This window comes from Pseudonaja textilis, chromosome 5 (genome assembly GCF_049901715.1).
Source record: "Pseudonaja textilis isolate UNSWEBS1 chromosome 5, rPseTex1.2, whole genome shotgun sequence".
NCBI lineage: Eukaryota > Metazoa > Chordata > Lepidosauria > Squamata > Elapidae > Pseudonaja > Pseudonaja textilis.
This window is the reverse complement of record NC_141994.1, coordinates 44712721-45001078: the sequence shown is the minus strand read 5'-3', so window position 1 is coordinate 45001078 and position 288358 is coordinate 44712721. Positions and strand designations below refer to the sequence as shown.

Genomic DNA, 288358 nt, shown 5'->3' with positions numbered 1-288358 from the left:
CCGGCAGTGGATGGACTGATGCACACAAGAGATCACAGCATCGGAGCCCTTCCCAAGTATTCCCTGGCCTGCAAGGTGGTGGGGGGAAAGGAACCTCTGAACTGGTGTTGTGCCCTGCCTTCGCACATTGAGGAGGCCAAGCGGCTGCCAGCGATTCCCTTGGGTGAAGATGTTGCAAGGGGGAGGCTCAACCCCTCCCCTCAGGAGCTGCAAAGCACTCACCACCCCTCTGGCAGCCGCCAAGCCTCCTCCTTCCTGCTGGGAGTATGAGCACTGCTGGCGAGGAGGAAGAAAAGCACGGTGGGAAGAGGCTTGATGGCTGCCAGAAGGGTGGCGAGCATTTTGCAGGTCCTGAGGGGAGGGGTTGAGCCTCCCTCTCTCAACATCTTAACCTGAGGGCATCGCTGGCAGCCGCTCAGCTTCCTCAATGTGCAGAGGCAGGACGCAACACCAGTTCAGGGGTTTCTTTCCCCCCACCCCCTCACAGGTCAGGAAACACCCAGGAAGGGCTCCAATGCTGTGATCTCCTGCATGATCAGTCCATCCGTTGCCAGTATCACCCCTGTTGCAGACACGGGTGCGCTGTGGACCACCAAAATTTTCTCACGGACTACCAGTTGTCCGCAGACCATCAGTTGGAGACCTTTGATCAGGCATAGCTGTCCCCAACCTTTCAGGCTCTATGGACTGGCAACAGTGGCTGTGGGGATGGTTTTGTCTATGTGTCCGCTACTTGTGCAAATGGAGCTTAGCATGCTCACACACTCACACACTACTTAACATGGCCTGGTTTTCAATAGCCATGGACCAGTACCAATCCATGGACTGGGGGATGGGGACCCCTGATCTAGCACAACACTGTCCACACTTACAAAAATCTTCTCACACAATCAATTCCTCTATTCAAGGTAAGTCCACTCCAGTTTATGATAATGAAAATTCAATTGTCTAGCATGCAATTATATAATGGAGACATGCATAATTTCCTGGCCTTTTGGATTCTAGTATTAGAAGCTAATGATATAGCACAGAGAAACCATTTTTCTTGGGACATACTAGATGTTAAATGCATCTTCAGAAAGACTATCAAAATTGGGAGATGGAATGAAGAGAGGGCTTAACCTATTTCTCTTAATTTGTAATTACAAAATAAACCACACAGCAATCCTTAAAAAAACAAGCTTTCATTAGCATGACCAAAGGCTTAAATCTCTTCATATATGCAGTGTTATCTTAACAAATCAAGTTTCATCACCATTATATTTTTAATTGGCATACTTTCAAATAGTGACTTCAGGATTATATCGAGTTAAAATATTTTAAAAATATATTTTCAGTTATGTCACTATATAGTAAGGAAGGACTTCCACTAAAACTATAAACACTTGAAAGAAACTGCACAAATTTTGTTTGGTAAAATTTGATGGAGAAAATGCCAACCAATGTACTATGCCTTATCCATAATGCAGAAATAGATGATAGAGTAGCTCATGTCCTAGTTATAGTTATAACTTTGTCCTAGTTATAACTTTGATAACTTTGCAACAGAAATGTAATTGAGGATAACAAGCAGCATTTAAAAAAAATAATTAGGTCACAAGGTAGAAAAAAAACCTTCAAAAATGCTTTCTGGTCTATTTATATAATCTCAGAAATGTGAGATAGTTACTTGAAAACTACATAAAGTATACATACTTTCTTTTTATTTTTTTAATAATGGTAAGTTATAGAAAAAAGGTATTGAATTTTTTTTTGCAAGACTTACTTTCTTTTCAGAACAGTATATGGTTTCTGCACAGTCCTTCCCCTTTTGTTATCTGTGGCAGAGTCATTAAATGAGTCATCACTTAAATATGTACTGAGGAGAAAGGGAAGCAATATAGTACCTACAGAGTATTTTCACATTTTAGAACAACCCTATTTGAATATTATTGTTTGTCCAAGTAATACTTTTATATGTAGATTTAAAATGATTTGTGGCAGTTTGTTTGTACAAACTGAAATGAGCAATTTCTCTTTCTAAATAAGTGCATTCCTCTGTACTACCTATGATTCCTATTCTATCCTCAACGTATACCTTAGAAATCATAAACTTTGCAAACTTAGCAAACATTTATTGTTTTTAATTCTTGGAATCATGGTTTTGAATCCATATAACTAGATTCTTTTCCTTTAATGTATAATATATATACACACATACGTGTAACATTGCAAAAATATAAAGTAGGGTTGTCACTAGAAGTATGGTTTTCATTTTTTTTTCTACTGTATGTAATTTCCACACTGCTTTGGTGAAAAATCGGAACTTCGCAAAATAACCCCCACCCCCCACCCCCACCCTGGGACTTTTTTTGTTTTAATTATTTACTCAAAGTTAGAGTATATAATTTTGGAAAAAAGTTAATTGTGAAAAATAATAAAAACTGATCAGAATGCCAAATAAGATACTTTAATCAAATACAGATATTTCAGCCCTAGTTCATTTTTAATATTCATCTAGTTGAATGTTCTGAAAGAACAAAACTCAACGAGGAGAGCATTATATGAAGCCAATCCCTCAGCTTTTCCTTTTGGAGAAAGTTAACAGCCACCCCTCTCCTAGAAGAATGAAATATTCTAGGAAATATTAAAAAGGCAGAACATTATATTTCCCTGGATGAGAAAAGGAGGAACCCTTTTTTAAAGACAAAGCAGCTCCCTGTGCCACCTCGCTTAAGCTACAGGATGATGGGTTTAAGACATGGCCCTCAGGATATGATAGGATTAGCCCTCTACTCATCTAACAGCAGAGCTCACTACATTGTGAAATCACCTGGGGACATTACATCACCCAGCAAGATTCAACCAAGCCTGGGACTCAAAACAACCTACAAAGTTACCCCTGCATGGCCCCATGGGAGTCCGACAACCAATCAGAATACATTTCTTGCCATGGAATGGGAAGCAAGTTCAAAGCCCAACAGGGGGTATAAATCTCTCTCCCCCTCTCACCCATGTGCTCCATTTTGTCCAGGACTTCAAACCCCATGCGGTCCTGTCCACCATTAAACCATCCTTTCAAGCAGTCTCCATGTTTCCAGTGTCTTTCCACTTGAAACTGAACCCAGATGGACATTTCTTCCAACACTTTGAAGAACTTCTTGTTCTCCTTTTAATTTTCCTGCTGCCAGTGAATCAGAGTCCTATAGCAGGAGATGCAGAAGCAGTGGTAATATTCTTCCAGTTCAGCTCGGTTCACATGAACCAGTAGCAAAAAAATGTTACCATTTGGCTGAATCAGTAATAAAAAAAACAGCTACCAGTTTGGCCGAACCCATATTTCTTTTTTTTTCTTCCCGATGATCAGCTGTTCCAATGATCAGCTGTGCCGAGATCCCCCTCGCTATCTTACTGCTTCGCCAGGAGGCTTCCCTGAGGCCCAGGAGGCAAAAAAAAACAGAGCACGGGGGGGGGGGTTGCTGCAAAAAAAAGATAAAGAAGCCATGCCCACCCAGTCACAAGACCATGCCCACCTAGCCACGCCCACCTAGCCATACCCATAGAACCGGTAGTAAAAATATTTGCATCCCACCCATGCAGAAGATTGGTATACCTACTCTCTAGCAGCAGCTTAATTCCTTTTTTCCTCCTCTTAAGGTAACAGGAAGAAGCCTAGACGTCAGACTAAATTCTCCTGCCATGCCAGGTTTTTCTCCTCTAAAAATAGCTGTTGAAAAATAGAGGTCTGCAATGGAATCTGACGTGACAGCGATTGTGTTAGGCAAAGTAACATATACTAGTGATGAATGCATGGATTTTTAATCAAAGTTGCCATTTAATATACATTAGTGGTTCTTTAAAAATAATTCATTTCAATTATCCAGTTAGTTCAAGAACATCTTAAAAGAAGCAGTGGACTTTCAATCATCTCTTTGTTTCATCAGCCATAAATGTCTCCATGTTGCTAAAATGATTATGTGTCTCAAATTTTAAATGCTGCTGCATTTGGGAATTTTGCAGCCTAAGAACTAAAGATAATGCCCATAAAGAGAACTTAAAATTTAATAAATAACCAGGCTCAGCTTGCCTTGTAGGTCAAAGATTCATGAGGACAAAATTTCACAAGAATTTATTTAGCAAGAAGGCAACTGAGCTGCTATGACTTGAAGTCTGCTTTGTTCATCTTTCTTCCACTATTTTAAAACATCAAGTATCCTACAATGGCTTCACTGCAGGTCTGAAGGGAACTGAAGTTTTGATAAACTGAAAATCTGTACTAGTGTCTCAATATTGGTCTTAACTGATAACATTCAATGTGGATTTTAAATTTTAAACTTTTATTTAGTCCAAATACCTTAAATAATTATTCAGCTCCTATTTCATAATGTTCCAGGTAAGGAAAGAAGAGATCTATCTAAGATTGATTAAAGTGAAGATCTGGATTGGCTTCTTGGTAGAAATAGAAACAGATTTCTTCAAACTTCCATCTTTATACAATTAATTTACTTTGCAGTAGGCCAGCCACCACCACATGGAGTAAAGACAGGGAAGGGTCTGCAACTGAGATATCTAAAGGCTTGTTATTGCCCCAATGGAAACCCTTGTTGTTGCCCATAATGGGAGTAAGATTCACATATAGATTCATTTTCAATTTTAATTATTTATTATTTATTTATTAAAATTATAGCATATAAACATATCTAAAACAATAAAAAGATGTTCCAATCCTGATAAAATTATAATTAAAAGATGAGGAGGAGGATGTGGCGCAGGCCGTCGCCTTGCCTCCCTGTCCACAGATTATCCACTTATTTTGTGAGAAACACGGCACTATTGGTAGAAAATAAACAGACAAAAGAACTTCAGAAATTAGAGAAACAGAACTCATAGAAAAGGAAGCAGGACGTTCTTAAATTTCACATACTAACTATGGGTAAATAAATAGAGTGCAGATACCTAGTAGATATTATTTGAAAATAATTTATTAAACATATATATCATGCAACTCCCAGTGATTCTTTCTTATTCTTTAAAAAACAACATAATTGTTCTTAAACTTTGGTAGGATTTGGATCTGAAATAAAAACAAAGCATTTGAGGCAAATTGCCTGCCAATATATATATAGAGAGAAAGCAGGGGTGTCAAACTCAAGGCTTGGGATGGATCCGACCCATGGGATGCTTAGATCCGGCCCACAGGCCTGCCCTGGAAACTGCGAAGGACGAGCCTGCAGTGCCTCTGCCAGTGAAAATGGAGCCTGGGGCCACCCACACCTGGCCTTCAGCTCCATTTTCGCTGGCAGAGGGCTGTAGGAGATTGTTCTGGCTGAAAATGAAGTCTCAATGAGTGATGTTGAACTAGCCATGCCCCCTGGCCATGTCCCCCAGCCCCCAAGGTCAAACACAACTGTGATGTGACCCTCAATGAAATCAAGTTTGACACCCTTGTTATAGAATATACATACAGTATATATAACACACAAACACACACACATACACATCCTGTTAATTTAATTTTTATACATTAATTATTACATTCTTACAAATGCAATAGATGTAATAAATATATATGACTATTTTAAGCAACTTAAAGTTATACATAATAATCATGAATCCTTGATTTCTCTCAGTGTTTGGTTGTTTGCTTGCAGACATTTCATTACTTGTCTAGGTTACATCATCAGTACTAGTGAATGTAGAGTTTGTTCCCTGTTCTTGACTTATAACAGTTCATTTAGTGACTGCTGCTAAGTGAATTTTGAGACAGTTGTTAAGTGAATTTTGTGTACTATCTGTATAGCATTCCCATTAAGGAAGTTTTCTAATTAAAAAAGTTAAATGAGAGAGCCAACATTTATTTATATCAAGACAAGTCCAGGGGTGGGATTCTATCGGTTCTGTCCACTTCTGTAGAACTGGTTGCTATGAAAAGCAGCAAACAGAGAGCATACATAGAACTGGTTCTATGTCTGCTGTTGTTTTGGCCCACCTGCCTGCCCGGGCTCTTACCTGACCTTACCAACGCAGTGCGGTTAAAAAAAGCAGGAAAAAGTGGTTTTTCAACCGCTGCGCACTTGCACGCAGCGCTGCTCAGCTGTCTAGGCAGCTCAGCAGTTCGTAAGTTGCACTCGCACGGCACGTGACGCAAAGCAACAGAACCGGTAGTTTACCAATCAGATCCCATCCCTGGACAAGTCCATTTTTCCACACTTGATTTGTTTCCCATACTCAGAGCATTTGTGTTTAGAAAATAAAAGTAATTTTCTGTCTCTGTAAAGGTACATAAGATTGTATTGTTATATTAGTAATAGAAATAACTTTAGAAAATTGGAAACTATGATTAAAATGAGGGATAAAATAGTTAGTGTAATTTAGTGAAATGTTTGTTAATAAAATAAGTGAAATAAAATAAATGAGAAAATTGAATTAGGAAGGAACGGGAACATTTTAATTAGTTAATGTTTTATAAAATATAAGTGAAGAGGGGGGAATTAATTATGGAAAGCTTATAATTGTTTCCATAGAAATATGATATTTAATTGAAAAGTAATGTTAAAGAAGTTAAGACTTTAATGAATATTAATATTAATGATAGAATTGAATTGGAATGGAATGTGTTGTTTAAATTACATACATTTATATTTTTTTCTTTTTTTTAAGAATATACTGTGTATTTTAAGAATGTACCAAGCAGAATCTGAATGGAAGTTATGTATTATATTAAATGTTATAATTTTAGGGTATATATTGAAGCTAAATAAGAGTTAAATGGATAAACTTAAAAGATATAAAGGCGTCATACTCCAATCAGTAACTACAGGAGAAATTTTGTTTAATGAGAAAAGATAATAGATAATTGAAACAGGACAGACAAAAAATATAAATACAATGATTTGAATTGAGATGAGATAATTAAAATAAAATTGAGAAAATTAAAAGAGGGGAGAAGCTACGCAGAAAATGTAAAATAGTAATAAGATATGGAATAGAATATAAAAATGAGCATGAACCTGAATTTGTGTCTGTACGAAGAAATGTAATCCGGGATTACGCTACTTTCAAAAAGGACGTTTTATTTGTATTTTTTTCTCTTTGTGAAAACTCAAATAAAATTTACAAAAAAAAAAGAAAAGAAAACAAAGGTAATTTTCCTTCCCTCACACTTATATCCAAGAAAGTCAAGACATGGCAGTTTCTTTCTTAGTTTTTGCAGGCTAAGTTTATGTTTGACTAACAATTGCCCCAAACCTTCTTCAGGGCCATCATTACACACTTCTATAGCTAATGCTATTCCTTATTTTGTGTTGTTGATTAGTTTAGTAGGCCCAATTAATTGATTCTCACTTACTTCTTTTAGGTACGACAAGGGATAATTGTCAGTGGGCTTGATAGTTTTGAAAGCTGCCACATCCCGAATCAATACTTTTGTCTAATAGAATATATCACAAGCTTATGAGATCACTTGGTGCAAGTTTCTTCCTTGGAATATTAATTAATAGTGTTAATTGTCAGTGTTTATTATATTTTATATCTTCTTATTTTAGGCTCTCAGGTTAGTCAAGTATTTATTATTTCATAGAGGGAATATGTGTTAGACTGCGGAAATTACAGTTGTCTCACTATTGTCTATTGCAGGCAAAATTTGTGCCTGCACTTTCTTGAACAAACTTACCATTGTCTTGGAAAGGAATCTGCCAGAGACACAGTGTGGCTTTCAGCCAGAACAGAGTACATGTAGTCCTACATATACAATCGATCACTCAATGACCTTTCAAAGTTATCACAAACCCCTCAAAAGTTACTTACAATCTGTTTTTGAAGTTATGGTGGTCACATGATTGCATTTTGGGTACTTGGCAACTGGCTGATTTTTATGTTTTTTTGCAGCATTCCATAATCACACAAACACAATTTGCAACATTTTTTGCCTGTTTCTGCTGCTTAATTCTAGTTCCCAGCAAGGAACACCTATTGGGGGAAACTGATTTGCTTAATGGCTGCAGTGTTCATTTAATGATTGGTAGTCCTTAACTCATAAGTCAAGGACTATTAATACAGCAGCTATTGTATTTATCGTGAGGTAAATCCAGGAGAAGTAAATTGAGCAGAACAAGCCTGTTTACTCTGTTTTTATTGACATAGCTAAGGCATTTGACAATGTAAAGAGGGAGGCTCTCTGGATGATTCTGACTCATTATGGGTGCTTGAAGAAATTCATGAAGTTGATTCAGCTACTTTACCATGGAATGACAGACAGTTCTTTACAATGATGACCATGGTCCAGATCTGATATTGTAATCAATACATAGCACTGGACTTTGTGAATAGTGCATCAAGTAGTTACAAATCTGTATAACTGAAAATTGTTTCTTAACAATTTATGGCAATCCACAAGAAAACCTTAATAAAATGAAGATATATTATCTACAGCATTCCTCTAACCTAAAAGGCTAAAAGCCTGTTTTAAAAATTAGATAATTTTAATTTGGGATGTTATATAAACATTTGTACCATTTTTATATTTTCAAACAAAAATATAAATGAGGATGGATAATTTGAGTAACCGTCTCTTCCCAATCACATCGCCCTGTCCCATCTAGTCTGGCAGGAAGGATATGTGGTTCCCATCCATGAAAGAATGCATCTGACCGGATGGAGGTAAAGTCTTTTCTTCCATGATACCCACCTTTGGGAACATCATACTCCCTGAGATCAGATTGGCAATTTTGCTAACCTTCTGAAAAGGTGGGAAAACATGAATTCGGCATCTAGCCTGGGGATCTAGTTGTGGTGGTATAGAGTTCATTAAATGTCTGTTTTATTGATTGTGCTCTCCCAAGATTACTTTTCTATTTCTTATAAATTTTTAAAAATTGTTTTAATGTTTTTAAATTATTCTTATGGTTATTTTTTATTATTTTGTTGTACTATGTTTTTAACTTTGTATGCCATTCAGAGAAACATATCTGAGATGGGAACTATATAAATTTACCAAATAAAAAGCTGACAGACTGACTGCTTAATTGCATGTTCTAGAACCTGTAAATTATCAAATTCAAGTTGACAACCTAATTATTAGATGCCTTCATTTTATTTTGCTCCTTTAGTTTCCATTCATCATAGTTCTCTATGCAACTTTCTTCAAGGAACTCTGGCTCTGTACACACTTTCCAATGAATAGTACAAACGGAACCAAATTTTACAAGACAATTATAAAAAAAAAGGTTTATACTTTCATAACATTGTACAAAACAGTGAATATCATACTAGAAAGCATAGAATAACAGAGTTGGAATGGATCTTGGAGGTCATCTAGTAGTCCAACCCCTGCTCGAGAAGGAGAATCTATTCCAAACATTAGCCTCTTCCTAGGATCAAATGAGGGGTAGCATTTAATCTCCTGAATTTATCCTTCAAACTGTTTGATTTTTTAAATCTTTTTCGGGGATAAAACAGTGACATTCCATTAAAGCAAGTAAACAGTAATTGGAACTTTCTCAGAGAGCGCTAGGCAGAACGGAAGAGATCACAGAGAAAGAAATATGAGGAGAGAGAGCACAAAGTAAAGGGGGAAGGGAGGAAAATGAATCCATCAAAGTTTATTAAAAGAAAGTAACTTGGATAGCATAGTAAACTATATTTCTGTAAATGAGGACAAATTACTATTGATGTTTTCTGAGCAGAGACAACTTACAATAATTTTTCATCCAATATTATTGGTAAATAAACTTTTTAGTCTTTTTAATCAATTGGCTCTCTGAGCAAATGAGAAAGAGAATATAGTAATCCAATCCCACACAAGATACTATACTATCAGAATAAGAGAGAAGATAACCTCATATATGAACTTGTAAAGGTTTTCATTTTCTGGTGATACTAACAAGATTTTAATCATATTTATTGCAAAAAAAACTTAAAATAAATTATTTCATTTCTGATCATATAATCCAATTGTCCCATTCTCTCCAGCAGGGTTTCTTAGGCATAAAGACATTTCCCCTTTGTGCCTAACAATACAGGAACCACTTTGGAACACTTTCGCTTAAAAAGGAAACTGTGCCCTGGAGCATACATGGAGGAACATATACCACCTGGAATTGCTCTTCAAGTCAAATTTATCTTTCCCTGGGATTGTTTTGCAATTGCAGAGAGCAGGAAATGAAGCAATTGTTTGAAAAAGTACTAGGTAAGTATCTTTGCATACTCCAAACACCTCTTCCTTTGAATCCAAAACATGCAGCCTGCTCACAGTAGTGCAAATTTGCCCTTGCAGGGTCTTTATTTCATCTTTTCCCTAGTCCATAAGTGAGACAGATTTTTACAGTAAGCTAACTTCCAGGATAAAATCGTTTGTTTATGCATGTATATATGCATGTATATATTTATATCCCACCTTTATTATTTTTTTTACAAATAATTCAAGGCAGTGGACATTTCTACTCATTTTCATTTTCCTATTTTCCTCACAACAACAATCCTGTAAGGTGAGTTGAGTTGAAAGAGTGATTAGTCCAAGGTCACCCAACTGGTTTCATGGCTAAGGCAGAATTAGAACTCATTGTCTCCGACTTTATAGCCTGGTGCCTTAACCACTAGATCAAACAGGCTTTCAAAAGATGTATATATCAGATGTATATATCAGTTTGTAATAACTCTCTCAGTTACTACATACCAGTAGTAGCAATTGTGAGAAGAATCTAGGTGTCTTAATGGACCACTACTTAAGTATGAGCCAGCAATGTGCTGCAGCTGCCAAAAAACGTCAGTGACGTCCTAGATTGCATCGACAGAAGGCTAGCATCAAAACCACAAATTATACTGCTGTTTTATACTGCGGTAGTGAGGCCACACTTGGAATACTGTGTCTAATTCTGGTCACTGCGATACAAAGATCCCGTGACCCTAGAAAGAGTGTCAAGAAAAGCAACAAAGATAGTAAGAGTTCTGAAGGCTAAACCGATTCTCACCTAGTCGGGCATTCATCTTACCATCAAACATGAAACAGGAACAAATGTTTATTGAATTACGGTAATATGTTCAAATCAGTATTTGAAATAGTTCTAGAAATTATATGATAATACTGTATTCCTTTGTAATGTGAATTTAATATGGAAATATTAGTTTTTAACAGGTCAAGCCTAAAGGTTATACACAGAAGTCCAAATTGTGTTGGCTGCAAATTGGCAAGGGAGCACAAAGTCAGAGACATTTATTTTTCTTTTCACTTCCTGGTTATTAATTTCCTTTATGATGTAATTATGTCGACCTGATCTCCATGAAACCAGTTCCCTAGACCAAGATCAAGGAAATGGATGGTGAAACTTTTACATATGGAGCCCCCCCACCATTTCTTTTGTGAAGAAAAGTACCAAGACCTCAAAATGCCACACTGGATACTGGCAAAGAAGTAAAACTCAATGTCATATTTATTTCTCTGAAATTGGACTTTGTCTCCCATCTCAGTATGGTACCTCACCTTATGCTGGATAAGTATGTGAACCTATCACTTGTGAATAAACAAACTAGTTTTCATGATATAATTACCTTAGCACTATATATTATGCAATTTACTGTATTTTCAAACAGAATTATGTGCCAGTACCCAAGTCCAACTATTGCTTTTATATTGACAGTAATGTGGCCTTTTATATCCAACGTTCATTTCTTGTTTTGTACACACATTTCTGATGCCTACTGTAATTAAACCTTTGGTTTGCACATGGGCATTCTGATTTTCTGAATACTGGAAAATCTCACCTAGCTAAGATTAATCTCATTTCTAAGTTATGGGAGGAGTTGTGCAGTCAGTGTGCTGTTCACACATGTTTACAGCAGATTACATTTTACAACTGTGATTTTTTTTCTGCTGTACGTTTTTTTGATTTTCCTGTTAGCATAGCACGTTTCTATTGTGAATACGTTTGAGACAAAAGAAGGCTGTTCCCCTGCCCCCCTAGCTGTTTCACACTGAATCTGCATTTGCAGAAGAGCTGGCACCCCTCCCCCACACTCTGGTTCTACAGCAGCTGCTCTCACTGAAAACCAATATCTGAGAGGCCCCTTTTCTCCCTAAACCAGTTCTAGCAGGAAAGCTGGTGAGAAGAAAAACTCAGACTGGATTTCAAGTTGGAGCCCTTGCAGCTTCTTTTACTGAAGGCAAGATCTCCAGTTCATGTAACAAAGTAGTCCACATCTTCCGTTTAGCTCTGCTGCTAGTGGCATTTACTCTGGGCTCCTGCCGCATATTTTAACAAGGGGACTGTAGCTCTTGGTGTTCTGTGAGCAATCCAGTCCAGAGATTCCAGTCAGCCCTGGTGCGGCAGATCCTCAGCCTAAACAACAGTTGATGTCTCATTCCAGCTCAGAAACCAGTCTCAGCCGGCTTAAACCGGCTTTGGCTGGATGGATTGGCAAACGTGTCTGAGCTCTCTTTTTTTTTTTTCCTTCCATGAATTTCGATTGCCCCACCCATACAGAAGCAGCACAGAGAAAAAGCTTATTTCTATTTTTATGTTGGGATTCAGTGCTGGCCTTGAATTATTTCTACTACACCCTATAGTAGGAGGGGATGCCAAATCCTTCTCAGTTCCCCAACCCCAATTATATTTTTGTGACACAGAAAAATTGCCTATTTTTTCCCTCCAAAATCTATACAAAAGAAAGGTATGGGTATGCTTCCTTTTCACAGTGCCCAACCATTTTGGGAGTGTCTTCTATTGATGAAAAGAGACGGACCTTTTCTTAAATACAAGCAGTGCTGTTGTGCCAGGACCACCTTAGTTGTCTTACAGGAAAAAAAAATGAAAATATCCCATACATTACGCATACCCTCGTTGTGGACAATAATACTGCATTGTGTTGCCATTTCTCAGCTTCCACTTCAGCTTGGTAATGAAGAGATTTACTAAAGGTTTTGGAAAGTTTTCCCTATATACTGTGGTGACCATGTTGCCCAGAAAAAGCAAATATTGCCTGTCTTCCCTGTAAACAACCCCCAGTAGAAAGGATACAGTGCTCTCTCTTCACCGAAGAGGAAAAATTGGTGTTCATAGCAAAATACCCTAATAAGGCGGACTACAGCATCTGCTTTTCTCCCTGATGACAGCAAACACAAGTCTATCCAAGGACACCTCATTTTTATTCAGTAAGATAAAACATCTCGCTATAGCTGTAAGTAAAATGAATGTTAAATTCTGACCTTGCTTCAAGGTACTATAGAGTTGGGTACATTAGATACACTATTTATTATTATTGAGATAACAATCTCGGTTTCATTGAAATGTAGATTTCTTTTATAATAAAGGTCATAGCTGAGGCTGAAGAAAGCTAAAAATAACAGCCACGGGAGATTTCCTCTATTTGATGCCCATAGGAGCAGGCATACTCAGTATTAATCTGTCAAAGGAATAGAAGAAAGGTGTTCAGATTAGCCACCCCAGAACTGTTTTAACACTTTACTCCCATCTGATGGCCACCCAGAGTTTTGCTGGTAGCTGTAAATGAGGATAGGGGAAAATAGGCCTTCTAACCACGAGTTATTCAACAGTTTTGACAATAATTCTGAAATATTGAGATGGAAAAAACAAATTCAAATTAGCAACATTTGTTGTTACTGTTACTACCCAAGGTACAACTGACATGCCCTCTCAAGCTAAAAGGTAGGACAAGAGATTTATTTCTGTATAAATTTATCTGCTTCACCACTCTTTCAAACAATTTATGCTTGCAGCACCCCTCTGAGGTAGGAATAGGATATTACATGATAGTATTTAAGGAATACTTTATGAGATTGTACTGAAAGGGGAATGCTAATAAAATACAGTGCTGAGATACAATATACACAATATAATTTGCATCATACATTAATTGCATCAGGTAATTAGTTTAAATTTAAATCCTCTTCCTCCTAAAGAGAAAATGGGCAAAATATAGAAGCATTTTAGTGTGAATGAAGTCTATGATAAATCTATAATGGAGTTCAAGTTACTTGGATATGCTCAGAATTATAGGCGCAAATATGATAGTTTTTCCATTTGACAGTATGAAGAAACAACATTAAGCATGTAATTTACCTACATGAAATGAATATCAGAAGTCTGGAGATAAAAAAAAACACTATTGGATGTTGTAGTATCTGGAAAGAATAGAAAATTGGCATTGTTAGGAATTTTTTAAAAATAGAAAATTAATTTTTCATAGTAGGGGTGAGGGAAGAGAAATACAAATCTAGGAAACCCAAACAATTGTTTATAATTAGTTTTGAAAAAGCTTTTTTCTGTCTTGTTCCTAGTTTTAATTCTTAATTTATATGCCAGTTTTTAGCAAATGTATAGATTTCATCAAACAAAAATAACATTTCTGTGTTTTAATTAAATTGTAGATGGTATATGTAGATGTTGCACATTGATTATTTTTATGGCCTCAGGAAACTTTTTTACAGATATAAATACAGATATAAAATTTACCTGGCTATCACGTGATAGACTTTTAAACAAGAAAAAGTCTGGCAAATCCTTAGAAAATTAGAAGCTTAACCTAATTCCAAAACAGTGCTTGGTTTAGTGCAAAAGGAAATTATATCTCTTTGTAACTTGAAACTGTGATGCATGGATGGCTTCATTTAAGAGAATAGTTTTCTAAAACAAAATAACTTCTCTTTCTTGTTTCTGATTAATGTTATTTAAAAAAAAATCCCTTTGTAGAATGTGGCTTTCTTAATCTTGGGTTCTGTACAAATGGCCCGGGAAGCTTGATGGTTCTGCACAGTATCTTAGCTATTCATGTACAGTACTTGATTGAGCCATCCTACTCGTCCAAGCAGATTACGCATGCTGTAGGTCCTGTCAGCCCAATTATTCCGGCTGGTGGGGTCCAGGAGGAGAGCCTTCTCTGCTTTGTTCTTTTCCTTTGGAATATTTTACGGTCCAATGTGAGATTGCCCCCAACCTTCCTATTCTTTCATAGGTAAAAGACCTGGCTCTGCCAGTTGGCCTGGGCTGGGCCCCAATGGTGGAACAGCATAGTGCAAGTTGTTGATGAGTAACAATAAATCCCACCTCCCCCATTCCACCTCCACCCTCCCTGCTTGTCCTTAGATTTTAATCTTTGGTTTTTAATTTATTTATGTTTTAATGTAGATATATTTTACGACTATAACCTGCCCAGAGTTTCCTTTGGTAATATGGGCAGCTAATACATTTTATAAATAAATAAAATATATTAACCCTTTATGCAAATAATTTGTTTTCTCATTTTTATTATTCTCCCATTTTATTTATTTTTTGTATGTTTTTATTATATTTTATGTGGCTTATATTTTAAGGTTTGTAATTTAGTACTTTCTGTCCATGTATTATGCATCCTCCTCTCTCAGCTCCTTTACTGCAGGATAAGTAAGTCTAATACAGTGATGGCTAACCTTTCCATCCTCATTTGCCAAAGTGCACGTGCTCACATGCATGCACACACACATGTGCCAGCACCCATAAGGCAATGCACGCAGGGCCTCTCATGCCCCCTGCATATGCATTCCTGATGCCCACATGTGCCACATGTTTCTGTGCATGCGCATGCCCCACCCCCCTGCACATGTACGGCAGCTACCCAACAATCAGCTGGTAGGAAGGCGACGTATGGGCCTGCACAGTGGACCTGCTCTGGGGCGATGGCTTGCATGGTGGTGGAGATGACTCTGTGTGCCACTTCTGGCACATGTGCAATAGATTCGGCATCATGGGTCTAATACATCTACCAGATACTGATTGTGCCTTTTGCTCAAAATATGTATCTTTTCGTTTGACTAATCCCCTCTGTTATGCCCTATGTAGGGGGAGAATACTTCTTAAGCAGCAGCAGTTACAATTCCTATCTGACAAGAATCACATAGCCAATTTTAATGCTCTGTGTCAGAGCCAGGCAGTTCTTGTCACCTTGTTCCAGTGCCTGTATGTCTGCGTAGGAGGTATATATATTGTTGCTAAAACTCAGGTGGCCAATACTGAAAGCATTTATTTTAGTAGTAAAAAGAAACAAGAAATTCAGCAATTACAGAAAGTTAACATTTATGTATCATGTTTGGTCCTCAAAACAATTCACATATAATTTCAGCAATCTTTCAATTGTTTAACGTAGATTAATAGAATTATTTCTGTACTGAAAGGGGGGAGTGAGATCTGAGTTTGTGTTAATTTGAACTATAGAACCAAGAGCTCCTAATTTAGCTGTTTTGTGATGCCAAGGCCTTCTCTATTTTTCTTTGTCAAATTCAGTATTTTATATATCAATTTGATAATTGATTCTTTGTATTTGCAGTTTCTACCTAAGTTTTCTGAAAAATGACAATTTGCACTTATCACATCTTTTGGCAATCAAATTGACATATTCTTGAAAATGTTCATGTGTCTTCCTTGATTGGATTAAGCTGTTATTTGTTTTTATATACATTTTAGGGGTTTTCTATAAGTAATAAATGAATATTCTTGGAAATGTATGGACTTTTGCCCATTTAAATGTATTTGAGTTTGCTATTTGTGAATTGTATCAATTGTATTCCTAAAACGAGATATGTAAAATACTTTAAAATAGATGCAAATATTACTTCCAGATTATTTTAATGGAAAAATAAGTCAAAATTAAGTCAGGATGAAACTATTATCATGTGTTAATTTCAACTATGAGACATGGGAAGGATGCCGAAAATAGTGAGATGAACAGATCTACTGCTTTTTAGAGAAAGAAAAGATTTATAGATAAAACAGGAGGAAAACTGACTAGGATTTGGGATCATCCAATTCAGGAAAATTCTGATTTCAGGAATAATAGTGTACATATTGTTATTAAATAATTCCCATTTATCAAACTGTTTCATTCCTGATGCAGAATAGAGAAGGGATCACTTGGTGTCCTACTTTCCATCTCTACTCTTGATGTTATGTCCACAAAAGGTCAGAGTTGGAATAACCAAAGACTCCCATTCTGTTTGGGCTGAGCATTTTATTTAGCTGCAGTATTATTTTTATTGGCTCTAGAAAGTTTTACAATTTGTGGACTTTGATATAGAAAATGGAAATTTTTGCTGAATGTTCATGCCTCTATTTCTCTGCTTTTGGTGGCCTTTTGTCCCATTTTGTCAGTTAACTATTTTGATGTTTGCTGATCAAGCTACCATACATTTTTCCTCAAAGAAAATTTGATTATTTCTATGGAGAAGCACAAACACAGCTACTTATTTTAAAAACCTGTATCACAAAATGTGCAGATAAACTGATATGAATTATGGATTAATATGTCATAATTGTATGCAAAGCTTGTGGATACATGAAGAAAAAAGAATTATATTAAATTTAAAAACCCAGTTAGGAATAAAGCTAAGCCATCAGGTAAGAACAAAAGGCTGCACAGGTTTTTTACTTAAAAATAAACACATGCAGGGCTGCTCACTTGAATAAACTATAACCCTAGATGAGTTGCAATATTTACATACTTGTACCAATCAGCTTTGTTGCCACTTGCACCTGGATCTACTTCGGAAGATCACAAAAGGAAACAGCAAAGAATAATAACAATGAAAGTCATGTATTATAAAGAGCTGGAAGAAGAATTGTTAAAATGAGTGAAAAAAAACAACAAATGAAATTTATAGAGGCAGTACAACAAATATGGGAAGAAACATATATCACTTTAATACACTGCTCAAAAAAATAAAGGGAACACTTAAACAACACAATATAACTCCAAGTCAATCACATTACTGTGAAATCAAACTGTCCACTTAGGTAGCAACACTAATTGACAATCAATTTCACATGCTATTGTGCAAATGGAATAGACAACAGGTGGAAAGCATAGGCAATTAGCAAGACATCCCCAATAAAGGAGTGGTTCTGCAGGTGGTGACCACAGATCACTTCTCAGTTCCTATGCTTTCTGGCTGATGGTTTGGTCACTTTTGAATGCTGGTGGTGTTTTCACTCTAGTGGTAGCATGAGACGGAGTCTACAACCCACAGAAGTGGCTCAGGTAGTGCAGCTCATCCAGGATGGCACTTCAATGCGAGCGGTGGCAAGAAGGTTTACTGTGTCTGTCAGCGTAGTGTCCAGAGCATGGAGGTGCTACCAAGAGACAGGCCAGTATATCAGGAGACGTGGAGAAGGCCGTAGGAGGGCAACAACCCAGCATCAGGACCTCTACCTCCACCTTTGTGCAAGGAGGGACAGGAGGAGCACCGCCAGAGCCCTGCAAAATGACCTCCAGCAGGCCACAAATGTGCATACGGCTGCTCAAACGGTCAGAAACAGATTCCATGAGGGTGGTTGAGGGCCCGACATCCAAAGGTGGGGGTTGTGCTTTCAGCCCAACACCATGCAGGACGTTTGGCATTTTCCAGAGAACACCAAGATTGGCAAATTCACCACTGGCGCCCTGTGCTCTTCACAGATGAAAGCAGGTTCACACTGAGCACATGAGACAGACGTGACAAGGTCTGGAGATGCCGTGGAGAATGTTCTGCTGCCTGCAACATCCTCCAGCATGACTGGTTTGGCAGTGGGTCAGTAATGGTGTGGGGTGGCATTTCTTTAGGGAACTGCACAGCCCTCCATGTGCTCACCAGAGGTAGCCTGATTGCCATTAGGTACTGAGATAAGATCCTCTGACCCCTTGTGAGACCATATGCTGGTGCGGTTGGCCCTGGGTTTCTCCTAATGCACGACAATGCTAGACCTCATGTGGCTGGAGTGTGTCAGCAGTTCCTGCAAGACAAAGGCATTGATGCTATGGATTAGCCCGCCCGTTCCTCAGACCTGAATCCAATTGAGCACATCTGGGACATCATATCTTGTTCCATCCACCAACACCATGTTGCACCACAGACTGTCCAGGAGATGGGGGATGCTTTAGTCCAGATGTGGGAGGAGATCCCTCAGGAGACCATCCGCCACCTCATCAAGAGCATGCCCAGGCATTGTAGGGAGGTCATACAGACACGTGGAGGCCACAGACATTACTGAGCCTCATTTTGACTTGTTTTAAGGACATTACATCAAAGTTGGATCAGCCTATAGTGTTTTTTTCCACTTTAATTTTGAGTGTAACTCCAAATCCAGGCCTCCATGGGTTGCTAAATTTGATTTCCATTGATAATTTTTGTGTGATTTTGTTGTCAGCACATTCCACTATGTAATGAACAAAGTATTTAATAAGAATATTTCATTCATTCAGATCTAGGATGTCTTATTTTTGTGTTCCCTTTATTTTTTTTGAGCAGTGTACATACAGAAGGAAATGATGCAGAAAAGAAAACCATAGTAATACCCTTTCCTTTATTGAAAATTTTTATATTACAATGCTAGTTAAACATTTAAAGAAATGTGTACCCAAATATAATGCATATAGATTAAACAGGTTACATTCCTAAGAGGAGTATAAACAATAGCACAATTATAATAAATACAAAACAGACTATATTACTGTAATAACAAGGAATTTATGTTTTCGATAAATAATTTATTTTTTAGATAAAAAGCCTTTGATAATTTGTAATGGCCATTTCTATTTGCACTATTGAATAAATAAATCCTGGTGAAGAATTCAAAAGCTTGGGTCAAAAGCATATATCAATGGCGTTATGGAAAATGGGATAATTTCTGAAAAGAGTTCAATAAAATTACCAGACAAAAATGTAATGCCTCATTACTATTTGTGATTGCTTTAGAAGCATAAGCTAATGTTTTGAAAAGAGAAATATCAGGCATCAAAATTCAAGCAGAGAAATATAAATAAAAAGGTATGTGGATATTGTAGCACTGTTATACAACCACAAAGTGCAGTAGGACAGCTGATAAAAACAATTATAGCTTGAATTTTTAAGAGACAACATTAACATATAAAAACCAAATAATGAGATATTTATTTCAAAAAGAAGAAGACAGCTTTGAGTAAAAAGAATCAGGTTGCTAGACAACAAAAGAAATGTTTGGGACTGAACCTCACATTTCATAATTACATCAGTTTGTGGGGAGAAAAGTTTAAAAAGAGCTTGAAAGGTAGACAAATCCAAAACTGTTGAGGATTAATAGTGAACATTAAAATAAATATATTATCTGAAATTATTATTTACTTCAAATGGTACCAATTGCAATCCCAGAAAAATACCTTGCAAAATTGGCAAAGAAAAGTCAATATATTTATTTGGAATGAAAAAAAAACCTCATTGCTTTTCTGAATTTTAAATTATATTATGTTGCAAGTTATTTGTGGTAGAAAACAGAGTGAATAAAATCTGAATGGCAATAGCGATAATATTGGAAGGAGCTGGTCTTGTTAATGGATTTTAAAGAAGATTAAAATTTGAAATGAGATTAGAGATAAAGTTTAATAAAACATGGAATTCTATAAAAATAAGTCCAACAAACTTGTAGCTTCATTTTCAAATGTCTTTTATTTTAAAAAGCAATTATTGCAGCAAAAGTATAATTACATATGTGGATATCAGTGGTGGGATTCAAATAACCAGTTTGCTTAGGATCAAGTTGGCCATCGTGGGAGACGTGGCCCATCCCCATCCTCCATCTCTGCCACACATGCAGGACGAGCTTCCTGTGACGACCAACCTGACCCTGAGTGAACTGGTTGTTAAATTCTCACCCCCCCCCATTGTCAAAGTGGATCAATTGTGTCCTTTTAACACAAAGGAAAGAGATACTAAGACAATGCACTACCATGTGAAGGAGGAATAAAAGGGGGGGGGGGGAACCAAAACTAAAATGGCAACCATGAGAGAGACTGAAACAGATAAGGAAGGCGCAGGTGAGAAAGGGAAGGTACTGACTGAAGAAAAAAAAAGTAATGTGCTTCATTGGGAGCGGCCTGATTATTGGAGTTTCTTTAAAAAGTGGGGAGGGAATCATCAGTTGGCATTGCAGCAGGACGGATATAGGATAGCGGAGCTCCGCGGAGCTCTGTGAAACACAGCCAATACCTGCTTGCCAGGAGACCCTACAGGTTCAAAGTCACCCTAGAGGGATGGTGAAGAAAAGAGGGACACTTTGTAGATCGCGAGGAAACAGCAATTTTCTCGCTTGATCCAAAGAAACCCTCCCGATCAGCAGCAGAGATGATGGCCATTTTGGCAAGGCCAAAGCTGTGACAACTGGGACAAGAAGATTATGAACTGGAGCGGTTTGAGGACAGAAGATTGGAACTAGGTGAGACAACTTTCAACTTCTATATTAGAGATTTAAACCCAAATAAAAGTTCTTAAAAAAAGACTCCAAAACACTAGGAAAGTGGCGATTTAACACATGGAGAAAGATTACAGATCCAAAAGTGAAACAAACTTAATGGAAAACTATGAAGCTTTAAAATATAGAAGACGCGGACTGGAAGTTCTAGTAGTTTGAAAACTGACTTAATTTGCAGATAACAATGTCTGATTACTGGAAGAAATTGTATAACCCTAGAAAAACCCCAGCAATTGATAATAAAAGATGAACGAAAAACTCAGAAAACACAGGAGAAATCAGAAGAAGCTGAGGAAAGAATAGAGGATATAAATTAAAAATACTAAGTAGATAAAAATATGGAAGAGATAGTAATAAATCTTAAAATGAAACAGATAGATTATTTGTTATTTAACAAGATACCTAAATTTCTGCGGAATATTTTTAAACAATTAAAATGAAAATGCTTATATAAAATGGATATTAGATTGAAGGAATGTACCATATATCCAGTAGGATAATTAATAATGTGCAGGTAATTAATGTGCAGACTAGAAAAAGGTATAAAAGGCAAACTATAAAGTTCTATAAAATATTTATTTAGAACAACAAAAGATGCTTAAACTTAAATTACTTAACAAAAATATTTATCCAAAGACCAGAAGCAGCAATCATTTTTATAACAAATACATGAATGTATTACTGAAGGATGATGATGAGATTGCAGAAAAGCTTTTTAAATTTCTTTCCTTAGTTTTTCAGTCAGAGTCTGAGGAACCAAAACAGTGATAATGAGGAGTGAACTGAGTCTGATTGATACATTAATAGTTTAAAAAGTCAGTTTAAATAGTACTGATTTCAGAAAACCCACACATGTTCACATGTGGATCTAATATTAATTTCATTACTTGATTAATAGTATATGAGCAATACATCACTAATTTTTAAATAGATGGAAACTGTACACCTAGTATACATACGATTTGATAAATTGGAAGTTTTGCAGTTAGGAATGTTAGATATATAAAACAAGAAAGGTTGTGGAAGAAGAAACTATTATTTCACTAACTTTTTGATATTATTCTACAATATTCAAAACTATCTTCATCTAATAAAGATTGACATGTTTGGGTTTCCTAGAAATTTTTGATAATTTTTAAATCATTTCCCACCTGTTATGCCAATAATCTTTGAATGCTCAGTTTATGTGGTACACCCAGAACAGTTGGAAATAGCATGGGGCAATTATCAGTTTATATCTTGTTGCTTTTAGCTAAAGAGGCTCTCCAAAGTTCATGATGCAAGGGCTCCTGGAGTAGGTATTTTTCATAGGGGAGTAAAAGTCACTATCATTGCCAATTCCATATAGCTGTTGCTTTTTTTTTTTCCAGATGAGAGCTTCACCATTGGCTTAGCAGGCTATTTTAGGTTAATGTATATATTCTTATACAGGTAGTCCTCAATTTACAACCACAATTGAGCCCAGAATTTATGTTGCTAAGTGAGAATTTTATTAAGTGAGTTTTGCCCCATTCTTCCTTATAAAGCAGTGACAAGTCAGGAGTGAGTGGGTTCTCTTGTCCTAGCTGCTTGGACTGTGGCTGTCTAAAAGGCTGATTAGCCTAGCTCCACCCAATCTGGGTGGCTTCTCCCACCTTTCGACTCAGTCCTCACCCTGGATGGACGCAATTCACTGCGCCTCCTGTCTTTAAATTCAAAAGGCAGCCTCTATTGTGAAATTTCCTTTAAACTCAAAAAATCAGGAAAAAAAACCTTGAACTTCAAAAAACGTGGCTCCGACTCTCAGCTGTTTATCGGAGCTGTGCAGCAGTGTGAAGCTGCGCAACAGCCTGAAGTGGCCATTTTGAAGAGGCTAGGCCTGCTCCTCCAGCACCTGGCCAGCACTAGGCCATCGGCCTATCGTCATTGCTGGGCCTGAAGACAATGAAGGGTAGGCGCTATTTATTTCATTCCGGCGGGAAACCTGTCTCTATCTCCGAAGTAGACCAGGGCCCCCAGGCTTCAGGCCAAGCCTGGTCTATATTGAATAGTCTTATTCGGTCCCAATGGATATGAGTCCCAGTAGGGTGTTAAAACTACCTATTGAAGTTACATAGGGCTGAAGAAGAGTGTTATTGGAGGTTGGGAATAGAAAGAGAAGATATCCCCTGGTTTTTATAACTGAAAAACCCTTCGTGTGTTCTTCTCCTTGCACGGGACTATTAGTCCAAAAGGCCTTCTGCAGTCAAGATGGCGGATGCCCCTAGAAGCAGCAGGGCCTCCAGAGCAGCAAGATCCCACAGGGCAGCTCCATCTGCTTCAAGTAGCAAACAGGGAAAGCAGCCAGCTAAGAAGACCTCTAGAGCGGAGGAGAAGGATGCTTCCAGGTTCCAGAAGGCCATAGAGAAGCATATTGCCAAGGTGCAAAAGGCCTCTAGGACAAGATCTCCAGAAAAAAAAAAAAACTTCTTCTGCTTCTCATCACAGCGAAATTGACATGCAGGATTAGGACCTTCCTCCAGAACCATAGCCTAAACTTGGTCACCTGATGCAGTTGGAAGTGAGACCTCTCCTCATCCGTTGGCTGAGGGAAGTCATTATGGTGATCCTCATGGGGGATTCAGAGCAATTCCTTGGCAAGAGCGAGAATGCAGTAGGCCTGGAGTGGAGGCCACTTTTATGCCCGCTGGTCTTAGACCTGCTGAGTCTCCTGAACCAGATGTCCTGGTTAATCCTGATTGATTAATCCTTCTGATTAATCCTTCTGATTGATAGGGCTATCAGGAAAGGTATCTCTGAAGGTATCCATAGGTTTGCCCGACATTCTTCAGTGACATCTGAGGCTTCGGTGAGACCTTCCTGGGATCAAGAGGCTCTACTGTCAGAAAGAAATGTGTGTCTCCTTCTGCATCAGCCTATGCTCCATCTGTGGCTGCTGTGCATTCCTTAATTGGCGAACCAGACAAGATAGAGTCTGATATGTCTGAGAATGAGGGCATTTTCCCTGAGATCCCAGTGTTCACAGGTTGTTTCAAGTATATATTATCCACCTCTTTGCTATTCAAAGCCAGGAACATGGCCAATATGAAGGATGTGGATGACAAGGAGGCTGTTGCTCAGCCTCCCAAGGAGTCAGATGTTCTCTTTGATGAACCTACAGTGAGGAAGGAGGTGGTCCCATCTCCTAGGCTTTTTCTGAAGGTTGTTCAGAAGCAGCTGGACTCTCCTGCTATAGGGCCCAATCCCTTGTCTTTGGACCACAGGTTTTTCAACGTTGGTCCAGAGCTCTCCCAAGATCCTTCAGGTGCCCATGGTGGATGCACCTGTTGCAGCTTTGGCATCCACCTCCTCAGCTCCTTCTGATCTGGAAGACGTCCTTAAGGCTGAGGAAAAGCGGATTGAACAGTCTCTCCAGAGATTGCACCAAGCAGCTGCCTGGGTGGTCAAGGCATCAGCAGCAGCCTTGTTCTTCACCAGAATGTCACTAAAATGGTTGAAGCAATTATGAAAAAGAATTCCTGCAGCAAACATCTGTACCCATCAGGATCTCAATAACATTGTAGCGGCAACTGAATTCACAACAGATGCCACTCTTCATGGGGCCAGGTTTGCCACCAAAGCTATCGCTTTTTCTGTGGCAACCAGACGCATGTGTTGGTTGCATAATTGGCAGACTGATGGAAGCGGAAGCTAGCATCGCCCCCTGTGCGATGAGACAAGCTTTTTTGGGAAGCTTTAGAACAGTTCCTGGTCGAAATCAAGGATAAAAAAGGTGCTTCCATTGCTGTACAAGAGGGCAGAGAATCGACCTGCCCCTTACTTCAAATCCTCATTTACCTGGAAAAATCCTCATTTACCTCATTTAATTATTACTCATTTACTGACATTTAATTATTACTCATTTATGGAAGGCTGAGTCAACCATGAGCTGGTGAAACAAGAACTGTCAAAATGCTGGCAGCCAGTGATCAGCAGAAGTAGCCTGCAGTACTGCATTCTAACCACTACGCCACAGTGGCTGTTGCATGTTATTCATGTAAACCAAGAGAAAAGTAGCCTCACTGGAGAGAGTCACTCCTTTTTCCCAGTCCAGGCATACCACAGTCTTTTGGATATGAAAGCTAAGTTTCATGTAGTCAGGTTTCTCATCATAGACTCCGTTTATCAGATGCTATAGGGCAGAGGCCCCCAAACTTTGCGGCTTGGTGGCCTGGCAGAAGGGGAGAGGGGAACTAGGCCAAAGGAGTGGCAAGCTGGCGTGCCTGAGCGGCCAGAGCTTAACTTGCATGAGCGGTGGGCCAGCGTGCATGCACATGCACACATAGCTTGACTTGTAAAAGTTGAGCTGCGCACGTGTGTGCACATGTATCACTATGCCACTTGCATAAATTGAGCTGTACAAGTGTGCGCACTTGCCTGCTACTCAAGGGGCCCAGTTCCCAATAGTCACAGCGTGGTAGTGGCCCATGGCCTGGGAGTTCGGGACATCTGCTATAGGGCACTCTGTGATGTCATATCAAAAATAGGAGCATGCTAATCTTTTTTCCCACATTTCCCATTTTGCCAGCAGTTAATTTCCTGTAGCTTATATAGTTTGTGCTGTTTACCAATGGAGCCTGATGGTCAGGGGTACATTTAAGGGCAGATTTGCAGCAATTTTTTATGTCTGTCAAACCTTATTAAGCCTTACTACCCCACTATCCCACAGACAACTTGGATAGAACAGTATTGGCCAATTTATAGCACTGTTATTTATAGCCCTGTTATAAGATAGATGAGAAGGGTACTGAATGCTCTAAAACAGTCTTCCCTAATGTGATCTGATACACCGAGATTTTCAATCCCAGAAATCAGCAGATTAGCCATGCAGGTGATAATGTCTTGTAAAATATTAACTATTTTAGCGAAGGAAAATGACATCTGTGAAGGGTGTTTGTGTGACAAAATGTGTTATGATATTAAAACACAATCTGCCATGTATGTATTGACATCTTATATCACAATAAACATATGGGTAGGTCTTGCATTATGATGTCACAATGCATACTCATCATTTTGGCATCATAGCTAGTAACAACTATTTAAGAGCCAGGTTCTATACTGCTGAAATGGGCACATTGTAATCCAATATATATGGAGCAAATCAAGTTGGGAAATACTGCTCTAATGTGTGAAATCCAAAAATGTTACTTTTAGCTTTAAAATACTGTGATGTTTGGATTGCTGAATAAGCCTATGAATTTCCAGCAGATAAGTACATTTTGAGCACACACAAAAAGCAAAATACGCTAAGTATTGTATAAATGCTGCACACTATAATGTTGCATACGTTTCTGTTAAAATATGCCATTATTTTCCAAATAAAGTAAACATGAGGGACAATTCATTATTTTTGATGAAGTGATAAATTGATAAATCAAATATAGAACCAAAATATGAAGCAATGATTACTGTAGCTGACTTTCTTGAACAACTTTATGCCAATGCTACCACCTGCTGGACAGTTGTTAGTACTAACATTTTACAAATGTTTCTTCTATACAAAGAAAGATTTTAAATTTTTAGAGAATAAGAACTTTTCCATTTGCCATCTCCCAACGTTCTAGAATCACCAGATCCCAGTGAGATGCCAAGTGCCTGTTAGCTAGCTCATTCATTTCTGGTTTGATTGGAGTGCATTAATGGAATACAAATGGAAAAGATTCTCCTTTTCAGATATTTTCCTATTAGTAAAAAAGTCTACCTGTTATCCTTGAGGGAGATGGGTGGTCTAAACCAGGGCTGTCAAACTCATGGCCCACCAGCTGGATGTGTCATCTGCTGGCCATGCCCATGTCCAGTTTAGTGAAGATGAAAAAAGTCTTGATATGTCATGTGATGCTGCCGTGACGATATGAATGTGATTATCCAGTAGTATCCCTAGCATAAAAGTACAGTTGCCTTAAACCAACATTTTATCTAATTGCTGAGTAAGAGAATAGTGAATTGCAATTTTTGATTTAGGTGGCATCAAAAGATTGCTTGCATCCAGCAGATGCATTTTTCTACATGTGTGTGGACAATTTATCAAGACAAGCAAAAAAGTACTCCATGAAAGTACCTGTTAAAATGTACGAGGCCTATAAAGCATACTTTGGCATGCCTGTTGGAGATCAAGATAATCTCTGGCACTTCATTTCACATGTGAACATTGCAAGAAAACTCTTGAAGGTAAGGTGAACAATTGTTGCTCGCTAGATGAAATTTCAGTGATTTATTACAGTTTAAAATAGCTGCAATTAAAATTTACACTATTTTCAAAATTCACGGAATATACAGACTACGCTATATATTGAAAACGTTGTCGTTATATCTTGCACAATATTAGGTAATGTATGAAATATCATTTTGAAATTTATATAATTCAAGCAACTGCTACTTCTGCATCTTGGACTCTTCCAAATGTCAAACTGGCAAGAGTGCGCCTCATGTATCCAGACATTCCTTCATCTATTGCCCTGGTACCACACTGCCCTAAGCTCCCTGTTCCATTCCTCTGGAAAGGGATCAGCCATCTTCAGGAGGGGGAAGCAAGTCAAACAGCAAAGAAGACATTGCAGATACAGATTACAATTTCATAGATGCGGAGGAGAGAAAACCATACTTCCCCAACCAGAAAGACTTCAATGTTCTGATCAGAGACCTTGGTCTTACCAAGTCTCTTGCTGAGCTTCTGACTTCTAGGCTCAAGGAGTGGGATTTGTTAGATGAAAGTGTGAAAGTTGTAGAAAAAGCATCACCAAAGTTTTTCCAACTTCTTCAGTCAGCAAGATGGGCTTCTGCAACAATGTGGCCTGTCTATTTGAAGCTCTAGGAATCACCTGTAGCCCCAAGTGAATAGCGCCTATTCATAGACAATTTATTCAGCAGCCTCAGAGTTGTGCTACTTCATAACGGGAACAAGTATTGTCTCTGCTTATGGCTCACTTTGTGCACCTCAAAGAGGACTACGCCAATGTCAAGATGTTGAATATGAGCGCCTTGAAGTATGATGACTATGACATTGGAGACTTCAAAATGGTGTCATTCCTGATGTGCCTCCAAGATGGTTTCATGAAGTTTCCTTGTTTTCTTTGTCTCTAGGACAGCGAGGACACTAAGTGTCAGTCCTGAAGCTGTTCTGGCTGTGGGTTTTTCTTCTTTCCTTTTCTGTAGTTTTCTAATAGGGGTTCTTCCACATGGCTTTGGGCTTGTCAAAGCTTGGAGCTTCGGGGGGGTTGTAACTAAAGCTAGTTCATTCCTTGGTCAAGTACATTCCAACTACTGGCTGGCTGGAGGTGGAGGAAGGAGTTGCCAGATAACCAGTCAGTGCCCGGATTGGACAATGTGATTTATTGTTTGGGAGAAAAGTGAAACTGTCGATTTTATTGAGGTGGAAAGCCTGGAAAAATTCAGAGTTGGCTTTCCACCAGTTAATGCCAAGATGATGTCTCATAATTAAAAACTGTTTTGAAAATCTGTCTTGTTCTCTTTTGAAATGGGGTCATTACTAGGAAAGCTGACGTTAAGTGTCACAGAAGGGACTGGCCATGATGGACAAATTCTCTCTAGAAAAGAATAACATAAAGTGGGACCTTTTGGAAGAAGCTGATGCCACCATTACACATCAAGTTAGGCCTCATCAAACAATTTGTCACAGCTCTAGACAAGGACTCGGCACCTAAGAGGTCTGTAGGGGTGTGTGCATACCGTCCCTGTCCTATTGTTTCTTTTATTTTTCTTATATGTATCCATGTATTCATAACTATGTTTTTACTTATACCTATTATCTTCTAAGCAATTGACAAACCAAATAAAAATATAAAAAAATAAATACTTCCAAGATCTCTTTCCACAGTTGTCAGAGGCAAAGTTTAAAGCTGATATCTTCATCAGAACACAAATAAAGATCATAAGAGTGTGACGAATTATCCAAGAAACTGAAGAGGATGGAGAAATTGGCTTGGAAAATTTTTGTTGCAGTGGTTCATAGTTTCTAGGCAATCAAAAGGCTGAAAACTATGAGCATCCGGTTCAGGCTCTCATAAAGAATCATGCCAAAATGGGATGCAGAATGTCCCTCAAAGTGCATATTCTTGATGGTCATCTTGACAAATTCAAGGAGAACATGGGTGCTTACTCAGAGGAGCAAGGTGAGCGTTTTCACCAGGATATACTATACTTTAATTGTCATTATCATGAACAGTATAACGAAATGGGGAAACTATGTTTGGGAGCTTCTTCAAGAAAGCAATTTGCAAGATAGCTGCAAATCTAGAAAATCTGATTTCTGAAACCTTTTGAGTGGGATTGACTGTCTTTGTGTATTTGCCATGAAGTATATTTTATTATTTCTCTTAACTGTTTAATTTTTTTTTAAATGCCTGTTTTGTCTCTGTAAATGTGAAACTTTTGTAGGTTGTGGGCACAAAAATCAAAGTTTGTGATAAATATAGCCGTTTTTTGCATAGGCTTTAGACATAAGCAGTTGAAATATAGCACTTAGAAGCCAGGAACAAAAATTATGTTATATAGTTGAAGCCCTGGAACCTATTCTAAAGCTTCAGCGTATACATTACTCCATCTCTTTGTTCCTTCTGCCTTTCTCTGTCTTCTGAAAGGCTTCTTGAGGCTATTGTCTTTCTATAAGCACTTCTTGACTCATTTAAAAAAATCTGTCATCTTCGTTGATAAGCTGATGGTAATGGTGTCCCTGTTCTCTGTCTTTTTTCCAGGAGATCAGTCATCTTCCAATTAAGTATGTCAAAGTTCTGACTGAAGAACCCAACTGAGCAAGCACAATTGAGACGGTCCAATCTTTCTAGGCAAAGCTTTATTGAGTCCATCATTTTTGCACAATTAAGGCAAATCCGGCTCTGACTATTTCCCTGCAATCCTGTATAATTAAAGTATAGAATTATCCTTCCTAGTCTTGATGTAAGTTACATTATCCAATTAAATACAATAGAATTGTTATGAGAAAATACTTCTGAGGATCTTCTCCATCTGCTGATGTGTCCTTGATTCCCATGCTTTGCTCTCCCCATGTCTGGACCTACATTTCATTTCCCTCTCCCCTCTACCTTACTTCATTGGCAAGTTGAGATATAATAGTTGCAACAGCATAAGTGTGCTTCGAAGCTTGACAAAGTCATGCATAGTTCTGCAGGATGAGCAACAATATGGAACAAGCCCTGTTGGCCATAAGAGCAATTCTGTCTCTTTTTTTGCTTGTCTCATAAATAACTAAAAAAGTACTTCCTCCTTGATTTCTGTGCCAAACTGCCTGCTAAACTGCTCTCCCTATTCACTTGCTCCATAATCAAATAGATTATTAGAAGACTAGAAGCAATGCTGAAAATCAGACAGTCTTGGCTACATCATATTTGAAGTTATTGAAAGTAGATCAGAAGTCATACGTATGGAAGTGTAATGACCTGTGGTGTGACACAAAAATAACAAAGTCACAAAAGTAGAATAAATTCCCTTGAATGCCTCCAACTTGGCCACAATGTACAATTATCCTCGGCTGGATAACAAACTCTTCAAAAAACAATCTACGAAGGGCAGAAATGCAGTCTGAACCCAAAGTAAAGATAATTAGAAATAAAAAAACAACACCACACTGAAGCAATTAACATGGCAGACCAGGATGATAAATTGCAGACTTTCAAAGGATAACGCAGCACCCACAGTTGCGAGGATGCCAAAACTCAGACAAGCCTCGACCAAGATAATGCACGCTTTGCTTCCAGCAAGGATCTGTGTGCAAATGCCCCACTTAACATCCTGTTCTCCCAGCTGCAACTAATGAAAGATATCAGGCCTTCTTGTAAGCCACATTGCTTCCTTCTCCATTCCTCCCTGCGTCCCCTAGGATGAAGAGGGGATGACCCTGGGTCTTCCTCTGAATGCCCAGCCAGACTGTGCCCTTCCCCCACTGGAGCCATACTCTCACTCCCTGTCAGCTGCTCAATCTCCCCTCAGAATCAGACTCCAACAAGGGCATGACAAGAAGTAACCAAGTGTGATTTCTCCCTCAATTGCTGGTTCAGACGAGCTATCCAAGAACTATGGGGAGCATCGGGAACATGAAAGGATCTGTGGCAGAGTCAAAACAAGAAAAATGGAGATGGGTGATTGTGGCGAAGCAGTCCCAGGAAAAATTGGTAGGATCTGAGAGAGAGAAGCTGGCTGAACAGCTGGCTGTGCATTTTGAAGAGGAGATGCAGCTACAGCTAGTCAGCACTGATGAGTTGCCAGTCCTGCCTGATCCAAGACACGAAGGGCCAGGTGAGAGAGGTGCAATGGAGATCAGTGAGGCTACCTGTAAGGAGACAGCCTTGCTCCTCCTAATGAGGTGCACTGGCACTACCTACGTAACTACTGTGTTTCTCAAAGCCGGGTTTTATTTGAGCCCCGAAAAAAATGGCTAGGATGTCCTTTTGGGGGTGACTTAATTTCCTTCCCCACGCGCACCCCCACCTAAAGTGCCCCATGTACACTCGCCTCTCCACGAGGCTGCCTCTGGAATTTCCCTGAAGGCAGAGTCACCAGTCGCTTCTTTCGGCCTGTAGAAGTGGCCTCTGGACGAGCACCCATGCGCACTCCCCTCGCCATGACCATTGGCCGGTAGGAGCATGACTCTGCCTTTGGGAGCTACCATCGGCTGATGGAAATGGCTTCGTGGCGAGGGGAATGTGCATGGGAGAGCAGCTACAAACTTTTCTTAGCAGAAGGGAAGCAAGCTGAGTCTCTCTCTCTCTCTCTCTCTCTCTCTCTCTCTCTCTCTCTCTCTCACACACACACACACACACACACACACACACACACACCACTCCTGCTAGCCCTTGTCCCTGCACTAGGTCAGCTAAGCCCTTCTGGCGAGGGAAGGTCTCAGTATCTGTGGGATTCCCACCGCCACCCTCCCTCCCCAGGCCAGACCTTTTCTGGGCACCCTGCCAAAGTCCCAGGGCAGCTGTCCTCCCTTCACCTGCTACCACTGCAGGTTTGGGAAGCGGAGGGGGGGCACCGGGGAGGGAAGAGAAGGCAGCAGACCTCGGCTAGCTTTGGAAGGGAGATCGGGCAGACTCCTGAAAGGAGATGCGGGAGCAGTCCTTGTGGGAATGCAGTGGGGAAGCGGGGTGAGTGTGAAAGGGTCGCCATGGCACAGGAGGGCAGGAGGGAACTGGATTGAAGAAGGGCTGGATTGAAGCTAAACATCCTCCTATCCTCCACTCCTTTCTATTGCTCTGGTGAGGGCTGAACATTTGCAGGGGCTGGTTGGAAAGGCCTAATTTTAGTATGAACCTTGAGTCGTGGGGATGAGTTGAATGGCGAAGGCACTCTGCACATGATCCAAGGCAATCCTGCCACAGCTCACGGGAGGCGCTGCTAACAGTTGGGGGGAGTCTGAGAACTTCAGTGATGCCTCCTCTCTCTCTCTCTCTCTCTCTCTCTCTCTCTCCCTCTCCCCCTCCCTCCCTCCCTCTCTTTCTCTGAGTGCCTGAAAGAGTGCCCGTCATTAACCAATTAATCAATGCCAACCTCAGAATCCCTTATTTCAGCATAATTCGGAATGAGAAAGGAGCTGTAAAACCAGGGACTTGACGACGTGATGCAGGTTCTTTTTTTTGATTGAGTCCAATCACGAGACATTTCTGGACTTCATCGGACGTCTGAGGTGTTCAGAAGAACTTTTGAAAAACTTGTGGGTGTAACTTTGAGAAGCAATAAGTTCAGTCCTCTCAAATGGCGGAGGTTAGGGACAGACTTTGGAGACCTCCCCTCACTTTCAGCTGAGGGAGACCTGGGCGATTTTCAGCCAAAAGCTGCCCCAGAGAAATTGATCAGAGAATGGGCAGAAAAGCAAAACAAGAACACATTTGGGTAAGGCCGTTTCTCCCATTCCCTCTGTCGCAGTCTCACAATTTTTATCCAGACACAGATACACATGTCCTTTCTCTCCTGCCCCGCTGGTAGATTCAAAGACAACTAACGCGCATGGAAGCCCTCCAAAGGCAGAGTCACCAGCCACTTCCATCGGCTGGTAGAAATGGCTTCGTGGTGAGGGGAGTGTGTGCGGGTGCTCGCCCCGAGGCCGCTTCTACTGGCCAATAGAAGCGGCTGCTGATTCTGCCTTCAAGGAGCTTCTATCGGCTGATGTTCTATCGGTAGTAGATCGGGGTATTCCAGCCTAGGCTACCTGCAGGGTGCTCCTAAAGGCAAGTTTTCTCCCCTCCGCCCTTCCCCCCCATAAATTAGCAGTAATTTATGCTGCTGATATGCATATTATTCCATAACTTAATATGAGAGACAGAATTAAATCTGAGAGCTTTAAGATCAATTATGGGCACATAGAAGGGGAGGTTACTTTGAGGTTAAGACATGGATCAATTGTAGAGTGACCTTCCCTGTAGAATAAACGCTATGCTGACATTGTTTTGTGCCAATTCCAGAATACATGGATAACCCTTCTGTGGGAAAATGCTATTAACTTACATTCTGTAAACTGACATCACAGAATTTCTATTTATGTTTATTTTCACTATTCTTTATGATCAGTGCAAAAAAGCCTTATTGCACTATCTTAGTAGCAATAACTATAATGTTGGAAATATATATTTGGTATCATGTAATGGCGAAAAATGCTACGCTCGAGTAGGGAGCTTTTTATTAGTAGGTGAAGAAGAGAGAAAGAAAAGCAGATTTTTTTTTTGCTTGATACTCCAGTCTCCTGACACACTGAGACAAAGCAGGCATTGATGACTTTGCTTCCTCTGTAATTTTAAGAACAACAGGGAGTTGGCGGTGGTGTTTCCCCTTTTGTATTCTTATAAAAGTGTTGTGTTTAAAATGTGGATTATCCTCCCACCAAGAGCTTATCCTTGCTTCAACTTCAAGATAGATAAAACCATGTTGTTGAATTGGGTATTTCTGTTACCTCAGTGCCAGGGAACATTGCTCCAAAAGGAATTGATGTGTAATACTATGATATGGTTGAGTAGGAAATACTTAGGAAAAAAGGAAGCTTGCTAAACTACTTTAACAGAGAAAAAAAATCAGTTTGTGTGTATGTTCGCTTTCTGCATAGCAATATTAGCTTTGAATAGTTGAGGAATCGATCTGTTGATCTGAGATATGCCACTTTACACCTGTTGAGGATTGAGCCTAGCATGCCCTTGTCAGTAGATAACATGCCGTGCCTTATATGATCGTGAAATTGCCTGCTGACTCAATTGTACTCCATTTATGATTGAGTAGAATTTATTTAGTGGGAAAACTCTACACAGAGCTTTTATCATGCAGGATTCAGATTGCAAAATGGACAGGAAAATACTGATTTAATCCATCACTATTACCTGTGAATTCACATGAAGTAACTCTAGGTTGCAGGGATGGAAGAACATGCATTGCAGTCTTTCATTAGTTATTATATACGTAAATTGTAATAGTCATATAGTATTACATTACACATTCTGCTAACATGGTGGCTCAGTGGTTAAGATGCTGAGCTTGTCAATCAGAAAGATTGGCAGTTCGGTGGTTTGAATCCGGAGCACTATGTAATGGAGTGAGCTCCCATTACTTGTCCTAGCTTCTGCCAACCTAGCAGTTCGAAAGTACGTAAAAATGTAAATAGAAAAATAGGAACTACTTTGGTGGGAAGGTAACAGAGTTCCGTGCGCCTTCGGTGTTTAGTCATGCCAGCCACATGATCATGGAGACATCTTTGGACCATTCTGGCTCTTTGACTTTGTAATGGAGATGAGCACCTCCCCCTAGAGCTGGAAACAAATAGCACATATATGCAAGGGGAACATTTACCTTATTATATTACACATTCTGCTAAGGCCATTATATATTTACATTTCTCTACTGAAGAGCTGATAATTATGAATTGGTAATTGGTGCTGTTAGATGGACAATCAAATATCCTACCAAAGCTGTTCTCAGTGACGGATAGAATTTGAAACTTAAATACACTTGAAATAGAACTTAATTAGCCAGACAAACCGAGTAATTCATTTTATCTAGCAATAGTCATTTATATAGAAAGTGTATTTGGCAAAAATTGATAATAAATTGCTAGTTAATGTTTGCTTTTTGTCTTAAAATGCAGCTTTCTACAGAGAACAGTTATCTTCTACCCATGCACAGAACGGTCACCATAGTAACCTGTTAGAATTTGTGGGTGTTTTGTGGCTGCTGCCTATAGAATTATCTCTCAAATGTTTATTTTTAAATTTTTTGACAGAAACCAAATAAAGGGCAGTGGGTTTATGTGTATATTTAAGTAGAAGTTCAAATACTAACTTTTCTTTTATTACAAGATAACTTTTGATCCATTGAACAGGCCTATAGGTTTTTTCTCAAAATTGAATAAAGTTGCAATTTTTTTTGAAATCTTTTGATAATATTTTTTTAAATATTTGAAATCTTTCACTTGTATCTGCTGAATATTGTAGAGATATGAAGAAGTACAACCTATACCACCAAAATAATAATAATTATGTTTTTGTTATAAAAAATGGCATAAATATGATGTTCTCTCTATATTACTGTATAGTTTGATTACTATCCTTAATGCTTAATGCTTGTTCTTTGTGCTAGATATAGTTTTCTATTTAGTTCTGGAAAAGTTAAATACATCAACTTGATGTTGCACCACTAGAACCAAGCATTCTAATAGGCTGGGTTTCCTTCCCTGTCACACCTCATATGGTGTTGTGTTTGTGGATGCTTGGTTGGGATCCTATTTTTTCAGGTAGGCTACTTCTCTCCAATATTCACTTGCTAATAACATGTTTTGGAGCATGTATAACATCTTTCTCACAGAGCAGTTTTTCCTTTTTGCTATATTATTCAATTCTGGGTCATACAGCATAATGGTCTGACTTCAGGTACTTTTCCAAACACCTGAAGTTTGTTCACTGAAGCCACATGTTCTTGAATTAATTTCTCTAGTACTTGACTCTCTTCTTTGAATGTGTAGGTGGGTGTACAGTAATTCTCAGCTGCACTTAACTAGATTAGGAGTCCTTTTACTAAACTAATTTGTGAACTGCATATGGATTTCTGTGTCCCATTTTTCTGTGCCAAAGATTTCAAATACTGAATTTTGAAGTAACAGATGGAATCTGGGTTATTGGCCGTGAATTTGATCCAGCTAATTGAGAGTCCAGTACACAAGAATGGCCATGCGCAGGATCTGGTTTTATGTTTGCAACATGATATGTTCCAGTCATTTCATTTTCTGATTGCCCTATGATACTCTCTGTCTCTGGACCTATTGATTAGTCCACCTCAGTGATTAATTACCCCACTGGTGGAGCTGACATTTGCAGCACAGTTCTTACCAAGAGTAGGTAGTAGCTCTTGTTCCAGGAAGGCTTTTGCACAAATTTATTTTGGGCACTGGTTGTATCATTGCCTAGACTGGGAGGTACTGCTCATGATCAACTCATATCTATTGATATCTCATATCTATATTTAGATATTACTGCAGTAGAAGTCTACATAGCACTCTTCCTGAAGACCATTTGGAAGCTTTTAATTGGTCCAGAATGCAACGGCACAGGCATTTATGGGCATGCTTCTGAATGTCCATGTTACACCTCAGCAGTGTTTGTTGTAAGTGTCTGTTTAAGTGGTTCTTTATTTCAAATTTATACAGCTCCCTATCTCCCCCAAGAGTGACTCTGGGTGGCACCCAATATCATTGCATATTTCACATCCTTTCTGTGTTATATAATTTGTTGAAAGAGATTTGGCTCTAAATATATATAAAGCATTTTCAAGTTAAATTGATTTCCTCTTCTTTACTGAGGACACAAGATAATTTCACTGATCCTCTACCTACTGAAGGTTTGTTTTTGACTGATAAATTAATTTCCAATTGCTGCCTAATTTGAGAAATCTTTCTCTTTGTTTAATAAAAATATTTGTAGCTTGAAATCTATACAAATGCCATCTTTCAATTGAGAAAATTAAGTTTGGAAATGTTTGTATTTAACTCTTTTGGCATTTTTTTTGCATTCTGTTTTCTGCCATTCTTTTGCTGTGCTGGGATGACGCCTATTGTTTTGGATGTAGGAGAGCTGCTTGTTTATTTGTTTATTTTGCCCTGGTCTTGCAAATGTCACAGACTATTACAACTAAGGCATCACCTCTCCCTATGCTGGGCTTTGTAAGCTAGGTACGGAGGAAGTTTGACTTTTCTCTCTCAGAATAATTCAAATCAAAGTCTTCTAGATGATTCATTATAGAGTTAAGATCTGTTCCATTTTTCCTTGTGTGTGAATAACAACAAAAATCACACATTTTTGGGAAGTAAATATAGGACCAGGGCAATATTTTCAGGTTTCATTCTCATGTTTTCCTCTTCAGCTTGCCTACCCATTTCACATATTTTATTCATATGCAAATTTCTCTTCACCTGATCATTGCACAGCCCTTAAAATGTACTTATGAAACTATTATTTTATCAGTGTTCTTAGTGAGATCCAACTCTTAACATATATAAGGATGGACGTGATCACACACTTATACCTGTTATCTTATAATTGCTTGACAAATAAATAAAAATAAATAAAATCATTTCTGCTGCTCTATTATTTGCAGTATCCCAGTCTTTTGAATCATGCCCTCCATCCATGAGTTCATTTGGGGACTTCAGAAGTATTTTCATTTTGAAAGACATGGGAAAAATGATGATCCTTCCAACTTTTCCACAAGGTGAAATTTTACTACTTTATTATCTCCATTTTGAAAAACAATGAGCTCTGTATTTCACAGAATTGTTCACATTGGTTTGGGCCCACAACCCTGCCAGAGGAAGCAATTTCAATATGTTCTAGGAAAATGGGAATTTAAACTGAATAAACTGACTAGTGAAGCAGTTCTTTGTAGATTTCTCACAGGAAATGAGTGATGGGAAGACACAGAATAGAAAAAAGTTACTTCCTAGCTGGCTATTTTCAAGCAGAAAGTCCAGATGCATGTGAATTGGAAGGAAAGAAGAAGCATAAGATCTAGCAATCTCAGAGAAAAAGAAGGAAGAAAGAGAAAAAACAAGATGGAATATAGAGGAAACCTCAGTTCTCTATACCTCATTGACCCTTCTGGACAGTAGATTTTCAGTTACTAAACAGTAAGTGGACTGATACAATATTTCCAGTGTTTGATATGGTCAAATATTACATACTCCAGGATGAAGTAGGCTGCCAAATAGTGTTCAAGTAATTTACAGGAGTTGAACTTTAGCTTTTTTACAGTTAATTTACTATTTGTTTGGTCACCTATTTATTTAATGTTTCTATATCATGTCTATAGTCATGAGAGTTTGCTGTGATTTATATTGAAATAATAATGAACAGATGAACAAAATAAAATAAAAATATATTATTCCCTCTTAAAAAATTTGAATCAAAAATACATTAGAAAGTAGCAGCATTTACAGGTATTCCTCATTCAGTGACTATTTGAAATTACAGCAGCCCTGAAAAATATGACTTACAACTTGTCCTCAAAGTTTTAATCAAAGTTTTAATCTTTGCAACTTCCCTGCAGTCATGTGATCATGAATTTGAATTTACAATAGTCCGTGTCTTTTGATTGCCATTTGTGACCTTCATAAATGGCTTATGACAAAGTCAGTGGGGAAACCGTCAGAAATTTGCAAGTTAGAGTCATGTGACACTGTGCTTCATGATTACAGTGATTTGCTTAACTGCAGCTACAACTGTCATTGTAGGTTAACATTCTCATGTAGCATCAGACTTAATGAAATTGTCACTTAGTAATGGAGTTGTCGGTCTCTATTGCCAGTAATAAGTAAGGACTACCTGTATTGATAAAATATTTGGCAAATTTTATTTTTATAACTTATTTTTCAGCTATCCAAAATGAGAAGATCATACACCTGCATAATAGTCATTTCATTCTCTCCTCACTCACTTTCTATCCTTCCCACAAACAGTTAAATCAATATGAAATGCCACATGAAAATACCAAATGCTTATTAACTTTTAATTTTTTTTAATGCTTAAATTTTTCTCTCTCTGCTCCCCTGAAAATTCTTTCTCCTTTTCTTTGTAAAATTTGGGGTTGCTGAAATTTTCTTTGTGTACTCAATGAAACAATTCTAGGGACATGGCTGAACAATATGATTGTATTTTTATGTTTTAGGTTGAGATCTTTCAGATATTTATGTTAGATATTTATGTTACCATTTCCAAATAGTGCTGTAAAAAACCTCAGAGATGAAAAACTCCCTAAAGGAAAGAGATCCGATTTTCAGGTATATGAAAAGTATTAAACAATTTCAAACAGCATTTTGTTGCCAAGGTGTGGGAAGCCATTTCATTTGCTACATTATTTTAAGTGTTTGATCATTCTCACATTTGTAATTTTTGATAATTTTTCTATCTTTAGACTGAGGGCATATCTGCATTGCCAGGTTATTGTAAGTATTGCCACAACCAATTTATGGATGAAAAGAATGGACAAGAATGGTCTTTTACTCCTCTCTAGCCCACTTAAATATGACTTCTAGTTGTGTATTTATCTTGTTTATTTATTTTTGCACCTGACTACAGACCAGGAGAAAAAGAAAGAAGAAAATCCAATACAATTTACAATTAAAAGAGATTACAAACATGTAATACAACATTTGGAGTACAACAAAAATCAACATAATGAGTACATCAAATTTGGTAAGAAATAAGTTGATATGGAAGATATTGAGGTTGAATACGTAAATTGGTGAGAGGAACTGGAACAAGGCCATTATGGAACAAGCCATTATGGAAAACAAAAATATGTCACTATCAGGGGTAGTATTCAGCAGGTTCTGACCAGTTCTGGAGAGCAGAAATTTTGAGTAGTTCAGAGAACCTGTAGCGGAATTTTTGAGTTGTTCAGAATACCAACTCTGACTGGCCACGCCCCCATCTATTCTCTGCCTCTCGAGTCCCAGCTGATCAGCTAGGAGAATGGAGCTGGAAAACAGGTTAGTGGGGTGGGGAGGGAATGGGGATTTTACAGTATCCTTCCCCTGGAATGGGCTGGGAATGGAGATGTTACAGTATCCTTTCCCTGCCACACCCACCAAGCTACACCATGCCCACCAAGCCATGCCCACAGAACCGTTAGTAAAAATTTTTTGAATCCCACCACTGGTTAATATTATCAAATCACTTAATGAAACAACTTTCTGGAGACTTTTTGAAACATCAAATCTTGTACTAGAGTATATTGCTTCATTGTTATTGTGTGCTATAATTCCCAGAATTTTTATGGAATGAACAACTTTAAGTAAACTTATTCTGAACATACTATCAAACTGTTGGGGTAAAGTCCATACATATTTTCATTATATTTAAGTCTGTCCTCCATCTCCTTTCTGCCGTAACATTGACTGTTTTCAGTAGATTGCATACTTCTATTTCTCCCCCAATCCCGCTGGCTCATTAGTGATATTTCTGGAGGTCTAGTTTCCACAGTAACAAGCAATTACCATTATTCCATAGACTGCCAAAGTTACCACAAGCAACACAGAGGGAGATGCATTACTTTTCTATATTGGGATAAAATGCTTGCACACTTCATGTAGTCAATGCGTGCCAGTTCTGACGCATATTCTTTGCTATTGGTACATAATTCTCCTTGTGCATCATAATATTAAGAGGAAGTTAATGCTCTCATTTTACAAGCCAGTTACAGCTGCAAAAGTCAATGCTCCAAATAAAATATATGAGAAATGTGGAAAATTCATTTGATGAGATCAGATTCTTCGATATTGTGTGATATTTATTATTTTCAGAGCATTTATCTGCATTTTAGATTAGATATACCTAGAAAGCTAGAAAATCCTTTCCATTTGCCCTGATATCTAATCTTGATTATTGCTGTTGGAAATCATACATAATCATCTGCAGAATACTGTGTAATCTTTGTTCAGTACTATTAAAACATCTAGCAAAATATCTCTAGCAGGCATGATTAAAACAAAAATCAAGGATCATTCTTTTATTACATTTTGACAAAGAAAAGACCATGTTGGGCCATTATATTCCACCAGAGGAAGAAGAGCAACAGGGAGCTTGCTCCCTTCCTGCCAAAAGGAACATTCAGATTTAATTGCCACAGGGCACTTTTGACTTCTTTTACTGGGCAGAAGCCACTGGCAATTTTTATATGTAATTGAGTGAAAAGGGAAATATAAATAATTAAGATATTTAAAAATATACATGGATGGTTTCTTTTCTTTAAAAATTCCTTTATTTACTTTTCATCAATAATACTGATTATTTCAGATTCCTATAATACTGTCACTTCTTGATTTTAATGGAAAAACACTAGAAATAAATTTATCCAATTCAGTCGTTTGAAAATGCTTGGTAATTGAACAAAGGAAGAATGCTAAGAAAACATGTATACCTTTTTTATAGTGTACAGTATGTATTTGGAATGTGCATTAAGTTCAGCTAATTGAGTTATACTAATTCAAAGCATATCTGATCCAGAGTTTGTATAGTTTTGTTAATGATTTGGAATTCAAAGTTTCCGGAAAATTTGTTTAATTTAAAAAAGATTGTACTGTATTTCATGTTAAGTATATTCTGGAATGAAGGAATATGAATACCGTTATTTTGTGGTTGATCGTTTCAGTTTTTAATCATAACTAATAGTTTCATCACAGCTCTCTAATCACAATGCCTTTGGGATTGAAATAGTACATTGCAGGAATATGTATGCACCCAGTACTTTTTGAGGACTGTAGTACATGAAAGCTTACGTAGTGATAAATTTATCAAATTGCCATAAGATTAAGATGACTGCTCTTCTAAAAAGTAGGGCTTTTTGTAGTTTCTGTCAGAAAAGGGAAAGGAAAAATTATTTTCATGGTATCTAAGAGATCTGGGGAGATGTTTTGGTTGAAAAAAAAAGGTTCTTTTTTGCTGGTAATATCTGCTCCTCATCTGATTCCAACTGAACAGAACGCAAAAATCCTAAACATATGTTTCATTGGCTATAACTGCAGCAAGTTCAATTGTCCTAAAAAAGGAAAGAAAAGGAAAATCCGAATTAGTTTGTAGGTTATTTAAGAAGAAGAAAGAAAGAGAAAGTGGGAAAAAACCTTCCAAGTAAAACCAGTCTTCCTGAAATTATATTTTCTTAGCTGTATTCTACCCCATTTTTCATAATAACCCTAAAAACAATCCTGAAAATGTCATCCCATTTTGCCACTTAGAACAAAGTTTTAGTTAAAAATCATAGACTAATACTTAAAAATAGGAGGATTCCTGAAATATAATCCTTAAGATTTTTCTAGTTCAGAAGTTCTATGGACACTTCAATATCTTCTAATCAATCAATCAGAACAGAGCTGGAAGGGACTTTGGAGGTCCTCTAGTCCAACCCCCTGCTCAAGCAGGAGACCCTATAGCAGGGGTTGCCAATCTTTTGGACCTCAGGGACCATAAACTCATAATTTTAAATCCTGGGGACCACTTATATGAATTTTGACTGAGGGTAGCTTGCTGACATTGGTGGGAGAGAGAGAGAGAGAAATCTGATCTAACCTCTCTCCCTCTCTCTCTCTTTCTCACACACACACACACAAACACACAGAGGCAGGGGTGGGATTCAAATTTCTTAACTGGTTCTTGGGTGTGGCCTAATTTGTGGGCGTGGCTTGGTCATGTGACTGGCTGGGCATGGCTTGTATGTAAATATTATGTTTATGTAAATATTGAATTTTTTTTTATAAAAAAGCAACTTTTACCCAAGCAAACAAAGCAGGCAGGTAGATTGAGTTGCTCACAGAATCACAGATTCAGAGATCTATCTTTCTGCCATTGGCTACCTGTGTCTGTCACATAAAATTTGCTTGCAAGCAAACTCACAAAATTAACTCCCAACACACCATGTATGTAAATATTGAATTTCTTATATAAAACAACTTTTACCCAAAATCAGGCAAAGCAGGCAGGCAGATTGAGTTGTTCACAGAATCACAGGTTCACTTAGAGATCTGTGTTTTTGCCCTTGGCTGTCTGAGTCTGCACTGTTTCAGTCCTAAGGGAGGTTCAGCTCTTTTTAAAAGCAGAGCTGAAGATCTAAAAATTAGCTAGAAAGCAAGAAATCCAACGATTTCCTGCTTTCTAGGTGATCTAAATCTCCTGACACAGCAGAACAGCTGATGGTTAAAAAAAAAAGGAAAAATAGCAACTTAGCAGCCAAGTTTGCCAGGTAAGGAGTGAGTGGGTGGGGAGGGCTCTTGTGGGCTATGTGGCTGGTGCAGCCTTGTGTTCCCACGCAGCCTGGATTAATTGCTTTTGGGGGTGCTCTGGGGGTGACATTTCTCCATGGGCCACCAAATTTTTTTTGCAGTCCACTGGTTGGTGACCACTGCCCTATACCATTTCAGATAAGTGGCTGTCCAGTCTCTTCTTAAAAACCTCCAATGATAAAGCACCCACACAACTTCGGATGGCATGCTTTTTCATTGGTACTCACTATTAGGAAGCTTCTCCTTAATTCCAGGCTGCTTCTCTCCTTGATTAGTTTCCATCCATTGTTTGTTTGTTTGTTTGTTTATTTGTCAATTGCTTACAAGATAATAGGTATAAGTAAAAACATAGTTATGAATACATGCATACATATAAGAAAAATAAAAAAATATAAAAGAAACACTATGACAGGGATGGTAGGCACGTTGGTGCGCGTATGCATGTCCCCACAGACCTCTTAGGAAAGGGGTGAGGTCAATAGTAGACAGTCTAAGGTTAAAGTTTTTGGGGTTTGGGGAAAAAAACCACAGTCAGGTAGAGTATTCCAGACATTGACCACTCTGTTGCTGAAGTCGTATTTCTTGCAATCATGTTTGGTGCAATTAACCTTGAGTTTGTCTCTATTGTTTGCTCTTGTGTTGTTATGGTTGAAGCTGAAGTATTCATTGACATGTAGGACATTGCAATGTATGATTTTATATACTGTACTTAGATCGGACCGAAGGCGGCGGCGTCCTAGGTTTTCTAGGTCTAGAATTTCAAGTCTGGTGGCATAAGGTATTCTGCAATGAGTAGAGGAGTGGAGAACTCTTCTTGTGAAATATTTCTGGACTTTCTCAATATCAGATATGTAATGTGGGTTGCAGACTGATGAGCTGTATTCGAGTATTGGTCTAGCAAATGTTTTGTATGCTCTAGTTCTTCCTTGCCCTCAGTGCTTTGGAAAATAAGTTGACCTCCCTCTTCATGGCAGCCTCTCAAATACTGGAATACTGCTATCAAGTCGTCTTCTAAAGAAAAAGACAAAGAGAAGCATTAAATTTATTTTAAAAAAATATTTCATGTTTTTAAATCACAAATTTCACAAGAAACACATAACATTTAAATCTTAAAATCTTATTAAACATTTGTACAGATAGACTTTCTTTTCTTGCCACAGTTGCTAAGTGAATCACTGCAATTGTTAAATTAGTAATACAACAAAGTGAATCTGGCTTCCCCATTGACTTCGCTTGTCAGAAGGTCACAAAAAGTGATTATATAACCAGGGCATTGCAGCCATCATAAATATGATGAGTCAATTGCCAAGAGTCTGAATTTTGATCAAATGACCATTGGGTACTGCAATGGTTGTAAGGGTGAAAAATGGCCATAAGTCACTTTATTGTCGTAATTCCGAATAAGTCACTAAATTAACTGTTTTAAGTTGAGGACTACCTTTATGTTCATTTAAAAAACAGGTGGGATCTTTCTTCTATCTTGCTATAAAGCATATAGAACACTGACCAGAGCTTTCTGTTTTAATCTATTATCTAGAGTAAGTTGCAAATTGCCTTTGAGTTTAGGAAATACATATCTTCTTCAAAGTTTATTACTTAGTCTAGGAATGCTGTTTGTGATGATATTCTGTGTTTCATGTTCCATAAAATCAATAAAAAATCCTTCAGAAACATCAAAGGAATTCAAACTGGCTTTTTTAGTCCTAGAATCAAATCTAGGACAGCTCTTGAAAGCTGAGTTAGATGTGATCTTTGCTTGTATTAATAAAATGAGTAGTTGGGGGTGGATGTGAACTGACAATTATGGCATATAAGAGGAAAACTTGAAGCTTCTGTCTCTTCAATCAAAACCAGATTTTTCTTTTGCCTACCTGCTGTTCACAGTGGTAGAAAATCTCAGATTTATTTTTCCCCACTACAAACCGAAGGAACACAGAGTGAAATTATTCCAATCAGAAATCCTATTCTTTCTTCATCCTGATATGGATGTAATTCTATTATCCCACAATATATCTCTGTTGTTATGCTCTTGGCCCTGAATCATTCTTATCTTGGAGATCCTCACTATCAAGCCATTTTGTCTTGATTCCAACAGTGGCACTGCTTAATAGAAATATAGCTTTGATTAAACTCAAGCATGTTTTTGAGTAACAATTTACTTAACATTCAGAAAATTTATATTCTTTTCCTCGCTCCTTGGGCTACTTTTACTTGTTATTCCTTTTAGACAGCTTCCTTTTTTATGATCTTTGATTGAATTGATCTTCAGGAACAATTTCCTTTTCCCCATCCTGGCTGTAGTTTTCTATTTCTCATGCTTCATCCCTCTGAGCCAGCCAGACCAAGTGCATCTTCCATCCTTTTCTTGTATTGAATACCAGAAGGCCCAATTGTCACCCTCTGGTTTCTCTGGTTTTAACAGAGAAACACAGCAAGCTCCTGCATTCTGACTTTTCTTGTTTTCCTCTAGACATTTTTCTTCACAATTGTGAATTCTTGATTATATCTACTTTTATTTTGTTTGAATTGTTGATTGGTTTGTGCTTCTTTATTATTATTGTAAGCCATTTAGAGAAGCAGTGCTTGAGTTCATTGGTCAGATAAATGTGTAAAATAAATATTACTCTATGCTGTATCTATCCATCCATCTATCCATCCAACCATCCATCTATCTATCAAAGTCATATTCCTCTACAATAAAAAACAGACCCTTAGTGACTCACAAAAAAGACAATAACATAATCATGAATAATAATAAAAAAATACTATGCAATATAAGGAAACGCCACAACAATACTGGTGTCTTTGGCCTCCACAATGTCCCCCAAATGGGGGCCAGCCAACTGATTTACTTGGCACAATGAGAGTGCTTGAGCAGATTCAAGAGGAGAGATTCTGTTGTGTAGGTAATACACCACCAAGCCATAAAGGTTAAAATCAGAACCTGCATTTAGATGCTAATAGTTAGCCCATAGATACTAATAGTTAGACCGTTTTTTTGTTAGGATTCTAAGAGTAGATTTAAATGAGTTTTGGAAAGATCTGGTACATAATCCCTGACCCCCCACCCCCAATCCCTGTGAAAGATTTACATTTAAAATAGGCATTCAATGATGCCTAAATGTCTGTATTGTCCCAGAGCTTCTGACTGAGTCAGAGCTGAAGAAGCTTCTTGGATGAGAAGTGAAACATCTTCGAAGAAAAATAAGAAAGCCCAGTTACCTCTTGGAAAAAAAAATACCTTTGGGACATGATGTCAAATACAGTACTTTTCATAAGCTGCCTTGGTACTACAGAGATTGGTGTTGTGAAAGCTAGCAATCACTAGATGGAGCAATTGGGCTGTAAGTTTGCATTCTATTGGGGGGTGGGATGTATTTTTTGATTGAAAAACAACATGTGCTTATTTTTAGTGTGTTTCTGTGAATTTTGTTGGACACCCACTACAATAGGAAAAAGATACATAAAAAGAAAATCTATACATATTTTTCATTCATGGCTAATATGTTTTCTTTGGCTTTACTATTGTTTAAATAAGTAGATTGATGAAGAGGAACAGCTTGGATTTCATTGGTTATCTGCTAAAACTCCATTTTAGAGGAGATAAATATGAAAATGCTAAGATTTAAGACTTAGGTATTTTAATATTTTTCTGTCAAAGAAATCTGGAAAGCTGAATAGAGAGTTTGTAAAAGATTTTTTTAAAGTTAAATGACTATGTAAAATAAAAATGTTTTTATGTGCTTAGGAAGTTTATGTTCAAAGCAAAGGTAGATTAGGTCTGAGATGGATAGTCAAATGGCTTTAATAAGACTGTGGTAAAATTCTACCCATCTGATTATTTTTAATGTAATTTGCCTCAAATGACCTGCTTCCACCTGCTTATTAATACAGATTGTAGCCCTAAATCAGCACTGTTCACAAGGAAGAATGAGTGAAGGAAAGAGAAAAGCAAATATCTTAGGACAAAGAGTCATGATTTGTGTGAATGAATCAATATGGGCAGTATGAAGTGATATAGCAGAGAGTCAAAACTTAAGGAAACCTTGTTTGCTGACAGTATTTAGAAATCCAATCCATGCCAAACAGACATATAACGTGAAATACTAAAATAATAAAACTCATAGAAAAAATTACCACAAATCAGATGATATGTCAAAACAAAATGTCTTATGTCCTAAAAGACTATAATGGCAATAATGATATTGAATTTAGTTGGTTGATAAAAGGAAAAATGAGAAGAAACAGCTAGCATTATAGTTATTTTTATTATAGGTACAGCATGGAAAGGTTCAAAGTTCCAGACAATGTAACTATACATACAGAAAACTATACAATGTAGTACAGAGAATGTTAATAAAAGAGCCAAGTTTTTAAGGCTTTTTGGACCATTAAAGAGCCAGGATTTCAAAGAAAACCTCATGATAGAGGCCTGGTACCACAATAGAGAATGCACTCCTTTGGGATTCCTGTAAATGGTGCTCCATAATTGAAGTAATATGGAACATGTCAATCATGTTGGATTGACCAGTCAATAGATACCGGAGGAGATAGTCCTTCAAAGCCAGACCTATGCCATGTAGGGCTTTATGCATCATAATAAGCTTTAGAATGGTATCCGCATGTAAACTGGCAGCCAGTGTAGGGATGTCACATCGCTAAGTGGAGTCATGCCCATCACTTTGGCACTTCTACATTTAACCCCATTTTAAAGTTATGGCCACTGCAGCATCCTCATGGTCATTTGCCTTTATGACTGACTGCAGGTGCTCCCCTTCTCCCCCATCCCACCCCATTGGGTCCCTGCAGGATTTGAACTTAATCCCCACCCACCTATCACCCACAGCACACTGTGGAATATCTCTGGACATCATACTTGAGAAGGAGGATAGCCCATTCATCCCTGGGCCATGCAGTTGCCTCCCATTTTAGTGTGTTCACAGTTCTTTGCAATTATGCTGAAATGGTGGCTGCTTCCAAAGGATGGACATTCCATTTTGCTTTCCTAATGTAGTCTGTGCGGCCCTGAGGAAACCTCTGGAGTCCCAGAGATCTTCAAAACTTAAGTCCATGATGGGTGATGGAGTATATGGAGGAGACCCAAACCCTGCTGGGATTGGTGGGAGGGGAAAGGCCTTGGGGAGGGAAAAAGCAGGCCCAAGGATTGTATGGATCCTGAGGGATGGGAAATAGAATAAGGGTGTCTCAGAGTGGGGGAGTCCTTAGGAGACCTGGGGGAGACAGCCTGTGCCTGCACTAGGCCTCCTAGGGATAATCTGAACATTTGTTTAATAACCGCATCAGGGAGAGAAAGGGTGTGTGTGTCATTAAGTGAGGATATCTTGTTTAATAGACATTACCATTTTTGACCATAATGGGCAAGGTCCATTATGGTTGTAGGTTGAGGATCACCAATAGACAAAGTTGGAAAGAGAACAAGATAATTTGGTTGTAGTGGGAGAACAAATGCTATACAAAGTATATAGAATAAATTCAAGGTTTGTTAGAACAGAAGTGACCCAAGGGATATTTTGATACAGTTTGCCAGGAAGAAAACAAGGGATCATGTTTGCATCAAGATTTTAATACAAGACTGAAAATTGATAATATAAATATAATTCTCCTTAAAGAAATTCCTTACAGAATTTTACGTAAGAAAAAAAAAGGGGGATTTTTTTTTTGGCAGAAAAGTTAAAACCAAAATCCTATGGCAAGAGGGCAAATTTGAATGTGTGATTTTTTTAATTTTAAGCAGCAGAAGTTTGGATTTCATCTGAAAGCGAAGGGCCTACACTCAACAGATGCACTGCACCCTAGGCCTGGATGTGTACAGGACTACCTGGGCATGTTATGTTGCACTTGCTCCATGGCTTTGCTGACGGAATGCATTCCTTGGCCAATGGGCCATTGGGACTCCATGCTTTGGCTCACCCCAGCCTTGAGAACTTCTAACTTGAGAAGATTCAAACCTCAAGACAAGGGCACTGCAATTCTCCTATGGCGAGTTGGTCACAGCAATTGTTCCATGGTGCGTTGGCTATGGCAATTTGGCCAGAGTGAGTTGTCCTAGACCCAAAGCTCTGTGTTGAAGTTGAGAGGAGAAAATGTAGCTAATTCTTTCATTTCCAGATGAAAGATTGCAATTTTCACAATGCTGGGAAGCCAGTCCCTTGCCTAAAGATTTAACACCTAGTCCAGCCCTTCAGCTGCCTGAAGGGCTAGTCCAGCTCTTCAGCTGCCTGAATTGTCTCCATTACCAGGTGAGCTTGTTTAAGTCAGGGAGATTTTACTCCCAGATCAACCTTCAACGGTTGCTGCTGTCAAAGCCATAATCTGTGGACAGATCCTGAGAGCCAAGATCGGTGTGCGGATGGTGAGTGATTGCTGGCGAGGAAGCCTTTCCCTTCCCACCCACCCCCCATCACGATTCTCTTTCCACATTTGCATCCCGAACGGCTCGCTATTCGGTCTCTTCGGCCTTTTCAAGCCCTGTCGGACTTCACTTCAGCAAAAGTGCAGCCGATCGGCCAGTGGTTCCAACCAGCACCACGCGTTGTAAAGCTCTTTGCACATTCGGGGCTTTGTTTGTATTATTCTTGGCGAGGCTGCGTCGCTATCGGTTGCTGTGCTTTTTTTTGTTTTATAAAAACAAAATAGAAATCCAATAAAACTGATCAGAAGAATAAAAATATTCAAGAAATATATTGTAGGTTTGAACAAATTCTGCAGGGAAAATATATTACTCTATTTCTGTCTCAAAGAACAAGTTTTATTCTATAATAATAGGAAATAGCCACTATGTTCTGGTTGGCTGGAATTCTTATATTTAATTTTATTCTGTTGGATCTTTTTCCTGGTTTTATTCATTTGTAGTTGCTAGATCATAATCTTAAGAGATTTTCAAGATTGGGGTAGGAAAAGTCAAGAAATAGGCACAGCGGGGATTTTAGGAATGCTCTTTGTTGTCGGATAGAATAACAGACTCTTAAAAGCTTGTTGAAAGTTCTCTCTGCCCCAGCGCATGCCAGCAAAATCAAAGCTGGGTTATTTTGAGTTTCTTTTTACTTTCTCAGGGCTGGCTAATCTTTTCAGAAATCCCCCCCCCCCCCCCAATGTTTGTTCATATCTTTCCCATTCCAAGACCACATTTCCATTCCTTCAGGCAGAAAGATAACACCCTGCATATGCATCTAATCATGAACTGCTTGACCAAGAATTGCTTGTGATGGGCTCTTTATATATCTAGGCTCCATAGTTTTCTGTAAAAATCTACACTTGTTTTTAAACATGTGTTTAGAAGAAAACATTAGTTCTGTTTTTTTAAGGTTTGATATTCCAGTTGATTTAAACTGGAAGGAGAACTAGATCCTGCAAGTGATTTGTTTTTGTTTCTTTCCCAGTTAAATGCATTTCAGATTTTATGCTACTTCTGCTTACTAGCAAGTTTTATACGGCTGTATTTTCTACTTAGGTTATTAATTGGGGAGGTATGCTATTTTGCATATCTTATGGCTAATTCTGAGTGCTATTGCTGGTGGCCATCTACAGCTAGCACATAACAGTTGGGACTGTTTCCCTTTTTGATTACTTATTTAATATATTGTTCCCCGGGTTGCTGAATTTTCAAAGAAGCTGTTAAGTAGCAGCTTATCTTTCTTTTTCATAATTCATCACAATGTTGCTGCTCACTAAGCAATGTTGGATAGTTGCTGCAGTCTTCTGGATCTTTGATAGGACAGTTGCCCATACAAATATTCTTTCTGCAGGTAGCCATTAACTTTACGTAATGTATTTAGCTGAGACATGTCTTTAACTCTGGTATATAGTGTTAGTAAGTGAGCTAGAAGGTCAGAGATCTCTTGTCTATATCTTGATAAAGATTCATGACTATGACTAAGTCATGGAGGTTAATACAGGAGGTAATGTGTGAATTGAAGAGGTCAGTTTGCTTAGTGTGTCAGTAAACCAGCAAAAATTGGTAGCAGTAGAAATAATTACATTCATTTAGAAAGAAATGTTTTTTTAAAAATACTATGTTTGACAGTTTGTTTTTAAAAAATGATATGAGTCACTTAAAGCACCCAGATATAATATATATACTTAAATGGCTGTCGTCAGCAATACTCACAACAACAATATAAATTACAACATCTCATGAACTCCAAATAACTTCTTACCCCTATGCCCAGGAACAGAACCAAGTTTTTAAGACTTTCAAGAAAACTGGTAAGGTTGGGGAAGTTGAACCTTAGGGAGCATAATATTCCAAAGTATTGGTGTTGCAATTGAGAATGTCTGTTTTCTGAGATCAGCTAGGTAGCAATCCTTGATTAATGAGATCCCTAGATTGGACTTCGTGAGATTGGTAGAAATGGGCAAAATCCGTGCTAAACATTTAGATCTCTAGCCCAATTTCATAACTTTTGTTACCTGTACAGTATTATGAAAGAAGCATGTTAACAATTACAATTTTCCTATCATTTTAAGATATTGCATCAATTAGGCTTGAGCAGGTTTGATTTAAGCCATTTTTCTCTGTTGAATTGGAAATATATTCTGATAGCTTAGGAACCAGTTAACCTTACTTCAGCATTAGTAGTTGAATATGTCTCATTGTCAGAAATCATTATGTAACTAAGTTTAGCAAATTATTTAGGGCTTTAGGGTAGCTTTTCATTATTTCCAACCTCCAGCACCTGTTGGCCTATGCTGGTTGTTCATGGCCTTGGGCATGAAAAATAAACAACTGGTAAGTACAGAAAGCTGTGGGTGTATTTATTTGTTCAATCAATCAACCAATCAATCAATCACACTTCTATGCTGCTCAATTTATTGACTGTGATGTGTTTTGTTTGATTTTGGCTCAATATCTTATGTGAACCAAGGCATTAGAGTTTGAAAATAGTGGCTTGTAGTTCAGCATGTGGATAAATCAGACAATTAGAGTTTATTCACAATTAATTAAACCATAATTTAACACAATGTGTGAATCTAACCATAATATAATTGCATTGATTCTGTTTTAGCTAACCTTGTAATTAGTAATTTTAAACTTATATATGATAATGTTTCTATCCTTTAAACTGCTTCATCATCCTGTTACTTTTTAAAATTTAGATATTCTGTTGGTTGCTATCAGATAGCTAACTATATATAGAGTTAGAGTTTGTATTAGACTTATTGTATAGGACAACTTATTAAGAGAGTTTGTGAAAACTGATCTGAATAAATTAGTAAATAACTGCAAATTTTGTTCTGAAAAAGCTTCTTGGATGAGAAGTGAAACGTCTTCAAGGAAAAACAAAGTCCAGCTGCCTTTTGAAAAAGCACCTTTGAGTTTCCCAGAACACAGTAACTATTTTCCTCATGACCCCGTTCTCAAGGCTGAAGCTAATTTCCTATATACAACGTGATTATTGACAACAGTTTTAAGAAGGTTGCTATAAAAACTTTTAAAACAAATTAGTTTAGAATAAAAAATATGAATTTTAGAATTCTCTTTCTAAAAAAGGAAACAGGTCTGGTTTAGAAACACACTTAGTAGAAGTCTCTTAAAATAAAATTTTTAATTTTATTTTAACAACATTATATAATATTACAGGTTTTACAACCAGCTATTGTCAAGATCTGTTGAACTGAAGGATTTATGCTCTCAGCTTGTTTGGGAGTGAAGTCATGACTAATGTGCCAGAATGATTAAATGGGAATTAAATGCTTCAGTTTGAATCCAAAATTAGGATTTACCATATCCCAGCTTTCTCAACATCTCCAAGAGATTATGAACCTTATTAGGCATCAGCCAAAGAGGATCAACTGACAGGCACTAGAAGACAGGCCTTTTCTGCTCTATCCCCTGCTTTGTGGAATATTCTCCACACTCCCAGCCCAGAGATCAGAATGCCCCCAATGTTGGCCTTTGGCAAAGCTCTAACAACATGATTATATACCTGGGCCTGGTGTTAAGGGTCCCATTTCTCACTATTAGTTGATTAACTTTCTTGGCTTCTGTATGTATTTATTTTCTGCATTTTTTTACTGTTTTATTGTTTTTAATTGTTTTAAATATTTTAGAGTTAGAACTGTAAGCTACCCAGAGCCACTTGGTCAAGGTCGGTGTTTATAGAAACTGAATAAATAAATAAATAAATATTCTCAGCACTTTTTGAGGGTACTTGCTTGGAGATGGCAAATATAAATTGTTCCCTTTTTAAAGTTAGAGTCTAATTTTTTATTTGCAGAATATCAACTTCAGAACAGGTAATCCTTAACTTATGACTACATTAAGCCCAAAATGTTTTTGCCCCATTTTATGACCTTTCTTGCCATAGCGGTTAAGTGAATCACTGCAGTTGATAAGTAAGTAACATGGTTGTTAAGTGAATCTGGATTCCGCATTGATTTTACTTGTCAAAAAGGTTGCAAAAGGTGACCACATGACCCTGGGACACTACAATGCTCATGATGTATGAACTAGTTGCCAAGCATTCATATGAGTATGGGGATGCTACAAAAGTTGCAAGTGTGAAAAATGCTCATCAGTGACTTTTTTCAGTGCTGTTATAACTTTGGTCACTAAATGAACTTATTGTAAGTCAAGGACTACCTGTATTCCCTGATGCTGTAGGGAATATGACATACAGTTGGAGGTAGACCAGAAATAACAAAGCTAAAGTCTCAGATAGAACTTTCATTGAGTTTTGATTTATTAGTTTATCAGAATATTAAAAAATAATATAAAAAAGAAACAATGGGAGATTTGGGGAGGAAAAGGGGAGAAAGAGAAAGTGTGCAGTAGACGGGGTAAAAGAAAAAAAAGGCATAGACAATGGCTTTTTTTTAGCAGAGTAGAAGATAATAACATATTGTGTGAAAGATGTTTCATTGAATTTCAAGAGAATTAGTGCAAGAAAAATGCAGCCCTGTTTTTATGAGTTTTTTTTTTTTACAAAATAGATTACCAAGTGACACTAAATCGTAACTTCTTTATGACAAAGCAAATTTTGTAGTCTTGGCTGACTTTGGCTAATGGAATGAGTGGATGACAAGGGGGAATGAGGAGAAGAGATGCTTAGAGGTCAGAGAAAGAAACTTAGGAAAGACCTGCCCTAATGGATCAAACAGTTTAATGTGGCAGTGCGAAGTTTGTAGTTTCAGACTTGCAAGATTCTGTTAATATATCCTACAATAAAGTAGAATTAGTTCATCTAGTCATGTTTCCTGTCTGGTTTACCTGGCTGTGAGACATTTTGCCTCTTTTCTGTCAAATCTTAAGGGAGAAAATTGTTTAATTTGAAGATATTTCTGGAACATGTTATACTACAAGTAGGACAAAAAATCAAGCATATAAAAATATATCACTAGAAGTTAAAAGAGTATTAAAACATTTCATTTGATTTGTTTTGCTGTCAGTGGAAATTTCCCTTTGGTATAATAATATGTTGGCATTGTAGATACGAACACAAATATTTGAGAATAAAATGTAAACTATCAATGTTCCTAGTATAAACTATAATATTGATCCTTGGTAATTGTTTGTGTAGTTTGTACTTGCTTTTGTAAAAAGTTGTCATCTCCTTCCATCCAAAGTAAACATCCTTATGCCAGACATGAGGAACTGTTTTTGTTTTACTTTGTTTTCATCTGTTAGCTTGAAAGGAGTTATTGATCGTCGTGACTGTTTAATAATTCAGGTTTCCCATTCTCAAACTGTGAGATCCTTTAGTTAAGTGTATCAGATAGTAGGTCAATTAAATGCATTCGTTATTGGCCATTCAGAAGACAACATTACTGGGTGAGAAAACTCCAGCATGAAATATATCTGCAGTTTCTGGAGCTATATCAGTACATCTGTATTTACTTATAAGAGCTAACTAGCCCTGATATTACACATTAAAACTAAAAAGAAAAGTTTTAACTTAAAACTACTTTGAAAAGATTAAACTTAGTTAAAAGGACACCTATATTTTATGGCTTGCTCAAATTAGAAATTTGTGCATAGTTTTTATTCATTTTGTTTATTGTATAGATTAGAATTTGCTATTGAGGAACTTTTTCTAAATTAAAATAGGAAATGTAATGCTCTCATATTTTATCAGTCTGATAAAAAAGCAAATCTTAGGTAGTTTAATACTGCTTCTAGTAGAGGTTTTCATACAGTCTGATATGATGCAGCCTTTTAGGTTGGTGGACTTTAGCTCCCATTTCCCTCCAGTTAATGTGAAAAGCACATTTATAGGAGTCATAATATGCTAGCATTTAGACAGCATTTGTTCTTGAAGTTTAAGTATACAAGTGTAAAAAAACAGCAAAGTTTCTTCAATTCTCCATATCATAGATTTTCCAAAAAATGTTTCTTTTTATAATTTGAAAGCTCAATTCAAAGTCCCTGGTCTTGCCACTTGGAGGACTAGTGATTCACTCATTCCACTTCACTTAAAGCATCCCTGGAAAAATTAGAGAACGTTTTTTGTTCTAGATCTGAAGCATCTCAGTAATGGCCCTAACATTGTCTTTTAAATTTGTAAGGTTGCTTGCATCTTTTAAAAAGTCCAATTCTTTCATTTCAAGCTAAAAATAGGGTGACAGAGGGACAGTGGGATAAGCAGTTGAAGTGGAGCGAGTTGGTTGTCATAGTAACTAGTGAGCCACTTAGCAATACTTGCTTTGGTTGTATAGTTGCTAAGATTCTTTTTTTTTCTGCCCCTCCATCTATGTGGGGAGATGAGAAAAGAAGAGGATGCAAAACATTATGCATATTGAGTTTCCCTTTTGAATTGCCAATAATTATCTCTCTTGATTGCATCAATGGTTTGGGAGCAAAGTAGAGTGTATATATGACTGTATAGGTATAGTCTTATACATGTACATTTCATATCTGTTATACAAAAAGTTTGCTGTTTATTCAGAGGAGAAACTAAAGTTCATTTATGAGACAATAAGGATAACTGTTTCTCTGAAAGATAAGTGTTACGTAGAGTTTCTTAGTTACTTGATTATTATTCAGTCTTCAATTTTATACTTCATCTCAGTTAATATCAGAGGTAACATCACTGGTCACTTGCCAAGGCCAAATCCCAACAATACTCATGCCAACTCCTGGAATAATTTAATCTGGCTATAGTTCTGTCACTGGAGGTTTCAAATTTTTCTGAGCAAAATCATAATGGTAGGAAGAACAAAATGGCAACTTTTGTTTGTCTTGCTCTTTTGTTCTTTACAGTATTTTGTACCAGAAAAAGATGCCCAGAAATACTGGCTCAGAAGGTGTACTAATTCAGTGATGGGATTTGCTAAGCATATCTTTTAAAGTCTACAGTTGGAACTGATATGAAGTTCAACCTTGATAATATAGGATAGACATTAAGCACCCTATAATGTACTTCCACCTCTGAAATAAGGTGTGTTGTATGCAATATAAAACATAGTATTTCATTTTTTCAAGATGCTGATGGATAAGATAATCATTAATGTGATTATAAGGATGAAAAATATTAGAGACATGAAACATGAAGATTTGGAAGAACACACTCTATGTAAGTCAAAATGTGTAATATTTTAGGACTTCCGGTTTGAGCTTCTTTGGCGACAGACCGAAGCCATGTCTCTGCGCGGTTTTGATCTGTGCTCGCTGCTGGAGTGCCCCGAGCTGGCTGGTTTTGGGGCTAAGCCATCCCGTAGAGGTGGTGAAGAAGGGGGAGACTGCCTGCAGGGTTGAGGAGAGCCACATCTCTTATCCCAGCTGGCCATTACTCCCTTTCCCGAAGGCGGTTGTAGCGGTGGTCAGAAATGGCCACTACAAAGAAGAACTCGACCGGAAAAGAATGCAGGAGGAAGATAAGAGAAAGTTTTGGTTGACCGGGTCAAACAACAAAAGCAACAAATAAGGTACCCTGGAATTGAAACTATTAAAAAAAACAATAACATTGTTCCCTAAGAAGATTTCTAAGCTGCGAAGGAGAGAGAAAAGGGAAAGGATTTGGTTTTTTTTCTCCTTTTCCTATACTGACAGCTAAGAGACTTAAGCAAGAAATTGGAAAAAAATCCACTTTGACATTAATAGGCATTTAATGCTGAAAATAAAAAGTCAAAGGGATAATAAAGATTTCTGGATAATTAAAAGCTTTTGAAAACAGGAAAGGGGAGGAAAAGGATAAAAGGGCAAGATCTGGAAGGAAGGAGACTGCCTGGAATTAAAAAGAACTTACAGCAAAATCTCAACAAGACTTCCCAAAGATACATTCTAACTGAAATATCGCAACAAAAACGCTGGGAAAAAGTCAAAAAAGAAATAAGAAGATATAACTTGGGACTATCTGGATTACTTGATGATTTCTAAAATCAATCGGGTGGTTGTTTAAAACTGTTGAAAATGGCTCCACTTTTAGAAGAACTGAAAATGGAACTTAAAAAGTACAAAGAAGATGGACAAGAAGGGAGAGGTTCTTTTTCCTTCATATTTCAGTTCTTAGAAGTGGTGATTTGGAACTATGAGAAACAAGAAATGCCTGCAGAACAAGAAGATTGCGACAAAGAAGAAGCCATCTTTAATGAACAAGTAATCTTAGGTGTGGGGTGGGGGAAGAAAGGGAGGAAAGAGAATGAAAAGTTTAAGATTGGGAAAAGCAACCCCAAAAAAGAATAGAGTGAAAAATAAGTATAAAATCAGAAAGCAACAGAAGAGGAAAATGCAGAAGAGAGAATTAGAAGTAGAGAGACAAGGGAGTAAAAAGGGGAGGGAGAAGAAGAGAGGGAAGAAAGAAAGGAAAAGAAGTTATTAAAGACAGAAACAAAATATAGAGAAACAGGGCCTATTTAGAGATAATGAGTGAAAATCTAATGGAAACGGATTCTGCAAAGGTACATAAGATAGTATTAAATAAATGTAACAAAATGAATATTTAATGATTTACAAAACATATGTGAAAAGAAATAAGGGAAAAATTAATTATGGAGATTATGTGTGTCTTTAAGGAAGTATGATATTTAATTGAAAAGAAATGTTAAAGATGTGAAGACTTTAATGATTATTAATGATAGAACTGAATTGGAATGGAGTGAGGGTTTATAATTACATATATTTATAATCCTTTTTAAAAAAAAGAATATAGTGTGTATTGTAAGAATGTACCAAGCAGAATTCGATTGGAAGTTATGTATTATGTATTATATTGAAGGTCATAACCTTAAGGTATATATTGAACTTTAAATAAGAGTTGAATGGATATAATTAAAAGATATAAAAGTGTCATACTCCAATTAGTAACTACGGGAGAAAATTTGTTTAACGAGAAAAGATAATACGAAATTGAAACAGAACAGACAAAAGTATAAATATAATGATTTGAATTGAGATGACACAATCAAAATAAAATTGAGAAAATTAAAAGAGGAAAAACTATATAGAAAATGTAGAATAGTATAAGATATGGAATAGAACACAAAAATGAGCATGAAATTGAATTTGTGTCCGTATAAAGAAGTTCAACCCGGGACCATGCTATTTTCAAAAAGATGTTTTACTTGTATTTTGTGTGTGTGAAAACCCAAATAAAACTTTATTTAAAAAAAATGTGTAAGAGTTTGTGAAAAAAAAACAGGGGCAAATAATATATATAATGTATGTGTAATAGGTGAGCATAGATAGGGCAAATAGTAGACAGACCTTGTACCACAGATTGTTCTTGATTGTTTTTACCTCGCTCTCCCATATGAAATTAAAGGGATTGAGGATAATAGGTTTGGGCAGATTTTCTTGAAGTGTGAACTTATGACCCCTGAAAGACCCTCTTGGGGATCCACATAATCAAAATTATTTGCCAGCCTACAATATATTGAAAAACAATACAACATTAAAATCCCATTAAACAATTGTGAGAAGCCGTAGCATCAGTTAATGCACCAATTTTAAATTTTAATATGGTAAATATCAATAAATATAACCCATGCAAATAAAAGCTTTTTTGGGGTCCTGCATATTTCTTAAAAGTGGGAAGGGGTCACGAAGGAAAAAAGTTTAACATAGGTCAGAGAATGTGAAGAAATGATGATGATGATGTCATGTGATTGTGAATGAATGAGAAACTGATGATTTGCCATATCATCTTTGACCATAAGTGTGTTTGTAAGGTGTGATTGTTCAGTGCGACTGAGCAATACTCATGTTGGGAGAGTCATTTAGCTATAGTATCCCAGTAATGGTGAATCATGGAAGATATAGTAGGGGGCACCTGGTAGGTTATTCCAGGAGAAGGGTGATCTGCAATTTAGTGGTGATTTCATCTTCTGATTTGGCAATCCCAACTTGAAGACTTAATGGCTGGATTGTTGGTGTACTAGCTATTAGGGTACTGCTGGTAAATGCCATATCCAGTATCAATAAGACCACATATGTTCATGGTTTTGTGGTGGATGAACAGGCAGCCTTAGTATTTATCTGAAATCTACCTGGCTAGGTTTTGGGTTCTTCATCAGCTTTGAGGCCAGTGCTGGGGAGGAGAGTGAATCTGATCTATCAGGACACTTATCTGTGGTTAGCATGCAATTTAGTGAGCTGTTTCAACAATGGGAGACTGAATGTGCTTATGTTGGGCCCTAGAGACAAGTAGGGATCCTCTTGGTGTCCTGGCTGCCTGCAGCCTGTTTAGGTCCCTCTTTGGACTATTGTTGGAATACCTTGCTTTTTAGTGTTGAGCTTTGGATACATATACATCTGCATCCCTCAGATTTAAGTCCCATTCTGCAATGTATGATTCCTCTGCAACAGATGCAAATAATCCAGAACAGTTCTTGCAATTGTACTTGAATACCTTCTTGTGTATCCCTATTGTTTTGGGGATGGATTGGCTTTAGACATATAATCCTGCTATTAACTGGGAAGAAGAGAAACTTTTTTTCCTCTCTGAAAAATGCCAGCAGCATCATATGCAGGCATTGCACTTCTTTCATTTCTGTACCACTGCTTGAACCTTCTTCCCTGCAAGTAAATTATAAAGAGCTGGATGATATTTTAGAGGAAGAAGAAGCAACTACCCTGTCTCCTAATTGGCCATGTGACTGTACCATAAATTTAACACATAGAGTTCAAATCCCAGATAAAAGGCTGTATGTTATGTTTACTCAAGAATTAGCAGCTTTCAAGAATTTGAATAAAGTATTAATTCATTCTTCTGTCTGCATCTTTAGTTTTTTTGTTTGAAAAACAAATATAATTCTTTCTTGAGTTCTCATCTATGGTTATGAACAGGCTTTAAAATTCTGTGTCTAGGAGGAGCCAATATTCTGATTGTAGAGTAGGAAATGTTTTCTGCAAATAGCGAGTTGACACTTGGTTGTTGAATACAATAAAAGTGTATATGTTGAAGGTAAATGGTTCACTGTTGAACAGGAGTAAGACAAGGAAATGTGATGATAATTTAATGAATTTAGGTATAAACATATTAAACTTTTTTGTGATGATGTTACCAATGTATTAGTTCATGTCTTATATGCACTGGGCAGACAGAAAATGAAATCACAGATTTCCTGGATAAACATTTAAATTGAACATCAGGGACAGAGAATTAATAGATACAGAACATTTCTGTTCCCAGCAACTTAAAACTAATAAGGATACCAGTGCATGCAAACTAGATGTTTGTGCAGGTAAGATTACCAACCTTGATGCCAACCAAAACCAAGCATTTAATAGTGAGTGCCATACCATATGCATTAATCAAACAGGTGGCAAGAAAGTAGGGGCAGGCAGGCACAACACAGGTTATGTAGATAGTAAACACAGTGTCAGACATAAAGATTTCAAGTGCCTATATACAAATGCACAAAGTCTGGGAAACACAGGGTGAACTCGAACTACGAATACATGAAGGTAAATATGATATAGTTGGAATAACAGAAACTTGGTGGGACGAAACCCATGACTGGAACATACTGGTAGAAGGATACAAACTATTCAAAAAAACAGACCCCATAAAAGAGGAGGTGGAGTTGCACTGTATGTAAAGGATCACTATATTGCTACAGAAATGCATGAAACCAAAGATGAAAACCTCCTAGAATGCATATGGGTCAATATAAAAGAAAAAAAGAATGCCATGGCCATAGCTGTATATTATAGGCCACCCAATCAAGCAGAAAAAATAGATGTCTTTTTTGCCAGCCAACTAACAAACACATGCAGGAAGCACAACAATAGTAATGGAAGACTTCAATTATTCTGATATCAATTGGAAAACTAATTCTGCATCAAGTGAGAAATCAAATAAGTTCCTAACCAACCTAGCTGACAACTTTGTTGTCCAAAAGGTAGAGGGTGAAACTAGAGGGACAGCCATACTGGACTTAATTTTTACAAACAGAGAAGAAGTGATAGAGGGAGTTGAAACTGCAGGAACCTTGGGTGAGAGTGACCATGTCATACTAGAATTCAACATAACACAAACACAAGCCACAAAACATAATGACACCAGAGTCTTGGATTTTAAAAGAGCTGATTTTAATAAACTCAGAAACAACTTGGGAAGATTCCATGGATGAAAATCCTAAAGGGGAAAACAAGTCAAGAAACCCTAAAAAGTATTATCATAGAAGACCAGAGCAGCACAATACCACTAAGAAAGAAAAACAAGAAATCCAAGAAGAAACCAGCATGGCTGCACAAAAATCTCTCTGGCAAATTGAAAGAAAAAAAGGACAAGTACAAAAAATGGAAAGAAGGACATTCAACTAAGGCAGAATATCAGCAGATAGCCAGAATCTGCAAAGACGAAGTCAGGATAGCAAAGGCTCAGAACGAACAAAGACTTGCAACAAAAGTCAAAGATAATAAAAAAATGTTTCTTCCAACATATAAATAACAAGAAAAAAATCAAGGAAACAGTCAGTCCACTAAAGACAGAAGATGGCAAGGAAGTAACAGGCAACAGAGAGAAAGCAGAACTGCTTAATTCATTCTTTGCATCCATCTTCACGCAAAAAGAAACTATAGCTCAACCCACCAAAAACATAACTGTAAAAGACAGACCAGAAATCAAAGTTAAAATAAGCAAAAAAAATAGTAAGAGAGCACACCTGTCTGATCTTGATGAAAACAAATCACCAGGGCCTGATGGATTACATCCCAGAGTTTTAAAGGAGCTGGCAGAGGTAATCTCAAACCACTGCACCATATCTTTCAAAAATCCTGGAGCACCGGGGAACTACTAGAGGACTGGAAAAAGAGCTGATGTGGTTCCTATCTTCAAAAAAGGAAAAAAAAAACAGACCCAGGAAACTATAGACCAATCAGCCTAACATCAATACCCGGGAAGATACTGGAAAAGATAATAAAAAAAACAGATCTGCCAACATCTAGAAACAAGTAAAGTAATAACTAGCAGTCAGCATGGGTTTGTTAAAAACAGATCATGCCAAACCAATCTTATTTCATTCTTCAACACAGTGACTAAATTAGTAGACCAGCAAAATACTGTGGACATAATATATTTAGATTTCAGTAAGCCATTTGACAAAGTAGACCATAAACTACTTCTTAGTAAGCTAGAAAAAGTGGAATAGATAGCACCACCACTGGACTTGCAACTGGCTGGCAAGCCGTACTCAACGAGTAGTCCTTAATGGGTCTAAGTCTACATGGAGGGAAGTAAGCAGTGGGATGCCACAAGGTTCCGTCTTAGGCCCAGAAATTTGCAGATGCTACTAAGCTGGCAAGAATAGCTAACACGCAAGAAGATAGGCTCAAGATCCAGAGGGATCTTGACAGACCTGTATCTAACAAAATGAAATTCAATGTAGAGAAAAGTAAAGTCCTACACTTAGGCAAGAAAAACCAAAAGTACACATATAGACTGGTTGAAACCAGGCTCAATAGCAGTGAGAAGGATCTTGGAGTCTTAATGTTCAACCAGCTAAATATGCCCCAGCAGTGTGCAGCAGCAGCCTAAAAAGTTAATGCAATCTTAACAGAGGGATACAATCAAGAAGTACTAATACTACTCTATAAAGCCTTAGTAAGACCACACCTAGAGTACTGCATCCAGTTTTGTTCACCACATTATAAAAAAGATTTTGAGCCTCTAGAAAAAGTACAGAGAAGAGCAACCAGGATGATTTGGGGACTGGAGGCTAAAACATACAACGAACGGGTGCAGGAACTGAGCTTGGCTGGTCTAGTAAAGAGAAGGACCAGGGGAGACACGATAGCGGTCTTCCAATATTTGAAGAGTTACCACAAGGAGGAAGGGGTCAAGCTATTTTCTAAAGCGCCGGTTGGCCAGACTAGGAATAATGGATGGAAACTGAACAAGGAGAGATTTAACCTGGAAATAAGGAGAAACTTTCTGACAGAACAATCAACAAATGGAACAGCTTGCCCTCAGAAGTTGTGGGAGCGCCATCACTTGAGACTTTCAAGAAGAGATTGGACTGCCATTTGTCAGAAACGGTGTAGTGTTTCCCGCTTGGGTGGGGGTTTGGCCTAGATGACCTACAAGGTCCCTTCCAACTCTGATTATCTGTTATCTGTTATATTTGTTAGTGACATTCCAAAGGATTTGTAGCATATGTTATATAAACTGTATGATGCAATGAGAAGTACTGAAAATTTGAAAAAAAAAATCAAAGATCATAATTGAGGAAATAATTGACAAGGAAAACAGAAGATTTATAATTATATATACATGGCACAAAATTAGAGGAAGTAATTACATTTGTGTATATTGGTGTAACATTTAGTGTAGATGGGAAAAATGGGTGGAATTTTTTAAAGAAATGCAGATGCTACTACAAAGGTAACAGGCAGTATGTAATGACATTGAAAGTCGAAAATAGCTGTGTTAAAATGCCAATTTTGTACAGAAGTATGGAAGAATTTCATACAAAGAAAATGAACATTCATTGAACATCATGAATTGTAGAACAAATACATGAACAAAATTTGAATGGGTTAAGAGATAGTCTAAGTTTTCAATGAAGTCAATGTGGAGGATAAATATAGCAAGGTGTGTGTGTGTTTCTGTGTGTGTATTTTTAAGTATAAAAAGTAAAAAAGAATGGAGGGATTAGGAATCATATGATTCATCATGCCTTCCTGCATGAGCTTGCCTCATGAGGGGAAACAAGTTTTAGGGTGGGAAAAATGAACCTGCATCACCAGATTGAAAGAGTTGCTGAACATACTGAATGTCAACAACAGATGGACGTTCTGTAATGAAGTTACATGAAAATTGAGGGCTTTTCTGCATAAACTAGGCATTCAACATGAAGGTTAGTGTTTTTACATTTCATCCCATTTCCACCAGCAGTTATGCTGTTTCAAGTTTTTTTGGATTTTTTGTTGTTGTTGCTCTCATAGAATTCTATATGTATGACACAATGATTTTGCTGTCAGTGTAGTATGGTAAAAAGTTGGCAGACTAGCAATAGCATTTATACTCACAGTGCTTTACAGTGGTCACTTAAGTAGTTTACAGAGTCAGCCTATGGCCCCCAACAAACTGGCTCCTCATTTTACTGACCTTGGAAGGATGGAAGGCTGAGTCAACCTTGAGCCAGTGAGGATCAAACTCCTGGCAGTGAGCTGAATTAGCCTGCAATACTGCATTCTAACCACTGTGCCACCATGGCTCCTCATCATGGCCTATTGTCATATTCTACTCTTTCATGATACTTATTGTCTGCATACAGTTGTCAAGAATAGTTGTTAAGTTTATCAAAAGAACAACCTTAAAAGATAAGTACTTCGGCAAGAAATTATGACTGCCTAATCAGTCACGTAAATCGCAAAGTGTAGAGTATTTCCTCTTCGTTCTGATATTATGACTCAGCAGATATTGTGATTACCTCTATTTTTGGCTGTTGCTGTGTGGTATATTTTTTATTGGTATTTCTTATTATTGATTTAAATAGTCCAGGTACTCTGAATATACTTCATCCTCCTCAATTTCTCATTCAATTCCTTTTTAATTAATTTCCTTTCTAATTTCTATCTTAAAAAATGACAAGTTGGCTGTTATTTACATACGTGCTGAAATTAATCAAAACCACATCTTACATTATGTAACAAATAACATAATCGTATTTGTACTTGCCTTCTGTTTGATAAGCAAGATTATTTATTTTTCAGAACTGAGTTTTATCTTTGTAATAATTTTATCAAACATATACACGATCATTGTGAGGTAGCTGGAATTACCCAGTTACTGTATTTTCGCCATTTGAAAATGATTTTAGGTATGAAGCAAAAATATATCGCTGTACTACATTATTTCCATATTAACTGCTTTTGTGATTTTAAGACTCTGGGCCACTTCTGAAATACCTTAATTTAATATAGATATTATCACCATTGTTATGCATATCTTACAGGTTCTTTTATCACATTTTTGATATATCTATATCTATATTGTGTTTCTTTTTAGTAATCCAGTTTTTAGTCCAGTTCTGCCCTTTTAATTTCAAAGCTTTTTATATGAACATAATCAAATCATATTCCTAAATCTGTTGTCCTTTTTCAGACACCTTTATTGTATATAATTTTCATTTAAACCTTTGTCTATAGATAACTACCATTTAATATTGTAGTCTGATGCCAACCTAAATATTTAAGCTTAACAGTTTGATTTTCATCAGTGGTGGGGTGCAACTGATTTAACAACTGGTTTGGTGAGCGTGCACTTTGCGTGTGTGCTTTGCATTCAAAAACCGCCCATTTTAAGCTTAACACCTTCTATGCTGCTGCGTAAAACAGCTGAGGTACGGTAATCTGCTGTGCCACACAAATCAGCTGAGCTTAAAAACGGGGAAATATAGGACAGGAAAGGGCAGGGGTGGGTGGGTGGGCGGGGCCAACTTCTCACTGGAACTACTGGTTCACTAGAACTGGTAGCAGCCAACCACTGATTTTCATGTATTTCAAGTGGTTTCAAATACTCAGTTTTTTGTACATTCCCTGACTATACAAATAATTCCCAGGATCTGGCAAATCTAAATCTTTCTTTGTGCTAATTTCAATAACTATACATTGAGATCCTGTACATGTACAAATTGCATTCTTGTTTTTTACCAATAAAATAATTCAACATTCTTCCCATATTAGATAGATTTCTCCCAAACTTCTGATTTCTTCTCATTCATCAACACTGGCTTTGAATTTTTGGCCCCTCAGGTTGTGGGGATATATTATCTTCGATACTGGATGGGCTTGTACTTCCTCAGAGAGTTTGTTTGCAATTTGGAGGTTCTCCTGGACTTTTGGTTGCTGCTTAATGAGCAACTGGCAGCTGTATCTAGGGTCTGGCCTTGGGAGCGACCCAGGAGCAACCCACCATGGTAGTCATGGCCCTATCCCAGATTATATCAGATCTGTTTAGGTACAGTAGTCACACACCAATATGATTTTCTTGTTAGAACAATGGCAATGGAGATTTAACATTATTCTCCCTGTCATGGCCAGATTGTGCCCTGGTATCCTTGAGATTCTCTTAATAACATTACCCTTCCACATGGAGGTTGGACCCATTCATGTGATCCACCCTAGTGACTGATGGTGTCAACTCAAAAAACATTTTGTATGTATGTTTTATAGTTGTCAACAGAAATAAGCGGGGGAGTTTCAAAGAGCAGGCAGCAGTGTGGAATCAAAAGTACATTCCATTCATATTTTCTTCAGGACTGATTAGATGACTAAAGCTTCTGCCTTTTAAAAATCTAATTTGACAGCATGATTGATGACTCTTGGCTATGGACATATTTCATTGGGGATACACGCAGAGGGGTGGGGGAGAAAAGCAGGATCAAGGGTGACAGTGAATTATGTGTCTCAGAGTTGACTACACCCAGGCTAATGCTAGAATGTCAACTTCTAATCCTTTTTAGTTTTGGGAGTGTGGCTCAAGGCTCATGATTTAATTGGAGTAACTGCTGGAATCCTGACAGATGGGCCCAAATGGGTTCCAGGGGGAACTGAGGGAAATCCCAGGGGTTTTGCTACACAACTGCTGAAGCCTTATAATGTCCTGGAATCAAAGGACAGCCAGAGCTGTGGACAAGATTGTGCCTATGTGACCTCTCTTGACCCATCACTCCTGACTTTCCCCATGATTCACAGAGGAGTTGCGGATTCTGAAAAGGGTGATGAGACACCTAGAGAGTCACTGGAGGAAAACTAAGGATGACTTCAATTGGATATGATTTAGAACTGCTATCAAGACCTACCCCAAGACAGTAAGAGTGACTAAAATGGCATTATTTCTCTGCCCTTATTGCACATGTAATGTGTCGTTCCACAGCCATGGGACAGGGAGCTCAGATTATCATCTTCATGCAAAGGAATTTGTTCAACTTGATGGACAAAATCACTTGGATTCATTCCCAAATGAAGCTAGGTGCAGTGCAGGTCCATTGGGATGCCTGGAGAAAGATCTTGCCCAGTTATTTGGGAACAGTTTGTTCCTGTTGGACAGGTCCTCAATGCTGTCAGTACGACCTCCTGAGAATTAGATCCTTGCCCCACCTTGTCCAGGATGGTGAATAGCAGGTGGGTTCAAGTGGTGATAAACACATCACTACAGGAGGGGATGATCCAGGAACTTTTTGAGGTGGTTCTGGTTTTTACTTTCCTTACAAAACCATTACTTGATCTCACTTAACAGGACAATTTTCATCCAGTTTCCTATCTTCCCTTGATAGGGAAGATATTAGAAAAGGTGGTTGCTTGGCAACTTCAGTGGGTCTTGGATGAAACAAATTATCTAGACCCCTTCCAGTCAGGTGTCGTGCCCAGTTAGGGGACAGAAACAGCATTGGTCGCAGTTGTTGGTGATCTCTGGTGACAGTGGGATAGAGGAAGTGCAACCATCCTTACTCTCCTTGATCTCTCAGCGGTCTTCAATATCATTAACCATAGTATCCTTTTGGACCGGCTGCAGGCTTTGGGCTGGATGATGCAGTCTTGTGCCAGTTTGACTCCTTTCTCCAAGGCTGCTTCCAATCAGTGGTAGTAGGGAATAAGAAGAGACCAGGACATTCTTTGTGGTGTGCCATAGGGCCTTGTATTCTCTCCACTACTTTTTAACATCTATATGGAGCCACTGGGTGAGATCATCCATCACCCTGGGTTGAAGTATTATCAGTATATTAATCATACTCAAGCTTATATCACCACTCCTGATGATCCAAGTGATGCTGTTGCTTTCCTCTCATGGTGCCTGGAGGCTGTGAGGGCCTGGCTGGGGAACAATAGGCTTTGGTTGAATCCTGGCAAGACTGAATGTCTTTGGGTACATGGAGCTTCAAAATCCAGGACTTTAACTACCTTAATTCTGGATGGGGTGACATTACCCCAGTCAGACCTAGTCCGCAACTTGGGGTTTCTCCTGAACTCGCAACTCCTGTTGAAAGAGCAGGTGGAAGTCATGTCTAGAATAGCCTTTGCATAACTTTTATGTGTCCACTTATGGCCTTTCCTGGATCGGGAGTACCTCTGCTCAGTCATTTGTATAAAAGCCCCCTAGCTATAGCTTCTCATCAAGCAACAAGCACAAGTCCAGGAGGACCCTCAAATTGCAAACAAACTCTCTGAGGATATTGGCAGTATGTAAAGAGCAGGAGATGGTGAGATAAACAAATGGCCCCTTCTAAGAGAAAGAATCTAAAGAGAGCTGAAACTCTGTAGGATTCAACCTTAATACAGAAGTACTTGGCTTTAACTGCACTCTTATAGGTGGTGAGTAAAGTGACCTTGAATATTTTGAACCCACCTGGAAGAAATCTTCTGAAATATTATAGCAGCATAGCTTGAGACTGTTATGTATGCTATGTGAATTCCTGATCCCCAGGCTGGACATGACAGTTGAAGGTGACTTCTCATTGGAATTTGGGCCTTTGTTCTTTGACTGCTTTTTGGAATTTTGCCTCTCAGACTGATTCTGATAGACTAAGCTCTTGCAACCAAAACAAAATGATGAAGACTAATTTATAGCTTTATGAGGGAATGAGTTTAAGTGGATATCCTGATTTATTACTGACCCATTTAGGAGTTAGGTTAAGTGGTGAAAAACATGAATTAAGTTTCAGGGCAGGAGTTTGTTTATTTTCTTTCAGTTTGTTCAGAATAATGACAATGGGATTTTATTCTCCAAGACTGGTGTGGCTGAAGGTAGTCTTCTTCTGAGAGAAACTCAGAAAAACTCCTTTGCCCTTTCCATTGTCATTTGAGTATGAAAATGCTTAGGGTTACCTGAAATATCCATTTGAGGAACTGCAGTAAAAATTGAATTGAATTGAATTCTTTAGTGTCATTGTATGTATATACACAGTATACATACAACAAAATTCACATAATTCACCCAGAGACCAGTCTCAACATGCACACACACGACAATCCTCAAACACCTCCCCACCCGCCAAAATTCCCCGCCTCCTAAAAACACACAAGCATCCACACAACAGACCAAGTAATACTGTCCAACAGCTCACTGATGATGGTCCTTAAGTTCATGGTTAAGTGCAGTTATAGCTCTGGGATAAAAACTATTCAGTAAATGTGTGGCCCGAGTTTTAATTGTTCTGTATCTTCTGCCAGAAGGCAACAGTTCATAAAGATTGTAAGCAGGATGGAAAGAGTCTCTGAGAATGTTGTCCAACTTCCTCAAACAGCGAGATGCAAAGATGTCATCCAGGGCTGGTAGCTGGAGCCCAATGATATTCTGGGCAGTTTTAATGATTCTCTGTAGAACTTTTTTGTCCACTACAGAGCTGCTCCCATAACATACAAGAATGCAGTATGTCAGGACACTCTCAATGGTGCTGCTGTAGTAGGACAGAAGTAGATACTGAGATAGATTTATCTTCCTGAGCATTCTCAGGAAATACAGCCCCTTCTGTCCTTTCTTTACAAACATGTTAGCATTCACAGTCCATGATAGGTCCTCTGAGATATAAGTGCCGAGATATAAATTTTAAACTACCAACCCTCTCCACATCCTCACTATTTATGTACAATGGTACAATGTACAATGGTACTCTTCCTCATGAAGTCAATTATAAGTTCTTTAGTTTTTTTAGTGTTAAGTGTAAGATTATTTTCTTTACACCACAGTGTCAGCCCCTGTACTTCCTTTCTATAAGCAGACTCATTGTTCTTATTAATGGGCCCCACCATTGTCATGTCATCTGCAAATTTAATAATTGCATTGGTATTATACAATAGGGTGTAGTCATGTGTGCACAAAGAATAAAGGAAGGGGCTTAACACACAACCATGGGGGGCTCCTGTGCAAAAATGGTGGTGGAATGGAAAAGTTAGAGAAGGGCCTATACATTGATGTAAAAAAATCAAATATAATAAAATGCTGTATGCTTAACTGTGCTACCAAATGTTAGGAAGCTGAAAATCTATGATGATTTCTCAAATATGACATATTTTCTACAGCTATACAAGTAGCCCTCAACTTACAACTAGTCATTTAATGACTGTTTGCTGTCACAGTGGTTTCAAAACATGTGCTTTACAGTCTGTCAAGCACTTCCAGCCATCGAAAAGTATTGTGCTGCCCCGCCAGTCACATGATTGCATTTTGGGTGATTGCTAATCTGTTTATAAGTGTCCTACAATTATTTCAATTTTCTCTGCCAGCTTCCCTGAAAGTCAACTGGGAAGTTGGCAGGGAAAGTTGCTAGTGGAGGTGTGATGACCCAGTGTGGGATACAAAACAAACACAGTCACAGAAAACAGGTGAAGCCCCTTTTATTCCTTCACTTTGCTTCCAAGCTTTGAATATCCTTGATGGAAGACAAAAAACTCCCATGCAAACAGTTACAAGAAGGAGGAAAAAAGCAACACAAACCAAGCAAGATAAGGGCTGGAGGACGTCCACAGATAACAGAACACACGCTGGGAAGGACGGCAAACTCCGAGAGGAACCATAAACTAGAGATATTTCCATGTTTTGTTTCCAGCGCTTGCCCGTATGCATGTTCATTCTCTTATTCAGTTGTCACAGCTGCAGCCCAGGAAGAGGATCAAGGCCCTCTCCTCCCGAGTAGACCACATCTCTCCCTTATCCTCTGCTCCCTGCATGCCCTAGGATGGAGAGGGGATGGGCCTGGGTCCTCCCATGACTGCTCATCCGGCCTCTGCCCTTCCCCAGCCTCCTTCACACTCTCCGGAGCCACACTTCCACTCCCTGTCAGCTGTTCCTCCTCTCCCTCAGAGTCAGTCTCCACCAGGGGCATGACAGGAGGATAACATTGGATTTGAAGCCTGTTTCTCCAGTGTGCTGAAGGAATTCCATGACTCATCCCATGTGCTGGAGGAATGGATCTTAAATCTGGCAAAATTCTAGCTAACATTCTGAGTTTCTTTGAATGGGGGCATTCGGTAGAGTTTTCTCGTCCCCTCTTGAAGACTCTGAAAGGTTCTTGAGGGGAGGGGGAAATGCTAGAATGTTCCTGTTTGCTAGTGTTTTCTTCTCCCCTAGGGAAGATTCAAAAATTTCTGGAGGAAGAAGAAAATGGTAGTGAACACCAATGTTCTGAAAGGCTCAGAATGCTGATATTTATGAGCATTTTTGCCAGATTTGAGGTCTGTTTCTCTAATGTGCCAAGAGATTCCTCCTCTATGGGAGAGGAGAAATCTGGCAAAAATGCTAGGAAACTTCAGTTGATTACAACTGTTTTCCCCAGTGGGGCAGGAAAGGGCTTGGGCCTCCCAGCTGTGCCTAAGCCTTCTCCCTGACACACTGTGCTTAGAAGGCAAAGCCCTCTTCCCAGTAGTCTGTTTAATGACCGCAACTGGGAGAGATGGGATTGTAGTCATTGATGGACGTGGTCACATGTCATCTCACTTTATGACCAATTCACTAAACAATCAAGATTCCAGGAGCATCTGTGGTCATAAATGGAGGACTATTTTACACGGTTCAATGACTGAAAACAGCGTGTATCATCATAAATTAAGTCATCATGTGTTAACCACAGACATGAAAGATTCAGAATAGCAGAAGTCCTCAAATTTTTCCCTACTTCATGGAAACGCCACTGTTATGAAGCACCTGTGAAACATTTCTCCTTGTGTATGTTTATTATGTACAATTGATGTTTTTCAACAAACTGTATGACTTCGTGATTCAAATACTGTCACCAGAGCAACTATTTTAACATACAAGAATTGTTGTGATTGGAACATTAACTGGTTAAAGACAATTTGCTTAAAATAAATCATTTCTGGACAGCAATTCAGCTGTCTGTTCTTGGGAAGCAAGTAATGCCTGTGACAAATTAACAATCTGTTCACGTTATCAGTATTTAGCATGAAGGTATTCATCTATTTCCTATTTGTTGTACATAATCTCTATCTTCAATAGAAGTCAATTTCTTTCCCTAGGATATCATATTTCCCCATGCACTAGGTATTCAGAATTATGCCCTTTGAAAATACTGGGAATTTTTTTCATTAAAAGTGTTGGTGAGTGAGTGTTGCAGGAATCGTTTGGCTATTGTGATTTCATTAATGCCACAATTTTAACAACTGACATGCTTTATTAATATAAATTTTAAGTAATTAATCATTTATGTTAATACCCTCTTTCTTAATATGTACATTCCAGTGATGTGTAAAAACAATATTAGAGAGTCAGTAAGTTCATAAAGTAGTAAAAATGTTCATGTAATCCTCAACTTACAACAATTCATTTAGTGATTATTTAAAATTACGGCACTGGAAATGTGACTTATGACCACACTTGCAACATTTGTGGCATCCGCATGCTCATGTGATCAAAATTCAGGTGTTTGGCAACTGACTCATAGTTATGACCATTATGTATCAAGGTCATGTGATCACCTTTTGCAATCTTTTGACAAGCAAAATCAATGGAGAAGCTAGATTCATTTAATGCGATATTACTAACTTAACAACTGTGGCAAGAAAGGTTGTAAAATGGGGCAAAACTCTTAACAAATCTCTCATTTAACAACATAAATTTTGGGCTCAATTTTGGTTGTAAGTTGAGGACTACCTGTAGTACTTTCTAAATCTAAAAAGTTCCTCTCTAGTTTTTGGGCTGTTAAAGAATGAGTGGGTAGGTGGGTGGGACAAGAGATACTTTCAGACTTGCAAGAGTTTGTTAATGTTACTTATAATAAAGTAAAATTAACTTATCTGGTTGTATTTTTTGTCTGGTCTATCTCACAAGGCTCACAAAGCTGATGGGGTTGAGTGGAACAATTGCTTCTATCATCTGGATTTGATGCTCCTGTTAATGCATCCCAAGGGACAAAATATGATCCAGGAAACAGAATTATAATCTCTTGAGATGTTTCATATCTTCATTGTAATATATAATTGTTGTGACTTGGAGGTCTGAGCCTGCCTTGTTAGAAAATACAGACTTAAGCAATGAGGAAGAGAGGGATTTGGCCTCGAGATTTGAGCCTCCTTTGCTGGAAGACACAGACTTGAGCCAGGAGGAAGAGGAGGATTTGGCTCTGAGGTTTGAGCCTGCTTTGCTGGAGGATTCAGAATCATCTTCCTCCCCAGGACCTTCCTCCCTGGTTGTGCCTCAGGTGTCGGCAGATAATCAGGAGAGCATAGCGGAGCCTCTGACTGAGGAATGTTGGTTTGATGCAAGGCAAAGACGTAGACATAGACGTGAAATGCAACGTAAAAGGAAATGTCAAATCAGGGACTGAAATGAGAGACTGACACGCCCCTCAGGAAATAAAAGGGGGCATGTTAGCTCTGAATCCTTGCTCGGGACAACTTGTTTATTTGGGATTGAAGCTTTGACAAATTCTCTGTGCGGAGTTTGCCTTTGATTTATGGTCTTGTCTTGTTATTGGATTTGGCAGGCAGCTTTTGGAAGACTGCCAAGGACTTCTCCAGCCAAAGGAATTTAACTGGTCCTGTCTGTTTATTTATATTCCTTTGGAAATTTGGACTCTCACCTTGTGGTCACAGGTGAGACAGAACATATAATATTTTCAATATTTTGGGATGGTCCAGGAGAAACCCAAAGTGAGAGTCAGGGAAGTTTCATAAGGTGAGATCAAGTATAACATTTAGTATCCTGGAAAAGTCTACTTAGCAGTGAACTCCTGCAAATAATCCAGAGTTGCAGAGAGAATACATGTGTGAGAAACAAGACAGAAGCTTTGGGGGAAAGGAAAAATAAACAATGATACAACAATATTTTATTTCCCTTTAGTAAAGGAAATCATATGCATTTTTTTTAAAGTTGTAGGAATGAACATTAGATTTGTTGTACTGCAGATTTCAAATGTTTAAGGAACCTACAAATAGACTAAATAAATTATCAGAGAAGTATTTCAAATCAAATTCAACCTTTTGAATTTGTAAATAAATCAGGGAAATGGCTAGCGAATACAGGGTAGTACTCAACATATGACCATTCAATTAGAAATTGTTTGAAATTATGATGGAACTAAAACTAGTGACTTATGACTGGTCCTTGCACTTGGGACCATCACAGTGACCCCAAGTTCATGTGACCATGATTTGGGCATTTGGCAACCAGCATGTATTTATAACAGTTGCTGCATCCTGTGGTTAAATGATTACCATTTGGGACCATCCCAGGTGGCTCCCAAGCAAAGTCAGCCCCTAGGTAAACCAGACCGGAAACATGACTATATGAATTAAAACTACTTCATTGTAAGACTACATTAACTGAATCTTGCAAGTCTGAAGATACAAACTTCCCACCATCACTTTTAAATATCAGATCAATTAGATTGGTTCCTTCCTAAGTTTTTTTCTCTAACTGTTAAGCAACTGTGAACTGTGTTGCTAGGTAGCATCGCTTTCCCTTGCCCTCCAAGGTCATCTGCACATTTCAATACATTGAGGGAAGCTGATTCGCTTAATGACTGCATGATTCACTTAATAACTGCTATAAAAAGGCTATTAAGTCAGGTGTTATCTGATGACTCAATGCTTAGCAACAGAAGTTCTGGTCCCAAGAAAAGAGATAAGAAAATTAAAACATCAAAAGAGAGATGATATTAATGGACAGTATGGATACACAAAAATGTTTCATGAGTATTATTCTAACTGATATAAAAGACAAGATATTTCTTTAGAAAAATAGATGAATATTAATAAAACTTATCAAAGCTTACAGAGAAACAAAAACAAGTTATAAATAAACCCATAAAATAAGGGAAGTTTTTGAAGCCATAAAAAAGATGAGGAAAAGTACCAAGACCAGATAGATTAGTGGCTTCCAATTACAAGTGCTTTGAGGATGAACATTTACATCCCCTGCAAAATACAATGAACTCTATGTTACAGGGACAAAATACCTTGGAGATTTGGAAAGAGGCTAATATAGTATTAGTATAAAGAGAGGCAAGATGTATTTCTAACAAGAAATTATAGACCAATATCATTATTGAATAATGATTATAAGTGTTCACAATTATTTTAACAGAAAGACTCAAAAAGGAGAAAAACACAAAAATAATGATAGAGAGGCATACATTGTCAAAAAGAATAAAAAAAGAACACAAAAAAGTGCTTTAACAAAAAAGTAAAAGAAATGTGACAAAGGCAAAAAATAATATGCTATAACTATTGTGTATTGCTCAGAATAACTTTCTTTTTTTTAAATAAAGTTTTATTTGGGTTTTCACATATACAAAATGCAAGTAAAACATCTTTTTTGAAAATAGCATGGTCCCGGGTTGAACTTCTTTATACAGACACAAAACTCAATTTCATGCTCCTTTTTGTATTCTATTCCATATCTTATACTATTCTACAGTTTCTATATAGTTTTTCCCCTCTTTTAATTTTCTCAATTTTATTGTGATTATCGCATCTCAATTCAAATCATTATAGTTATACTTTGGCCTGTTCTGTTTCAATTTCATATTATCTTTTCTCATTAAACAAATTTTCTCCTGTAGTTACTAATTAGAGAATGACACCTTTATATCTTTTAATTACATCCATTCAACTCTTATTTAAAGTTCAATATATACCTTAAGGTCACGACCTTCAATATAATACATAATAACTTCCAATCGAATTCTGCTGGTACATTCTTATAATACACCCTATATTCTTAAAAAAAAAGATTATAAATATATGTAATTATAAACCCTCATTCCATTCCAATTCAGTTCTATCATTAATAATCATTAAAATCTTAACACTCTTTTCAATTAAATATCATACTTCCTTAAAGACACATATAATCTCCATAATTAATTTTTCTCTTATTTCTCTTCACATATGTTTTGTAAGTCATTAAATATTCATTTTGTTACATTTATTTATTGACAAGCATTCCACTGAATTACGATAGCTAAAATTATTTCTGTTTCTAATATAACAATACTATCTTATGTACCTTTGCAGAATCCCCTTTTCCATTAAATTTTCACCCATTATGTCTCAATAGGTCCTGTTTCTCTATATTTTGTTTCTGTCCTTTATAACTTCTTTTCCTTTCTTTCTTCCCTCTCTTCTTTTCCCTCCCCTTTTTACCCCCTTGTCTCTCTACTTCTAATTCTCTCTTCTGCATTTCCCTCTTCTGTTGCTTTCTGATTTTATATTTATTTTTCACTCTATTTTTTTGGGGGGGGGAGTTATTTTTCCCAATCTTAAATTTTCCATTCTCTTTCCCCCCTTTCCTCCCCCCCCACCTAAGATTACTTGTTCATTAAAGATGGCTTCTTCTTTGTCGCATTCTTATTCTGCAGGCATTTCTTGTTGTTTCTCATAATTCCAAATCTCCATTTCTAAAAACTGAAATATGAAGCCAAAAGAACCTCTCCCTTCTTGTGCATCTTCTTTGAACTTTTTAAGTTCCATTTTCAGTTCTTCTAAAAGTGGAGCCATTTTCAACAGTTTTAAACAACCACCTGATTGATTTTAGTCATTCAAATACAATAACCAAAAATCCAGAAATCATCAAGTAATCCAAATAGTCCCAAATCATTTCTTTTTATTTCTTTTTCCACTTTCTCTTCCTGGGGTTTTGGTTGCGATATTTCAGTTAGAATGTATCTTTGGGAAGTCTTGTTGAGATTTTGCTGTAAGTTCTTTTTAATTCCAGGCAGTCTCCTCCCTTCCAGATCCTGCCCTTTTATTCTTTTTCTCTCCTTTCCTGTTTTCAAAAGCTTTTGATTATCCAGAAATCTTTATTATCCCTTTGACTTTTTATTTTCAGCATTAAATGCCTATTAAAGCCAAAGTGGATTTTTTTCCAATTTCTTGCTTAAGTCTCTAAGCTGTCAGTATAGGAAAAGGAGAAAAAAACCCAAATCCTTTCCCTCTTCTCTCTCCTTTGCAGCTTAAAAATCTTCTTAGGGAACAATGTTATTGGTTTTTTTAAAATAGTTTCAGTTCCAGGGTACCTTATTTGTTGCTTTTGCTGTTTGACCCGGTCAACCAAAACTTTCTCTTCTTATCTTCCTCCTACACATTCTTTTCCGGTCAAGTTCTTCTTTGGGGTGGCCATTTCTGACCACCGCTACAACCGCCTTTGGGAAAGGGAGTAATGGCCAGCTGGGGATGAGAGATGCGGCTCTCCTCAACCCTGCTGGCAGTCTCCCCCCTCTTCACCACCTCTACGGGGTTGGCTTAGCCCTGAAACCAGCTGGCTCGGGGCGCTCCAGCGGCCAGCACGGATCAAAGCCGCGCAGAAACAAGGTTTTGGTCTGTTGCTGAAGAAGCTCAAACCGGAAGTCCAGAATAACTTTCTGTGAGATAAGTAGCCATATAAATTCATTTATATTTTTATATATAAATATAAAATATACATTTTAATAAACTCATTATAACAAAAAGAGTTACAACTCTGAATATACTAATTTAATGTAACTATTATTCAAATGCATATACATTTCTAATACATTTTTATGGTTATCTTTTTTTTAACCTAATGTATTCTATATAAATGAGTCCTGTATTTCATTATACTTGTCTGTACTTAGGTCTATATCTTCAGGCAACCCACTCATAAATGGCAAATGCAATCAGATCTTCAATTCATTGAATAAATGGAGCCATAGATTTATTTTTTCAGTGCTGCAATCTATTAGCCATAGAAAGGACATAGAGAATTAATTTACAATGTTTGATAGTCAAACACCATATATAGATATACAGTTTAAAGAAATTATTATTCTCTGAAAATATTAGCTTTTGTTGAACAATTTTATTTATATAATCCACTACTTTCTCCCAAAACTTGGTTGGAATAGAACATTGCAAGAACATTCATGAAGATAGACAAATCAATGTGGATTTTGTCCAAAAGACATTTAAAAGACAATGTCAGATGTTAGACATCTAACATCTAGAATACTTGGAAAAGCATAACGAAAAACAATTTGTGTCTTTTTTTAGATGCAGAGAAAGCTATTGACAATTTAAATTGGCCTTTTAAAAAAAGTTTCAGAAGGTATGAATTTTGGACAGAATTGGGTAAAATAGGTAAAGTTGATTTATACCTCATAGAAAGCATAGATTATTGTTAATGGAGATTTAACAAATCCTTGTGAGATACAAAAAAGAACAAGACAAGACATTACCTTTTTTGTTTATTTTGGTTCTTGAAATTTGAATGGAGATATCAAGATGAGAAGATAATGGGCGCAAAAATTAAACAAGAAACTTACAATTTGGGAACTTTTGCAGCTTATTTGGTGCTGTTTTTGGAAAACCTTTTAAAGAGAATTGAATTATTAATGGGAGGACTAAAAGAATTTGGTACTCTATATTTGGTTTTAAGATTGATAAACAGGAAATAAAGTTGTCAACAAAAATATGAATATTCAGAATCAGCCATTATTCATTAACAAAACAAACTTCAAGATTGAGAAAAAGGTAAAATATTTGAATGTTACTTTGACAAATATGAATTGTATGTTATTTCAAAATAATTGTTTTAGGACATACAGTTAAAATGATATATTAAGATAAAAAAATAGAATTGTTACTGCTAGGGAGAATTGTGATTAAGTTGAATGTTTTGCCTAGAATGTTATTATACCTTTCATTTATACTTATAACTGCTGTGAAAGAAAATTGGAAGTCATTTCTCTATACTTCTTTTTTCTTTCTTTTTTCTGTACTTTTGGCTTTGTTCTTTTAATTTTTTCTTTCCTTTAGCTTAAATATTAGTTTCTGGTAGTTTTTATCTGTTTTGTTTAAAATTCTAATAGTTATTATAAAACCTCCCCCATAAAAATAGACTTTCAGCCAGGGGTAGGATTCTACCGGTTCTGACCGGTTCTATAGAATCCCAGTTTGGAGAACCGGTAGTTAGAAGAAATCTCCTTTTGTTTTTTTTCTACCCTTATTACATTCTTGGCAGTATGCCTAGACTTACTATCTCCGAAGGAGGTTTCTTTCCTTTCCTTGTACGTTCTTAAGGGTTGTTTTAAGCTTTTTACACTGCTGTTGGGAGGAAATACTCCCCTGGAAATATTTCCAGCTGGCATGAAATTGTCAGTACTTTTTAATGACAAGGAACCAAGATGAGTGACATTCAGCAAGGCTCCTTGGCTAGCTAGAAAGATTGACATTCAAACGTGAGTTTACATACCCTTCCTGAGTTTTAGTCTAAAACTGGTTTTTGGTGAAGTTTAATTCTATCCTTGGTGACGTTTAATCCTGTGTTTATTGATGGGATAATTTTCCATATTCAGCTTTGTTTGGAAGAAAAAAAGGTTAATCTCTATTCCTGAAAAGAAACAGTTGAGAAATCTGGCTAGTTCCTGTGTCTATTTGTTCTGGTTATTGGTTTAACAAGCAACAGCTACTGTTGTCATTTAATTATTTGTATTGTTTTGAATTTTTTCTTGCTTCATGGTTACTTTTTCTGTCTGGGAGGGGGACTTCTTTCACTGCTTTAGTGGTATCTGGCACTGTCCTTTTAGAGTGTACTTCCAAGAGGCAGGATGCAAGCTTGGCACTGGTTTTTTTACTGCCTTTGGGGGGATGTGACCTTTCCTTAAATCTGGATGATTTCCTTAGGATATCTTTTGAGGTGAGTGAGACCAGCTGGTATCTTTAAGTGGTGCAAATGGATTGCTTCTCCTGGGTGTGCTCTTTCTGGAGAGCCTAAATGACCTCTCTGCTAAAGGGTTTCACTTTATGAGCAAGAGTTGGCTGCTGATAGTTATCATTGCATTTTAACTATTTTAATTCCTCAAGGTGCTCTGGCACCCTGCCTGATTTGTAACTGTGGCTTGCAGGTATTTTTAATCTAATGATCGGTATTTAGGGCAGCTTTTTGTAAGCAAAAAAGCTTTTTGTATTTTTGTACAGATAATCCTTGACTTACAACAGTTCATTTAGTGACCATTCAAAGTTACAATGACACTGAAAAAAGTGACTTATGACCATTTTTCACACTAACGACCATTGCAGCATTGCCCACTGTCATGAGAGGCCACGCGAGAAGCACCCCTTGATGTGAGTGACGTTGAGTTGGCCACGCCCACCCAGTCACATGACCACCAAGCCACACCCACCAATTCAGCCACACCCACAGAACCAGTTGTTAAAAAATTTGAATCCCACCCCTGCTTTTAGCATATCCACATGTCCTGCCTAATGTAGGCTAGAAGGTATCTTGTAAAAAGTCTTAAAGTCAGATTTTCATAACAGCTTTTTTTTTGCCCCATGCCATAATTAACATTAAAGTTTTTCTATCATCTTCTGAGAAAAACTCTGCTATATGTGTGATATGTGCCCTTATAGTATCAACTGTAATGGTGATACCACAGAGCCTGGATTTGTCCAGTTTCTATTGGCTACTTTTTGGTGCTGTCAGTATGCTCCTTCTCCAGTCATTAGTAATTTCCTTCAGGGTGATCTTAGCTTGGGCAGCAGGAGTAATCCAATGCCAGAAATCTGCCCTTGTAATGCCTGACTGATACTTTGCAAAACACTAAATAGGCATTACATGGGTTCCTTTCATAGACTATATCGGTAAAAAAGTGCCCCATTTGAGAGGCGACTTGTGTGGCTGAGTGGTAATGACTGAAACAGGAGTCCATCTGCCACTGCCTTTATTTGGGCAGAGTGAGAGATGAGTGATTGTAGGAGAAGTGCCATGTTAGAGGTGACTGAGTGAAAATGTCAGAGTGAGAATGATAAAGATGTTAGACACAAATGAATGAGAGCAAGAGAGCACAAAAAGACATATGAGCGACAATGAGGGAGACTGATCAGCACACAATATAATGAAGACAGCAAGAGAATCCATGGCAGACAGATGAGAGATGAGTGAAAATAAGAGAATGCATACGAGAGATGAACTAGCGTTGTGGGACAGTGCAAGGCCACATGAGTGAATGAAACAGAGATGGATAAAAGAAAGTTAAGAAAAGATGAGTGAACAACAGATCATGATTATGAGGCAAACATGCCAGTGAGAGATAGCAAGCATGGGGAGCAGGGAAAGCAGCTGAATGACAGTGTGCAGGTGACAGGTGAGTGAGAAAGATAGACAAGACAGAGAAATAGCATAAAAGAATATGGGAGAGACAGACCAACTGCAGCACATCCTTCACATTGTAAGTGGGAGCTTTCCAGTAAAGAAGAGAAGCCACCCACCCCAAAGATCAGATTCTGATAGATGATTAAACACACAAGTCTAACCATCTGTCAAAACCTCCCTCCTCCTCCCCCAGCCCCAGCCCCAGCCCTGGTTATAAGTGATTGATGTTTGTTCTTCCTGCTGGGCAGGTAGGGATGGGAACCTTTGTGGGTGAAACTAACCACCAATCGTTGCTTCTTAATCTGGCCTACGTTAAATAGAGAACAAAGTAGTTACAGAAATAAAGGTAATTTATTCTGGAATGTGTTTATAAACTTGAAGAAAGCATAGTAAACTTATGGATATGCCTTAATCATGTCAGCCTAGGTCTAGTGGACTTAACAGCCATTAAGTTAGCCATGACTAGCTTAAGTTTAAACTGATGTTTAAGTATGTGATTTAATTCTGCATGACAACCTCTACATATCCAATTGAGTGTGATCTTCAGCAAGTGGCATTCAATTAAGCCAGAAAATTACAAACAAGCATGTTGTGAACATGAGACGAATGATTTTGCATGAGATTTAGCTCATACCAAATGGCATTACATTTTCAGCACATGCTTAGCCCACAGCTAGTACAAGCAGCATATTAAACTTGGTTGAAATTCAAGCTCAGCATATATTGTAGCTTTCACTGACAAATAAGCATTGGATTTGTGTATTATTTCTTATGGATTCAGCCTTCTTTAAAGTCCCTGTGAGACACAGAGCATAAGAAGCAGTCTTGATGAAGTACTATAGAACATAAGCCACATTCAGCAAGTGGGCAGGCAAAACTCTCAAATGCTACATCCTAGATTGCTTAATATTGAAGTAAAGAAAGTAATATGCATGTCACCTAAAAGGATGAGAGGAAGACAACATAATAAAATTACCATCTAAAATGAGATTGAACTTGAGGCTGAAGTGTGAAGGGATATTACCATTAAAACCAGAGCATGAATTGGAAAAATATCATCAGAACTTGAAATGGTAAGATTGTCTTGGTAATCAGTTTTATATTTCATCATATTTGTTCAAATCATAGTATTTAAGGCACAATTCCTTTTGTGCTTGATCTGATTTATGGTGAAATGGAAAATTTACTCTGTCTACAATTCACATTAAGTTTTTCTGTTTGTGGGGTTCCTAAGGTAATGGTATTCCTATTTTCCTCAAACAGTTTGATGCCAAAGATTCTCTTTTTCATTTACACCTGGTTCTTGTTCAAAGGCTGCATGATGAGTTTATCAGATGATTTTCTGTATTTATTTATTATTGGTTCATCAGGTATCTTCATGACTCACATTTGTGACGAAGTTCTTCTTTATGTCCAATCCTCTGCATATCTGATTTATAGGTAAAAGATGGTTATCTCTTAACCCATCTCGTAGCGATAGAAAGCAGCTGCCATGAGTTAGGGAATTCAGGCAAAAGTGAGGAAACTCCCCCAATCCATCAAGGGTCAAATTAGTGACCAATCGGGATTACAGATGTGGCCACGTGACATGAAACACATTTCCCAGGATACCTTTAACTACATTTACCATGATGCATTCCTTAAGGGGACAGCTCATAATTCCTAAGTAACTATCCAATTCCCATAGACTGGATGGGACATCACAGATGATGAATGTACATTTATTACTTATGTTCCATACAAAATGACTATAATTTCGCATTATTAAATACAATATTGCCATTCCATTTGAATTTGAAAAACATACTATTCTTGTGATAGCACAGATTATTCTTGTGTTATATTCTGCGTTAATTTATTTATTTTGAATTAATCCACATGGCAGGACTTCTCCCCAAGATGGCTATTGAATGGAAAAGTGGGTTTTTTCTCTCTCTTTTGTCGAGAATCTGCTGATTTTATTGCAAAAACTGATTCTCTGGCATTGCTGCTCCCTGGATTTGAATGGGAACACTTAGGAATGATCCAAGACAGCTTTTAGATGGCTATGGCCCCACCTAGGAAGGGGAGTCTTGAAGATTCCAGCTCCCTTTGGAAGTGGTAGGAAGTACTGGTCATCCATCTTCTTGGTAGTTCATATTCTCAAGCATGCTTGGGTTTTAACTTCACTTTTTGAATTTTCTGTTTTACTTTGCTTTTTATCTTGAAAAGTTGACAGTTGAATGCTGATTTATTTTAACCCTTTGCTGGACTCTAGCTGTTCTTTCTTTTTTCTATCTCTCTTTCTCTTTGATTTATGTTGTCTTGAATAATTTTAGCTTTCCTATAAGGAATTACAGTGTGGTTTTGAATAGTGAAAGTGCTTTTATTTGATTGACAATAATGGACTCTCACCACAGGATTTTTGCATTTTTTATTTTGCAAAATATTTGGAGTTCTATCTTTTTCTGCCTTCTGCACAGAGTTGGATTTGAAGTGTACAGATGCAGATAGATAACTCAACAAGACGTCCATAACAAATTACATTTATTGGTTCATCAGGTATCCTCATAACTCACGTTTGTGATGAAGTTCTTCTTTAATGACCAATCCTTTGTATATCTGCCTTGTAGCAAAAGATGGTTATCTCCTAACCCATCTCAAAGCTGCCACGAGTTAGAGAGTTCAGACAAAAAATAAGGAAAACTCCCCCAACCCATCAAGGGTCAAACTAGTGACCAATCAGGATTACAGATGTGGTTACGTGACATGGACTACATTTTCCAGGATACCTTTAACTAAATTTACCATGATGCATTCCCTTAAGGGGACAGCTCATAATTCCTAAGTAACTATCCAATTCCCATAGACTGTCTGGGATAGCACATATCTTTTTAATTCCTCTTTTAATCTTGGATCAAAACATCCAGAAAATACTTTCCCTATTTCTCTTTGCTTCAGCAAGCTTTGTTTCCTGGCTACAACAATGTATCAAATTACAGACAAGCAGAATGTCTGATATCTGGAAAAGGACCTTTTGGTAACATACAATTTGTAGTTGAAAGGTTGTTGTTTTTTAATTGATAAAATGATAATGGCTATGGAAAATATTCAGATGCATGTAGCTCTGGATTAGGTTCACAAAAGGAATGTGATTTGAAAGTTACAGACCTGTTGGACAAAGATGGATTATATAGATTTAGAACTAACTGAGCTGAGTGCATATGCCTCTCTGAAGTCCAAGCCCATACTCTTTTACAATGGTAGAAGCCTGATTGAATGGAGAAGTGTCAAACTGTTTTCCCTAGGAGAACTGGAGCAAATTGGGGAATGGATGTATCACATTTAATTGGAAACCACTTTCATCTCAACTTTGTTGGGAAGATAGACCAATTGTGGAGATTGAATTTATTATATTTAATTAGACAACAATTGATAAGTGATGGTATGAAGAAACAAATGTGAATCCACGTCAAATTACTCTTAACTCATGAGAACATTTGGGATAGATAAGATGCCATGGTAAATTTTCTATGAGTTGATAACAAGAACAGTTTGTTAACAGAGGGTTTGAAACTATAACCTTGTCTTTTTATATTATTGTTTTCCTGATAACTATTTTGTCATTAATATAATCAGGTCAATAATTTGCAAATAGATTTAGCAGGTTTTTAAAAAAATTGGGCCTGTTTTATAAGTGGAGAGAAACCACTATTATAATAATGTAGTAATCAATATTCAATTATGGAGGTTAATATGTGTAAATATGCTGGACTTTTTAATTTTATTTTTTAAATGCACTTTTTAAATGCCTTGTTTGCTTTGTAGTTTTTTTCTTTCTTTTTTTAATTTTTGGGGGGAGTTTTGTATTTTAACCTTTTTCAAATAAAATAAAAATAGTGATTAAAAAAAGAATTAATCCACATGAATATATCTAGCTTTACCTTGTGATTTTCAATTTTTGTAGCCTGGGCTCCATGTCAATTACTTTCTTCTATGTATGTAATTCATAAATATGTATGTGTCAATGTGTGTGCCATTTATGCATCATTTACTTTTTCTGAAGTTTTGCACAAATTTTTCTTATCATAAAAAGAATCATTTGCTTATTCTATGTAAAACTTTAGAGGATCCTCACCGTTAGGTTCAGCTGGTTCCAAGGATGGGTTTATCAAAAATAATATATCTTGGTGTAATTTATTTTTCTTAAGAGTGATTGCTTTCCATTTCTGTTAATCTTTTGTTCTTTTTGACTCATTGATTATTGGTGTTCTTCCTTGTTTGTTAAAATAGTAATGGGAGTTATTAGGCAGCAGGAGTCTACATTTTTCAGTAGAAGGATTTTGCATTTAGTGCACATCAACTTCATTAAGCAGAATTTTAAATAGGGAGTCCATGATGGGAGTTAAAATCATCTCCTTCAGGACTGCAAAAAGCTTTGCTTCTGGTTCCGATATACTGTAGATGACAGCAGAAAGCTTCAAAATGTAAATACAAAAGTCAATATAAGATGCTCTTGCCCTACTATACTTAACTTTGCTCCTTATCTGTAACTTTTCGCTCACTGGGATGGAACAGACATGACTGATACTCTCCTATGTTCTGAAAGTGTATTTAATACAGGGGATCAGGACTATCCTAGATCCTGGACCTGTGCCTGCTCTGAATATCCCAGTGATATTCAACAGTCATATTTCTCCATGAACATAGGCTAAAAAAGCTTATCCATTATGATTCTCTTGTAACTAAGCAACCTTAGCAACCTCTACAATATAAATTAATCTATATTTATATTATGGGGAAAATAAACTTGACAGCCACACATATCACTTGTTGAATACCTGACACTTGAGGTCCAAAGTGCTTTATAAAACTCAGTATGTGACAAGAACTATGTGGGAAGGGCAAATATCACCCCACTTACACTGCAAATGAGGGCACTGCTTTTTAATCAGAGGCTCCCCGGGTTTTAAGGGTTTTCCCCCACCTATTGCAAACGTTCTTTTTTAGTCTACATCTATCTACCTATAAAAATAAGCAAGAATTATATATTTTATCAGCTACCCAGTGAAAGCCGAGATACTTACATTGTATATTGCTTTAATAAATGCTTAAAAATAATTAGAGACATTGATGAAATGCATACACAATTCTGGTATTTGTTTCCTTGATCCCCACAGTTCGTCTAAACTTGAAAGCAATCTACCACTCCTATTTTTGCTTCTTTCTGTTCCCATACTCCTCCTCCTCCTCCTCCTCTTTTCCCTTTGCTTTTTTCCCCATCTTTCTTTTCTCAACCCACCACCTTTTGCCTTCTCTTCTGTTCCTCCTCCTATAACCAGCACATACAGAACCTGGCAGAATTGCAAAAAACGGATCATTCCAAATGGAACAGCTGGTGTGTCCTCTGAGTTGGGAGTGAATACAGGAGAACATGAAAAGCATTTATTAAAAATGAGGTGAAGACGGGGGTGGCAACAAATCAGAAGAGAAGCACAAGGATAGCATTTAGAGAAGTACAGGGAAACAAAAAAATTAAAAGAAAAGCAAGCTGCTGGCATCTAGTGCATATAGAAGCCTTTCTCTCCAAACCACGGGAGACCCAAATGCATTTTGTGGGGTAATGGGGCTCAAGGCAGAGCCTCAAATAGTGGATCTGTAGGGACAGAGTGGGCTGTGGAAGAGATAGCAGACATTACAGATGTAATATACTATGTTCCCTGTCTAATTCCAACCCCTATGTTCCATAGTAGCTTTGTTTTACAAATCATTTCCACACTGGGCAGTCCTGGCAGTCTACAAGTTAGAACCTTCCAATTCAGCCTTAAAAAATCTGCATGATGATCTATAATGCATATTAGCATGTTTGCTACTTATGTGTATGGGAAATATAATGACTTCATCATATGTCAACAGAAAATTAACAGCTCTCCTAATCTGGTACCCTCTAAATATATTCAGTCTACTGTTAGCAAACTTTGAAGTCAGCATAACCATCATTGGCTGGAAATTCTGAGAGGCATAGTTCTGATATATATGGTATAAAGAGCAGTAGGGTATATAAAATTTCCCACATTTTTCTATGGATCTCTTAACTTTGGGAACATATTTTGAAGGAGAGATTGGAGTCTGCAGAAGAAACAAGAAAAAAGAAATTTTGTTCTGCTTAAAGGTAAAAAGTTAAGGTGTAAATCCATTAAATCCATAGCATAGAATAAAATGTTTTAGTTAGCTTACATATTGAAAGTAGATCAGCATTAGTCAATTGCAGAATACCTTAAACTCCTATTCTTATAAGGAAACAGTTTTGCAGTCTGCTAAGAGACCTTAAATGGTCATGTTTATAGAAGTATAAATTAACTAAACACATTATATGTTTCTTTTATGAACCCAGCCCATGTAGTTTATGGTTTAAGGTATTCATAAAACCAGTATAATTGTGTAAATCATGATTCAATTAACCATGAGTTAACACAGGGCTGTCAAACTCATGTCGTCATGGCAGCGTTAGTGACTTTTCCCCCCTTTGCTAAATCGGGTGTGGGCATAGCTGGTGCATGTTGCATCTGGTCCATGGACCATGAGTTTGACAGCTCTGAGTTAACACATCATGTGAACAGAGATGTTCCTACTGAAATTCCATGCATATTTTATGGACATATGAAGTTGTCCATCTGTGCAGGAACTGGCCATAAGTACACCAGCCAAGTTATTGATCAAGTGGCACTGCAAGTCAGTGTTCAGTTTATTTCATAAATAACTACTTAGACCAAGTAGTAACAAATCTGAGAAGAAGTATTCTAAATCAGAGATTCCACTTTAATTAAATAAAAAATGAGGGTAAGAAGCTGGCAATAAACATTGGTTACCTTGCCCCAATTTGTGCTTAGTGCAAATAAATCTTCAGCCTATGTAATCTTACATAAATGGTGTGTGAGTTTAGTTTTCCCTTGCACCTCAAGATTCATTTAGGTGCAAACAAGAGGAAAATAATTTGTTTTAAAGGGACTAGACTTGCTATGGACTGGTTGGGAGGTGGAAGATTTTAGACTTCATTTCCTGCCAGCAGAAGACTCTGGATCCAAATTTGTCATGTGTGAAAGATCAGGTCCATACATGAAGGTTCAATTTAACTGATTTATTGCTAAAAGCCGATGCACAGGAAACTTCTCAACTAATGGTCACCACCTGGTTATAGTTAGAAAAGGGTAAACAGCAATCAGGGGAGGTTGCACTTTATCTCTGGCTATGTAACAATTCTAGTCTGATCCTTTTTACTCCTGTCCTTTGATCTGCCAGCCCTTTTCTGTAAAATTCTATAATCCATAATCCAGTCAAAAATATCACTAAGCTTCATGAGGAACTGCCATGAAATCACAGTGTTTTGAAATCCCCCTACCCCTCATGACCAGATAGTTAGTTTAAAGTGCACTCTTCTATCCTGTGAAATGGAAGAAAAGTTGCCGTGGTATCAAATTTGCCGCTCTGATAGCCAAACCCTATTTTGCTTCAATAACATTAGCAAGTGGTGCTCCCCTTAGTTTTAATGTGGGACAAATTAAGGAAAGCAATATGTGTGGGGCAAGTATAAGGCAGTGATTTGAATGATGAGTTTCCCAAAAACAAGATGAGTACACAAGGAATGCTTTGCACCTGTGACCTGTCAGTTGAACATGTTCATGCTTTGGTTAAGGAAAAAGCAAGGAAGACTCTTCTGTGAGTAACTAGAGCAGGGATGTCAGATTTGCATCGTCACGTGACATATTGGGACTTTCTCCCCCTTCACTAAACCGGGCATAGGCATTGCCACCGTGTGATACATCTGGCCGGCATTTAACTGATTTAAATCAGTTAAACCAGGATTTGACAGTTTCTTTTGAAGCAGGTTTATGCCATCAGATTTGATTAATGACTTCCTACCATTTCACCTGCAACCCCACATTAGTAGCTGTTTAACTGCTACCACAGTCAGTCTAGCATGAGACCCAATAGAAGAGGTATTTTGTGGGTTCCAAGAGTTGCATCTGGCAGGATCCAGGGGATGTGTCTTCTATGCTGTGGTACCTATTATGCGCAACATTATCCTGTTCCCAAGGCAAGATTAGTGCTTTCCCTCCCATCCTTCTGGAAATCCCTCAAAACCTGGCCATGTTAGCAGTGTGTGGAACTCAAGGGAATGGTAACCTGTTGAGGTGGCAGCAGGTGCAAGAAATCTGGAACCAGGATAGAGTTCAAAAGTACTATGTATTTATTTCATACTACCTATACACAGGAATCTGAACTACTTGTGGTCAAGGCAGTTTGGTGAGTCAATGGACTTCAAGAGGGGCTGGTCTCTTTTGGGGCCTAGAGATTCCCAAGCTGATGTGTTTGACTCCGCTCTTGGACTCAGTCGGGTCGTCTTCTACAAGTGGCCCCACTGCTCATAATAACTAATGCTCTTTCAAGTTACCCTTTAAAAATAATATCAATGTTTTAATGGCATTCAATTTTAATATTATTTTACAGTTTTATTGTATGTCACCCAGAGTCACATTCTATGAGGCGGATGTCCCTATAAATATGATTTATAGATAAATAAATAGTGATGAAGCAAAGTTTTGATCAGCTGAAAGTAGGGAGGAATTTTTCACATGCCTTCTTATAACTCTGATATAATTATTGCTTGTTGAATTCTTCTTAACATCTGAAGATTCTCCATCCATTGAGATAGCATCTGCGATATCACTTCAGAGAGCATATTGGGGACATCATCATCATCATTATTATTATCTATCTATCTATCTATCTATCTATCTATCTATCTATCTATCTATCTATCATCTATCTCGATAGATAGATATGGAGAATCAACTGGCAATCTATTGGGGAGCACATTTTGTGTCTTCTTCTTCTTCTTCTTTTTCTTCAGCGTTTGTCTCGCGCTCGGGCGAGGTCCGCTAATGTCCTTGAGTACTGCTTCCACACCTCTCTGTCTGCCACGCGTGTCGGGTCTGCCTTCGCGATCTCTAGATCGGCCTTGATCGTGTCCATCCAGCGTTGTTTAGGTCTACCACGCGGTCTCGCTCCTCCGACAGTCACCTTCATTACAGATTTGATGATGGATTCTTCCTTGGCGCGGCTCACGTGGCCGAACCATCGTAGCCGGGACTGCCTCATGACCGTGGGGATGGGCACGACGTTGAACCGTCTCCACGCACTTCTTCGTTCCTGACGCGATCGAGTAGGGTGAGGCCTACCGACCATCGGAGCATTCGCATCTCCATTATCTGGAGTCTGCTTTCGACTTCTTTGGTCGTCGGCCAGCACTCTGCGCCGTATATGGCCACGGGCGCACCACAGAGTTATAGATTTTCGCCTTCAGGCGCATCGGCATCTTCTTGTCACAGAGGACGCCCGTGACGGACTTCCATTTGCCCCACGCTGCATTGATCCTGGCTGCCACCTCAGTTTGTAGTAGGCCTTCTTCCCAAGAGTAGTTCCCAGGTACTTGAAGGTGGAGGCGCGCGGTAGCTCCTGCCCGTTCATGTGGATGGAGCCTGTCATTTCATTGTCAGTGGTCAGGTATTCGGACTTCTTTAGGTTCAGCCGGGCCCGAACTGCTCGAGGCGGTCGTGCCACTGTTGGACTCGGTGCTCGAGTTCAGCCTTGCACAGGTTGGCCAGGAACACATCATCGGCGTAGAGCAGCGTCCATGGGGCGGGCGTGTACAGGTCGTGTGTAATTGTGTCCATCACCAGAATGAACAGCAGTGGTGAGAGAGCAGAGCCCTGGTGTACGCCCGGTAATATTAAACTCCTCTGATATCCCAGCTGCCGCTTTTACACGGCTTTTGTGACATCTGTATAGGAGTTGGACCCATTGTACGAGCAGCTCAGGCACGCCGTGATCTCGCAGTGCGCATGCCAGATGAGATCGTGCGGGACTCGGTCGAAGGCCTTTTCCAAGTCTAGGAAGGCGGTGTGGAGCGGGATTTTCTTCTCTCTGTGAGCCTCCATCAGCATCCGCACACCGAAGATGGCGTCGGTGGTGCCGCAGTTCTTGATGAATCCAGCCTGGTTGACGCTGATGTCGACGATGTCCCGAATGCGCTTATCAAGGACGCGCGTTCAAAGATCTTCATAGTGTGTGACAGTAACCTGACCGGTCTGTAGTTGGAGCAGTCCGCTGGGCTGCCCTTTCCCTTCCAGATCGGAACAGTGGTGCTGCGGTACCAGTCGTGTGGCACTTTTCCCGTGGAGACGATGTTGTTGAACAGCTCGCACAGCCACAATGCCGAGCCCGGTAGTGCCTTTTTCCAGAAGTCGGCAGGGATGTCGTCTGGTCCTGTTGCCTTACCGTTTTTCATGGCCTTGATGGCGTCGGCGACCTCGCTGGCATAAATGCCTGAGACTGGGCCTTCAACTGGGTCACCTCGGGGGTTCGTGGGTGTGGGAACTCCTCGGTGGAGATCTTCTCAAGTATTGCCGCCACCTCTCCGCAGCGTCTCTGGGGTTGACGATCAAATTTCCCCTTTCGTCGTTGATCCCATGAAACTGGTCAATGTCCAGGGTCTTCCTGTGTCTGCTTTTGGCTAGGCGGTAGATCTCATTCTCGCCTTCTCGCGTGTTCAGCTTCTCGTAGATGTCATCGTAGTGGGAGCTTCTGGCTGTCGCTACTGCTTTCTTGGCTGCCTTTTTGGCCGTCTTGTATTCGCAGAGCTTCTGCTGGTCTTGTCCTGAAGAAAGGCCTTGTAGAGCCGTTTCTTCAGGTGTACGGCATCTTGTACTTCCGGTGTCCAGAGCCATGTGTCTCGCTTCGATGCGTCTCCGTCCTGGCTTGGTGCAACCAAGCTGTTGGCAGCCGGCAGTGTGAACAGTGCTCTTCAGCATGGACCACGCTTCCTGTGGCCCGTCGACCATCTGCAGGAACTGCTCCGGTTTGATGAGGGGTCCCGCCATCTTCTTCTGGTTCCACCACTTGATTCGTGGCTGGTCTGCATTCCTTTTGTCAATCCTGGTCTTGGGCTTGCTGATCCTGATCTTCGCCATCAGCGGCCTGTGCTGACTGCTCGATTCATGCACGGGTACACCTTGGCGTTGAGCATGTTTTTAGCGGCTCTTCGTCGTACGATGATGTAGTCGATCTGTGTGTGGTGGCTCCCGTTTCTGCTATGGTAGGTGAGGAGTTGAGATTCTCGCCTAATGAAGCAGGTATTCGTGATGGTCATATCATGGGAGTCGGCAAAGTCCAGGATCCTCTGGCCATTCTCATTCGTATCGCCTGTGCCGTGCCCACCGTGGCACTGGTGTCCGTTTTTGTCCCGCCCTACATGACCATTCAGGTCGCCCGAGATGATGATGTCATCTTCGTGTGGGATCTGCCTGAGTTGGATGTCGAGCAGTTCCCAGAAGGTATCCTTCTCCTCCTCGTGACATCCGGTCTGAGGGGCGTAGGCGGACAAGATGTGTAGGCGCTGCCTCTCGGTCGCCACGACGATTATCATCAGTCGCTCTGTGAGGCGCTTAACTTCTGCGACGGAACTTTGCCAGCTTGGACTGACAACCACAGCTACACCGCCGCGGTTTTCCTTACAGCTGGTGTATATGATCTTGTAGCCGTCTATAGTCGTAGCCTTGTTGCCCTTCCAGCGAGTTTCCTGGAGGCAGCAGATGTCCAGCTTCCTGTCCCGCATGGCCCTGACGATCTCGGTCGAGCGTCCAGTCAGCGAATCCACGTTCCAGGTGGCCACCTTGAGCGTCTGGCAGTCCTCTGTTCCCCGCTTGCGTTTTTTCACACGGATCGGGTAGTCTCTGTGCGCATCGGACCCGGACGCAGTCGCCATAGCTTTCTCACACGGTGCAGGTGCGCCGTGCTTTCCACGTGGACCATTTCGTTGATTTTTGGCGCAGGCCAATGGTCTCCTGCGCCCGTCGGTTCCCCCGAACGCGGTAGCATTGGACGTGTGTTTTGTAGTGGATGTTTCCACCATGTTGATGCGGCATTTGAGTACTCCAGCCGGCCTGTCGCGTGGGCCTGTCGTCGGAGGGTCTGCTCTCAGTTACGGTCAGCGTTTGACGGCTTCGCGCATCCAGGGGACACCACTTGGAGGTGGCAGACCGCTCGTCCCCTGGGGAGCACATTTTGTGTGTTCAGTGTAAATGATGAAAGAGAAGTTATGTCTGCTACTGTGTTTTCAAGTTATGAGTTTCTGGATGCCACAGTATGTCTTGAGATATTGGCAAATGTTATTTTATTTTCTTGGATTGCATTAGGATTGTTGTGATTTGGGGTAGCTATCCTTTTGTGCCACTTTTCCCTCTCATTAGGTTTTGCTTTTCTAACAAGGCATGTCTTGATATGTACTTTTCCATGGCCTGTTTTTGGAGTCTTGATCTATCAGATATGGTGTAGGGCAGGGGCTGGTGCTTGATAGGAATCAAGAACACAAATTGGGTATGATGGATGGATGGATGGAACCTGAAGGAAGTTTGCATGTTTTTATTGATATCTATGCTTGGGCTGCTGCTCCTTTGATTTTGTTTTCATCTCCCTTTTTCTTCCATGCTGTTTGCTGTCATATGCTCAATAAGGAAGGAGTCAGAGTTGTCATGAAAACTTGTAAATACTTTCCTGATGCAAGCACTCAAGGGATATTCAATATACCCTGTTTTCAGTGGGTGAAAATCCATTAATTGCACAATGGGGACTTTTAACTCACAGTGTAATTAATCACTGTAGTTGCAAGAAAGTTTATTGAATTAGTGACTGGTTGAATCAGGCATGTCCTGTGAACAGGGCAATTTCCAGTAACAGAAATATTAGATGTTTTGTTTTGAGCACAATTTATCTGAAGTTAAAATTGGCAAGAACTCACTCCATTTTACCAAAATGATTTATAATATTCATTTTTTCTTTATTATGTTGTTTCTTTTTAGTTTCATTATGTGATTTCATCAATCCACGGGTTTAGTCCAAAACTGCGTTGCTTAGCCTAATAGCTACAGTATAAAAAAAGTGAGAGAAAATGGAGACATACCGTTTAAATGTGATGACTGAGTAAAGTTTCATGCAATCATACTTTTAGATAAACTCCCTTTTTACGACTCTGTACTGCTAATCCTAGAGTTATGACAGTTCACTTAGCAACTGTTCAAAATTACAACATAACCCCCCCCCAAGCACTTATGACAGACCCAAAGTTACAAATATTGCAGCACCATGGCAATCATTCACCCTTATGAACACCCTTATGAGCAGAGGCACTGCAACATTTACCCTGCCTATTCCCCTCCCTCCCCTTCCATCTCCCCTGATCTCGCCTGATCTCGCACACTTTAGGTCTGTGTTCTCGGCGAACGCACTGAAGCCTGAAGCAACAAAGCAGGCAAAGAAACCAAAGTCTCACTAAATGTCTGTGGAGATTCTCGGTCATCCAGGTCTTGGGTATCCCAAAGCTGCTTTTTCAAGAGGCAACTGGATTTTCTGACATTTCATTTCTCATCCAAGAAACTTCTTCAACTCTTCTCCAGAGCTGAAGAAGCTTCTTGGATGACAAGAGAAATGTTTTCAAAGAAAAACCAGAAAATCCAGTTGCCTCTTGAAAAAGCACCTTTGGGACGAAGGCTTGCTAGATCTTTGCAAGGTAAGTGAGTCTCCACAAGCCCAGTGGAGACAAGATCTGCAGCAAAAGGCTTTGCAAATGGAGGGAAGACTTCGGTTCTTCAGGGCTTCCCTGTTTGCCATTACCTTGCTGAAGCCTGAAGGGGCAAGTGATTGCGTCCCTGTAGGCTCCAGTCTTCTTCGCAAAATGCCTTTGCCAGCAAGAACAGAGCCCAGGAGGAGCCCAGGAGGGGCTCTGTTCTTGCTGGCAAAGGCTTTTTGCAATGACAATCAAAGCCTAGAAGGACACAATCTCCCTTTAAGCTCTGATTGCCTTTGCAAAAAGACCTTTCCACCAAAAATGGAGCCGCTATTGTGTCCCTCCCTGGCTCCTTCATTGGCATGGCTCCATTTTTGGCTTTTTTGTAAAGATCATTGGAACCTAGAGGGAGATTGCATTTCTCTAGGCTCCGATCATCTTTGCAAAAAGCCCTTGCCGCTGAAAACAGAGAAGGGTCACCCAAATTGTGGTCAGAAGCATATATTACACTTGTGCCAAAGGAGGATGCCGACCCACAACAAATTAAGGACTATAGACCTATTTCCCTGCTAAATTCAGACTATAAAATCTTCACTTCAATAATGGCAGAAAGACTTAAAAGATATTTGAATAACTTTATTCATCCTGATCAAAATGTGTTTCTGCCAAAGAGACAAATTAAAGACAACGTGAGAATAATCCTGGACACTTTGGAATATTATGAGGCACATCCTGAAAAACAAATAGCTTTGATATTTGTAGATGCAGAGAAAGCATTTGATAATGTGAATTGGCGATTTATGTTATTACAGTTGGAGCAGATGGGCTTTGGTAAGAAATTTACTCAAGCCATAGAAGCTATATATCATAAACAAACAGCAAAGGTAATGATAAATGGGAAATTGACAGATTATATTGTTATAAAGAAAGGGACAAGACAAGGTTGCCCACTGTCACCTCTGTTGTTTGTGTTAACATTAGAAGTACTAAATAGAAATATCAGAGAAGAAAAAGAAATAAAGGGAATGAAAATTAAAAAGGAAGAATATAAATTGCAAGCATTTGCAGATGACCTGGTTTTTATCTTAGAGGATCCACTAGAAACAGCACTTAAGTTGATAGAAAAGATAGAGGAATATGGAAATGTATCAGGTTTGAAAATAAATAAAGATAAAATGAAGATTCTGACAAAGAATATGCTTGCAAAATGAAAGGAAGAATTGGCGGAAGTTTTGAAGATCCAGGTCACAAATAAGGTTAAGTATTTGGGAATACACTTGACAGCAAGAAGTGGTACACTTAAAGAGAACAATTATTATAAACTCAAACAGTAGATCGTAACAGATTTGGCAAAATGGGAAAATTTACAACTATTATTAATAGGGAGAATATCAACAATCACAATGAATATATTACCTAGAATTTTATACTTGTTCCAGACAATTCCAATTAGGTTAGGGAAAGATTATTTTGAAGATTTGAACAAAATAGTGTTGAAATATATTTGGCAGGTAAAGAAGGCAAGAATAAAATTAAAGCTATTGCAAAATGCTAGAATAAGAGGAGGATTTGGCCTGCCTAATTATCAGGCGACAACTTTGATGTGGGTCAAGGAACAGATAACACTAAGAAATACTAGATTATTGACACTAGAAGGACATGATTTGTTGTTGGGATGGCATGCCTTCTTATGGTACAAGGGGTCTAAAACACATGGGTATTTCAGAAGATATGAAAAACAAGATGCTTTGTTACTAAATTGGGAGAAGATTAAAAGGCAACATCATTTAAAAATTCCAGTCTGGCTATCAACTATTGAAGCTATATTCAATAGTTCAATATATTCAATATATTCAACTATATTACCCGGTAATATATAAAATGGAACAAACAGTTTGATGTGGGAAATATTGAATGAAAAGGGTGAACTTAAATCTATACAAAAACTAGAAGAACAAGATATAAGGATGAATTGGTTTTCATATGTGCAAATACATTCTAGATATGATAAAGATCTTAAAACAGAAGGTTTTTGTGATAAATTGGTACTGATGAAAAGGTGATTAAAAACTATATGGATACCTATTAGAGGTTAAGCTAAAAGAAGAACAAGTTAAAGAAACAATGGATATGGGATTGATTTAGAGAAATGGCAAAAATTGTGGTCTCAAAATTATAAAATGACAATGTCAACAGCATACAAAGAAAATTTGTATAACATGTTTTACAGGTGGCACTTACCCCCAACGAGAATAGCAAGAATGTTCAAGAATAAATTGGAAAAGTGTTGGAAATGTCATTAGATACTGGGTTCATACTACCATATGTGGTGGACATTTGTAGAGGCTAAAAGATACTGGACTAAAATCCACACATGGTTGGAAAAAATGATAAAAAAACATAGACTTTAAACCGGAGATATTTTTATTGGGTATTTTACTGGAAATATACAATAGAGAATTGAAATACTTGATTGTAAATGTATTAACACTGGCTAGAATTGTATTTGCTAAAAATTGGAAAAATGAGAAAATACCAATGCAGGAGGAAGTTATTAAGAAAATAATGGAATGTGCTAAAATGAGTAAATTGACATTTGAAATTAGAGAACAATAAGACAAACAATATTACAAGATATGGGATTTATTTTATCAATGGTTAGACAAAAAAATATGGAAATGAAATATTTTAGAGAATTTTACAATATAAGGATAATAGAATTATAGAGAATATAACATAAGGACTGGGAAAATGAGAAAAAATGAGAAGATGTATTATTATTATTGGATGGATTTATGATGATGTAATGAATGTTATAAATTAATTTAAAATGTTGAATATCTCACATAAAATGATGGAATAATAGTTATAGTCAATTAACGATGATAATAATATACATATATGTACTAGATAGATAATATGAGAATTTATACAAATTATAAGTGAGGACTATGGAGATGAAGCACAAAAGACTTGTAACCTACCAAAATACTGTATGTAACTGGAAGATGATTTTATGTTTTATGTTTTGTTTGTGTTGTTTGTTTAAAAAATAAAAATTTGAAAAAAAAAAGAGATGGGTCAAAAACAGAGATGCTGCTGCATCCTTTCTGGCCTCAGTTTTTGGTGTGGCTCCGCTTTTGGCTACAAGGTTTTTTTCCCCAAAGATGATTGGAGCCTAGAGTGACACAATCTCTCTCTAGGCTTTGACAAGCCTTTTTTCAAAGTGAAACCACAGCAGAGAGTCTGGAAACCGCAGTAGAGAGACCTTCAAAAGGTAAGTGGACCCAGTCGAGCAGGATTGTGGGTGGGGGAAGCATGAGATATCTCAGTGGATTGGGGAGGTCTTGGGTGGTGAGAAGCACTTGGCCCTTCATGCTCCTCTCCACCCTGAGATACCTTGTGCACTTAAAGACCCATACATTTGACTTCCAAAAGCATCGGCGAAGTCAGAAAGTTTTCACGTTCATTCATTGTGATCCGCTCCAACAAATCCAACAGCCTCCATTACATTCGTAACTCGAGAATTACCAATAATCCCTTAGTTCGGGGTAGAGTCAGGCTGACTAAATGGAGTTGAGCATTTACCAGCCAGATGCCCTTCTGACGCCACGCAGAGTTCGCAGCAGGTGAGTAAAGGCTGTGCAAGAGATAGGTATTTGGAGGGAGGAAAGGATGGATATTATGATTGATTTCATTATCAAACAGTTCTCATAGCTGTCCAACAACTTTCCAGGCATGGAACGCATATTAAAAAAAAATATATAGTTATCACCTGAAAAAAGAAAAATAGCATAGATCTGATTTGTTATAGAAGAATAGAAGAAAGAGAACTCATGTTTATTATGAGCTATACTGTAATAACCTATTTTATATCAGAACAGTATTTCTCAATGTTTGCAGCTTGAAGATGGATGGACCAACTCTTAGAATTCCCAGGCAGCTGAGAAATTTTAGGAGTTGAAATCTACACATATTCAGATTGCCAAGATTATAGTTAACTTTTTTGCCTTAAAAACCTGCAGAGACTTAGGTAGGTGATCAGGTCAAGGCATGCTACATTTATCCTTTATAGGAAATTTATGCACACCTTAATAATTAGTTATCACGTCCAGATGTACTGAAATCAGTGGCAATCTGCTGTGGATAGAAGACTTTTGCCTACATCTTCCTAGTTTTCTGAAGGATTGGAACCAATTTGTTTTAGCTTCCCCCTTCCCTGCTCATACATCTCATTCACTCTTACTCAACACAATAGAGATATGGTTCCATTGCTTCATGCAGTGCGTTCCATATCCTGATCTTTTCTTATAATTGAATACATTGGTCTGAGTTTTATTTATATAGGCAGTATCAATTGTGCTCCATTTTAGGTTTAGCTTTGGAAAAGAAATGTGTGGTTATCCTCCATTTCCTCTCTGAAAAGGGGAACTGATGTCATAGTGGTTAAGAACTTGGATCAAGACCAGAGCAAATCAGATTCAAGTCCACTCTCAACTGTGGAAATTCACTGGATGACACTGAGTCAGTCAGTTTTGCCTCAGTTCCACCTATCTCACAGGGTAGTTATGCAGAAAAATAAAGAGAGAACTCCATGTAAACTGTTGGAAATTCTGTAAGATTATACAATTAAAAAGTCATGAAAGGTTATTCATGATCTTTTGTTTTGTTTTAGGGGAGAAGTAATTTATGTTTACTTGGACAGCCATGAGCGATCATGCAATGATTTTATTTTAAAATTTGCCTTTTATTGAGCTATGAATATGTATTGGCTAGACTTAAGAAAAAGTCTGTAGTGGCCTCTGCCACTGTTCTGGAGAACCGGAATAGTGGACATTTTGAGTAGTTCGCAAATACTACCTCTGACCGGAGATTTTACAGTATCCTTCCTCTGCCAAGCCATGCCCACAGAACTGGAAGTAAAAATTTTTGAATCCCACTACTGGTTTGGAGGTTAAGGCTAGAAACTCGGAGATGGTGAGTTCTAGTCCCAACTTAGGTATGAAGCTGGCTAGGTGACCCAGTCACTGTCTCTCAGCCATAGAAAGGAAACAATGGCAACTACTTCTGAAATCTTGCCAAGAAAAGTACAGGCAATTGCCAAGAGTCTAAAACTGAAGGCTCATGTATATACACATACCGACATACACACACATATTCTGTATCATTTAAATTCCACCAATTTCCCTCACTGTTGTAGTACCATATGTTGATGTATGTTGTTTGATTATGTATACATGCAGGGAATGAGATGTATTCATTATGATTTGATCACTGAGTAGTAGTTGTGTGTGAATATATCCAGTGGTACCTCAGGGAAAGTGGGGGAAACTTTTCTATACCAAGATGACTTATATTGAAGCATGTGAGAGTGGAATGTTAAAGAAGAGTTTTTAAGATAAAGGTGTATTTGAACATATTCATAACACTAGCACATTTTAATAGGAAATAATTTGGCCATTTTTATTTGGCATAAGGATCCCTAAACTCAGAATGTTACCTTTTTCAAATATTTTCAGCTGGTTTAGGAAAAAAATGAAAAATTATTTCTCTGAAGAAGCAAAATTAGGATAGTTTTTGAAGGAAATATGCTAACAAAATGTGCCTTTCCTTTCCTTTTTGTTTCACAGAAAAAAAAAGTTAGGACAGCTGGCATTGCAGCTCTCTCTGCCACAAAATAAGGAAGCAAGAAAGGCTGTCAGTCACAGATGGCTTAATTAGTCCTCAGTGTAATTATACTTTTCCTTCAGAGAGATTCAAGTTTTCCTCTGGAAAGATCATTCCAAAGCTAATAATACACTAGGAGGAGGAGGAAGAGGAGGAGGACGAGGAGGAGGAAGGGAGTGAGATAAAGTAAAACCTAATGATTGCAACACTTAAATGTCAGTTTTGAAACAGATTATCCTAATGCATTGGTTTAAAAATCCATTTTGTCTGTAAAATCAAAAGTTGATGATTGAGAAGATGCTAGGTTTAAAAATAATATGAATTACAGCTGTTACCATTTATAATAATTGCTAGATTTTTATGGTATAAACAGATTACTATCATTCCCATTCCATACATAACTTTGCAGTGTACTTGTACTGTATGTTCTCGTGCTCTTGTCTGTCTTCAAGAGTTGAACTGATGCACAAGTTTGCTAGCTATGGATCCGAATGTGCAGTTAAACTGGTATTTAAAATGTGGAAATGTGCTTTGTGGAACTTGTGGGGTTCCCCCATTTGCATAAATTCGACTCCTACCTTCATGACTCCTGGCCTTAGCAGGTCTTTCAAGGCTCGTCCGTAGGAATTACAATATTTACTTAGTCTGCTAGATTTATACTATGTGATCATTTTCTATCTTAAATAAACACTTGTTCAAATAATTTTTAAATTTAATGTTTTGCATGGAATGACACTAAAACACCATTTTGTTTTATTTTGCTCCTAGGGTTTTTTCCATAATTTTTTATTAAAGATTTTAATTACAATAGTAAAATGAAATAAACTAAATTTAGAAAAAAAGGAATAGAAAGAATAAAAATTGCAAAAAGAAAAAGAAAGGAGAGCAACATAAGGACAAGAAACGAAATATGTAAAGAACTGACTTCTAATCTGTATAACAAGTAAAAACAAATTTAATTAGGTCGTATAAGATTACAAACAAATATGTATTTTACTAATAATACATATTTTTATGCAAATCAATCGTCAATTTGTCAGTCCTGACATTAGCAAAAATTCTGTAAAGAGTTACCAGAGCTTTAAAAAACATATTTTAACCTTGATCAAACAAACCAACTTTATATTATATCCTTTTACTTCTAACAATCTCAATCTTTGATTCATTCAGATGTTGTAGAATTTGATATATCTTTGGTTTTTCTTTTTCCCATAGCAAAGTCTTCTTCAAGGCTTTAGCAAACCTCTTTTTTAAACCCAGTAAAAAACCATTATCCAGATCATTCTTTTGTCTAATTTGTCTAATTTCTGAAATCACAAAGCCTCAAGGTTCTATTTTGACTTAATATAGACAAATATAGACAAAACAATTTGGTTCCCATGAGATGTCATTTATTTTAATTATTTCCAAAATCTTATAGTAAAAGTCTCAATGTTTCAAATCTGGGTGGACTCTTAATTCATATAAACTTTCTTAGATCAAAATCTTATTTTGCTTTTTGCCATTTAATTTCAATTCTTTCAACTATGGTTATTTTTTTTCCTTTTGTTCAAGAAGGAAAATAGACTCACCAGATAGCTTTTCAAACTTGCCATTCTGAAGATCTCAAATAACTTTAAATAATAAGTAAGCATGGTATGGTATGGTTCGGTGATTTACGAGGTTCGGTGATTTATGATGTGCTTCCCTGCACGCTGTGCACGCGAGCTTGTAAATCATCATCTGCACACTGCGTGCAGAGAAGCAGCCTTTGAAACAGCCCTCTTTTTCTGCTTTTTAAACTGCAGCTGTTGAAAAAGTTGAAAAAAATCAGGAAATAAAGGTCAGGTAAGAGCCCGGGTGGGCAAAAACATCAGCAGACATAGAACTGGTTCTATGTCTGCTGCTCTTCAGGGCTACTGGTTCTACAGCGGTGGACAGAACCGATAGAAACCCACCCCTGGGTATCCTCATGAAGAGCAACTGTCCAGAGCACAAGTAGGTGATCTCCCATTCTCTTTTTGTTTGGAGAGGTTTCAAAGAACTGGTCTATCTTCCCTGGTTCTTTGGTCTCTGCCATTGTCATCACTTTCCCCACAGAGACATGTATAATTTGCAATGCATCCTCTGGAAGTGTTTTTTATTCCTGGTTTTCAGTATTTTGATATTAGCTAAGGTTAACATTATAGATAGCTGCAATAGCACTTAGGCTTATTATCTTTACAGCACTCTCTGAGCTGTTTACAAATGTCAGCAAACTTCTCTCAACAATCTGGGTCCTCATTTTACTGACCATTGGAAGAATGGAAGACTCAGTCAACTTTGAGCTGGTCAGGATCAAACTCCTCGCTGTAGGTAGAGTTTGTCTGTAATCTAGGGTGTGTTAAATTTTTCAATTTCCAAAGTTGTAATATGCCTTAGGAATTACTTTAATATAATTTAGATGTGCTTGGTAAGTAACTAAATAAGTACCATAACTTTCTAATATTTTGTTTCACTCGTAATACTGCATTCTTACTACTGTGCCATCATGGCTATCTTATTATAGATAATCTCTATAATAAATTGCTTTAAAGGGATTAGAAAGTGGAAACAGTGATAGTATAGAATTATTTACTGGTGAAATCAGCAAATAAAGTTTGGATACAGATTTTAATTTTAGTTAATACATATGGAAATTGATTACTAAAAAAATAATTGTAAAAATTCAACACAGAATTTAATGGTAGGGATCTTGAGCCACTGCTGACATAACAGCATGGTTGCTGTTTTATTGCAATTGGATCTATATTATAATTACCACATTTCCCAAATTCCTCTCTCATCCTCTCTTCTCTTGATGTGTGCCATGTGTTACTGTGATTGACAATCCTATTCCACAATTATCATTTTTACCAATCCCCATTCTCACTCAGAATAACCCATTCATTTGATTAAAACTAGTATTTTATCAAACTGTCATTGGTATCACCTAGGAGAATAATATTTTCTTGGATCATGTGCATTTGGATTGTTACTACATTTCTCCCGAAATTCATCCTTCTTTATCATCATCCTTTACTGGAATGCAATGAATGACTGTCTTCAACCTATACATTCTTACTTTCATACACAATGATAACTATGTACATTATATCAATTCATACTTTCTGATATACATTTTAGTCTTTTCATTTGTAATTCCATACATATATTAATTACATTCTACAAGATCAGACCATTTTCATTCATATTTATTGCAACTTTCACTTTTCTCTTTGTTTCATGTGCACACAATATATTTATGATTCTTTCATTCATTTTATTTGTTAATTCAAACTCTTTCTTATTTGCACCTCTTACATTCCAACTCTCACTTTTCCATTTGCAGTGGTCTTCACCATATTGGCCATAAAAATGGATCTCAATTGCCACCTTGGCTTTGATCAATCACACCATTCACATAATGATTTTTGTAAGAGAAATGTAGATTACTGGTCTTAGATGACTCATGCTTCATATACTATCCCCAATTAATGATTTTTTGGGGGGATTTAGCACCTATCTTACTAGTATGCACAAAAGTCAAATTACCCCTACTTGAACTCACAATAATCTATGAAATTTAGGCGTTCTAATATAGAGGCCATCTTGCTAGACAACATACTCTTGCTTATATTTTACCAACTAGAATATCCATGCATGAAATGGGTACTGACGTGTGTAACATGCACATAGCAGAATCATATTCTCACAAAATTGAAAGAAAAATGAATATGCATGGACAGTGCTGATTATGAAATTGGAGACATGATATGGTAGTGTATTTAATTAATTCAAAATAAAAAGAATAAAAAGAATTAAGAGTATTCCATGCTAAAATAGAGAGTAAAATCTTGGAAAGCCACAAAAGAATATATGATCCTAAATTCATATTTGGTTTAACAGAAGGAAGGAGGAATAAAAGAGAGATTATTCAGAAAGCAAAACTAATGAAACTAAAATGACATATTATTTATTTGTCCTATGTGATAATTGGTGAATTTCAGCTTTGTGGATTGTTTTATTGAATTGTTTCCTAAGCAGTATTGACATAATGAAACATCTATTATTTTTTTGTTAAATGTTTTGCAGCCTAAACAATTGTAGCATAAGCTAGCAGTGTCTAATAACCAGTATAGGCTTACTGCAGTTATTAATTGGAGCATCAATTCATGCAGAATTTTTTTTCTCTTTCTTAAAAGAAAAGGAGGTCCCATTTCCCCTTCTTCCTTCTTTTATATTAGGTAGCTAAAATGTAAGCATTATATAGAAGTAAAAAGATTACAGGCTCATTCTTCCATAAAGGAATAGGGAAGGAAGGAAGCAAATTCAGTTTGCATTCCTGAAGAAACGTAGTAGAAGCAGTGTTTACTTAAGATATTTAATGGAAAATGGCATTACTTATAATTGATTCAAAGTTACTGAATTTAAAATAGCTTTTATCTTTATATATTACTGTTTTTCTAATAATTACTACAGTCTTATTCTTGTTTTTCTAATGATTACTCTGTGCTAAAATTCAAATACATATTAGAATTAACATGATAGCTATAGATGTTTCTATATATGTAGAGAAATAAATATTCACTAATTTTTCATTCATTCCTTTGAAGCTCCATCTGGAAATTTCCTTTCTCCATGTATCGAGGAAAAGCTGCTGAGGCTCTGAATAAACTTCTTTTATTGAATTCTAGTCATCCAGCTGTTAAGACAGGACTTTCCACCTATAGGAAACTCCTTTAAGGCTGATTAAGGAGGCTTCTGATTATAGCATTCTATTCAGAAAAAAAAAAACAGTTGCACTTTGTACAGTAACTAGAAATTACAATTCTTAAATTAGAATTTTAATCAAGTCTGAAATTCTCAACATGCCTATTTAGATACAAAGCTTGGTTTACAATCAAGATGTTCATGTGAAATATAAAAATATTCTAGTTAGGATTATTTAAATTGCAAGATACAGCTCCAAATAATTGAATTAGAATGATCCTGCAGGAAGTATGAGGTTGGATAATTATCTAATCAGTAATCAGCAGAATCAGTAATATATTTATTCTCCTAGCATTTGTATCCAACTACTACTCCCAGCCTTTGTTTCCCCATTGTCAATTTTTTTCTTTGATGATGTAAGTATTAGTTGCAGCTACAGAATATTATAGTGGCTATAATGCAGTAGTGTAGTCTAACTCACTGCTCATTCCAAGAATTCAATTCTGAACTGCTCAAGGTTGACTCATCCTTCCGAGGTCGGTAAAATGAGGACCCAGATTGTTGGGGCAATATGCTGACTCTGTAAACTGCTTAGAGAGGCTGTAAACCACCGTGAAGTGATCTATACAAGTCTAAGTGCCATTGCTATTATGGACATTCCCCTGGCAACAATGATGTCACTGGCCAATCTTTCAAGCAGTAGTGGGATACAAACATTTTTATTACCAGTTCTGTGGGTGTGGCATGGCTTGGTGGGCATAGCAGGGGAAGGATACTGTAAAATCTCCATTCCCTCCCCACTCCAGGGGGAAGGTTACTGCACAATCCCATTCCCCCTCCACCCCACGAACCTGCTTTCCAGCTCCATTCTCCTGTGTAGGGCAACCAAAGAAGACCAAGCCAATCAGCTGGGACGTGGGAGGCAGAGAATAGATGGGAGTGGGGCCAGTCAAAGATGGTATTTGCTGGTTCTCCTAACTACTCAAAATTTCTGCTATTGGTTCTCCAGAACTGGTCAGAATCTGCTGAATACCACCTCTGCTTTCAACCCAGAGTATGATGTAACCAATATTACTATTACTAAGATGCCCAGATTAACTTATAATAAATTACTTGGACTCGTCTTTTCCTTTTAATCTTTTCCTTTTATTTGGAGGAATTTTTAACTTGTTAAGATTCCTAAATACTTCCCTCTTGGCCCAAACATCTATTTTCTGATTTACTATTTACAAAATGTTTATGGTGTAGGTGTATGTACACTAATGAAAGTTTTCCAAATAGCAATAACTTGGATTTGTGTACATGCAATGATTTATTAGATTTCATTCCTATGAGAATTTTGTCATTGAAAGTCAAGCCATTGTGTGATTTGGTTTTGTCTCCATTATAGTCACTGTGCTCTCATAAATTGCTTGAAACAAAGGAAGTGAATGTAATAGCGGACTAAGCAAGATAAGGAACCATTTATTGTGATGTTATTTGCAAAGAATGGTTCTATTCCCTCCATTAAAAAAACCTAAGAAGAAAACATAACATTCCAAAACTTACAGTTATGGAATCTGTTGAATTGCTTTTTTCTTCCATGTATATTAGCCTTACTAGGTAGACCCAAATAGGAGATCAATTCTACAATTCAATAGGGAAGTTACATTCCAATAAGAAAGCAGAATATGAACAATGATTAGTCAGATGGTAAAAGTAGAGCTGAAAAATTAATTCTGGTGACATGTATGAAGCTGTTTAATAACCATGCCTAAATACAGACTGTGTTATTTGCATATTTGCAGAAGGAAATGGAATAAGAGTTCTCTCTTATTCTTGAGAACGAGAGAAAGTGGATGAATGGAAAAGTGTTGAGAAACATAGAGAAAGCAAAATATATAACAGATATAATTCAGTCTTGATAGTGACCATCCTTCTGGTTAAGCTGTATTAATTCCACAGAGTAGGATCATTAGAGCAGAACAAATAATATTTTGATTCTTCTTCCTAAGAGATGAAAGTAGTTCTTTTTTTGGAAAATGCAAAACATGTTACTGTTAATTGTCCTGCATTCTTCATCAGTTTCAGCCTGCAGCTCAAATTATATTTGTCATGCTGTTTGGCTCTTCATTTCTATGATGTAACTTCTAATGGATTTCAAAGTTCTGGAATGAGTGATAGATTCTGGCTTGGTATTTCCAGTTCTGTGTTTTTTTTCATTATCTTTTAGAAAGCAATCCATTCTCAGTACAGTGTGACCATCTTGCAAGAGGAGATGGAAAGCTATCTTTCTGGCTCCTTTAAAAGCAATGGAAATTCAGAAAGAAGTCTGTTTCCTGTGAGATAATTTTTTTAAAATTAAATGTGCAGGTGAAAGACAGGCAGACCTTAGACAATGAAGTCCTTTATTTAGTTCCATAGTAGATTCAGCTTAGGCAAAGCTACTGCTATGCCCGTCTTTTTACTTTTGCGATTTCAGACAAATTTTTCCAGAACAAAGATGGAACTATTTGTAAGGAAAATTGTTTACTTTTTCATACTAAAATGTAAAACAAATTTGGGAATTATAATCCTGAATAGGTTTAAATAATTATAATTGTGATTAGAGCCTCAGAGCAATATCTAAAAGACTTCACCAATATCTGGAAATATTGTATTTATCAAACTTGACAACCCTAATTTTACAGAACCCCCCCCCCCTTTTGAAGGGGCATGCATAAGCGCACCAATGTGCCTACCATCCCTGTCCTAATGTTCCTTTTTATTTGTATCCATTTCATGTATTCATAATCATGTTTACATTTATACATGTTATCTAATACATGCTTGACAAAATAAATAAAAATAAAATAAAATAAAAATACTTAATAATTCTTAGGTCATTGTTTAGGACTTGAATTATGAACTTTCCACCAGTCATAGTTTGTGAATCTAACTGTAGATTACCTACATATAATAATCAATGTAACAGTACTCTTCACACCCATAGATCCAGATCTAGCAAAAGAATCCATGGCAGCAGAACTGTACAATACACCCAACCTAGCCAAATTCACTAAGATCAAAATATCCAGAATCATAGATCTTATCAACCTCTCCCTAGCTGCTTTCTTTCAGTTTGAGGGACAAATATACCAACAAATCAGAGGAATATTCATGGGGATCACACTACACTTGGGACTCATAGAAGAGACTGTTTTGCAGCATCTAGAAACTACACCAATCCCATACATACAACCAAAGGTATGAATCTAGTATGTATACGATATTCTTGTCATAATTAAGCTACCAGAAACAGAGGTAGAAGATGAGCCAAAACTAATAAGGATACTGTTATTTCTCTGGAACTGGTTGGAGTTCCCAACCAGGTCCGCTGTTTAGGCGGGAGCATCAGCAACTCCCATTGGTTGGCTCCGTTTGACTGTCGGCTATAAAAGCCGGCTGTCGAGCAGAGCCAGCCGTTGTTGTTCTCTAGCAGTCTGCCCTGTTAGCTGGCAGACGCAACAACCCTTTATTCCCTTGAATAAAGTCTACACTTGTATGCTCTGGTCTTAGCCTCGTTTGTCCCTTCGCTCCACAACACTGGTGAGGATGGGATCACTACAGGCTAACCAGAAGCACCAAAGGCAAAAGAGCTGAAGCCACGGCATCTGGATCGTAGCTGCCTCGCTCACAGAGAGCTCGAGCTCAAACCGCTGCGTTTGGAGCTGAAAGTCACGGCGCTGACAGCCTCAGCCGCCCGCCGCAAAAGAGCGCGTAATTCAAACCGCTGCGTTCGGAGCTGAAAGTCACGGCGCTGACAGCCTCAGCCGCCCGCCGCAAAAGAGCGCGTAATTCAAACCGCTGCCATTTGAATTCAAATCACGCTAGTGAAGCACTGAGCTGAAGTCATTGAAGCTAGTTCGGCGCTGTTAGCCACCGCCGCCATTGCATTCGGAAGGCGCGAAATTTAAACTGCCTTCACGAGGTTGAAGCTCACAGAGTGAGTCTCGGGCGCTGCAGCCGCAGCTGCCAGCGCTCGAAACAGCGCAAATCCAAGGGCCATGACCACCCAGAGAGACAGCCTACTCTACTAAGAGGCTGAGGGTCCCAAAATGAATGCCAACCAGGCATTCCCACCATTCAAACCCAGTGAGGAAAAATGGGACTCCTACAAGAACCGCTTCAATCATTTCCTGGATGCCATTGGCCTGGCTGATGCTGCGGAACACAGGAAGAAGTCATACTTCCTAAGCTACTGTGGGGCTGAGGTTTTCGACACCACCACGGCACTCTTCGCACCACGTGAGATCAGAAATGTTCCGTGGAACGAAATACAGGAAACGCTCTCTAACCATTATTCCCCCAAACCTTCACAGATTGCAAGGCGTTTCGCATTCAGGATGAGGAAGCAAGCTGAGGGAGAACCCATCAACCAGTACATGGCAGCCCTGAGGACGGCCGCTCTTCAATGCGAGTTCAAGAACTACTTAGACGACATGCTTCTTGACCAACTCGTTTGCGGGGTAAGAGATCAGACACTCCAACGACGTCTGCTGGCCAGGAAAGATCTAAATCTTTCCCAAGCGGTGGAGGAAGCCCTAGCCGCTGAACTATCCGTCCAGTCAGCGGCCGAGATTCAAGGCACCGCACCAAAGCCAGGCATCTCCACCGTCCACTCAGAGGAGGTGATGAGCGAAGCTGACCCCTCTGAAATCACAGATGTCCATCACCTAAAGCAACTGAAACAACCACAGGTAGGAGCGAGACAGAGAAACAGCAGTGGCCCACAACAGATCCCTTTGTGCCTAACCTGCGGGGGTTCCCATTCCCGGGCATTTTGCAGATTTAGAAACGCCAGCTGCCTTAACTGCCACAAGAAAGGTCACCTTGCAAGAGTCTGCCAGGCAGCACGCGCTCCATCCCAGAAGTTTCCCTCATCTCCTAGCCTCCAAAGGCAAGTAGAAGACTGTTACACGTGTTACCACGCCAACCACACTTCCCAAACTCCTAATAAGATTAAACTCTCTCTCCCCTAGAAGGTAAACCTTGTACCATGGAGGTGGACACTGGTTCAGCGCTCTCAATCATCTCCTGGGAGACGCTGAAAAGGATTCAACCCAGACTGACCAGGAAGCAGCTACAAAAGTGCCACCTCACGCTGAGAGACTATCAAGGCAAGAACATCCCTGTCCTCAGGAAAGGCAAGTTCCTTGTTAAATTCCAAACCTTCAAAGGCCATTTGCCTTTAGTGGTGGTTAATGGTACCCTCCCTAGTCTTTTGGGGTTAGATTGGTTCCCCTCTCTTGGCCTTAATGCCACAGGGATTCATGCTGTCTCAACTTCTGATGTAGACACATTGTTCTCTGACTATTCCGATGTTTTCAGTAGCGAGCTGGGTTGCTACAATGGCACACCCATCTCTTTCTCTGTAGACCCCCAGGCAGTTCCCGTCCGCCTGAAATTCCGTAGAGTACCTTTCGCCATCCGCCCCAAATTGGATGCGGAACTAGACAAACTTCTCAAACAAGGGGTAATTGAACCCACAGATTTTGCCAAGTGGGAGACCCCCATAGTCACCCCACTTAAAAAGGACGGTAGTTTGAGAATTTGTGCTGACTACAAGACGACACTTAACCGCTATCTCCAGGTTAGCGCATACCCCGTTCCAGTCATCCAGCACCTTTTGCACACTTTCGAACCCGGCACCATTTTTGCCAAGCTAGACATGTCACAGGCTTATCAACAGTTCCCTGTTGACAGCCACACAGCAGACTTACAGACAATTGTAACACATAGAGGGGCATTCAGGTGTAAGCGCCTCCAATTTGGTGTTAGCGTGGCCCTGGGGATTTTTCAGTCACTAATGGAGAGAATTCTCCAAGGTCTTCCAGGGGTAGTCCCCTACTTTGACGATATTTTGGTCTCAGCTATGGACAGGCCCCAACTCCTCCAGAGGGTTAGAGCAGTATTGGAGAAGTTTAGACAGCATGGTCTCAAACTCAAACGGGAGAAGTGCACCATCGCCACTAGACAGGTGGACTTTTTAGGATATAGACTAGACGCCTCAGGCATCCACCCAGTGGAGTCAAAAGTAAAAGCCATCCACGAGGCACCCACACCTACCAATAAAACGGAACTACAAGCCTTCCTGGGTTTATTAAATTTCTACGCTTCATTCTTACCACACAAAGCTTCAGTCGCTGAACCTTTACACAGGTTATTAGATAAAGACACTCCGTGGCACTGGGGCCCCAAAGAATCCCATGCATTTAAAGCAATCAAATCTCTGCTCACCTCTGACACCGTTTTAATTCAGTTCAACCAACGCCTGCCCTTGGTTTTAGCCGCTGACGCATCCCCTTTCGGGATAGGAGCTGTCCTTAGTCACAGACTTCCCAATGGCACAGAGGCGCCAATTGCCTTTTTTCTCCAGGACTCTTTCCATGACTGAAAGAAACTACAGCCAGATTGATAAGGAGGCCCTGGCTGCAGTAGCGGCAGTCAAAAAATTTCACGAATTCCTTTTTGGCCACCATTTCGAACTCGTCACAGACCACAAGCCACTCTTGGGACTTTTAGCGGGGGACAGGCAAACCCCACAAGTTCTGTCCCCCAGGATGACCAGATGGACATTGTTTCTGGCGGCATATTCATTCAAGCTGGTCCATCGACCCGGTAAGACTTTAAGCCACGCAGATGCTCTCAGCCGCTGCCCTTTGCCGGCCCCAGTTGAAGACCCAGCTCCGGTGCACGCGATCTTCGAAGTCAACGAACTTAAACTACCTGTAACTGCTGATGACATCGCGGCACACTCCAAGAAAGATAAAATAATCGCCCAGGTTCTGGACTGGGTGGGAAGGGGGTGGCTGGAAACAAAGTGTTCAGTTGATTTTGTCCCATTTAAAACACGTCAACAGGAACTATCAAAACTCCAGGGATGCCTGCTGTGGGGTACCAGAGTCGTTATCCCATCCACTCTTCGCGTGCCCATATTGAAGGTACTGCACGAGGGCCATCCGGGTATCGTGCGAATGAAGGCGTTGGCTCGCAGTTACATATGGTGGCCCGGGATGGACGATCAGATCGCAGAGTGGGTAAGCTCCTGTAAACCCTGTCAGGAATCTAGAGCAGCTCCACCAGCAGCCTCACCCACAAAGTGGGAAAGTGCCAATGCCCCTTGGTCACGGTTACACATCGACCTGGCCGGACCGGTTCATGGCAAGACTTTCTTGGTGGTCGTGGATTCGTATTCTAAATGGATAGACATTGCCTTGCTCCCCACGACCACCACGCAGGCAGTTGTCAAAGCCCTGACCCGACTTTTCGTGACTCATGGGCTCCCGGACACGATAGTCTCCGACAACGGGCCGCAGTTCTCGTCCTGCGAATTTAGCAGGTATGTCACGAACCTAGGCATCAGACACGTCCTCACGGCCCCCTTTCACCCTGCTAGTAATGGGATGGCGGAGAGAGCCGTCAGGTCGGCTAAGGAGGCACTAGCCAGATTCGGTCAGGAAGACTGGCATTCCAAGTTATCACGTTTCCTCCTCAGCCAGCATACAACCCCATGCACTAGCACTAACAAATCCCCGGCTGAACTTTTAATGGGGAGGCGTTTAAGGACTACTCTTGACAGGCTGCATCTGCATTACTGCCCTGCTGCCCCTTTGGGTTCTGACAGCCAGGTGCGAGACTTTGCCTTGCAGGACCCCGTCTTTGCAAGGAACTATGCAGGGGACCCATTGTGGGTGCCAGGGCAGATCGTGGCTATCACCGGTCCAAGGTCCTATCGGATCCAATTAGAAGACGGTCGAGTATGGCGGAGACACCTGGACCAACTACGCAGGCGGCGGAGTGACCGGAACAGCGGTGAGCCGGATCCAGCAGCCAGCCCTCGAATCCTCGCCCAGGTTCCGGAAGGAAATTCCCTGAGGGACCCGACATTCCCTTTCGAACAAAGTGAGCCAAGAAGGGACCAGGACGGCCGGCCCGAATCTCCTGCACATCCACCCAGCAAGAACGCCGACCATCCAGGCCGAGACGTCCTACTGAGCCAACCCGAACGAGGGGAGACTTCTCGTTCCCCGGATCCAGTGCCAACCCCAGAGGACTCCATGACGGCCTCAGAGTCGCGCTCCTTGGACTCGATGCCAACCGACAGTTCCCCTGAGATACGACGTTCGGGTCACCAGCGAAGTCCTCCATCATACCTCAAAGACTATGCATGCGCCCAGCTAGGGGGGAGGGGTGTTATGTCTCTGGAACTGGTTGGAGTTCCCAACCAGGTTCGCTGTTTAGGCGGGAGCATCAGCAGCTCCCATTGGTTGGCTCCGTTTGACTGTCGGCTATAAAAGCCGGCTGTCGAGCAGAGCCAGCCGTTGTTGTTCTCTAGCAGTCTGCCCTGTTAGCTGGCAGACGCAACAACCCTTTATTCCCTTGAATAAAGTCTACACTTGTATGCTCTGGTCTTAGCCTCGTTTGTCCCTTCGCTCCACAACAGATACCAGTGCATGCAAAATAGATGTTTGTGCAGGTAAGATTACCAACCTTGATGCCAACCAAAACCAAGTATTTAATAGTGAGTGCCATACCTTGTGCACTAATCAAACAGGTGGCAAGAAAGTAGGTGCAGGCAGGCACAACACAGGTTATGTAGACAGTAAACACAGTGTCAGACATAAAGATCTCAAGTGTCTGTATACAAATGCACAAAGTCTGGGGAACAAACAGGGTGAACTCAAATTACAAATACATGAAGGTAAATATGATATAGTTGGAGTAACAGAAACTTGGTGGGATGAAACCCGTGACTGAAACATACTGGTAGAAGGATACAAACTATTAAAAAAGAAACCCAGACCCCATAAAAGAGGAGGTGGAGTTGCAGGACAGCAAAGGCTCAGAATGAACAAAAACTTGCAACAAAAGTCAAAGATAATAAAAAAAGTTTCTTCCAACATATAAATAACAAGAAAAGAATCAAGGAAACAGTCGGTCCACTAAAGAGAGAAGATGGCAAGGAAGTAACAGGCAACAGAGAGAAAGCAGAACTGCTTAACTCATTCTTTGCATCCGTCTTCACGCATCAAGAAACTATAGCTCAACCCACCAAAAACATAACTGGAAAAGACAGACCAGAAATAAAAGTTAAAATAAGCAAAAAAAAAAAAAAATTAAGAGAACACACCTGTCTGATCTTGATGAAAACAAATCACCGGGGCCTGATGGATTACATCCCAAAGTTTTAAAGGAGCTGGCAGAGGTCATCTCAGAACCACTGCACCATATCTTTCAAAAATTCTGGAGCACCGGGGAACTACCAGAGGACTGGAAAAAGAGCTGATGTGGTTCCCATCTTCAAAAAAGGAAAAAAAAAACAGACCCAGGAAACTATAGACCAATCTGCCTAACATCAATACCCCGGGAAGATACTGGAAAAGATAATAAAAAACTGATCTGCCAACATCTAGAAACAAGTAAAGTAATAACTAGCAGTCAGCATGGGTTTGTTAAAAACAGATCATGCCAAACCAATCTTATTTCATTCTTCAACACAGTGACTAAATTAGTAGACCAGCAAAATACTGTGGACATAATATATTTAGATTTCAGCAAGGCATTTGACAAAGTAGACCACAACTTACTTCTTAGTAATCTAGAAAAAAGTGGAATAGATAGCACCACCACTAGATGGACTCGCAACTGGCTGGCAACAGTACTCAACGAGTAGTCCTTAATGGGTCTAAGTCTACATGGAGGGAAGTAAGCAGTGGGGTGCCACATGTCTTAGGCTCAGTAGTCTTCAATATCTTCATTAATGACTTAGATGAAGGAATAGAAGGGGAACTTACCAAATTTGCAGATGATACTAAACTGGCAGGAGTAGCTAAAACCCAAGAAGATAGGCTCACGATCCAGATGGATCTCGACAGACTAGAACACTGGGCCATATCTAACAAAATGAAATTCAATGTAGAGAAAAGTAAAGTCCTACACTTAGGCAAGAAAAACCAAAAGTACACATACAGACTGGGTGAAACCAGGCTCAATAGCAGTAACTGTGAGAGTGATCTTGGAGTCTTAATGGACAACCAGCTAAATATGAGCCAGCAGTGTGCAACAGCAGCCAAAAAAGCTAATGCAATCCTAAATTGTATTAACAGAGGGATAGAATCAAGATCAAGGGAAGTACTAATACCACTCTATAAAGCCTTAGTAAGACCACACCTAGAGTACTGCATCCAGTTTTGTTCACCACATTATAAAAAAGATGTTGAGACTAGAAAAAAGTACAGAGAAGAGCAACCAGGATGATTAGGGGACTGGAGGCTAAAACATACAACGAATGGTTGCAGGAACTGGGCTTGGCTAGTCTAGTAAACAGAAGGACCAGGGGAGAAATGATAGCAGTCTTCCAATATTTGAGGGGCTGCCACAGGGAGGAAGGGGTCAAGCTATTTTCTAAAGCGCCTGTAGGCCAGACAAGGAATAATGGATGGAAACTGAACAATGAGAGATTTAACCTGGAAATAAGGAGAAACTTTCTAACACTGAGAACAATCAACCAATGGAACAGCTTGCCTTCGGAAGTTGTGGGAGCGCCATCACTTGAGACTTTCAAGAAGAGATTGGACTGCCATTTGTCAGAAATGGTGTAGGGTCTCCCGCTTGGGTGGGGGGTTGGACTAGATGACCTACAAGGTCCCTTCCAACTCCGATTATCTGTTTGGTCTGTATCTGTATTTTTTTCCACCAAAAAAAAGACAAATTCTGTTTGTTTGTTTTTGAGCCTCATAGGTGACATATTGTGTATCTCAGTTTCCAAAGCATTGTGGTGGCACAGGACAGCCTTCAATGTGGCTTGGCCAGCCTCTGATCCAGTCTGTGGGTCAGATGTCTTTCTGGTGGTCTTCGTTGTCATTTGTCAAAAAGTGTGAGTGAGTTGAGAATATTAATGTCATGCATGAAAGACCAGAACACACATGAAGTTCCAGTTAAACATTTATTGCTCATGCCTATGCAGGGGAATATTCTCAACTAATGGTTAGCATCTGTTGAAGTTAAATAAGGATCAACAGAATTCAGTGGGTTGGTTTAGTTGCTACATAGGGATTCTCGGCTGTTTCTCTTTTGACTTGCCCATAGGTTCTGCCACTCCTTCTCTACCACAAGCACACTGAAACAACCCAGGACACAGAAAATGAAAACAGACCACCTATGTGACATCTCTCAACAAAATGGAAGAAGTTTGTCAAAAAGCAGTTGACCATGCTACCCATTACCAACACAAGTTATGAAAAGTAACACCGCCATGTGTCAAAAACATCTCAAAAACATCCAAGAGAGCATGCAACCATATGGCATCCCCATAGCACACAAACCAACTAAAACCCTCCAAAACATCCTATATAAACCAAAACAACCAATAGCTCAAGAAGGAAAAACAGGAATCATCTACAACTTACAGCGTAAGAACCGTAACAATGGAGGACAGATAGGCAGGAGACTAGCAGAACACTTCCATGAATACCAACTAGCATTCAGAAGACATGATGAACACTCTTTGATTTCACAATACATGGACAGAGTTAACCATAGTTTCAACTGGGAGACTTTGACTAAGCTAAATCCAAAAACCTTCAAGAATCCTGGAAGCTTGACATTCAGATAAATTAGCCATCAACACGTACATAGAGGTAAATACTTACACACCATCAGTGGTGGGCTACAAATTTTTTAACAACCGGTTCTCTGGCTGGGTAGTGTGGCTGGTTGGTCATGTGACTGGGTGGGTGATGTCACTCATCACACCCATCCACTCGCCTCAAAGGAACAGGTAGAATTCAGCCAGTTGGGGCTAATCCCACCACTGGCTGGCCCTGGCCCTGCCCATTTTTGGCCTGGTTTGAGGCCATTTTCGGGTAGCTTTTGGGGCTGTTTTCAGGATGGTTTTTGGGCCATTTTCAGGCCAAATTTGGCTGGAAAAATGGCCTGAAAACAACTCAAAAAACAGAACATTGTTTGGGCTGTTTTCAGGCCATATTCCAGGCCATTTCCAGGCCATTTTTCAGCCCCCAAACGAACTGAAAACAGCCTGAAAAATGGCCTGTTTTTTGGGCTGTTTTCAGGCCATTTTCAGGTCATTTTTCAGGCTGTTTTCAGACCATTTTCAGGTCATTTGGGGGCTGTTTTCAGGCTGCCTTTGGACAGAAAAAGAGCCTGAAAACAACCCCAAAATATTTTTTTGGGGGGGGGGGGGGCTATTTTCAGGCCATTTGGGGGGCCTTTTTCAGGACAATTTTTGCCCCCCAAATGGCCAAAAATGGCCCGAAAAACAGGTGGGGTCAGGGTCTGATTTGCCAGTTCTCTGAACCGTACAGAATCGGAACAAGGGGTTTAGACGAACCCATCCAAACCTGCAGCAGCCCATCTCTGCATACCATTCAAAAGGGATAATAAGCTACAAAGGAAGTAAAGGAAAGGAAGGAAGTCTTCACCAGCAATCAACATGCAGATAAGCAGAGATTAATACCAGGATTAACACCAGACAAACAAACAAGCAGTAAACAATACCTTAACCGAGGAACTATCAGCTTAGACAAACAGCCAGTCAAGGAACTGCCAAGGAGAAAACAATACGCCTACCAATACTGAGAGGGCAAACCATTGTATATACTATAAACAGAAAGCAAACCCCACTCCCTTCTAGCACTGAAGAGCACATTACCCAGCTTATTATTTAGTCAGGTCTAGCACATTATCTAGTCAAGTAATGAAATGTCTGCAGGAAAACAAGCAAGTGAATGTACTCCACAATTCTTTTATCTGCCTGAAATATATTAAGGTACTCAGAAATTACTCCTAATCTAATGATCTCTCAGGGCCAATAGAAGATCTTTGCTTCAGGGAAAAATCTTACCATTAATAGGACAGATAAATGAATCAGGACTAAATTTAATTAAACTGGCATTAATAATCTGCATGGAGTGTCAAGTTGATGAGTGTAGCATTATAATCTATCCCACCCTTTTTGTAGATGCCTGTGATTTCAGCAACACTACTCCATCTTGAAGATTTTGACTTCCTATCTGTGTATGTAATATTTTTATATGTAATATTTGATGTCTTGTAAACTCCATACTAAATAGCAAAGCAATATACACATAAATTGGAGTAACGTCCAAGAGATTACAAATTGTAAATTACTACATTATTTTTTACCACTATAAATGCAGAGGCTTTAATATTTTTAATGGTGCTTGATAATGTCTACATTTTAATGTGAAAGTGCCCTTTGAGGCAAACACCAATTGTAAATAGGATTACTCAAAAGTCCAAACCAAACAATGCTAGTTTTTACAAGGATTTTCATTTGGAGACAAGGGCATAATTGAAATTAATTGCACTTGGAATGCAAGTACTTTTTAAGTATTTTTCTGAATTTTGATAAGTTAAGAAATGCCACTTGAAGTCAAATTAAGGGTGAAAACACATGTAATAATGTATGTCATCAAGAAAGAAAACTGTGTGTGACACAACCATAAGAAATCTCATTTTATATATGGTAGTTAATTTATTATAAATAACAGACATCTTTACTCCAGACACTATTCCTTATGTAGAATAGTAAAAAGTAAAATACTGTTCCTCCTACTATATTATTAAGTAGAAATATGAATAAAAATTTCATCAGCATCTGTAGAAAACAGTGTATGCAAATTATTAATGATGTAATACCAGACTTTAACTCAGTAAACGTTTAAAGTATATGCATACACATACTTTGAATATGTACAATTCAAATATTGTCAAAACTGAATCAAATTAGTTGAGGAGAAAAGGTGCTAATGCTTATGTGCCATCAATTTGTTGTCAACTCTTCGTATTTTACCAATTCTTGTAAAAATTGCTACTTATATCCATGCTGCTTACTGTTGCTAATCCATTACAACTTCATCGAGCAGATCAATTATGCTCTTCAGTGCTTTGTGCCATTCTGACAACAGAATATTGCTTGCCAGCAGAGTTCTCACTTCAGGGATAAACGGGAACATTTGGTTTTATTGAGGATAATTTTTTCTTCAGAAACATTGGATAACCAATCAGTGGGTGGTAGTTGTGCATGGTATGCACAAATTGTACATAACTATTTTTTTAAAATCTGCTTCTTGTCAAAATTACAGTAGTTATGAAGTGGAAAAAATAAAACCTCAGGATGGCATTTCATAAGTTAACAGTATTGATTCTCTCATTCTTGGTTTCTCTTGCTTGATATCCTGCAGTGACCTTGGATTGTAATTCCCATAATGTTTTGTCAGCTTTGATTGGTTGAAGGTTTTGGACTTGATTCATTGCAAGTTGAGGAAATCTCCATTATACTTACTCTTCTCCTGTCAAAAATCAGAAGTCCGGAAGCCCCTTTTCTGACTAAATTAATCCAATAATTATTCTTAATGGAGTCATACAAACTTTAATTTGAAAAGTCTTGAGGGAAAACATGTGATTGTGAAAACAGGGATGAAGGATTAGCTGAAGAACATAACTAGTGGTTGTTTCAAATACCTTTAATCACATTAGCCAAGTTAGTAACTATAAGTGGTAAAACTGTGAAATGCTAGTTAGTAAAACATCATTAATAATATACTGTAAATAGTGGCAGAGAGCTGCAATATTTTTCTCATTAAGTAAACTTTTAAATGGCAGTAATGTAGTTTACAGCCATTATATCAAACTGTTTTGCCATCAGCAAAACTAAAAGTGCTCCCTATATGGCAGGGCAGGGGTGTCAAAGTGGTGGCTTGTGGGCTGGATGTATCACATGCAGGCCACACCCACCCTGGCTCCTCAAAGGCAAAAAAAAAATACATCATGTGACTTGATTGAGTTTGACACCTGTGCTATTAGGTATTAATGCATTAGAGGAAGCTGTGGAAAGGTAGTCATCAACTTACAACCGCAATTGGGATCAGAATCATAGTTGTTGAGTGAAATGGTCTTTAAGTGAGATACCCATGTTATTGCTTTGCTCAGTGACTACAATCCCAGTTCTCCTAGTTGTGATCTGCTTCTTGGAGGTGGAAGACCCCTGGAAGGTCTGATGCCCACTGGCAAATGGAAAGCTGTTGCTGGGTGGGAGACCTCAGACAGCTATAGATCCCACTGGTATGTGGAAACTTGCTGCAGGCTGGACCTTCTCTCTGTTCCACCATGCCCAGGAACCTTCTTTCACCCCACCTTTCACAAGTCCACTTACCTTTTCCCTTTTCTGCAGTTGCTGGCAGGTATGCACAGCCAATGGAAGGTGTCACTAGAAAGCTAGAGAAAGGCTTGAAAGGCATAGTTATGTGGATCAGGCCATCATGGGATGAAGAGATATCTCAGAGTTCTCAGGCATGATGATGTGGGAAGAAGTAGCCAGTGAGCAAACTGCAGCCTCCAGAGCCAAGGTAGCTTTGTGCACGCTGATCATCTGGGTAGGTGGCTCTAATGGGGTTGGAGAAATAGGCAGGTCAGAGGGATTGTAGCACTCCTGTGGACATAAGGGTAAGCCACTGAATCTGTATCTCGGGACATTTGGCAATCATTGTGCAATAAAGTACATCTATCATAATAAATTGTTATAAAGACCAATTCTAAACTTGATATTGCTACTGAAGGTATTTCTTCACCCTTACTGGTTACATTCTTCTTCTGCTTCCTTGCTCCATTTGTTTTTATGAGGAAGAAACAGTGAACAAGGGGGAAGCAGTAACTTGCTCTTCTGGTCACATCTAATGAATGGGGGGATGCTGACAAAGTGCTATAGTCTTGGCTTTGGGGAACTGTTGGTGCAGATGGGGGAGATTCCCAACAGCCAGAAAGCTGGATAAGATGCAAAGTTGTCTTCATAGCATTTGCTGTAGATTTTTTTTCTAAGTTTGTATCAACAGCAACAGTGGGTCTCTCCCAAAGCATGTGCCTTAACTGGTTCCAATGGCATTTATGGGATTGTGCTGCTTTTGCCAGAATGACAAAGCTACTAAAAAAAAGAGAAGAAGAATAAAAAGGAAGATAGAAGATGCAGGAAAGAAAGAAAAAAGAGAAAATAATAGAAGTGAAATAGAGAAGGAAAAGAATAAAGAAGAAAAATATATAAAGAAATTACTTCCCATCTGTGTCATAAGTATAAACAATTTTAGTAAATATTACTTCTTAAGTTACAACAAACAATTTCTTCTTCCCTTATCTCTTATCTATAACCAAAACCAAAAAACATCATCATTTCAGTCCTGGTGTCAGCGAACATCCATAAAAGGTTATCAGAAATAACAATAGATCTATTTTAACCTTGATGAAATAAACCAACTATATATTGCTTTTACTTCTTAGATTTTTTTAGTTCATTCAAATAATGTTATAGAACTTGATTTTTTTTCATTTTTTATTTGTTTCTTCTCAAGATTTTTCAAAATTTTAATAAGCCTCTTTTATAAATTCAAGAATTATTTAGAACTCTCTCTTTATTGATTGTATATTCCTTTTAAATATTAAAACATTTGCTAGCTTTTTTGTACATTCAGTGTAATATCTTTTTCATGTCATTCTTGTAGCGTGTTATTTGTAAATTCACTTTTGACTCAGTCTTTATCTTGTCAGGTAAAGTTTAAGAGTCTTTTTGGACACAATTAATTTTAACTTCTGGTTCATTTTTGAAAAATATTCTTTAGGCAAGTTTCTATTTTTCCCTTTAACTGAAATTTTTAGTTCCCTCTCTGGACCAATTTTTAAAAGCTTATTTTTAAAAAAAGAAATCAAAACTAAAGCATTTTCCTTATGGAAGAATTCTTTGTAATTAATTCCAAAATCTTATTGCAACTTTATGTGTATCCTTAACCCATAAGCAACTTTCTAAAATCTTCCTTTTAGTGTTTATTCCATTTTTAAAATTCCTAAAGTTATAGTTATAGCCTTTTTTTTCCTTGCAAAGAGCTGAAGGTAACTTACTGGTGCTGTCAAATCTGTCAATCCAAACATCATAATAGCTGAAAAGGAGTCAACAAGCAATTTCTAATGGTGGTTAGAAAAGGAAGTTTACAAATTTAATGTTTTTTGAAAGGTGCTGACCACAATGTCAGCAAGATTGTTTGTTTGTTTGTTTACTTATTTATTGGATTTATATGCTGTCAATGTCATTCCACTATTCCCTTGCCTCCCTGAGCTCTAAAACCACCAGAGGCCACTATTCTTCAGCCTCTTTATGAGGACTATATGTCTGGAGCACTGTATATAATCTCAAGTCCTCTCCTTATTGGGAAAAGTTTTGAACAGCTGATCTACTTATTGACTCTTTATTCTACCACAGCTCCGCTTTTCAGTCTACTATTTCTTCCTCTAGAAATCACTCCCTCCATTTTAAACTATGCATCAACTCCCTTGTGGACAAATTAAAGAATCTATTTCTCCAGTCACCAAATTGAAAAACAAAAATAGCTTTATTCTTCTAAATGCAGATGATGTGCTGTGCTATGCTGTTCTGTCAGACACATATTGGCCTGAAGCAGGCACTTGCTATTAACAAGAACTGCTAGAAATTAACTACTTAAAAACTAAGGTCATGGTATTTGCCAAATGCCCTAAGGCACATGTCTGATGGCTAAACAGTCACCCAATAGAACAAGTTAATGCCTTTAAATACTTAGGGATTGTTTTCCATGTCAGGGGCAAATACCAATCCCATACAAAGTTTATCATCTTAATATGCAGAAAACAACTTTGGATCACAATCTTTCTGTTTCGTCAAAGGAGCCCAGCATATCCCCAAACTCCAAAAACTTTAACCTTAGACTGTCTACTATTGACCTCACCCCTTTCCTAAGATGTCTGTAGGGAGTACATAAGTGCACCAACGTGCCTACCGTCCCTGTCCTATTGTTTCTTTTATATTTTTTAAAAAATTTTCTTATATGTATCCATGTATTCATAATTATGTTTTTACTTATGCCTATTATCTTGTAAGCAATTGACAAATAAAAATAAAATAAAATAAATATTCTGCAGCACTTCTCAGGCAAAATTTGAGCTCAGCTCCTCTGGTATCCAGTCAGCCCTTAAAGGTCTTTTCTTCTCTTTGAAAGAGTTCAACCTAAGCTCTTGAGATCTATCTTCCATCCTGCTGCATTCCAAATGTTGAGTTTTGTCCTGAAGTTGGTCTACTCAAAATAGAAATTTCCACCTGGATTCTCATTCTTTCATATTGGCTTAAGCTTCTTTTTTCCAGCTGGCTTGGCCTCCTTAATTATGGCTGACAGCTTCCAGTCTCCCTGGTGTCAGGCACTACATGAAAAATTTAAATCTGATGGATTCTCATGGGCAGTCGTCACCCTGATGGGCTATGAAGGTGCATTGGGCAATCTTAAATAATACGCCATTGACACAGAGCTACAATCTAATTTGTCACTCTTGTTCAGAAACATCTTTCTACGCCATTCTGTACATTTCCTTCATCTAGCCAGATAACTCAGCCACACAACCATCCTAAATTTAGAGGGTTTTTTTCTTTGGCTAGATTCAGTGACTTTCAAATAGCAATCATTGAGTAGAGATACTGCAGCATCCCTTTTGAGAGGATATTGTGCCATGTGGTAGAGGAGCAGTTGAAACTCTAGAGCATGTTATATTGCACTGCGCCGTCTGAGCTGATACTTGCCAGGAATTATTATGTCCAATAATACCAAACACCTTGGTCCTTCTATCTCAAACTGTTATCAGATCAGTCTGATTATACTTTGGTGATTGGAGCCAAATACTTTTCAAAGTTTGTACAATATGCCATAATTTTTCTTCAAACACCCCCAGATAGTCTTCATTTGGAAATATTTCAAATTCTGCTTTCCGTTTAGTCATTAGTTTGTAACAATGTAGTATATCATTTTCAATTGATTCTTACTTCTGTCTTATTTTCATTAATAGTTAGTTGCCAGAATCATTTTAACAATATAGTCACTATAATTGGACTTTTAAGTCTTAGTTTTAAACCACAATAACTTTATACATATTATTCTTCCTTATGCAGTACATCATTGCATTTTTCTAGTTATAATATTAATATTAATTACACTATTTTATGTTATGTCTCCTCTTGGAAATTCAAACGAACAAACATAAAGCAGCCGTTTCACAATCAAATCAAACTGAAGGGAGTAACAAGATAACGGCTGGCAGAAACTGTTAGGACTCCCCTTCGAAATTCAAACAAACAGAGAGCTCTTTGCTGTAACGTCCTCATTCAAAATAGTCATTTTGTTCCTGGCGAAATGCACCAGCCCAGCTGTGTCCTTTTATACTCATTAAGGCAACGTGCTAATTAACTGGCTTGCCCTTCAGATTAACGTTTCCTGGTTCTGACGTCAATCCACGATCTAACAGTCATCAGAGTCAAAACTCCCAACAGGACCGATCCTTCCAATCACAACAATTTTATCCATAGATAGACTTTAACATAATGATTTACAGTTTAGATTGGTAATTTTACTATTTGTTATTCTAAATAATTCAATTGCCTTCTTTATTTGCATAATACCTTACTATGCTAACTTGTATGCCCAAAATTCTTAAACTTACAATTTTACTCATATTGTTATAAGATTTTATGGCTTGCTTTATTCTATTCAATTTCTGTGTTGTATAGTCTATACTGATATTTAATGGTTTAAATGTGTAATTCATTTTTTAAAAGATTTTGCTGGTCAATACCTGAAATAAGTGACTGACTGAGAGATACCCTTCTTTTACAAAGCTTCTTTGTAACATCCCAGAGGCTTTAGGATTGGGTAGAGACCAAGTTAGGTCTGTTTTGAAATGCTGAGTATTGTTACCATATTTTGTCTGCTACACATTCAACAATTCTTCTGTTTGACATTTGGTTTCTTCCCAAAAATTAGTTAAAAGAAAAAGCTGCAAAGAACCACAGCCTATTATTTATCAACTCTCCCCTTTGATTTAACCTCTACATAAGACTGGATGAGATCATATTTCAGTTTGTGGTCAGAACATCATGCTCCGTATGCTGATGATTCTCAATTATGCACTGTAACAATAGGCTGTGCCTGAATCTGGGGAACAGACTCAGGCTCAATCCTGACAAAATGAGTAGCATGTTTGCTTGATCCGTCCAATCCCTTTATCTTTAGTCTTTAATGGGGTTACACTTTCCCATGGGAGACTGGTATACAACCTGGAGGTTCTCTTCGATTCATGGCTCCTGTTTAAAAAGTAGGTGGCAACTGAGACCAAGACCTTTGTGCACATTGACATTGGCACCAGTTGTTGCATTCTTGGCAGGACAAGACTTCCTGTCTCAGGAACCTCTCTGGAGTTTTTTCCCCCCTCCTTTGCTGGTACTTTGCTTGTGTGGAGTGACCTTTCAAAGTTACAATGGCACTGAAAAAAGTGACTTATGACAATTTTTCATACTTACGACTGTTGCAGCATCCCCATAGTCATGAGAGGCCAGGCGAGGAGATGCGTGCCTCGATGTGAGTGATATTGAGTTGGCCACACCCAGCCAATAACATGACCACCAAGCAACGTCCACCCAGTCACATGACCACCAAGCCACGTCCACCAACTAAGCCACATCTACAGAACTGGTTGTTAAAAAATTTGAATCCCACCCCTGCTCATAGGCCTTTGGGGAACCCAAGGGGCAGGAGGCAGAGCATGGGATATTTCAAAGGGTGGGAGAGGCCCCCTAGATGTGCCTGTGCCTGCAGTAGGCTTCCCATGGTTTCCACCACCCTGAGTCACTCCATGCTTACCTAATGACCTGGGTGTTTATTTAACAAATGTATTGGGGAAAGCAGGGACAGGAAGGTTGTTAATAATCCACTTCATTTAATGTAGTCCTCAATTTCCAACACAAATGGGTAGGCTCCATTAGTCATAAACTGAGGACTACCTGTAGTAGGACAGAGAATGCTGTTTACTGAATTGTTATTGATATGTTATATGCAACATTAAAGCTATATTCAGCTTTCCATCATGCAAGTACAACGTTCAGTCTTATAGTGCAGGATCATTACAAAGAGTTGTTGGACTACTGAAGTTTAAGACAAATGCCTGGTTTAGTACCATTTCACTCAAGAAATTAGTTATATTCTGTGCTAAAACATTCAGTCACTGATGCACTAGAGTAGGTCTACCTTGAGAATATGTTAGATTTCTTCAGGGGTCAGAATTCCTCTGATATACCTGCAACTTCTAAAGGTTTTTTGTGGTATTGGTCAACATTTTCTCCCAGAAATATTTTCAGCTACTGCTTATATCATTGTACTTCTGTAAGTTTCAGAATGCGATTTTTCTACAGATCTCAAACTGCAGGATACTTCTTTTTTTTTTTTTTTTGGTAACTTAGAAACTATCAGCTCAGTTTTTCAACTTTACGATGTCACTCCTGCTCCTTCTGCTTCCAGCAAAGGTTCCCATTTATCTATCTTTCATATTCTGAAATGTTTGTGTAATATGTCTTGTACTAGACATTAATAAATACAGATGTTATGGGAATAGTGATTAGTGAATCTTCTTATTTGAATTGGAAGAAACCAAATAGAGACACAAACATTAATAGATTAACCACATCTGCTGAAGTCAGGGATCTACTGCCTTTTTCTGTAGTTTTTCCTGTTGTGCTGAGCAATGTTGGATCACAGATGTGTAGGGCTTATGTTACTGACAAAAGAGCCTACTGACTCTTTTGACACTACAGTTTATCTTGTTATATTCAGTAGGTGTTTGAAATGATTTCCTTGGATATTCTATACTGTTCCCAAACCTAGCAAAACTGACCCTTCTGTAGCTAATCTATCACCAGATATTAGAAACAAATATGTTCCAGTATGTGTTTACTGGAAACAAACATTTGAATGAATAAATCTTTCACTCAAGAGAAATATGTATAGCACCTTAGAAAAATATGATTGAGTAAATAAGTATATAATAAGCTAGTCAAAAGTACTTGATTACCAGGAGGTATATGCTGTTATTAAGATCTTGGAAAATATTCTTCACTTTACAAAGACTGCTGTGAATTCTTGATTAATTGATCCTGATAATTTGAGTACACAATGTAAAAAAGCGAAAAAAATTATGTGTTATTATTTCCCATTGCTTTAGAAACAAAACTATACAAGTATCTAGATTTCTTTCAGTAGAAACAACACAACTGCAACGTTGCAAGCATATTTTACATATGGATATGTAGTATACTTGAGAAAAGTTGATTTCTCATCTAATAATTGGCTCTCTCACCTGCTGAATGTACTGAGGAGAATAGAAAGTGTCTTACTATTATTGTAAGTGCTTTGCTTTAAGTACATTTTCTTGAGACCCTCATAGTCACTACGATGTGGCAAAGATTGGATGGTGCCATAGGTAATTCAGAGGACTGTATCAGTAGCACAAAATGATAGATGAATATGCTTTCAGATAGATTGCCTCTATAGATAGATGCATTGAACCGAGACATTCTGTGCTTTATTATAATTAGTTCTATATTTACAAGAAAGGATTCAGTCTGAATACTATTTTAATAACCTAGATTGAGCAGTAGTGCTTTTCATGCTATACTCAGATTTAAAAATTTGTTTGTATAATAGTTATTTTTCTCCATTTTTGAATTTAGATAAAGTCAGTTCTTCACTTCTGTCTTCCACTTAAAAGAAACTTGTGTGCTTTGCCGGAATATGAATATAGTTTAACATATGGATTTTATATTTTCAGAGATTGAGGAGTTCAAGCATTACTTTTTTGCTCATCCCTGCAATCCTAGAAGCAATTACTACTATTACTTATTATATTTATATGCTGCTTATTTCAAGTGACTCTTGACTGCTATCTGAAATTATTACAGCATTAAACAAAACCTCATCCAAAACCGCATTTTTGGTCTTTTCTTATATTCTGCCTGTGACCATGCAGGCTGCATTCTTTCAATAATAGTAGTCTTTTTCTCCTATTGCTTTATATAATGTTTCCTAATAAAGATACTGTATGTGGAGAACCATAAAGTTTATATACTTTTGGAACTTTATGCTTAGTATATAGTGTAAATAATACGATTGTTACAAAATACTGATCACCTATCCCTTGAAACATTTATTCACATGAGGCTTTTAAGCTTCCTCCTCAGTTTGGCAGTCTCTCTTGACTAATGTAAATACTGAATTGAGGTACACAGGCAGAGTCTCTTTATGATAACACAATTTATTATACCTGTGATTAAGTCATGATGAAAGAAAAAAGTGAATATAATTTATTGGAATAATTTGGAATCTAAAGAGTTTTTCTATTAATTGCAATAGTATTTTGGCTATTAGTTAAAGCATTCTATTTAGGGTATCACAAATATATGAATGTAATGTTTCAGTAATATGACTTTATAGACTAATTGTTCCCCCTTCAAATATTTCAGCAGTGACAATTGTCAAATATGTGACTATAATTCTGTATTTCTAATTCTATTGAGGTAGTTCTCTATTTTGTCAACACAGAAACTGGAAAATTTACATTTTATTCCTTTTATATATCCCTAGAGCAAACAATGTGATTTAAACAAATAAAGGAGGCACTAAACATAATGGTAAGAGTATAGTTGCATGATAAGGGTTGTGCATAAGTGTACAATCGGTCCTATCATCTCTGTCCTATTGTCCCCATTTATTCGTACCTATTTCCTGTATTCTCTCATGTTTATACTTATTATCTTGTAAGCGATTGACAAATCAAATAAATAAAATAAAATAAATAAAAAGCTTCAGAAATATTTTATTGTACATGAATATAGCAGTGGGCTTACGTTATATAATTTGTACATTTAAGTGCAGACATACATTTTTCTGGTCAAGCCTTCCTCAGTCTGATATGTTCCCTATGTAATGAACTACAATTACCTAACTGAAGTGTACCATAAAACATTTGGAGGGCACAAGATTGGTGAAGGCTGTGTTACTCTATTTAGAATATTAAATTCTCTTTACAGCCGACTTAGTTTTCATTCGGACAATTGTCTTCTGATACATCTTTTATTTTTATAATTCCACTAAATGTTGTCCACCTAAAACCATGAATTTCTCATCCTACAATCTATCTCCATATTTCTATTCTTTCTCAAGTATTTCAGCTGGTCTATTAACAAATTCTTGAGGAGAAGTTCTCAAAAAAATTTCTGAATTTTAAGGAAGCATACCATAAATTTCTCCTTCCCCTCCCTTTCAGGATCATTTCCCTAATTTGTACTCCCCTACTACACTTTTGAATGGACACTTTTGAATGAAGATAAAAGAGGCAGATAGCCAGACAAGATATACTTAATGTACTGTTTGATTTGGGCCTTATGAATATTTGGAAAATCGTTTGGTGATTAAAACTCTCCTTATGCCATTCCTACAAAAGATAATAGTTTATGGCTAAAGGGTAAGCTAGAATCTGTCTAGTTCTGAAAGTTATAGACTTTCTCTTTGGGTGGAGATAGCATTCAGGATTGGGTTATCAGTCACTGCTGCTGATTAGATTGAGTCTGTCAGATCTTTGAGGACACTCCCCCTGTTGCTAGGGTCGTCTCCCAGAAATTGACTCAGTCAGCTAGCTGGACGATGTGTTAATTTCTGCTCCTCAAAGACTGCAAATTTCAACTCAAATTAATTGGAAACTTAGGAAAGAAATAATCAATCCTGAATTCTAATCCCAACTGAGAACTGGTCTACTGATTTGACGGCTGTCAAAGGACAGCTTGGCTGGGGCTTCAGCCCAGCCCATTGGACAACGGATCAGCTGAGGGCTGATCTACAACATTAGAGGTATTTGAGTGGGAGGTGTGTAGAAATATTATCGACATCGTTACCCCGTGTTTTGGCTTGGGAGGGCTTTTGGCAGCTTAAATGCCTTCCACAGAAGCCTTGTTACCATGGCAGCACTTAACGGGGGCAGAAGACAGCAGCAAAAAGCTGGAACGTCGCTTTTTGCAACTAGTGAAGGTTTGTGAAGGGCTATCTGGCCAGCGCAGCTTAGGGAAGCCACAGTATCAGAATTTTAAAAGCTCCAGTTCAGAGTGTTGGGAAACAAAATGGCGGATTTGCCATGGATTGGTAGCTGCACGATTAGGAGAGTGGATGAGACAACTCGCAGGCCATCACATTCTCTCAGCCCAGCAGCCCCAGTTCAGTTGTCTCCTCCTTAAAGCCCCAAGCTAAAGGATAGAACTGGAGGAGCTCAAAATAACTCCATGGCAGCTGAGAGTGATGAACAGTGCAGAGATAAGGCACTGGACAAGTTGTGGGCTAGAGGGCAAGAAGCGGCTCAAAAGAGTGCAGAAATGGCACCCCTAGGCTCAGATTCCCACCAAAATGAGGAGCGACCATTACTGAGAGGAAACAGGAATTTGCAAAGTGACAGGAGAGTAGTAACCAAATTGGCCACGGGGGAGCTGAAGAGCAGGATTTGACGCAAGAATCCCTTGAAGGCTCTGAAATTAGAAACTTCTTTTCAGTCTGCCTAGCAACAGGACAATTTCCAAGGACAGCCCACAGAGCTAGACTGGCCCCTGAGGCCACATTTACTCCCATGTCAGCTGGACTCAGACCAGTGGTGGGACAAGAGCCTGAATTCCAATTTAACATGCAGGCTCTTTTAGCTGAGGCAGTTAAACAAGGGTGTCAGCAGCACTGAAGCAGACCAGGCAGTCATCCTCTGAGGCGTCAATTTCATCATCCTCTAAATGTAGCAGGAGACACAAGTCTCACTATGAGGATGATCTTTCCCTGCATTCATGGCCAGCCTCTTATGCTTCCGCTGAAAGTTCCCACTCCACCCCACTTGACCTGGGGCAACTGATGGACAGAGATTATTCAGATGATGAGGGCCTGAAAGATTCTGACCAAATCTAAATGCCAGCCCTTTTCCAACCGGCCATATTCAAGTCACTCCTCCTTAAGGCAAAGAATGCCACAAGGCAAGGCATGGCTCCTGAACCACAGGAGCCAACACATCCTTCTGAAGACCTCAACAACCCATTGTTTTCAGAGAAAACGATAACAGCAGATGTCATCCCTGCACCAAAGATGTTCACCAAAGTCATCCAAAGGCAGTGGTCGTCTCTTGGGTCGGGTCCAAGCCCTTCTTCCCTGGACAGAAGGTTGTTCAACGTGGGAGCTGATCTCTCCAAAGCCCTGGAAGTGCCTGCTGTGGACGCCCCAGTTACAGCCCTACAAGCCAACACTGATATTCCTGGGGAGCCTGAGGACTCGCTGACGGCAGAGGACAAGAGGGCTGAGCAAAATTGCAGAGAATGCACCTGTCAGTAGCATGGGCAGTGAAGGCCTCCACGGCCACATCTTTTTTCAACAGGGCCTCTCTCATCTGGTTCCAAGAGCTGCAAGAGAGAACTCCACTGGATGATGTCAGATCCCACCAGCATATCAACAAACTGCTAGCAGCGGTGGAATTCTCTGCTGACGCCACACTCAGTGCAGCCAGATTTGCCTCTAAGGCAATAGGTGGGATGGTAGCCTCCCGCCACCTGCTCTGGCTCAGGCAATGGTAGGCTGATATGAGACACAAGTGGAGGTTGGCCACTCCCCCCTTCAAGGGGGATAAATTATTTGGAGAAGCTCTGGACAAGGTGCTGGTGGACTCCAAGGACAAGGGGAAGATCTTACCTTCCTGATCCAGAAGGGGTGAATTCCGATCAATGCCCTATTTCAGATGTCCCTTCTATAGGGCTCCTGAAACTGGGGGAGGGGTGTTTCTAGACCCCAGAGACCTTTCAACCCCAGACAAGATCAACCCCAAGACGATCAGTAGAAATTGCCTGTTTAATAACAAGTGGCCCTTTCAAGGGGCTGGGGGTTGTCCCTTCCGACATCCCACATAAAATGGATGCCAGTCCTCCCATTGGGGGATGTGTGGCCTTGTTTGCCAGGCATTGGGAGGAGACCACCACAGATGCCTGGGTCTTGGGGATGGTCCGCTCAGGCCTCTCTAGAGTTCCTCTCTATTCCCCCAAGGTTTTTATTCACTGCCCTGTGTCTAAAAACACACAGAGAAAGGTCCTCATGGAAACAGCCATTCAGCACCTGAAGATTCCGGCAATTCAGCTGGTGCCTGAGGAGCAAAAGGGCATGGGATTTTATTCCATCTTGTTTGTAATCCCCAAAGACTTGGGGGGATGGAGGGCAATTCTGGACCCGAGGCGTCTTAACTGCTGGGTAAAATACAGGCGGTTTAAGATGCATTCTCTCCAGTCTATTCTGGAGGGAATCAGGGAGGGGGATTTCCTCATCTCCATAGATTTAACTGAGGCCTACCTTCATGTTCCAATTCTTCTGGGCCATAGGCAATTCTTCTGGTTCTGTGTTACCAGTGTTACCTAGATGACATACTGGTCCAGTCATCTTCCCCATCTCGAGCAACAGAGGATTTGGAAATCACCATCCAGGTGCTCCAGGAGCATGGCTTCTCTGTCAATGAAGCCAAGAGTCACTTCACTCCCACCAATAGTCTGCTCCAACTGGGACCTGTAATACTATTTCCTGCAAAGAGTCCTTGTCCCAGGAATGTCAGGATAGCATCAGGGAGTTAATTGAACAAATAAAATCTAAAAGCACGGTATCACTGGCTACGCTTTCTAAGCTCCTGGGCAAGTTGATATCATGCATTAATATAGTGCCCTGGGCTAGATTCCATTCCAGGCCCCTCCAATGGTTTCTTCTCCCTTATCAGAAGATAGGCAGGAGTTGCTCCCACTCCTAGGTCAGATTAATTGCGCAGGTTGTTAGAACCTTGCGATGGTAGTCATCTGAGGCTCTTTTCCTGGGGCTCTCATTCAAGGAGCCTGACAGACTGGTGCTGACCATGGATGCCAGTTTTTATGGCTGGGGAGCCCATATCCAATCCAAGGTGGTCCAAGGACAATCAATGGTCCCAGGCTGATTGAGCCATAATATTAATTGGCTAGAGCTTAGGGCAGTCCATCTGGCCCTAAGGCACTTAGAGGACACAGTCTCAGATAAGGACATTTTGGTTTTGACTGATAATGTGTCAACCAAGGCGCATATCAACCACCAAGGGGGAACACCTTCTTGGCCACCGATGCTGAAGGCAGAGGAAATCTGCTCCTGGGCAGAGAGACACCTGGTATTGCTCAGAGCTGAGCCCATTGCAGGCATGGCCAATGTTGAGGCTGACTGGCTTAGCAGAGCCACCAGACTACACAGAGTGGCGTTTGCACCCCGCTTTGTTTCGGGAGCTGTCAGAGCATTTTTGAGCGCCAGCTGTGGATCTCTTCATGTCCCAGGACAACACACAACTCCTGAGATTCTACTCCAGGTTTGCAGTTCTGGGGGACAGAGGGAACGGATGTCTTATGCAGCCCTTGGCCCAGGGAACTTCTGTATGCCTTCCCTCCTCTGGCCCTGATCCCAAGGGTGATTCAGAAACTGTTGAGGGAAAGAGCAGAACTCATTCTTGTAGCCCCTCATTGGCCCAGAAGGCCATGGTTTGCAGACTTAGTAAACCTATCTGTGTCCCACCCTTGGAGGATGCCAGAGGACAGAGTGTCTCTCAGCCAGGGGCCAATATTATATACGGAGCATCAGTGGCTTCATTTGACTGCTTGGAGATTGAGCGGGGATCTCTGATCTGGGACCATTATTCCTCCAAGGTGATACAAACCATTCAGGCCTCCAGGAGGCCCTCCACTAATCGCATCTTCAATGCAACCTGGAAGGCCTTCTGCGATTGGCGCTCTAGATCTGACAGGAACCCTATCCAGGTGCTGGACTTTCTCCAAGATGGCCTGGACAAGGGACTCGCACCCAACATATTGAGGCAGGTTGCAGCCTTGTCTTCTGTTCTTTCCTTGGGGGGAGTAGACTCATTATCTAGACATTCCACAGTCCACAGGTTTCTGAAGGGGGATACAAACCTGAGGCCTCCAGTGGTTCATCGCTATCCAACATGGGACCTCTCTAAAATACTGCTGTTGCTGACTGAGGTCCCATTTGAACCAATGAGATCCACTTCCTTGCAGTTTTTATCGTGTAAGGTGGCCTTCCTGGTGGCAATCACCTCTGCTAGAAGGATTTTGTACTTGCCAACCTTATCTGTCAGGAAGGACTTTTGTGTGTTTCACACCAACCGAATTGTGTTAAGACTAGACCCTTTGTTCGTGCCAAAGGTGAACTCGTGGTTCCACGGGGCCCAGGAACTAATATTGTCTGATTTTTGTCCACATCCTGTACATTCCTTAGAAAAAAGATGGCACACTCTGGACGTTTGAAGGGCCCTGCGTATTTATATTAAGAGGGCATCCCCTTTCCGGAGGTCTGAATCACTCTTTATTTCTGTCCAACCTTCTACTATGGGCTACAAGGTTACTCCAATAACTGTGGGGAGATGGATAAGACTGTGCATATCCAAGGTCTACCAAGTCCAAGGACTTGCTGTTCCTCCAAGAGTGACCACCTATTCGACGAGACGTGCGGCCACATCGGCAGCGTGGGCCACTCAGGCCTCTCTGGAGGAGGTTTGCAGGGAGGCAACCTGGGCCTTCTCTGTTCATCAGACACTATAAGCTGGACTCTTTTGCATCTGCAGAGGCAGCTTTTGGACGGAGAGTTCTGCAAAAGGTCCATCCTGTCTAGGGTATTCAGACCACGCTTGGCCCACCCATAGAACAGCCAGCTTTGGTATGTCCCAATCCTGAATGCTATCTCTACCACAATGGAGAAGGGTTCTTATCTGATACGACCTTTCTCTTTGGGTGGAGATAGCATTCAGTCCCACCCTAATTTGGTTCGTTTTGAATCTAATGGAGCATGTTATTGTTACAGGAACACGCATCAGTCTGTCACTATTCCTTTACCAATTTCTGGAGGATGTCCCTAGCAACAGGGGGAATGTCCTCAAAGATATGAGAGACTCAGTCCAATGAGCAGCAGTGACTGATAACCCAATCCTGAATGCTATCTCCACCCAAAGAGAAAGGTCGTATCAGGTAAAAACCAATGACCCTTCTGAAAATTATAGAGTAGGCGAGATGGGCAGCACGTAAGTTTATTAAATTAATTAATTAAAATGTAAACTATGTTCACAATTGGTTGAGGTTAGATACATGTGGACTAGCCATAATATTAAAAATAGAATTACAATCCATTATAAAATAAACCCAATCATACTTGTCAGTCATTAAGACACTTATGCTTAAAGTAGCCACAGTGTTTTATAACAGTTCTTACCCTTCTAAGTCTGCAGTGCGAATGTGAGTCTTATCCACACCCTCTGAAACCTTTTCAGAATGCTTTACTTTGCTAGTCATTCATTTATTTCTATTAATTCCATGTATTATTATAGGTTGCATAATACATAAGTTTTACCATGAATTCTTTCTTACAGCTCTTTTTCCCTTTGTCAATTATACGGCATATATGATTTCAATATTACTTTTTTACCCTGAATTTTCTGTGGTGACATATATCAGCTGTCCTTATGCTAGTAAAGGCTAACCCAGTTATCCACTTTCCTAAATAAGGCAAAGGTCCTATATATATCTTAAAGTCCTTCCTTCCAATGTCTGAAGCCCACACAACTTCTATAGCCCACACTTTTTCTTTAAACATTTGCATTTGATCTCTCTAAGTGGTTAACTTGCCTATATATCCGCTTGGATATTTAGGATCCAGTGTAATTCAATGGGATTCAACAGAACAAATTTGTCCACTTTGTGCTTTTAAAAACACACAACATAAACATTTGCAACAAGGATATAAGCAGAATTATTGATAAAGCCCAGGTTGTGTTACTCTGTTTGAAAAGCGAAAGAATAACTGTGTTCAATCTGTCAAATGCAAAACAGGACCTCTAGGTATGGAATGGTAGTGACAGTCAATAATTACAAGTTATGTTGCTTAATAAATATGCCGTTGTAGTGATTGTAGGTATAAATTAAGACTTGTCACTGCACAAAGTGCAGGAGAGCTTTGGTTTCAAATAATTCTCAAAGCTATGTCCACAGTGCCATGGAACTGCAGAGATATATGTCTTACTAATAGCTACTATAATTATAATAGAGAAATGCCTGTGATTGAGGCTAGGTGAGATGCTATGGGTAATATTTTCCTGAAAAGGAAGATGGAAAAAAGAATAGATTTCCCCCCTCCAAACCTATTACTTTTAAAATTAGGATCTTACATTAAGTGAAAATATGGTTTTAAAAAAAAACATAGATGAAGGGTTTTCATATCTTCTGTCTAATCTTGGGTGGGGGTATCTTAAATTTGGAGGTTTCTTCCCTTAGAGCAGAGGTGTCAAACCGACAGCTTCAGGCCAAATGTGTCTCATGCAGGCCACACCTACCCCAGCTCGGCAAAGGGAAAAACATCATGATGTGACAGCAACATAACGCTGCAAGTTTGACACCCATGTTTTTAGAGGAAACATAGTATATAAGGCAGCACAGTGGTAAGAATATGTATTACAGGCTAACTCTGCCCATAGTCAGGAGTTCAATCCTGACAGGCATCCTTCCAAAGTCAGTAAAATGAGGACTCAGATTGTGAGGGCAATATGCTGACCTTTTAAACTGCCCAGAGAGTGCTGTAAACTGAAGTACTATGGGGAGGTATAAGTCTAAGTAGTATTGCTATTGCTATAATAGAAGTTCAACTATCATTTAAAAATCTATAGGTGCCATTGTACTGATTCAGACATTTAATTCCCCAAACTCTCCTGTCTACTTGTAAAAGAAAGCCTGAATAGTAGTCCACCTGCTAATGCTTCTGCAAGTATTTCCAGCCATTCCCTCCACCAGGTTCCATCTCCTGCTCTCCAAGATAAGACTGCTGTCTGTAAAAGCAACCAGATACACAGTGAAGGAACTTTTCTTGTTCAAGGCTACCTGAGACTAGATCAGAGGTGGCCTCTTTATGGGGGTTGGATGGTGTGGAGCAGCCTCATGTTGCCACTCAAGCTATGCTAACGTTTTTGATTTTTCCTCTTTTGTCTAAGGAACAATAACCACCCATTTTCACTTTCAGTGTTCAAAACGTATATCTTTCAGACATAAATGGAAAAATAAAATATTAAGCAGTTGCAGAGATGTAGCCCTTTCCTGCTTTGAACATCTGGATGTTTATTTTTCTTTTTGTAAAATATATAAGCTTAGGTAGTTATTGGTGTACCATTGTATAGTAGTGCTCGTATAAAATACTGTTATTGCATTTTGTCCTATCAAGAGAAAAGAGGTGCATGCACAGACTGAGCAGCTCCTGTTATTCAGTATATTTATTGGGCTATTTCTATTATTATCACCAGCTACATACTCAATGGCCATGTTTTCTGAGGTGATGGCCATCATCTAAAAGAGAAAGCCCCAGATTCTATAAAACTAATCAACACTATCTTTTTTGTTGTTGTTGTTCTATTCTGACAATGGAATCAATTGTCTCCATTTTTATCAGAAACTTTCAGGTTTCTGTTCTTCTTTTTACTTATTTCCATCATCTATTGTCAAGCCTAGTGAATTTTTTCTGCAGTATGTCCAACAGATAGACGACAGAGGTAGCACTGTTTAGAATTTTAAGTTTCAAAGACAGACAGTAGAAATGATAAACATACATTCCTGAGTTATTTATTTAGATGTTCTTGCATGTCAATTATTTCTTAATATGACTTAATTACACAGATGTTTTTCTTTTTTATATATTTTATTAAAGTTTATTGTATGATAACATACTAATAGAAATTGAAATTAAGAAAGTTAAATAGAGAAATTCAGAAATAAATTGAAAAAAAGAAGTGACTTCCCACTTCTTTCAGTACAGTAGTATACTGTACAGAAATATTTACAACCTTAACAATTTTGCTTTACATTTCTAAATTAATTCTAGACATCAAAATCTAAAATCAAAATTCCATTTTTTTCAGTTTCAAAAAAAGCTTTTCCAAATGGAAACAAAACTAGATAAATTCTTATCTTTAATTAGAACAGTCAATTTTGCCATCTCTGTCAAACTCCATCACACTTACCATTGATTCTTTGATTGTGGGAATTAGTGTGTCTTTCCATCTTTGTGTGCATAAGATTCTTGCTGCTGTCAACATGATAAAACTTCAGATTGTCCATTTAAAGGAGGTGGGATAGCTTGGCAGGTGTTTGGGATGTTTGATAACCATATCCTCAGTTCTTCTTGTTGACAGAGGAATCAATGCAAAACAAACAGTAGTAGTGATAGTGAATCATCTCCTTGAAAGATTCCTCTCTTGATATTAATCTCACTCAATTTATCACCAATGACCTGTAACCACATCTTCCATTGTGCCATTGATCATTGCACACAACTTCTGCTTTTTCTTCTGACTCCTGTTATTTCTAGGTACTTGGTTATCCAATCATGCAGCAGGGAGTTATATGGCTTCTTGCAATCAATCCATGCTACCTTCAAGTTGGTTTTCCGTCTCTTGCAATTTTCCAGAATCATCTTATCAATTAGGAGTTGATCTTTTGTTCCTTTGCTGTTTGGGCAGTTTCCTTTCTTCTTCAGTAGAAAGGATGTTGTTGAACTGCATCAGCAACTTCCAGGGGTAGGATTCTACTGGTTCTGACCGGTTCTATAGAACCCCTTGTTAACTTTCTAAGCAATTCAGAGAACCGGTAGTTAGAAGAAATCTCCTTTTGTTTTTTTCCACCTTTATTACATTCTTGGCAGTAAGCCTAGACTTACTGTCTCCGAAAGAGGTTTTTTTTCCTTAAGCTTTGTTTCAAGCTTTTTTACACTGCTGTTGGGAGGAAATACTCCCCTACAAATACTTCTTGGCTAGCTAGAAAGATTGACATTCAAACGTGAATTTACATACCCTTCCTGAGTTTTGGTCTAAAACTGGTTTTTGGTGAAGCTTAATTCTGTGCTTGGTGACTTTTAATCCTGTGTTTAGGATTTTCCCTATTCAGCTTTGTTTGGAAGGAAAAAGATTAATCTCTCTTCCTGAAAAGAAATTGGTTTGAGAAATCTGGTAGTTCCTGTGTTTATTTGTTCTGGTAATTGGTTTAACAAGCAACAGCTACTGTTGTGATTTAATTATTTGTGTTGTGTTTGAATTTTTTCCTGCCTCATTATTTCTTTTTCTATCTGGGGGAGGGGGGTCTTTCTTCACTGCTTTAGTGGTATCTCGCACTGTCCTTTTGGGGTGTTCTTTCAAGAGGCAGGATGCAGGCTTGGCACTGATTTTTTTACTGCCTTTCTGGGGGGCACATCTGGATGATTTCCTTAGGATATCTTGTGAGGTGAGTGAGACCAGCTGGTATCTTTAAGTGGTGGAAATGGATCTAAGGATTGCTTCTCCTGGGTGTGCTCTTTCTGGAAAGCTTAAATGACCTCTCTTCTAAAGGGTTTCACTTTATGAGCAAGAGTTGGCTGCTGATAGTTATCATTACACTTTAACTATTTTAATTCCTCAAGGTGCTCTGGCACTCTGCCTGATTTGTAACTGTGGCTTGCAGGTATTTTTAATCTAATGATTGGTATTTAGGGCAGCTTTTTGTAAGCAAAGAAGCTTTTTGTATTTTTGTACAGGTAATCCTTGACTTACAACAGTTCATTTAGTGACCATTCAAAGTTACAATGGCACTGAAAAAAGTGACTTATGATCATTTTTCACACTTGCGACCGTTGCAGCATCCCCACTGTCATAAGAGGCCAGGCAAGGAGAAGCGCCCCTTGACGTGAGTGATGTTGAGTTGACCACACCCACCAGTCACATGACCACCAAGCCCCACCCACCAATTAAGCCACGCCCACAGAACCGGTTGTTAAAAAATTTGAATCCCACCCCTGGCTACTACACCGGTTAGCAATTTGACCATTTTTAGCTCCCTTGGGAAGGCTATAATGTTGGAAAAGATAGAAGGAAAGTGAAGAGGATGATCTATAGCAAGGTGGATGGACCCAATTACAGTGATGAAGTATCATTGAAATACACAAAGGTGCTTTTTCAAAAAGCAACTGGACTATGTTTTTTCCTTGACAAAAATGTTTTGCTTCTTGGATGAGAAGTGAAACATCTTCCTCAAGGAAAAAACATAGTCCAGTTGCTATTGATCATCCTCTTCACTTTCCTTCTATCACTTCCAACATTATAGCCTTCCCAAGGGAGCTATATAAACCACATAATGTGTCTAAAATAGGATAATTTGAGCCTGATCAGCTGGATTGATTTGTTCAGTGATCCATTTGTTTGGTTTCTTGGCTATTCATGGTATTTTCAAGGGTCTTCTCCAAAAGTAAGGTTCAAAGATACCAGAGCTCTTTCTATCCTGTTTCTTCTAAATTCAACTGTGTCTTCCATAGAGTGTTAAAGGGAATATTATAGCTTACACCATTTTGATTTTTGTAGGTATAAACCTGGCAATCTGAGTATCTTTTCCTTAGCCTTTATTGCTATGCCATGCTAGTCTGCAGCATATTTCTAGTTCCTTTGGCTCCTTTACTTTCGTTACTTTACTGTTAATAATCGTTCCTAAAAAGCTGAAGTTATTCACTACTTCAATACCTTTCTAAACAAGCTGCTGTACATATTGTCAGTAACTTGGCCTTTATTATACTTAATGGTTCCAATTTGTTCAGTGTGATCCTTGATTTTCCTGACTAGAATTTGCAGATTATTGGCATTTTCAGGAATTAGGGTAATGTCATCAACATAGCCTCCCTCAGTATGTACTGTATGCTCGTTTGCTGATCTGGAACCAATCTGTTTCACCAAGTTCCTGTCCTATGCTGGAGGACAATGATATTTTCTTGTACTTCCATTTTCCTAATCTGACATCTTGACATGTTAAATTCAATCACAAGCCTTTGTATAAGTAGTGAAGCACATACTGAATTATTTTTTTTATAAATTCTTTGGTTTCTTTAATTATCCATTGCACATCAGCAATAATTTGTGGTTCCTCAGCTTTTTCTAAAACAGACTTAAAGCTCTCATTTTCATATAGGGCTGTAATCTAAGCATAATTTTGCTAGCATGTGAAACTAAAAGTATTGTACAGTAATTTGCACACACCATTAAGTCTTCTTCCCTTGCTATCGGTATGTAGACTGACCTCTTCTAATCTGTTGGCCTTGTAGTGTTCTTCAGATTTGCTGGGATAATTTGGTTTGAATCTTTACCGTTTCTTCTGGTGTGTGCCATATTTTTTTCAGATATTTTGACAATTCCTATAACTTTCCAAATAATTAATAGGCAGAGTACTGATCTAAATTCATCTTCTAATACTACGAATCTTGAACTAGGCACTATCTTCTAATCTAAGGTACCTTAGCTGTTAATAACCCAGCTATATAGAATTTCACTATATTCCTTCTATCACTGTTTCATTTTTTCTGGATCATGTGTGCTTGGCATTGTTTAGTATTCCAATTCATGTTTAAAACCTCCTTCTGAGTTTGGAGATCTTTTGGAAAACTTTCCTTGTTTATCTATATGATGATATAATATCTTCTCTCTCTCTGAAATTTGTGATTAAGCTCCTACTTGAGATCTTTGTCTTTCTTCTCTTTGGTTTCTCTTGTATCTTTTGTAATTTCTTCTGTCTGTTCTGACATCTAATTTGATTTTTCTGTTCCCCTTAATGTCTTTGATTTCATCACATTGTTCTTTCACCTACTTGTTCCAATAATATAGTTAATATCCTTGAAGAAGGCAATAGCAAATAATTTCTTTATGGTTTCCAATAAAACAAGATATTCATGAGGTCATCAGGAGTCATACTGAACTATAAATAGATTTAACTCATTACATGTATAGCCATGAAATTGGAAGAGTAGTTGCATTGGTAAACAGTACTGGTGGTACTCAGCTTATAACCATTTAGTTAGGCACCATACAAATTTATGATGGACCCTCAAAAGATATTTTGACCTAGTTTTGAAATTCCAATGGCAGGCTCCTCCCATGGTAATGTGACTACATTTAAGGCAGTTTTCAGGGCCCTATGGTCACATGACTGTGATTTACAACTTTATTGCTGTAGACCAGCATTTACTTTTATTCTCTAGGCAAAAAAAATGGATATGTCTTGCTTTTCCTATCTTATCCCTTTGTTCCATGGGCTGCAGTGTTTTCCAGTATGCTTCCTGGTGCAGTTCAAGATATCAGTTACTATCTTTAAAGCCCTTTATGGCATAGGGCCACAGTATTTGAGGGGCCATCTTACTCTCATCATTTGTATCTGTCTCAGTAAGACACACAAGTCCCATCTATTAATCATTGTCATCTAGTGGGACCCAGGAAGTGACCACTCCTTTCATACATTCTCCTCTTCTGCCTGTTACATGTCAGCCAGGTTATTGTTGAACCCAAGTTTAGATCTGTATTTCAGAAGCTATACTCATGTTCAAAAACAGTCTGTCTGACAGGCAACAAACACATCCAGAGAGAAGGCTGTGAGGAACATTGCGGGAGCTCTTTTCCACTTTATTCCATGTCCCCGTTTAACACCTGCCATTTGATAGGTAGTTACATCCATCACTCTAGGCATCCACCTAACTTGGCTTTTTCCTATCCAACTCCATGTGAAGGAAAGTGATTGGCAATGGTCTGGCTGCCCTTGGCAGAAGAAACAAACTTACTGGATCCACCAATCCCATTACTTACTTGGTCCACAATGGTACAGGCAGCACAATATTCAGCAGAGAGTACTTTTAATTCAATCCTGAGAAAAAGCCATGAGAACTCTACTGCATAAAATTCTCTTACCACGGTTCATATCCACCACTTGTTCACACAAGGATCTTACCTGCCAGCGTCTCTCCTCTTCCTGTTATCACGCAGTCCGCCACTTGACTTCCGTGCAAGGCAGCAAGCGCCAAGAATAGTTGCTTTTCCTGGGAAAGAATATGGAAAGAAAATTCTTGCTTTGTCCATGCAGATGGTGTGGCACCTATTCGGCTTTTTGAAGACACGGAATGGAACCCCAACTTCGACCGTGTCGACGGGACCCTGTTTCCCTTTTGCCCCATCGCGCGCTTTCTTCATGCTCGCCAGTAGGAGGCGCTGAAAGGCCAGGACAAACCAGTGTTTTTGCCCTTCGGCTACATGACGTTGATTGCTGCCTCAGCCAGTATCTCACTAATAACGCGGGGGAGGGGGGGGAAAGAGAAAAATCCAGGCAGAGGAGAAATTCCTTCAGCGCTCACATGTGAAATGTTCCCCCTCCCGATAGACACTCCGGTTGATTGGGGAGATGTGTGTGAATGCCTCTGGCTTCGTAGGCGGGCGATTGGGGAGAGCTGGCTAACTCCAGCCCACACCACTTCCACCCACTCGCACCCTTGGGTGACAGGTCGCTTTTGTGAGTCTCCCACCCTTCCAGGCCTGCCTTCTACTATTGACTCACACGGGGTCTTCCTTACTCCCTCGCCACCAGGGTTTTTTTTTTGGGGGGGGGGAATACAGCGCCATTATTCTAGTTCTCTCTCTCTTTCTCGCTCTGGTTTTCACCTTCCTTTGCTTTCCGGGGAAAACGGCGGCATTCGCTGTGGCGGTGTGGGCGTGTATTTGAAAGATATTGCAGCGGAGGCAATACTGCCTTTGCCCCGAGGCCGCCTTTTTCGGGCAAAATGGGGCTGAGCTTCAGCCTGACGAACTGAAGAGCACTTGAGGTGAATTGTAAATATGCCCGGGGAGGCTAAACCCCCCTTCCCCGCCGCAACCCATCGCACGCCGTTAGAAGAGGGATTGTCGCTGCAAAATGGGGTCTTCTCTCCGCTAGAAAGGTCGTCCTTGTCTCTCCCCCTCTTCCAAATCCTCCCCGAGCCTGGTCCGAGTCCCCCACAACGAATAGACTCCAGCTAACAGGTAACCGAGGAAGAAGGTGCAGCCACCAAGCTCCGGTCCTTCACTCGGAGGTCCGTTGCAGCTGCTGGCAACAGTTACTGGCCGGCGGGAGTCGGTTGGCGGCCGCCGCATGTGACGAGCCGGGCGCGCGTGTGCGTCTCTCCCTCCCCCTCCCGGTCCGCACACCTCTCCAGAAAAGCAAATGCGGTCTCGGGGAGGCCGGTAGAGAGTCGAGCCCACCGCCCGCTTCATTCATTCCTCTGGAGCTGGCGGTGGGACGAGGAGGGGGAGAAAGGGGTGGGTGGGGAGAGGAGACCAGCCGACATGTCAGCAGCAATGCAGATGGGGCTAGGAACGGCAGTCGCTCGCCACTGAGCGGCTCCCCGCGAGTGGTGGGCTGAATTTGGTGCGCACGCGCTCGTGTGTACGTGTGTGTATATGTGTGTTGTGCGCGCGCGCATGTGTGCATGTGTGCATGTGTGTGTGTGTGTTACGGAGTTCCTTCCTTCGATGGTTTCTAGCTCGCCCGTTTCTCCAGTTCGCCTTCGTGCCCATCCCAGCCATGGCACAGCCGGAGCATCTCTGACATATTTATAGCCCAGGAACAGCTGTTTGCCATTCCTCTATTTGTGGGCTCATGTGGGGAAATGCGTTTTCCTTCCCATTCTTCGAAACGTGCTAGCGTCTCCACAGAGGAGCGATTCGATCTCTCTCGCCCTCCTCTCAGACCGACCCTCTCCCCTCTTTTCCCTTCAGGAGGGGGCACTTGGAGAATTATCATGCTTCGCGGAGGACCTATTTCTACCCTCGCGGCACCCCAACTCAGCCTGTTTTGCTAAGCTTCCAGGAATGTATTTCTTCTATCGTCGGCACCAATAGAAGAATCGCCACTGTGGCGTTCTCGCATTCCTTCTCTTCCTTCCTTCCTTCTTTAAAAAGAGAAAATGGAATGATCTCTCTGGATCCTGCCTATTTCGACTTTCCTCTCTACTGGATCAGGTTCATCTTCGAAGGCGATATCTTGCTTTGCCTTTGCACCAGTTCCAGACGCAAGATTGCCAGCGTCGAGGCGTCTTGCAAGAAAGCGGTTTCTATGTGCATCTGGCATCGCCCCTTCCCCATTTGCTCCCCAAACCTCACCATTCTTTATGTGGATATGCAAGCAAGAAGAGGAGACTGGATATTCCCAACATGCTCACTCCCCTAATCTGTCCGCCTAGAGGTTCTGCTTCTACAAATCAAGGTAGGAGATTTTGTTCAGGGTGGGGTGGAGGTTGGTGAATGTCCCCCCCCTCCCCATACACCATAAAAAAAGCCGCTCGTGTTTTAAGCAACTAATTTTGTACTGATAGCACAAACCAACCGCTGGTCTTCTCACAAAAGAACCAGAGCTGCTATTTGGAATGAGATTCGGTTTTAAGGAGTCATTCAGACATGTTGATTCCTCCCTTCCCTGGCTCATCAGAGGAGCAGAGGGAAAAGAGACACGGGCTTATTCCCTCCCTTCTCCACCTGATACGACAGTGCTTTCGTGCTTCTAAAAGGAGGCGGAGGTGGGGCAGGAGGCAACGGATCAGGGGAGGGCAAAGATGGAGCTTCGCTACCTCCCTATCAAAATGGTCTTGGCCAGCCTCTTCTCTAGTTCGGGTTTACAGCCTGGCCGTTTGGGAATATGCAACATGGTGGTGTTCTGCAAAGAGATTGTCTTCTAGTCCAAGTACAAGCAGGCCCCGGAGCTTTAGGCAAGCCAATGTGGCTGCCTTCGCAAAAGGTAGTTGTAGCGAGCACTGGCCAGCCAGTCCCAAGAGAAGCAGAGGGGGCTGCTGATGTGTAGGTAGCCGCTGTCTGTTTGCAGGTGGAGGACTATCAGAAGTCTAAGCACGTTAGGAGACCTCTAAGCCCCCCGCCCCGTGGTTTATCCCAAGGCAAAACCTGCACCTGCCATTCACCTCCCGACTGATGCTGAAAGGTTTAGCCACGTTGACTTCTCGCTTCTTGGCGCGAGCCATGCAGTCTTTCCTTCTCTTCTTCTCTCCCTTCCTCCGTGTCTGGCTCGCTTTCGCGCACACACATCCACACACATTTTTCAGCATGGGGTGCAAAATGGCTCTCTTCTTGCTCGATTGTGCCTGCCTACGCGACACAGACCGTTAAATGCAGGACTGAAATTGGGCACGCCAGTCTAGGGGTAAGATGGTGGCAAGACAAAGGCGGACGAGTGCTCTTGTGAGTGGGTGTGGATGCGCTTCCAAAACCGTATGAAAAATGGGAATCATGGCGTTTGGTTTCAGCCCCAATCATTCCGACCGGTAACCCCCTTGATCGGCTATATTGCCGTTAGAACCTCCCGTGAGCCCGCCACTATATGACACCCCCTCCTTCGCATCACGCAACGTTGTTTCTTCCTGGGATTCTGTAAGGGTGGGTCCCTGCATGGGCTTCGAGGCAACCTCTGGGTCACTCACCGGATGGTCCTAAATAGCTTGCCGAAAAATTTCACGCCTTTGACCCTCTTCCACTCCCAACTTCCTAGAAGCGGCCCAGAACGGCTGCCGGGCTGCCAGGAGACGGTGGCCAGTAACGGGACGCGAACGATCCAGGAAGCAAGGGGCGGGAAAGGGGCTCCCTCCGCAATCACCACACCCCTTTAGGCTTCCGAGCCTTCCGTCTGCGAAACAGGTGGAAGGACCTGTCCCCCGTAAAACCCAAGGGCGGTTGGGGGATCGCCGAAATACCCCGCAGGCTAGAAAAGGACCCTGTTTGCCTTGCCACCCTTTCCCAGGCAGGCAAGGGGGCCGTGATAGAAATGCCGAGAGCGAGGGAGCGAGAGCGCAACGAATGGACCGCCTTGGCACCATTTCTTTTCCAGCCTCCCGGCTCCGCTGTTGGTTGTAAGGAGAGGCGAGGATGACGGTCCTTCGCAACTCGAGAGAGGCCGGTGCGAGGTGGAATTGCCCCCAGCAGCAGCCACGTTCGCCTGGCGCTTCTATAAATAGCCCAGGATCTCGGTGACATCTACCTACGTTCCCCTTCCGCGAGTGGGAGTCTAAAGTTTACCTGCGTTGGGAGAGTGCGCGCGCGTGTGAGCGAGGGGCGGAGCCAAGAGGCCGGGGCAAAGGGGGTGTGGAGAGCGTCTTCGGAGGGGGCGGGGATTTCGAGCCGCCTAGCTAGAGTTAGGGCGACAGGTGCGTGCCTGGAGCATGGCTATCGGCCCTCCCTCCCCTGCCGCTGCCCTGCAGCGCAACTGGCGACCCGAGTGGAGAAGGGCGCACCTTCTCGTCCTGCCTTTTCCCACAGATTTGGCTGGGGCGGTGGACTGTTGGTGATCGCGGGCAGCAAAAGAAGGCGCTGGGTTTCTCTCACGCTTCCCTTCGCAAAGGCAGCTGGCTAGCGCACCAGCTTCGTTCCAGGCGGCGGAGTGGGCAGAAGAGCTCACGTATTTCGGATTGATCAAGGCTAAGAAGGTTGCCCCCCCATCCCCCCAGCGCCTCTTGAGCATTGAACATCGGCATTTATCAGGGGCGCGCGTGCGAGTGAGTGTGCGTGCCAGCGTTGGCTTGAGTGGGCGCGGAGAGCTTGGCATCTGAGCCTTTTCGTTCAGCTGTGGCTGTTTGGGCAGAGCGAGACAAGGTCCCTTCTCCCGATGCCTCCAGTTTTGGCAGGGCTCCCTCCTGCAAACTTTCCTCGTGCTGGAAATACTCACCTACGATACGAAGCTGAGACACTGCTTTTCTATTCACACTCCCAAGGACAGTGATCAACGTTTCCAATGGCTTAAATGGCATTTGTCTGCAATTGTCTGTGCAGCTTATAATGAAAGAAACGAGCTACGAATTCTTTCCAGCATTTCCATTTTAGAACAAAAAATCGATACAAATCTTAACAGGTACATGGAATCTACATTTGTTTTTTCTTTCAATTCTTTAGCATCACCTGGAGATAGAATGGACAATTACTAAAACCACTTTTTTTCCACCAACGCTGATGTCACCCACACATTCACGATAACTGTAAGAAAACCAGCATAGGAAGTTTCAAATGGAACCTGTGCATGATATAAGAATGTCTTTTCCACTGGTTGTCTCCCACAACTTTCATTCATAGTATCAAATGACAAATTGGAAGAAATCAGACTGAAAGGTGGCCAGTGCTTTAACTGTGAGAATTTGTCTGGATTCCTCCAGATCCCAAATGGAACTTTGGCAGAGAAACATCTCCACAGTCTCTTCCATTGATCAGTGGCCTTGACGTTTAAACAAAGCATACCCTGTATGGCAGGATTGGAGAGGAGTGGGGATTTGGTGTGAAGAAGGATTAGGTTTAGGTGAGGGCGTAGAAGAAGCTATAGTGTCACATTTTCTAGCACTTCTCTGTACTTAGTTCTCCTTTTCAATATTTTCATAAAATATATATTCACCATTTTTAATTCTAGCTCGTGCTACTACTTCATTATTACTATGATAAAGTTAAATAACATATTTTTAAATCTTAAAATATTATAGCAATACCAACCAACACAAATCAACAATGGACACAGAACAAATTATAAGATACACTCTGAATACCCTGGAGAACAAGGCTTTTAAAAGAAAGATATCACACCATGTTTGTTCTCCAGTTCTGGAACTATTTCACAGACAGGGTCTCTTTCTACTTTCATCCCAAATAAAGTTTTTTTTTTAAAAAAATAATTTTTATAAACTGAAGACCTTCAATTTTAAAAGCACACTTAGCTAGCACAGCATGCCTCCCCGCCAAAATGAACTGCTGTTAAAAAAAAGTCTTAATTCACAGCAAACTATGATAATAGATTGGAAGAGAATTTGAAAATAATTATTCTCTTTACTTGGGTAACCCTTAATCTAGCAAAATTTTTCAGAAAGCCAAGATGGGGTAACACAGTTGTGAGCTGCTATTATATTAAAATGATAGTGTGAATAAATGTGTGATGCTTCTAAGAGCTATAAACAAACACATTACCAACTCAGAATGCAGAATGAACATCTGAAATACATGGTTGATTTATTTTTAATTGATTTTAATTAATTTTAAGGTTATAGTTAAATTCATCGAACTAGATCACATATGTTGCCACTTTGAAACTCAAATATACAACATTAGATAGAATTCAGTAAAGCTTTCTGAGATACAATGTATATCCTCAGAGAAAGATTTACAGGATACACATCTGAAATGTGTGCATATATATGTATAAAGTTTCATATACAGATATTATCTTTAAAAATATTGATTATGTATCAAAAGGTATATACACCAATGTGTGCTATATACACACTGAAGCATGTGTGTCTGTATATGCGCATGCACACACAGAGAGATAAATAACATATATCTTGGGACGTCGTAGTTAGAAATACACAAATTGATAACCAGATAAAAATGGTTTAGAAATAGAATAGAAACATACAGTACTTGTATAAACCCACAGCTTGTCAATTATACATTGTTAAAGAAACAAGTATAGAGTAGCATATACACATATATGATACACATAATTGTGTAATTATATGAAGCATACAGTGCACATTTAAAGCTTGGCTTCAAATATATGAAGTAATAAAATAGTGGTTTAAAATTTATGCAGTTTGTTCCTTCTCTCCCTATGAGGAAAATTAGTAATTACATAGTTTTCACATACAGGAATCATTTCAATGTAGGAAAACATATAAATATAAAACCAGCATATACATACCTAAAGTTAAGAGTCTCTGTGTGTATGTGTGTATATAGCTAGTCCTTGACTTATGATTGTTTGTTTAATGATGATTTAAACTTATGATGGCCTTGGAAAAAGTGACTTATGACCTGTTCTCAAAGTTATAACCATTGCATCATCCCTGAAGTCACAAAATAGGAAGAATAAGGTGTGTTGGATATGTGTGCATTATTTGTTCTTCTTTGGAGCAATGTTTGGCAGATTAGATTGGCTGTGTGTGAAATCTTATGATAAAGATTATTAAAAAGTTTTAAGCCTGATATTATGATTCAGGCCTTGCCACAACTTGTGGTTTACCATATGCAGTGATGCCCCAACAACAACATTCTATTCTTTTGGTTTTATGACATTTTAATCATATCTCCAGGCCTTACATTATCGGGTGAACTGGTTTTAAAGTGTTATTTTCCCCTTGAGTTGGTGCTATCCCACTGCTTCAAAGTGTGTAAAGTTCTGCAATTATTTTGGAGATCACCCATTAATTTGAAGGCATAGTCAGGTGACATGAGTATAATCAGAGTTATATTTGGAAGATAATAGTAAGGCTTATATACTATTTATTGATTTATGTAATTTATATATTACTTCAATCAACGAAGTATTCTGAGTGGCTCAGATACCTCATTCAGAAATTAGGTTAAAAGGACACAATAGCAATGACAATAATAATTAAATAAAAATACTAATAAATAGCCTGGGAAATAAATATCAATGAACATTCCTTGCAGGAGGAACCATCCCTTTCAGGGTGGAGCTGCAGATGCTTCCTCTTCCATCTTGTCTCTAAGCTAACATTCACTGCAGCCATTTCTCTGGCAACGTCTGTCCTCTCTGTTAACAAATTGCTTTTGAGAGTCTTTCATACTGATTTTCTCCATTCTCTCCTACTTTTATTACCCACTTACTCTGCAAACTTTCTACAAGGAAAGCAGGTGTCACTTTCCCCATATTTATCAGTTTTATTTATTTATTTATTAGATTTTTATTCTGCCCTTTTTTCATATGCAACTCAAGGCGGTAAACATTAATACTCCTCCCTTCTACTATTTTGTGCAAAATAACCCTGTGAAGTAAGATGAGTTGAAAGAAAATGATTGGCCCAAAATTACCCAGTTGTTTTTTCATGCTTAAGGCAGCATAAGAACTCACAGTTTCCTGGATTCTAGGCCATCCCTTTAACTACTACACCAAAACGTCTTTCTTTTCCCCCTGCCTGAAGTGAGAAAAGGTACTTTTATCTAGGAGTTAGTTACTTTCTCTTTTAAATCTCTACAGGACCTATCTCATAGCATGTGATAGTTCTGTCTGCCTCCCTCCTTTCTGGGGTGATGTATCAGCCGGTGTCATCCCATATATTCCTTTCTTTCACACTGTTTTAACTTGGGAGATACTCAAAAGGTGTTTGCAGAAGCGTGAAACAAGTCTAAGGAAAGTCATGCAGCATCTAGAAATGAGATCCACCTTATTTCTGTTGTGGTGCCCAGATTGGTGGCTGTTTCTTTCGTTGGCTGATGACGTGGAAAAGAGATGGTCCAAAACCAAAGTGTAAAGACTGTAACAGGAAAAAACCTTTAACACTCTATAAAGAATGGCACTCTGAAAAAGAAGTAACAGAGGCAGAAATAACTTCCCTCCAAGGTAACGCAAGATGGTGTCGGAATTAGGGGGAAATACTACTTTAACTTTAGCATAGGTGCAACTAAAGAGTGGTTAGTTTTGTTTCATTCATGAGCTGGGGATGAGATGAATACAATGTCATGAGGATCAGAAAGGAGAAAAGAGCAAGGATATGCCCTGGTGAGGTGTAAAACACACAATAACCAGTTGCTCTTGCCTACCTGTTCTGTTTGCAGTTAATCTTGCCTCCTCTATGCCACTGACAAAATCCCAAAGCTTTTGTTGTTTACTTAATTTACCACTCTTCTTTTTTCCAGGTGTGTGTAATTTCTTATGTAGGCAACTTTTCCAGCTCCTGGCCTTTCCTTGTCTTTTTCACATCCTGTCATCCATCTCTCACCTCAGCCTATTCCCCACAGTGTATGCTGCCCTATAAGTTGACATATCCAAATGGCATTAAAAGTAGTAGTACTAAACAGTTATATTGACAAGTTACTTCTGCAGCCCCGATTCTGATCACCCAAACACATGTGGACTACAGCTGAACCCCCTGTATATGCTCATAATGATTCTCATGTTCATTATTCTTCTCTTTTTGGACATGCTTTTACTGTAAACTATAATTAAATCTTGCAGAAAAAGGCTAGCATATACAGTTTTTAATTAAATGCATAAATACATTTTCTCTTCTATTAACATACATTTAAATAATCTTTTTAAAAAATCAGTAGTGAATTATTTCTGTATACTATACACTATTTACAGTTTATGTATGTATACATGTCGTATATATTTGTTATCACACATGAGAAGATTAATAAATATGTATTCTCTTGGATTAAATAATTCAAAATGAAGGATTACAAACAAACACATACACACACATTTTATATAGCTTATATAGTTAGTCATTTAGATTTACTTAGCTTTCCTAAACTATAAATCCTTTCTCTCTCGGACACCTATACTTGTCTGTCCTTGATATATTTATTTTGAGAACTAACATCTTTGTACTTCAATTCCTTCAAGAGACTGTAGTGTACAATGTGAAAGTTAACACCATGGAATTATTTATGCCATTGTGACAGATTCTAAGACATATATTTTAACCTGTTTGCTGTAAACAAGGCCATCTACTTGGGTTGGCTGTGCATTTGGGACTGGTTCTCTCATATGCAGCTGCCCATTAACTTCTAACTCTCACACTGAAGGGTTTTTTTTTTAAAAAAAATGTCTATAAATGGCGTGGCACAGTCCACTCTTGTTCCTTTGATTGCTTTGTTCATTACCTTTTATAAGGAAGAAGACATTGCCAGGTAAATCTGTCTTTGCTTGGTGAGACTGAATTATTTGGCTGCTACCCAGGCAAACTGCCCCATCTGTTAACATACTGTGAATGTGAACAAAGACCCCAGTTATTAGAGCAATGAAATTCAGGGCAATCTGCTCTCTATTGAACATTTTGCTTTTTGCTGGGGCCAAGAATCAAGAGAATATGAGCCCAGCCAGAGAAATGTTGCACATTGATTTAGGTGAATGTTCTGGATTGGATTGGGAATGATAACGGGCCCCAGATTAGCAGTGAACCCAAAATTACTTTTTGTTACACATCCATTTCATTTTACAGTGAGATTCCAAGACTTCCTGTAGTCGCAAAACTTTCAGGGTATCAGATTCAAATTATTCAGAGTTTGTTATGCAAATTCAACTGGCTCAATTTGCCTTATAGAAAAACAGTTACATTGCTGCTGTCTAATTTACATTTCATTCCTCTATACACAGATTTTTATAGTTGTCATAAGCTCTCATTTTTGGTTTCTGGCAAAGGTAGTGGAAAGATGGCTGGGGGGGAAACCATGTTATATCTGAGGAGCAGAATTTTTGGATAAAAGAGATTCTTGAGTGATATTTAATTAGCAGCATGCAACTCAAGGACATGATATATCTTCCAGTTTTGCCCTGCTTGTATATGTAATACAGACAGATATGTTTACATTATTTTTGGTCCAGTAAAGATAAAATGGCAAAGATCATATGAAATATCATACAGCCCAGGTGACCTTGTATCTTTCTTATAAGGCTCAATAGAATTGGGATGTATTTCACTTGTGGATTGCATCAGTTCAATTAATATGAATATTACGTGTTTCTATTTGCCTTTCAGGCAGAATAGACCTGTTCAAAGTCATATTGAAGATTTTTTTTAAAAAAACCCTATAGTTGGTAAAGAGAATAATAAAATATTGTGAGGGTCAACATGAATATTTATTAGCAGTGTTCGTATACATAAGTGATATTTTTTTAATGTATCCTACTTTGTATGCAATGAAGTTAAAGGAAGAAAGAAATACAAGCTTGGCTTCATCTATCAACCAGAAAAGGAGCTGTTGCCCCAATGACTATTTTTTCTCTTCCCACTGCATTCTGATTTCCTTTTCATAATATCATGTCCAATTTTATTTTATATCATGTCTTAGAAAAATGTGTATTATAAGTTTTGCATAGAATCTTAAATAATAATGAACTAGTGCATTCCAGAAGAACTCTTTATAGAAAGGATAAACATTCTGTAGCCCTGCAGATATTGGACTGTACTTTCTATAATGATTGATATTAGCCATGCCGACTAAGGCTAATGAAAAGTGGCTGGAAGGCTACAGGGTGTCCTTTTTTGCTCCACAAAGAGCGCTGTGAATACTGGAGACTTATGATACCTTTATGTTTATTATATGCACCAGTTTCCAAGAGGCAACTCCTAACACAAGGTTTCCTTGTGTTAAATCAATATCATTTTAAAGCCCCCCACAAAAATATCTAATTCAGATTCTGCTTTTGTATAGCTTGCTGAATCAGTGCAAACTGGCTGATTTTTTTTAAAAAATGGAATCTATATTTGAGTAGGGCTACCAGTGAGAGAAACAAATGATGGTCCATTTATTTATTAATTGTATTTCTATTCTACCATCCTTCCCATGGACACCTGCTGATTTACAACATTATCCTGCGAGCACTTGTACATTTTTTCAAAAACATTATGAAACATTGAATTAATTGGATATTAATTCAATTAATATTAATTGGATATTTATTATATACAAGATGGGCATCCACACTAGTCTTTTAACAAATAACAAATAATAAAAATGATCATAGCCTTATAAAATATTGGGAGGTATCTAAAATAACCAACATCTTAGCCATTAAAAGCTCTCATTGCCTTTCTGAATGCTAAGAAATAGGATGAGATATAATCTTATTAAATTTTGTTCCAAAGGTTTGGTGTCACAGGCAAAAAACCATTGATATCTAGCTTTCTTCTGAATCTTTCACAGAGTAGGAACTTTCAGCATACCTGAATGGGAGATGTGGATGATATGCCAAACCTTATAGTGCTTTAGAGGTTAAAAGCAGCACTTTTAATGGTATCCTAAAGCCTTTTTTAACCAATCTAGAGCATGCAACACTGTGGTAATTTGTGAATATTAGCTCTTAGTTGCCAGCTTGTGGGCTGCTGCTTTTTTTGCACTATCTTGTACCATCTGCAGCTTCTGAGCTGTCTTCAAAGAGCCCCATGAAATGTTGCAATAATAATTTAAAAATGTAGAGAAAGAGACAGAAAGAGAGAGTTTGCAAAATTATGTCTTTGGGAGTTATCTCTGCAGGACATTACTTTTATTGTACAATAAAATTGTGGTAGAATTATATGAAAATATTTCCACTGGCAGCAACTTATTAAACATCAAACTCATTTCTATATTCATAATACAATATTTCTTTTAATTCTACATGCCTATGAAACACATCTTATCACACTTTTAGTCTCTAATGGGGTGCATTAAGTATAATACCAGATTTAAAAATTAGAATTTAACATTCCTATCCTACTCACTGATATTACTAACTAGTGCTGGCATACTGTGACACAGCAGAAAACAATAAAGAATTAAAAAGTAGAGATATGACAGCTAATTAGTGTATTATAATTTCTGCTTATTACAAACTGTACCAAGATATAATATAATGCATATGTTATATGCAATGATAGACAATGAAACATTTGCATAAGATGAAGAAAAATGAACAGGTATAGAAAATAGTGTTTACTTTTCTATAATATAAGCTGTAACATAAATATATTAATATGCTATTTCCTTTCCCACCCCTGTGCATATGTTTGGGTTATTTATTTACATTTGAATATGGAAAAATTGTGAAAACACACACACACTGACACACTGTGTAAAGTAAGCTTATTAAGCATTCTCAGGAGCTATAATTGATGTCACATAATTATCCTGGATTTGGTATGCCAATCTAGAATCTGAAAATATTTGTCTTGACAGGCTTCTAAATTGATAGTCAAATCTACTGCTATATCTTTGTCTAGTTACCAGCAGAGTGTTCAAAGTTACATTGATAGATGCCAGTTTTTTGTACATGATTTCATTTGCATAAGGAGTAACCTGTTTATTTTGCATAAGTAGCAGAAAAGCAGATGAAGAACAAATCCTGTTGGTGGATGAATGGACAATGTGCCTCTGATGGAATAACTAATACTATTAAGTCTTGTAATGATTAATCAGGTTTGGCAACTGAGTTTGTTGTAATGTCTAATCTCTCTAAATTTGTTTCTCTGTTAAATAACCAGTCAGTGCAAATATATAGCCTATTAATGTTTCTATATAATTCAAATTATCACCTACTCATTAGAAAAAAGATGGACTGGATAACTCAGACCAAAATTGGTTGCAGTATAGATTACTGTACATAAATTACTACTCCTATCCCCTCTTATATTCCCTTCCACTACAAAAACAGCACTCTATTTTGGCTTTGTTGATTGTGCTTTTATTAACATAATAGTGTAAAATGAAGATTTCAGACAAAGTAGAAAACCATGGTATGCGTGCTATTACGGTATCCAACCTGTCCTTGGTTAAAATAACTTTCTTTTCCTTGTAGTATAATTTTACACATACTTTCTAAGAAGAAAGTTCCACTTGTTTCAGAGTGGCTGATTCCTAAATAACTGTGAATAGGACTGGCAACTTCAGTTCAAAATAGGATTTATTGAGATTAAAACAATCTCAATAAATTCCATTTATGTGTTATTCTGGCCGGCACCTTTTCTGGCTAACAAACATTACATTGTCTTTGATGTAATGTGAAAACTGCATTTTAAACTGCCACCTGCCTCTCTCAGTAAGGTGTTACATGCTGAGAATATTATAAAAATGTTGCCAAAATAGTGTGTTTCTTTAGTTCTATCCTTGGTTGATTCATTCACTTTTTGAAGACTATTTTTGCTAGTTAGTTAATAAACTTACCATAACTTTACATAAATATACTTGTTGATTAACATTTTTTTAAAAAATACCACACTTGATATATAGCAAGTATTTCCAGATGATTCTTTGTTGTGCTTTTTGTCACCACATTCAGAAAATTTTATAGGAGGTCCAAGTTATTGTGGTAATCATCTTGAAGAATATGCGATGCAGGATATTGATACATTTGCATATGTTTAAATAAAATACACTATTTCAATCTTACTGGCACTTGAAATTTCTCATACAGCTCATATAAAAACATAGGAAAAATGTGTATTCCTTCATTTTTTATCTTTCTGTTAAGGGCAAATCTACTCCTTGCAATAATAACCAGCTGTATTTTTGCTCAGGTACAATCAGCATTTATTTAATTAACATTTGAAAGCACAAAAGTGTTATTTTCCAAGCACAAATATTAATTTGGTTAACGATCTCTTAAGGTGTGGGAAAGAAGAATTTATTCACAAAGGGTAAGGAATACAGGACTGTGTACTGTAATCATGCAGGTTTTACTTTCTCTGTTCTGTATAGTTAAGAAGAAGCATGCCTTGCATCTGTGCTACAACAGAGGATAGCCACTATTCTGTATTTGGTATATACTAATTTTTTTTTGCCATAACAGTTATAGCGGTGATGAAATTGTTGGCAATGTTTGTAGACTTATTTTAGCATCCTAGAGGAATGTTGTTGGCAGAATATAATCCTGATGCTTCTGGCTGAGCTTTGTACAAGAGGGACAAACAGAAAACAGGACAGGTCACCTATCATGTGAAGAGTTAATTAGTGAAAGGAATTTAATCAAGTAGAAGTTTTTTTTTTAAAGAAGAAGCTTACATAACAAGTTGCGCAACCCAAACCTAACTACGGTAACTATAACTAACTTTCTTTGTTTATACAGCTTGATTAATCTAGCCCACTAGTACTAGCAGTTGCATTAATGTAACACGCTAAGCTTATGTTAATCACAGTTACTTTTATTGTGGCTTAGTATAGTGTTTAAATTCTGTCCAACTGGTTACTTGATGGGTTCATGACATGTATTACTATACTGAATTTTAGCAAATACGTTATTATGAATCTTCAGAAGGTTCTGGAAAAGCAGGCAGTAAGAAATGTCCATGGAGATTGTTAGTCATCCAGGTCACAGTTGAAGAGCTGAAGAAGCTTCTTGGATGAGAAGCGAAATGTTTTAAAAGAAAAATAAACAAGTCCAGTCACCAGGCAGTGAGAAAGAGTACAGAAAAGTTTAGTGGGCAACTTCTTGAAAAAAGTGACAAGGGCTCGTAAGAATTCTGGAATTCTCTCTAATCTCTTTACAAGCAGTGGCTATGGGAGATATCTACATTTTTTCCTTCATGGTGAGGTAATATGTTGTTTCTCATGGTGCACGTGTTTTCGTTCTGCTTTGGATTACATGAGCACAAGGGAAGGGGAGACCCAAGGGAAGGACAAAAGCCAGCATCGTTCTCAGCTCTAGCCAGCAATTTGGTCCCAGCAGGGAACCAAATTTTATCAAGTTCTATTTTCTGAGAGTTATCCTTCTGATTGACAACAGAGTAGTAAATCCTCTTTACACAATTTCTTTCTAGCACCTAGTGGGGTTGGAAACAACATAAAGGAGAAAATCAAATTATATTGTAGTATAGCATATCTGTCTATCTGAATATTTACACACATGCATATATATGTCAATAAAGCAGAACTTGTGCTCATTAAGTTCTAAATGGCAATTTATAATTAAGCTGTTTCTTAGAATATGTGTGGGGTATTATTATTATTATTTTGTAACAGTTATTTTATTTTGTAATTACAATGACTATTTTTATTTATTTTCCACATTTCTATCCCACTGTAATTTAAAAAACTGTTGACAGTTTTCTTCAAGCATTGTTCCTTCAAGCATTGATAACACACACTTATGCTAAGTTATTCCTACCGATTTTGATAAAAATATTATTTTGTACATTTTAGATTTCTAAGAGACCAGTAGAAATTACAACATCTCTTTCATTTTGTTAATAGCATTTTGTGGTAGCAACTATTGAATATTAAACGTTAATATTTAAAACAAATACTGAAATGGGCAATTTGACTGGCACGAGTTAAGTTAACACCCAGTCTTCTGCTTCAAATTTCCTTGATTGACTTCAGGAAAGACATCACTAGTTCTTTTTCTATTACACATTTAGTATATTGTTAATTTCAGAGAAATTTCTGAAATTATTTTATGCATATATTACGTAAATATGTCATATAGAAAAAGCATGTGGTTATTAAATATTTAATGTGTGATTCTTCAATATTAGCAGTAGTCCTTGAGTTATGTATTATTAATTAGTTATGATGTAATTAGAGCCTCAATTTCCAATAATGAGCAATGTGGTTGTAAAGCTCAATATCACATGACCACATCACTTAAGGATGTCAATCCCAGCACTCCCTGTTACCATCATTAACCAAATTCCATGGATCATTAACCAAGGTCCCATCCCAATCCAAGCTATTCCTGGCTTTGTTCCTCCCAGCCCCGACCTTGACTTTTCCAGGGTAAGGGACTGCCTCCCTTCCAACTCTCCCCAGTGCCTATTCCTCCCATCTCTGCCCTTTGGGCACCTTACACCCTTCTTGGCATGCTCCAGGTTGGGGGCTGAAGGAAGCCTCTGAGCTGCATTAGATGGCCTAGAAAACTGCAGCCTGGAAAACTACAACCGCCCTACCAATGTGTGGTGAATCTGCAGCCTTCCCTGGAAGCCACAGGGAAGGCAGCACTACTGGATCCTCTGATCCAGTAGTGCTGCCTCAGGAAGGCCTTTTGTCAGCTGCCTTTGTCAGCCTGTATACTGAAGTTTGTTGTCTAGCTGACCTTCACCATATTTTTGTTCATGCTGCTTAAAAAGTGTGTCCAGCCTGGCTATTTTTTCAGGTCATTTCCTAGCTCTCATAACAACAACAACAACAACAACAACAACAACAACAACAACAACAATTGTTGTATGTAATCTTGGAAAGAATGTCTTATGTGGCCAAAAGCTGCCTTGCAAAGGACCAGGGCAAGTGAGCTTGGTCCACAGAGGAAGCAAGAAGTTGGTGAAGATCAACCGGAGCAATGAAGTGCAGTGGGGCAAAAGGGCAGGTTGAGGGAGATAAGCAAGAGAGGGGAATAAAAATGCCCGTGCAGTTGGAAGAGCAGACAGGCTGCTAAGCACCTGAATTTTGATCATGTGACCTTGAGGGGAACACGGACAGTTGTCACTTTGGTATACAAATCATTCATTCGGTGACACTGTAACTTCAAATGGTCACTGAACATATGGTTGTGACTTGAGGAATAACTGTAGCATTAATCTGATTTTTGCTTAGAGATTTCCTTTCCTCTGTCATTGCCATCCTGTTTTTTTTAAAAAAATGTTTTACTACAAAGATAACAGAAAACTTTACAGTCAGCTGGATTTGGACATGGGATAGACAGAAATAGATTTTTGATGCTATTAAAGGTATCGTCGCAGGATGTAAGCTGTTCCTAGCAATGCTGCCTTTTGTAATTGACTGATGGTGGTTTTTTTAATGCTGATGGTGTCCAAGAGGTGCTCTGGTTGTTTTGTGATTGCACCCAAGGTTCCTATTATTATTGGTACTTTTGCATTCTTTTGCCACAGTTATTCTATTTCTTTTTGTTGTTTTGATATCGTCTTCAATTCTTTCTCTTCTATTCTGCTGTCTCCGTGTACTGCACATCCACTATCTAGTATTTTGGGAGGTTTTTTGTCTTTCTATCAACATTTGTTAAGTGTGGGGTGTTATGTGGCAGATGTCTGATCGTTTGAATTTTAAAGTCCCAAGACATTTTAACTTATTCATTTTCTGTTACTTTTTCTATTTTATTTATTTGCCTGCAAGTTCTTGCTTCCAGGCAAATAGTATTTCTTGCAGATTTTCTAATTCACCATTATTACTACTTAGCCATGCCATTGTTTGTAGTCACTCTGTGTGATCTTCTTGAAGCAGCTAACCAGGTTTCTTCAGCTTTTTTGCAGGGGTGGCACTTGTTGTCTATTGCTGTCTTCTCAGTTCTGGCTTTGTATGCATTTGTTCTTAAGGCTAAGTCTTGTGCAGACAGAATTAGCCCCTCTGTTTCCTGCTCTTAGCCATTGCCAGGTCCTATTGCTGCCTTTTTTGCCTTCTATTTTTTCTTTAATGTCATGGCCATGTACTGTTCTTCATTTCTTCATTTCTTTCTTATAGGCCAGTTTGATCACTCCAGTACTTAGGAAGGGCATGATTCATTGCCATTTTTTTCTGGTCTTTCTATCAAGGGATTTTAGTTCTGACTAAGTGTGGTCCACTCTTCCAGCTGTGCATTAAATGACTGGAATTGCCTTGATGGTATCTCCTCCACTGAATTTGGACTTCAAGATCTTCTTCACTCTCTTGATGTATTCACTTCTAACCCTTTTCTTGACTTCAGTATCCTTGATGTTATCAGCTTGAAGATTCCCAGGCATCTGTAGTGATTATCCTTATCTCAACTCTTGATGATATTTTCATAGGGCATTTTGATTCCTTCAGTTTCACTCTTTTCTCAGTTTGATGGTGAGCATGGCACATTTGTCCAGTGCATACTCCATTGCAGTATCTTGGCAGTATATATACGGACAGTGTTGAGCACCGCTTCTATTTCAGATGATGTTTTTCCATACAACTTCAGGTTGTCTAATCTAAAAGATAGCCTGGGAGATGTTTTTGATGTTTGAAAGCCATGAATTTGTTATTCAGCATTGTTGATAGAGGAATCAGTGCAATGACAAACAATAGCGGTGATAGTGAATGTTCTTGAAAGATTCTTCTCTTGATATTTATTAGATTTTATTATTATTACAATATCAAATGTTTTATTTGGGCAATGAATTTTGAAAATGCAGAATTAAACCTATCCAGAAGATATTTATTCAGTTTTTGTTAAATTTATATCTCATATTTCCTTCAGGATCTTAAGGCACTTTTTGTATCACTCTGTTCTCTAATTCTTTCCTACAATGACAATCTGTGAGGTAGGCTGGGGGTAAAAACAGTGACTGGTCAAAATCAACCAGTAAACTTCCATGCCTATCTCTGCTCCTGATCATTAATCCCGATATAGTACTGGGCTGGACTAAAAATTAGAAAATAATCCAGTTTAACATCCAGAATATGTATTTGTGGAATCTTTAAAGAAAGAATCTGGGCTGCTATTAAAGCCACTTATGGACAGATTATGTTGCAATTATTAGTTAGATGAAGTTCTACGCATAAAATTACACAGTTAGTATAAGAATAGATAAACCCAATCCTTCTGATAGTACTTAACATTAAAACTGAATGACGTGTTACCAAATGACAACTTGGTTCATTTATTCACCAAGGAAATTATGCAGGAAAGTCAACATAATGAATGGGAGATTTGTAACACTGAAATATTCTGATTAGATGGCATAAATCTTTCATCTAATAAAAGCTGCCTTCTTTGCTTAGTCCCTAAATGAAATAGCAAAGAAATTGAAGATACCTAGTCTAGAAACATGAAGGAAATAGAAGAAACAAAGTTATATTGGACAACTGTTTTGCTGAAAAATACATGTATCCTGTAATTGTGAGAATTATACAGGACTCCTGAGTCCTGCTCCTTCTTCATCCACGCCCATTTAACACTGGCGACGAAGGTGGGATTCTGAGGAAGACAAAGGACCTCGTGGGGCACTGTGGCCATTTTCCAGCTGAATTGTGAACTTGACCGTTCAGACCAACAGCGAACCAACATGGCCCACTGACCCCTATCGTTTGAGCCAACCAAACAGAAGTGGTCCTCGTACATGGGAATATTCAACCTAAATCTGGAGGTGAACAGGATGCAGACAGCATTCAATGTAAAGAAGAAGGCTTACTTTTTAATCTATTGCGATTCGGAACTCTACGAACTAACTGAAGTCCTCGTTGTAGATGAGCTGGCGAATGTCTCCTGGGATGAACTGCAATGAGCATTGAAGGGGTATTTCGACCCTACCCCATCGTGCCTGGAAAACCAGAACGACTTCTACATCCAGAGCCAAAAGGAGGGAGAAAGCATAAGTGATTTTGTGGCTGTGCTGAGGAATCTATCAAAGAACTGCAAGTTCTCAAATGCCGAAGAAATGATCTGGGATCGGCTAGTCCTCGGCCTAAAGTATTTAACCCTGCAGAAGAAACTGTTCACAAGGGAGGACATACCGTTCAAGGAGGCTCTGGAAGAAGCAAAAGCAGTGGAAGCCTCCGACTGCTTGGCAGCCTGAGTCAAGGGCAGCAGCAAGGTCCACGCCAGCCATGCTGCGAGGCGCCGTGTAGTCCATCCTGCTCTGAAAGCAGTGACAGTGAGAAGGGAGATGCCCACTGGGTAAAACCCAGCATACCTGGAACCACCAAGGGAACCAAGCCTTGCAAAAGCTGCAGAGGGAACCATCCCCGGTCTGTCTGTCATTTTAGGGAAGCGATCTGCAGGTGATGGAAGAGGAAAGGCCACATCACAGAAGCTTGCAGAGCCAGCCAACCAATGGACAAACCAAGCTGCAGAGCATGCTCCCCAACCATACAAGGGTCAAAAGACATTTGGCGCAAAATTCAAAAAACAGGAAGGTGGCCAGGAAGAAGAAACCCACCATACAATTGGGGGCTACACACACGCCCATGTGGGACACGCAGATACTGTTGAATCCAACAAATTCCTCACTGAAGTGAGGATTGATGGGACCCTATGGTCGATGGAAGTGGACTCTGGGTCTTATATATCAATGATCTCCTTGACAGCTCTCCAGAGATCAACCCCCATATCCGCCAAAACCAGCTCCAGCCACAACAGATAATACTAAAAGACTACCAAGGCTACAAAATACCAGTGGTGGGAAAGAAAATCTGCCACATGGAATACAGAGATTTCCAGGAATCCCTACCACTGACCATTGTGGACCAAGACCTTCCCAGCCTCCTAGGGAGAGAATGGTTTGTGCCGCTGCAAATCAGCCTCACCAGCATCCACGCAACATTGATGACCGGAACAAGCAGAGGAAACGACCTAGATTTGTTGCTGAGAGAATTCCGGGACGTTTTCAGCAGCAAACTGGGCAAGTATAAGGGGACCCTGATCAGTTTTAACCTTGACCCCAACATAGGTCCTGTCCAACTGAAGTCCTGGAGGGTCCCTTTTGCTCTGCGGCCCAAGGTTGAAGAGCAATTAAACAAGCTGGTGGTTCAAGGGATCCTTGAACTGGTAGATCATGCGAGGTGGGAGACCCCTATAGTGACCCCTGTAAAGCCCGATGGGTCAGTCAGAATCTGTGGGGACTACAAGAGTACTTTGAACCTCGTGCTACAACAGAGCACATATCTGGTTCCAGCAGTCCAGCACCTACTACATTCATTGGGCCGGGGCAAGATTTTTGCTACGTTGGATCTAGCACAGGCATATCAACAATTACCTTTGGATGCAGCCATCACCAAAGCCCAAATGATTGTAACCCACAAGGGCGCATTCAAGTGCAACCGGCTGCAATTTGGAGTTAGCATAGCCCCCGGTCTTTTCCAAAGCATAATGGAAAGGCTGCTACAAGGTCTGCTGGGAGTAATTCCTTACTTCGATGATGTAATAATCTTGGCCAAAGACAAGCCCCAATTAATGAGAAGGATCCAAACAGCATTAGAAACATTCCAAGAAGCGGGGCTTAAGTTAAAAAGGGACAAATGCTACATTGCCGTATTGAGCGTAGAGTTTTTGGGTTTCCAAATCGATGGGTCAGGCATCCAACCCACGAACAGCAAGCTGAAACAATTAAGGAAGCCCCCACCCCACAGAATAAAAGTGAACTCCAAGCATTCTTGGGCTTATTAAACTTCTATAACATATTCTTACCACAGAAGGCAACCATAGTGGAGCCACTTCATAGACTGTTGGATAAGAATACTATCTGGAAGTGCCCCCCTGAGGACACCACATTCCCCAAAATAAAAGATATTTTAACATCTGACACAGTACTGATACAATATAGTGAGACCCTGCTGCTACAGCTGACCTGCGATGCATCACCTTATGGTATTGGGGCAGTACTGAGCCATAAACTACCAAATGGAAAGGAAGCCCCCATAGCCTATTATTCTAAGGTATTGTCAAAAGCTGAGAGGAACTACGGCCAAATAGACAAAGAAGCCCTTGCCGCCATAGCCGGAGTAAAACATTTTCATGAACACCTCTATGGCAGACACTTTGAGTTGGTCACCAACCACAAGCCACTGCTTGGCATTCTCTCAGGAAACTAACCCACACCCAACATCTTATCACCTAGGATGTTAAGATGGAGAGTTTTCCTGGCAGCATATAACTACAGCATGTAACTACCTTCTACACAGATCAGGAAAGAACATTCCACACGCCGACGCACTCAGCAGACGCCCCCTGCCAGACCTAGTAGAAGTCCCAGCCTCCGCCTCTTCCATATTCCTTGTAGAACATTTCGAGTTGGGTTTATTGATGGCAGCGGACATCGCGAGACTCACAGTGAAGGATAAAATGCTGGCACGAGTTTTGAACTGGGTATGGCGAGGTTGGCCGAACAAGATGGAAGGGGAGGAATTCAAGCCTTTCAAAGACAGACAGCTAGAGCTGTCAGCATTAAAGGGGTGTTTATTATGGGGAGACAGGGTGGTGGTACTACAACCATTACAGGAAAGAATTTTGGGATTGCTACATGAAGGGCACCCTGGGATAGTAAAAATGAAGGCCCTTGTGAGGAGTTACATCTGGTGCCCGGGGATAGACAGAGATATTGAGACCTGGGTCACCACATGCTCACCATGTCAGGAATCCTGACCGGCCCCTCCCTCAGCATTCCCCCTCAAGTGGGAAAAGCCCTCAGGACCAAGGGGTCACAACTTTTTAACAACCATATTTTTATTTAAACTGTACCTGGACTTGATATTAGGGTGTGTATCATTGCAAAACCAAATATTAGTTACATTTAACTTAATATTCCAGAGAAACAAAATCTCAAGGAAAACAAATGCAACACTGAATGGCACAATGGGAAGCTAAGATGGCCATGCGTTGCAAAGCATGATGAGTAGCCTGAAACAAAAAGTTCTGAAAATTTCACTGCTTTTTCTACTATGGACATAGCTGAACAGGTTTTTTTTTTAATTTGCCGTCAGTTCTTAAAAATTGAATCAAAGTCCAAACTATACACACATAAGAAATAATAAAACACAGCATGAGACTAAACAATTTCGTTAGTCTTATCACATATTATAAGTAGTTATCTGTTCTGTTTTATCTATCTTCAGCTGGTTTCCAGTGAACTATATTTAAACTGTTCCTGAAAATCTATTGCTTTGGATTGTATTTTAGCTAAGTGTACATTTTATTAAGTTTTGGGAAAACAATCTATATACATGGGCAGCCCCAATACAATACAACTTTCCAAATTTCCTTGGAACAGTTTGGGGTTTCATCTAATAGTTTGGAGGACTTTTTGACTCTTCAGGAGTATTGTTTTAATATTTGACTGATGCAGTACCTGATAAGCATATTCACACAAAAATACAAAATATTTTTTGTACAAAATATACTAGGTCAACAAAAAGAGACAATCAGTATTTGATTAGGGATTGTATTATGAGAAGCAAAGAAATAGGGAAATAAAAGAAACATGTAAGCTCTTTTAATTAAGATACACAGAGAGATTATTAATAATATGATGGTTATGTTCCCCACATAATATCTTCCACAACTGCAAAGAAAGTCTCAAGAGACATACATATATGTCACATAGAGGAAATAATGACAAGAATTGCCCATTTTTATAGAATACCATCTCCTTCTCGCAGTAAGAGAGTATACCACTGCTCAAATAGTGAAATCTGCAGCAGTTGCCTTAAATAGTTCTGTGATAAATGGATACAGATATATTGAAAAAAGAAGGATAGGACTGCATCATGCATCCACCATGTTTACTTTTATTTTCTCTTTGTGTTCATAAAGGGATATTATTCAACTCTTTTTAATTATTCAATTCTGTTGTACATATATTCTGTTCTATATTGTGTGATTCTTCATATGCCATTGTAGTTTGTTTTTAAGATTGTTACATATATTGAACAATCAGCAACTTTCTCAGTAAGCTTCTATTTCTAAGTAATATAGATGTTTGTGTTAAAACCTGTAATTGCATCATGTATGGCAGGGGTGGGATTCAAATTTTTAAACAACCAGTTCTATGGGCGTGGCTTAGTTGGTGGTCATGTAACTGGGTGGACATGGCTTGGTGGTCATGTTATTGGCTGGGCATCGCCAACTCAATATCATTGAGGCATGCATCTCCTCGCCTGGTCTCTCGTGATTGTGGGGATGCTGCAACAGTTGCAAGTGTGAAAAATGGTCATAAGTCACTTTTTTCAGTGCCATTGTAACTTTGAATGGTCACTCCACACAAGCAAAGTACCAGCAAAGAAGGGGAAAAAAAACCCTCTAGAGACGTTCCTGAGATAGGAAGTCTAGTCCTGCCAAGAATGTAATAAGGGTTAACGGAGAGGCAGTTTCAGTAAGCAACACCAGAATGTTTCCTTCCTGCCTTCCTTACAGGATTAGGCCAGTAATTTCTTCTAACAACCGGTTCTCCAAACTGCTTCAAATGTTAACAACCGGTTCTAGAGAATAGGTGTGAACTGGTAGAATCCCACCCCTGATGTATGGCCTGTGTTATGAATATTGAGTATGGCTACGTATGTTTGCTGCACTGCATTTTTTTTCTGAACGAAATTTTTTATTTCCCCTGTAAAATAATATTGGAGTGTACCAAAGCATCCTCAAGGACAGATAGGACTGATCTGATCTGTTTCACTGCCTGAGATGTGAAACAAGATACAGTATTCCATTCTATCTACCAATTTAAACAATATTGATAAGAGAGGATTCTCACTGCACTTGAATTAGCAAGTTTAATTCTGTCCATCAACACTTTAGCAGTAGCATAAACTTGAATAGTTCCTACATAGTGTTAAAGGGGTGCAGTGGCTCTGCGTTTAAAGACTTGGAGCTTGTCAACTGGAAAGCCAGGGCTGGAGACCCAAATGGCACCATGAGGTGAGCTCCAATTATTTGCCCTAGCTCTTGTTCACCTAGCAGTATGAAAGTCTGCCTCAGCATATAATCATGCTGGCCATATGACCATGGAAATGTCTTCAGACAATGTTGGCTTCCTCACCTAAGAAACAGAGATGAGCACAGCCTCTTAGAATCAAAAAATAAATGGACAGGCGAAACTTTTACCTTTACCTATGTATATTATTTTCATTATTTATTATTTTAGAAACAGAATTTGATTCCTAGGACACATGTGGATTATGGCAGTAAAGCAATAAAAGAATGAGGGTATTTAAAAACATAAACTATTTTTGAAATATGTTCTTTCACTATGGAGGAAGTAAACTATTTTTGCAATATGTTCTTTCACTTTTGTGCAAAATTCTAAAGAATTAATTTTACTGATGTTTTGCTACATCAATTTAAAGTTTACGAAACAATTCAAGTTTCAATATATTACACATTTACAATTATTTGCTGTATATTGGACCCATATTGACCTATGTTTACTGGAAAAAAACTATTTCCATATAACTTTCATTTTTCATTTTTTTGCTTTCCAGGATCCCAATCCCAGCTTGTATGTACATAGGAATATATACTTTACATCCAATAAATATTGTTAGTAAATACTTCAAATTGATATTTATTTTTTAGATTTAGAATAAATCCCATATTTATTACTTTAATAGGAAGTAAATTTAAGGTGGCAAATGTACACAATACTCGTCCTTCCTTCTCTATTTCCCCATAACAACAAGCCTGTGAGGTGGGCTGAGTTGAGAGAAAATGGCTGAAAAATTACCCAGTTGGCTTTTCATGCCTAAGGTGGAAGTAGAACTCACAGTCTCCTGGTTTCTAGGCCAGCACTTCCACCAATATATCAAACTGGCTGTAGTTGATTGTTCTGTATTAACATTCTTGTAAACTCGCATTCTGATTGGTTCACCCGGACTGCAACCCGATTGGTTCACTGAACGCCTGTGATTGGAGCGCTGAGAATCTACCGCGATTGGCTGAGCCGATCGCGGGAGATTCAAAGCGCTGCCATTGGCCGCCGAGCCGCCGGCCGGCTGTATAAAGCCAAGCGGCTCGCACACTTTAGCTGTCCTTGTTCTGAAGTCACAATAAAGAGCTGATTGTTCACTTTCACGTCTCGCCTCTTATGTGACCCCATCCACCGATCTAACATTGATAACTAGATAGTTGAGTTCTGGAATATTTATAATGTAACCTCCCTGATTTCCTTTTTTCTTATTAACCCTCCTCTCCCCCAATAATAAAATTGTACTGTAGCCATGTAACTAAGGATACTTTTTTTAAAAAAAAGAGGGCCAAATTTTTAAATCTAAAATAGTTCTATATATTCTTTGTTTTCCTTACCTAAAAACCTGATTTGCATCTTTGGCTGTTTTTCTTTTAAAGGAAATGTTAAGCACAGTATTACAGGGAAGAAATTTATCACATTTTTTCCATGGAAAATTATTACCTTCCCAACTCCTCTATTTCTTTCCCTTAATTCAAGTTGTAGTCTCAGATTCAAGTTGTAGTTTCTTAGAATAATTGCTCTTGAATATCTCAATTTTCATACAAAATCTATTTTACATGGGACAACTGTATTATTTCCTAGATTGAGATTGGTACAAGAGATTCTTCCCATTATTTCACTTTCCTCGGCTGGAGAAATGGAGATCTAAAAATAAAAGATGTAATATATATTCTTCATTTATTCTTTTCCTAGTGGTGAATCAATTTACCAAATACTTTAGGGGGCACTGTTGAGCTACATCTAAATATAGGGGTTTATTACTAGGCGGTGTGGATGATTTTCTGGTGTGGGTGTTGCTGCTGTTGAATCCTTGGTTTTTAAGTGAGTTATTAAAATGATCCAAGCGGTGTCTTCTAAGTGCCTTCTCACATTGAATCCTTGAAGTACTTAGGATAGTGAAGAAGCTTAAGATAATGAAGAAAATCTTGCAATGCATTCAACTGAATAATAATATAAGTTCATAATGAAGTGCATTGGAACTACACATGCACATAAATATTTGGTTGTTTGCAAAAATGAAACACATTTAATCTAATCTGGAAGGAATTTCATTTTTTCAAAGAGTTGGGTTAATTAATTGATTGATTAATCTTTCACCAGAAGTACAGGTGACATATGATGTGAAGCATTTCCAGCCAGCCTTACTGCAGTGATCCATATCCTGATGCACAGGTCCTTAATCTGAGCCATTGCAATGTATTGTATGTAAGTGACCTTTGGGGGGAAAAAACTGAAAGGTTAAGTTTACATGGAATTTTAGTTCACAAAAAATGTTCATAGAAACTTGATTTTACAAAATCTATTCTTGCTAAGTAAACTATATATTATAATTCTGTTGTTTGTCTTCAGTTAATATAAAACTATCATTTCCTATTTTAATTACATGACCTACCATGTAACTAGTTCAGAATGTGTTTTATTCAGCCAATATTTTCACTTAAATTGGAAAATGAACACAGCCAGTGAGACTTGGTTTTATAATACAGTATATTGTTATGTCAAATTAACCATATCCAAATTAACCACATCAGTCATATCCTTCATAATGGTTAATGTTAAAAAGAAATGTTGGCTGTGCTTCTCATTGCTATCTCCCCTGTATTCCCTTTATTTTTAACTCATCTTTTGTATTATCTGTCACATCAACCCAGCCAATGTACTCTGCTTCTTATTATAATTTGTTTTGTAATTTTTAGATAATTAAAATCTAGTATTGAGATAATATCTGAGAAGTAGTAACAAAAGGTGATCAGTGAACAATTCATTTTTTTCTCAATTGCATTAAGTATTTTCTGCAGAATTAATGAGTGAGTGTTTAGTGATCCTTTCAGTTAAGCAATCACCAATGGAGAAAGATGACTGAACATTGAGTAAGATGAGTTTGATGGACAGAGCTTGATTTCTGTGGAAAAAAATAAAAATTGAAGGTGCCTGGTCAAAAAGAAAAGAAAAAATCCACAACAGAATTATGTAACAAAAAGGAAACACTGAGTTATGAAATCTGTCTCTTCATCAAAATCTAATACGTTTCATCTTTCCCATTGCTCGTTATGTTTTTGTATATGGATAATGTTACAAATGGATCATTGCTTTGTACTATGGTATAGGTCCTGTGTTCTTGAAGCTGGCTATATTGTCTCATTACTACAATTAGAACATGTTGGAAAGAGGAATAGGATTTGAATTTAGAACAATATAGGTGAACGCACATTCCAATGCATTGTGAAAATATATTATAACTAGCAGTTTGGCAATCTACTTATTGATTGAATAAGAATTTCTCTATGGTTCTGTTAAAGTACTTTCTCCAGTCTTTGAAAGACAGAAAAGTATGATGGCATACTTTGTTCTGATCTCAATACTGAACCCCTGTTGTGTCTTAGTTATATGCCTGGGAATGGTGCTGTTCTAATGAATCTCAAGATTATTGGGTTGTAAGTTTTGCTATCCTCCCACCAAATATCATCAGCTACTAGAAGGGGGAAGGAACTCTAAACAAGAATGTGTATAGAATTATAGAGAGGATGAGTTTTGATAGATGGCTTCACTGATGTTTTAGCCATTTCATAAGCATTGTGTTAGATTTGCAAAAAGCTTTTTGTGTGTGTATTTTCAAAGGTAGCCTGATTAGCTGCTGACTTTGTGATTGTCGTTTAAAGAGTTGGCTTTTCTCCTTTCTCAGCTCAAGAGAAGGAGGAGAATCTGTGAGAGAGGGGAGTCAATTTTTACTCCCTATATCTCTGATCCCAGAAAGCACCCCTGTCCTATCGAAGAATACCTCCCAATTTCATAATGTCAATAAGATCTGAGTAGATCCTAATCCCTGAACAGCTCATGACCCAACTGTTGATAAAACTTTGTAGATCATTTATAGCAGGGGTCCCCAAACTTGGCAACTTGTGGACTTCAACTCCCAGAATTCTGGGAGTTGAAGACCACAAGTCTTAAAGTTTTATTTTATTTGGTTTGTCAAATGTTTACAAGATAATAGGTATAAGTAAAAACATAGTTATGAATACATGGATACATATAAGAAAAATAAAAAAAATAAAAGAAACAATAGGACAGGGACGGTAGGCACGTTGGTGTGCTTATGCATGCCCCCTACAGACCTCTTAAAAAAGGGGTGAAGTCAATAGTAGAAAGTCTAAGGTTAAAGTTTTTTGGGGTTGGGGAAGAAATCACAGAATCAGGTAGAATATTCCAGACATTGACCACTCTGTTGCTGAAGTCGTATTTCCTGCAATTAAGTTTGGTGCGATTAACCTTTGAGTTTGTATCTGCTGTTTGCTCTTGTATTGTTATGGTTGAAGCTGAAATATTCATTGAGAGGTAGGACATTGCAATGTATGATTTTATATACTATACTCAGATCGGACCGAAGGTGGTATAGTTCTAGGTTTTCTAGGTGTAGAATTTCAAGTCTGGTGGCATAAGGTATTCTGCAATGAGTAGAGGAGTGGAGAACTCTTCTTGTGAAATATTTCTGGACTTTCTCAACTGTGTTAATATCAGATACATAATGTGGTTTCCAGACTGATGAGCTGTATTCGAGTATTTGTCTAGCAAGTGTTTTGTATGCTCTAGTTAGTAGTGTACTATTACCAGAGAAAAAGCTATGTAAGATTAGGTTAACAACTCTTAATGCCTTTTTGGCTATGTAGTTACAGTGGGCTCTAGCACTTAGATCATTAGAGATGAGTACTCCAAGATCCTTGACAGAGTTTGGATCATCAACAAGGTCTTGACTATTCAGCCTGTATTTTATTTTCTGATTTTTTTGTCAATATGTAAGTCAGAGCATTTATTTGTTGAGATTTGAAGTTGCCATTTGTTTGACCATTCTGATACATAGTCGGGGTCTTTTTGAATGGTAGCAGTATTGTCTGTGGTGTTGAATAGCTTTACATTGTCAGCAAAGAGAACACAGTTGCTCTTAATAGGATCACAGAGGTCATTTATGTAGAGTATGAAGAGAGTTGGTCCTAGAACACTGCTTTGGAGGACACCACTGTTGACAGGTACAGAATTTGATAGGACGTCCCAATTTTGACCATTTGTTGTCTGTTTGACAGGAATGCTCCTATCCAGTAATGCAGGTGTCCAGAGATACCATAAGATTTTAGTTTTAGTAGTTTGTCATGTACCACTGAATCAAAGGCTTTACAGAAGTCTATGTAGATTGTGTCTATTGCTTTGCCCTGATTGAGTGGTGTAGTCCATATATTTTTGCAGTGTAAGAGTTGCAAATTACATGATAGTTTTTTCCTGAAACCAAATTGTTTATTAGAGAGTAGGTTTGTTTCTAAGTGGAGGATGATGGATTGGTTAATAATTGATTCCACGACTTTACAGGTGACTCAGTATAAAGAGATTGGTCTGTAATTTTCAACTAGGCTGGGGTCTCTCTTTTTGAAGATGGGGATGACCGTGGCTTATGACCATAGTTTTGGCAAGGAGCTGGTGCTGAAAGATTTTTCAAAGATTATGCTTAGAGGTTCAACTATGGCAGTGGATAGCTTTTTTAAGAAGTAGGCACATATCCCATCCAGTCCAATAGATAGAGATGGTTTTAGATTGCGTAGTACTTTTTCAACATTGTCTACTGTAAAATTGATATGTATTAGATCATTGTAGTTGTCTGTGGTTAGACTAGGAAATACTGGGCATGATCTATTGCTGTTTACAAATACTGAGCCAAAGAATGTATTAAAGAGGTTGGCTTTAATAGTGTCGTCATTGCAGTCTTTACCATTAGGTCCTTTCAGGAGTGGGATGGACTTTGAGTCTTTTAGTTTGTTGTTTACAAAATTGTAGAAAGCATGGGTGGAATTGTTGCGTGGAAGGTTTTCCTCTTGATTAATGTGATAATTGGTGCATTCAGTCTTTATCTGGTGGCATAAATTTTTGTATCGGCTTTTGAAGTTGGCAACATGACCAGATTTGTTTTTCCGCCAAAGTGATATCTTTTTGGATTGAAGCTTCCTTATTGTTATGGGTAATCTATTTTTTCTGGTTTTTGGAGTTGTTATTGGTACATATAGTTTGATGACTCTTTTTACTTCAAGTAAAAATATGTTGTAATGATCTTCAACAGTATTGCATCCAGTGAATAGAAACTGCCAAACAAGGGATGAAAGATCATTGTCTATAAGATCATAGTTGCCTTTTTTGAAGTTATACTTAGGGATCACATTGTTGTGTTGATTTTTGTGTGGATGTATGTTGACACAAAAGTCAATCATGCTGTGGTCACTGTTGGAAAAGGGTTCTTTAATCCATAAATTGAATTCAAACTATTGCAGAAGATGAGATCGAGGCAGTTGTTAAGTCTAGTATTGTTGGTTACTAGTTGTTCCAGTCCCAGGTTTGTTACAGCATTGTAGAAGGTTGCATGTATGGGTTCAGTTTTACATTCATTTAGGGTCCAGTTAATGTGAGGTAGATTGAAGTCACCAAGAAAGATAAAAGTGTGTGGAGAGGATGTTGCCCATGTCAGTAGTTTAATTTAGCTTGTTTACATGTTCGATGTCATAATCAGGGGCTCTGTAACATAGTAAGAATATTTAAGGACAGTTCACAGACGATGGTCTCAGGAAGAGCAAGCTCTTGGGTAACTTGGATGTTTTTTAGATGTAAGGATTTTTTTATAGAAGATAGCAACACCACCTCCTCTACGGATTTCACAATCTGATTGGTAAACATGATAGCCTCTTACTGTGGTAATGGAGTCAGGGAGAGGTGCATTGAGCCATGTTTCACAGACAAATATGATGTTGAATTTAGTCATATTTAGTAAGAGGAAAAATTCAGGTATTTTATTCACAAGGTTCTGGCAGAGTAGCTTGCATTTAAGGCCAGTTGTAGTTGGAATTGAGGTAGTTAGGGGCATGCGTGGCTGGTTTTGAGTGATGGTGGGTTGGATGAGGTAGGGTTGGATGTAGAGTTGTGGATTGTGTGACTTTTGATACAATCAGCGCGGGAGTCAGTGTAGAGATCCTTGTCTCCATTGTCTAGATGTCTTTTGAGTTCCTTGCAGAATTCATGGGAGCAGATTCTTTGCAGTATGGATAAGTCTGGTCTTGAGTAAAGTTTTTGTGGTTGGGATTGGTTTTTGCAATGGCGTATATTGTATGAATGAATATGGGTTTGCTGGACTCATTTTTGCAAACAACCCTACAAAATTTTGAGGCCACCGAGCCATCATTTTATTTGGACTCAGGGCCATCTCTGGTTACTTCAATTATATTTTCAGAAGAGATGTTGTTGTATTTTAGTTGCTTACGATATTATGAATTTTGGTAATGTCATCTGATTTGTTGGTGATCTTCAAGACCAAATAAGATGGCATTTGGACCTTTCTGATCACATTCAATGGTGTCTCTGATGAGTAAGGAGATATAATTTGTGGAATTATTTGATGAAATAGTAATTGTTTGTGGTTGTGATTTGGTAGTTATTTTTGGTTGTAGTTGTGATTGTTTTGAAGTTGCCAAGTTTGTGTTACAAAAATATGAAAAACACTATTTTTAAACTTGAACAGCTAAAGAGAAATTTAAGCTGATGCTGTAACTTGCTGGGGATGAGACAAAGTCTGTTTATGAGAATACATCCTTTAAAAAAAAATAAATAAGTATTTTTTTCAGTTCAGTTATTACAGGACATGAGGATGAGTCCTAAAAGATCCAGGACTGCAAGTTAAAGAAAAATATGAAAATAAAATAGTGAGTTAATGAACACTCAAGCAAAAATAACAGAAAAGAACATCGGGAATGATCAGGGTGACTGTAGAAAATAGTTATTGTTTTAGTAATCTTAGAATAATCTTTGCCCCATTTTTAATTGGGTGAACTGGGCAACAAGTGGTGCATTAAGCTTTTGCATATTCGGAAAATGACAATTTATTTCTGAGCTGTAATGCAGTCCTGTATCTGCAATCATGTAGCAGCAGCCACAGGTCCTCAGCAGGTGGCACCATCTAACCAACCTTGGCTTATGATGAAAAAGTAAGCACGAGATGTGATTAGTAGTCAGTTGGAAGACCAAGATATAATTATAGGGCTTTTAGACTAGACTGGGAAACTTTAAAAAAAATTATCCCAAGAGAAAGCAGTTTCCAAAGTGTTGTCAAGGAATAACATGGATGCTATATGTTCACCAAGTATTGAACTTAAGAGCAGCCAAATTATTCTAGGAAAACAGAAATATTTATAGATGTTTATAATGTTTTTATGATGCTATAAGAAGAGTTAGCATTGTTCTCAAAGTGTATTTTCACTGTTGGACATATTCATGTCAAACACATTTTACTTTGCCATCATGATGCCCCTTTTCCTGCTATTTTAGAAACTATAGCAAATAAGGCAGTTGGCTGTCCTGATAGAGCACATGATTGGTTATTAAATTACACATGATTAACACAAATACATTGCTATTTCTATTGGTTAACTATTCATAAAACTGAAAACTTGTTGAGGTTTTTATATGTATTTCCTTGCGCGCATGAAACAGAAATGCTATATCAAAAATGGCAAACCTTCTAAAATTCAAACGCTCCCTTTTCTTTTGCACAAGTTTTTAAAAATTATTATTTAACTTTTTCATTTTTAACCTTTCACTGAGACTTTTCAAATGGCACCTAAATAATTCCCCCGCCCCAGTGATTAGCATTAGGATTCATTGATGTGACTTATCGGGAAGCAATGGTAAACTGAGGACTATTCCATGAAAAGCAGAGCTGATGGTTACAGTGGAATGAAGAACCAGAAATAGACTAACTTTTTGTAATCCCACTCCAGACAAGGAATGGACTCTATACCTCTCCTTCTCCTTCTCCATAGCATAAAATCCTGCCCATTCAGAAGTTAAGGAAATTCAGCAGACTCCCCTTCCCCCTTTTTTTGCACTGGGGTGGTAGAATATAAGAAATGTACAAACTTTAGGTGCAAAATCACTGCTTTTGATTGATTGATTTGCAGTTGTATACCAACAAATAGCCCTGATGTTAGGACAATGCTGCAATACTCTGGCAACAATTACTGATACTCTGAAAAAGTAAAAAATATCTCCATCTTTAGTTTCTGAATTTATCTGTTCTTCCTGGATCACCCATGCTTATACTTTCTAGAAGGATAAACATATTATTTGAAGGGAAACCCATGAGTGGCACTTATAAAAACTTACTTTAATTAAGTTGGTCCTTGGAGACATCATGGTATCAACTATTTTCCAGTCAAGTCTACTAGGTTTTTCACCTAAATTTGAATTAGGTTAGAAAATTCAGGGTTTTTTAAAAAATTAACTTACGACCATCAAAAACAATATGTGCTGCCAGACTAACAAATTTAGCAAGGTATAAATATCATGGATTAGAACCTGTTCCTCTACTATGAAAGCTCAGGCTATAATAAAGCAGTTAATACTGATGTTGCAGAGCTGCTCCACTTCCTCCACTTGCTATGATGCCTATCCTGGATGGCTCCAAGGTTAAGAGAAAAGCACTCTTTGTATTCTGGAATTCTATATGTAGAAGAAGCAGGTAATCTTGACAGTGTGATTTTGCTACTGATCTTTGCTGGGAATATATAGTTTCAAATGTGTGGCATGATGTTTTGTATTTCTCATTTCCCTGCCTCATTTTACATGACTGTAAACTGTAAACCTTAAAATAGGTCATATTCCCCACGTGACAAGGAAAAGTTAATAACAGAATGCACAGTGTAGTGAATCTTTTTTTAAAATGTTGCACTGTATCTTCATATATTGGATTTCATTCCTTTGCCAACAGTCATATTAATTTGATAAGTATCCAAGATATAGGACACTGTATGAGAATGTAAAACTGAACTGGAAAGAATCAGCTTTTTGAGCAGCAGTTTTTGGCATTTGTGTGCCAGCATCACAGAGACCTACTATGGCTTTTGTGCATGTGATAAATTTGCTTAAATTTCTAGTTCATATAAATCAAGCAGGACTAGTTGCATCCTTATTGGTCAGTACTCACCTTAATATTCTTCGTCTTGACATCTTCAGCATCAAACAAAAGGTGACAAATTCTTTTCACTCTTGCAGTATAATATATATTTTTCTGTGTAGCTTAATGTATTATCCACAGATAGTAATTTTAAGGGCACAATCAAACTATGGTAAAATTGTTAAGCTAATCTGCAGAACTGTTAAAATAATGGGATAAATAGAAAAAAAACTAAGAAAATTAGTTTATCAAACAGCAGTTTCTAATGAACTGTTTAATCAGAATATGGAATAATCTTGTAATGATAGAAGCACCACTGTCTGAATAATTTCAAACAATCTAATTTGTGAGGGATATTTGGGGGAGAACAATTGAATAACTATGGAAAAATTTCTAAGTTAGGGTGCTTGAATTTGATTCTATGAATCAGTCTATTCTATAATTTTTGCTTGAAGAAGTATTGTGATGTGTGTGTGTGTGTGTGTATGTATGTATATATATATAAAAATGGGTGTGTGTGTGTGTTTGTGTGTGTGTGTTCCAGCATAACTCTGGAATGCCTCAAGCAATTTTAACCAAACATGCTGCACTGATGACTTACCCTCTGGAAAAAAAAGGGTGTGTGTGTGTGCCTTAAAATGACTTCTACTTGTACAGCACAGTGGCGTAGCCATGGTAAAGGCTTCACAGTACATGGTAACAGCTTCACAGTACTCCACAAGGGGGCTCCCTCTGGTATGCGGGATTGGTTCTTACAAAGTCAAGGGGGTTCTCTCTGACAAGGGGCCGTCAGCCCTCCAAGGAAACGTCAGGTAATTGGCCAAGTGCAATCAAACACTACAAAAATGAAATGCCAGAATAGACAAGAAACTCCTGAGGAGAGGAATAGAAGACTTGCGATATTGCACGAGAGAGCTACTACAACTAGAACTTCAAAGACAGTATAACAGGGTGAGGCCCGGCTAAAGGATAAGAGAGATAGAGCTGTTACATCTAGATATTCAGAGACAGTACAACACCGTGAGGTCTGACTACACTACAGGAGAGATAGAGTTGTTACATCTAGAGCTTCCTTTACAATTTATATACTCTACTTATACTTTTAAAACCCTGAAAATAAAATTAAAATTGAAGTGAACAATATAAATCTGATAGGTCTGATTGAAATAGTGTAGCAACCCCCCCAGGAAATTACTTAAATTACATACTTAGGAACTAGTTTCAGTGCTGTTAGCTCAAACCTTTCAATAATACATGTTTGTTTAAATACAAGATTATAAAGAATAAAGTGCAATTATAAATGTTGAGGATGGAATCCTATCACCTAATTGGTTCATTAGAATAATTCTGTGTGCCTACGTGTTGGGTCCAGGTTAAATCAGTTAGTAAAATATGATTAAAGAGTTTGACTTTAAAGAACATCAAACTAGATCCAGAATATTTCATCTGAAATGTTCTAAAGATGATAGTAGATATTTAGATATAGTAAAACCTGTAGATAAAATTACCCTGTCAATAAAACTGACTTAATAAAAATATTTATATGAACATTCATGAATCTGATTTCTCTGAGATGCATAGGTATTTGCCAGAGAGTCATCCACAGTTAAAGGGGAATAAAATTGTTATATGAAGAATTGGATTAATTCTCCACACTGTCCCAACTCCTTTCTAAAACTGAGGGAAAATGCTCTCCAGTCCATCATAATGAGCATACATGATTGCCACAATTGGTGGCTGAACATGTTATGCTTTGTTACTGGTTTCATTTACAAACATGGTGTTTTACAGACAAAAAAGCGCTTGCCCAAATTGGCTTCCTAACTGAATGCAGCATTGTACTCTACACTAATTACATTATCTCTATAGAAAATACATGATGAGGTATATATGTGGAGAAGGGAAGATAGGTTCTTATCTGACTGGGAGAGAAATGTATCAGAAGAAATTACTGAATAAAAAGCAAAAGAAATCTCAGAGCAAAGTATTTAAAAAGAGGAAAGGAATGTATATGAAAGTGAAAAGTAGAGCCCTACCAAACGCAGCAAAAATACCACAAGGCCAGTAGTTATTTCTTTCAGTGCGATGGAAGTGAGGCAGTGGCCGCTTACCAGAGAGTATCCCAAACACTTCTTCCATAGAATCAGACTATTTTCTGGCTGCTCATCTCAATTTAAAGCAACAAGCTGATACACTGTTTGGGATTTAGTTTTCTGCTGCTGCTCACCAAGTCCTCCTCCCTCCACAAGGGTCAAAGTCTATCAGACAATTTTCAGAGTACTTTGAAATCATCCTGGAAGAGTCCAGCAGTTTTGTTTCCTTTTGAGGCTAGTACACCCAACAGGTGATGCGATGATAGTTTCTCTCACAGCTATCCATAAAGGTAAGCCTGTCTGCAAAATTAACCTAGTCATTTCATCACAGGCTATTCTTGTTTTCTTTCTCTTTAATTTATTCCTGGGCTATTTTCTTGCATCATAAGCTATTGTACTATTTTCATGTATCTAGATAATAAATGTTGGCATTACTTGTAGTTTTAGATATCTATTAAAACATTGTTCCCCTGACTAATATTAATATTAGATATGAACTCCTAAACTCAAATCTTAATGAGTTTAGATAAGAGATTTAATAATCTCTATCTTTTCTAAAAGGCTCCAAAAATTAACAGAACAATGTGGAATGTTTTATGATAATAGCACCATGTTGAGCGTTAGGAACTGATATTCGTTATACACATATATGAAAACCATAAATCATTATTACATTTGTTCACTGTCTATTAGGGTATAAGCTATACCAAAGAAGGTTTTTTAAAATTATCCAGAAAGACGCTTAGGTACAACCTTGATAGTGCATTTTTGGCCTAAATGTAGGTCTTAGACCTCAAAAAAAGCACTATGCTTTACTTGTGTTTGGCAACTATTAAACAGAGATTTAAAAGTGTAACAGATTCTGCAGAAACATATCCTCTAGTGTGGTATCCAAATCTAGGATCAATAACTTCATAAATCCAGGACTCTCTTTTCAGTAATACTAATTGCCATTGATATTTTTTTATTTGTACCCTACCTTTATTATTTTTACAGATAACTTAAGGGGTAAACATATCCAACAACCTCCCTCTTCCTATTTTCCCCACAACAACCCTGTGAGGTAGGTTGGGCTGAGAGAGAGTGATTGGCCTAAAATAACCCAGCTGGTTTTCATGGTTAAGGCAAGACTTGAACTCACAGTCTTTCACTTTCTAGCCAGGTAGAAAGATCAAACTGGCTCTTTCTCATATTATATTGACAATGCATTTATATTTTATTGATATTTGCCTTAGAAATAACCTTTATAAAAGTGCAGTATTAATATTCTTGTGGCATTTTGATTTGCTACTTCTAATAACTTGGCTAAATTCTAACCTCAGTTAAATTTAAATTTCCTGCAGATTCACTTGAAGATGTTATTGTCCATTTCCTCTTGTGGCATAACTTTGATATTATTTTGAATTTTTTCATTTTTGTGTTAATTTCAATTACCTTCTGTTATATTTGAACCTGTCCTGTAAGAGTGAGAGGAAGGGCATATGCGATGAAAGAATAGTAAATTCTTTATATCTGCATACAGACGGGAAGTTGAACAATTAGCCTTGTGGTGCAGCCAGAACAAACTTGAACCAAACACACTCAAAACTGTATAAATGATAGTATATTTTAGAAGAAACCGTCTTATTCTACCACCTCATACAATACTAGAAAAATAGTATCAACAGCCGAGATTCAAGTTTCTAGGTTCTATAATATCTGAAGTCTTAAAATGGACACCTTACATCAAAAATGTCATCAAAAAAGCACAACTCCGAAAGCTCAGACTGCCCAAAGAGCTGCTGATACAGTTCTATAAAGGAATTATTGAGTCTGTCATTTGTACCTCTATAACTGTCTGGTTTGGCACTGTAACCAAATAAGACAGACACACTCCAACAGTTAGTTAGAATCGTAGAAAAAACAATTGCTATCAGCCTGCCTTCCGTTGAGGAAGTGTATACTGCACGAGCCAGAAAGAGGGCTGTAAAAATATCTACAGACCCCTCACATCCCGGACACAAACTGTTTCAACTTCTCCCAAAAAGACACTATAGGGCATTGCTCACCAAAACAACTAGACACAATGATAATCCCACCTCCCATGCCATCACTCTGCTGAACAACTAATTCCCACAATACTGTCAAACTACCTAGTAGAGCTATATTGCTATTATCCTTCTCATTTTTTCTATTACCTATCTTTATTTTCTTATGACTATAACTTTGTTGCTTGTATCTTATGATTTATATTAATTGTTTTATTTGGTATCCTAGTATGATTTATGTTGATTGCTTATTTAATATCCCATGACTATCACCAAGTGGTGTATCTTATAATATATGATGAATGTTTTTTAGGATGATTAGGATAATGATTTATCACTTGTTGCTTGTATGTACACATGCACTGCTTGCATGTACACTTGTTGCTTGTATATACGCTGCATCAGAGACAAATTCCTTGTGTGTCCAATCACACTTGGCCAATAAGGAATTCTATTCTATTCTATTCTATTCTATTCTATTCTATTCTATTCTATTCTATTCTATTCTATTCTATGCCATCCCATCCCATCCCATCCCATCCCATTTTGTAAACTTTCTTCAAAATCGTAGGTGTTTTGAATATTCTTAAAAAATTGGTACTATGTCTGCACTATGATTAGATGTATAGACAAAATACACACCTGCAATAAATAGTATAAAATCATTTTGCTTTTCTTTTTCATTTGTTGCAATTAAAAGAGGATCAAGGATGCATTTCCCAAATATTTTTTTCACATGGGGATTGAAACAGGAAAAAACAGGAAAAAAGAAATTGCATTAGAGTGCTTTGAAAATTTGGGATTCAAATTTTTTTACTACTGGTTCTGAGGGTGTGGCTTGGTGGGCCTGACAGAGGAAGGATACTGTAAACTCTCCAGTCAGAGGTGGCATTTGCTGGTTCTCTGAACTACTCAAAATTTCCACAACCGGATCTCCAGAACTGGTCAGAACCTGCTGAATACCACCTCTGCTTTGAAGGTACAAACTGAGAAAACAAATTTTCAAATATTTTAAAGTATAATACATAAATCTCAAGAAAAACTGAGATGCCAGTATATAAATTTTGGTAGAACTGCATTTCAAATATAGACATCTCAGTTTTTATATCCCTTCACTGCACTCAACAATATTTATTAATAATTTAAAAATGTATGTGCTACTCCAGTCACATGGTTATAGGAAAAATTAGAGTGAGCAAGGCCGATTCAAGAAAAACTTGGGATGTGGATTTCTTTGAAAAGAGAAGTAAAGATCTGATAAGGATGTATGAACTCATGCATGGCATGAAAAAAAGGAGACACAGAAAAATATTATTTCTCCCTGGGAATCATTCAATTAAGATAAGTGGTGGTATACTCATATTGGACAAAACTGAATACTATTTCACACAAACAACAGTAGGATTCAGTTCCTTAAAAGACAGTAATGACTGATAATTTAAATGGCTTAAAAAACAGCCTTGACAAACCATACTGAATAAAATTAAAGATACCTAGTTATGACAGCTGTATATTACTTCCAGTATGAGAAGCGGTACACTGCTGAATGCTTGTTGCTAAGGGAACAATAGGTAAAGGAGGCTCTTGTCATATCCTGCTTGCAGCTTTCTCATGCAATTTAGGTATCTGTTATTCGATGGCATCTAAAAAGCCCGATATTTTATTGATTATCTTTGCATAATAAATTTTTGTATCATAAATGCTTTACCACGTGAATAAAGTATGATTATTTGAAAAACACCAATTAAGCACCATTTTAATACTATAAATTTTGAAATGTATTAAACTTTTAAACTTGCATGTTTAGTCCAGACCAAATCTAATGGTCCCAAGGAAAAAGCTGGAAAATCACACCTCCTCTGATATTGCAGCTTTGACAAAAGAGAGTGAAAGAAAGTAATAATCAATTGTGGAAACATTAAGCCTGCAAGGAAGAAAAACGAACAGTATAATGGACCTCTTAAATGGAAAATGTTTGGGGGAATGTATTAACAGGAACACAGAGAACAATTGTCACACTTTGTAATATTTTAGAAATGCATGTTTTTGTTTCCAGGGTCAGATAATTCCATCACATGTGAATGAATGGCAATTCATTAATTCATGTAATTCCATGATGGAATTACATGAATTAATGAATTGCCATTCATTAATCTAATACAAAATATGCATTGTACCAAAAGTTGGTCCCATAGACCAGGGGTGTCAAACTTACATCATCATGGCATCATCATGTGATATATCATGACTCCCTCCCCTTTGCTTAACTGGGTGTGGGCATGGCCAATGCATGACGCATCCAGCCCGTGGGCCACAAGTTTGACACTCCTGCCATAAACATTAACCATATGTTAATGCATTAAATGTTAAATTTGGTTGCTATTTTCTGCTAAACATTTCCTAATCATTTGATGCATATCAAATGATTTTTGATTAACATGTTCTCTGAAAAAATTATGAATGGCCTGTGGGGCCTAATTTTTGGTACCTGTTGAGGTAATTCCCCGTTAGGAGAATGAGCGCATACAGGGAGACGTATTGAGAGAAGTAAAGAATAATACACACACAGCACACAGATACACTGTACAGTAAATGTAGTTTTTTACTTCCAATAAAGGTTTAAGCAAAGTTCAAAATAAGCAGTCCAAAGTCATTCACAGGTAAGTCAGTCAGTTTTCAGTTCAGGGATAATCCAATAACCAAGTCCAGTATCAAAAAACAGTTCAGTATCAGACTTACATCAAATCCAAGAATAACAGTCCATTTAGGAGGAACGGCAATATCCAACAAAAGGAAAACAGAGACTCATTGAGACACACTCTCTTCTGAGACTAAGACTAAACAACCCAGGTTTCTGGCTCCATCTTATGGCCGTTTGAGAAACCATAACCAATTACATTTTTATGATTTTCTTAAAGAGGCAGTATTAAAATATATATCCTGGTTTATATATTTCCAACCCAAATAGCTGTTAGGTGACTTATATTCCTAACACTACCCACTGTATACCTTAAGATATAAACTTACATCTGAAAAGATTTTGCCTCCGATAACTGTTTTTTGCAATAAATCAATTCATAACTTTGATTAGATTTGTTTTGGTTTCATCATTATCAAAAGCTATACATGAGTTTATGGTTGCACTACTCTTTTCCTGTTGCCTGCCTGCCTAATTCTTGGCTGCTATAATCTAGAATTCTATTTTACAAAATACTTCAAAGTACTGTATTAATATTATTTATACATTGTTAATAGGCTTTGCACAACCAGGTAAAATACCATTAAAATCCTCAGGGGATGAAAGACAAAAAGAAAATAAAAAACCAACAACACTAATGTATGCTAAAGAAAACGTGCAGAGTGTATGATGGTTAATCGACTCTCATCCCTGCTATTTTGCCTCTTCATTGTATATCCAGGTTTGTCTCCCTGTGTGCATGTGTATGCATGCTCTTGAGAAGGATAAGCATAGAATGTGGGGACTGATGCCAAAAGTATATATTCCCAAGACCATCCCAGTGCCGATCTAAAACAAATGGGCTTCTATATAGGGCAGCAAAGCTATAGGAAGACGATGAACTAAGGCGTCATTTCATACTATGAGAAGAATGTAATGATAAACAACTCCAATATTTTACCAAGAAAATCATATGGATAAACAGTGACTGATGATATAGTGCTGGATGATAAGCTTCTCAGGTCAGAGCACTCAAAAAATTCTACTGAGGAAGAGCTGAGAATCGCTAATGGTGCAGTGAGTTGTTAGATTAAAGCCTGTGGGGCATCTAGTTACTGATGCTGTGAATGGAGGAAAATAAAATCCCAAACTGCAAAGACAGAATTATAATGGGAACATGGAAGGTAAGAAGCATTTATGTGGAAAAGCTCAATATAGTGAAAAATTGAATGAATTGATTACAGGTAGTCTTTCACTTTCAACCACACCTGGGACCAGGGTTTCTGTTGCTAAGCAAGGCAGTTGTTAAGTGAGCCACGTCTGATTTGCAACCTCTTTTTTTGGCCACAATTCAGCGATGCACTGAAGTTGTTAAGTGAATCATGTCATCCATCAAAACTGGCTTCCCACATTGATTTTGCTTGCCAGATATCAGCTGGGAGGGTCATAGATGACAACCACATGACCCCTGGATGCTGTGACAATCATACGTACATGACATTTGCCAAGTTCCCAAATTTTAAACCAGTGATGGTGCAGATGCTGTGGCATTCATCAATGCAAGGACTGGTCATCACTTTCTTTCAGTGCTGTTGTAACTTTAAACAATCACCAAATGCATGGCTGTAACTTGAGGACTACCGGTATATTCTCAACATCTTAGCCAAATTGTAATGAATTGGAACTGGACATTTTCAGTCAGTTAATCACATTGTTTACTATTCAGGAGATGAGAAACAAAGAAAGAATGATATTAGTGTCATAGTCAGGAAGGTTACAGCAAATACTATATTATGCACTGTACCTGTGTACACCGTACACTGTACTATATCTGTTAGGCTGCACAGGCAACTCTTTGACAGTTATCTCCAAGAAATGTTTGTGCTATGCCTGATGAGTAGCTAAGCAGTGTTATAGTCAATTTAGTTTAATGACTGTTCAAAGTTACAATGGCACTGAAAAAAGGAAGGAAGGAAGGAAGGAAATACAGCCTTGCTTCACTTCTTTCCTGACTGCAGACAGTCTCTTTTGCTATGCACTGTGACTTCTTGTCCTGTATGTGGGTGAGAACAACGATGTTCTTGGATTTCCTTTTCCTAAGCACATTCCAGTTTGACATGGTTGACACTATCAAAGGCCTTTCTATTGTTAATGAAGTACACATTGACTTCTTTTGGTGTTCTTTGTCCTTCTCAATTATTCAGCATGTATCTGCAATAATGTATCTTGTTCCTCTGCATTTTCTAAAATGGACTTAAATATCCACCATTTCCCCTTTTTCCATAGTATTCTGATTTGCATTAGACAATCTTGAGCATTTTTTTTCTGCTACAATGTGAAATTAAGGATCTTTTATACTAGTTTGAACACTCTGTTAAATTATTTCTTTAAAAATGATGAAATCTGTTGACGACTGTGTTATTCTCCAGATCTGCTGGCATGGTTTTGTTAGAACCTTTACTGATTATTCCTATTTTGCTTTCCATATTTCTGTAGATATTTCATCAATTCCTATAGCCTTCTGACTTCACGATAACCAAAGCGCCAATCTCATTTTATCTTCTAGTAGTTGTAAGTAAGGAATATTTTTTAAGACAGTGGTCCCCAACCTTTGCGGCTTGGCGGTCAGGCTGAGGGGAGGGAAACCGGGACACGTGAGTGGCATGTGCGTTTTTGCTTACTGGTTCACCACTTGCACAAGTGGAGCTGCATGCCAGCCAGCTAGCCAGCCAGCCACTCATGTGTCCCAATTCCAAATAGGCCATGCCTGGTAGTTGACTGTGGCCTAGGGGTTGGGGACCCTTGCTTTAAGACATCTTGAATGTTAAGATCTTTACTGTGTAAAATTTCAATGTACATCTGCCATTGACTTCCTTTAGCATATCAATAAGAGACTGGAAATTTAGAAGACTTTCCTTATTTTTTTCCATAGCTGTTTTCATCTTTGATGCCTTTACAAATGTGATAGTGTTGCTCCTTGTCTCTTTCAGAACAGTTTTCTGAAATTTTATTTTTACATTCGGTCTCAAGTTTTTTGTTTTTCATATGCTTTGGCTTCTCTACTCTTCTTGACAATTTTCATGCTTTCTTCTGACATTTAGTTTGCTTTCTTCTGTTTTATTACCTTTGACAACCTCTTTTCACATTCAGCCTTACCAGCTATTTTAAGTTCATTTCACAGTTCTCTTGTCCCCTATTTATTAGGTTCAGGACTTCCAAGGGATTTTGATATTTTCCTCGAAAATGGAACATATATGCATAAGATCATATCATGCAAACTGTTTGGCTTTCTTCTGCTTAGCATAACTTAGAACCTGCACATAACAATTGGTGATCTGCTCCACAATCATCCCTGGCCATGTCTTTGCTCGTCCAATGAAGCTCTTCCAACAACTTTACCAATAAAATAATTTATTTGTTTTCTGTATGCTCCAATTGATGATGTCCACTGTTTTAGTTGTTAGAAACACTATTTTCACAATTATAAATCATTGGATTGGCAGAAATTATTAAGTCATTCTCCTGTTTAATTCTGTTATCTAGGTCATATGACCAAAAACATTTTCCTCTTACTTCAGGTAATCCTTGACTTACGACCACAATTGAGACCAAAATTTATGTTATTGAGTACATTTGGCCCCATTTTATGACCTTTCTTGCCTCAGTTGTTAAGTAAATCACTGCAGTTGATAAATTAGTAACCTGGTTGCTAAGTGAACCTGGCTTCCCCATTGACTTTGCTTGTCAGAAGGTTGTGAAAGGTGATCACATGACCTTGGGACACAGCAACGATCATACATATGAACCAGTTGCCAAACATCTGAATTTTGATCACGTGATCATGGGAGTGCTGGAAAGGTCATAACTTTGAAAAACAATCATACGTCACTTTTTTCACTGGTGCCTTAATCACTTTCTGGCTGAACTACTGTAATGTGCTCTACACAGGGCTGTCCTTGAAAAACTTTTGTCAGCTTCAAATGGTCTAGAAAGCTGTGGCACATCCAATTTGAATGCACCATAATATGTCCATATAACTTCAATTCTATGTGAGCTGCTCTGGTTTCCAGTAGATTTCTGAGTGTAATTCATTGTGCTGGTTGTTACCTTTAAAGGACTAAATGGCAATAGATTACTTGCAGGATTGCCTGTCTCCAGTAGTTTTGGTTCATCCCACCAGAGCTGGCAGAGCTGGCATGCTCCAATGAAGGAACTGGGCATATCTTCTTTTTAGGGTATCTGCCCCCTCTGAGATTTGGATGGCCCCAACCCTACTGGCTTTTTAGAACTTGGTTTTCCTCCTACGTATTGGAGCCCAGTATGTGAGCTTGTGGTTTTGTAGGAGATGGTCAGGTTGAGCCTCAGGGAGGGGTCAAACACATCATCAATCATGAGTCCCTTAACATCCACAAGAAATTTAAGTCCAGTCCACCTTGAATTCCTTCTATTCTTATCTCCTGCTAATTTCCCTTGGCTGTTAGTAGTTCAGATTCTTGTAGAGAGCTCAATAAAAACTTCAATAAATCTATATACCGATTTCAACTGTCTGGATCTCCTGATTTTCCTGGCACTTGACAGGTTTATGCTTTAGAGATTTTGTAAGGGTGTCTTGACTATGGTTTTTAATTGGTTGCCTTTTATTTTTTTGTACTATGTTTAGCTTTTTTTGTTAGCCACCCAGAGATATTGATCAAGATGGTTGCTATATATATTTTAATAATAAAATAATTAAAAAATAAACAGACAATGAAGATATTAAAATGGATGGCTTCAGTGTTTACAACTGATTATCAACAATAAAGGAACAAGCAGTGGAAAAATAACATACATATGAGCAATTGTAGGTTAGCAATGAAGGACTTGGAAAAGATATTCAAATGCAATGACATGTCTGTATCTACAAAGATCAGAATCATGCAGGCAGTAGTTTTGCTCTGTCACTCTATGGGTGTAAAAGTGGTCTTTGAAGAATCAGGATAGAAAATTGATGCTTTCAACTATGGTTTTGGAGAAGACTCCCAAGAATACCATGGATGGCCAACAAAGTAAACAAATGGATCATAGAACAAATTAATTCAGAGTTCTCATTTGAGGTACAAATTATCACACTCAAATTATCATATTTAGAGACATTATTCGAATAAGTGTACAATATGGAGAAAGGTGGAAGGAAATAGATGGGTTTGATTCCACAAACAATGGGTACACAATTGTAAGATTTGAAGGGCTAGTTTAGAAACTGATCATCAAAGCAGGTCTATGTATGTGGTAATTAAATGCTGACAATAGCTTGATGGCATATAACCAATCAACAACCAATCTGATGGCAACAGTTCTGCCCTACAGAAATTAGCAATAAATTTTGTTAGACTCTCAAGGTCTTGTTTGTCAATAGATATTTCATGCACTCTTTCCTTTCATGTTTGGCAAGTGGATTTGATCCTTGTTTGAAATAGTAAAGTAGCAATATCTGTTATCTACCCATTTGTTCAATGATAATTGTCTAATGATAGCTTAATGATTTTGACAATAATTTTTGAAGGCACTGAGTGAGTTTCATACATATGTGTAACTTTAGTACCATTAATGTGATCACTGCTTGTTGTTGGGATTTCTGTTGTAAAACAGAACAAGGAATTTTACAAGTATCCATATATCATTGTCTTCCTCCTTGGAAACCATTCCTCTTAATTTTTCTTCCAAACTCATCAGAGAAAACCCATTAAGTAGGAGAAGACTGATTGATTTTGCAGAATATTTTCATCGGGACCACTGGGAACATATGATGTAACAGCATCCTCTAGGACTACTTTATTATCATGAGACTATATCAGTAGTGATGTTACTGCATGGGCGGCAATTTTCTGAGTTCTACAGTATTTAGACTAAATGAAATACAAAACTGTATTAGATTCCTCTCACTTACTTTAGTAGTAAAGAGATTCCCTTCAGTGCAGTCACTAATATTTCCCCCTCTGGCTCTTGATATTTATCTGGAATCTAATGGTGAACCTAGGGATGGATTATAATCAAAGAGATTAAGCAAGTTGCCCTGAGCTCTTAACTTCTGATGAAATTGAAAGAAAAGAGCTTTTAGAATTTAATGATAATCTGAGCACTTGTGACATATTATACATCATCACAAAAGGAGAATTAGGCCAAATTTTAGATTTGAATAGTACTACTTTCCAATCATTTCAGGATTTCATATTAGCAAAGTAGGTAACATGAATCTATGGCCTGAGCATCAGATTACATGCCAGTTACTACTATTTTTTTTTTTTACTGATAAAGGAAGCCTCAGAACATACAAGGTAAACTTCAATGCTATGATTTTCAGATATGGAAAACAATGTTAGCAATATGTATGCTACTGTGTACTATGAGGATTAATTAACTGTGGTTTGGAAAGTGCTTTGCAGATGAAAAGAGCTCAATGTTATTTAAAACAAGATAAAGTGTCCTAAAGAGAAAACTGTGGCATTAGTAGGGTTGCACTGATGACCTCATAGGTCTTCATCATTTCATTGTTTAGAAAAAGACAACATTTCCAAGGCATGAATAAAAATATATTGGCTATTCCATTAGCTTGAAGTCTACCAGTTCTAAGATTTGAGACTAAGGCAAACAGTAGCAGTTCTTGAAAAAGAAAATAAGAAACACAACTGACCTGAAGCCAGTGGATTGTTATTTAAGAAAAATAGTATTGACAGAAGGCATTTTCACTACAATTCCATATTGTGAAAGTATTAATTTGCCTTTATAATTAATAATTAAAATTATCAGGACAATTTATAATTAAAATTATCAAAACAAGAATACCTCAAACTTTTTTGAATGAACGCCAAGTTGATAGGAGAGACATTTTATTGCCACATGATTCTTTCTTATCTTTTTTTTTGAATTATTTTGAGGGAGGAGAAGCTGCTGGCAAGTTGTTTTTGGAAAAACAAATGGGAGGCAAGGCAAAAATAAATTTAATTATAATCTAGGGCTGCAGCTACAATAATTTCACAAGGATCACCAAAGGACATTAATGTCTCAGCATGTGATTTTAAGTAGAACAGTAGTTGATGACTACTTATTTGATTATTCTCTTCCTGATCAGAGCCTTAGTCCTCCTCCACATACTTTTATTCACAAAGTAAAGTTAAAAAATTTTCCTTGATGATTACTGAAGTCTGAAACAAGTTATAGTAATAAGTTTTGGTTATAACTGAATACTGGATGTTTCTCTCTCTCTGTCTCTCTCTCTCTCTGTGTATGTGTGTGTGTTTTGAGGATGATATTAATCAATGTTAGACAATGGACTGAAAAAATAAACTCCTTAGAAAGGAGCATGGAAACCTTGGAAAGTCTCTGTCACTCAAAGCCAAAAAAGTAGAGTTTTATAGACCAATAATCTGTATCTCTATAACGATAGCAATAGCACTTAGACTTAAGTACTGCTTTGTAGTGCTTTATAGCCCTCTCTGAATGGCTTACAGAATCAGCATAAAGCCCAACAATCTGAGTCCTCATTTTGCTGACCTTGGAAGGATGGATAGCTGAATCAACCTTCAGCCAGTCAGGATCGAACTGCTGACAGTCAGCAGAATTAGCTTGCAATACTGCATTCTAACCACTGTGCCACCACAGCTCTTTCTATAAGTAACATGGCTAACAGTGTATGCCTGTAAATGCCTAAATCTCTGTGATTTATATATACCTTATTGAAACTTTTATTTTTTGTCTCATTTCAGGGAGTGTAAGAGCTGAAGATGAGGCCCAGAGCAGAGTGCTATTCTTCAAAATTCTGGCTTATGCTGGCAGTCTTAGCAACAACAGGCGGTATGGCTTGGGCTCAAAAGAACCATCCCAGCATTGGCATTGCTGTCATCTTGGTGGGTACCTCTGATGAAGTAGCTATCACAGATGCCCACAAGAAGGATGATTTCCATCACCTCTCTCTTATACCTCGGGTGGAACTCGTGGCCATGAATGAAACAGATCCCAAGAGCATCATCACCCGCATCTGCGATATCATGTCTGAACGGAGGGTGCAAGGTGTAGTGTTTGCTGATGATACTGACCAGGAAGCTATTGCCCAGATCCTGGACTTCATTTCTGCCCAGACCCTCACACCCATTCTAGGAATCCATGGAGGCTCTTCTATGATAATGGCAGACAAGGTAAATTATACATTATTGCACTGTAAATTCTAAGGGTTTTTTTCCATTATGGTCCTGGATGATATCTAGTGATGTCAATGTTCCCCTTATAGATGCCATAGGTTGGAGTTTATATCAGTTCAGCAAATATTCTTTTTCTTATTATTCATTTACCAATGCAACAATTCACAAAATTATACCATAGGTAGACAGACAGACAAATACAGACAGAATTAGAGCAAGCGAAAATATGCTTCTGATTTGAAAATTATCTAGAGAGATCTTTAAAGATCTTGATTTGTCCAAGTTTTACAAAGCTGCCGGGAAGCTATTGCTCATAAATTTTGAGGATGCTTTATTCTTTTTTTAAAGAAAAAAATCTTCACATAATGTTTAATTTAAAAGATACAAATATATGAATTACAAGAATGCTGTCAATACAGAGATGACTAAATTGATTAGAGGAGAAAAAACATGACTTTTAAAACTAGAAGATATTACAGATAATCTAAATTCCTTTGATGGTCAGAGGATGGAAAATTTACATATCATAGACCTGAATCTATGTAATCTAAATCATGACATACTATGAACATATGTATATAAATTTATTGTAGAAAGATTTGGTAAACTCCCTTGTTTGCATTCTAATATAATTTTTGCCTCCTTTATTATATTAATCCTTCCAAATTAATTAGTGCTATTCTGTTATTTCAACTGTAGAGACTAATCTCTTCATTAAATAGGGTATCAGTTCTTACAATTCTGTTTCTGTGCTATAGTTTCCTTGGATTGAATCTTTCTGCAGCTAAGAATGATGATATAGGATAGTATTCTATTTCCCACTAGCAGAACTAATATTGCCTCTTGAGATTGGCCATCAGGCAATGGTAATTCTAGGTATTGGCATGATTTTTTGTATGAAGAATTGGCAAATCTGCAGACCCATAGAAGTAGGTAATGCAACTTTTTCTTGGTCACATTCATAAGATCAAACATACTGTATATCCTCTCATGTTAAGCATAAATGGAAAATATAATGCCATGTTTCAACTGTTTGCAAAGTCTCTTACTGAGGCACATCTTCTTTTTCTTCCTGCATTAAGTTGATTACTCAGTTGCTGGGCTATTAGAATGCTTTTCCTCCTCTCATTCCTTTTTGAAGTTTCAGTTTAGTTGTTTCTATGGTGGCTAGAATTCCTGTTGGCTATTCAAGCTTTTTTTTTTTTTTTTGCAAATAGAGGAAAAGTATAACCAACCAATATTTTGTCTCAAAAACTCATTTGGATTTGGGGTGAAGGAATTTCTTTATAGCATGATGATGAGAATTGTGGGATATGCAAGTGGGAAAAATTTCATTTCAAAAAATGAAATCCTCCTATAGTAATTGAAATGGCAGCATTTATGATCTCAATTACTAATGGAGGTAAAACACAGCTTTGTAGTTATCAATGCTTTTATTTGTATTACTATAGTTTGCTGACTCTGGAGAAAGATGTGGAGCTAAAGTTCTTGGATCTTGATTCAGATTTAATAAAAGAAAAACTTAAGTCGTTTGCCGGAGAGTTTTTATGTTACCACTACACTTTAAAACATCTTGAGAGACTTTTCAGATTAAGTATACAAATTGTCCAATTGTACGTCTAGAAGTCAAATATTTCCACCCCAATTAAAGGAACCTAAAGAAAATTTTCCATTATTCAGTTTGCCTTTCACTTTGTTCTTTGCAAGATAATTTGAATGAGGACTCTAAGATTTATGTTTTCCGTATCTGTCCCCATTAATGTAAATGATTTCTGTAATATAGCAGTGTTACCTATTGAATCTGATTATAAATACTCACAGGGAATAAGGTCCAAAGGAAGATAGAATTGAAATTACATGCCTGCCAGCATTTTTCAGGAGAGGAAAAAAATTGTTTTGATAGAATGAAATAGATGTATGTAGCATGGTAATGAAAATAACACTGCTATGCTAATCTAATGTATAAATATTAATTTCATAATGAGCAAAGAATCTTGTAGTGCTATAAAGATTAATTTTATTATGACATAAACTTTCTGTAGTCCAGAACAGTGAACACCACAATAAATTTACTTGTGAAAGTGCTGAAAGTTTATTTGCTGTTTTTCATGCAGCAGACTGACATAGTTAGTTAATTGGTAATTGTAGAAAGTGTGTAATTTCATGATTTATATTTAATTATGACCAAGCAAATGCACTTTCAGATTTAGAATGTAAAAGAGTTATAAGTTTGCATTGATATATGCCTTTAGATATCCTGGGGTGTCAAACTGGTAGCCCGCGGACCAGATGTGTTAAGCACAGACCATGCCCACCCTAGCTCTGTGAATGGGGAAAATGTAATAAAACATCACATGACGGCAATGTGATGTGGCACATTTGACACCTGGGATATAGCCAAACATTTTCAGACAAATATCCTTAAAATAAGAGTAAAAAACAAGGAAAGAAACAAGTAAAAGTACAAAGAAGGAAAAATGTATGTATGGAGGCAGTTAACTTCTTAACTAACATAGCTCTTTGGTTTTTTATGATATTTATTAACATGGCTTTTTACATTTTATCCTATTATTATTTTATTTGATTATTTTGTGCCTCCCAGTATTGCTTTTGTGCCTTCCAGTGAAATGGCGGCTATATAAATTGGATTAATAAATAATAAATAAATGCAGTGGAGTTAAGGCTACATAGGTAGCTTCCATGACAAAGTTATCTAATATTTATTTCTTTAAGCCATTTTTCTAGTGAAAATATATGTAAAGCACTAAAAAGGGATTGAAATGCAAACATACAAAAAATCATTTACAGTAAAGCTAGGATGGATAATTTGAGAGTAGGGAGATTAGGCTCTCCTTAACCAGTTAGAAATGGTACAGTCCAAAACAATATTAGGCTGTTTGAATTGCATGTGGATATTTTTCTTTTAAAATGTCCAACATATATATTTCCAGAAATGACATGGTACATAGAAACAGCACGTGGATGGTAACTTTTTATGGTTTAGCTTGAAAAACAATAATGAAACTTATGTTGCAGAGATTTTCACAGAAGGAATGAGGGTGTACTCAGAGGGACTGTGACTCCTTTTCTCCTGTGCCTAGTAATGTTTGTTTACCATTATCTCTTAAGATACTGAGATTTGTTCCCTGTATCTTATCATGTCTTCATTACACTAAGAGATATCAAAGACATGCTGTACCAGCTTTTTAGAGTGCATACTCTAAATTAGTTAAGTATCTAAAGAGAATTCTCACTATTGCCTTCCAAATTAGTTCATAAAAAGTCCCCACCTTCTCACTACATACTTAATGTTTATTTATGTTTAAAATAGTTCTGTGGGCATTTGCTTCATTGTTTCCCAAGTTGCAAAACATTTTAACTCATCGGTCAGAAGAAGAAACAATGTCAATGGTTCATTGCTGGATTTTTCTATTTTCTAAAGCTCAGGGGAAAAGCTAGCTGGTTCAGAGAAAGACAAATACGACTTTTTGAAAAAAATTGCTGAGTTTTAAACTGGCAACATTCTGTGTACTAGTTGTAATAGGAAAACTACCCAGGAAATGCAAGATAAGAGCAACTACAGCACAGATGTCAAACTTGCAGTGTCACGTTGCTGTCATGTGTCGTAGCGTGACTTTCCCCACTTTTGTGGAGCTGAGGTGGGCGTGGCCTGCGCATGACGCATCTGGCCTGTGGGCTGCCAGTTTGACACCCCTGATTACTACAGTATTGACTCAACTGAGAGGATGTTTCTACCTCTGTGAAGTAGCCAATGAACTCTTGTGGTTATGTGATGACCCAGGGCACAGTACAAAGAATCACACAAACAGCTGGCAGTTCAAACTGCCCCGTTATTGCTCCAAAGTTCCCCAAACACTCCAACGTTTCTGGCAAGTCACGAGCAGAATGATAACAAAACCCTACACAAACCTCAAGCAGCTTCTGGCTGCAATTAGTCCAGCCTAGCGCTGTCTGCACCAAGGTTTCTCAGCAAGAAATCCAAAGGTGTTTGGCAAATCAAGGAGTTCAAGGAGCAAAAGATCCAGGTAATTAGTCCAGAACGTCCACAGGAATGCAAGGACTCTTGGCCAGTTCAAACATCTGCACGCACACTTTAGAAACTCAGCGTTTGTTCCTGACAAATGCCCCTCCCCACAGCATCTCCTTAAGTCTCATTCCCCCAGTGTGCCTTGTGAAGATGGGCAGGGCACTCTCCTCACACGTAGACTGCTCTGTCTGCACTGATTAAGCCTCCTCTCTACTCCTGGAGCCCTTGGATCAGGAGAGGGTTGTCCTAGCTCCTCTCCTGACCTCTGTCCCTTATAATTCCTCCTGCCTCTGTTCCTCCCTGCCTGCCAGCCTTACTACTTCAGAAAAACCTTGCCTGGACTGACTCTGCCCTTCCCCAGTTTCCTCCAAGGCCAATGGAGCCGCCCGCTCAATGCCTGGCATTTCTTGTTCCAACTCATCTTTCCCTGCAGATTCAGACTCCCAACAGAGGCATGGCAGGTTAGCTTAACAGATAACAGATAATCAGAGTTGGAAGGGACCTTGTAGGTCATCTAGTCCAACCCTCTGCCCAAGCGGGAGACCCTACACTATTTCTGACAAATGGCAGTCCAATCTCTTCTTGAAAGTCTCAAGTGATGGCACTCCCACAACTTCCGAGGGCAAGCTGTTCCATTGGTTGATTGTTCTCACTATCAGAAAGTTTCTCCTTATTTCCAGGTTAAATCTCTCCTTGTTCAGTTTCCATCCATTATTCCTTGTCTGGCCTACAGGTGCTTTAGAAAATAGCTTGACCCCTTCCTCCTTGTGGCAGCCATTCAAATATTGGAAGACCACTATCATGTCTTCCCTGGTCCTTCTCTTTACTAGACTAGCCAAGCCCAGTTCCAGTGTAACCGTTCTTCATATGCATTAGTCACCAGTCCCCTAATCATCCTGGTTGTTTTTCTCTGTACTTTTTCTAGAGTCTCAACATCTTTTTTATAATGTGGTGAACAAAACTGGATGCAGTACTCTAGGTGTGATCTTACTAAGGCTTCATAGAGTGCTATTAGTACTTCCCTTGATCTTGATTGTATCTCTCTGTTAATACAATTTAGGATTTCATTAGCCTTTTGGGCTGCTGCTACACACTACTGGCTCATATTTAGCTGGTTGTCCACTAGGACTCCAAGATCCCTCTCACAGTTATTGCTATTGAGCCTGGTTTCACCCAGTCCATATGTGTACTTTTGGTTTTTCTTGCCTAAGTGTAGGACTTTACTTTTCTCTACATTGAATTTCATTTTGTTAGATATGGCCCAGTGTTCTAGTCTGTCAAGATCCATCTGGATCTTGAGCCTATCTTCTTGGGTGTTAGCTATTCCTGCCAGCTTAGTGTCATCTGCAAATTTGGTAAGTTCCCCTTCTATTCCCTCATCTTAGTCGTTAATGAAGATATTGAAGAGTACTGTGCCTAAGATGGAACCTTTTGGCACCCCACTGCTTACTTCCCTCCATGTAGACTTAGACCCATTAAGGACTACTTGTTGAGTATGGTTTGCCAGCCAGTTGCAAGTCCATCTAGTGGTGGTGCATTTTTTGTAAGGGAGTAGATTGTTCTAGCCAGAAAGATAATAGGAAAAGAGTACTTTAAAACTGTAACAGGAAAGCAGAGGATAAATAGAGGGTAACACCATCTGTTCCTATCTTAAATAATGGTTGTGGGTCTGTTCTGGCAACAAGGCAATGAGGATAAGCCCAAGAAGAGTGAAATTAGCAATGCCTAATTAATAGCTATTGGTTGGCTACAAACAAACGTAATTGACCAATTAGCAGCTATATGCCTGCATGGTTGGTGCTTGATCCTCACTGTCTCCCTGTTCCTGATTGATAATCACATTGATACTTTTTGTCATTGCTGGATTGTTTCGTCTATTTATTTATGCTACATCATTGTTGTGGGATTATAAATTCATCTTTAGGTCAACAAGGTCTGAAAGAGAAAGGTGGAATGAATTATGGTCCAAATAAATTGTAAACAAGTTATCTTCCAACTTCTTTTCCTTTGAATGTCATTGTTCATCTCCTATATTTTTCATGAGAGTAGCTGGACTTCGGAAGTACATATTCTTTTTTCAAGATAGGTGCTACTGAAGTGAAATGTTGTGCTTCTGAAACTGTGCAGCAGACAAATATTCCTTGGCAGGTGGAAAAATACTTTTGAATATTTGTTTATTTTGCAACCATTAACAATTACTTGGGAATAAACAATCTTCATGTTACTCTATAAAAATCATCCCCCCTTCCACTGAATAATTAAAAATTTAGTAAGTAAAAATAGTGAAAAATGAAGTTGATTTAATTTGATTGGCTGTAACATAGAGTCTTTTAAATAAGTTTTCCTTCACATAAGCACTGCACATTACATCTTAGAGCTGGTTTACAAGGTTAAATGCAGAGGTGGGATTCTACTGGTTTGGCCCAGTTGTACCAAACCGGTAGCTCCAAAGATCAGCGGAAAGGGAACTGGTTCACTCTGACAATCTTCTGTTCTTCTGTTTGGCCCACCCGCCAGCCCGGGCTCTAAGCTGTCCTTTATTTCCTGCTTTTTCAACCTCAACTGCTTTGCGCGGCACAGCTGATTGCTTTGTGTGATGGAGAAAGTGATTTTCAAACACTGTGCATGTGCTCACCGAACCGGTTATTACACCAGTGGAATCCCACCCCTGGGTAAATGGCTTCTGAGCTCGCTTCATTTTCTAGCTTTTTTCACATTTAGAAGGTTGGTCAATAGTTGAAGTGAGTAACAACATTTCATAGCTAAATGGATGCAGGTGCTGAAATGGATGCAGCATGACATTTTTCTGTTTTGAGCATATAGCTGTTGGATGGTTTATGTCTTTTATTAATTGTTCATTATAGCTACTTTTGTGTCACTCAGGGTGCCCAAGCCAAATTAAATCTAATAAAATACAATAAAAATTTCAATAAATAAATAAACACCCAGGCAGATTCAATAAAAAAACAAACTAAAACTTGCCATTCTGTAAAATAAATGTTGATAAGAAAATGTGTACCGAAACAGAGGAAGGCTAGTAGAGAGAATAAATATAGTTTTCTAGATCAGAAACTCCCACAGTTTGGGTGCAGTCATTATTTATTACCTCAAGAGAACAAGGACGGAAGTAGGTTCCAGACAGAGGGGATGCATGTAAGCATCCATGTGACTGAACATACATACTGAACAATCATGGTTCTGCAATTTCTTAATGTCTGTCTTCAGTTGAAGAGTAGTAGTGGTTGCAGATATGCTCACTGTCTTTCATTATGCATATCAATTAAAGAATCATTGGTTCATCCCTTCCTCAAAAGCTATTGGTAGGTACAACTGTATTGGATAATTTCTATTAGTGTCCAGTCTTCCATTTTTAGAGATGGTCATTGAGAAGATGGTTATGAAACAGCTTCAGAGGATCATGAATAAAATGGATTATGTGGAACTCTACCAATCAGGTTTCAAACCTGGGTACGATATTGAAACAACATTGGCTGCACTACTGGATTGCCTCAGGCATGAGCAAGATAGGAGCTGTGCTTCCATTCTTTGCTGTTGAGTTTGGAATGGGGAACAACATGCTTCAGCTCAACCTAGCAACACTGAATGCCTTTGTGTTTTGGAAACTTCCAGCGAGATAAGACATGAACAGCATCACTTAATTCACTAGGAGCAGAGAAGTATCCTCAGCATACTAGTGATACCTCATCCCATGGCAGCAAATGATCTTCCCCCAGCTTCACATACATGTGTAACAGGGGCAGGAGCACAGAAATGAACCCACCAGGATCCTGCAAAGCAGGATTAGAGGGCAGAACCTCTTGCTCCAAATTAATACTGATATCTTATTCTAGATAGAGTAGCACTGCTCCAAACAGCCCTTGTGAGAAATCTCCTTCACTCAACTCCTTACTGAAGAGCAGGTGGCAGTGATAACCAGGAGGGCCTTTACACAACTCCATGTTTTGCACCTATTGCACATATTCTTGAATCTGGCCACTCTAATCTCAGTCATTCATGCCTTGGTCACTTTCCAAATGGATTACTGTAATGCGCTCTATATCATGTAAGTCTGAGGAGTATTCAGAAGCTGCAGCTGGTACAAAAATGTGGTGATGGGTGGTTATGTATCTTTCTCATTCAGCACACTACATTTCTTCTCTGTGAACTAGATTGGCTGCCACTATGCTTCTGAGTTCAGTTCAAGGTGCTAGTTATGAACTACAAACCCTTACATGGTGTGGGATTGGGTTATTTGAGGGATGCCTCAAATGCCTCTCCCCTGTTACATCTACCATTCCATTAGGTCCAACGTGTCTGTGTCCCAGTTGTTAAGGCATGTTGTCTGATGGGACCCCGAGGATAACCTTTTCTGTCATAGTACCCATCACTCCTTGGAAAATAATCACTCTGGAGATTACATTATCCTGACCTTACTGGCCTTTTAAAGGCTGGTTTTGACAACCAAGTTTGGTCATCCAATTGTAGTGGAGAATCTGCAGAGTGGTCATTGAATGCTGTAAATATTTTGTATTTCGGCAGCAGATTATATTGTTTTTAATGGTCTTAGCATGTTTATACTTTTATTTGATTTTTCTTTGTAATTTTCTCATTTTGGGAAGATGTTTTAATTTATTTTAAGCTATCCAGAGATATATGTGAGATTGTTGGCTTTATAAATTGAATGAATGAATGAGCAATGGACCAAGGAAACAAACAAGAAAGCAAGCAAACATCCTCTCAAAGTTCTTCCTTAAGAGAGCTCAGTTCTACTAGTTTGATATTCACTCTTCATGGCTAAAGAAAGAAAAGTCGTAAAGTACAATCCCTAGTCAGTAAGAAGACTGTGTGGCAAGTCAAGCTAGAACAGAGTTCAAAGTAAAATAAGCTTCTATCATTTTACTCATTGGAAGCTTATAAGAGAAAAGTGAATTCAGAAAGTACAGATAGCAGTAAGTTAAGAAGATGGTTTGTCTGTTGCCAGTAAGATGTTCTATTGCTAAAGAGACCCATTTTATCTAGTAGGTGAATAAAGATGAACAATACTAAAAAACTGATGTCATCTGATAGCTCATATATGTTGATTGGGCACTTATAGTCCACTGTTCATCTTCTTTAGCATTGTAACTAACTTGAGAATGAAGGACATATAGTCATTCCTCTTCACACTTAGGAGTTTGTCCATGAGTATCAACATATCCTGCAAATTGCAATTTTATAGTTTTGCACTTAGTGACACCATTTTGAGGAGAATAGATTAATTATGACTCTTAATTTGGAGTTAAAAATTACATTGTACACATCAAAAGTACATTTACTAACCAAAACTACTTTGGAAACACTTAATCTTTCAAATTTTCTTTTAGCTTAATTTACACTATTTTTAAGTAATAGATTATCTCTTACCTTTTGATATGTGTTTTCATTGCTTATAATAAACATATGTAACATGTTATTTAAGTTTCTTGTTAGAAAACGCACATCCACACCCACCCACACACACTGCTAGAATATCTCAAGCAAAAGAAAGTTTGCCATGCTTATAAATGTCCTGCCCTGGGCTTGGGTCTTAGATGTTTTCCCCCTGGATGCATATTTTAGATATTTTGGCCCTAAGCTATTATGAAATTTCTTAGCTAAAACTAACATTGAAAGTACTTCCATAATCTATTGTATCCTTAATTACAGAGCAGTATTTTTGTAACTATACCTGGAGCATAACAGAAAGCTTGTAATTAAAAATAGACCCCCTTAAAGGCTTTTTTAAGTTTACATTTTATATCCTATTAAAGGATATTCTTCTCAGTTTTCAGTTGTTATGTGAGTGAATAACACATACGTGACAAGTAATTTCACTAATTACTCTGTGCTACCCCTACATTTTCCAAAAAAGCAGCTACTATCAGACACTGTGGAATGCCATGATCATGGTACAGTACTCTTAACAGCAGAGAAGGTTACAACAATTGAACTAATACGCATATTCCCCTTTGGAAAAAAAACACCACTGTTTAATGGTTAATTCTTAGGTGGAGTTAAATGCTCAGGATATTTTGACAAAAATTATTAGGAGTACAGCAAAATTGAGCACAACAAAATGTAAGTCAGATCTTAGAACATATTTCTTAATGATAACTTTTTTTAAAAAAATCAGGAAACAGTAGATATTCTTACATGGAACTAAAGATGGATAATGGATGAGAAATTATATTGCAGAGCTCCACTGAAGCATAACCTGGCAGTATAAGATATAACATGCTGTATGGTAGACAGGGTATTAATGCAAAAATACATCAAAGGTTGAAATGATAAAGAGAATCTGGCCTGAATCCATGAGTTTCATAAATGAATTTTTTTTTTGATGGAGTATAGCAAGATTCTGTATGATAAATGCAAGTTGTAGCTCCAGAAGGAGAAGAACTGAAGTGAATACAGAATCCACTGAACAATATGGTGACAGGTTTTTTAAAACATAGATACAAGAGTATCTTACTGAATATCACTATCTCAGCTGTAGACATCAATGTGTCAGAAATCACTAATTTGTAGTATAAGAATTCTTCAGTTGTTCAGTGTGGAGCCAGGGTGGTGGGGGTGTAATAAGATACGTTATTATTATATAGACCTGCACATTATGTGTTTGTGAGTGACCCTAGTAAATTATTAGAAATATCTGGGTTTTTAAAATATGCTTTAAGTTTGATTCTCATCAGCTATAGGCTTCCTTACAAATATTTATAATGATATAGCTCACAAAGGCTTTACGTGGAAATATATAACACTTTATACTAATTCTTATAAAGGAAAACCCTGGGAAATGATGATTTAACTTAATAAATAAGAGGAGCACTTAAACTTATTTCTATATACTAAAGTGCAGGAGGGAAAAATGATCGAAGAAATAGATCAATTTCCATCAAGTTCACAAACTTAAGTAATGTAAAGAACATACTGTGTGTATTTTGATAACATTACAGAGCAGAATTTTTTAAACGTGCATTTAGATATGATGCAAGCATCTACTATTATACTTGCAAATTTCAGCCTCTGTATGTTGGAACAAATATATAATTACTCACGAAGTTTTGTGAGACTGCTTATTGTATAATCATGGTACAAGTTCTCTTAAATATTAATGCATATTTCATGTCCTGAAAGTCAGATATCACATCTGAGAATGACCTCTTGCTTTTGAGGTTCTAGAAGGGATTTTAGCCAGCAAAACAGATCCCATAAGTGTAGCTCTCTTCTTTTGGGCTGATATAATTTAAGACATTCTTCAGTGATTCTCTTGTTGCAGCATTAGTAATGATGCAGGAGCTGATCCAGGATTGGTACTAGACCCCTTTGTTCTTAAGATGTCACAGCTCTTCCGTAGCTAAGTTGGTTAACTTGATTTTATTGTAGCACAGGAAGAAATGCTGCAAAAAGAGTCCTGCAATTTTAGAATGGGAGATTGACTTCCCAATTCTCAACAGGGTTGCCATGGGGACATAACTGGTTACTAGATTCTGATTTATCAGAATGCTATTTTAGCCTACCTGATGTTTTGTATTACATCTGCAGGTCTTTGTCTCTTTTCTGGATATGCTGCCACATTTTCAAACAGTTCGCATGTCTAGAATTTTGATTATCTAAGTAACTATTTATGCACAGTCTAAGGCCTAAAGGATTCATGCAATAATGGTGAAATTGGGAGCTTGGAGCGGAGAGTGTTCCTGCAATATGCCAGTATGCTATTTTTTAAAAAAATAAACTTAGTTTAAAAGAAAGTCCACTGAGTGTCAAGGGAGATATCTATGGACACATTGGTGCCCTTTGCTATTTCCTGGGGACTTCAGATCTTTTCACTTTTTTGTATGTATATGGATATCATTAGCTTTTCTTTAAAAAAAATATTTTAATTTATATGGTTGCCCAACTCAGCAAAGTGACTACCAGACAGATAACAATCATAACATTATATTTTTGTGGCTATGGTGTGAATCTTCCAAATAAATAAATGAAACCATTATTTGGGATATAGTTTGGCTTATGATAGTGAGTGAATTCTGAAGAGTAAGATAACATACTTATCAAGTTAAATGGATAAAGCTTATATTCACACGCCTGGCTTTAAGCGTCACTAAACTCACTGGGAATTACAATAATATATAGAGTTGCAGGAGTTATTTTCAATATGAGATTGCAAAACTCAGCCTTATAAGTTTGATTGGTTTACATATCAATCCAAGTGGAAACATAATTGCTGAATGCTGAAAAGACAGGTCAAGAATTTTGGAGTAGTGACGCTCCAAGGATAAAACTCAAACTGTCATCCATCCTAACTAGCCTGAGTTCAGTGGGTTTCTGTTCTGAGGTAAGCTTTGTTCATGCAACCTGTAGCTCTGAATGTCAATGCTGGCCTTTCAAAAAAGTCGTGCATTTCTTCTCTATTGTGTATACAAGGGCTCAGATAGAAAAGTTGCTTCTAAACTCATAAAGGATACAGGAGTATTTGCTGTGGTTTCAGGAGCAAGAAGAAAGGATTTTTCTTGCCCCATAGAAAGGCAATTCACAATGAAACTACTTGTTTGCTTGTATTTTCAAATACACGGACAATACATTTTGCAAAGTCTATGGGTATATACTTTCATGCAACTTTTAAATACAGATGCACTCCAGGCTAGGAAAACCTAGCAAATCAGTTTTTTTTTTTTAAAAAAAATAGCTTTAATACTACCAAATGTTTGTCAGCCAATTTTAAGATACCTGGTATTTATTCATATGGCCCTTAACAGGGAAAAAAGACAGAACTTGAGTGCTGCTGTTCAGAATTCCTGCCATCTGTACTTGTTCCATTCCATTCTCATTCTACTGTATTGTGCTTCTAAGTGAGTGGACTGCTTATAAGCTCCCTGTCTTTTGGAGATTCTGTTGATTATCCAGAGCATTATACTGCAAAGCATTCCAAATTGCTAAACACCTTAGAAAAAAGGAGCCATCACCCACAAGATGTTACTGATGTGCTAAGCCTCTTTTTTCCCATTAAATTTCATCTTGAGGTGAGACAAAGACAGAATTGTAGAGAAACCGATCAGTTTATTTTGACTGTATTGAATAACACCCTCTTGAGACAAAAACTACTAAAATCATTGCCATATTTCTGAATTGCTGCTGTTTGATTAATATGTATTTATCACATCTACAAATGGACAGTGGGGATCAGGATGTTTCAAGATGGGCTCTTTCATGAATGCCCGCTTCAAGGTCTGGAACGCCTGTTGCTCGGGGTACACCATTGAAATGGGACCTTTTTCTGAAGGAGCTAAATGAGGAGCGTGGTCAGGGAAGTGAAGCCAGGGATAAAAGTCCAATAATAGTTTGTGAATCCAAGGAGTGCTGGATATCCTTCACTCGCCGAGGAGGTTGCTAATTGCATAGAGACTCAACCTTGTTTGGTTCCCTCACAATACCCTCAGGAGAGATGCAATGCCCTAGGAACTTAATGGTGGACTGAAAGAACTGGCATTTTTCCAATTTTGCATACAAGCGGTTTTCCCGGAGCCATTATAGGTGCTGTTGGTGGCTCTCCCGGGAGGGAGAGTAGATCAAAACGTTGTCCAGGTAGATCATGACAAACTGATCCAAGAGGTCCCAGAAGATGTCATTTATAAAATGTTGGAAGATGGCAGGAGCGTTGGTCAGCCCAAACAGCATGATGGTATACTCAAAATATCCATACCTGGTGCCAAATGCTATCTTTCATTCATCCCTGTGCCAGATCTGAACTAGATTATAAGCTCCATACAGGTCCAATTTGGTGAAGACAGTAGCCTCTCAGAGCCATTCCAACAGTTTAGGAATAAGGGGGAGAGGATACCAATTGTGCACCGTGATGGCGTTTAATTTGTGGTAGTTGCAACAAAGCCTCAAGTCTCCTGTCTTCTTTTTCATGAACAACACTGGGGTGGACACCAGCGATGATGAGGGCCTGATAAAACCCAAGGCCAGATTTTTGTCCAGGAAGTCCCGCAACACGGCCAACCCAGGGTCCGGCATCAAGTACAAATGACCCACTGGGAGCAGCGCATCTGGAAGCAAATCAATGGGGCAGTCATATAGCTGGTGCAGGAGCAAGTGGTCCACCTCTTACTCACAGAAGACATCTGTAAAATACACTAGGTCGGAAGGCAAGGATACCCAGCAACTTGCCTGTGCAGACTTAGAGGGTGTGGTCCACGCATTGCAAGCTCAGGAAAGCGATGAGGTTCTGGGACCAGTAGATTTGTGGATCGTGTGTGTCTGGAGCCAAGCCAACCAAGACCACAGGGATATGAAACTGGAGGTAATATAAAACTGGATGGCTTCCTCATGAAAGCTGATGGCCTGGTGCAAGGATTGCATGGCGGCTTTAATAGGCCCAGACAGAAGCACCTGGCCATCAATGGTTTCCACAAGCAGAGGGGGATCCACCGGACAGTGAGGTACTGCATATTTGGGTGGAAACGCCATGTCCATAAAGTTCATTGTGGCCCCAGAGTTGACCAAGGCGTGTGCCAGAATCCCCTGTGGACTACTGGGCAGAAGCACTCATGCCGCCAGGATCAAATGCCGTGTGTGTGTGTCCAGAGGCCACTTCCAATGGACATGATTCTGTGTTGGTGCGTGCCCAACCCTGTGTCTCCACTAGATCATGCTCGGGATATTTCCCAACAAGATATTCTGTGGCTGAGAGGCAGGCCCAGTACCCAATGACCCTCATCACTTCTTGGGGGTAAGAGGCAACTATGTGCCCAGGTTCCCTGAAGTAGAAACATAACCCCCCTGAGTGCCATCTATTTTTCTCTGTCACCGACAGGTGGGGCCTGACAGCACCTAATTCCATGGGCTACTCTTGCGGAGCCAGAGTCTCGAGCATGACCGAAACTATCTGTGTCTCCTGGGAGGCATGGTGACTCCTATGTCACTGCGACTGAGTGTCAATCTGGAGACAAAGATGGACCAGTGCATTGGGGGTTGGAGGAATGTCGACCCAGACCAGCTCATCCTGCAGCTCCTCCAACAACCCATTTTGGAAAGCATCCATGAAAGCAGCCTCATTCCAGGCCAAATCTTGGCTAAGCAGCCTAAACTCACTTATATAGTCCTGCAGAGGGTACCAGCCCTGCTTCAGGGTTTTCAGACACCGGGTAGCAGTCTAAGTCTTAATGGGGTCCTCAGGTGGTCACAACACCCCCCGGAAATCATCCAGCAAAGGGTTAGCCTGGACCAGCAGGGGCATGGCCCAGTGGGCTGCAGAGCCGGAGAGAAGGCTAATCATAAACCCCACTTTATCCTCATCAGTGGGGAAGTCTTCAGCTCTCAGGCTGATAAAGAGCTGGCATTGTCCCAAGAATGCTGGAAACATAGCTTGGTTGCCATCGAATTTATCAGGCACCGCCACCAGGCATTTCCTCTGGGAAGGTGGAGCAGCATGAGCTTGGAGCTGAGCCACCTGGGCTGCTAGTAAAGCCACCTGTTGAGTGAGTTGGGTGTTCTCCACATGAAGCTGCTCCATATTAATAGAGGTTTGTTGGGGCAGGAGACAAACTGTTCTGACCTAGGCTTTACAAAATCACAAAACAGACTCTCTGTCCCAACAAATCCCTTTTAATTTGGCTAATGTGTATTCCTAGCATACACTTACAGCAAAGTCCCGGCAAACAGTCTTTCAAGGGTGAATTGCAACCACAGACCTTATCAATCTTGGAGAGTTGCCAAGCTGATGGCTTCCAAGTGCAATGCTGTACAAGGAAATACTTGGCAAGGAATCTCTGTGAGTCACAAACTCAGATAAGCAAATCTTCACACTAATTAAACAAGCTAATTGTCTCCTGCAAATACCACTCCCCTTTCACTCCTATTTATTCCCTATGGGAGGCGCCATTCAGCGTTCCACTTGTGCCTTTATCCCGAGTTGACCCCTGTTCATTAATTGTTCCCTTCTCCTGACAGCTCTGCGCATGCACACATTGGGAACAGGCTCCAGCTGTTCTTTATTTTATTTCTTTATTTCTTTATTTGATTGGTCAATCGCTTACAAGATAATAGGTATAAGTATATACATAGTTATGAATACATGAAATGGGTACATATAAGAAAAATAAAAAGAAACAATAGGACAGGGTTGCTTATGCACGCCCCCTACAGACCTCTTAGGAAAGGGGTGAGGTCAATAGTAGACAGTCTCAGGTTAAAGTTTTGCGGGTTTCTTCTGCCACACTTATCTCCAACTTTGAAGGTAGCTGATAACTGTCGCTTGGCCCTGGCCCCATCTCTGCCTCTGATGCAGAGCACTCATCAGAGCCTTTCCCAGACTCCAGGACTGGCCCATGTTCCCAACCTCTTCAAAAGATACAGATCCAGACACCATCTAGCAACTGAGTTAATGCACTGTTTGTTGTAGTTATCTTTGCTTTGCCTTCAGGTCTGTATGGCAGCGGCATCTGTTACCTACAGCATATATTTTGTGTATGTCCACTTGCTTGCAATGTTCAGAGGGTGGGAAGAAGTTGTACAGTCTTATGTTCTCAAAATGCTAGAAACAAGCTGACAACTTCCCCTATGCAGCAGCTATAAAATATAGACATGCTCTTCAACAATATATAATCATTTTATTAACTATAAGTGGTATGAGCTTTAATTAGTTCTTCTTTCTGTTCATCTAGCTTATGCTACAAGGAGAGACATACCTCATATTAATGTAAATAACCAATATTAAGCAGGTCCTGTGCAAGAACATGAAACACTGCTGAGTTTTTTTCATTGGCGTAATAAATACACTGATAATCATTACCCTTTTGCATATTTAGATTCTATGTTTGGGGAAGAATCTGACTTCAAAAGTATTCAATATCTTCAATGAGGTGCAGTTTACAGTTACTCAATACTTTATAATTGAAAACTAAAGGGCTTAAATGTTGACATTTGAACTGAAAAGTTTCAAACCCTTACTAAGTTGCATGCCAAGACAATTTGAGTTTATTTTGGCTTTATTTATTGAAAAATGAAGAGTATGAAAGACTCTAAACCAGAGAATTATTAAGGACAACATCAAGAGTGTAGACAAAATGTTGAATGTATGCTTTTGGAGTTAAATAAGGAAAAAAAAAACTCTTGTACTTTTGAATATAGGCAACCCTTGTTTAATTGACCACAATTAAGTGGGAGTGGCAACTTGGTTGTTAAGCAAAGCAATCATTAAGTACAACTGACACTGTTCATATGCTGTTACTTCAGCTTTCCTTTGCTTTAGAGGAGGGGTGGCAAATTCATGTTGTCACGGCAACATCACATGATATATCTGGAGTTTTTTCCCTTCATTAAACTGGACATGGGGGCGGGGGGCAGCACGTGATGTATCTGGCCCACAGGTTGGGAGTTTGACAGCCCTGCTTTAGAGATCTGTGATAGTTGTAAAGGCAAGGATCGATCCTAAAGTTACTTTTTGATCACAGTTGTAATTGCAAACAGTCACTAAACAAGGTAGTTATTAAATGAGGACTATCTGTAACTCTCCAAAACTTCAAAATCATTCAAGTTTAATTATTTGTTTCATGTTCCCTGGCTCTGTCATTTGAGAATAGTGGATGAAATATAATTTATACATGAGTTGCTGACATGATGTAATTTATATATGAGTTGCTGATATGATTTATATATGAGGTGACATAATTATCTTTGTGTAGATAAGCTGGCAGGGCTGTTATTTAACCGGTCTATTCCGGATTATGAGAATCAGTTGTTACATAGTTACACACATTAGTGCCAAGCATAAAGTTCACATGTCTCAGACAGAAATCAGGCTTTGCATCTGTCAGCAAAGTCACACTCCTAAGTAATCTATATACTCTGAGCTTTCCAGAGAGACAAATTGCTGGTGCTGAATAAGAAAAAGACAAAGTTTTGGCTTACTTCTGATTGTACTAAAAATCTAGGACTTAGGTATCCAATGAAGAATTAAACTTTGGTTCATTACCTTTTTATATAAAACTAAATCTAGAAAAATGTGGTTTATCCAAATTGTTATAAAGTATATACACGTGCCTATTTAAGCTTTAAGTATGAAAGTATGTGATTTTTATATCAACCCAGTTCTAAGCAAAAGTGTAGTGAGTTTAGGATTCCAGATGGTTCCTCTTAACAATGAAGCCTTTTAAATTGTTTTAATGATCTAATAGAAAACCATATAAACAATATTAAAAAATTGGTTGTGATAAATAAATAGGGAAATAACTATGACTGTTATATTAACTACCAATGCTCAGGAAGGATATCAAGCAATCTCTTTATACTGTAGCTTTGGTATTTATGTAAAGCAGCTAGGAGTAACTTTTCAAAACTTTATCATCAAGAAATGAAGCTGGAATTCTTGATGTGGAATATTTTTTCCTGTCCATCTTAAATACCAAATCTACTTCATTTCTCAAGGATTTTACTCAAATTAGATTGCATGGATAAAGAAGATTCCTGGATTTGTAATATCAGGGCTCAATCCTAGATGGTGACTTATGCTTTATACTTTTGTTGAAATAAAACAATCTTTAAAAATGTACATCCCAATTATTTACATTAATGTTTCTCCTTTTGGAGGACTATCGTGAAGGGTTATTATTGGAACCAGTTACTGTCAAATTTAAAAAATACCCCTTTAAGGATAATTTGGGAGTTTCTTCGGTGAAGTGTTCTGCATTGTTTTGAAAGCTTACCCCAACTGTTAAGTAGTAAAGGAAACATCTCACCCAGCTGGCAGTACTAAAAGAACAACCAACAGTAATAGAATATTCAAGGAGATGAAATACAACAACACAATTATTCCCTTTGTTTTTACACGTGTAGAAAAATATTACTTCCTGGAGATACCTTCATTCAAATGAAGTGAAACATCAATTTGAAACTTTGCATCGATCCAATATAGATCTATCATGGAACGGGATGAGATAAACCTGCTTATGCATAAATGTCTGTTATGTCAAACAAGCTTTAATGACTATTCTACTATGATTAAAACCCATGTTTCCTTCTACAGAGTTTAAAATAAAGTGATGTGGTTTCAGGCATGAACTTGTTCACATGCAAAGATCACTTTCAACCAATGCACACTTTAAGGTTTTTTTTAGTGAGTAAAGTTGAAGAAAACTTTCAAATCAGAGGCTATATGCGTATAAAATTTTGAACACAATCTTCAGGGATGGAGGCTTGGACTAAACATTTTTGTGTATGAAATGAAGAAATGAAGATCAGTCTTCCAAACTAATGGCCTCTGGAGGTGAAGGTAATGTGGCATGGCCTAGCATCTCTATGAAAACAGCTCTTCACAAAAGTGATGCACTTAGTGTCCATTAACAACTGACAGATTATGGAATTGCTGTAGACATGCTATAAATTTTTTTAAAGAACATCAGTTTCCCAACCTCATAGAAAACTCAAAAGGAGCCCAATCAATCTCTTTTTTTAAAAAAGAAACTTATAATGTGTGAGAAGGTAGGGATATGCTAAGAAACCAGATAAGAATATATTTGGATCAAGAAATGTGAGCAAAGTACATCTAAAATAATATTTTCAATAATTTATGGTAGAAAAAAAATCAATGGTTTTGCATGAACAAAATTACTATACTTATAACATTTAATCTTAACTGAATAATAGGCAGGGTGTTGTTAAGAGCATTGCATATTATATTGTATAGTTAAAAAAAACACCAAGCACAAACATTTAGATAGTCCAAAGTGTACTGTATGCATGTATCAAAAGAAATTGATTTTTTAAAAACTAAAATACCCAAGACATAGCTTAACCAAAAAAGTGTTAAACATTGCAGTAGTCAAAATAAGAAACCATTGCTAAAATGCTCAGTCCAAGAAACAACTAATTTTAAATTCCAAACATGGCAGCAATGATATACTATGAAGAAAGTTGATAGTTGAAAATACAGGTTTTTTAAAATTTAGTACAAATGCATCCAATTGCATTTCTGCACAAAAACATTTAGCAGCTAATAGAGTAGGGCTTAAGGGCTAATGAAACAAGTGTCAGTAGATAATGTGTAGAATTAATTTATTGTTTTTGTAGAAAAGCTAATCTGTTGTACATGCTTACAAATTACTAACCAGCAAAAACTTTAAGTAGAAAAAGATATGTTGACAAGGGATAATTTTTATTAATACATTTTTTTAAATTCTTTAAAAAATAGAATCTGGTAACAGAAAGTAAGCTACTGAAAATAATTTTCTGAAAACTTTGTAGGAGGATACTGAAATAAATTCTTACTTCTATGAATCCTATAGAAATATCAACCACAATATATACATGAAAATAATAACAATTGCTGATGCAGTGTACCATTCTAGTAAATATCCGGGAAGATTCTACTAATGGGATTCATGTGTGGAATAAGACACTATTGGAAGATAATAGTGTCCCCCTCCTTTTTTAGCTAGGTCACACACTTTCCCTGATCTGCCAGCCAGCCTCAAAATAGGGATGCAAAGAAACTGTTCAAAACTGTCTCCACCTGCATTTGACATTTGGGCTGAAATTGATTAAGCTTACCTCTTTAGCTCTGGCAGACAAGCAGAATCCCCTCAAAATGAGGAAAACCCTTTATGTCAATGCTCCACTTTGATGCTAGACACACCCTATGAAAAAATCCTATAAAAATCCGTATCTAAGGAAGAATTTGCACATCTAAGATCACCCACCACACAGGGCAAGGAATGATCTTCCTGTCTGGACTTCACATGTCCCCAGGGCAAGGACATTTTAATTTGCATATCTAATATGGTTCACAATAAAGTCCATTACTTCAAAGTCCATTGTCACAGAGAGTACTACCACTGTGAGTACTCTCACTTTCTAACTGTATGGCCATTTTCAAATTGCTGATCCTCCATTCTGGCTCTTTGAATAAAATTCTACCTCTACTTTGAGCAATTGTCCTATGTTTTTTTCAGTAACTCAGTTTGGAATTGGACCAAGAAAATTCTTCTAACAAAAACTATAAGTAGATTGAAAATAAAATATTTCTTTAAAAGAGGTATTTTTGCCGCATGCAAGGGAGTGATAAGAAAAGAGCAAGACAAGAAAACTGAAACTGAATTAGAAGCCATTTTTAGATCAGCTATAATGTTATTGTTAAATAAGTTTGAAGTTCCTACATATCAGTCTCCTGAGATATCACTTGATTAAGTCTACATAAGTAATCCTTACATTTGCAGCCTCAGGGAGAAAAAGGGTGAAACTTAGTAAATGGAAGCAGAAAGAAAAATGGATCTGGAAAGGAGAGTGGTGCTTTCGATCTTTCAGAAGTTAGAGCAATATATAAATTAATATAAAAATAATTTGAATAAGGAACATTCTCCCAAGTCAGACAAGTGGATATAGTGTGAATTGTAGTGAACATTCCTTCCTTCCTTCCTTCCTTCCTTCCTTCCTTCCTTCCTTCCTTCCTTCCTTTGTATGTATTTGTATTCAGTTGGACCAAGTCAGACCTGGGCATTTTATGGCCTACAGGCTTTGGCTGACCCTGTTGGGCCAACAGTGTCAGTGGCTTTGTGGAAGGGATGGGTGTATGTGGTGGGGGACAGGGTGGGGGTTGGAAATGAAGTGGGCGTGGGCCAATGGCAGGGGTGCAGAGTGGTGGGCATCTACAATAGTCCTAGTTTCTCATGTGGCCTCTTGGGAAAATTAATTGTCCACCCCTGAACTAAATAATTGATTTCCTTGATTTTTTTTACCTGCCATCTTGCTTTTTTGCTTCTTATTTCACTCTTTGTTTCTTGTTATTTTGGGGTCATTATATTTGAAATGGGGGCTGATGTAGTTATTGTTATTATTGGTTTGATGGGTATTAACTTCACTGTAGAAGTTTTAACACTTATTTATATAAAACTTGGATTGTGGTGGGATAAAAATATCATGAATAAGTCAATAAAATGTCAGTATCTATTTTGCTTGCTTCAAGAACTGACATAGTTGTCTATTACATCACAGAAAATATTTCCATTTTTTATGTTAATGATACTGATTTGTGGTTTATTGCTTTAATAATAATAATAATAATTTGGGCACATACTAAGAACAACTGTTTATTGCCAAAAAAGAAACAACAATTATAGATGTATAATTTTCTATAGTTGGAAGATGGTGTTTTAGGATTGAAAATAGACAGTTTTTTTTCTTTTTTGAATCAGAAGCACTGAGTCACTTCTGGGATTAAAGGATTAGTTGGTGACATCACCATTGCCTTGGTGCCTCTGTTCATGTCCCTGGCAGGAGCTGGAGTGAAGGATGAGAGCTTAACCCCTCCCTATGGCAGCTTTCAGATCTCGAATGCAGGCTTGCTAACCTCCTGCCCAGCGTTCCAACCACTTGAACCACCATGCTGCAAAATAGACAATGATTTTTATATATGTATGGGAGTATGTGGGCGGGAGGGGGGTGTTGTTAGATTTTGAGCCATAAAGCCTAGAAATTGACTGCTCATCCCTCACTGAGATACAAGGATTAGAGAAGCTGCTGAAATGAACACGTAGCAAAAGGAATGCATATATTTTCAACTGTTAAGAGTAGCAAAGATTTGATTCTCTATGATTAAGCACAGCCATGAAACATGTTAAATATTTAATGGTAGTGTCTTGAGAATGTTTCTTACTATCTATATCTGTCAGCAATTATTATTCTTAAGAGTTATATAAAGTTAGAGATTTGATTTGAAGACATTTAATCAAACTGAATCTTCAAATTCAAATTAAATATTTGAATTGATTTGAGATGATGAATACAGTCAAGACTTTGCATCACCTTGGAGAAGTTCAAAGGTCATTTGAAGATTCAGTGGAATGTCTGGCTCTTTAGAATGACAAGTTTTATTGCAGCTTTCCTTCCGCTGCCTTGTGTAGGGCAGTATAAATCTTGTAACGGGTGGGATTGTACTGGTTCTGACCAGTTCTATAGAACCCCTTGTTAACTTTCTAAGCAGTTTGGAGAACCAATAGTTAGAAGAAATCTCCTTTTATTTTTTCCCACACTTATTACATTCTTGGCAGTATGCCTAGACTTACTGTCTCTGAAGGTTTTTTTTTTTCCTTTCCTGATACTTTCTTAAAGGGGAAGGGTTGTTTTTAAGTTTTTTACACTGCTGTTGGGAGAAAATACTCCCCTGGAAATACTTCCAGCCGGCATGCAATGATCAGCACTTTGAAGAAATAATTGAATAATGAAGCAGAGTTGCAGAAAGAAGCTTTTTAATGACAAGGAACCAAGATGAGTGACATTCAGCAAGGCTTCTTGGCTAGCTAGAAAGATTCACATTCAAACATGAGTTTACATATCCTTTCTGAGTTTTGGTTTAAAACTGGTTTTTAGTGAAGTTTAATTCTGTCCATGGTGACATTTAATCCTGTATTTATTGATGGGATAATTTTCCCTATTCAGCTTTGTTTGAAAGGAAAAAGATTAATCTCTGTTCCTGAAAAGAAACTGGGTTGAAAAATCTGGCTAGTTCCTGTATCTATTTGTTCTGGTAATTAGTTTAACAAGCAACAGCTACTGTTGCGATTTACTTATTTGTATTATGTTTATTTTTTTTCCTGCCTCATGGTTTCTTTTTCTATCTAGGGACGGGCGGGTCTTCCTTCTTTAGTGGTAACTGGCACTGTCCTTTTGGGGTGTACTTCCAAGAGGCAGGATGAAAGCATGGCATCGATTTTTTTACTGCCTTTCTGGGGGGCATGTGACCTTTCCTTAAATCTGGATGATTTCCTTAGGATATCTTGTGAGGTGAGTGAGACCAGCTGGTATCTTTAAGTGGTGCAAATGGATCTAAGGACTGCTTCTCCTGGGTGTGCTCTTTCTGGAAAGTTTAAATGACCTCTCTGCCAAAGGGTTTCACTTGATGAGCAAGAGCTGGCTGCTGATAGTTATCATTGCATTTTAACTATTTTAATTCCTCAAGATGCTCTGGCATACTGCCTGATTTGTAACTCTGACTTGCAGGTATTTTTAATCTAATGATTGGTATTTAGGGCAACTTTTTGCAAGCAAAGAAGCTTTTTGCATTTTTGTACAGGTAATCTTTAACTTACAACAGTTCATTTAGTGACCATTCAAAATTACAATGGCACTGAAAAAAGTGACTTATGTCCATTTTTCACACTTATGATCATTGCAGCATCCCCACTGTCATAAGAGGCCACTCGAGGAGAAGCGCCCCTTGACATGAGTGACGTCGAGTTCGCCATGCCCACCCAGTCGCATGACCACCAAGCCACACCCACCAGCTAAGCCATGCCCACATAACCGGTTGTTAAAAAATTTAACAACCCCTTGACGTGAATGATATCGAGTTGGCCATGCCCACCCCGTCTTGTAATGAATATTAAATGTTTATTTTGCTGCTCTTCTTTATATTGTTTGCTTATTTTTCTGTGATCTTACCTTTTACCAAGCAATATTTTACCCTTATCATTCTGTACCTCTCAGTATATTTGTCAGACCAAAGTCTAAACCTATTAGTTTCTATGTGTATTCTGTTTATTGTTTTCCAGCAGTTTTACTTCCCTGCTTTTATTTCTTTGTATACTTGTACTCCCCACAAATTGAAAACAAAAGTCTTCCATTGTCTTTCTAGTATTTAGCTGTTCCTGTCTTAAACTGAGTGTGCTAGTCTTCATTGTATGAGTAGATTTGATTGCTCTTAGATTATTGCATATAATACAGACCATTTGTGTTAAGAGGCAGCTTGGTGTAGTGATTAAGATGTTAGAAATTGAAAGGCGCTTCTGCCTTAGATAGGAACCCTTTGGGCCAGTCACTCATTCTCAGCTCTAGGAAGAAGGCAATGGCAATCCACTTCTGAAATCTTGGCAAGAAAACTGTAGAAACGTGTCCAGGCAGTAGCCAGAAATCAAAACTGGTTGAAAGGAACACACACACAAATTATTTATATTATTGTGTCTACCTAACATGCATTTTTTAAAAAAATGTTGCACAAGGAGCATATAATATTTCATCCCAGAAAAAGGCTAAAATTGCCAATGAGTCATGCCAAAAAGTATACAAGCCCAGAAAAGCAAACGATCAGAGGTCCTGTTATTGCTAATAAAAATAAAAATAATATTGATATTTGGAAGTTGGAATAAAACATTTTATGCACTGACTAACACAATTTAGGGTCTATATTGGACAGTTTGGAGGTGGCTATGCTGTTCTTTTCTTATGTCTATTATCTACCCCCCCCCCAAAAAAAAAGTATGTAAGAGATAGTTCAAAGATACATTGCAATGAAAACCTTTTTAATCTTTTTCTCTTCTTTTTCCAAACTAATGGAAAAGTTGCTAAGTTCTGGTGTGAATTAAAAAAAAAACCCAGTGAAATATTCACTTTTGGAATAATGAATGTAATAAGACAAGATGTCAAGATATTGTGATCCCTTATTCTGTTAAAATATTTTTGTTGAGTTGTATGGAAACAGTTTTATCTTGAGTATTAGAATACTAAAATTATTGTTCATACAGGACAAGCCAAGCAGTACAACACTGTACATAGAGAGCAATGCCATTTTCATCAGTTTTTTTTAAGGGGGGGAGGAGGAAATTCAGTGCCTAAATTGTTTGTGGGATTATCTTTCCTGACTTTTTATTTAGAGGTCAATGAATCTGTTTTTCACTAGACCTGAAAGTCAGAGATGTATCAGAAGAAAAGTATAAAAACATTTAAAAGTAAATTCAGTTAGTAAACAAAAATAGTGTCTAATTATATCCGTAAATAATAATAGTCCAGCTTAAACGTATGGCTGACTAGGCAACAACCAGTAATAATAATAATGATGCACTAACTTGATGTGATTGTGGGATTTGTGTGCTCTGAGGAAGATGAGAGCTATGCCAGAGGTTCAACAATACCGGACCAATCTCATCAGAGGAGCCAGACAAAGAGTATCTCTCCCATAAACAATATGGTAAAACATAATTTAGAGAAATCCATACTAGATTAACCATCACTCAGGTCAAAAAGGGTCATGCTAGGTGTTGGAGTTCCTAGCTACTTGGTAACAGTTAGGCTACAGGACTTAGAACTGTTGTCTGAGCAACCAGGGCCAACAGCTACTGGACTACTGGAAGAATTTACTGTTGCAAATACACAAACATTGAAAACAACGAAATAATTATCTATTATTATAAATCAAGTCCAACAAGAAGAGGACATTTGAAAGGAATGCATCAGTTCTGGAAAAAACAACATCCAGAATCAAAAATAACAGAACAGAGGTTAGCAGATCAATGTTGATTTATACTACAAAATAAAATATTACAGAAACAGAATTGCAAATCCAGTCTAAACATCTGGTTGGCTGTGCCACCAACCCTAATAATATTTTAATCCATATAGGAACAGTATATATTTTGGTGAATTCAAGCATCAAGCATACTTAAGACTATTTTCCCTGCAGCAGCAATTCTATGAGTGGGTTGAGATAAGAGAGAAAGGCTGGCCTAAAATCACTCAACTGCATTGATGCCTAAGGGAGATCTAGAACTCACAGTTTCCTGGTTTCTAGGCTAGGATCTTAGGTTATATCATGTTGAGCAGTCATAAAAACACAAAGTGAACATACTTCAGTAAATATTGATGTAAATGTGGACATTAGAGACCACTGTCATATACTTAATTTTTTCCATGTTTTTTTTAATTTAGCTTCAAAATTACTGATATTTCTATCTTTAATAATCTGTTATTTTCAATCTATTCTGCAAAAGAAGAATGGGAAATAGTTGTATATATTTAAATGCTTTCTCATTATAGTCAATGTCTGAATTTTTTATTAACATGAACCTCACATTGGTTTAAACCTAATCTTGCCATTTTGCCATTTTACATCTGAATAGGATTTTGGTTGATTTGTATAACTCTAGCTACTCACTTGGGCCTCTTTTGAAGTATACCATTAAAAGAAGGGAATTAAAAGAAAATATTTTTTTTTGCAATCTAAAAGACTTTTTTTGCATTTTTGCATTTTTTTCCCTTTCAGTGCATGTGCTTGGGGATTGACACATTAAAATAACTTCTGAGTATTAAAAACACCATATAAAATATGGTTTCATATTTTAGTAGCATATACAAACGTAATTTATCTCACTCTCCCCTTTGGTCTTTTCCTTATAATTGTTCAGCCATTTAACACTATGAAAAGCTGATTCTAGCTGCTGTAGGGTGATTCAGATTTATTATGGCAATGAGAACTATCCTCCAAATTAGAACAATTTTCTGCTACTTCACTAGATGAAAATGTCTACTACCTCATTTTTTCCCTTTGTTATCTTTTATCTCATTGGTATTAAACCTGTAAAAATTGCCTACTTTTTCATTTATATACTGGAAAGGAACATAGTTTACTTATTGTGAATTAATTCTTATAAAATGTTTGTAAAAATAAATACCATCCCAATTTTCCCAATATACAATTTACTGGTACTTAGATGAAGCATAAGCTCTGCTCTGCTCATGAAATGCAAGAATCCAGAGCTTCTCCTCCATGCAGCATCGAGAGCCCAGAATGGGTTGACTCCTTCCCATGATGTCATTTAGCTGAGTCTGAACTAAGATATAAAAGCCAGCCCCCAGGAGAGACCCCAGCTTTTGACTCAGCTCCTTTCAATCAATAGCTGTGTTTCTGAAAGCGTTCTATTAGACAGCACTCACAGTGATCTTCAGTACTTTTTCCTTGCTTCAAGCAGCTCCCAGGGATCTGGGCAGCTGCTCTTCCAGGAGAGCAGGGCTCTCTCTCCTGCAACATTGGGAGCAGCATTACCAGAGCTCTGTGCAGGCAAGCTGGGCAGCGTCTGGAGACCTCCCCCATGCCTGAGCTTTTAAGTGATTGTAAAAACGATCAGCAAACTGATAAGAGCGCAAGCCAGCTGATCGTGTGGCTGGCGGCTGCGTTTTTCCCTTGCTGACTTCGCTCGGGGCTCTGTAAAGCCTAAGGAATGATTCTTCGATCTTGGAGCCTGTTTCCCCTAGTCAGCAGCCATCTTGGATTGAAGCCTTCCACCACGAGGTGAGTGGCCATTTTGAAAGCCCGGGGGCCATTTTATACCCTAAAGGACTTACTAAAAATTTCTAAACAGTTTCTTTCCACCTGCACGTCGTGCCAGGTTTTCCTGTCCCCAGCTCGTGGAAAGAGCCTTGCAGAGATCATCAGTCAGATCCAGCAACATCCCTGTCCCCCTGTCGCTGTTGTCCAAACTTCTGGGGAAGATGGTCTCCTGTATTGGCATTGACCCATGGGCTCGGGTCTACTCCCAACCCCTTCAATGGTTCCTGCTTCCCTACCAATGAGCAGGAACCAGGCACTCATCCATCAAAGTCCCGCTCCCGCCACAAATCTGGAGATCTCTCAGTTGGTGGCGTTCCCTGTCAATCTGGAGGGGACTCTGGTTCAGGGACCCAGACAGGCTAGTGATAACCACCGATGCCAGCCTCCTGGGTTGGGGTTCCCATATGCAGGGCCAGATAGCTCAGGGCGTTTGGTCCAGGTCAGAGCAAACCCTTCCCATAAATTGGCTAAAGCTCAGAGCCATTTTTCTGACTCTCAAACATTTCAGGCAATCAGTGACTGGCTCTCATGTTCTAGTCCTTACAGACAACATGGCCACAATGGCTCATGTCAACTGGCAAGGGGGGATGAGGTCCAGAGCCCTCATGGGAGAGGCTCTATGGTTGGGGTTATGGGCAGAGAAACACCTGTTATTGATCTCGGTGGACCACAACGCCCAGGCCGACTGGCTCAGCAGGAGCCTAGTTGACCAGGCAGAATGTTCCATTTCTCTGTCTCTATTCAGAGACTTTTCCCTCAGATTCAGAACACCAAAGGTGGATCTCTTCTCCACTCCTCAAAATGCCCAAGTCACCAGATTCTTCAGCAGGTTTCCCTGCCAGGGAGCGGAGGGGACCAATGCTCTTCAGTGCAGATGGCCCAAAGGTGTCCTCTATGTCTTTCCCCTGCTTCCCATCATTCCAGCAGTAATTCAGAAGATGTTGGAGGAATGAGCGGAGCTCCTCCTCCTGGCACCCTATTGGCCAAGGAGGCCCTGGTTTGTGGACCTGGTCAACCTATCTGTGACTTCTCCTTGGAAGATCCCAGCCCATCTAATCTCCCTTTCACCAGGGGGGGCTGCTCCATCCAGAGCCCCAGTGGTTCAAGCTGACCATGTGGCACTTGAGCGGCAGCGGCTAGAGGAAGCTGATCTTCAAGAACGGGTCATCTTCACTATCCTGGCATCTCACAAACCTTCTACAGGGTGCATCTATGATGCCACCTGGAAGGCTTTTTCCCAATGGTGCCTAATGGAGAGTCTTTCTCAGTTGGCAGAAGTTCTTAGCTTCCTTCAGCATGGGCCAGAGAAAGGTTTGGCCCCCAACACCTTACGCAGGCAGGTTGCGACCCTCTCCTCAGTCCTTTCATGGGGTTCGCTTCCTTCCTTATCCCATCACCATTCAGTCAGGAGGTTTTTGAAAGGGGCTTCCAACCTGCACCCACCGGTGGTTCACAGGTATCCTTCCTGGGACCTTCATATGGTCCTTAATGCCCTTACAAAGCCTCCCTTTGAACCACTTAGAACAGTGTCTCTCCGTTTCCTGACTCTGAAGGTAGTGTTCCTTGCTTCCATCACTTCTGCCAGGAGGGTTTCCAAACTTGCTGCTCTTTCCATCAGACAGGACCTTTGTTCCTTTCACGATGATAGGGTTGTTCTCCATCTGGACCCCCCATTTATTCCGAAGGTTAATACCTGGTTTCACAGGTCCCAGGACATTGTTTTGCCTGACTTCTGTCCCCTCCCACACCATGACTTAGAGCGGCAGTGGCACACGCTAGACATAGGAAGGGCTCTTAGAAAATACATTAAGTGCACTTTCTCCTTCAGGAAGTTGGAAGCCATGTTTGTTTCTTTTTTCCCTTCTCACTTGGGGTACAAGGCCTCTTCTCCTACTATTAGCAGGTGGGTCAGGTCTTGCATTGAGCAGGCCTACAAAACTGCGGCCCTATCAGTTCCCCGAGGTCTGACAGCGCACTCTACCAGAAGCATGGCCACTTCTGCTGCTTGGGCAACCCAAGCATCCTTGGAGGAGATTTGTCGTGCGGCCATGTGGACATCCCTGTCTGGGTGCCTTTGCCTCAGCGACTGCAGCCTTCAGCACATGGGTGCTTTAACAAGTGGTTCCACAGTCAGTGTGATGAGCCGGATGAAGACCTGCCCGTGGACATGCAGGCTTTGGTATGTCCCATCCTGGGCTATTGGTGCAGCATGAAGGAGAATAGGCGTTGGTAGAAGTTACCGTGAACGCCCTTTCTATCTATGCTGCAAGAGAGCCCAGCCCATCCCTTGATTCATCCGGAGAGGGTAAGACATATTTCTGTATTCATTTGTGCTTTCAGAGACACCTTTCAGTCTGTCAAGTATCTTCACCAAAGCTGGGGTCTCTCCCGGGGGCTGGCTTTTATATCTCAGTACAGACTCAGCTAAATGATGTCATGGAAAGGAGTCAACCCATCCTGGGCTTTCTTGCAGCATAGATAGAAAGGGCGTTCACAGTAACTTCTACCAACGCCCATTCAAAAGAATGAAAAATCTGCTGTTGGAGGCAGTTTGCTTAGTTTCAACCATCCCAGATAGAGCATTGGATATGTGAAGCCTACAGCTGCTTTGCGGCATTTTGATTGGCTTTAATAAATAAATGCATTGTAATATATATAAACAAAAAATATTTTGTTTTTCTTATTAATCTACATCAGCAATACCTCAAAGTGTGAAACCTAAAGTTATGAGTGTGTGGGTCAGAGGGCTAACACTTCCTGCCCTGGTTTCAAATATCTTATATTACCTCTACCTTCCTACGATTTCTACAGTTCCTCCTCCTCATTTTTGTCTAGACATTCCTTTGAATAACCACTGTTGTGATAATGAATCTGGAATAGGGAGACCAGATTCAAATCCACCTTTAACGTAGAAACTGCCTGGTGGCTTTAGGCCCTCTTTCTCAGTACAATTAACCTCATAAAGTTACTAGCGGTATTATTGAGATAAATGTAAGTCCCCTTGAGCTCTTGGAGGAAAGTGTCATAGCCCCATTAGAGCCCGGTTTGGAGGAGGAGGAAGAATTGAAACTGGGACTGTCCGACAGGGATGGCACATCTCCCTCGGACTGTTTGGAGAGGCTAGGAGCTGAGGATGATGCTGTCCCAGGCCCCTGAAGCATTGTGGGAGGTGGTTGACCAGGCGGAGAGCTGCCTGCCTGCACAGACCCAGGGGAGCATCAGCTGCTGACAGGCAGTGGTGCTGTAGGCACGCCTGCCTCCTCCATTTGCTACAGGGGCAATGAGCAAAGGTAAGCCAAGAGCGAAGGTAAGCCAAGAGAAGGGCTGCAAGGCTACTTGAGAGGAAGTCACCCCAGGAACACATGGATGGGAGTAACTTAAGGAGAACCTGTGGGGCGTTAGTCATTGCCAGGGATAATTGCTTGCTTTGGTTCACACCCACACACCCACACACCCACGGCTTTGATTCATCCCGGTTGCTAGTTGCCTTGCCTTGCTTGGAAGATTGCTCTTCACCTTTTTCCTTTTCTTGTCACTGTGCCTTTGGAACCACTTCTTGTGTTGCATCTTTTCTTTGTCCTGAAGACTGCTATTGTTTTGAGCTTGGACTCTGCCATGGATTGGACTTGGAACCCTGGACTTTCTTGCCCTGTGATTGTGCTCCTACTTTGTGGACTTTATTTGTACTATAGGAGCTGTGTTTGAGGGACTGAGAGTGGCTGAACAAACCTCCAAATACCAGTTAACAAGTAATATATAATGTGTGTCAGTTTCCACCATCTCATTCATTCATTCCCAGGACTATATATTAGTTACTACTGATTTGTGAACATTGATGTTTCTTTGAATTCCCTGTTTGCTGCTGTTCATTTGTTCTGCAAAAAGGGTAAGTAGGTAGGGTAAGAAATAAATCTGCTTGTTCAGTATTGAAAACTGAATATAAAGCAGATCTGGTATCTGAGTTAGAATTATGAACTCGTCTTCCTTTCAGAATCAACCCCAACCCTTCACCCCAAAATTCAGTTCATTCAGTTAGTTTGCTTCAAATTTATTTTCACCCCTAAAGTTCCTCAAGTCAATTTCCTTTAAATGAATTAATTACACCAGAAGAATAATTTCCTCCCCTTAGTTTTCACTCAAATTGACTGCTATCAGTTCAGAGCATGTCAGCTCTATCAGATAGACCAGATCAAGAAACAGAGCTAAAAGTATCCTCACTGTATTAGAACAGCTAAAGTAATAAAGTAATATTGCAAGTCTGAATGTGCTACCTTTTTCCTCCATCTTTTACCATTATGAAAATTCAGGAATATGACTCTTTGAGAGATTTTTGCTAATTGTTTAATTGACCAGCTTATCTGATTGTTGCGTGGTGGTAGATCTTTCTTCTCTTTATTCACTGCAGCCACTGTTTTGTTATTTGAAACTACAGAAAGAAGAAAGATACTGCAACAAATGTTATTAATATCACAAGAGAAATACTGCAACAAATGTTATTAATATCACAAGAGACTGAGCTCTTTTTGCCTTGTTTAATCCCACCTCATGACAACACACTAAATATGTTACTAGCAAATATTAGGACCCTGTAACTTTCTGGGGGTCATTAAGCATTTTTCTTGTGCTGGAATATTGGAGACCAATGAATTCATAGTAACAGATGATCATGCTTATTTGAGTTACAATGGTGATGCACAAATATGTTAAACCAAAATAACCAGCAAATCGACAAATTCCTTTTCTGAAAAAGAAGTGCACTATTACTTCTGAGAACAGCAGACATAATTTTGTTTAGATTTTATTTCTTTTATCCATGATGAGATACCAAGTATAATATCTAATAATAACCAAAAATGTCTGCCATTATGGCAATCACAAAATTTCAAAACTGACTATGACAGTGATAGAAGCATGAAACAAACATGGGCAGAAAGTTAGGGAATGAGTCTTAACATTTGTATCTGTGCTTGGCAACCAGACTTATTTTGTTACAGGATTGCTTTGGTCTTCAAGGAAGAAATGGTGAACTGAACACACAGCAGAATGAACAGCTGGAAAGTAGACTCACTGTTCATAATAACACTCCAAACATTGAGAGGACTTGAAATCACCCTCAAGTGTCCCAGACAGTTGCTCCTCATTTTGCTCTTTTAATTTTATAAAGTCACCCAGAGTCATTAGGTATAGAATGGCATAGAAATCTATCCACCCATCTATCTCTCAGCTATTACGTATTTTAAATGTCCAGCAATGCAATTAAAAACAAGAAAAAAAACCCTACACACATCCAGGAAGATCCAACAGGAAGAAAAGTGATTGTCAATTGTTTTCCCATAACAGTATTTTTTTGTTCATTATTATTTCCCTAACAAGATTTCAGGATTACTAAATAAATGCATCAGATATCTTATGATATATCTTTTGTGCTTTAGAGGATGGAAAAGCACATAGCAGTGCTTGGAACAAAATGTACTTAACAAAACATAGAGCAGTATATGCATAATGCAAAAAAAATTGTCATTAGTTTTGAAGAAAGCATCTTTATTCCCTCAACACCAATATCAAAGATATTATAATACAGTATATTAACTTCAGTTAATAATCCAGCCAAATTATTATTATTGATTATAATCTCTGTTTATATACTATAGTTTGCCATGACAATGTTGGTGAAGCTGTAGTTTTTCTCTGGTAGTTTCTTGATTAGGCTGTTGCTTACTGCTTTATTGCTTGTCTGGTGTTAATTCCTGCTTACCTGGATGTTCATTACTGGTGAGAAGGTGTTCTGATGGTTTTGTTTCTTTTTTTTGTTTTGTTTTTTGAACAGTATGTAAATAGTATTTATTTCCAAGTTCCTGTTGAAGGCCAATTTGTCTGAATGACAAGCTTCCAGGAATTCTTTAGTGTTTTTGGATTTAGCTTGGTCTAGGATGCTCTCAATTTCCCAACTGAAACTACAGTTAAATCAAGTTTGTTGTGAAATTAACTTCTGACTGGTGGATGTACATAGATGTGCTCTGCTAGTCTTTTGCCTACCTGTCCCATATAGTAGCTGTTATAATCCTTATACTCTGTGTTGTACAGTAGATGACTCCTGTTTTTTCTTCTTGGGTTACTGAGTTTTCTGGTTCACTTAAGATGCTTTGGAAGGCTTAAGTTGATTTGTGTGGGATAGTGATGCCATGTGGTTGCAATAGTCTCTTGGTTTTTTCCAAGATGTTTTTGATGTATGATAGTGTTATCCTTTCCATAGCCTGTATTAGTTATGCTATAGAGGCTGGAGTGATCAGGCACTTTTTGATGAAATTTTGTAGATATTCTTTTTGTTGGAAGATGGAAGATAGGAGGTGCTCTGGGTTGCTGCACTGTGTTTGTGTTTTCTGAATAATGTTCTTGTGCAGTTCCTTTTGTAAGAGGTTGGGTTGTTACTTTAGTAGCGGAGCACTTGGTTAGTGTGGGTGGTTTTTCAATAGGTGTATGTTAGAATTTGCCACCCTTTTCTTTGGCCTCTCTAATTTTCTCCGATCATATAATGGTATCCAACTGAGTGTGGTTTTTGCTGGATGCTGCTCACTCACGGGGAATATGTGTCCAGCAAAGTGCATTCTTTGTTCTGTCACTATCTCAGAGAGTCTTCGGAAATTACTTCTTTGTAGAATTTCCTTATTTGTGACATGGCCTTGATATGAGATACAAAGAATCCTTCTGAGGCAACGTTATTGGAAGATGTTGATCTTATGAATTGTAGATTTTCAGGTCTCCCTGGTGTAGATGGCAGTCAGTATGACAATACCATTAAATAGTCTGATCTTGGTTGCTGTACTTATGGTGGACGTGGTCCATACTGAGTACATTTGTTGGAAGGCAGCAATTGTTTTGCCTATTTGGCATTTCACATCTGTATCTATTTCCCCAATTCATGATGCTACAAAAATAGTCAAATTGTTCCACAAATTTAAGGCTTGTATTTAAGGCCAATTTGAATCAGCTTAGTCTTGTCTTCACTAATTTTTAAGCTCACTTTACTTCCTCTGCTTCAACTGTCAGTGTCATATCTTTTAGCTGGTTCTTAGTGTTTGCAAGTAAAGCAACGTTATCGGCAAAATCTAGGTCAGTCAATTTGCCTTGTTTTTTCTACCAAATTCCAAATTATTCGTTGCCTTTTTCATTGTATTGTCCATGGTAATCAAAAATAAAATCAGGGGTAGGACAAAGCCCTGCCTTATGCAAGTATTAATCATAAAAAAATCAGTACTGCCATTTTAAGTTTTTACACAGCACTTAGTCACGGGTGTCAGGCTTGCAACCTAGCCTCATGAAGAATTCTTGCAACAAGAACTACAAGCAAAATCCTGTGACAGGGGTGTCAAACTCGCAGCCCACGGGCTGGATGCATCACATGCTGGCCAAGCCCACACCCAGTTTAGTGAAGGGGAAAAATGTCATGATACGTCACGTGATGATGCCCCGACAACACAGGTTTTACACCCCTATCCTAAGAGATAAATTTCAGCATGATGTATTGGTTCCAGATGATAAGGCCTCATTCTCTATGAAGGAGAATGCAAAATCATTTACTTGGATTGGAACATGGAATGTACATACATTATAACATTATGGCAAGATGCAACAACTACTATGAGAATTCAACAATTATGATAATGACAGCCTACGAATCACTGAGATGTGATGGGCAGTAAGGGATAAATTTATTGACACCTTCCTGTCCATCACATACTTGGGGCATGCAGAACAGTACAACCAAGGTATAGTCCTCATCCTCAACACAAAAGCAAGCAGAGCACTCATTACCTTTAAATCAGTGGTGATCCCTGGCAACTGCCCACACAATCCTCTTGCAATTCTCTTGGCATGTTTTTAAAACTGTTTTTCTATCTATAATGGAATAATAATTTATTAAATTTATTTTCTGCCAACTCCAGTAACTGATGAATCCAACGCAACACCTGTGACACTTGGTTTTTTTCTGAAACAGCTCTCAGTTGTTAGTATGCAGGAGATTGCATTTTGCATCAATTATAGCTTCCAAGTAATTTACAAAGATATGTAAAGCTTATTTCTGTAATTCAGTGGTGATAAGACTAGAATCACTATTGCTCAGGTTTTTGTTCCAGGTAGGACTGAAGCTAAAATTGGGCAAAGGTCACTCCAAATACAGCACCCATCTGCATCATCAACAAAAGCTGTGAGTGGGTTTGAGAATTTAGTGGTTTCTGGATAAACAGAAATTTGTTATGGCAAGATTCAGCATGTGTTCTTGTGTTTTTATCCTCCTGCCCTTTTCTTCCTTTGAGGCGAAGATATTGGCAACAACTTCTTGTTGCGAACACTTGTTTGTGCCACATTATTCCAACTCAGCTTAATCTTATTTTCCCCTTTCTATGAGTTTTCTGCAATCTGTAAACTATATCAGAGCTTCTGCCTTCTCGTGTTGCAATTTATGTCCTTCATAGCACTGATCTGCAAATTTCGGCTATACCACTTTTTTGCACTCAGTTTTGCCAATGGGCATCTGAAGTGACAAGCCCTTGGTTTCTGCCATTGTTTGCCACTCTTCATAGCAACACTCTTTCTGTTGCTCATCTGTTCCATGGTATTTCTCATCTTTTGCAGCTGGGTTTTTAGACCAACTGTTGAGATCACATACTCAGCTCATATTGTTACATGAAAATTTAATTTGTTCTACTTTTTACTTTCAAACACATCAAGTTTTTACTGCTCAATTTAGTAGGACATTAAGCAATCCAAGCACAGGACCAGTATCAAATATACAGCACATTTTATTAAAAGTTTAATTAAGAATATTATATGTATATATAAAGTTCTCTGTACATACATACAAACACCAAGATGGCTGTATATAGCGTAGCACAATGTGGCCTCTATTTACTTGTTTCAGTAGGGTTCTTTTAAATATCCTCTCTGCTTATTTAATTCTTGTTGCACAGGTTATTTTGCCCTTAAAGCTTTATTCATAGTTCTGCTTTTTATATACAAAAATTGCAATCTGTGAGAAAGTTGTTTTTTTCTTCAGAAAAAGCTGTTTTTATTCATCAGTTTTCTCCTACAGCATAATGCAGTTTTCTTCTTGACGTTTCAGTTATCATTTTTTTTAGCCTTCAAGACATCCCATGTCTTTCTATACAGGTTATCTTGCTGCTTTATGCCAGTTATCTTCTCTCCTGACAAGATTTCAGTTCAAACGCCTATGCCTTTCATGGGCGAAGTGCAGCTGGGCTGAGGATTGGATTTTTACAACCAAAGGTGGTTTGGTGGATGCCAGAGTGTCTCTCTTGTTAAAAAAAATATAAATCTTCCTCTTAAATGAACATAGATATGAATAAGCTTTCGCTTCTTTAGTAAGAACTTGATAACAGGTGAATTGTTAACGTGATACCAAAAAATTCAGAGGAGAAATATACACTAAAGTAAATGAGAATTCAATAGACCTCTCTGTAAAAGCACATTCTATTAAAAATTAAAAGCTTTAACAGTGAGCCAGTGTATTTAGTGGAATATATGTTTCAGTCTGTATGAATAGATGTATACATTTCCATGGAGACTTGATAATGGATCACTTGTGTTTCTTGTGCATATGCAGTACATATATATTCTTTCCTTGTTTCACTTTCTGTTGCTCCCTTACATAAACATACAAGGCGGGGCAAAACTATACAATCAATTTTTAAATACTAACCTTCAAATGTAGTGTTTGAAAAGCATTCCTTACTTTCCCTGGGATTTTTTCAGTGCCTGTGATTTAATAAGAAAGTACTTCTTTAAGTATAAGAATCTAATAATCAGTCTGTCTGTGATAGTGCACTGATTAATTTTCATTGTTCATAATTACACTCCTTCCTTCCTTCCTTCCTTCCTTCCTTCCTTCCTTCCTTCCTTCCTTCCTTCCTTCCTTCCTTCCTTCCTTCCTTCCTTCCTTTAATGATGCATTTTTGCTTTACTATTCTCTGGCCAGACATTTGCTGAATCAAAATCTACATTTTGAAAAATTATCAGAATGGAATTCTGGTGCTTTATTGGAGCACTGTTGCATCCTTTAGTATGACTTATATTCATAGTTTCTTCTAAACAATATCCATCACTGTTTGTAATAACACATTCTGTGATAAAATATTTTATTAAAACCTTATTTTATACATTGAGTCCTGTGATTTGCCTGAATAAATTCAAGGATTGTAATATTTGTTTGATAGATGAACCACCCTTTGCCAAATAGCTTTTGCTTGAAAGTTAAACGCTCTTTTTTTCCAGTGGCTTTTTTGGGGAATATGGAATCTTGCAATAATTCCTAAGCCTTCTGAAAGAAGATAGAGTCACTGGGGGAAAGCTTTCTGGTGGGGATGTGTGGTGACCAGGATTTAGAAGCCTTGGGCTTGATGCACATAATGCTTCCCCAATAGCACAAAGTTCTCAATAGTGCTGATGAATATGGTATAACTTTATTGGATTGGATCTCTTATATCATGGAATGGTAATGGTAGTCTTCAACTCATGATCACAATTGAGCCCAAAATTTTGGTTGTTGAGACATTTGTTAAGTTTTGCTCCATTTTATGACCTTTCTTGCCAGAGTTGTTAAGTGAATCACTGTAGTTGATAAGTTAGTAACCTGGTTGTTAAGTGAATCTGGTTTCTCCATTGACTTAGCTTGTTGAAAGGGTGACCACATGATCTTGGGATATAGCAATGGTCTTATGAACCAGTATGAACCAGTTGCCAAGCATCTGAATTTTGATCATGTGGGGATGCTACAAAGGTTGCAACTGTGAAAAATGGTCATAAATAACTTTTTTCAGTGCCATAACTTTGAACAGCCACTAAATGAACTATTGTAAGTCAAGGACTACCTGTACAATCATCATTTTTGCTGTTGTCTATCCACTGCAGGATGAAGACATCTTCTGCATGTTTCCAACCAATATGGTGCTGAGCTTTCTTTTGCCAATTGGGCTTGCAATACTTGCTGATGTCATCAATCCATCTTGTTTTAGGTCTCTTTTATGGATGCTTTTTATCACAGCTCTTTTACTGGTATATCTAAATATCTTTCAGGATTCAGTACAATTGACAATGGTATTTTCTGGTATGGAATGTTTATGTGTTCAATAATTGTACTCTTTCCTAGATGATCACACGGGAACTGGTTCTGGAGAACAATTAGTTTTCTTTTAAACACCTCCTTGAATCATTGGTGAAGTAATATAAAGTATACCCTGAGCAATGGTTTGGATAGGGTCTTGTGTCAAAGTTCAAACGCCCTCATTTGATTTCCTAATGAATGGATGAATGAATTTCCCAAGAATTCAGATGAATGGTCTCAGTAACAAATAGATGTTACATTAACATCTTTTCTGCATCAGCATGTCTGCGCTCTTGGGAAGCATCAGTAAGCATTGCTTATCTCATCATTGTTTTAAAAATAAGCTTTATTATACTCCTGAATGTTGATAATAGTGTGGTTCAAGTGAGTTTAACAATTTCAGAGTTGTTTAATTTGCTTTAAGACATTAAAGCAGTAGTCTTATTAGTAAAGTTTTGAATAGCTTTTTACTGTACACTGAGATTCTATTTTGATTGGACATTCATTGCTTTAGAATACAACTCTTAATTGCATTTTTTGACAAAGTGACAAAATTAGTAGACCAGAAGAATGCTGTCGATATAATTTACTTGGACTTCAGTAAGGCATTTGAGAAAGTAGGCCATAACCTACTACTTTATAAAATAGAAAAAATTATGTTAGACAGCATCACCACCAGATGGCTGCATCACCATAACTGGCTGACCAACTGCACTCAACGTGTAGTCCTCAATGGGACTGCACCTACATGGAAGGAAGCATGCAATGGGGTACCCCAAGGCTCTGTTTTAGGCCCAGTACTCTTCAACATCTTCATCAATGATTTGGATGATGAGATAGATGGGGAACTCATCAAATTTGCAGATGATACCAAGCTAGTAGGAATAATCAATACTCCAGAAGATAGGCTTAAGATACAGAAGGATCTTCACAGACTTGAACATTGGGTGCTAGCTAACAAAATGAAATTCAATGGAGAAAAAAGTAAGGTCTTGCATTTAGGCAAGAAAAACAAAATGCACATGTACAATATATGTGGTACCTTGCTCAATAATAGTAACTGTGAGAGGGATCTTGGAGTCCTAGTGGACAACCATTTAAATATGAGTCAGCAGTGTGCAGCAGCTGCACCAAAAGCCAATACACTTCTAGGCTGCATAAATAGAGGGATAGAATCAAGATCACATGAAGTGTTAATACCACTTTATAATGCCTTGGCAAGGCCACACTTGGAATACTGCATCTAGTTTTGGTCGCCACGATGTAAAAAAGATGTGGAGACTCTAGAAAGAGTGCAGAGAAGAGCAACTAAGATGATTAGGGGGCTGGAGGCTAAAACATATGAAGAACGGTTGCAGGAACTGGGTATGTCTAGTTGATGAAAAGAAGGACTAGGTGTGAATGATAGCAGAGTTCCAATATCTCAGGGGCTGCCACAATGAAGAAGGAGTCAAGTTATTCTCCAAAACATCTGAGGATATAACAAGAAGCAATGGGTAGAAACTAATCAAGGAGAGAAGCCACTTAGAACTAAGGAGAAATTTCCTGACAGTTAAAACAATTAATCAGTGGAAAAACTTGCCTCCAGAAGTTGTAAATGCTCCAACACTGGAAGTTTTTAAGAAGAGATTGGATAACCATTTGTCTGAAATGATGTAGGGTTTCCTGCGTAGGCAGGGGTTTGGACTAGAAGACCTCCAAGGTCCCTTCCAACTCTGGAAGTTTGTTATTGTCCCCATAACAAACTTTGAGGTGGGTTGGACTGAGAAAGTATGACTGGCCCAAAACTGGCTTTCATGGCTAAGGTGAGATTTGAACTGATAGTCTCTGGCTTTCTAGCCTGGTACTCTAACTACTAGACCAAACTGGCTCACTGGTTATTTGGTTTTAACAATATTATTGTTAAGTTTAGTAACATTTTATCCTTGTTTTATAGATTTTTCCTCATTTATGATGTTAAATAGTATTTTAGGAGAGTCTTCTAAAAGGTTGCAATTTTAAAAAAATTCTAGCAATAAAGAGTGTGAATATTCAGTTGCCTCATCATCACCTACATTGTTGACCATGGAGATGTTAATTTATTCTGTCAATGTAGTCCCTAGAATTTAGATCTTGAAACTGAATTTAGATCTGAGCTCTGGAATTGTAGTCACCTAGAGTGCCACACTAAACTTTGTGTTTAATTTAACTACAAGAGGGAATATGGTCCATTTTTGGAAAGGGTTTCATGAGTTTTAAGGGATGGAATGGATATTTTAATTTCCCTGAAAATAAGCTATTGATTTTCCTCTTCAAGTTTCCCAGAGCATCCACAATGCAAACAAAGCCCAAAATATATGGCCTTACCAACTGTGGAAGAGCTCCAATGAATTTGAAGGAGTGATGTTAGTTAAACAGTAGCAGGGCTGTTTTCTTGGACACTGGCAATTAATCCCATATCCCAATGCTGAGTGATTACTTTTTGTAATTGGCTGGAAAGGAGAGATGGAACAGAAAATATACTAAGAATTCAGTTTAGGTAATCAACATGGAATAATCATTGTGTATACCTAGTAGTAATATATTCTTCCTTCCTGAAGTTTAATTTAAATTAGACTCTGAACCACATGCTTCTACCATGAATGCCTTTTATTAACTCAGTTTCTATGTAAACAATTTTCAGTTTATGTAGATTTTTATCAGCATTGGTAAGTTTATTTTATGATTTGATGATTCTGCAGAGTGGAAGAAATAAAAATAAAAATAATAAAAACTATTCCCAAAGTCTCAACTGTGCAATTTCACTAATTTTAAAGAAACAGAAATAGTTAACATGAAGACAAATGTTTGACAATAAGCAATTTAACAGCAAGCTCAATTTTCAGTAAAAACCAAATCTATGATCAGAAAAATAAATTAGCATTCTTATTTCTGTCATGTTTTTAAAATACTTGGAGATTATAATTTTAATTGAATAACCTTGTTTTCTTAACTTGTTTTGACAGGTACAGAAAATAAGCTTTCTAACAGTAGAGGTTCAATTAACATTTAAAGAGGTGGCTTGTTTCTTTCCCCTAGCATAACATCCATTTCTCTCTTCTTAAATGGGTCGACACATTGGTTTTCCAATTTTGGGGAAATTTTCTGCTTATTTTAAAGCAAATAAATTTCCCCACACAATGATTATTCAGATATCATATATCATCATATTTCATGTGTATAAGAAATGTATCAGGATAAATGGCTGTTTCCATATATAAGACGTGACAAATTTAAATGTGTCCGCCCCGTAATGGATTATTTTTGTCACGCACCCTTTCAGTTTTATAGATTCATGTGACAATACAGTTACAGTTAGTTCTTCTTTAGTAACCACAATTGGGATTGGGCACTTAGTCATTAAGTGAAATGGTCATGATATGAAACTGCAACTTTGTTTATGATCTAGTTCAGTTTTCCTTTGTAGTCCTTTTATTATTATTTAACATATGATGACAACATGACAGAAGAGAAGTAAACATACGGTATATAGTCCTGTGAAGATTGCATAGTTATTTTTGTATCATTGCCATAACTGTGAACGGTTGCTAAAAGGCAGTCACTAAGTGAGGGCTACCTGTAGTTTCTTTTGTTCACTGATAGCTTTTCATTCTGAGAGACAGTCTGTGTTATCTGCTAAATGTCTAGGGTTTTGAATTAGCTGAGTGGCCTTGTGCTCTTCTCATTCACTCGCTCCTATTCTTGTTTGGAAAAGCGCCTTCTGCTTGTAATATTCTGAAACAAGAAGGCTAATCAAAGGCCCTGTTCTCTGGAACAGGGACACTAAGTGACAAGATTAATTTTTCCAATCAAGCAGCTTAATTTAGTCTATTCCCACCCCTGCTTTTGCTTACAAAAAATAAGGCAAATCACATTCTGCCTAGAATTTTCTTTCTGCATGTAGTAACTAATGTTTTCCCCGTAACCTCAGGCTGAAAAATGGTAGTGTACCGATCTTTGCAATAGGGATTGTTAAAAATAAGAAAGAAGGAATTAAATCCGAGAATATGAATGTTCTTTGGAAAGAGACAATTACTCTCACAAAGGGAATCTAAGCATCTATGTTTCTACCCAGAATGCTATCAGTTTATGTACAGTAATAATTGTAATAGTGTACAGCATTGCTATTAGGTTTTAAAGTTCTCGGATATCTAATCTCAGTAGCCCCTTCATATAACTAATAAAATTAAAACTGAGAAATAGCAATGCCCAGAGGAAAAACAGTGGCGGTGGTAGGGCTAAAATGATAAAAGTGCTGTATGCAATGTATCATTGACGTGACTTTCATACAACATGAGTAGAGCTTAGGATGGTATGGCATAACGCTACTTTAGTTATTTTGGTAAAATCAGCAACATCCTGAATACCTATGCCAAGAAAGATGTTTTACACAAAAATCAATCTATTTTTTTCTTTTCCCAAATATGTAAATTAATCATTTGTTTCCTTTTGGGTGAATTGGTGCTGGAAATGTATACAATAAATAATATGAGACATCTGAAAATATCAGTTAATATTTCAAAAATGAAAAGAACCTTACAAGCATGAAACTACAATTAATTAACATTTAAATAAGATAAATAAAGCACCAGCAGACTATCAAATTTACCTCTATTAGGGTGTACATATTTGTGTGACAAGTCTTCTATTCCAGTTGCACATAGAGAAATGGTGGAATTATAGAATGAAACAAGTTGTTATGGATGAATGTGAAAAGACACCACCAAAGTTGAAGAAACAGAAGAAAATAATTGCATTTCAAAGAAAAACCTGGAAACTGCCAAGAAGAGAAGAGAAGCTAAAGCCAAGAAAGAATATCTTGAAAAATACTTAACTAAGAATCTCTGAGAGCTGCTACAGTAGTACAAGAAGTAATATCAAAACAACATATTTAAAGACACCAAAGATGGAAAGAGGCATAGGAAAACAGGAAATGTCTGCTAAAAGGTTCCAACCTCACACTGGTATGCTAAAGGACACCAATAGACAAATAGTAGCTTATTCAAAGAAGGTCAAATAAAGATGGAAGGAGTACTGTAAAATACAATACAGAAGAGATGCAATCATCCAAGATACCTTAGAATATATTCCATACTTACAAGAATCTCTAATATTAGAAGATAAAATTAGATCAGCACCATGGTCATTATCAAGCTGAAATATGTGTAAAGATTGAATCATGGCAACTTCATCAGTCAAAGCAAAATTAATTAGGCAGGGAGTCAGAGAGTCGTTGGAATGTACCAAGTCTTGCAACACCAACTTCAGGGGTTTCTCCCCACAATGGGTTGCAATATGTCAATGAACACTCAATCATCCATGTCAAAGATGTCTAAAGGTGATTGAACCTTCACTGGCTGATTGAATCTTCACTGACATATTGCAACACATCTTGGGGAAAAACCTTGAAGTTGGTGTGGCAATAAATAGTTGGTACATTCCAACAACTCTCTGACTCTCTGCCTAACTAATTTGACTCTGACTGATGAAGTTGCTTGGATGAGTAATTAAACATCTTAGGTTAAGTTTTGTCCAGTTGCCATGATTCAACCTTTGGCTTGAATCTTCATTGAAATATCAAGCTGAAGAAACTACTAGAATACTCCCTGAAATATAGTAAGCAATAGAAGAATCATGGAAAGAGTTTAAGTAAGCCATACCCAGATTGGAAGACATTAAACTACACTGGAGGGGGGAGGGGGGAAGGGAGGGGGAAGGGAGGGACGGATAGTAACTTAACAAAGGGTGTAATGTGCTGTATTGTAATTGTAAATTATTGCAGAATAATTATGAAAATATGGAGTGAATTTAAGAAGGACTTATTAAAATCAGAAAGGTTACAATGATCACTGATTAGAATTTCTATGATAAAAATGAATGTTACCTAGGATGTTGTTTTTATTCCAGACCAAACCTGTTTTGAGAAATGATATATCCTTTAAGCAATGGCAAACAGTTATATTCAGATTTATATGTTGGAGAAAGGATTAATATAAGCTTCTTCAAGGTATAAAAAAAAGAGGAGGACTGGGATTGCCTGATTTTAAACTCTATTTTGTGGCCTGTTGTTTGGTTTGGGTGAAAGAACGGATGTTGTTAAGAAATCAAAGAATGTTAAAATTAACAGGACATGGCCTGAGGTTTGGATAATATGTTTTTATGGTATGATAAATATAATGTAGAATTTAAAAATTATATTAGGTATGTAATAGAATTAGGTATGAATATAGAATAGGTGTAAACCCAAGTTATGCCTAAGAAATACTTTTGTTGGCCTTGATTCAAGAAACATTTTATAGAAAAGATAAATGATTAACATATCAAGAGTTGTTAGTATAGGAAAATGGAGAACTTAAAATGAAATCAAGAGAACAATTAACTCTAGAAAAATGTACTTTTCTATGGTTTTCATATGCACAATTGAGAGATTTAATATGGTTAAAATGTACCAGGTATAGAACTTTTAATTGTTCCTGGAAATGTGAAAAGTACAGGTAATCCTCAACTTATGACCATAATGGAATCTGGGACCAACACATTAAACAAACACTTGTGGTCATTAAGCAAACCAATTGTTTGCTATAGGCTATTGTTTGCCAAAAACCACTTTTATTTCCAATTTAAAAAAATATATTGTAAAACGTGGTCAAATGATTATGGGATGTTTTAAACTATTGTAAATGTGGGCCAGTTATCAAGTATCTGAAATTCAGTCATGTGGCCACGGAGAGGGAGTGGCTGTTGGAAATTTGGAATCAGATCGTCGTCAGGTCTAGGTCATTAAGTGACTAATCTTAAATTGAGAACTACCTGTATGAAGGAATATTTTACCATTGATGCTGGACTTGCAAAACAAGGCTTTTTTTAAAAGACACAAATATATAAAATAATAAAGACGATTTAAAAATATTCAGTTGAGATCAGAGCTTTTTAAGCTAGCACTTATGGATAGCCAACTAGAAAATATTCATGGATGATTAGTTCTATATATGATAACTGCAGTGAGGCCACTGTATGCACAAAGATGGAGAAATACAAAAAAACTAACTATAATGAAGGATGGATTGGAACATGGTAGATTAAAATGACTAAATTGACCTGTTTGATTATGGAAGGAATAATAACTATTTTTACAAAAATAAATAAATAAATAGAACCCCTTTATGTTTTTTTTCTGAAAATGGACAAAAAATGAATTGGTGATTTTAAGATTATTGATCAAAAAGATTGTTTGCAAGAAAAATGAGACCATGATATATAATTTGAATGATGTGTAATTTAAACATTTTTCTTCTTTTTCTTTGATTTTGATTGTTTTTTCATTTTTTTCTTCTTTTTGATATCTGTTTGCCTTTTTTTCCTCTTATATTTTTGTAGTTTTTAATTCTGTAGTTTTTAATTCTGTGTTCTTCAATAAAAAAATCATATATAAGACTGAAGGACCAAATGATGCACTAAGGAAATAATATCATGAGTCTTCCAAAGAAAATCCACATATCCTTCAAGCTGACTTGATCAAGCACATTGAAGCATAAAGAAAGTTAAAAGTTAACATTTCATGAAGTGAAGATCTTCACTCAGATTCAGCAAATTCAGTGGCAGAAATATCATGAAAGCAATTAACGGCTGGGCAATTCCTGTCAATAGATACACAACTGCAATAGAGGACTGGATTCAAACAGAAGTAAAAGATCTAAAAGGAAGAGAAGAAAAATAATGACAATGAAACATGTTTTTCATGCATACAGCAATGTTGACTGACTCTGTCAAGGAGCAGAGGTAGGTGGGAGGAGGAGGAGAGGAAGAGAGGGAGAAGGAAAGAGATCATCTGAAAGAGATCCACTGATCCGCCAGTCTTAAGAAGATTCACTGAAGATAGTCAGAAGAACATCCACTGAAGCTAGTACACTATGAAGGCTTACCAAATCCTGGAAAGGCCAAACTGGCTGACAAGAAAGATTAAATTAAGAATAAAAAAGGACATGGCAAAGTATTATATGGCCAATAATTTAAAAGAAAAATTTAACAGGCAAAGCAGACAACAAGGCCTATCAGTGGCTAAGAGCAGGAAAACTGAAAAAGAACAAGGTCTACTTTTGGCTGCAATGTATAGAAAATCAGAATTGAGAAATGGCACAGCCAGCAAATGCTGTTTCTCTAACGAAGCTGAAGAAACAATAGCTAACCTAGTTGATTGCTGCAAGAAGATCATATTTTCTGATGGTGAACAATGGCATGACTAGGTAGCAATAATGGCACATTGGAAGATCTGCAAAAAATACCATTTGCCTGCAAGCAAGAACTGGTGAAATCACAAAATGAACAAAGAAAATTATGAAACTAAGTGCTCTGGGGCTCTAGAACTCAAATGGATAAGCACCTGTCACACAATACCCCAGACCAGAGGTGGTATTCAGCAGGTCCTGACCAATTCTGGAGAACTAGTAGTGGAAATTTTGAGTAGTTCAGAGAACTGGTAAATACCACCTCTGATTGGAGATTTTACAGTATCCTTTCCCTGCCATGCCCACCAAGCCATGCCCACAGAACTGGTAGTAAAAAAAATTGAATCCCATCACTGCCCCAGACTTAATTCTTGTTTATAAAGAAGACAAAAACTGTCTGGATAGTGGATGTTGTAATGTCTGAAGAGAACACAACAGAATAGAAAGAATTGGAGAAATTCACAAAATATAAAGACCTGCAAATAGAAGTAGATTGACTGTGGCAAAAGAAAGTGAAAATAGTACCAATAGAAATATGTGCATTGAGTGCATTCGCAAAACATCTGGAACACCACATGAACACCACTGGCGTTGATAAAATCACCACCAGTCATTGCAAAAGGAATAGTTGGAATAGCTCACATGCGGCAATAATATCTTTAATATTAAATGGCAAAAAAGATCTCCGTGTATACTGCAGTTGATATCTTGACTATATCCATGTTTCTTTCTGGTTTAAACTGCAAATAAATGATACAATTGGAAAGTAAGATGAAATTCTTGCTTTAAGAATTTCTTCATGAATAATAGTGATATACCACTATCAGTATTATTCTTTTTAAAAAATGTCCTTCCAAAAGATTGTTGCTTGGGAAGCAAGATAGAATGGATGATTCAGTCATGCACATTTTCTGTCACTATGTTCCTATTGCTTGCCTGAAGTCATGTTTCCATTGTAAGCTATTGTTTAATAAAGTTACAATAATCATCCCATAGTACATCATCATCATTATTTTTTAAAAAAAATCCCCTTTGAAAAATATGCTAGCGTGAGATTTAGAGATAGATCATGTATTTGATCCAGACTTTATTTTCATTATGTAGATTCTTTGAAACTAAGACAACATGATAGTCAAGTCTTTCTTGAAGTTACTGATTTTAATGAGATTAAAGTATTACTTAGTCTGAATTATATTACAGAATTTGTGCATCTCTTCCTGAATATGGTATATTTACAGTTATCTCAATTTCCTTCTATTGATCTAATTTTGTAAATTTTGTAAATTTGTACTAAATAAAACAGTTGCAATATTTAAAATTGTTCTTAGTTATGGATGGCCAGGTCATCATCATATTGATTCTCTTCTGCTGTTGGATGAGAAAGAAGAGAAGAGGCTTAACTATTTGTATGAGTAAATTTAATTTTTGTGAGTGCTTATGCATAGAATCCTGAAATTTGCTTTCTATACAGTAGTGAGTTTGAAATGAAAGTGCCAAATGCAGTACATATTTTGGCAAGTCAAAAATGATAGTCAAAGGCTAAAGATGCAGACTCAAATGAATTCCAGTCCTTTTCTTTTTATGATCTTAAGTATGACCATGGTTGCAATTCTTTGAGCACACCCTAGAAATAAATAATTTTGAACAATGAGAGACTGACCTCTGAGTAAAAAGTCTCACTTGAATGTCACCATATCTTATTGACTGCAGCACAAGACTGGAGTATAGGGTTAGAATAGAATAGAAACAATGCTTTTTTTTTTTTTGAAAGACAGGATTGGGCCAACTTGTTCAGTTTAGTCATTTTAAAACTTCTTTCCATAGAAATGTATGTTGCTTATATTGTAGGGAGTATGATAGAAGGACATGAACTTTGGCACAAGAAGTCTATTTTATTATTCTTCTGCAAAATATTCTGCTCTCAAGAATATGAAATACTAGCTCGATACCCGTGGTTCACTATGAAACTATGTGGTCAGGCTTAGTTTTTGGGGAGGAAAATAAGGGAAAAAAATTCTGTCTCTGCCTACCAGCATCCATCGGTATTCATCTGGCTAGCGTCCTGTCAGTGTGTGAGAGAGTTGAGGGCTGTTTGGAAACTGAAACAGTGTTTGCTGTGTGAGCAAGAAGGAGACAGCAAGGAGCCTAGTTGTAGCTTAGCTCAACTGTTCTGTACTAAAGCTGCTTGGTACTGTGAAACTAAAACTGAAACCCCTCTCCTCTGCTTGTGTTTTGCATTTGGAACAGATGTCTTTTCAGGTGGGGAGGGGGAGTAAAACTCCTTAGCATCAGAGTGTGTTAATGATAATATATGAAATACTAATGCTCTGATGGTCATTTAAAAAAATCCTTTCTTAGTGAGCACCTAGAAGCCAAGAGGAACATATGTGCCAAATTTCAAGTTTGTAGGCTTTACAGTTCTACAGATTTTGTCATGATGCGCGAGTGGTATTTCGCTTTTATATAATAAGATTTAATAGAGGATTAACAATGAAATGCTAAAAACAAAACAATATGCTGAACACATGTTGGCAGCAGCTTTGGGGAAACTGACAGCCTTGTCCCTTGTCGTAAAATTAGTAGATACTTGAACATAAGAATTATTGCAGGGATCAATTGAAACAATATATCCTCTCACTGGTTTTGCCCCACATAAGATCAGGAGAGAGATTGTAATAGATGCCAAGAGAATAAAACAAGGGAATGACCCTCAACATCCTCTAAATGGACATATGGCACAGGCCAGCTGACTCAAATCTAGGAATATGACAAGAACAAACATTCTTGAGGGTACACAAGAACAGAATTGAATTAAAAGATGAAGGAAGGAGACTATCAAGCAAGCATTAAAATCAAAGAAGGATATGACTGAAGGACCCAACTTTTCTTATACTACATGGAGGACCCTGAATAGGTTGTGAGTTGGATTCCTAAGTGTAAAACCAATGTGCTAAAGTGGAGGCTCTTAGCAGATAACAACATGCTGTGTGAATATGGAGAGATATAGAATCTGGCCCGTCTGCTGGAATGTTGGCCATTACCATAACCATGTACTGATAATGACTTATTTTTGGCCAATGACAAAGCCAGGAAGGTAGCTTTATTGTGGCAATTTGATCTAGACATGGAAGAAGATTGCAGGGTTTCAGCTAAAATAATAATAATCCACAAATTGCGTATTTCATTCTCCAATTGGATTTACTTCCGAATAAATGGACATTATAAAAAAAGATGTCCCTTCAAACTCTGTTATTCTGTATTCTATATTACGAAACAATGGACAATCTCTACATCCAAAAGTTTTAAAAACTCTTAATTGAGTCTAATTCTGCACTAAATTAGAATCACATTTTTGGAAGCTGAAAGTAGCATCAAGTAAATATATTTGCAAATAATTTGGAAATAATGCATTTTGAAACCATTGGATTGGAAAGATCACTATGGTTTGAGGTATCATCAGTATGCTGATGATACTCATTTGTATATCTTCACCTGTAGTGATCCAGGTGATGCTGTCACTTCCCTCTTACAGTGCCTGAAGGCTGTAGGGGCCTGCATGGGGAACAACTGGGAACAACAGCCTTAATTTTTTCTTGCCTTGTTTGGATTAAATTTCAGTTTATTAACCTTCATTCAGTCCATTACTGCTGCCACTTTCTGATTCAGAGTATTAATTGTTCCTGATAATAAATGAAGAAAATAGAGCTGCGTGACATACTCACATTGTTAATGATACATTTTAAATCTTGTGATGATTGATTACTTCTCCAATTAAATATTTAATAATACAAGGGAGAAAACTGAATCTTGAGGATGATCATACACAAATGTCCGAGGCTGAATAGGAGGTCTAGGCATTATACAGTATTATGAAACTTTTTTAAGGCAGGACTTGAAAAAATAAACTTGAACCAATTGTTAAACTTTACCTTCTAAGACAATTCCTGGAAGGCAATCCAGAAGAATGATAGATAACCAGTGGTGGGATTCATTTTTTTTTTACTACTGGTTCTGTGGGTGTGGCTTATAGACATGGCATGGCTTGGTGGGCATGGCAGGGGAAGGATACTGTAAAATCTCCATTCCCTCCCCACGCCTGGGGGAAGGTTACTGCAAAATCCCATTCCCTCCCCATTCCACTAACCTGCTTTCCAGCTCCATTCTCCTGTGCAGGACACCAAAAGAAGACTCAGCCAATCAGCTGGGACTCAGGAGGCAGAGAATAGATGAGGGCGTGGCCAGTCACAGGTAGTATTTGCCAGTTCTCAGAATTTTGCCGAACTCAAAATTTCTGCTACATGCTGAATACCACCTCTGTAGATAACTAATATGTCACATGTTTTATTTAATATCTATTAGAATGTGCTTGAATTTACATTAACCAATATAAAGATCACCTTTATTTTCAGTGACTGAGAGACAGTGGAGATGGAATTTCTGCATGATTAGGAAAGGTTCAGGAATTTTTAGTTGCAGTTGCATTTAGTCTTCAACATAATATTTTCCTTTGTTTTTCATCCAAAATTGAAGAGAATACAGATAATCATTTTGAATAGAGTTTGCACTGAATGCAAAAAAAGGGGGTGGGGACAAACAAATAAATAGTAAAGAGAAATATATTTCATGTATTTATTAATTTATTAAACTACTGATCCCCTTTACTAAGGGGCTTTAAATTTGTCAGGCCTAATCCTTTTAGGCAGAGAGTTATAGTACAGGTATAGTACAATCATTTGTTATAGTACAGGTATAGTACAATCATTTGTTGAGTGATTGTTCAAAGTTACAACACTGAAAAAAGTGATTTATGACTTTTTTCCCCACTTACAACCATTGTAGCGTCCAGTGGTGGGATTCAATTTTTTTTACTACCGGTTCTGTGGGTGTGGCTTGGTGGGTGTGGCAGGGAAAGGATACTGTAAAATCTCCAGTCAAGGTGGTATTTGCTGGTTCTCCACGGTACTCAAAATTTCCGCTACCGGCTCTCCAGAACTGGTCAGAACCAGCTGAATACCACCTCTGGTATTATCCCCATGATTATGTGATCAAAATTCTGACACTTGACAACTGGTTCATATTTATGACAGTTGCAGTGTTCTGGGGCCATATGATCACTTTTTGTGACCTTTTGATAAACAAAGTTCATGAGGAAGTCAGAGTCATTTAACAGCCATGTTACTATCGTAACAACAACAATTCACTTAACAACTGGACAAGAAAAGTTGGGAAATGGGGCAAACTTCACTTACCAACTGTCTTGCTTAGCAACAGAAATGTTGGGTTCATTTTTGGTTGTAGGTTGAGGACTTACTGTTGGAGATTGGTGAATTATGATTTTTTTTAGAGTGTAGATATTAGAGCACTTTGGGATTTTGTATAAAAGTGGCAGCACAAAAGAAATGTTCAATAGTTTCAGCCTGATCTGAATCAAAGAAAAATATTTGTAATGAATGTAGAAATGAAATTATGCATATGATAAATCTAGTAAAAGAGTAATGGAGTTAATACAAGTTTTAAGAATCAAAGTGAATCAAATTACTATCCTTATATGTTTCTATAATGTACATTTTTGTTTTTAATTTCCCCCCATTTTAATTACTCTTACAAGTTATATGTTACAATTTTCAAAGAGAACATAAGTATAATAAAATACAAGTAAAGTTTCAAAAGAATATACAAAAATAGACACTAAAAACAATGACAATGATGATTATAAATTTAAATAATAAAATAGGGATGAATAACCAACAAATCTTGGATAATATATAAAAGTATTAAAAATATAAAGTACTATGAAACATTTCATACCCAATTTCTAGTCAAGGCATGCCTCTAAAATACGTTCTTAAGAATTAGCCTTCTTCACTATAGTATAAAGTTCGTCCCTATGACTTGACGAAACTTTGGAAAGTGAGGAGCCCATTACTTACGATTGCGCGATGCCTTTGCCAGGTGCGTAAGAACGGGAGTGAAGGAGATGCACCTCTAGACAGAGATCACACCTTTGAGACAGCAAAAGGCAGACAGATCCCGGACGAGCCCCCAGTTGTCGCAGCGAGCGACTGGTCCGTTGTTACGTCTGCGTTCTTTCGCTGCCTATGGAATTCCCCGCAGGGAAGAAGTTTAGAGGGACCCTCGCAAGGGTGAATACCAATAACAGACACCAGACATCCGATTGTTTTCATAGGAGGGAGCACTTCACACCCGAGGCAGATGGATTGACCCAGGCAGCAGCAGCCGCAGCAGGAGGAGGGGGAGGAGGAGAAGGAGGGGAAGCTGGAGAAGGAGCTGGAGCAGGAGAAGGAGCTCCGGGTGCTCTGTACAAACCTCATTTATTATCCTCTTTCAAGCGGGTGGGGGAGCATACAGGGGGTAGCAGAGTTTTACCTTATATGGAAGAAGATCATAAACAAAGAACAAAGTATGTGATAGTTTGCAAGCTTGCAAATATGCTTATCATATTGGCTAGCGTGTCCTGGGAAGAAAAGTAACAACAGTCAGTGTTTCGTGATATTGAAACATTTTGCAACTGGCTAAAACAAGGTCATTAGATACGTGCAAACATCCCTGTATCCGTGTTTGACAATGTCTGCTTAATGGTGGAATAGCCACAATTGTCCAGTGGTATTACAATATATATATATAATTAAACAAAAGAAAAAAAGGTACTGATTGGCATATTTTTGTATATCTAACATTACATTAAATCCAAAATAAGCAAAGCTTGGGTGAGTGTATTCATATGTGACATTGAATGAAAATGCTAATAGATGTCCCATGGCACAGACTGGAACATCAACAACTTGACTTGTTCAAGTAAAGTGTTAGGTGATAATTTGATTTGCTTAACTGAACCCTGCTGAGAAGGGAACATCTTGGATTTTGTCCCCTTCACATAAGAACTATTTCTTTTGACCCTTTCTAAAGCAAATTACACTGTTTATTTGGATCCTGCTGTGGAAGGTAATGAACTGCCTCTTTCTCTGCCCAGTGAATGAGGCCAAAAATGGTTTTATAAGCCATATCAGTATTTCCCATTTTTCCCGTTCTCTTTTCCTTGAGGGATATGGTAGAACTGTTCGACATTTAGATCCCTTAAGATTAGTGAGCTTTGAATTCAACTTGTATGTATATATACTTGACTAATATTTCCAAAATGTACACATACAATTTGAGATTATACATGTATGTGAATCCAAACCCTATGCTCAGGAGCTATATTGGCCCTGGGAAGCAGAGGTGGTATTCAGCAGGTTCTGACCAGTTCTGGAGAACTGGCAGTAGACATTTTGAGTAGTTTGGAGAACTGGCAAATATCATCTTTGACTGGAGATTTTACGGTGTCCTTCTCAATTGTATCTTTAGAGGCACATGACACTGGCCAACATGCTTTTCCTAACCAAGCAGAAAGGTTATCTAAAGTAGATGGTAAATGTTGTCTTATTACTGCTTCATTCCATAAATATAGAAAATTACGTAGCAAAATTGGCAAAAATGGTAGCTGGCAACAAGTAGCAAGAAAAATACTGCATATGCTACAATATATACATTACTGTTTTCTTCTTAATATCCTAAAAGAACTGGATTCTGACTGACTGGCTTTCATCAGTGTTGTGATGGAAGAATGTTTTAATTTACAGTTTCAGAGGTATCTGATTTTTCTTGGGCAGTTCTTGATTATAGACCCTCATCTTTCAATTCTTGGTGGTTTTTTTTTTAACCCATCAATCATACTTTGATCTTTTCCTATTGTTGGCACATCATTGTTTTATTCACCTTGCATGCTGCTGCACTTTACATACACTGTGTGTTCATATGGTTAGTATGTGCTTCATTAGATTTGAATATTCATCATATGGTTCATTAAGCTCAGTATCTACCATAATCATTAGAAAATATTATTTTGCTGGGCCTGTCTGCAAAGAGGTTACCTTCTGTTCAAACATGGATTCTCTGTGGTTCAGCTAGCCCTTGATCTCTGTTCATCTAAATACCCTACAATACTTTCTTTCTCTTCTTATATTTATCTTCCTTTGTTGAGAGCTCAAACTGTGGAAATCTTCAGCCTGAATAGCCTGTTTCATTCTTAGTAGCTGTATCTCCTGCTGTTGCTTCTACCTACACCCCACTTTGCCATTGTGCTAGAACGTGTGTAAAAAAGAGAGTGGGCAATGGGAGATGCAGAAAACAACATGTTTTGGGATTCTTTTTTAAGCCTGTAAAGAATCTGTTTCAAAACCTTACAAGCATCTCCTTGGGTTTTATTCTTCCAAGTCCTTTTATTCTTAATGCTATTCTCCCTGCACTTGGCAACCAAGGCAAATGTTCCTGCTGCTCAATGTCTGTGTTAGAAATCTTGTTTCACATATGCTACTGATCTATTTTTTCCTCTTTACATGCATCATTCTTAGAAAAAAGTTGCAGCTGAAGTAGGGTAGTTATAATCAAAAGGGAACATTCTAAATCTGGAGGAAGAGGAGGAGGAAGCCGGGAGGGACAAGAGAAGAAAGTAAAGAGAATAAAAAGAAAAACGATTGATTTAAGCCTTAATAGATTGTACTTTAGTATGACATAAAAGCTTATTTATGTTAGTTTTGTATTTGGATTGTATGGGTTTATTTATTTATTTTGTTCCAGTTTTCTTGTTGGTATTGTTGTTACTGTTATTGTAATACTTGCTAGCTATAATTTTCATTTTTTTAATCATGTTTTTCTTGTTTTTAATGTTTTTCTTTGTAATTGTCCAGAGTTGTTGGAAGATGAACAGCATATAAATTTCATAACAGTTTTCCTGTCCACATTATATCATCATTAGATTTTCTATAATTAATGAGAAGTAGAAGTTGTCTTCTACTTATTCAGATTGTTCATCTACTTAACCCTGGCTTATAGAAGAGTGACTAGTAGTTGTTATCCAAGGTTTGAGACATATATTTTACCTGGTTCTATTGGGGGATGCTAAGAACTGAACCTGAAACGTTCTGCCCAAAGCATGATTATAAGATAATTTTTATAATTTCCTTAGGCATCTTACATATTGGGTAGGTGAATGTTTAAGTGATACATCTTCATGTTAATACTTAGAATGCATTAATATCCACAGAATTCACTCTTTTTACTGGACATCTTTGACAACTCATCACTAATATTAGCTTCTGCTAAGAATTTCTACTCTAGGTCTCCTTGGATCATGGCCACCATGTTTATTTTCTGAGAATGCATGTTCTGTTGTGTTGGGGCATTTTTTCATAGTAACTTCTATGTTCTTTAGAATATTTTGGAATAAAGTCACTTCCTAATACTGCAGTACTAAAATTTGGTGTTTGCAGCTGATGAGGACCAATTGGATAGTGCCTTGCTAATGGACCCCTCAACTGTTCCTACATAAAGTCTGTGCTGATTATAGTGTCTTTCTAGTGACAATGAGATATTACAGTATTGCAAAATATGCATACTGTAATTTTACAAATACATTCATAAAACTTACCATTTTGTATAGCTGTATCAATTCAGAATACAGCTGCTGTGAATAATGCCATTCCATGTTGAGAATTACAGTACCAAGAAAAAAATAGTAATGAAAGTGCACTATACTACGCCATGATGTTCTCTTTCCTACACCTCAAAGTAAATATTGAAAAACTGGAAAATATGCTATCTAATTACCAAAGGCTTGGAATAGTTATCCTCTGAATGAGAAAAAGCTACAATATTGACTTTTTATTTTTAAATCAGTAAAATATAGTGTATGAAATTATGCATTGAGAAAATAAATTCAGACGTTTACTAGAATAAATTAGGTTGAACAGTGGTTCAAAGACAAAATGAGTTAAGGAAAAGTAATTTCATGAATCCATTCTCGGGAAGTGTCTGTCATAGTCATTAATGTTATTTTATGTATTTCAGTTCTATAAAATGTATGTACAGTTATATAGTATGTTAAGGAACTGCAACATTGTATGCATCCTATTCCTATATTTGTAATGAAGGAGATAATATTTTGATTTTCTAGAAAGGATTACATTGATTTGAAAGGTAATCCATAAAATTATCATTCAGCCTGTGTACTGATTAGAATTGGCAAGATAATTTTTCCCTGGCCTATCCTAATTATATGAATACTGCAAAAAAAATAAGATGCACTCATATAAAATAATATATTGTATGCATGAAATATTTTGTTATTGTTTAAACAAGGATATAGTACTTTTCTAGAATTATCAGAAATAACTGAGATTGAGCTAGGAGTATCTTGACTCCCTCCCTTATAAATAATATTTGAGCTTTACTAGTCTCAGAATTGTTCAGTTGGGAAGAGAGAAAATCAGTAAGTGTTAAATTAAAGATTAAACTCAATCCAGAGACCTTGTTGGGAATATCAACTGTCATGGAGTGAAAAACAACAGCATCTAATACTAACATCATCACAGCAGCAAGAATAGCCTTTGCCCAAAATTGGAAATTAACAATGGCACCCACAGATTTAGCAGTAATCAACAAAATTTACCAATGCACAGAAATGATTAGATTAACTATGATATTAAAAAACAAGGAAGAGGAAGAATTTTTTACAACATGGAATACATGGTACAAATGAAAAGGAAATAAAGATGTATAGTGTAGTAACATAGAAAAACAAATAATGTATCACAACATATTAATAACATAGATAAGTACAAAATTAAGAATTAGATTTAAGATACCTTTGTAGTAAATGATTTCAATTAACACTAATAGAGAGGTACACTGTTAGGAAAACACTCTAAAATGTGAGAAAGTGATTCTCTTTTTAATTTTTTTTCTCGAATAATTTTTTTTTTAAAAAAAGAAATAACAGAGATTGAGCTAGGAGTATCTTGACTCCCTTGATATTTTTATAAATAGTATATGATCTTTACTAGTCTCAGAATTGTTCAGTTGGGAAGAGATAAATCAGTAAGTGTTAAACAAATGATTTACCTGAATGTATAGAACGTATAACAACCACTTTCACATGCACCAATTTTTTGTTGGTCAATTAGAAAACAATACAGATGACATCAAAGTTTTTTTCATGGTGTCATCTTTTCTTTTAATTGCCGGTAACTATAAACTGCTCCTGCTTGCAGACATAAATGGACATTACTGAATATGATCAGTGATTCTGCTTGGGCATGAGGTATAAAACCTGTGAATAGCAAATAACCAGCTTCTTGTAAGACTGTACAGAGATCTGAATTCAAAGGGTTAAATGTGATGTGAAGAATGAATGGCCATGCATACTGCAATTGTCAGAATTCCATAAACCAAATGTACTTCCTCCACCCCACCCCAGGATTGCACATTTGCAACAGATGGGTAGCTGAATGAGCCCAGAAAAGGATGCATGTGTTTTAAGGCTTCCCAAAAGATCCTGTATATTCAGCCACCTGTATTTTGAACTACAGATCTGGATTTCTGCACCATCCTAGCATTTATATGTTGTGTAGAAACAAATTAATAATCAATATAGTGCTTTCGGTGCTAGTGTAATATAGTATAATAACTGCTGGAAGATGTTTTTATGAAAGGCAGAAGAAACATTGTATTTGCATGGTTTTGAACTGCTAGGTTGGCAGGAGATGGGGTGAGGACGGGAGCTCACCTTATCATGTGGTGCTTGGGTCTCAAACCTGGGCTACCGGCTTTCTTAACTGTTGAACCACATGACCACCTGGTAAATGCTGGCACAAAACCAGCCTATCTGGTGTGGCTTTATCCACTATGTTGTCAAGCTTATGAAGCAAGGCACACTGCTGAAGCATAACATAACTGTGAGCTGCATAAGACCAGAGCCATTAGTGTAGCAACTGCAGTTCCCATACATGGTTCTCTAACATTCATGGAAATATTCTGTGCCTGAATTAACTTCACTCGTGATCTTCAGATATATCATATTTAGCTTCAACATTACTGAAACAACACAACAACAAAAACCCCAACCCTGTGCCAAAGATTTCGTCAGTGATGATGGAGGAACACACAAAATATTTTCTAGAATCTTTCTAGAGACAAATCTGATAGTTTTCTAATGGATAATTCTGGGATAGATACAAAAGCAATAAAACATGGGATACATTATGACAACTAAGTTTGAAGCTTACTAGCATGTGCACTTTTATTTAAAATTAATTTTCTTCTAGGAGAATATGCAGGAGTAGATGTTATCCAAAGCTGATAAAAGATATTCCAGTCATTAGTTGAGATAAGTATGGGATACCACCAGATCCATGTGAACATAGTATATAAACTCTGTATCTTCTCCTTTTGGGCAATTATAATCCTATTCAGAATATGAAAATTAGCTGCTTTCCTGAAAATATTTTCCTTATCCAATCCCTTATTGAGCACAGGTATATTCAACCTGAAAATATTACACAGAAATGCATTTGGGCTTCATCACTATAATGATAATATCCTGTAACAGATCTCCTAATGATTTCATATAGATGGTTCTGACTATATTGAATGATAACATGATATGTATTGTGGGACAGAATGAAACTGCAAGGAACATAATACAACAGCTTCTGTTTTGAGGAAGATTGTTTTGAAGAATTGTTTCTTCCTACACCATCGATTGGGTATAGGAAGAAAACCAACAATCCTAGATTGGGAGGCCATCCAGATGATTACTAATGCTCTAGTCACTTTATAAATAGACTATCACAATGTGCTCTACATAGGACTGTCTTTGAGGAGTGCTATAGTAAGTTGATTCATAATACAGAGGTCTGGGCACTGATGGGCGTGCCATAGTATTCCTATGTGAAAGACCAAAACAACCACAAATAGATTCACATTCACTCGAACAATCTCCAAACATTGTTAATCCCATAATCCATTCTAAAATTACTTTGAGATGGATCAAAATAACCTGCTTTCTTCAAACTGCTTACAAATATGTGTACAGAAAGCATTTTTCTTTATTATCCTCTTGTAGACTGTGATCAAGAAAACAACTAGCTAGTTGGAAAAAGCTGTGCTGGAAGGTACTCTGATAATACAGTTGTTGCGGAGTAGTACAGTTCTTTTTGTAGTTATTATCTATAAAAGAGATAATGTGAGCTCCTATATATATTTATAAAAGAGATAACGTGACCTTCTGTATATATTTCCTTCTATGCATGGTCATATTTATACTTGGAAACATCACAAAATGTTAATGACACACTTTCTGTATATTCATTTCCCCTAAAACTTAAAAAAAGAAGATATCATGAAGTGGGAAATTCATGCCTCTCCTGATGATGAAAGGCAATTTCCAGCAGCTCAGTTTTTGTATGAGCACTGATAAGGGATTCTGAGAGTTGTAGAGCATAACATCTAGAAAGTTACACATTTCTTATGTCCCCCTGTGTATATTCTATATCCTGTAAAATGACTTCAAATATTTTGGTTTGAAACGTTTGTGGGGCACAAACCTATTTCACTCCTTAGCTTCATGTGTATGATATCTAAATTAAAAAAACATGTGTCTATCTGTGAAATTATATGGGGAAAGATAAGCAGCATTTTACTAGCGTTGCTGTTTTGTGCAAGGAACTTGCATGATTATAATTCTTTGTTATCCTTTCTCCATATTCTTGGATGGAAAAAAAGCTCAATAGTCAATTTTTATTCACTTTGAGACAGATGATAAAACAATTTCTCTGTTGAAAATAAAATGACAGTGTACCATTCTTTTCCATGATCCATGTGATCTTCCTGTTCTGCTACTGAAATGTGAGAATCTTTACACACTCGAGAAACTATTTCATTTAGAACTTGTGAATATTAATAACTGTTATACTTTTATAATTTACTTTTTGTAAGTCCCCTCAAATTTCCCCCTTTCCCTTCCCTCTTTTCTCTCGTTTCCTTTTCCCCTTTCCCTTTCCCTTTTCTTTTCTTTTCTTTTCTTTTCTTTTCTTTTCTTTTCTTTTCTTTTCTTTGCAAAGAACATTTGCAAAGCCTGAATGAGATTAGATCTCTGAGAAGATATATTCATATTTAAAAACTAATAAGCTCCCTAATTTTTAAGACAGTTTTTTTTTTTACCAGGGCATCTGAATGTACTTGATTGTCCTCTCAGGTCTGGAAGAGAAAATGAGTAGCATCAAACCATATCCATGAAGATATTGCAGGATGTATGAACTGGCATCTTCTTGCTATTGCTAGCTCTTCTGAGATACGCAATTTGTGAATGGTTGCTAGGGAAACAAACAAATTTCAGCTGGAACTAGTAATGCAGGGACCAGTTTTTATCCTCTAAATATGAAGCATTTAAATGGTTCTATAATGCTGTGTTACAGCCCATTTATCATACTGAGAATGGACCACAGATTGATATGATTTCAATTGATAATAGTGTTACATCCAAATAAATAGACGCCTCACTTTTTTGAACAGATAAGATCTGATAACTGGGTTTTGAAAAAACCTTATAGTTGCCTTTTTGTAAATTAAGTATTAGTCTTCACTTTTTCTAGATGAGGAGAAAAAAAATTCCTTTAATGGTCTCATGCTTTTATACGGCTCTAATCAGTTTTTAACTAATCAGTGGCTATAAAATGCCTAATTAATCAGTTTTGTTAGAATAAAATATTTAATGCTGTCCCTAGGTCAGAGGCATATTGGGGGTTTATGGCCAACGTAGCAGCCATGAGCTTGGCCCAAGTTATCCAGGGCCCATCTCATAGTGGTAATAACCCGTTCTGATTTTTCTGTCAGAACAAAGGAATTGGCAGAGATTTTGATTTCTGTCCTGCCATGGACAGACCAGAAGTGGTATTCAGCCAGTTTTGACAGGTTCTGGAGAATCAGTAGCGGAAATTTTGAGTAGTTCGGAGAACCGGCAAATACCACTTCTGACTGGCCTCACCCCTATCTATTCTTTACCTCCCAAGTCCCAGCTGATCAGCTGGGTCTTCTTTTGTTGCCCTGCACAGGATAACGGAGCTGGAAAGCAGGTTACTGGGATGGGGAGGGAATGGGGATTTTACAGTATCCTTCCCTTGGAGTGGAGTGGAAATGGGACTATCCTCAACCCACCAGTATCCTTTCCCTGCCACGCCCACCAAGCCACACCACGGCCATGAAGCCACACCCACAGAACCAGTAGTAAAAAAAATGAATACCACTACTGGGACAGACCACTCACTGGTGAGACTCAATTTCTTGGATGCCATCCCGCTCCACAGGAAGGCTGCACCTATTGGATTGTCTTGCCCCAAGTTGTTGTCATATTTGTGTCAGAAAGGGAGGCACTACCATATTGAAAGGATTAACTGGTGACATCACTATTGCCCAGAGAGCACCCAATTGGGCTTTCCTTTCATGTCTCTGTAAATAAGCCCACAGAATTGGTACCTATGTATCTGCTTGCATTTGCACAGTTTCAAACTGCTAGGTCAGCAGGAGCAAATGATGGGAGCTCAGCTGCACACAGCAGCACTTGGGTCTCAAATGCAGAGTTGCAGATTGTCCACCCAGCATTCTTACCCCATGAGCCACTGTGCTCCATCCCAGGCAACTAATAGACCCTATTGGGTTGCAGAGGCAACTTGGAGTTATTCTGGAAAGCCTGCTATTCGGTCCAGATGAAGCCATGGAATAACAAGTGGCTTTAGAACAGATTGCGCCTGAACCATCTCTCTGTGCCCAGAGTTCCTGATGTTCCCTGTGGAATTAAGAGAACTTAAGCAGGCTAAGAGATGCCTAAAGCATTGCTGGTGAAAGACAGGGAGCGAAGACAATTGGGCACAAGCTAGAGCTGCTATTAAAGCCTAACTCAATGCAACAAGGGTGGTATAACATGATTATTTCTCCACCCTTATTATATCTACTGATAGTTGCTCAGCAATCCTGTTCTGGCTGACTCAGTCCCTCCTTGAAGTGAGTGAAACTGAAGTCTGCTGTAAAGAATATGCTGCTGCACATCTGGCAGATAAAATCAGTCACATTTGCTCTATGTTGGACTCCAGTCTTGGAACAGAATCTATGGAAGCGATGGAGGCTACAGTTTGCAAGCCAATCTGGGAAGAAATTGAGCCTGTCGAACCTGAGGATGTGGATGGGACTCTCTCAGTTGCTAGTTCGGCACCTTGTGTGTTAGATCCATGCTCCTCCTGCCCAATTAAAGCCTTATGGGAGGGCGAACGTGAGTGAGTCTCGGCAACAGTTAATTCTCCTTGAGAGAGGGACTGGTGCACCCCTTCTTTAAAGGACCATTACTCGACCCAGCTAGCCTGGACACTTTCTGTCCAATCCCCAACCTCTCCTTTCTAGGGAAGGTGTGGAGAGAGTGGTTGCATGGCACCTTCAGAGAACTCTGGATGAAGCAGAGTATTTAGACCCTCTTCAGTCAGGATTCAGACTTAGGCGGCATTGATGCCAGTCATGGATGACCTCTGGCAGGAATGGAATGAAGGTAGTGTATCCATCCTGGATCTTCTTGATCTCTCAGCATCATTCAATGCTATCAATCATGGTATCCTTATGGGCCAGCTTTAGGAACTGCAGATGGCCAGCATTGTATTGTGTTGCTTCCCCTCCTTCCTATAGGGCCAGTTCCAGTTGGTGTTGATAGAGGGGGAAAGATCTAGCCCAAAGCCCCTACTTTGTGGGGTGCCTCAGAGCTCTGTTCTCTCTTCCTTTCTATTTAACATTTACTGTACATGAGGCTGCTGCGTGAGGTGATCCCATTGGTTTGGGGCAGGGGTGGGATTCAAATTTTTTAACAACTGGTTCTGTGGGTGTGGCTTAGTTGGTGGGTGTGGCTTGGTGGTCATGTGACTGGGTGGACGTGGCTTGTGGTCTTTTTATTGGTTGGGCATGGTCAACTCAACATCACTCACATCGAGGCATGCATCTCCTCGCCTGGCCTCTCATGACTGTGGGGATGCTGCAACAGTTGTGTAGGTGTGAAAAATGGTCATAAGTCACTTTTTTCAGTGCCATTGTAACTTTGAATGGTCACTCCACACAAGCAAAGTACCAGCAAAGGAGGGGGAAAAAACTCCAGAGACGTTTCTGAGACAGGAAGTCTAGTCCTGCCAAGAATGTAATAAGGGTTAACGGAGAGGCAGTTTCTGTAAGCAACACCAGAATGTTTCCTTCCTGCCTTCCTTACAGGATTAGGCCAGTAATTTCTTCTAACAACCGGTTCTCCGAACTGTTTAGAATGTTAACAACCAGTTCTAGAGAATAGGTGTGAACTGGTAGAATCCCACCCCTGGTTTTGGGTGGCATATCATCAATATGTAAATGACACCCAGGTCTATATCTCTACCCATCACTTGAGTGATGCAATGGATGTCCTATCCCAGTGTCTAGGGTCTGTTGTGGACTGGATGGGACTAACTAGACTCTCCCAACTTTAACAAGGCAAAGTAGCTGTAGGTATTTAGACAAGGATGTCCAATCTCTGGGTCTGGATGGGGTGGCATGCCTCAAGCAAACCAGATATGCAATGTGGGGGGTCCTCCTGCTCTCTCATATATGCATATAGGTTTGTATGTTTAGTAGCCTGGCTACAAAATAATAGATTGTAAGTCTGTCTGAAAAACCAATTTGAAGGGAATTCCTGAAAAATAAACCAAGCAAAAACCCATTCTTTGCTTCTTCTTGAAAAATGGCTGCTGCACTCTGTATGAAGTAAAAGTTCTCACTTGAGGAGGTTCTGCATGGCAGCAGCATGCAGAAGGTACATTTAACTAAACCTTTCTAACATGCTGACCAGAGGCCTCTAGAAAATATGTTTATAGGCAGGGGTGGGATTCTACCAGTTCTGACTGGTTCTATAGAACCCCTTGTTAACTTTCTAAGCAGTTCGGAAAACCAGTAGTTAGAAAAAAAAATCCTTTTGGTTTTTTCCACACTAATTACATTCTTGGCAAATAGCCGAGACTTACTGTCTCTGAAGGAGGATTTTTTTTTTTTTTTAAGGGGAAGGGTTGTTTTAAGCTTTTTACACTGCTGTTGGGAGGAAATATTCCCCTGGAAATACTTCTTCTTGGCTAGCTAGAAAGATTCACATTCAAACATGAGTTTCCATACCCTTTCTGAGTTTTAGTCTAAAACTGTTTTTTGGTGAAGTTTAATTCTGTCCTTGGTGACGTTTAATCCTGTGTTTATTGATGGGATTCTCCTATTCAGCTTTGTTTGGATTGAAAAAGATTAATTTCTGTTCCTGAAAAGAAACTGGTTTGAGAAATCTGCTAGTTCCTTTGTCTATTTGTTCTGGTAATTGGTTTAATAAGCAACAGCTATTGTTGTGATTTAATTATTTGTATTGTGTTTGAATTTTTTTCGTGCCTCATGGTTTCTTTTTCTACCTGGGGAGTGGAGGGTCTTCACTGCTTTAGTGGTATCTGGCACTGTCCCTTTGGGGTGTACTTCCAAGAGGCAGGAAGCAAGCTTGGCACTGATTTTTTTATTGCCTTTCTGGGGGGCATGTAACCGTTCCTTAAATGTGGATGATTTCCTTAGGATATCTTTTGAGATAAGTGAGACTAGCTGGTATCTTTAAGTGGTGCAAATGGATCTAAGGATTGCTTCTCCTGGGTGTGCTCTTTCTGGAGAGCTTAAATGACCTCTCTGCTAAAGGGTTTCACTTTATGAGCAAGAGTTGGCTGCTGATAGTTATCATTGCATTTTAACTATTTTAATTCCTCAAGGTGCTCTGGCATCCTGCCTGATTTGTAACTCTGGCTTGCAGGTATTTTCAATCTAATGATTATTTAGGGTATTTAAGTGAGGAGAAGCGCCCCTTGATGTGAGTGATGTTGAGTTGGCCATGCCCACCCAGTCTCATGACACCAAGTCACACCCACCAACTAAGCCATGCCCACAGAACTGGTTGTTAAAAAATTTGAATCCCACTTCTGTTTATAGGTAAATAAACTGACAAGAGTTATTATTTGGGCAGTGGGAGCTTAATATTTTACAGAATGGTTACTCAAATGTGAAAAGCCTTTTTTTAATTCAGACCTGTAACTAGCTAATTATTCTGTATTAACTATATAATATATATTAAATTGAAACAATTCTATGTATCACTTTTTCCATAAACGAAGGCAGTGGATAAAGATAACATTTGAACAATAAAACATCAGTACACACAGTATTAGGTTTATGCAACAACCCTGGGGTCTCAGAATTATCTTTGCATGCAGATATGAGCCAGTGAAACAGTAGAATAGCTTCTGCAGCAGCTGTGTAAACTTCACAAAAGAAATAGTTGTTTTAGCTCTTTGAAGAGAGCTGCTACAGTCTCCTCTTTCAAATGCTTTGCCCAATCCTTGTATATCTTCTGTGGATTTTATTTTTATAGTTCATAGAACCATAGAATTGTTGGAGGAGTCCAGAAGGATCATCTGGTAGTTAAACATTTGGCAGTGTCCAAGAAAACCAATTAAACTGTCTATGAAGTAGCTCTCCAGCCTTTTCTTAAAAACCTCCAGAGATGGAAAACCTGTGACCTCTTTCTTGTTCACTGTTTCACTGACTTTGCAATCAGGAAGTTAATTCTTCTGTTTAACTGAAATCTGGTAGCTGCAAACTTTACCCAATATTTCTGCTCCTAGTTTCTATAGCACTGCAAAATAGTTCTTGTCCGCCTTCCCTAAGGTATAACCCTTTTAGCTGATTATTTTTAACTTGGTAACATTTATTATACCCTGTCTTTAGTTACAAGATTACTAGCACTCAAGAGATCAACTCCTCCTTTGCCTGAATTGAATCGCTCTTCATATACTCTCATAATGAAGCAGATACCCATCCATTTGCCATTTGCTTCATATCTGCAACGTCTTACATTCACCTAATGACAATAAAGCCACTAGCCAGGTATTATGTATATATTGTTGACATCTTCAACCAAAACTCTTTCTGACCTTTTCCCACTGGTTTCATGTAGATTTTTTGTAATCTACAAAGGAGAATAATGATTGGAACAAAGCAGGATATTTGCTATGCTAGCGGTAATCATTTCACAACAGATTTTCAGGGTAGAAATATGTTTGACTTGGCTAATACACTGTATAATTTGGATCCACAACTTTCTCAACTCCTACAAGCTAAGAATGCTGATTAAAAATTCAGAACGAGAGAGCCTTTTATATTAAGGAGGGAGAAGATATGGCAATGAATCTGCTTCAGACTTTTGAGGAATGTATGAACTATGTTGCTGTTCTTTTGAAGCCTCACCAGTAGGAGATATGCTGCCTGTAGCGGGGAGCCACACACAAGGCTATGAGCCTAATAGTTGATTGGATGCTAGCAGGTAGTGACGAGGAAATGGTTCATCTCTGGCCATCGTCCTGCATCTTATTACTGCCATTGGATTAGCTTTGGACTGTATACATTTACTTAATTATTAGATTTTCATCCCACCTTTATTACTTGAAAAGGTGACAAACAGACCTAGTGCTCCTTTCTCCTATTTTCCTCACAACCACCACCTTAAATTTAAACCTGTTTAAATTTGTATGTTATAATGTAAAAATCTGAACGGAATCTGCATTACACAAAACCTGCATTTTCTATAATTAAAATTATGTTTATCTTTTGAAAACTATTGCAATGAAAAACATCTCATTATTGCGATATTTCGATTGAGTATCAGGAGAATTTTTGTGTATCAAAAATTAGGTCCACTTCCCATAGGTCTGTCATTCTATCTTGCCAATATTTCCTTTGTATTGCAGCTTGATATTGGACATAGGGGAGAGAGAAGAAGTGGGAAAGGACCAAAGGCATCCCATCTAGTCTTTTTATTAAGCCAGTTAAGAAGGAACGATGACCTCTTTATAGGGCAATCTGGCAGCTTTCATCAGCACATACTCCTTGAGCAGACACTTTTCAGCATAAAGTCATAAATTGTTGGGACTGAGTAAAAAATTTGGTGGGAGGCTTTTACAGTTATTTTGGTTTATTTAAATGCTATACTTAGAAACTACCCTTAATATATAATTTGGCTTATATAATTTTCCAATACATTGGATTCATTGTTGGCTGAGTGGGAACTAATCATAGGTTACATCAGTGAATATCTTAACTGTGGGGTGTCACTGATCAAACCACTTCTTTTAATTGTCAAGGGGAAGGGAGCATCTCTTGGACTGTGGCAGCTGGCTTTCCTTCTATGGCTTCCCAGCTGGGCTGTTCAGTGACGTGTTTGTTTGGCACATCTTGGAAGATGAACAGGATCTAACACTTAGAAGTTTATTTCATCTCCTAAATTTCACCTATACACTATAGAATATTTCATTTATTCTGGAAAAAGTCTAGCTTCTTTAAATTTCTGTTTAAAAAGTAGACACCATTTAATATTTTATTTATATTTTCATTGAGTTTTCCTTCTGATATGTAAAGTAGTATGTGAAAATCCAAATTATTTGTTTGCTTGTTTATTTGTGTGAAAGAGAGATTCTTCCTCCAAGGTCAGACTCTCTCTCTAAAAGAGAGCATGATGCTATCTTAGGGCTCATGCTAGTTAAAGAACACATTAAGTTTATCTGCCTGTTGAAGCCACATATTGGTATTCTAAACTTTCCAATATGATTTATATTGTAATAAAATCAATTTACAATTGATTTAAAAAAAATCTAAAGAAAACAAAAGAACAGTGGAATCCATTGAAAAATACTTAAGCTGAATTTAATTAATAATGGCACTTTAATTTTTATATCATATTCTTTTAAAACATTTCAGTCTGAAATTCTATAGCTAGAGTTAACATTTTCAAACATTATATACAGCATTTCACATTTAAATTCTATATTAAATGCAACAATAAAGTTATTGCTCAAGCCTAATTTCAGTGAAAAACAACATGAGAACATTTTTCCTTTTTGTTGCTTTTGCTCTTAAGTTTCATGTTCTTTTTCACTGAATATCAAGGACAGGGATTTTGAAAATAGCAGAAGTCTTTGTCTGAGAACATAAATCAAGTATTTTAAACTGATAATCTCTTTCAAACAGTAGTTTTGAAACAATTAGGACTGCAGTAAACTAGAGTTGGATTGTTAGCAATAGCTGAGAGCATATATTATATTGTATAATATAATATATAATATAATAATGTTTTATTATATAATATAATCAAGGGCAAAGCATATAGTGAGAGAAACATATGCAGCATTACTTCTATCAGTATACCAGTGATAACATATAACTATGAATGTGCTCCTTAATTTCACTGCTGGAGAGTATTAATTTATTTATAACCTTAACGCACAGATTATAGCAAAAACAAAAAATGCAATAGTGAAATAAGTATAGTATATTCAGCTTTATAAATAATATAGTACCACACAGTTCATTGAAATGTGACTTCAAATTATTTATAGTAAGATTAGCTCAGCAATGTTGGAATTTCTTTTAGAAGTATCTTTATATTAGAATGGCAGTGTCTGAACCTTTCTTCTGCAAAATAGATGTTTTTAAAATTGGAGTTGTTTCATGTTCTGATTATTCAATCTACTCAATAGTACTTATGTGTTGCAAGTGGAATTATTGAAAATCAGTGTAATCTTGTGAAGATTTAGTTGCCTTGTAGATTGTACTGAAAGTTTATAGTTTTTGTGCTTTCGCCTATAAGCACAATTATGTTTATAGGAATATAAGCTACAATTAGCAAATGCTAACTACTGTATAGCTTATATTATTTTTCCTAGCATTTGCTATAAAACCTAATCTAATCTTTTTTAAAAAAGTTTTTTAATTTAATTTGACAACAAACATTGATAAATACAAACATAAAACATCAAATAAAAATATCTTTCCATTGTATAGTGTGTCGGTTGGTACATATCTTTTGTGCACGATATTAACAATCTTTCCCTTCTAAATTTAAATTAAAATTCATATTATATCGATCAACTATGCATATTGCATTATTGTTAACTCCTTAAGAGCCTAATCTAATCTTGAATGACTGTTGTGCTATATCCATTTATATATTTTCATTTTTAATAGCTATTGTAACTGGAAAAAGGATAAAATTCTGATAAATACTAAAGCATTTTGGGTCCTCAACATGTTTTTACTGCTAATTTAGAATAATGATGTATTAGGATTTTTGTTCAATTTAATTTCTGGAAAAGCACTTTTCTTTTCAATGTAATATTTTACTTTAGTACATCTCATTTTTGTAAGAGCTGATTTTGCTGATTTTGTTAAAGCATACTGCCAGGTACTAATATAGATTGGTTTGAGCAATCTCTTCTGTCTGAACTGAAGTAACTTCTTGATGGTATTATGAGAACAGTAAAAACTGAAGAAACTTTAAAATAGAACTATTTTTCCTGTGGTTTTGCCCCCAACATTTCCTATGTAGATCAGTTGAAAGAAGATTTGAAGAAGTATCATTTCAAAAGAAAATGACAATTTTGTTAAGCTTCTTATATTCACTATTTTAATGAATTGATAAGATAATGGAAACATGAAATAATGCTAATTGATAGCACTGATATGATGGGATATTCTTGGGGATTTATTGCATATATCAGAACATGTACGTGTAGTAAGGCTAAGATATTGATATCCTATCACACATGTGCATTTTCTCTAACTTCTGCTGTACAGCTTCTAACACATTGCAAAAATTGGGTAGGAGTTTATAATAGATTTGTCAGCTAGTGCGGCAGTGGTGATATTCCTCTGAAACAGCAACTGATAAACAATCATAGTATGCATAAGGAACAAAATTTTCCCTCTAAAGTGTTACTATTCCTGTTATTAAGAATCATTGAAGCTTGCTGTGAATGAATGTAGAAACATTGATCTAAAGGAAATACAATTTCTTTAACATTTTCAAATTAATAAATTAAATAAATTAATAAACTAAATTAAAAAGAAACAAATGCTTGCTACAGGGGAGATCAAACAAACCCATAAATATTATTTACTCTTATTTATTAGATGCAATAATATTCCAACATTTTTCTATCAAAACATAGTCCATGTTTCCAACTCCCATTGGTTTTGTATGTTTTCTGACATCTTAAAGTTAAACAATTTTCAGTCCTGGCTTTCTATAAAAAATATGTTGAGACTCTAGAAAGAGTGCAGAGAAGAGCAACAAAGATGATGAGGGGACTGGAGCCTAAAACATTTGAAGAATGGTTACAGGAACTGGGCATGGCTAGTCTAGTGAAGAGAAGGACCAAGGGAGTCATGATAGCAGTGTTCCAATATTTGAGGAGCTGTCACAGAGTGGAAAGGGTCAACCTGTTTCCAAAGCACCTGAAGGCCAGACAAGGAATAATGGATGGAAAATGATCAAGGAGAGATTCAACCTAGAAATAAGGAGGAATTTTCTCACAGTGAGAACAATCAACAAATGAAACAGTTTGCTTCCAGAAGTTGTGGGAGCTTCATCACTGGTGGCTTTCGAGACTGGACTGCCATTTGTTAGAAAGGGTGTACAGTCTCCTGCTTGTGTGTGTGGGGGGGTTAATTTAGCATCCCCATTCCACAAATAATAGTTTGAAGCATTTGGAATGGTGTACTAAATTGAAAAATGGGCTTCTTTTACAGGACTTGGAAAATTATTTCATCTCATTTAATTTCTCTCTGGTTTAGCATATAGTCTGTCTGTCATCAACAAATCTTGAATTGCTTATAATTTGGGTTGGGTGAAGATTTTTCCAGACTTTGCAGAAGGGAGAAAAAAGAAAAATTTCCAGCAGAAAAAGGTGCACTTGTTATTGGCACTCTCATTTATTTTTATACTCATAAGATATAACTACCTAGCAGCCAGCTCACAAATATTTTGCTACCTTTTTCTTTGAAGACTGGCAAATGACTTTTTCTTCTCTATCTTCTTCATCTATACCTTCTTCCCATGTTCTATTAACAGCTTAAGGGATCCTATGGAAGAATTCCAATGCCCCTTGTCATGGTGTTATTCCGGGTAACATTTTATATGCAAACAATTACAATCTAAAAAAACTCCCATCTGTCTGTTTTTAACTTATCCTTGAGATTTCCTTGAAATACTCTCTCTTTTTTGTAGCATTCTAGGCTGGATATGATTGATCAGTTGATTGATAAATTATAACTATTTCTTTTGACTATACTCACTTGATTTGTGAGAATGCAAAGGCAACTTGAGGCTGCTCAAACCAGAGGAAAAGTTGAAGGAAATGTAGACTATAGAGTTTTTACTACCTCAAGGAATATGCTTGGATGTTTTCACTGACTCTGGAATAATAGAACAGATTGTCTGATTTTACATTAATTCAGCATTTATACTATGTAATGTATGTATGTGTGTGTGTGTACATATACTTATATATGTATATAAGTATACACTCACACTCAAGAATTAATTCTTATTAAGCAACAATTCCTGATATGTTTAATATTTTGTCCACATGCTTCATAGTTAGAATATTTTCTATTTAATAAATATCTGTATATGGCTCTCTATTTATACTTCAATAGCAGCGTGTGAGTTTGAGAGGAATATACATCTACTCTGAAAATATGCAAAATAGATTATTCTATTTGTTATCACAAATAACAAAGATCTAGGATCTTTATGATTCCCATAATTTGAATAACCATTAACAAGGGCTTTAGATTAAACAAAATGTGCAAGTCAGTAATTCCTCTAGATTTGTTGCTGCTTTCTTTGCAAGTAGAATGAAAGGTGGGTTTCTTGAGCTGAGTACTGCAGTACTTTTTTTTCTATATGAGATACTTTTAAACACATGTTGAGCAGAACTCGAGGAAGAGAAGTTGGTTGTTGACTGTATGCTTTCCAAGAAGCCGTTGTACCAAGATTTATTGTATCTTTTCCAATATGATTGCAGGTTTTAAAAATAATTAACCACAAATTTATGATTGTGCATGCATAATTATATGTAATCATAAGTCATGTATTAAATGCAAAGCAAATCAGTACATTAGCCTCCCTCTTCTCTGTATATCTAAGTGAAATGAGGCACATTTTTATTATGTTTTTATTATGTTCTCGTTTGACTTTTCTTCCTCCTCTTTTCTCCTCTGATAGGATGAATCATCCATGTTCTTCCAGTTTGGCCCATCGATAGAACAACAAGCTTCTGTTATGCTGAACATCATGGAAGAATATGACTGGTACATTTTCTCCATTGTCACTACCTACTTTCCTGGCTACCAAGATTTTGTCAACAAGGTCCGTAGCACTATTGAGAACAGCTTTGTTGGCTGGGAGCTAGAAGAGGTACTCTTGCTGGACATGTCTCTGGATGATGGAGATTCAAAGATCCAGAATCAACTCAAGAAACTCCAGAGTCCTGTCATCTTACTGTACTGTACTAAGGAAGAGGCCACTTATATCTTTGAGGTGGCTAACTCTGTTGGTCTGACTGGGTATGATTACACATGGATTGTGCCCAGTTTGGTGGCTGGAGATACAGACACAGTTCCGTCTGAATTTCCCACTGGACTCATTTCCGTATCATATGATGAGTGGGACTATGGTCTTCGTGACAGAGTGAAAGATGGAATAGCCATAATAACCACGGCCGCCTCTGATATGCTATCTGAGCATAGCTTTATTCCTGAGCCTAAGAGTAGCTGCTACAATACACAAGACAAGAGGATCTACCAATCTAACATGTTAAATAGGTAAGGGAAATAAATGTAATAATAAATTGGTTACTCACAAATTCAGATCATAATTAAAAGGCATTAAAATGGTTGGAGTTTTTGTGTAGTTTTGGAATCTCCCCCACTCCCCCTTTGGATATGATTCTCAGCCATTGCAAAACTAACTGAGTATATACTTGGCAACAAGGAACATATATATGAATACGAACTTCTTGGTGATGAGATGATAACAATTATATATTTCTAATTATACTTTTGTTCTGGAATTATTCTCAAGTCCTTCTGTAAGATATTAAATATAACTGGTGGAAACATTTATCAAGGATACTCTTAAAATAAGCATTAAAATTTTTGGTACATTTGTAAATGCCACTTCTAAGTACAATAAAATTTTGGCAACATATGAAAAGTAGCTAAACATGGCTACAGAGCAAAAAACTGCTAGACCCTAGGAAGAAAAATACCAGGGAGATAAGAACAAATTAGATACCATAGAATACATAAGAGTCAGATTAAGAAAGAAAAAATCAAGAATAATGAGATCATTAGGAGAAGGTATTAGGCACAGGACTAATACGAAAAAGCAGCCTATATATTTGGTAGATAGGATTGGAGTATGATATGTTGATAATGGTTAAGGTTCTGGCCTAGAAATCAGGAGATCATGAGTTTTACTCTTGTTTATGCATGAAAGCGATCTGCCTCACCCACCTCAGAGTTGTTATTGTGGGTAAAATAGCACTTGGAGGGAATATCATGCATGTTCTCTGTCTCGTGTTACTTATAATGTAGTAAAGTAAAATCTAATAAATAAATCAATATGATACATGTTTGGTGTACTATGTAATTAGTGTAAACAGTGCCAAGAGAGACAGGATCTTTTTCTAACCCTGAAGTGAGTAGTAAAATTTTACGTACTGGGATGAAAGTTAGATTAATTCTATTTAGTGAAGTTCAAGGAGAAGGAGTCTGCATAGCACTATTCATTTGGAATATGAATTCAGCCATTGAATCTGTGATTTGGCTGGGTCAAGCCAGCTTCTTAGGGCAGCATGCAGGAGAAACAGGTTTTTGCTACAATCTATTTTTAAGTAGGCATAATTTTCCAGAATTCTATTGGGTATTTGAGATTTTGAGCAATTGGACTTCAGTCATATAACCAAGACCTATAATATTATGGCTGCTCTGTAGGATGAAGTTACAGGAACACATTGTTAAGAAAGTAAACTTTAGATTCTAATTTCAATGAGATGCATATCAATATCTTTGTTAAAGATTATGGCCCTAAATTTTAAAATATTTAGCTAGAAATAAAAGCCAGTGTTCATCGTTTTGTAGAATCACCTTCTTATTGGAATATTTTATTAATGTGTAGTAAAAATAAGACAGATTTTGTTCCGTTTTTTCACAAGGGCAGAAATTAAGTTGTGATCCATGAAATATACATACTAGAATTTATCAAAAATCCTTTATTCATAGGAATCCTTAGACTTATTCTATGAGAAGTAAATTATATTCTTTTGCACTCTTTTGCATTCTTTTGCATTCTTTTTTCTGTTCTTTTTTTATTTTTTCATAGGAAATGGTGTCTGCACATAAGCATTCAATATGTGCAACATAAAAATGATTGCAATCGCAGTGTTAAGCTTTTTTTCTAAGTAGAGGTTTTACATTTTTCAGTGGTTACAGTTTTTCTTGCCTTATAAGTAGCAGTCAGTGAAATGAGAGGCTCACAATATAGTGCTGACATAGCTGATATTTTGTGATTCCTCAAGTTTATGGGGAAGATCAGAGCAGAAAATGTGGGGTTGCTGGTTTTGAAGGCAGCCATGCATACATATAGTGTCACTTTCATTTCTGGTTCAAGAGAGAGATGAAGCTCTGAAACTGCCAAAGCAAGAAATTTCAGACATCATTATAAACTCACTATACTCTGATATGGGAGATTCTGTCTCTTTGGCAAGAAGAGTCCATGTACTTTAAGCAGAAGGTTATAAATCTTAAATGAACCTGTTATTCATAAAATATTTCCACGAGGGGCCCTTTTTTCTGCCCCGTTTAATAAATGTAGAGAACTGATGAGGAGGAGGAAAAGAAGGGGCTAAAAGAGCAACGTTTATGGGCTGCCTTTATGTGATGATATGGATGTCTTGTAATATCATCATATAATGGTTTACAATAATAAATTCCTTCCCACAGAAAAAAATATTACTGCTTAGCTTCTGGGAAAATCTGCAGTCCCCATAACAAACATGTTTCTATAGGGAAAAAGAAACCCCTTGTAATTCCTCACAATAATTACGCTGCTACAAGTTGCTCTTTCCTTAAAGATTCCCCTGCTGTTTAGCAAAGTGGAAGCTGGAACATGGTTGCATCCCAGGATACTAAAAATATGAAAAAGCAGATTATAATCCAGTCTGTTTCAGACTTCAGAGATTACAAAGTATTTCCAACCACATCTTTGTATTTTGAGCAGCAGCTCCCATTCATATAATTTAAACGGGAGTAAGAGAGCAGGGCTGCAACCTCTCAGTACATAGAGCTCGATCCTTGACATTCCTGACTGAGACAAGGGCTGAAGAATGAAAAAGAACAGTTTCGAGACACATTTTATTCAAATCCTATAGTTACTCATTAACACTATACTGTAAATTCCTTCTTGCTGCCCATAAACTCCAGGGACTACAAAGAGCTGCTCCTATTTAGAGTTGCTATGGAAAGGAGGGATATGGTTGTCATACCCTCTACCTTTAATAAACTTTATAAATACTGTAATAATAATACTCCCATATGCCCAAATTATGATATTTTAAAAAAATAGTTTGAAGTGCCACAGTAATTTTTAAGAACAAAGTTGAGTGCTTAAAAAAATAGGGACAGATTTGTTTGCTCTTGTTGTTGCTGTCTCATAATGCTTGCATTGCCTTATGATTCCTTTCGCAACGCCCGAAGGTGCTTGGCTTTCTCTCTTCCTTTCCCATCTTAACCTGAGATCTACTGTTCATCTATTCTTCCACTCACTTTCTTTCTTTCCAGCTCCTGGATTATTTCATGGAGAGAATGGCATCACTCAGTTGGACCCAAAAGCCTTTAGTGATATCAGGCAAAAGAATCCCCAGTATAATGAGTCAGAAGCTGCAACTATGAATACATTTGCAGCTTCTGGCTGCCTATTATATGCTATTATCATAATGTTTCTTTTACCAGCTGGTGAGAAAGGAGGAAGAAAAGGTCTGTAATAGTGGCAACAACAGAGGTTGTAAGAGGCCATGAAAGGAGGTGAGATAGATAGGCAAGACTGGTATCAAATAAGTAAAAACGAAGGAAGGGGGAGGCTGGAAAAGTCTCTCAAATCCAATAATGCTATTGCAAAGAAATCTATTCTCTTCCCAAAATCTACCCAGTACCTTCCTTCCAAATATCGGAATCAGGTCTTGTACTTTCAATACTCTTCCATTGAGCCGATAGGCCTTTTATGAAGGGAACCCATGCACACTGTTTGCACAATTATTAGGCAAGTGAGTATTTTGATCATGCCATCATTTATATGCATATTTTCTACCTCCAAGCTGTATAAAGGTGAATGCTTAGTGTATGTATGTATGTATGTATGTATGTATGTATGTATGTATGTAAGCATATTGGGTGATGTGTTTTTGTGTAATGAGGGTGTGTGTGGCCTAAGGAGATCAACCCTATATCAAGGTGTGAATATTTATTAGCAGCTTAATGGGCCAAAAAAAGAGATTTAGCTAACTCCGAAAAGTTAAAAATAGTCTTTCAGAGGGATGCAGTACTCTTGAAATTGCTAAGTTGTTTGGGTGTGATCACAGAACCATCAAATGTTTTGTTGAAAATAGTCAACAGGGTCGCAAAAAAAGTGTTGAGAAAAAAAGATGCACATTAACTGCCAAAGATTTGAGAAAAATCAAATGTGAAGCCACCACAGACCCATTATCCTCCAGTGCTGTCATATTCCACAACTGCAACTTACCTGAAGTGTCCAGAAGTACAAGGTGTTCAGTGCTTAGGCAAGGTAAGAAAGGCTGAAATCCGACCACCATTGAACAAGACACAGAAGTTAAATTGGCAAGACCGGGCCAAGAACGGTCTGAAGACAGATTTTTCAAAGGTTTTATGGACTGATAGATGAGAGTGACTCTTGACAGACCAGATGGATGGGCCCATGGCTGGATCAGTAACAGGCACAGAGCTCCACTTCAAAGATTCCAGCAAGGTGGAGGTGGGGTACTGGTGTGGAATGGTATAGAAGACCATGATTTTTATGCAGGACAACATTCCATCACAGGCATCGAAGTACTCAACTGCATGGCCAGTAAAAGCCTTAACGATGAAAGAATAATGACACACCCCACTTCCTCACCTGACCTGAACCCTATTGAGAACTTGTGGGCCCTTCTTAAGCAGGAGATTTACAGTGAAGGAAAACAACACACCTCTCTGAACAGTGTCTGGGAGGCTGTGGTTGCTGCTGCACAAAAAAATCGATTGTCAGCAGACAAAGAAACTGACAGATTTCATAAATGGAAGGTTTATGACTGTTATTGAAAAGAAGGGTGGCTATATTGGTCACTGATTTTTTGTTGTTGAAATGTCAGAAATGTTTATTTGTACATTTTGAGTTTTTATTATTATTCTCACTTTAACATATGCAAATAAATGAGTGAGATGGGCAAATTTTAGTTTTTCATTTCATTGCAGAAGAATTCTGCACACTAATAGTTGCCCAATAATTGTGCACATATAGATATTCTCCTAAGAAAGCCAAAACCTCATTTTTACTTTCTTAAATATTCAGGTTTAAGGTTTATTAACATTTTGAATTGACTGAGAGGACTGTAGTTGTTCAATAATAAAATTAATCCTCCCAAATGCAACTTGCCTAATAATTGCATGCACAATGTATTTTCTCTGAATTTTCACTGAACAGTTTACATGAGAGGGCCCCCATTTTAGTAAGTAAAATGCTAATGGTGGCCGTGAGCTTGTTGATGTTGAAGAATTAATAATTGCCCCAAAACATCATCACAATAAGTTAAAAATAGTAAATAACCATGCCACTTAAGTAAATAGCTGCTGATAATTTTGTGTCCGGTAAAATAATCTGATTCTTGAAAGAAAACAGAAGCCTGTTTTTCATGTTATTAATTGACATTTCTTGCTGCACTCGGTGTTGTTTTTAACTATATTTCATGATATAAAAATAGAAGTAGCTGTGTTGCTATGGCTCCTTGAATATTTCTAAAACCTCTTTTCATTTTCCCCCAGTACATTTTCACTTAAAAAGTTGGTTTATCAAGAGATCAGCTTGGTGTGTCCTCTGAAACCTACATCTGAGAGAAAAGTATTTCCTGGTCATCAGGAACATCATTGCAAATATTGGAAGTGCTCAGTGTAGCATCTGGTCTGAACATAAGTTCAGCTAGAACTTAGTGTCCGGAATCCTTTACTTTATCCTTTCTTTGACTAAAGAGTTTGCTTCATTTTCCAGGTCTCTTCCACTTTATATGCATTTAACACTTAAAGTAAATGGCTATTGCATTATGATCTAAATTGATCAACATGTGCAAACAGATACTTAATTAAACTTTATATAAGTATGTGTGTGTATAATGTTTTATTATATATAAATGTAATATATATATATATATATATGCCACAGTAGTAATGGATAGAAAAGACTATGAAACAAAACTGACAGACCTACTCCAAGACTCTACATACAAACCCATAAACACGGACCCAACCACATATCTGGAAAAATTAACCAAGAAGAAAATTATAACCAGCCACATGAGCAAAGAGATCCAACAGACGATCATCCCAAGAGAAAAATCTTCCAGATGCCTCAAACTATACGGCCTCCCAAAAATACACAAAGAAAGCATACCTCTCAGACTGATAGTCAGCTCCAGAGGAGCACCACTACAAAACCTAGCTAAACACTTAGCAAAACAGCTACAGCCCCATGCTGAAACAGCAGCTTCACATGTACAAAACTCATACCACTTCTTGGAAATGATCAAAGATCTACACGTGGAACAAGAAGATCTGCTTGTAAGTTTCGATGTGGTTTCACTATTCACTCAAGTCCCGATAAAAGAAACTCTTGAAATCATCAAAAATAAATACCAATCAGCTAAACACCTCATGGAACTAACAGAACACTGCTTAACCAACACATATTTCACATACAAAGGACAAAGATACAAGCAAATTGAAGGAGCCCCTATGGGATCACCACTGTCACACGTCATTGCAAACCTGTTCATGGAAGAATTCGAATCCAGAGCCTTGGCTAATGCCACCCACAAACCCAAACTATGGTTAAGATACATTGATGACACATTTGTGATTTGGCCCCATGGAAAAGAAAACCTAAACAATTTTCTAACACACCTAAATAGCACCCCCCCCAAAATCAAGTTCACCATGGAAACAGAAACAAACAAACAACTACCATTCCTAGATGTACTAATCTACAAAAAAACAGATGGCACACTAGGACACAACGTATACCAGAAGAAAACACACACTAACCGCTACCTCAACGCCCAATCCCACCACCACCCAGCACAGATAAACTCCATGGCCAAAACACTAATTGCCAGAACCAAATGCCTGGCAGACAAGACACGCATAAAGACTGAACTATGCACCCTGACTGAAGTACTGATAGCCAACGGCTTCCACAAAAGCAAAATCACCGGCTTGATCCACAAAAGCACACTGAGACATAATGGAGACCTAGAAGATGAACAGACCTATGGAACAGCTGTCCTGCCCTACATAAGAGGTACTACAGACAAAATCAGTAAGATACTAAACAGGCATCACATCAAGACTGCCTTCAAAACAGACAGAAAAATAGCAGCCATCCTTAAAAACCCCAAAGATAAAATTGACCTGGAAAACCAAGGCATATATGAAGTCCCCTGTGCATCATGCCCGGCCACATACATTGGACAGACCAATAGAAGAATAAGTACCCACCTGGATGAACACAAAAATGCAATAAAAAAGCTGGAACACACTTCCTCACTAGTCCAACACATGAAAGCCACAGGTCATAGCATCAACTTCAATAGCACCAAAACCCTAGCCACTATGGAAAACCCCAGCCACAGAATTATCAGAGAAGCCATAGAGATTGAAAAAAGATCTGAAAACATGAATAGAAGAGATGATTTCACCAGACTGTCAATTATTTGGAAGCCTGCACTCACAAACAAAAAAATCTCCACACCACTAGCCAGCCAAACACCTGGGCACAAACAGATCGCCACTGATACCTCCAGCTCAAACACACCCCAACCAGGCACCCAGATGAAACCTAGCTTCCTAACAAATGATAGCCGTCCATTTACTCAGAGCCAAGCTGCAGTAAAAGCCTCTAATACAGGAATACAATGTTGCCAGCCAATCAAGACGCACAAAAAGCCACAAAACAGACAAAAGATATTAGAAACACCAATCAAGTAGAACACAGCAAACTCCAAGACCAATAAACACAGACCAAGACTCCCAACCAATCAGGATGAAAAAAAACCCATTCTGGCACAGTATATTATACTTATATGTAACAGCCATTTACTTTAAATGTTAAATGCATATAAAGTGGAAGAGGCCTGGAAAATGAAGCAGAATGTTTAGTTAAACTGTAACACACACACACACACACACACACACACACACACACAGAGAGACACACCCTTCTTACCCTTGTGGATGGTATATGTCATCCTCTATCTTCCAGAGGACTGGGAGTTTGAGGGTTCTGCATATCTTAGCAGTTCCTAGCACTGTGCTTGTTTGGGCAGAGAGCTTTGATATGTGTGTGTGTGTGTGTGTGTGTGTGTGTGTGTGTTTGTTTGTGTATGTATGTGTGTATGTATATGTATATGTGTATGTATATGTGTATATATAAGTGTATGTGTGTAATTAATATCTATTATTTTCTGATATAACTCTTCAGCATTGCATGGAATATGATGAATCCCATTTAATTCAGGAATGTGGGCAGCATTAGTATATAATTTTTTTTGTTATGTATTTTACCATTTTACCAGCCCCAATGACTTTATAAGAGTAACACATTATTGGAACATTTGGAAACTTGATGTCTTTGGGGTTATTTTTCAACTACAACATGTTCTTACATTCAGCGTGCTTGTTTTAGTTAGAGACGATTGGAAATGCAGCTCAATATTTTTGTAGAATGCCAGATCGCTACATTTTAGAAACATATATAGAAACTGTTCATCCAAGTTTTAAGGAAACATATTTTCATGTGGTGGGTTTGAATTCTTTTTTTGGTTCTTAGTATCCAGGGTTTTTTTTTCATTATATATTCCATCTGAGAGTGATATACATGGGCTAAATAATGCTTTTTCATTCAAAGAAATCTATAGTTTTGATACAGGGATGATACTGAAAAAATTAATATAGGAGGAAAAATATATTTGTCTGTTTCATTCTGATTGTCTGCATCATTTATCAGATACTTATATTAAACAGCATCTGCAATATATATTTTTCTTTCTCATATGCAAACAGACCTAAAAGGTCTGACATTTGCCTTGATCATTTGAATAGTGACAATCAGAGAGTTGTGAGAGAGAATGGAATAACTATATGCAACGAAGAAAAATTATGAAATTTATGAAAAGATGAAATATTAAAAAGAACTGACTTTGGGGGAAATGGAACTACATCTGCATGGAGGGTAGTAAGCCTTGGGGTAGCCCGAGGTTCCATTTTAGGCCCACTGCTCTTCAACATCTTCATAAATGATTTAGATGTGGGCATAGAAGGGGAAGTCATCAAATTTGCAGATGACACTAAACTGGCAAGAATAGCCAACACCACAGAAGATAGGCTCAAGATCCAGATGAATCTCGACAAAGTTGGACACTGGTCCCTATCTAACAGTGAAATTCAATGTAGAGAAAAATAAGGTTTTAAACTTAAGCAAGAAGTCAGCAGTGTTCTGCAGCTGCCAAAAAAGCCAATGCAATCCTAGGTTGCATTAACAGACGGGTAGAATCAGATTCAAGTGAAGTATTGGTACCACTTTATAAAGCCTTAGTAAGACCGTACATAGAATACTGCATCCAGTTTTGGTCACTATATTATAAAAAAAGATGTTGAGATTTTGGAAAGAGTGCATGCAGAAAAGAGGAATAAAGATGGTTAGGGGGCTGAAAGCTAAAACATATGAAGAACAGTTGCAAGAATTGGGCATGTTTAGTCTAGTGAAAAGAAAAAATAGAGATGACATGATAGCAGTATTCCAATATTTAAGCGGCTGCCATAAAGAAGATGGGGTCAATCTATTATCCAAAGCACTTGAAGGCAAGACAATAAACAATGGATGGAAATTAATCAAGGAGAGAAGCCACTTAGTACTAAGCAGAAATTTCCTGACAGTGAAAACAATTAACCAGTGGAATGGTTTGCCTTCAGAAGTTGTGAGTGTTCCATCACTGGAGGCTTTTAAGAAGAATATGGACAGCCACATTTCCTAGTAGGTTGGACTAGAAAACCTCCAAGGTCCCTTCCAATTCTGTTATTCTGTTAATTAAAGGTAGTATGCATACCCTTTTTTCCAATATATTTAAATTAAAGATCACCATGTATATAAGTAAAACTTACAAAACTAAATAAAAGTATGTTGATAAGTAAAAAGGAAAAGGAAAAAAAGAAAAAGAAACCTCTCCATTCATCTCCAGCAAGTAAAATCAAAACTAAGAACTTACCAATATCTATTAAAATAAACCAACATCTCTTCATTCCATATCTCACCTGATTTTCTGTGTACCCTTCACTAAAACCTCATCTCTCACTATTAAAGAGCAAAAGTCAAAGTTTATTAGAAATAACCACATAAACACTGTAAATTGCATCTATTATATTCAATCTGAATCCTTATTTTCCTTTTAAACAAACTTCATTTCCTCTCTTCAAATAATTTAGTCCCATTCAAAAATAATTAAACAGTACCAGAAGTAAACATTGTCATCCAATCTTAATCAAGAAGCCATTAAACATCCCCCAAATAACGGCCCATTATTTTAACTTTGATCAAATAAATCAATTTTATAGTCTTTCTTTTGGAAAAGTCTTTAAAGTTCTCAAAGAAATTCTAACATCTGGCTTCTCATACTCTTGTCTTAAAGTTCTTTTTTTTTTTTTTTTCATCTTTATCAAGCCCTCTGTATATTTCAGCATAGCAACTCCAGGAAACCCTTTTGTAAATTCAGTATAAGAAAATAATCCAAATAACTCACTTGATTTACGGTTTGTATTTCTTTTTCAATGTTTAAATCATGATTTTAATTTCTAAATCCATTATTTCCATCTCCTTCATGTAAGCTGTAATTTTTAATTCTACCTGTAAATTACTTTATTGATTGGGATTTGATTCTTTGCAATTGCATTAGCAGATGGTAGAAGAGAATTAAATAGTTCCAAAACTTCCTGTTGCCATAAGTCATATGCTTCTTTCAAAGGAGTCATCTGGTGTCTCCAATGTGTAATCTTAAAAGACTTTTTGTCAGTACAGAATGTAAACGGATATCTTTCTCACAGGAGAGGAACCTTTCAATCAACATCAAAATCTTAAGTCAAGCTCATCGGAATTCTTAATCCATGTGAATCTTTATAAAGCCAATAATAATCTTCCTCTTGGTGTATATTAAAAAAAAACTTTATGGTTTTTTTTAAGGATTGAAGGATACACACCCAGGGATTTCAATATCATTTACCAGTCTGAAGTTCTTAATGTTTAAAGAAAACCAAATAATAAAAAATAAAGTGTAAAATAATAAGAGGAGTCAGTTGAACTCAGAGGCAACATTAGTGGCTTATAAGCACAATGGAATCCTGCCATTCCCAGCTGATCCCAAACACAACTCCTGCCATCTACTCATTCACTCACTCAAAACAACTATATGGAGTGCCTGTGATTAACCTGAGGATCCCTCTGGAGTTATATTTCAACTGCCGATTCCTGCAATTGGGCACTGTTTCAGTGGCAATGTGTTCCTCTTTTAGACATCAGTTTACCATTACGGTTCACTGGAAGTGACTCAAAGGTAGTATGGATAGTCTAACCAAAATTGGACATTAGGTTTTATTTTCATACTATTGTAGTTTTTTTTTAAATTCCAAAAAATTCTGTATGTGGAACTGAAATAATTACCATTAATTTATTATTAGATTAATAATATGGATGATGTAATTATTTTCTTATTGTTTTTAGAAAAAAACCCATATTAGCAAGCTTGTTATCATTATTTTACATTAATTATATATTCTATGTATTATAAGTATAAACTGTGGTCATATTATTTTATATTTTGAATATATCAGCTTCACAGTAAATTGATGAGATAGCTATATCTATGGAGTAAAGTACACCAGCCTGATTTCCATCCTGTTTTGAGAAAATCGGTATCTAACATCACAACCTATAAATATGTGGTATTACTTTGATCCTTAGTTAATTATTTTTTCTTAGCAATTTCAATTATATACTGCTTCAATTATATACTTTTCTTCTGTCAAAACAGTTGAAATGGAAGATACAGGGTTTCCAAGCTTTCTTCCACTTGGTTATTGATGATCCCATCAGCTTCTAATCTAAAGTGCCCTTTGGCGGGCCTTATTCTTGTCCTCACATTGCCAGCATTCAAAGCAGTGTAGGATAATTGGATCTAGTCACTTCTTTAATTGTTTACAAGCTTCAGAATGAAGTTAGATTGAGGATATTATGGAAATTTAAATGGTTGGCTACATTTGGTGCTGCTCAGAACACTGAACAAAATAAATAAATGAAGGGGCTCAATGCAGGGATCAGTAACGCATTATCCAAAGCCTACAAAATATACTTAGAATCTTTAGATCAATAGGATTAAATGGTTTCACTGTTAGATTAAAGAAGTGGTGAGGAAGCATTGACACGATCTATGGAACTGAAAATAATCAGACTATATCATTAAACAGAATCTCACTGATGAAAGATGACAGTAACAGTGCATCACAGATGGGATAAATAGCTATTATAGAGATATTTAAGCAATTCCTTTTTAGAAAGCAGTTCTTAGCCCAATGTATTGACTGCTTTTTTGCTTATCAATTTAACAATGATTGGTATACATGCTTTTGATGCAAAGTTTTCTACACAGAGGAAAAGCATCACCCACAATTGCAGTGATAATTTTTCAAGTAGTACCGAGGCTAGAAGGGAAAACATTTACTTAATTATATTGTGACATTTTATGAATAATTTTGAAATGGCTATATTGCTGAATTGAACATGAGCCTGTTTGTTTTCAGAATGTCATGACCGTTGTTCTACATGAAGGTGCTAAAAGCTGTTTGGATTGTTTGAACGCTAATTGGACTGCATTTGATCATTATCAGCACTTAGAAATTTCTTTCAGTATTTCATTAATGAATCAGGATTTCTAATGATAATTACAGCTTCAAAGTCTAAAAGACAAAAATGTTGTTTTGAGGACTTGTGTATATAATAAAGGTATGGTCATGCTTAGAGTACATCTACTGAAACCCATTGGATTACTTGGTTTTAGTAGGTCAACTTTGAGGGTGACATGCTGAGATCCAATCTGATGATTTAAAAACAATTGTTGACTTCTGTTTCAATGTTTGTTATGAGTACCTTCTATCAAGAGATCAAATAGCTATCATAAACTGTTCTGTTCATCATCACAACTCTAAAATCACTTGCAAACATTGATAGTAATAAACATGAGGGTGAGAATAAGGGAGATCAGTGCATAAAAATGATACTATTACTCATAGTAATTACTACCTTGATGCAAATTAGTAAAATAATTTGAAGAATTCTACTTTTTAAACTTCATTCTTGTCAGAGATGTTGGAAAAGAGATGACCGCAGGGAGCAGAAGGAGAGCACAAAAGTACCCACACCCTTATCTGTTTATTTAATTAATGTTACCAAATGGACACCTGTTCCAATAAATTAAAATAAATGCCTTCGTGAACTTGAGCTGCTTAATTTATTCACATAATAAAAGCCATTCTTTAAGAGAAATTTGGGATAATGATATACATTGGCTAGGAGCTGCACAAAACAAATTTAAAAATTTAAATTTAGAAAATTGCAGGTTTCATTACAATCTAGAACCAGATTAAAAGTTGAAATTTATTTTAATCTGTATCCTTGTTTCCCCATGATACTGCTTCCTCCTTCTCCTCCTTAAGTAAATGGTTATTCTAGTGGTAAAACAGTAAGCAATCTATTGCTTACATTCTTACTCCCGGTGTATATTTATGTATGAATGTACATGCAGTCACATGCAAGCAAACATACTGTGTGCTCTTCAGTTTACATTCTGAACACTATGATTTGAATGTATGAACTGACATTAAATGAGGCCAAATCTCAATGACAGAAGTAGAAATCTGTATTCAAGGACAGAAATAATTCATATGGAAAGGTTGTGTTATTAATATTGTTAATTAGCATTTTATTATCATAATTTACCAAATGTCAAGCTTAACTGGGGCATTGTTATTTTGAAGAAAATATATCGTGTTTTTAAGTCAACAGTAGCTATTGTAAATTTTACTTAGTCATTCATCTAGAATTAGTAGATGAAAACTGTCCAAGAAAAAAATCAGATTTTCTAGGATATAGAAATGAAGGGTTATCAGTATAATCCTTTTATGTTTGAATTGTGTTTTATGTGGTGCACTGATTTTAAAAAACTAAGTTGACTATACTAAAGCATGCTATTTTATTTCTTTCTGAGTTAAACTGTTTTGCTTACTACATCTAATGCAGAACATTAGATGTAGTAAGCAAAAGAAATTATACTCACCAATAAGAAAAAAAAGTCTGTATCTAGTTCACACTTAGACCATTCACATGTATTCTCTAGTTCTTTCCATCTTTTCCTCCTTTATTCTTCTACCATATCTACATCTTGCATCCTATATTCTTTTATAGCTTTTTTTGAAGATCTCACTAACTCTTTCCCACTTTTTCCAACTTCTACTTCTTCTCAACCTATTCGTTTCCCTTCATATGTTTATTTTTTGATCCAGTCCTCATGCATCCACTCTTCCTAATAACTTTCCTTCACATTTCTCTGTTCACATCCTTACCCAATTTTTTCTGGTTGAGAAATCATCAAATTATACTGTACTGTTTTTCTCCCAAAGTCTAATCTACTTTACCCAATTCAGGTTTGTAGCATTCTGTCTCACATTTCATCATCAGTCTTCCTTTTAATCTCTTTTAAGGGGGTCATTTCTTTCTTCCTCCTGTTCTTTTTACTCTTTTAGAAGAAACATTTTCTTACATATTGAGTTAATTTGTACTTTATCTTTCTTGACAATTTTTGGAGTAAAATATGGGAAGAGAGAGATAATTGGAAGTGAATGTGCAAAAGAAAAACAGCTGAGGTCCTGAGGTGATACGACTTTCTGTCTGCCTGAACGTTTAGCCATTTTAAAAACTTCATTTAATCTTTTCTAAAAGGAAAATTGGCATGTTGTAATGCTAAAGTGTCAGCTTTCTACATTCCATTTCTTTCTAAATATGTGTCTCTCAGTCCCAATTAGAAGATAAAAACATCAAGTGACTGCAATCCAGTGCTTTGTTTATCCAGAAAAAATAAGAAAGTATGTTGTAATTAGTGGAAAATTAATTTCGTGAGAGTAACAGATAAGACAGCTTTCATTTCAGCAGTTGGCCTTCTGGTAAACCAATGACTGGTGGCTATACTCAATATCACAATCATTTCATGAATGGATAAACCCATTGAAAAGAGCAGTGATGGTGTGCCTGGGAAAGAGAAATGCTCTGTATTTAATAATCAAAATGTCATATTGTATGGCTGTAATGATTATTATTATACTTCCAGGATTATAGATCTACTTTCTTCAGCTACTGATTTAGTTATGTTTGAGGTGGTCTTATTTATATTAATCTTTTCTTAGTCTCTTTAATAGCCTACTTTACTATGAGATCCTAATCAAATGAATTCCTCTGTCAAATTAACACACAAAAACAGCAGATTGAACTTGTTTTGAAGTAATAATCATTTTGCCTAGTTTTATTATCTGAATAAAAATTAGATGCTTTCCGTATTCACATATCTTTATGTGCATGTCTACATGCATACGGTATGTAAATGAAGGTAAGACTTATTGACTTATCTCAATAAAAATTTTTTCCCCTTTTGCCCACTATTAATATTAAAATCTTCTATCCAAATTTCCCATTGTAGACATAATTGATCAGTGTGATATCTGTGCTGTGATTACCTGGTAGGTATTTCAGTTTTCAGCAATAACTATAAATCAGCAATTGATCTTAACCCTAACCCATTCGGCTGGAAATATGAAGTGCTAGACAGCCAAAATAAGAAGTTGAATTGGTGATTGATGGGCAATACTCATTGGCATTCAAAATCTCTTGGTGGTCAAAAAAGGAGAAAGAATAAAAATATTTAAGATCAGTAGAAAACAGGGTGCAAATAAGGAAAAAGATCAGGCTTCTATCATCTATACCTCTCTCTGGCATAGTTAGATTAATTCCTTGGTTCATAATAATATGAATAACAAATATAGTTCCTCCTATCATCTAGCTATTAAACTAGACAATTATTATTTTATGCAGCTATATTTATCTTTGAAAACACAACTGAGATATATGTATAAGCAACATGTTTAGGATCATTGTGAAATCCTAATCTGATCTCGCAAACATTTGCTTTCCCATTTCTTAGGCCATAAATCTGTTAAATTTTCCAAAGCAATTGACATATCAGGATAATCCTTTTGTATAATTCTTTGTTTTTATTAAAATTTTAGATGTTGCCAGATTTCATCTCGGTAGAATAAACATTTTTTACAATTTCTTCTCCAAACAACCTGGGAATAACTAAAAATTGCAAACTAATAGATCATAACTAAGTTTACATCTTATTGATCTCAATATGTAAAGTGATAAAATTATTTTATTGAAAAAAATTCTAGCATCCTCTGATAGAAATAAATGGATTTGAATTTGAGTAGCCACATGTTGAAATTAAAATTAAAATGGCAGAAATAAAATGCAGAGGTATATTTCGTCATTATAGATACATGGATATTAACATAGTTCCAATATTTGAGAAACAAATTCCAAATTGTACTTTATACAAATGAACAAAATAACCAAAATATGCAAGTAAGTGATCTTTAGTTCTGAATAGGAAAATCCTTTGCAGTCTGGTATTAATAACAGAGCATAATAAATGTGAATACAAGCAAGGAGGTAGATAAATTATAGTTACATAAAGAACTGTACTTATTATTATACAGTTACATGTCTTCAGGGCAAATGTATTCATCCAATTGTGAAGTAGTTGATATGGCCCTTTTTCAGCATGGATTTAGTGCTTTCTGAAAAAAAGAATGGGGTGCATTTTTCTTAATAATATATGGGCTACATATTGTCTTTATGAAACCTGTTTTGAAAATGCAGTTTTAACCAACTGTTCTTACTCAATTATCAAATTCTGTATTTCTATATAAAAAGATACTGTTAAATCATTATTTTTTAAATATGCAATAGGAAAATGTTGTCAATTGCAATGAGAAGCATCATTTGTGTGCAAAATTACTGAGCGGGCAAATGAGCTTATGCTTATGGTTTTCTCAGTCTGCGTACTATGGAATCAGTTGAAATGTATGTATGAATGTGAATATGAATGATTAAATCATTATGTGCTCAGATGAATCAGGAGTTCATTAAAGCAAGTACTTACCTCGCTTTTTTATCATAGCATGAAAATCATGAAGCCTTAAGTCTGTGATTTGGTTTATGCTCTAAACCAGCAGGAACTCTAATGAAGAAGCAATAGCTTAGGTGTTGCATTTTTTCAGCTCTGTAGGATATTTTAACTGTCTGACATTTTTTCATAAATTTCCATTTGTAATAAGGTAAAAAAAGTAAAACGTTTGTCCTAATTAAATTTTGTTAATAATATAGTAAAGCAGTGCCACACATTAATTTATTTGCATCATACATTGGCATAGTTCAGTTCTATGCCTTTATTCTGCCCTTCATCCTGAAAGGATGTTTCTAATTCAACAAAGTTTTTCCAGAAGGTTAATAAGAGCTTTGCTTTTTTTCAAGATAATGGCAGGACAAACAATATTTCAACATATTAGTCTGAATCACACACATATTTATCACAAAAGATGCAACATGTCCTTTGTGTTTGGCATAATATAACACATACACACCTTTTTAAATTGCTTTTTAAAAAGCTGATAACAGCTAATAATCAATAGTTAAAAGTAACTATTGTAATTATATTAGTTGACTGGTCTCTAAAGATAGCTCTGCAGTGTTTATCATTGTCTAGAGTTGTCTAGACAATGATAAATACAAGAGCAGTTTAAAGGAAGATAGACATTCATTCTACCTGATGGCTGGATTTTAAGAATGACTGCTAAATGTAAAAATTGAGATAATTCGATGTATCGCCTAAGAGGTCACAAGCATCCAATTTTGCAGCCTAGGCAGATGTATTATATCATGTGATTTATGCTGTTCTGTAATTTTCTCATCTAAAAATTCTACCCAAATTTTCTCTAACCAGTTTAAAGCAATTGGATAGTATTTAGTCAGAGGCTTACATAAGTTAATAGGAATCAGACCGCATATGCATTTGTTAACTAGGTCAAAAGATGCCAAATTCCAAAGAATTCCAAAGAGATTTGTAAGATTAAACACCATCAATTAAAAAGGAAAAAAAATCAGTCTAGTTAGACATTTTATGCTTCCAAAGTCTGTGGAAAATTAATATATTCATAGGGAAAATGAGTATTTTGTCTTTCTCTTTTGACTTTTCCCATATCTCATCATCCAAGAAATCAATTATTTTACCAGTAGTGTAATACTAGAGAATCTTGCCTTCATGCTTTCCTGCCATCTTTGTGTTTCAATTGACCCATATAAAGATTAAACAAGATCAGAAATATATTGTTTGTACAGAGACATTTGCATTTTGCTTTCTCCATGTGAATCTTTAAACAAAATGGTATCCATAAGAAGAAAACAGAAAGAAGAGTCTGGAAAATAGTTGGTCTTCTGCTCCCTTAGGATAGTATTCTCTATTGTTAGTGTGCTGCTCACATATTTAATTCCATTCTAAAGAGTGCTTAGACAATGGTGCAGTTAAATTATTTTAGATTATGAACATAATAATCATATATGATCTAATTCAGGCTATAATATTTTTTAGTGTGTACTTTATTTCAATTGTGATAGGCCAACTTTGCTACATTCTATGACTTTCCTGTTCACTGTTCTAAATGGGGCCTACTGCTTCTGCCTGAAATGTCTAACGTGTGGATACCACTTTGATAACAAGTGGTCATAATCATTAGGGTTATAACAGGAAGGTTTTTTTCTTATTTAAGGACAATTCCTTTCATTTAAGAAGATAACATATATAATAGATTATGTTTCTCCATCTTGGCTTTGCACTTTGCACTGTGCCAAACCACAGATATGTTTATAAAATATGTTTATAAAATACATTGATTTGACTTTATTTTCTTTAAATAGTACATTTATGTAGTAAATTGTTCATATTAATTATGTTGATATAGAAATCAATCAATATTTCTTAAAATATATCCTCTCAGTCTCATTTCACAACTTTACTTTTTCGATTGGAGTAGTGATACTGAATGCTGGAGTACAAGGTGAAAATACCTTAGAGCAGAAGGTGAAAGTATGTTAGTTTCTCTTGAGGTGTTCATCATCCCATATATCTTGTGCCAACCTATATCCATTGGGAAATAGAGTTGATAGTTCTGGCTATTTTTAGGTAGGCCTTTGATTCTCTTTGCAGAATATATTTATTGACAATTCTCAGCCTTGACATGCTCATTGGGTATCATTTCGATTGGGCATAATATATTTAATTATGGTCTATGTAAAAAGGATGGATATTATTCAAGGAAAAAAACTGTTGAAGACAACTAGATAGCTGAAAAAGAATGACTAGAATTACTGAAAATTTTCCTGTATCTTATGTTTTTTTAATATTTCTGAAAAAAGGCTAAAATACTTGAATGAGAGTATTGAGATATATTAATTATGTTCAAGCTTGTCAGCCTTCATTCTTGTTTTAATTTGGGCAACAAATTAGAGGTATTGGTGTCCAGCTGCTATGACAATTAGGCTAAATCTTTTACAGTAATAATCTGTGTTTAGAACTGATTGACTATTGTCATTCAAAGAATAAAATTCCCCAAAGTTGGCACTTAATTGCATTAGAAGTATTGAACTTTATGTTATATGTTTGTTTTTAAAATATTTTTAAAAGTTGTCATTTACTATTTGCTTTATTTAAAGGAGATTAATTTTGTATATATTCTCCCCACAAGATGGGTAAAATCCATTTATTAAATGTTTAAAAAACTTTTGCCCACCAATTTGAGCATTATGATGCTTCCCATCTGTTATGAAATCCAGTATCCTATTTTGGTCAGAGTGGCAGAAAAAGACAGCAGATTTCCAGTTGTTAAAGAAGTAGTTATTATATCAAATTTGAATTTATCTCAAATGATTTAGGGATTATAAAAATTGGGAGATGAATTTTATGTCTCATTTTGACTTCCTTGGAAAAACAGAAGGATATCAGGATATCACTAAAATAAAATAATACATTTGCTCTGATTTTAGTAATGAACTTGGCTTTTGAACACAGATTGGTTTCTGGACGCTATTGCTATGATTTTATACTAGTCCAGATGATTAATGTTCAGAGTTATTGTCACAGGATCTTTCCAGCTCTTGCTGCACCAGGTAAAGAGTCTCCACAACTAGTCAATTTCAACATGGGCTGCAAAGAATTTATTTAGACCTACAACTTATAACTGTGCTATGTGTGTAATTCCTTTTCTTCCTTTTGACTATTGGGACTAAATGAGAAGATCCTATTTAATAAGCTGCAGTTCAGTGATAAGAAAAGTAAGCTCCTGAACTTAGGCAAGAAAAAAAAACACATGTATTGGCTCAACAGTACTATGGGAGGGATCTCCATATCCTGGTAAAACACAATTTAAGTGTGCTGCAGCTGCCAAAAAAGCCAATGCAGTCCTAGGTTGCATCAACAAGGGGATGGCATCAAGATAACAAAAAGTGATAGTATCACTATACTTCACTTGAGACCACCCTTGGAATACTGCATCTAGTTCTGGTCTCCACAATACAACAAAGATGATGAGATCCTAGAAGGTGTGCAGAGAAGAGCAATAAAGATGAAAAGGGATCTGGAGGCTAAATCCCATGATGAATGGTTAAGGGAACTAAGTATGTCTAGCCTAAGGAAGCACTTGAGGGGAGGGGATGTCACAAAGAACAGGGGGTCAACTTACTCTCCAAAGTACAAGAAGCAATGGGTGGAAGCTCGTTAAAGAGAAAGCCAACTTGGAACTAAGGATAAATTTCCTGATATGAGAACAATTAATCAATGGAATAGCTTGCCTCCTGGAGTTGTGGGTGCTCTATTGCTGGAGGTTTCAAGAAAAAACTGGAGTTCAATTTTCCAGG

General features: G+C 37.8%; 1 protein-coding gene and 2 long non-coding RNA genes across 3 annotated transcripts in view; 2 read left to right on the top strand and 1 right to left on the bottom strand.

Moving 5' to 3' along the window:
• Positions 1 to 3731, bottom strand: part of LOC148125625 (uncharacterized) — a 10176-nt gene extending 6445 nt beyond the window's left edge. Inside the window, exon 1 of the long non-coding RNA XR_015743867.1 lies at positions 3597 to 3731. This is a non-coding gene — a long non-coding RNA (uncharacterized LOC148125625). The remainder of the gene's footprint in view (positions 1 to 3596) is intronic.
• A 5387-nt stretch (positions 3732 to 9118) lies between these two features.
• LOC148125624 (uncharacterized) lies at positions 9119 to 11362 on the top strand. Its single transcript, XR_015743868.1, has 3 exons — positions 9119 to 9203; positions 9949 to 10165; positions 11101 to 11362. It is a non-coding gene; the product is annotated as an uncharacterized LOC148125624 (long non-coding RNA).
• A 133973-nt stretch (positions 11363 to 145335) lies between these two features.
• On the top strand, positions 145336 to 267812 carry LOC148125623 (glutamate receptor ionotropic, NMDA 2B-like). Its single transcript, XM_087934689.1, has 3 exons — positions 145336 to 146029; positions 193166 to 193594; positions 267143 to 267812. Exons 2-3 carry the CDS (start codon positions 193184 to 193186, stop codon positions 267743 to 267745), a joined length of 1014 nt encoding a protein of 337 aa, XP_087790815.1. The 5' UTR covers positions 145336 to 146029; positions 193166 to 193183; the 3' UTR covers positions 267746 to 267812.
• Positions 267813 to 288358: the final 20546 nt, after the last annotated feature.

Excerpts from the sequence above, each read along its gene's own strand:
- LOC148125623 (XM_087934689.1), top strand. The coding sequence starts at position 193,184 with ATGAGGCCCAGAGCAGAGTGCTATTCTTCAAAATTCTGGCTTATGCTG. Across the intron at positions 193,595-267,142 it reads CTATGATAATGGCAGACAAG|GATGAATCATCCATGTTCTT; the intron begins GTAAATTATACA and ends CTCCTCTGATAG.